The 245,033-nt window shown below is 46.0% G+C and overlaps 2 protein-coding genes across 3 annotated transcripts; both read right to left on the reverse strand.

Moving 5' to 3' along the window:
* Positions 1 to 2,989: 2,989 nt before the first annotated feature.
* On the reverse strand, positions 2,990 to 30,289 carry LOC141095377 (transcription factor HES-4-B-like). Its single transcript, XM_073581337.1, has 5 exons — positions 30,138 to 30,289; positions 20,190 to 20,285; positions 9,287 to 9,387; positions 4,363 to 4,372; positions 2,990 to 3,669 (listed from the first exon to the last, which is right to left on the reverse strand). The coding sequence occupies exons 1-5, from the start codon at positions 30,192 to 30,194 to the stop codon at positions 3,385 to 3,387; spliced, it is 549 nt and encodes a 182-aa protein (XP_073437438.1). The 5' UTR covers positions 30,195 to 30,289; the 3' UTR covers positions 2,990 to 3,384.
* A 72,230-nt stretch (positions 30,290 to 102,519) lies between these two features.
* LOC141095335 (period circadian protein homolog 2-like) lies at positions 102,520 to 215,078 on the reverse strand. 2 transcript variants are annotated; one of them, XM_073581307.1, is made up of 23 exons: positions 214,921 to 215,078; positions 200,753 to 201,418; positions 182,042 to 182,134; positions 181,773 to 181,927; positions 176,453 to 176,574; positions 175,600 to 175,801; positions 169,366 to 169,417; positions 152,476 to 152,618; positions 151,902 to 151,980; positions 151,708 to 151,814; positions 146,291 to 146,444; positions 146,097 to 146,205; positions 143,224 to 143,352; positions 137,415 to 137,505; positions 129,073 to 129,220; positions 127,569 to 127,672; positions 126,992 to 127,360; positions 123,884 to 124,096; positions 122,881 to 123,752; positions 122,606 to 122,783; positions 122,286 to 122,475; positions 115,407 to 115,557; positions 102,520 to 103,134 (listed from the first exon to the last, which is right to left on the reverse strand). In XM_073581307.1, the coding sequence occupies exons 2-23, from the start codon at positions 201,370 to 201,372 to the stop codon at positions 103,036 to 103,038; spliced, it is 4,380 nt and encodes a 1,459-aa protein (XP_073437408.1). In that variant the 5' UTR covers positions 201,373 to 201,418; positions 214,921 to 215,078; the 3' UTR covers positions 102,520 to 103,035. The 2 variants fall into 2 exon arrangements, with proteins under 2 accessions (XP_073437408.1, XP_073437409.1); XM_073581308.1 differs by lacking the exon at positions 102,520 to 103,134 and adding an exon at positions 115,854 to 115,908 and having other exon boundaries at positions 115,424 to 115,557.
* Positions 215,079 to 245,033: the final 29,955 nt, after the last annotated feature.

Here is a 245,033-nt window from a genome sequence, read left to right on the forward strand (position 1 = left end):
TTGGACCTCCTCTTTCCCTATGGCACATTTTTTTTTTTTTTTTTTAGAGCTCCCCGCCTTTCCAAGAGCATCAAACATCACCTGTACCTTTCGCAGATGACTTACCCAATCCGGTCAGAAGATTATGATATTGCCTAGGTATGCGGCATTGTAATTCTTATGGGCTGTGAGGATGTGGTCCATGCCCCTCTGGAAGGAGGCCAGAGCTCCCTGCAGTCCAAACGGCATCCGAATGCATTGGAAGCATTCATAGGGTTTGGAAAAAGCTGGCTTCTTGTGACATGGAAATTTGCCAATATCCCTTCCTTAGATCCAAGGTGGTTATTTCCCTTGCCGACCCAAGTCTCACACACTCTCACACTCACACGGGGATGAACAAACTAGAGGAAATGTTAAACCTGCACACCACAGGTTCGTATACACACTAGGCAATCCTTAACCTGACACTAATTTGACGCTGCCTGACCGGGGAGGTTGGCACCATATAATTACGCAATGGCACCCACACTCAAAGTCTGCTGACCCTGAGTGTCCTTAACTGCACCTTCAACTATACATAGGGTGTAACTCAAAAACCACAACAACAGAACGGAGTGCACACAGAGAGTGAGACACAGGGCTAAAGAAGACGTGTTCACACAGTCATAGATGAAAGGAAGGAAAAGAAAGGAACCCAAAAAGACCTTTGATATATGTGAAAACCCCCAGAATCTGAAAGCTAAAAAAGGTGGGAAGTGGAATACATAAACAAATCACAGGAGAAGCAATAGAGAAAACCTCAGCAAGATAACCCTGGTCTGAGCAAACCCTCAAAGAAATATCCATGTGAATGCCAGGTCCCTATAGAACATTGCCCAAATCATCACAGTGCCTCCTCTTGGCTTGCATCTATCACCTGGAGCAACTGTGCAAAACGACATGTAGACTGGTCCATTACAAGCATACACACAACTCTGTTGGAGAGTGCCAGCTGGCATACGGAGAAAAGTGCCTCTTTGTTGGTGCCATCGCTTTTCCTGGTAACATGCACCCGGTCAAGGGTGTAATGATCGCTGTCTCAGAGGGGCCCGTATTGGAGGGGTACCCGCCGATGCCAGAGATTATTTCAGCTGGATGTGCTTCCGTGGATGCTCATTCAGCTAAAATGTTCTGCGGCACCGTGATACGCCAGTTCCTTGAGGCCACCAGGTGACGTCAATGTGCCAGTCACAGGCAATTACATCATGCGCTGTCCACTGCTTGCATGGTGAAGTCATTTTCCAGCTCCTGGAACGGCTATAGAAGAGAACGCCACACATCATGAGAGCAGAGGAAGGTACGAAGAACAGGGACATTATTACTGGAATGGGGACATTATACCAGGAAAGGGAGCCAGGATGGATGACATTATACCAGGAAAAGGAAACATTATACAAGGAAGGGGCCCAGGATGGAGGACTTTATACCAGCATGGTGGATATTATTACTGGAAAAAGGCCCAGAATTGGGGATATTATTACTGGAAGGGGCCCAGGATAGAGGTCATTATTACAGGCAGAGGCCAGGATGGGGACTTTACCAGAAGGGGCGCAGGATGGGGGAAATTATTTCAGCACAGGGCCAGGATCGAGGACATTATTACAGGAAGGGGCCCAGGTTGGGAACATTAATTCAGCATAGGGCCAGGATCGAGGACATTATTACAGGATAAGCAACGTTATTACATGAGTGTGAACATGTATGTCTTCACTGGATTTCAAATTCTACAAGGATCCATATATCTGAAGAACAGGCAGGTGGAGACCCAGATCTAAATTTTTCACCCGGACCCATCGAACTTTAGTTATGCCACTGCACCCAGTCATGCACATCAAGTAAAAGCAAAAATTAGACCAGACCACCTTCTTCCATTGCCCCATGGTCTAGTTATGATGCTCATGTGCCCATTGTAATCGCTTTCATCAGAGGACATGGATAAGCATAGGCACTTTGACTGGTCTGTGGCTGTCGAGCCTTGGACACAGCAAGCTGCGATGCAATGTGTGTTCTTTTTATTATAGCCAACAGTACCTAGTTCAGCAATTTCTGCTTCATTAGCGGTTCCTTGGGATTATAGCAAATGTACTAGCCTTCCTTCCCCCACTAACATCAATGTACACTGGGTCAATAATACCTTTCTTTGGACCACTTTTGCCAGGTTCTAACTGCTACATAAGGACACCCCACACGACCTGCTCTGTTCTTTTGGAAAAGCTCTGACCCATTTGTCTAATTTTCACAATTTGGCCTTGTCATAGTTGCTCAGATCCTTACACTTTGTCTATTTTTCCTGCTTTTTATACATCAACTTCAAGACCTGATTATTCATCTGTTGCCCATGATATCCCACCCACTAAATCTCCAATGTTATTCACGTCACCCGCCAGTGGATTTGATCCCATAGGCGTACATTTTACGTTGTGTTGAATATTTTCTATTTATATGTATTTGTAGTTTTAATACATATCTGTTAATATCTGTTACATGGGGCAAATTTGTGAAAAGAGATGTAGACTGTTTCATTACATGCACCATGTTCAATTACATGACATGGATATGTTCCATTACATTAAACAGTTCTACGGGCTAAAATGTGTCCTGCTGGAGAGCAACCCAGCTAGCATAGGGAGGCTTATAAGCCAGGCTATGCACCCTGAGATAAAAAGGTATTCAAATGACCTATTCATACTGTAGATAAACAAGGTCCCCAGTGCTAATTTATGCAGCAAGGCTCTTTAAAAGGTTGAATTTTGAAGATTTCTGCCTCCTGTATGTGGAAGTAGGGAACTGTTCCCTTTCTCTTTAGCCGCCAGTTGCATGCACACACAGGTGCATTTATGGATGCTGTATAAGGGGAGAGATAGGAGTTTTGCAATCTCACACATTCTGTCACTTAACACATGCGTTGATAAAAAAAAAATCATATGACTGATAAGTAAATGAAAAGCAAGATGCAATTTGATGAATATATTATATTTTATTCAGAAATCGGATGCTGTAGATTATCATGTGAATAGAAATGTTACATGTTCTGTAATAAATAGGGGAAGAGAAGCCTTCTACAATGCAGGCTACAGACGTAGGGCTCCAGCCAGAAGCTCCTGTTTTTTAGTACACCTACTGGGGTATGCACCCCAATGTGTTAAAGCATATCTATAAGATACATATACATATTGTATGGAAGACAAGCTACAGCCAACAGCAACTTCACTCTCTGCTCCTATATCCAATGTAACTGCCGGGTACAAGTGAAATACACAGTGAGGGTGGATAAACACGCTAAGGAGAGAGGGTTACAGTGAGTCTGCCTATGGCGTCACCCAGTCTGCACTATATGGCCCCTTTAACTAAGGTGGCGCAACAAGGTTACCAGGGTCTCCACATCTGTGGTGAGCCCATAAGAGGGCAATGTTTCTGCAGTTCATTAACTTGTAATTTTGTGCCTGCTTCAGGTTTCGGCATGGGTAAGGGAGTCCTCCCGGCACCCTCCTCATTTATAAGGGGCAGCTCAGACTTTGCATCCATGGCTTCGGGAAGAGATTTTAGCAGGTGATTGAGAAGCCGTGCACCGAGGGCTTGATCCATCCAGTCGCAGTTTAGAAGCAGATTGTGGAGCTCATGCACAAAATCGGTGACGTTATAGCGATATCGCTATGTGTAAAACCCCCTTGACAAAGTACATTTTAATCAATAGATCTTGGAATAATAAGTTCCGCAATTGGATGTGTTAAAAATATGTTCCTGTGCTGATATAAATGTATCCTTTGTATATACTGTTATTTGCTGTGTCTGGCCATACAGAGTTATTCCATTTCATTGTCTGCATTGTGGTGTAGTGACCACTGTGTCCGCTGTGTGGATGTCCTAGGAGAGAGGATGAATGGCAGAGTCATGAATGACCATTATGTATCTCAAGGTGGGTGGCCTTGAGATGGAGACTTATGTGTGTGTTGATCAGCAGTGATACTGCTGACGTGTTGTTTCAATGTGTCAGGAAGATGTCTCCAGGTAGCTGGGGAGATGGGCATGCCCTGTTACCTACAAACCCACCCAATGGGTGTGTTTAAGAACGCTATTGCAAAGTGTGTGTGAAGGGTTCAAGAACCTGTGATGAGGTCATAGCCATGTGACCCGATGGGCGTGGCTACGGACCATATAAGGTGGCCAGGGTAGGTCACATGGGTGAATGCAGGGACCAGGTAGGTCCGTTTGGAAGGTCTCGCTGGGAGATGTGTCTGCCTCCCTGAAGTGCCTGTGTGTAGTGGCTGCACGTGTCTGAGAGTTCCCAGAGGAGGGAATGGACATCTGCAGCATGGAGAAGCAGCCATGAGGTGAAACCCTGACGGGGTGAGAACTGTGAGGCTAGAAAGCCTGCGCAATGGACATTGCATAACCTGTGTGAGTACAGGATAATCAGAGTGGAGCTCTGTCATGGACGCTATGCCGTTTGATATGAACTTTATGTTGCTAGTCTTGGTTTATGATGCTGAATAAACCGCTTGGACCGCGATTGTTTTATGGAAAACCTGTGCCGGATGTGATTTGTTGGTTGCCAAGCGAGTGATCCCCTATGTGAATGACAGCGCTACCTCACAATTGGTGGAGATTGCAAAGGGCAATATTGTAGCCTTGTTGCTGGGAGCAACGGAAGAGGACTGCAAAAATTCAGTTGCTAAGGGCAATGCTGAGCCAGGAGGGCTGACGGTCGAGAAAGCCGTGTAATATGCTAACCGGCCATGTGTGTGAGCAGAGCCTGTGACGGCCTGCATTTGGGGAAGCCACTGTCCGGCTGTGGTTCTGGAACCGTGGGGCGGCCTAGTGAGTAAGGCACTGTCCGGATCAGTGAGCCCAGTGTGGCCGTTTCCCCAGGAGAAAGAGACTGGTGATTGCTAGGGTGCCTCTGTGGAGGAGAAGTACCCGAGGACCTATGTGGCCGACACAGGTAACGGACAGGTGTTCGTGTGGTACTGACCTGGGTCAGTGAGTAAGACTGTGTACTTGGAGGGTTCAGTGAGGAAAGGTCCTGGAGGGTCAGTGATGGGAGATTCTAGGAGAAAGAGTCGGATCCCGGGAGCATGTGGTATGACCTTGGACCTGGTGAGGCGCGAGTGTTGGGCAGTCTCGGGTGGAGGCGGATGTCCTAAAGAGCACCCGCCAAGCCCCTGGACCTGGTGATGCTGATATGTGGGGAGACCCTGGCAGAAGGGTCGCTCCCTGAATCGCACCCGGTGCGCCCTGTGTGTTGGACGGTCTCAGGTGGAGACGGAACGTCCTGAATAGCACACAGACAGGACACGTGAGTTTTGTGTGGTGTGTTTTTTTTTCCTTTTCTCAACTCAGCCTGCGGTGGCTCAGTGGGAATTAAGAAGGTGACAAGCGGCTTCCTGTAACTCGGTGGGGTTACGAAGGGGACAAGCGGCTTCCGGTAACTCAGTGGGGTTACAAAGGGGACAAGCAGCTTCCGGTAACTCGGCGGGGTTACGAAGGTGACACCAGCAGCTGTGTGTGAACGGCAGCCGGTGGTGTCGAAGATCGGTGACAGCAGGAGCAGTGGTGGTGCCAACAAGGACTTGTGTGGTATAGTAAGAGACATAAACTGTGTGGTGTGAACTGTGGTCTGAGAAGACCGGTATAACAGACATGGGGAAATCCCAAAAGGGGGCGGTGGCCCAAATCGGGGTGGTAGCCCAAAAGGGGGTGGAGTCCCAAATTGGGGTGGTAACCTAAAAAGGGGTGGAGTCCCAGAGGGGGGCGGTGACCCAAATCGGGTTGGTCCAGAAAGGGGCTGGTGTGGCAAAAGAGGAACCGCAGTGTTCGTGTATGTTGCTTCCAGAATGTGGGATATTCTTTCCGGATGATGACTGGCCGCAAGTGTGTACCGTGATTCTGCACCGGGAAGGAATCTCGGGACGGTTGGACTCAAAGAGTCAGGTGACTCTAGTAGGAACTCCTCTCACTTTCTGTCTCACCGAGAAAATGGTCCAGGTTCGCTGTAAACATGGGGTCACGGTGAACTGTGCAGTAGACAGAGTAATGTTTGAGGGGTTCGGAGGCAGTGAGTGCCAAGGTGGCAGTATACCATCAGATTTAGTGTATGCCTTGGAGTGGGGCCGGGACTTTGTCAGGTTTGATGACATATGCCAGGAGGGTGGAGACGTTCCTACTGTTGAGCTAACCGATACTAAGACGGTGACGGCTCCTGACGTGGAGAGGTCCGAGGTAGAAGTGACCAAGAAAAGGGGTATGTCTGCCCAACGGACGGACCTGACATCTCGTGACAGGACTGACGTTGACCTGGTTAATAAAACGGCTGGAGTGTTCGCACGGTTAATGGGTAACTGGATAGATTGCTCGGCAGGTCGGGGTGACTCAGACTCTGGGGGTGACTGTGGCTCTGAGAGAGACAGGGAGCACAGACTAGAGGAGCTAGAAAAAGAAGTCTCTGAGCTCAAAGGTCACATGGTAACGTGGCAAGGACTGAATAAGGCCCTCAGAGAAGAGGTAGAAGAACATGTCAAACGAGAAAGAGTCCTGAGACAAACGGCTGAGCACAGGGTCGAGGAGCTCGAGAAAGAAGTCTTGGAGCTCAGAGGTCACCTGTCCACCTGGCAAAGTGTGAACTAGACCCTTATGGAAGAGATGGAAGAACTCAAAGAAACTGTAAGAGATCTTCGTCAGGAGAGGAAATTGGACGAAAGCTTACCGCGGGTGAGCGCGAGAGATAACAAGACGGAACTGCCAGTATCCATCTTGGAAAAGGGTCGTGAGGAGATAAAATCTCAGGAAGTTTGTGAGCTAAGGACTGAAGAACACAGTCACCCAGTAGGGTCAACGGTAGTGAGGGAAGTGTCCGTGGTAAAGCCAGAGTCTTCTGTCCAGGAAGAGAGAAAGACCACGACCTTCAAATTTGTAGTCGAGGTACCCGAAGACATGCAAGAAGCCTGTGCTGAGGAAGGTGTGCATGAGGCTTTCAAAGTGGCAGTCAAGGCGTGTAAGGTGCACTGGGCACCTGAGACATGGCAGTTGGTGATAATATCAGCCAGGGAAGATACAGTAAACCGGGTAGCTGTCCTGAAAGAGATGCATTTACAATGTCTCCACACCAACAGCTGGTCAGGAGGAGTAATATGAAAGCTGCTCGACGCCTAGAGTTAGCGAAGGAGGCTATGGATCGGCTGGGTTTGCGGAAAGATGTGGTCCCGGTACCCAAAGCTCTGATTGGGAGTATCGTTGGAAGACTCGGGAAGGTAATGCAAGACCTTGTCAATATCTCCGGTGTGGTGAGGGTGAGGATCCCTCCTGATGATGAAGACCAGGTATCCAGTGAAGTGAATAGGATTCCCATCATGGTGGTTGGCTCCGTGGAGAGCCTGAGAGACTTTTGGATGCTCGTGGAGTATCGAGTGGGGCACCTGCAAGAGATTGAGCAGTTGAGGCGGGACCGTCGGCGAATCGATAAAGAGGTATGGAACACCAGGTGGCGGCCACCTTGAACCCAAGATGTAAGGACCCGAACGGTTCCTCCAAGAAGTGACATGGCAGATGGCCGAAGAATGTCAGCAAGTGGTAGTTCGACTGGCAGGATGATGTTGAGAGACCGTAGTTCCTGTGAGACGCTGAATGAGTCAGAATCAGGCCACACAGTAGGCTTAACTAAGACTTATGACCGTACTGACCGGGGGAGCTGGTCAGGGAACAGAACAAACAGGGAGAGGAATGTGGTGATCAAACAGTGTCTGATGATGCAGACAGGCTGTGACTGGAGGGCCAAAGATCAGGGCCGATGTTCTGACCGCTGGGGGCGGGGGAGGCCTAACGTAGGAATGAGGCCGTATGACAGATGGAGACGGTTCTCTCGACCTGGGGGGCAAGATGTAATGAGTGTCCGGTCTATAGATCCTGGTGTAAAGTTGTGTGTTCAACCCCTCAGGTTTGAACAGAGGGGGAGGTGTGTGGTGTAGTGACCACTGTGTCCGCTAGAGGGTGCTGTGTGGATGTCCTAGGAGAGAGGATGAATGGCAGAGTCATGAATGACCATTATGCATCTCAAGGTGGGTGGCCTTGAGATGGAGACTTATGTGTGTGTTGATCAGCAGTGATACTGCTGATGTGTTGTTTCAATGTGTCAGGGAGAAGTCTCCAGGTAGCTGGGGAGACGGGCACGCCCAGTTACTTACAAACCCACCCAGGGAGTGTGTTTAAGAATGCTATTGCAAAGTGTGTGTGAAGGGTTCAAGGACCTGTGATGAGGTCATAGCCATGTGACCTGATGGGCGTGGCTACGGACCATATAAGGTGGCCAGGGTAGGTCACATGGGTGAATGCAGGGACCCGGTTGGTCTGTTTGGAAGGTCTCGCTGGGAGAGGTGTCTGCCTCCCTGAAATGCCTGTGTGTAGTGGCTGCACGTGTCTGAGAGTTCCCAGAGGAGGGAATGGACGTCTGCAGCATGGAGAGGCAGCCATGAGGTAAAAACCTGATGGGGTGAGAACTGTGAGGCTAGAAAGCCTGCGCAATGGACATTGCATAACCTGTGTGAGTACAGGATAATCAGAGTGGAGCTCTGTCATGGACGCTATGCCGTTTGATATGAACTTTATGTTGCTGGTCATGGTTTATGATGCTGAATAAACCGCTTGGACCGCGATTGTTTTATGGAAAACCTGTGCCGGATGTGATTTGTTGGCTGCCAAGCGAGTGATCCCCTATGTGAATGACAGCACTACCTCACAGCACATAACACAGCTCAATTGCCAGGAGAGGAAGCATAAGTCACTTATGATAAGTCAATATACAGGGACTTGCAACTCCTGGTTTCTGAGGTAACATATTTCCCTGCCTGTTTTATCACAGGAGTGAGTGATTCTGTCTTGTCTCCAGGCCTCTGAGCTCATCATAAATCTAGTCAGTGACGTAGGTGCATCCGTGGCAGCTGAGCATATAGGTCTAACTTGATTTATGAAGAGCTCACAGGACTGATGACTTGGTAGAAACACTCATTCCTGAGATAAAACAGGCAGATAAATGTGTTACCTCAAAAAGCAGATGCTGTGAATAATTTCTATTCTCTCCTTGGCTAGGAACTGTGATATGTGCCAATGATGAACAGGAGCAGATGTGTATCTGCATAATTAATAAGATTATCTCAGCACAGGAACATTTTTTTAACACATCCAAATGAGGAACTTATTATTCCAAGATCTTTTAATTAAAATGTACTTTGTGGGGAAAAAAAGTTTAAATGCAACATGGACAAGAAAAGGTGAAAACATTAGTCTGTGCAATTTCTCACCTGTGGTTCTGGTTTTCTGAATATTTTCCAGATGTCTCACGGTCATCTCCAGGATATCTGCCTTCTCCAGCTTGGGCTGCTGAAAGTATAAGCAGATAGTGTCGTTCTTTGGCTTGAATTCATACATCATTTCTGACACTACATTAATAGAAAAGTGAACATAACATACCTACAACATGAAAACCCAGGTTGAAAATACAAAGTGGCATTATGCACGGAGGGACAACACAATCTATTTATTTGTGTTTTCAGGCCCCCAAAAATCACTCAAGAGATTCAGCCATTAGGTTTCTCCCTTCTATCTAAGAGATGGAAATAGTGGCTGCTCCTTGTCTCTCTGTTCTTGCTCCCCTGTCTGCAAAACTGCATACAGGCATAACTGAGTGGTGGTCAAGGCAGGCAAGCAATTGGACAATGAATATTACATCACTTGCTGGTGAGTGAAATGAATTTCCAGCACATATAGTGTTGGAAGAATCCTAATAAGGAATTACACAATCAAATAGAGTGGATGACAAGTTGTAGGGCATAAAAACAACACCATATCTTTCCTCTTGGTGAAAAGACACATACAATTTTCAAGTTTAAGGATATTCTCAACCTGAGATTACAAGTGCCTCATTTTTTTTCCACCTCAAGGCAAAATTATACTTTAAAAGGTGACAACAACTGTTATTCACTGTCCTATTAAGGGAATAGAAGAATCCAGGATATCTATAAACAGAAAGATAGTGAGGAAACACTTAGCTAACCTAAATGAATTCAAGTCTCCAGGTCCAGATGAATTACACCCCAGAGTACTGAAGGAAATAGCAGAAGAAATTTTTGAACCCCTCTCCATAATCTTTGAAAATTCTTGGAGAAGAGGAGAAGTGCCAGAAGACTGGAGAAGAGCAAATGTTGTTCCTATCTTCAAAAAGGGGAAGAAGGTGGACCCAGGCAACTATAGGCCGGTGAGTCTGACTTCTATACCAGGAAAGATCTTTGAACAAATTATTAAACAACATGTATGTCAATACCTGGATAAGAATGAAGTGATTAAACATGGGTTTAATCACCCATGTCAGCATGGGTTTGTAACTAATAAGTCATGTCAGACTAACTTAATTTCCTTCTATGATGGTATCACTGATTGGGTGGATCAAGGAAATGCTGTAGATATAGTATATCTTGACTTCAGCAAAGCATTTGACAAAGTCTCTCATACAATCCTTATTGAAAAAATGACTAAGTATGGAATGGACAAGGCAACTGTTAGGTGGAATTGAGGGTAAACTGATTAAATTTGCTGATGACACAAAGCTAGGAGGGATAGCTAATACTAGAGAAGAGAGAGAGAGGATTCAAAAAGATTTAAATAAACTGGAGAAGTGGGCAGCAACTAACAGAATGGTTTTTAACAGGGAGAAATGCAAAGTACTACATCTGGGCAATAAAAATGAAAAAAGCATATATAGAATGGGAGGAATAGGGCTAAGCGACAGCACATGTGAAAAAGACTTGGGTATACTAATAGATCACAGACTGAATATGAGTCAACAGTGTGATGCAGCAGCAAAAAAGGCAAATGCAATTCTAGGATGTATTAACAGAAGCATACAGTCTAGATCACGTGAAGTCATTATTTCCCTCTACTCCTCTTTGGTCAGACCTCATCTGGAATATTGTGTCCAGTTTTGGGCACCACATTTTAAAAAAGACATCAACAAACTGGAGCAAGTTCAGAAAAGAGCGACCAGAATGGTGACCGGTCTGCAAACCCTGTCTTATGAGGAAAGGTTGCAGGATTTGGGAATGTTTAGTTTGCAAAAGAGAAGACTGAGAGGAGACTTAATAGCTGTCTACAAATATCTAAAGGGCTGTCACATTGTAGAAGGATCAACTTTATTCTCATTTGCACAAGGAAAGACTAGAAGCAATGGGATGAAACTGAATGGGAGGAGACACAGATTAGATATTAGAAAAAACTTTTTGACAGTTAGAGTGATCAATGAGTGGAACAGGCTGCCACGAGAAGTGGCGAGTTCTCCTTCAATGGAAGTCTTCAAACAGAGGCTGGACAGACATCTGACTGGGATGATTTAGCGAATCCTGCTTTGAGCAGGGGGTTGGACCAGATGGCCCAGGAGGTCCCTTCCAACTCTACGATTCTATGATTCTATATGTTATAAGAAAAACATAAAAAGGGACAGCAGATAAAACGATAAGACTTTTTTTTTTTTTACATACTGTATACAGTACTAGGCAAAAGTTTTCAGCAGATTAAGAATGCTTTAAAAAAAAGAGTGTTAAGTTTACTTTTAGAAATTAACAAAATGCAAAATTAATGAAAAAAAAAATAAATAAATCAAGTCAATATTTTGGTGTGATCACTCTTTGCCTCCAAAACAGCATTAAATTACAAACTGTTATACTAACACATGACAACAGTTCTTGAAGGAACTGGGCAGGGACGTTGTTCTATACAACTTGGAGCAATAACCAGAGATATTCTGTGGATACAAGCTTCACGCAAATCCTTCTGTATCTTGATGTATTCCCACATAAATTCGGTGATGTTAAGTAGAAATGAGGGGATTCATCAACACTAAGTTATAAAGTACTTTGTGAAAATCGCGATTCCACGCAAATACTCTGTGATTTGATTTGTGAGGTTTGAACAGAAGTAAGCATTATGCGTCTTTCATCTGCTGCACTAAGTTACCTTGGCCAACCATTGCGTCTATGGTTTTCATTATTAGCTATTTCTTGGTGCTTCATCACAAGAGCTTGAACAACACTTGAAACAGTCTTCTCTAAGCTCTTTGCCTGGGTGAGACCTTACTAGTACAGTATAACTACCTGGCGTCTTCCTGCTGTGCTCACTTTTGTGATGGTGCTTTGTCTGTGACATAAAACTATCTTTCACCACCTCACCTTTGCAGCAGGGTTTGTCTGTTCCTCACACAGTTTTACACTTCCTACACAGATATTTTTGCTTTAGTTAATGATGGTGTTTCAACCTATGTATGAAAATTATGCCAATTATCACCTGTTTTTTATAATTTGTTACACATACATCTGACAATATTCCTACAAAATCTCTGATTTTGCGTAAGTATACCTAAAAGAATTGTTGCTGTTTTGAAGTGAAAGCGTGGTCACCGAAAATTGGTAAATTTATTTGAGTGGAACTGAATGCTACTCAAATTTTACAAACATCCGCACTCTGGAAAATACTTATTTTTTTGTACTTTGCTCTTTACGAATTCAGCATAATGGCATCCATCTGCAGCTACCATTTTGTTTAACAGTAGAGGGCCGGCAAAAGGTTAAAAAAAAAAAAAGCAAACAAACATACTTGCCTCACCAGTCAGCTCTCCGGATCTGACAAAATTCAAAGTTGCTAAATAGTGGACTTTAATGGGAAATTTGATTCACAACCAAGTTATTCTCCTAGCATTGAATGTTTCCTGCTATGCTCTAGACCGGGTTTCTCTAGACACCCAAGCATAATAAAAGTAAGATGTAAAAAGAAACCAAAAAAACTCATACCCCACCGCTCACCTCTCTGGACGCCCCCCGCTGTTTTCTGCTCCATGTCTGCTTCTTCGCCCCTCTGTCGTGATGTATCTCCTGCCCGGTGTTCACCGTAGACTGAGATGTCCATGCATAGTAACCTCTGGGGTTTTCTTGCAGATGAAAGTCCCAGTCCAGAGTGAACACTGGGCTGGAGATACTGCGTGGAAAATCAGACAGTGAAAGGAAGTAGTAAGGGCGACAACAGAAGTGAGCAGTGAGGTTCGTATGAGTTTTTCTTTCATGTTACATCTTACAGTTATTATGCTATGTGATTTGGAGAGACTCCATAGCATAATAGGTAACAGAGAATAACTTAGCTCCTGGTATAATTGGCACAATTTGGCAAATTTGAATTTTGTTAAGTCCTCTTATCTCTAATGATCACACCAAATATTGATTTGGTGTTGTTTCAGCACATGTTGAACATGCACAATGCAGTCTCTCTCAGCAGCCATTCTGCTTGTATAGGTGCAGTATGTCTAGAAAAAAACCTACACTTTGAGGAATGATGTCATGGGAAGGGGTGAAGTCTCCTTCATTACAGTGCAGAGCTCATACTAGTAAGCAGTGTTGCCTGTGTGCTGGTAACTAAGAGGAGTGATGTACTCTAGGATCGTCTGCATATACAGAAAAGAGATATGCTGCAAGATGCTCTACATATAGAGAGAACAGAAAGTAAAGATATATTGAAGCATAGGATGTATATGCAGGAAGCATATGAGAGATATGCTGCAGAATGAGCTGCTTATTGATGGGACAGAAAGGAGCGATATACCGCATGATGAGAGAGAGAGAGACTATATATAGAAGGAACAGAGAGGAGAGATTTCATCTCATCTCAGCCCCCTGGATACAGCCCATCTCGTAGTACGAGAGGTATACTGCAGGATGAGGCAGTATACAATGGCTTAGATTATTTCAGCTGTGTGTATTGCCTACTGCTGAGAGACCAGTGATGTGAAGCTGCATATGCAGCATATATTTATACATATTGTAGAAGATTATCTTCTGCAATATGCAGCAATAGAAGGGCATTTACAGTTTCACATTACTGATATGTCTGCAGCAGACAACAATCACAACTTTGCATATTGTGGAAGAGTGCACGAGAGATGAGCTCTGCTATAATCAACTAATGATATAAAACCATACAGGCAGCAATACTAATGTAGATGGCTGAAGATAAAACCGCTAATGCAGGATACTGTACAGGAGTAGAGCGTGCACAGAAGCATAATATGAATTCAACGCTTAGATTAGCTTGATGATAACTCAGAGAGGGTTTTTTTTTTATCAGAAAAACACTAGCGAGGAGGGAGGTGGCTTCAGTATTGAGGAGAAGCAAGAGCTGCTGGGAAATGTAGTTTTAGCAGTATGAGAATAAGACTACCCATCCAGCTACTGTATATGAAGCTGGATGCACTGAGGGGCAGATAGAGATGAAAAAAGACACACACAAGGAAGAAATGTTATGTTGGGCTTAGTTGTAATAACGTGCAGGTGTTGAGTATGTCACCACGGAACAGATGGACCAACAGTTAAAGGGAGGTTTATTTACAGGGATTAACAATAGAAAATAACAGTGCGAGTATAAGCAAAGTGAAACAGGTTCTCAGACAGGCAATCAGTATAAACAGTAATAGACGGTATTTCTTGGAAAGAACTTATCAGTCAGAAAGGGACTTGCTTGAAGGGTCGAACTTTTCCCACGTTGGTACCGAACAACAGCGGCACTTGTCGTCACCAGTCTCTGTGAACTCTGTGGTCTTTACTAATCCCCAGCCGGGGTCTCAGGGGTTACTGCAGGAGCCAGAGGGGAAACGAGGCAAACGAGGTCCCCTCTGCTCTGAGTCCTTCACTCCAACACTACAGTTAAGTCTCTCCACAGAAATCAGGGGCTCTGCACCTACACTGCGGGCACCGGGGCTTTGCGCGGGGGACACTTTCTCTGTACTGGACACTGTCTCTGTACTGGCCGCTGTCTCTGCACGGGCTGCTGTCTCTGCACGGGGGTCAGGACCCACGTCAACTCTCACTGCAGACTCCAGCTTCACGTAGTCATGGGCTATGGTCTCTCTGTGCGGTTCCCCAGCCTTTGCCTTCTAAACGGGAGTTCTCTCTCTCCCCCGGTCTGCAGCTGCGTCTTGTCCTGACCACTGCCCAGGCTGCTCTGAGGTCTGCGCGCGTGCTTTTTCCACTCTCTGCCCGGCTTCCTTCCTGTGCAGCACCACTTCCTCCTCCCCACTGCTACTGACAGGCCCATGATGCAGTCGGTTCAGGTCCAAAAGTCTTCCCCCTGGCAACCCCACTGCGCAGCTATATGGTTTCGGGCATGGAGCAGAGGAGCTAAACCCTTTCTTGTCCTTCTTATGCTTCACACCCTTACATTGTCTGTATATTAACGATAAATATGCATTTACGATTCGAGAAATAATCCTTTAAAGTGAATCTGTCAACCCTCTTAAGCCATCTATAAGGACATGCCGGTCATAGAAAGTTGAATAAAATGATACCCTGATATTTGTCATACAATGTCTTATTCCAGAGAAATCCACGTTTTTCTTAATATGTACATGAGACGTTAAGTTCTATGGACTGGACATAGATCTCCCTGAGAATCTGTCTCCAGAGATTATTATAAATGAAGAGGGGTTGTGAAGATCTGAGGTTGTGGGTTGTAATAATCACCTGGGTTAGTTAACAATGCAACTATTTTTAATTCCTTACATTCATGGGTTTACAACAACTCCGGGTAGATGGAAAAAATACATTGCCCCAGTCTACAAGATCTCCTCCCCAGAGCGATATTCACTGTCTCCCAACTTTTGGTTGGCCCACAGATTTCGTATCTCCTGCCAGTATAGTCTGTAGTCGCAGTCCACACTCCTCCAGACGACAGAAAACACAACAAAAGCCCATATATCTATCTATCAGCAACAGTCCTTAAGAAAATTCCTTAAATCCAGATGCCAGATCCCTCAACCGTAGCAGGGGGAACTAGCCCAGGCGACACCTGATCTCCAAACTCCATAGGCAATACATCCATGGTCTCCAGGACCTTAGCCTAAATCCTCGTCTCTGAACGACACTCCAACAACTACCTGACTAGACATGGGACTTCTTGTTCTCCCTCTCCTGGGATCAGCCTCCTGGATGGGCAGAGGTGTTCACACCCTCCCCATTAAAAACTTGATTTTAACTAACAGAATGAAGACTGTTCCAGAAGCCCATCACCTGGGACTGCATGTGAGACCCCCTGCGGTGACTGCTCCATTGGGTCTATTATCCCCATCCACACAATGGGACTATTGCCTGGGAGAACAATATAATGCTTGTGTTCCTTGATTACTATTTTTGGTTTTGGCCTTATGTATGCATAAGATCCAGCCTGCATGTCTTTCTCTGCTTATTGTCACTGAATGGAAACATTGATTCCTGAGGCTGAACTGACGAGCAAGCAAATCTCTAATAAAACACAGCAAGCAAATATCTACTAAAACACAACAATAAGGTCGATGTAACTGGTGCTCCATGCTGGAAAAAGGCTGCATCTCTTAGGCTGGGTTCACACGTAGCGGAACTCTCGCGGAAATTACAGCGAGAATTCCGGAATTCCATTCCGCGGGAAAATCGCATTTTAAATTCCCGCGATTTTCCCGTGGAAAAACTAGCATTTTGCAAGCGTAATTAGTAATTAGCTTGCAGAATTGCTAGCGTTTTCCAAGCGATCTGGAGCATCGCTTGGAGAACTGATTGACAGGTTGGTCACACTCGTCAAACATAGTGTTTGACGAGTGTGACCAACTTTTTACTACTGAGGCCGCCTATGCGGCATCAATAGTAAAAGATAGAAAGTAAAAAATATTAACAATAAAAAAAATATTGTTATTCTCACCTTCCGACGTCCCGCGCAGCCTTCCCGCCTCTCTCCACGCTCCCGGTCCCAGTAATCCTTTGCGACAATTACCGCGATGATGTCTGTTCTCGCGGGATCGCGACGTCTCACGGTCATTTGCGATGACGTCGCGCGAATGACCGCGAGACTTCGCGATCCCGCGAGAACGGACGTCATCGCTCGCAAAGGCTTACTGGGACCGGGAGCGTGGAGAGAGGCGGGAAAGCTGCGCGGGACGCCGGAAGGTGAGAATAACAATATTTTTTATTTTAAATTCTATTTTTTACAGGGATATGGTGCCCAAAGCCCGGAGGACAGTCTCCTCTCCTCCGGACCGTGGGTACCATCCGCAAATGTTCTGCTTACTTTTCGCATGGTGTGCACAGCCACATGTGGAAAGTAAGCAGAACAATGCATTCCTATGGGTGCGTGATCGCCGCGATTCCGCAAAATTAATGAGCATGCTGCGTTTTTTACCGCAAAGCGATTCTGCCGCGGTAAAGCCGCAGCATTAGCACAGCATTGCGGAATCCCATAGGAATGCATGGGATGCTAATTTTTCGCCGCACAATCGCGCGGTTAAAACCGCCGCGGAAATGCAAAAAAACCGCCACGTGTGAACTCAGCCTTACAGTTGCGGATTTTGCTATATGCCCATTAGTCCACTAGTCTTAGATCAAGGCCAGCTCTTCACAGGGGCGTTACCAGTGTGAGACATGTAATGACTGACACTATGATCTCATAGTCACACACAACCCTGCAGCAAGATACAAAATAACACAGTACACAGAGCAAACCACAGTACAGCAGGAGTGAACTTTGTCTCACCACAAACACATAGTGCTTCAATATTCCATCTAACCAGCAGTCATTTGGGTGGATGAGCAGTACAGTAGAACTGACAGGACTGTGAGAGGACAACTGCAAATGTGTTTGTGATGACACAAAGTTCACTTCTGCTGGTCAGCAGTGAGGTACTTCAGGGACTAAGTCCTCCTTTCGGTCCACTGAGCATGCCCGTGGGACGACCTCTCATTGGAGATCGGAGGTCACATGCTCAGGTCCTTCTCCAGCTCCGATTGGACCATCAGGAAGGGTCAGGAAAGTCCTGGATGGACGCTGCTATAAAAGAGCCGCATGGCCATGCACTAGTATAGACTCTTATTGAGTGAGTGATGATGGATGCATGCTTCTGGTCACTGACTCATTATGACTCCCCTCCCTTGGATACGCATTTTATAGGGCTATTAGAGTCAGAGTCAGCGCCTTGTAGTGGCTAAATCTAGTGCCACAGTGCTTCCAAGTCACAGCACCTTTCTAAGCGACATATTGTGCCATTCAGCACAATGGCACCAGAGTGACTGCATCCGCCTGCATGACGCCGTGCACAGTCTAGCGCTTTCCTTACCCTAGTCAGGGTGGTAAGTGGCATCCACCTGAGCGGTGCAGTGCGCACCAGGTGCGTTACTATTGCAGTTGCTTCCTTGCTGGCACCGCAGCTGTGGCGCCGAGTGCTAGTGGACTAGAGGGAGTCTAACCCTGTGTCCTTGGGGCAGAGTCCTGTGTCTGCATACTAGCGCTCATACGGCTGAGACCTGTGAGCTTAACAGGCTCCGCTGTTTACACTGTGCGGCTATGTGGTTCTGTGGAGCAACAGGACTCGCTCCAGTACACACTGGGTGATATTAACCCGCGTGTGTTCATTTATTTGTTGCCGCATATATTCCGCCATTACTCAGCAGCAGGTTCCATTCTTATTATTTGGTGCATTCCGCAGGCCCTAACACTCACACTGGTAACACCTACTTTCAATTAAAATATGTTCTGGAAGCAGATTCTTAGGGAGATCTATGTCCCACCCATAGATCTTAACAGCTCATTTTGGGCTCATTCAGACGTTAGTGATTTTTCACCAGTGTTTGTATGCCAGAACCAGGAGTGGAACATACAGAGAAAAAACATAATTGAAAGACTGACACCTGTTCTGTGTTTTGGAGATACTTCTGGCTTTGGCATACAAACGCTGATGAAAAACTGACGTCTGAATGAGTCTTTACATATTAAGAAAAAAAGTATATATCAATGGAATAAGACATTGGATTGCAGATATTTTATTCAGCTTCCTATAGTCTACATGCCCATATAGATGGCATAGAAAGGTTGATGCTACTGACAGATTCCTTTAACTCTTCTGTTTTTTAAAGCATTTTTATTTTCCAATGTTGTTTTTGCACACCTGCCTAAAACGTTTACCCTTTGACAAAGTAGATGACTTCCTTCAGTATTACAGGGAATCGAGCAGGTTGTACTGTTTCTTTTCTAGAGTGAATGTGAAATATGGAGAGATTCTTTTCTCTGGGACGTATCAAATGTGAGGGAGAGCTGGTTATATGCTGGATCTCAAAGTCTTAGTGAAGCCCTGTGATCAGGTCTGGCTTGCTTTAGGCTGTGTCACTGTTTTGTCAACTCGCTGGCTCAGAGTATATACTGGTAGCTTTGTCACATATTTTTCTCAGAAATTCACCAAAGAATTCCAAACATAGTAAATTAATTCATCAATGTATCTTAATGGTCAGTAAATAAGAAAAACGATAATAAGAAATCAGGTATGAAGTTACCTCACCTCCTGCCAAGAACCAGAACGGAATATTGTTTCTGTATAAGCTATGTCCCCATGGATTATGCAGTTCAGCTAAATGAGGAGGATATAGCTGCATATAAACAGTTAATCTGCATGTGGGCGACATAACTGTTTATAAAGGGTCAATCTGCAAATGAAGCAATCATTTTCCTGCAACGGTTTAATCTGAATTTCTTGCAAATAGTATACAGAGACAAGCACAACACAATGAGGAGAAGCTGTTACAGTATTCACCTCCGTTACTGTTTGTAGGCTCCTCCTGCTGCTCCATTATACACAGGAATCCATCTTACATCTCTTCTTACATAACAACATCCTGAATAAAATATGTTAACAGCACAGAAATCCATGTGTTTCCATGTTGCACACTCCCAGTCCTCCCTCACACATCTCTCAGCTCAGAATCAGGGACTCTCGCACAGCTGTCAAACAGTGAGACAGCAGGGAGTCCACTTCTTCAGACGATTTCAGTCTCTCTTTTTTACAGGACCGGGCTTTTACCTCTAAATTAACCAATTTTTTTCTTAGCTTTTCTAATCACATTACATTTGAGAGAGGTTGTTTGTGGTTTCCTTTCACTTCATGAAGTTGAAGTTTTCCTGGAGTTGATAAATTAACTTTTGTAAAGAATACAATTTTAAAAATCTTCCCCTTGAATATATAGACCCCTGAGTAGTCAATGAATTCATACATAATATATCTAAAAATAATTGTCTCACTAGGAAGGTGATAAGAGTCTCCACATTAATGTTAGGGGGAAATGTTCTATAAGCAAGTTACTTACATCAAGATGAAATGCCCTGATCACAGTTTCTTTCAGTTGCTCCAGACAGGAGTTAATGCGTTCTCTTCTCTTTCGTTCAATGAGCGGCTTTCTGAGCTAAATTGATGGATAAAAAATATATATTGATTTGGAGAATGATATCATAAGATTCATCTAACATATATGTTAGTTTTAGAAATGACTGGACACAAAAGTCAGGGTGTTGCTGGGAGTTGTAGTTATTCAGTAACCGTAGAGCAATAGATTAGAGGCCAATGCTACAATTAATAATTTATGCTACCACTTTGCTGTCTAGGCAGCTACAAAAAGTATGATAGGCTAACTATACTCAAGTGACCTTAAAATGGGCCTGCATAAACAGCTAATTACCAGATTGGTAGTGTAAGGAAATGGACAAGAGAAGTATAAGGTTGAATGGATGACTAGCTGAGTAATTGCAAGCGAACACCGCCATCTGCTGGTCAAAGGCAAAAGTGAAAGCAAAGAAAGAATTACACTTGTAGGAACTTAAGAGTGGGAACCTATTTTCTGACAGGAAGAGTTTAAAGATGACACAAGGTCAGGTGACACATGCGTCGCTATCTGCTAATTGACTGCAACCAGTGCCGGTTTTAAACAAAGTAGGGCCCTGGGCAAAAGTTTAAAGTGGGGCCCCAAATGCTCACATATTGCACCATCACATAGAAACATTTCTGTTGTATTTACGTGCGCTGAGTTCAGGCCATTAATCGAGCCTGATCCACAATATTGAAGTCGTTCAATGCTTATTTACCAGCCTCCACTCCGGCTAAGGTAGTATAATGAGGACAGACAGTCGTCAATACAGTATAATGCAGGTCCAATATAGTATAATGCACTGACCATGGTCTTTGATAGAATATAATGCAGCCCCCTTCAGAATATATTACAGCCCCCTCAAAGTATGCTGCAGCCCCCTCAAAGAACATAATGCAGCCCCCTCAGAGTATAATGCATCCCCCCTCATAGAGTATAATGCATCCCCCTCATAGCCTCATAGAGTATAATGCATCCCCACACACAGAATAATGTAGCCCCCCACACACAGTATAATGCAGCCCCCTCAGAGCATAATGCAGCCCCCCTTATAGAGTATAATGCAGACCCCCTCATTAAGTATAATGCAGCCCCACACACCGTATAATGTAGCAGCCACACACACAGTATAATGCAGCCACCTCAGAGCATAATGCAGCCCCCCTTATAGAGTATAATGCAGACCCCCTCATTAAGTATAATGCAGCCCCACACACCGTATAATGTAGCAGCCACACACACAGTATAATGCAGCCACCTCACAGTATAATGAAGCCCTCTCAGAATATAATGCAGCCCCCCTCAGAATATAATGCAGCTCCCCTCAGAGTATAACGCAGCCCCCCACACACAGTATGATTCAGCCCCCACAACACACACAGTATAGTGCAGTCCCCCCACACAGTATAATGCAGCCCCCACCCACACACGCAGTATAATGCAGCCCCCACACACAGTATATTGCATCCCCCAGACACACAGCATAATGCAACCCCCAACACACACAGTATATTGTAGCCCCCGCAAACAGTATAGTTCAGCTCCCCACACACATAGTATAGTGCAGCCCCCACACACAAAATAGTGTGGTCCCCCCACACACAGTATAGTGCAGCCTCCACACACAGAATAGTGTGGTCCCCCACACACAGTATAGTGCAGCCTCCACACACAGTATAGTGCATTCCTCCACGCACAGTATAGTACAGCCCCATACTCACAGTATAGTCCAGCACATACACACTACTTACCTCTCCTCCTCATTCCCCCACTGCTCTGGTTTCTGTAGAGTGTTTCATCAGCTCCTCTGCTCAAACACGCTGAGTCAGAAGCAGAGGGGGGAGTGATGGGATAGAGAGCGTCATCTGGCACTCTCTCCTCCATCACTGCTTTCAACTGTATTGGCATCTATGATGCTGGTAAGTTGAATATGCATAGCAGGGGGGCGGCGCCAGTCCCCTCTTATGGGTTCCATAGCGGCCATGTGGTGTGCAGGTATTAGCAGCATGCCACTGGCTGGGGGCCCCTGGAGGAGCGGAGGCCCTAGGCAGCTGCCTGGTCTGGCTGCCCCTAACACCAGCCCTGGCTGCAGGAGTCATGTGACACCTAATAACAAAGGAACTGTACCTGTGTGGGAGATATGTATGGAGTTCTTTATGCTGTACCCTGGGGATATTAATAATGTATTGCCCAGTTTTTCTAAAATCCAATCAAAAGTATCCATGACGTCGACACTGTGATTTATTAGTCTAACAGATGCGTCAATTATTTACAAGATTTTGGGAATCTGGTACCCCAATAAAAGACAAATTTACTAATGATATTTACTCCATGAGTGAACCCATGTGCTAATAAATAAGGTCATGTCCACACAAATTGGATATGCTGCGAATTTTCTTACCAGACTTTCCGATGAACCACAGCATTTTTGCATTAAAATCCACGACATACTGTACCTGTCTAGTGTGAACGTACCCTCTTGCTCAGTGAACACAAAACTGAGTCCGCTGTTCACCAAGCGAGACGCTTTTCCAGCAATCTTGACTGCGGCTCCAGCGTTACTGCCCTTTGAGACCCATAGCACTACTAGTGCGTCATACTTTTCTATTTCAGCATTTTGTGACAGTGCAGTCAAAGCTTAGGACGATCCAAAGCGTCCCATTTTGTCACAGATCGTTGAATTATTACCAGCTTTTTGCCAGTGTCTCTTTGTTTAATTTTTTGGGACTTATATAGATTCTGTGAATAAATATTTCCTGTATTGCAAGAATAGCATTATAGAATCCAGTTCAAACTGCTTGTACTCACCCAAAAGCTCTCCATAATGCAGCAGCCCCCCTACATCTCCTCCCTCTTTTCTGTTTATCGGCCTACCCGCTCGTTACGCTCTGAAAACGACTTTCGACTAACCTCTGCACTAATCCGTACCTCCCACTCCCGGCTCCAAGACTACTCCTGGGTTGTGCCAATCCTCCTGACATAAAGATTAGATGAGTATGAAGCCTCCTGACTCTCCCTTAAATGTAGACGTTGAGGTAAATACTGATAGGACAGTTCAATTTTAACTCCTTTTGCCATCTAGGAGATAACTCACTGCTTATTCCCCTCTTCTTACTAAGAAAATGTGTCTGACTGAACATGCATACAGTCATGGATGAAAGTGTTGGCACCCTTGAATTTGGTCCAAAAAATGAAGTATTTCTCCCAGAAAATGATTGGAGTAACACATGTTTTGTTATACAGGTTTATTTCCTTTGTGTGTATTGAAACAACACAAAAAATACGGAACAAAAATTGATTGTAGGTACTGTGTTTCTATTTTTCTGCCTCATTCCGTATTTGGTAAAGAGTAGAATGATGTAATTTACCATAAAGCTCTCTCTTGGTCTCATCTGTCCATAAGATGCTTTCCCAGAAGGATTTTGGCCTACTCACATACATTTTGGCAAACTGCAGTCTAGCATTTTTAATGTCTCTGTGTCAGCAGTGGGGTCCGATTGGGTCTTTTGCCATAGCGTTTCATTTCATATAAATGTCAACTGATAATTCACGCTGACGCTATTGCACCCTGAGCCTGCAGGATTGCTTGATTTTCTTTGGATCTTGATTGGGGCTGCTTATCCACCATCCGGACTATCCTGCGTTGCAACCCTTCGGCAATTTTTCTCTGACATCCACATCCAGTGAGATTAGCTACAGTTCGATGGGTCGTAAACTTCTTGATTATGTTGCGCACCTTGGACAAAGGAACATCCAGATCTCTGGAGATGGACTTGTAGCCTTGAGATTGTTGATATTGTTCACAAATTTTGGTTCTCAAGTCCTCAGACAGTTCTCTTCTCTTCTTTCTGTTCTCCATCCTTAGTGTGGCACACACAATGCAAAGATTGGGTCAACTTATCTGGTTGCTAGGCCGATTTGGGGGTTTTGTGTGAAATTATGTACAATTTGCTTTATTTTTTGGTGTTGTTCTAATACACACAGAGGAAATAAACATGTGTATAACAAAACGTGTAATTGCAAACTTATTCTGGGAGAAATACTTCATCTTCTTGAACAATTTCAAGGGTGCCAACACTTTCGATCATGACTGCACATATGAAGGAGATGAATGTCCACGTGCCAGCTATCTATAGTATATCGCCATCCTTCACTTACACAAATGATACATTCAGCCACAGAAGTACACATTTAAAGTATATAGGGCCTTATTTATTAACCCTTTAACGATCACCGATGGCAGTTAAGGGTTCTTATTCCTCAGCGCCGAAATTCTTCGTTGTCTCGGTGGATTTGCGCACCTTGAGGGGTGCAGTTTTTAGAATGATGTCACTTTTGGGTATTTTCTCATATATGGACCCCCCAAACTCACTTCAAATGTAAGGTGGTTCCTATAAAAAAATGAATAAAAGAAAAAAAAGTCTAGTCAGCTTACTGGTCTGTAGTGAAATCCCCCAGCCTGCCAACGCCCAGCACAGATTGTGGTGAGCATCCACATCAAATAGGAACAGGGAAAAAGCACTGTAATCCAGCTCAGGACAAAAGCGGCTGCAGCTTTACAAAATTTTATTGGACAACTTGGAAATATAAATGTGCTTTAAAAAAACGATCAACGCGTTTCAACTAGACAGTCTTACTCATGATCATGAGTAAGACTGCCTAGTTGAAACGCGTCAATCGTTCATACTAGTGTGCTCGATGTTTGCTATGCACATTTTTTTAAAGCACATTTATATTTCCAAGTTGTCCAATAAAATTTTGTAAAGCTGCAGCCGCTTTTGTCCTAAAAAAAATAGTTTTGTAAATTTTGCTGGAAAAATGAGAAATCGCTGGTCAACTTTTAACCCTTATAACCTCCTAACAAAAAAAATTATGTCTCCAAAATTGTTCAGATGTAAAGTAGACATGTGGGAAATGTTATTTATTAACTGTTTTGTACGCTATGACTGATTTAAGGGTACAAAATTAAAAGTTTGAAAATTGCTAAATTTACAAAATTTTTGCCAAATTTCCATTTTTTCATAAATAAACACAAGTCATATTGAAGAGATTTTACCACTAACATGAAGTACAATATGTCATGAAAAAACTTTCTCAGAATCAGTGGGAGCCGTTGAAGGGTTCCAGAGCTATAACCTCTGTGAGGCAGTGACCAGTGTCACAGGTAGGGGTCGCTGTATATTCTCCTCAGGATGCGCATGGAGGAGTATTGAGGCCATGGGGGTGCATTGCAGTCACAGGCGTGGCTGTGATTGCAATTCAGATTAAAAATAAGTGTTAGTCTTGGGCATGCCAGTGTCCAAGGCAGATTTAGGGAAAACCTACTCTGGGTTTTGTATTTTGAAACAGACTACAGGATGATAGTCGTGCAGTCCGTTTCATTTCAGGCCCGGGTTTTCCATGTGGCTGAAGGCCACAGATCCCAGTTAAAATCCCTGCAGTAAAGGGTATGGGTGAGTCAGGGCTAGAGTCAGTCGGCATTGCGGAGCTCCACCTGTGTGAGGCAATACAGGCCAGCGGAGCCAAAACAGCCAGGGCAGCTGAACAGCCTGGCACCCACAGCTTACACAGTGGTGCAGTCGCCCACGGTAACTGGTCTCGGAGGTGAACGGTCTTGTGACTTGAGGTGAACAGGAGATAGACTGTCCTGTGCCCGAAGAAGGACTAGCGTGTGTAACGGCTGCAATCTGAGGGATATCGTGTACTTTGGAAAGGCTGTGAGTAAAGAGACATTGACACGGCTGTGTAGCCACCCACGGCAATCGATCATGAAGGTAGACTGGCGTGTGTAGTGACTGTGTAACCCAGGGTATATGTGACTGGCTGCTATCCGGAGGATACTGAGTACTATGTAGTGCTATGAATTGAACATTAAGGCTATGCACTGGTGTGAACTGAACATTAATTGCTATGCACTTGCGTGAATTAGACATTTAATGCTGTGACGTAATGCATTAAAGAGACTTTTGTGTTGGAACTTTGTTGGATCACTGCCTCATCACTGCACAGCGTGCTACCTCAGCACTACACCTCATAAAGTGACAGTGGTCAGAAATGTAAAAAATGGCTTGGTTATTAAGTACCAAATTGGCTCTGTCACTAAATGGTTAAAGTAGTTTGCCAGTTTTGTGGTGTAAAACACCTTGAAATTTTTGGCCATCTTGAAGTTACATAAAACTTTGCAACTTAATGTATTTTTGCGTGAGTCCTGGCCAGCTTTAACAAAATGAGATGAACTAGGGTGAGATGAGGTTGTGGCAAAAATCGCTTGGAATATTTTTTAAAACTTAGGCTACCTTTTCTCCAGAAATGTAATCAAATCTCTGAGTGAATTAACATTTCTGGGGGTGACACATGGCAGCTGTAAAATAAACCTAATCATTTACTAATGTGCACCTCTTAATGAATTAAGCGCATCTCACTCCAGCGGTGCCGTCATTAAGGCTGGCATGTGTAAGGGAGAGAGCCCCGGTAAAAGGGCCTGCCATGTGTCCGAGCCAAAACTAAGGGGACTGTCACTCAGGTTTCCAGGAGATACTTTCCCGGGGGAAAGAATAGCAGGCCAGGACCGACAGTCACTCAGGAAATGTGGGGGCGGGACAAGAAAAGGGGGCAGGGCGACGACAAGACGAGCAGAGGGGATCAGCCGGAGAAACTGGAGGGAGGAGCTTAGGTGGTGTCCCAGTGGGAGAGTGAGTCAGCGCTTTCAAGCCCAGGGAGACAGAGGCTCACCTGACCGGGAGAGAGGACGGTACAAAGCAGCTCGAGAGGGAAACCGAGTGAGACCCGCGGCCTGTACAGCGAGACCCGTGGCCGCCAGTGCCCCACTCCATACCGTGGCTGGCGCCTGTACAGCGAGACCCGTGGCCGCCACTGCCCCGCTCCATACCGCGGCTGCGGCCTGCACAGCGAGACCCGCGGCCGCCACTGCCCCACTCCATACCGCGGCTGGGGCCTTGTACAGCAAGACCAGCGGCCGCCACTGCCCTACTCCATACCGCGGCTGAGGCCTGCATGCCCAGAGCCGCGGCTACCTCTGCCTCACCACCCGACGGGGCCTGTATCATTCCCCTAACACCAGGGCGTGGGAACGCCCGAAGCCTGCGACAACTCTTCTTCGGGTGGACCCCACCGAACAGACATCTCCCCGACTACAACTCTGCAGGGCGTCAGAAATCGATAAGTGACATTTCGTTTGCGTTTATAGTTAATCCAAGTTAATCCAAGAACATGTAGCTGGCCACAGCGTGGCCATATAGTTACCTCCCCTCGTCGTACTGTTTAGCATTTGGTTACTTGTGTATTTGTATCTGGGTTCCCTGCGTGGAAAAATCGTTGTCAGCTTTCCTCTTTACATATATAAAAGTCTAGTTTAACCCTCACTCGGTCTCTGGCTCGTCACTGCATCCTGCGTACCTGCGAGTACCACACATGCACCTCACCAGTGCGTTTATAATGTATAGTTCAAGACACAGTGGTACCTACAGAACAAAAGGGAACCTATCATGTCCAATAACACTATTACTCCAATATAATAATAAAATTTGCTCTTTAAAACTCCTAATACATAGAGAGACTTTAAAACAAAAACTCCAAGTAGAAGAGCAACATAAAAAATGATTAGTGGTATGTGCAAATAACAGATGAAATCAGGAGGTGATACTGCATCTAATCCTAATAGTTAAGTAATGCAGATGAGTAAGTCCCACTTGGTGTCGAGAGGTGCCTCAGTGATCACAGGCACCAATCACGTTAGGGTTAATGGAAAATACTCTTTTAGGCAGTACTCCTTAAGGATAAAAGATCCAATGGTGTGTCTTGAGCGGTGAGTCAAACGCGCTGCACGTACACACTGCTGCTCATCAGCACATGACCTGCGTGAAGTCAGACCACGTGACGCCACTATGCTTCAGTAGCTACTGAGCGTAGTGAGTAGTGATGAGAGAGTATACTTGTTGCTCGGGTGTCCTCCGAGTATTTCGTTTTCGGCGTCTCGTCTGCATGATTTGTGACTGCTAGGCAGCTTGAATACATGTGTGGAATGCCTGTTTGTTAGGGAATTCCCACATATATTTAGCCTGTCTACAAGTAGCAAATCATGCAGCTGAAACGACGAAAACTAAATCTCCGAGCACGCCAAAATACTCGGAGGACACCCGAGCAACAAGTATACTTGCTCATCACTAGTGGTGAGGACCAAGAAGGCTTTCCTATGCTGAAGACACACCATCGGATCCAACCAGGACTTCGACACTAGCCGCTGCCACCAGCCACAGCGGCCAAACACCTTCCGAATAGCTCTCCATTTGCATGTTACTAGTATTACCGTACATGATAGGTTCCCTTTAAATGGGATGTCCACTACTTGGACATTCCCTTCTGAATTCCTATGTTTCTACCCAGTAAAATAATAACACATTGGCCGGGGTCACACTTGCAACTGCAATGTAAGTAACTCGCGCATGTCTCTCACATAAATACCCGGCTCTGCAGCCGACACTCGGGACCGGAGTGTGCGGCTGCATGTATTTTTATGCAGGGTATTTATGCGCGAGTTTCTCGCATTACAGTTGCAAGTGTGACCCCGGCCTTATACTTACCTGCGGAGTCGGAGAGTGAAGCCAGCGCTGAATGGCAGCAGAGATTGCATGACATTGCAATGTCACATGAGCCCCGGGACAGCTAGCGCTGACACTGCTAGGACAGCACTGGCACCGGAGGTGAGAAGAGATGTTATTCGTTGGGTGGAAACACACAGATTCAAAAGGGTTTGTAGTGGGCAACCCCTTTAAGTGCCACCCACAACAGTGTCATACTTACCTTGGCCACACTCATATGTCATCCCTTTCACTGACAGCCAACAAATAACATGGGCAGCCTTTCATTAACTCCTGAGTGACTTCCGTTTTCTGAAAAGAGAACTACAAAAGTATAGCGGAACTATAGGCCCCTTTGGCCAATGAATGGGACTTAATGTATTTATACCACTATTTTGTATCACTGTATAATTAGTCTAATCTGTCCCAGAAATAGTGCGCCAACCTTTCTGACAGCTGAAATGTCTGCCATATTGGTGGTCGCCAGCTGTTCTTGCTGTCATTTCCTTTCTGTCAGGTTCTACAGTATATTTGACAGGACAAATAATATAGTGAAGTGTTATACACCCAATTAAAAGTCAATGTTGTCCATTTGGAAACAGATATGTCGTAGGTGTCATAACTATCATTGGAAGGAATGGATGCAACCTAAGGAATTACTGAACTGACGTTTTAAAAACTTGCCATATAAGTTTTCTTAAGTCGTTATTTTTACATATCACTGAGGTTATTTTTTTATTATATATTACCTTTGGTCCACCGACCAATGTAGCTGTGATTTCCCTATCATGAATGTGGGAATTTGCACTTATCAGCTCCACATTCACAATTATAGCAAGTGGAAATCCACACAATCAACACATGCCATAAGTATGAAGTATTGTTCCTGTAGTTAATAGATACACTTATTAATGATCCATACATCATAGGATAGCCAGTCTTCACACCACTGACTGCTACAGCTGATTTCTGCAGAGTCTTCCTTTATTATGCCGTACATGAATACAACACAAAGCCGTGCAGCAGACACATGGAAGGCTTTTCTACCCCGCATGCTGTGATTCTGAAATACACAGACTCGACAAGCTGCTTCTCGCTGTGTGTGAACCTTCCCTATGGACAATTAGGCAGAGCCCGGCTGCAAAATTTAAATGGGTCCAGCTGCAAGTGTGCCCCCATGTGTGTGTATGAACTGTGCCGTACCGCGGATCTCCAATGTGTGCACCTGGCGGTGCGGATTCCCATGCCAATAAGTTCTCCACTGATACCGTTAGCTCCGCACAGAGCGAGGTCTTACCTTTCTTTCCTGCTTAGAATTGGATAGTTTCAGGGGATCCTTAGCAGCTGCAGACATTGCCACCAGCCTCTATCCAGCTTCCCAGTGTGATCCCTGGAGTGGCTCTACACTGGTCCTGAATCTCAGTGTTGTGCCTCTCTAACCTCTCTGCCTTTTTCTGTCTCTACTACAGTTTCCCGCTCTAACATTATATACAGGCCTCCATTAGCATGTGAATAGCTCACTCTTTCCCTTTCTATTCAAGAATCCTCAGACCAGATGTCCAGATCAGGGTCTATTGTGAAGATAAAACCAACCCCCTGACGCCCAATGTCACAATGTAACCTCATCAAAAGAATGCAACTTGTAGATAAACAGCATGAAGAAGCCCAGACATGGAGGGTTATGGCCAATCCAGATGCACACGTGCATAATGAAGTATCAGAGAGATGGTGTAGGCTATATTGGGTGGGATAATAAATGAAGCACAGTACCAGATGTTACCACATAGCACTTTCTCCAGGTGGTAGTGGGTCGCCCTACCAAGGCTGTGGGGTACTCGGTACCGAGCCGGTGTCGGCGGGATGTGTCACAGCAGCGGTGACACGGTCCGTGGCCCTGGGCGCCCAATTAATAGGGGAAGTTGAGTGGAGGAATGTAGTTAATGGAATAGTTCGTGACGCCACCTGTGGTGTTTGGCAAGTGAGATGTTAAGCCGACGCTGCATGCAGATCCACTGAGACTGATGGTATGGTGCAGCAAAGATGTAAAAGCTCCCCACAGGTGGAGCTGTAGTCCCAGGGCAGTGTAGATGCGGTTGGCACGGGGATGTAGCAGTGCAGGAAGGGTAGTAAGCAGACAAAGACACAGCAGGGTGCAATTTCTGTACCTTTACTTGATAAATGCAGTCCAGGGTCCTGATTACAGATGGTACTGGAGCAGGCTAGCCTGGAAGCGGCTCAGGGGTTCTCTCTCAGCAGATGGGCTGTGCAGTCTCCTTCTTAGCGCCTTTAAGGGTAAAGTACTCCTAGTACTGAGTTACACTGATGTTCCTCCTAATTCTCTTCTACTAGCCCTCCTCGTATGGCAGACAGCTGTAGCCACTATTCCTCTCTTGGCTCGCTCCGTGCTGTTGTGCCTCCGAGTCTTAGATGGGAGTAGGGCATTTACAGCCTCCTACTCCTCTGATGTCTGTTGCAGGACCATTAGTATCCTTACAACCGTGGAGACCAGGCTCCAGTTCGTGCGCTCTCACTGTGAGGGAGCTCTCTTTCATCAGCTCAACCTCCAGCTTCTCTCCACACGTCTGCACACGTGGCCCTCCTCACACTAACTGACCCCTCCTTCCTCTTGTAATTGAAAATTGTCTTTCCGAGGTTATTGTCTTGTTGCAACAGGTGGCTGAGACTGCTGGTTCCAGTGAACAATGAGTCCTTCAGAAGGAGATCAAGGCCCTGATGCAAAGACAACAGATAGAACTCTCTGGCGGAGAAATTGGTAGTGTCAGAGTGAGTGATGCTTTCCCCATTGCAATACCCCCCAGATGTGAAATGTTGATTTGGTGTCGGGCAGCCATAGGCCTCAGAGGGAAGGATTACCAGGCATTGGTAGAACCAGTATATTCTGATAGCAGGCCCACTGTCCTGACAGCCAGAGGGGTGGTTGATGTACGTAATGGGAGAGTACCTGTATGCCTTTTGAATTGTGGGGAGGAGGAGGCCACAATACCTCGGTGCGCCACAGTTGCTAAGCTGCTCACTGTTAATAACAACTCTTTGCAGGCAGCAGAGCCCTTGGTCTCATCCGATCAGACAATGGCTCTGTGAAGCAGATGGAGGAGTGGTGCCAGCAACTGCAGGTGGGAACTGACGCTACACCTTCATACCAGAAAAATGGGGTTTACAGAATGACACAAGAATATGAACGGGCATTCAGTAAGCAGCCACTAGATTTTGGGCAGGCAAAAGGGGTCCAACATAATATCCCCACTGGAGACCATCCACCCATTAAGGAGAGGTACAGACCTATACCTCCAACACAATACCAATGTGCTAAGAGTATGTTGAGAGAGATGAAGGAAGCAGGGGTCATCAGAGACAGTTGTAGCCCCTGGGCAGCTCCAATAGTTTTTGTAAAGAAAAAGGATGGTACCATGAGAATGTGTGTTGATTACAGGAAAATTAACAGCATTACACATAAAGATGCCTACCCATTACCCAGAATTGAAGAGTCATTATCTGCACTTAAAACTGCTAACTACTTTTCAACCTTTGATCTCACCAGTGGGTATTGTCAGGTTCCCGTGGCAGAGGCAGATAAGGAGAAAACAGCATTTACCACTCCAATGGGTCTCTGTGAGTTCAATTATATGCCATTTGGGCTCTGCACTGCCCCAGGAACATTTCAACGGCTGATGGAGTGCTGCCTGGGACACATGAACTTTAAGACAGTCCTGTTGTACCTTGATGATGTCATTGTTTTCTCCAAGACTTATGAAGATCATCTGGAGCACCTGGCTGGGTGTTTGAAGCCTTGTCCAATTTTGGCCTAAAGGTGAAGCCTTCCAAATGCCACCTTCTGAAGCCCAAGGTACAGTACCTCGGTCATGTAGTGAGGACAGAAGGTGTGGCACCAGATCCTGACAAAGTCACAGTCATCCGGGACTGGCCAAAGCCCAGCAACCTCCATGAAGTACGTCAATTCCTCGGGTTGGTAGGCTACTACCGGAGGTTCATCAAGGGCTTCACTGAAATAGCTACTCCTATGCAAAATCTTCTGGTGGGGCAGTCCAAGAAGACCAAACAGAAGAATTCCACATTTGAATGGACTGAGGAGTTGGAGAGGTCCTTCACCAGATTGAAGATGGCTCTTACAGGAGATGAAGTTCTGGCCTACCCAGATTATGACAAACCCTTTGTGTTGTACACTGATGCCAGCAACGTGCGACTGGGAGCAGAACTGTCGCAAGTACAGAATGGCAAGGAAAGAGTGATCTCCTACGCCAGCAGGAAGCTGCATCCCACTAAAAGGAACCCAGACAACTATAGTTCCTTCAAGCTGGAGTTCCTCGCCATAGTCTGGGCTGTGACTGAGAGATTCAAGCATTACCTAGCTTCAGCCAAGTTAACCATCTTCACGGACAACAACCCGTTGAACTCACTTGGACACTGCAAAACTAGGTGCACTGGAACAGCGATGGATGGCTCGACTGTCTAACTATGAGTTTACCATCAAGTACCGGGCACAAGAATGCCAATGCTGATGCGCTATCCAGAATGCTTAATCTGCCAGATGCAGGAGAAGACCCTGAGGCTCTTGAAGAAATAGAGTTGCCTCCCTTCCACCGGCCACTTGCGGCCCAACGTGCTCAAGGAGTGAGAAACAGACGGTCTGGCTGGAAAGAGGTCACCCTAAATCCATTGCCCCATCATGACTGGGCAGAAACTCAGGATAATGACCCCGCAGTCCGCCTGGTGAAGGAGCTACTGTCACAAGCTGACTCACACCCAGAGTCGAATGCTCCTGAAGAAACCATGCAGTTGTGGAAGGAAAGAGGTCGGCTGTTCATCTATGAAGGAAAGCTGTGTTGGAGGAGTATCAATGCCCGCACTCATGAGCTGGTTTGGCAGGTGATAGTCCCAAACAGAGAGGCATCAATGGTCCTGGAAGCATACCACAATGGAGCTGGACACTTCGGATGGAAGAAGTTGGAAGCATTGCTCCGGGAGAGGTTCTACTGGGCTGGTATGAGGAAGCCTTTGAGAGGTGGTGACAGGAGTGTGGACAATGTAACCTGCGCAGAAAGGATCAAAACAGCCAGCGAGCTCCTCTGCAGCCAATAGTAACCAAACAGCCACTCGAGTTGGTCGCCCTGGACCATGTGAAGCTGGTCCCAAGCCGGTCAGGCTACATCTATGCTCTTACCATTGTGGACCACTACTCAAGATTCCTGGTAGTTGTGCCTGTCAAAGATCAAACAGCCAGGACAGCAGCCAGAGCATTCCAACAACACTTCTGTAGACCACATGAATACCCTGAGCAAGTGCTTACAGATCAAGGTCCCGCCTTTGAGGCAGAAGTGTTCCAGGAATTCTGTAACTTGTATGGTTGTAAGAAGATCCGGACGACACCGTATCACCCACAGACCAATGGCATGAGTGAGAAGATGAATCAGGTAGTGATTGACCTCCTGAAGACATTGCCTTTGGAGGAGAGGAATCTGTGGCCAGAAAAGTTGCCAGATCTGGTAGACCTCTACAACCATATTCCAGTGAACTCCACCAACTGTACTCCAGCATACCTAATGAGAGCGAGGCCTGGTAAACTGCCTATTGATTTGGACATGGGAGTCCTTACGCCTGAGGTGACATCCCCAGATACTGACTGGGATACAGAAAGACAACAGCAGTACAGAAAAGTACAAGAGTGTGTGGAAAAGAGTCTAGCTCAGGCAAGACAAAAGCAAGAAAGGCACTACAATCAGCATGCACCTGCAGTTCCCTTGTCACCAGGAGAACAAGTCCTCAAGAGGAAAAGAAGACTGCATAAGCTGGATGATCAATGGGAAGCTGAACCTTATGCCATTCTGCCCTCAAATTTTGACTATACCAAGGTGTGTCTTATTAGCAAAGATGGAGGAGAAACCTCAGCAGCAATATGAAGGGATCATTTGAAATTATGTCCTGACCAGTTAAAAGAAAGAATGGAAGAACAAGATAACATCCAGCCCATAGAAGAAGAAAAGGTCAGCAGCACCATACTTGGAGAATTCCCTGCAAATTGGACTAAAGTAAATGATGCAATAGTGGTGCCAGTGTTGACATTTCCCCAATTGGTAGCACAGGAAGAAGTGACTCAAGAAAATCCTGAAGATCAGGAAAATCAGGCAGCAGATGCCACACCAGCAGTGGAGCCAGAGAACCCTCGCCCTGCCAGTGGGGAACCTGTTATGCCCATGGTGAGTCTAAGAGTTCACAGACAATCTAGTATCCCTGTGCCATGCAGAACCACCAGTAGTGTATCCAGTACGTTACACACCACACCAGTATTACGCAGGTCTACCCGTACTACACAATGTATACCACGCATCAGATATCGTATCTAGCTAAGTTTATGTAAATGTTGAAATTGTGTATATATGTAACTGTTTTCAAGTTTTGTGCCTACAGGTAACCTGTAAAAGTTTCCTTTGGAATTTGCCAGTTTTGTTTTATGGACATTGTACCACAGGACTTGTGTGGTCACTAGTGTTGAGCGATACCGTTCGATACCCAAAAATATCGTATCGGATGGTATCGCCTGATACGAAAAAAATATCGGGTATCGCCGATTCCGATACCGGAAGTCCCATTCAAGTCAATGGGACTTCCGGTATCAGAATTAAAAAAAGGCCTTTATTTCCTTGTTGGCTAATTCTACATAATTGAAAACAAATAAGAATCATGTAGAATGTATTGTGGGAGGTGGAGGAGACATTAAAAGCATAGTGGTTTATTCAAATCACATGGCATAGCATTAATTCCAATTTTTTTTTTCAAGACGTTCGGAGTTAAAAAGATATTGACTATGTTAACTTTTTTATATTTAGTCAGATATGTATGTTTCGCAACTTCCATGCTCTTCACCTTCTTTTGTACTTCTCCCACACTTTCTCCTTCATGATCCGCAGCAGTAGCATTTTTTTCATCAACTTTTTCTTCACCTTATTCATCTTCTTCTTCTTCACCTTCTTCCCATTAATTTTTTTTTTCCATTCTTCATATTCTTCTTATTCAGCTATTATTAATTTTCATATGCTATTTCTTCATCTTCTTCCTATTCTTCTTTTTCTTCATTTTCTTATGGTGACAGGCATTCCTGTAGTACTTATCTATAAAAGTTATAAGATTACACCTTACGTTCTGCCTGTCACAAAAGATTTACAACAGGATTTGTCCGCGTTCAGTTTGGCCTTCAGCAGCAGGGATTTTCCGGGGGCACCACGAGGAGGAACGGACTCACCCCCATTTACTGCTTAGTCTTCTTCTGCTTATAATTTTGATTTCTTCTATGCTGATTTTTTGTCTTATGCTTAATGTTCTTCTGCTTTCTGTTCTTCTGCTTTTGCTTCTTCTGCTTCTTGTTCTTCTGTCTTTTGTTCTGTATCTTGGTTGTTGTCTTCATGTTCTTTGTCCTCTTGGTCTTATTATTTAGGGTCATATTTCTGGTCTTCTTTGGTGTGGTCTTCAGGGTCGTCATCATCAGGGTCATCGTCATGGAGATCAATAAGGATTACCAAAGACAATTTCAAAAAGCTTGATCTTGGAAATGTAGCAGAAGGTACAAGAAGGCTGAGAAACTGGCGAGAACCAGCAGACAGTGCTGGCACCCGGATGGGTAGCAGAAGGAACAAGAGCCAATGGCACTACCGAGGACCAACTGACGGTGCTGGACAACGGTTACTAAGCAGAAGGTACCTGTGCTAAAAAGCACTACCAAGGACCAGCTGACGGTGCTGGACCTCGGATACCGAGATGGAGGCACCTAGGCCAAAGGCTGTGGCGAGAACCAGCAGACAGTGCTGGCACCCGGATGGGTAGCAGAAGGAACAAGAGCCAATGGCACTACCGAGGACCAACTGACGGTGCTGGACCACGGTTACTAAGCAGAAGGTACCTGTGCTAAAAAGCACTACCAAGGACCAGCTGACGGTGCTGGACCTCGGATACCGAGATGGAGGCACCTAGGCCAAATGCTGTGGCGAGAACCAGCAGACAGTGCTGGCACCCGGATGGGTAGCAGAAGGAACAAGAGCCAATGGCACTACCGAGGAACAGCTGATGGTGCTGGACCACGGTTACTAGGCAGGAGGTACCTGTGCTAGAAAGCACTACCAAGGACCAGCTGACGGTGCTGGACCTCGGATACCGAGATGGAGGCACCTAGGCCAAAGGCTCTGGCGAGAACCAGCAGACAGTGCTGTAACCCGGGTGGGTAGCAGAAGGTACCCATTGAAAGCAAAGTAGCCAGGCCGCAAGCCGGCCGCAGTTACCGAAACCCACAGTCCTACAGGGGGTCCATGTCCCATTGGCACTACGGATCCAGCCTTCAGTGCCAGTTCCCGCAGCCCACATAGGAGTCACCTAAACTGCAGGCACCATAGAGTCGGCTAACCCGGCCGCAAGACGAAAGGACAACGGATTGGTGGCATAGTGAGCTTGACACTACCCGGAAACAGCAGGCGTGCTGGAACCAGGCTGGGCAACAGGGAGTCCCCGTGCCAAAGACACTGCCGAGAACCAGCTGACGGTGCTGGAACCCAGATGGGTGTCAAAAGCTACAAGAGCCAATGGCACTACAGAGGAACAGCTGACGGTGCTGGACCACGGTTACTAGGCAGGAGGTACCTGTGCTAGAAAGCACTACCAAGGACCAGCTGACGGTGCTGGACCTCGGATACCGAGATGGAGGCACCTAGGCCAAAGGCTCTGGCGAGAACCAGCAGACAGTGCTGGAACCCGGGTGGGTAGCAGAAGGTACCCATTGAAAGCAAAGTAGCCAGGCCGCAAGCCGGCCGCAGTTACCGAAACCCACAGTCCTACAGGGGGTCCATGTCCCATTGGCACTACGGATCCAGCCTTCAGTGCCAGTTCCCGCAGCCCACATAGGAGTCACCTAAACTGCAGGCACCGTAGAGTCGGCTAACCCGGCCGCAAGACGAAAGGACAACGGATTGGTGGCATAGTGAGCTTGACACTACCCGGAAACAGCAGGCGTGCTGGAACCAGGCTGGGCAACAGGGAGTCCCCGTGCCAAAGACACTGCCGAGAACCAGCCGACGGTGCTGGAACCCAGATGGGAATCAAAAGCTACAAGAGCCAATGGCACTACCGAGGAACAGCTGACGGTGCTGGACCACGGTTACTAGGCAGGAGGTACCTGTGCTAGAAAGCACTACCAAGGACCAGCTGACGGTGCTGGACCTCGGATACCGAGATGGAGGCACCTAGGCCAAAGGCTCTGGCGAGAACCAGCAGACAGTGCTGTAACCCGGGTGGGTAGCAGAAGGTACCCATTGAAAGCAAAGTAGCCAGGCCGCAAGCCGGCCGCAGTTACCGAAACCCACAGTCCTACAGGGGGTCCATGTCCCATTGGCACTACGGATCCAGCCTTCAGTGCCAGTTCCCGCAGCCCACATAGGAGTCACCTAAACTGCAGGCACCATAGAGTCGGCTAACCCGGCCGCAAGACGACAGGACAACGGATTGGTGGCATAGTGAGCTTGACACTACCCGGAAACAGCAGGCGTGCTGGAACCAGGCTGGGCAACAGGGAGTCCCCGTGCCAAAGACACTGCCGAGAACCAGCTGACGGTGCTGGAACCCAGATGGGTGTCAAAAGCTACAAGAGCCAATGGCACTACAGAGGAACAGCTGACGGTGCTGGACCACGGTTACTAGGCAGGAGGTACCTGTGCTAGAAAGCACTACCAAGGACCAGCTGACGGTGCTGGACCTCGGATACCGAGATGGAGGCACCTAGGCCAAAGGCTCTGGCGAGAACCAGCAGACAGTGCTGGAACCCGGGTGGGTAGCAGAAGGTACCCATTGAAAGCAAAGTAGCCAGGCCGCAAGCCGGCCGCAGTTACCGAAACCCACAGTCCTACAGGGGGTCCATGTCCCATTGGCACTACGGATCCAGCCTTCAGTGCCAGTTCCCGCAGCCCACATAGGAGTCACCTAAACTGCAGGCACCGTAGAGTCGGCTAACCCGGCCGCAAGACGAAAGGACAACGGATTGGTGGCATAGTGAGCTTGACACTACCCGGAAACAGCAGGCGTGCTGGAACCAGGCTGGGCAACAGGGAGTCCCCGTGCCAAAGACACTGCCGAGAACCAGCCGACGGTGCTGGAACCCAGATGGGAATCAAAAGCTACAAGAGCCAATGGCACTACCGAGGAACAGCTGACGGTGCTGGACCACGGTTACTAGGCAGGAGGTACCTGTGCTAGAAAGCACTACCAAGGACCAGCTGACGGTGCTGGACCTCGGATACCGAGATGGAGGCACCTAGGCCAAAGGCTCTGGCGAGAACCAGCAGACAGTGCTGTAACCCGGGTGGGTAGCAGAAGGCACCCATTGAAAGCAAAGTAGCCAGGCCGCAAGCCGGCCGCAGTTACCGAAACCCACAGTCCTACAGGGGGTCCATGTCCCATTGGCACTACGGATCCAGCCTTCAGTGCCAGTTCCCGCAGCCCACATAGGAGTCACCTAAACTGCAGGCACCGTAGAGTCGGCTAACCCGGCCGCAAGAGGAAAGGACAACGGATTGGTGGCATAGTGAGCTTGACATTACCCGGAAACAGCAGGCGTGCTGGAACCAGGCTGGGCAACAGGGAGTCCCCGTGCCAAAGACACTGCCGAGAACCAGCTGACGGTGCTGGAACCCAGATGGGTATCAAAAGCTACAAGAGCCAATGGCACTACCGAGGAACAGCTGACGGTGCTGGACCACGGTTACTAGGCAGGAGGTACCTGTGCTAGAAAGCACTACCAAGGACCAGCTGACGGTGCTGGACCTCGGATACCGAGATAGAGGCACCTAGGCCAAAGGCTCTGGCGAGAACCAGCAGACAGTGCTGGAACCCGGGTGGGTAGCAGAAGGTACCCATTGAAAGCAAAGTAGCCAGGCCGCAAGCCGGCCGCAGTTACCGAAACCCACAGACCTACAGGGGGTCCATGTCCCATTGGCACTACGGATCCAGCCTTCAGTGCCAGTTCCCGCAGCCCACATAGGAGTCACCTAAACTGCAGGCACCGTAGAGTCGGCTAACCCGGCCGCAAGACGAAAGGACAACGGATTGGTGGCATAGTGAGCTTGACACTACCCGGAAACAGCAGGCGTGCTGGAACCAGGCTGGGCAACAGGGAGTCCCCGTGCCAAAGACACTGCCGAGAACCAGCTGACGGTGCTGGAACCCAGATGGGTGTCAAAAGCTACAAGAGCCAATGGCACTACCAAGGAACAGCTGACGGTGCTGGACCACGGTTACTAGGCAGGAGGTACCTGTGCTAGAAAGCACTACCAAGGACCAGCTGAGGGTGCTGGACCTCGGATACCGAGATGGAGGCACCTAGGCCAAAGGCTCTGGCGAGAACCAGCAGACAGTGCTGGAACCCGGGTGGGTAGCAGAAGGTACCCATTGAAAGCAAAGTAGCCAGGCCGCAAGCCGGCCGCAGTTACCGAAACCCACAGTCCTACAGGGGGTCCATGTTCCATTGGCACTATGGATCCAGCCTTCAGTGCCAGTTCCCGCAGCCCACATAGGAGTCACCTAAACTGCGGGCACCGTAGAGTCGGCTAACCCGGCCGCAAGACGACAGGACAACGGATTGGTGGCATAGTGACCTTGACACTACCCGGAAACAGCAGGCGTGCTGGAACCAGGCTGGGCAACAGGGAGTCCCCGTGCCAAAAACACTGCCGAGCACCAACTGGTGTTGTTGGAGCCCAGGGACAATCATGGTGTAGGCCGAGGCCTACTTGGTGGTAGTTTTAGATTGTTTGTAGGCTACAACAGACTGTCAACGTGCTCCAATTAGGCATCTGTCTCCACTCTGTTTCCAGGATTTCACGTGACCAACAACACCGCCAGTTTATGCGTACAGCAGCCGTCTGCCCAATCCACACGTGTTGCTGTGTTACTGGGATTCTGTAATGTCAGCAGATCCCCTGATGTGTATCTGCCACTGTCTCCTGCTCTGTCCACATTCCCACCGCTTGCAGTGGGAAGGTGGACAGCGCAGGAGACAGTGGCGGACACATATTGGGGGATCTGCTGACGTTACAGAACCCCAGTAACACAGGAACACGTGTGGAATGCGTGGACGGCAACTGTGAGCAGGAACTGGCGGTGTTGGAGGTCAGGGGAAATACTAGAGACAGAGTGGAGACAGAGGCCAAATCAGAGAATGTTTAAATCTGAAGTAGTTACAATTTGGAGGCAGAAGCAGTTTGCCCTCCACACAGCAGGGGATCAGCTGAGTTACTGAACCCCACTTTCACATGAACGAGTGTGTTTTTCTGTGTGGACAGCACTTCCGAGCACCAACTAGCGTTGTTGGAACCCAGGGACAATCATGGTGCAGGCCGAGGCCTACTAGGAGCGAGGTGTAAAGCAGAGGTATTTTGACTTTGGAGGGAGCAGGACACTTTGCCCTCCACACAGCAGGGGATCAACTGACGTTACTGACCCCCACTTTCACATGAACGAGTGTGTTTTTCTGTGTGGACAGCACTTCTGAGCACCAACTAGCGTTGTTGGAGCCCACGGAGAACCAGGGTGCAGGCCGAGGCCTACTTGGTGGCAGTTTTACATTGTTTGTAGGCTACAACAGGCTGTCAACGTGCTCCGATTAGGCATCTGTCTCCACTCTGTTTCCAGGATTTCACGTGACTACCAACACCGCCAGTTTATGCGTACAGTAGCCGTCTGCCCCATCCACACGTGTTCCTGTGTTACTGGTGTTCTGTAATGTCAGCAGATCCCCTGATGTTTGTCTGCCAATGTCTCCTGCTCTGTCCACGTTCCCACCACTTCCAGTGGGAAGGTGGACAGCGCAGGAGACAGTGCCGGACACACATTGGGGGATCAGCTCACGTTACAGAACACCAGGAACACAGGAACAAGTGTGGAATGCGTGGACGGCAACTGTGAGCAGGAACTGGCGGTGTTGGAGGTCAGGGGAAATACTAGAGACAGAGTGGAGACAGAGGCCAAATCAGAGAATGTTTAAATCTGAAGTAGTTACAATTTGGAGGCAGCAGCAGTTTGCCCTCCACACAGCAGGGGATCAGCTGACGTTACTGAACCCCACTTTCACATGAACGAGTGTGTTTTTCTGTGTGGACAGCACTTCCGAGCACCAACTAGCGTTGTTGGAACCCAGGGACAATCATGGTGCAGGCCGAGGCCTACTAGGAGCCAGGTGTAAAGCTGAGGTATTTTGACTTTGGAGGGAGCAGGACACTTTGCCCCCCACACAGCAGGGGATCAGCTGACGTTACTGACCCCCACTTTCACATGAACGAGTGTGTTTTTCTGTGTGGACAGCACTTCTGAGCACCAACTAGCGTTGTTGGAGCCCAGGGAGAACCAGGGTGCAGGCCGAGGCCTACTTGGTGGCAGTTTTAGATTGTTTGTAGGCTACAACAGACTGTCAACGTGCTCCAATTAGGCATCTGTCTCCACTCTGTTTCCAGGATTTCACGTGACCAACAACACCGCCAGCAGGGACAGCTTGCCTGCTGAAATAAAAGCGGCTGGGCACATTGTATTGTGGAACTGCCAATGACATAAAGTTCCGGAATGTGTCAGTCTCCATCAGCCTGAATGACAGCATCTCAAGGGCCAGTAGTTTGGCAATGCCGGCATTCAGAGCCAGTGCTCGGGGATGGTTTGCCGAGTATGGCCGCTTTTTCTCCCATGCCTGTGCTACCGATTGCTGGTGAGTGGCCTGGGAGGGTGCTGATGACTGCGAACGTGGTTCAGTGGGTGGAATTTCACTGGGTCTCTGGACAACAGTGGCAGTGGTTCTTCCATGGCGTTCCAGTGAGGAAGCCGAACCAGCTGTGTGTGAGCTGGAGGAAGAGGCCCCAACACGAGCTGAAGAGGTGGTAGGTGCTGCTGAAGGTTGGCCTACAACTTCAGTGTGTCTGTGTAACTTCACCTCGTGCTTGGTACGCACATGTTTCCACATATTTGTGGTATTGAGGTTGGTCACATTTTTGCCTCGTTTCACTTTCTGATGACACAGCTTGCATTTGACAAAGCAAATGTCATCTGCAACTGTGTCAAAAAAAGAACACGCACTGCAAGTCCTGGGAGCGCCCGTTTTGTGTTTTGGAAGAGGATTGCTCCTCACGGGTGCCAAAGTGGAGGCTACAGGCAACCAAGTCTGCCCCCACCCTCTCCCTCCTCTTTTGGCCGTTCGGGGAATCTCTTCCTCAGAGCTGCTCCCACCACCTTCCTGTGGCTGACGCAATGATGGGTCAAGGACCTCATCATCTCCACTCCCCTCTTCAAGCACCGGCTGGTCCTGGGTTGTCTCGCCAGCACCGTACGCACCAGAAATTGGCAACTGAGTCTCATCATCATCTGATGCATACTGAGGTGTGCTGACCATAGGCACTGGCCCACCCGCCTCTTCAGATTCAGAGGGACAAAGCAGTTGCGCATCACTGCATACTCCCTCTTCTTCACGCTCTAGAATGCTGCTTGGCTGGCCACCTCTTTCCAAGCCAACAGATTCTGAGAACAGAAGTAAAGATTGAGATGGCTCTCAGACTGCCTGGGCAATTTGGCAGGTGGTGAAGAGACAGATGGTTGCTCTTCAGTGCTCTGGCCTTGGGAGGATGCGGAAGTCATTGAAGTGGATGCGTTAGCTGCCATCCATCCGACAACGGCTTCAATTTGTTCGTCACGCAGCAGTGGGGTACGGCAGGGTCCTACAAAGCTGCGCATGAAGGACTGTTGCCTGGTAAAAGTGGGGGATGCCGGGTCACTGGTGGCCGCAGCAGATACCGAATCCCCACGTCCTCTCCCTGCTGAATCCCCCCGTCCTCTCCCTGCTGAAACTCCACGGCCACGACCACGTGCCGCCTTCTTCATCTTGGTAGACTGATAAAGATAGGCAGAAAAGTAAAAAAGGGGTGGCTTAGTGTTCTTATTCCTGAACACCTGCTAACCAGTATAAGAAACACTAATTTGGCTAAGAGTGTGTGTACTACACTTTAATATGATCTAATGTGGCCTAGACAACTGTAAAGTGGAGTGTTTGGTGAACTTTATTTCCTTTTTTTTTTTTGGGTGGGGGGAAAGGAAAGGATGTGACCAAAGTTTGAAAGCTATAGTATCACAAACTTTTTGGAGCGATTACAATGCAGGAAGCTAACCTACAATGCAATTGATGAGGCTCCAAAAAATAGGGTGATACTAGCCTGGCTGGCGCTGAAGGGCACAAGCCAGCAAAAAGGCTCCTCTATCTAATCCTATATAGTGGTTGCAACCAACCAATGACAATGGATGCGGTTGGAAGCACACTAATATAGGAGCAAAAATCTGGCTAAATTTGCTGCAAAAAAAGGACTATGTATGAGGCAGTGACGCACGCTGAGCGGACTACAGCTAGTGGTGGCTGTAGAACACACTGCAACGTGAGCTGCACTCACACACAGAGAGACCTATCAGACAGCCAAAAACAGTGCAGAGAAATGGGCTATAGCACTGAAAGGCTGCTGAAAGGCTCCGCTGTCCACTCCTTTAGTGTTTGCAACCAACGTATATGGATACGTATGGAAGCACACTATACAGGAGAAAAAAAAAGCAGCAATAAAAGAAAAATGTGTATGAGGCAGAGACACACGCTGGCCGGCCTACAAGCAGACGTGCCTGCAGGACACACTACACAGCGTGGGTCTGCACTCACACAGCCCTTGCAGACAGCTGTGAAAACAGCGCTGCTAGGGAAAAGCAAGCTACAGTGGTGGTTTATGTAGCCTGGATAAAGCACAATATTGTTTTTAGAATCGCTATTTCTAACTGTCCCTCACAGTCTTCAACAGCAGCCTGTCCCTAACTGAATTCACAGCAGAGTGACCAGAAATGGCGGCTGCAGCGCTTTTTATAGTGCATCATGACATCATTTCAGCAGCCAATCACAGCCATGCCAGTAGTTAACATGCCTACATGCCTAACAGGATATGCCCACACTTCTGAGGATCCCCATTGGCTGAATCAAATCGAGCGGGCTCCTAGCATTATGGGAACTTCCGATTCCGGTATTCGATATGAAAAAAGTATCGGAACTAAGTATCGGAATTCCGATACAGCTAATATCGGCCGATACCCGATACTTGCGGTATCGGAATGCTCAACACTAGTGGTCACCAATCTGCATATAGTTCACCATTTGCCCAGGAATGGACCATGGACATTGATGCTTGGACTTGTCATCATAGGACTGTTTTTGGAGCTTGTGGTTTTTGTACATTTTTAATTTTTTCAAAATCTTGTACAATTATATTTGTTATATGTTATTCATGTTTTCTTTTATCAGCAGCCCAGGAGTGCTGACTTGCACTAGGAGGGAATGTGGTGCCCCCAGGATTGTGGCCGCCACAGTGGCTTTGCCTTCCTCCGGGGAGGGTGAGGTCATGCTTGGAAGCAGTGAAGGGTCTCTCTCGCAGTTAACCTATACATGCAACACAGTTCCCACTCTGAGCCAGCAGAGGGAGCTCTGAACCAGAATTGGGGGAGAAGTGCTCTCTGAGGGCCAGGAAGGGAAATGAGGAGTTAGTGTGAGGAGGGCAACGTGTGTAGACGTGTGGAGAGAAGCTGTGGGTTGAGCTGAGGAAAGAGCGCTCCCTCCCAGTGATAGCTCATGATCTGGAGCCTGGTCTCCACGGTTGTATGGATACTGAAGGTCCTGCAACAGAAACCAGAGGAATAGGAAGCTGTAAATGCTCTATTCCCACCTAAGACTCGGAGGCACAACAGCGACGGGTGAGCCAAGAGAGATAGAGGGCTACAGCTGTCTGCCATACGAGGTAGTTCTAAGAGAAGATAAGGAGGAACTTCAGTGTAACACTGTACTGCATGTACCTCAAACCAGCGCTAGGAAGGAGACTACACAACCCATCTGATAGAGAGATCCCTGAGTTGCTTCCAGGCTAGCTTGCTCCTGTGCCATCTGTAATTAGGACCTTGGACTGCGTTTGCCAAGTAAAGGTAAAGAAACTGCACCCTGTTGTGTCCTTGCCTCCTTCCTGCAACATCCTCAGCACCGCTACATCTCTGTGCCAAACACTGCACCCTCTCCCTAAACATTCCGCTATTCCTGGGACCAACAGCCCTACCTGTGGAGGGCTACAACATCATTGCTGCACGACACCATCTGTCCCAGAGGATCTGTCTGCAGCGTCGGGTTAACACCTCCCTTGCTGAACACCACAGGTGGTGTTACGAATCACTTATAATCTTTATTCCCAACTCAACCCCTTTTACATGGGCGCCCAGGGCCACGGACCGGGTCACCGCTGCTGTGACAATCCCCTCTGAGAGACCGGCCCGGTACCGAGTACCCCACAGCCCTGGGAGGGCGACCCATATGCATGTATGTGTGTGTATGTATATGCAGGCATCGTCCGATGGGACTACAATTTTTACTTTTGCACTTGTCTTCCAAATGTACAATTGGCTGTTACTGTTCCTTCTCACATCACTATTCCATTCACGCTATAGTACTGGCATGAGGTAGCCTTATTAGCCAGCATAGTAGTCAATCTCCCATTCTCCAAGAAAGATCACAGTCTTGTCACCTACTCACTGGCTTTTCTCAGCAGCACCACTCAGGCATTCTGTATTATCTGACTCCTGTTTCCGGCCCACAGGCACAGCAGTCACATGGTGATCACACTGGACCCCCTTCATGGCTTCACTCAGGCTCTCAGATTCCACACCTCTGCCTGTAGTAGAAGTGGCTCAGCTAAGACCACTGTACTGTCAGACTCACAGCAGACATCTCAGACAACCCACAAGATCAGAATTCACTTTTCTGAAAGGCATCAAACACTTGTAACTTCCTCGCCTGCACCCTGGTGCAAGCTTGACCACCAGGATGCCTACCAACACTTTAGCTCTTGGTGCTTCTTGGGTCTGGGCTGATGCTCGGCACCTTCTGCTTTAAGTTGGCAGCCAGGATGTTATGTTTTGTGGTGCCCAGTGACTTTAACAGAGTGTGCAGTCACTGTTGTGTGCAGTGGTTCAAAAGACAAGAGTAACATAAAACATGAGTATTTATTGCTATTTGCGTGGTAAAGTGGTCCTATCATGCACATACAGTTGTGGCCAAAAGTACTGACACCCCTGCAATTCTGTCAGATAATACTCAGTTTCTTCCTGAAAATGATTGCAAACGCAAATTCTTTGGTATTATTATCTTCATTTAATTTGTCTTAAATGAAAAAACACAAAAAGAATTGTCCTAAAGCCAAATTGGATATAATTCCACACCAAACATAAAAAAGAGGGTGGACAAAAGTATTGGCACTGTTCGAAAAATCATGTGATGCTTCTCTAATTTGTGTAAATAACAGCACCTCTAACTTACCTGTGGCACCTAACAGGTGTTGGCAATAACTAAATCACACTTGCAGCCAGTTGACATGGATTAAAGTTGACTCAACCTCTGTCCTGTGTCTTTGTGTGTACCACATTGAGCATGGAGAAAAGAAAGAAGACCAAAGAACTGTATGAGGACTTGAGAAACCAAATTGTGAGGAAGCATGAGTAATCTCAAGGCTACAAGTCCATCTCCAAAGACCTGAATGTTCCTGTGTCTACCATGCGCAGTGTCATCAAGAAGTTTAAAGCCCATGGCACTGTGGCTAACTTCCCTAGATGTGGATGGAAAAGAAAAATTGACAAGAGATTTCAACGCAAGATTGTGTGGATGTTGGATAAAGAACCTCGACTAACATCCAAACAAGTTCAAGCTGCCCTGCAGTCCGAGGGTACAACAGTGTCAACCCGTACTATCCGTCGGCATCTGAATGAAAAGGGACTGTATGGTAGGAGACCCAGAAAGACCCCACTTCTTACCCCGAGCAATAAAAAAGCCAGGCTGGAGTTTGCCAAAACTTACCTGAAAAAGCCTAAAACGTTTTGGAAGAATCTTCTCTGGTCAGATGAGACAAAAGTAGAGTTTTTTGGGCAAAGGCATCAACATAGAGTTTACAGGAGAAAAAAAGAGGCATTCAAAGAAAAGAACACGGTCCCTACAGTCAAACATGGCGGAGGTTCCCTGATGTTTTAGGGTTGCTTTGCTGCCTCTGGCACTGGACTACTTGACCGTGTGCATGGCATTATGAAGTCTGAAGATTACCAACAAATTTTGCAGCATAATGTAGGGCCCAGTGTGAGAAAGCTGGGTCTCCCTCAGAGGTCATGAAAAAGTCTTCCAGCAGGACAATGACCCAAAACACACTTCAAAAAGCACTAGAAAATGGTTTGAGAGAAAGCACTGGAGACTTCTAAGGTGGCCAGTAATGAGTCCAGACCTGAATCCCATAGAACACCTGTGGAGAGATCTAAAAATGGCAGTTTGGAGAAGGCACCCTTCAAATATCAGGGACCTGGAGCAGTTTGCCAAAAAAGAATGGTCTAAAATTGCAGCAGAGCATTGTAAGAAACTCATTGATGGTTACCGGAAGTGGTTGGTCGCAGTTATTTTGGCTAAAGGTTGTGCAACCAAGTATTAGGCTGAGGATGCCAATACTTTTGTCTGGCCCATTTTTGGAGTTTTGTGTGAAATGATCATTGTTTTGCTTTTTGCTTCATTCTCTTTTGTGTTTTTTCATTTAAGACAAATTAAATGAAGCTAATAATACCAAAGAATCTGTGTTTGCAATCATTTTCAGGAAGAAACTGAGTATTATCTGACAGAATTGCAGGGGTGTCAATACTTTTGGCCACAACTGTACATTATGATTGATCCTGCAATCATATCCAGACTCAAAAAAGCATTGACAGCTGCTGTGTTCTCCAACAGAGTAGGCAGGGAGAAATAGAGGTGGTACAGCTCATTAATTAGAGACTATTCACTAATAACAGTGGGTCACCAATGGCCTAACACTTATGTTGTTAGCCAGGGATGGGACCCTGATGACAATTGACCACCAGGGACTGGAGACAGTACCTAATAGTTTTAGGCTCCACAGGATCGATACAAAGCAACATTAAAATGGTGTGCAGCTCTCCTAGTGCTTGTGTCTGTTCTTCTCCCCCCTTGTAAGAGCAGAAGTAAGGTTACTCAGTGACTTTCATGCTGTCTGTTTGAGGGAAAAAACAGTAAGCTAATTATTACCCTACCAATTTCAAGTCTCGCAAAGGGGTTGTCCTGCTTTACATTTTATTTGTCCGTAGATTCATACATAAAATAAGAAACTGAGCTTTTACTTACCCTTCCCTGGTCCAGGGATGCCTCAAAACAGTGGTCTGGTGTTTGTTGAATGGCTGCTTTGGTGAGGTCATGTCTACAGTTCTAATAACCGCTGAAGGTGTAGAAATCGCAAGAACACGGATTGCAGTGACGCGCGGGAGGCAGAGCAAGGGTTAATACGTTTATTTACAGGGGAATACTCCACGCAGGGAGGTAAAGGGTAAAAAAGTATAAATGGCAAAATTAAGTACAATGGTTCAAATAACGACAGTTTGGTAGCAAGCATATCAGGAAGTCCTAACACTGCAGCTCCTGCTGCTCACTCAATAGCGCCGGCAACTGCAGGCGCAGTGTCTTATCTAGTGGGGTCCAGCAAACGACAATACCCCATCTTCTGGTGACAGTGGTCGGTCTCCGGCACCTTCCACTGCCCCTAGTCCATATACTGCAGTGGCTAAACAATGGTGAGGGCCACAGTCCTGTACGAGCCCAACGTGGCTCCTTAACTATCTTAACTGGTGAAGTCAGGTCACAAGGGTCAGGGCAACTAACAGCTAGCAAAGTCAGGGTGCAAGTGTCAGTCTCGTATGCAGTCCTTCTTGGGCAGCGCGTGTGCGATACTCACAGTCACGTAGTCTATGACACCTGGTTCTGTGGTCGTCACTGGACACACACTGCACGTCCTGCTCTCCCTGGTCCCCGCTGTTGACGGCAGGTGGCGGCGGATGTTGGTCTGCATGCCAATGGTACTCCAGGGACAGAGCTCTCCTCTCTTTGGCTGCTACAACACCTGGCTTGGCTCTGCTGTGTTGGCACGGCTCTGCTCTTCAGGCTCTGATCTGCTGGCATGGCTCTGCTTCACTGGCACGGCTCTGCTCTGCTGGCACAGCTCTGCTCTGCTGGCACAGCTCTGCTCCGCTGGCATTGCTCCGCTAGCATGGCACTGCTGGCACAGCTCTGCTCCGCTGTCACGGTTCTGGTCCTCATGGCTCTCTCTGCTGGCACAGCTCTGCTTCACTCTCTGCTCCTAACGGCTCTCTGCTGGCATGGTTTTGCTCCGCTGCCACATCTTTGCTCTGCTGGCACGGCTCTGCTCCACTGGCACAGCTCTTCTCTGCCTGGCTCTCTCTGCTGGCACGGCTCTGCTCCACTGGCACAGCTGTGCTCCACTGCCACGGCTCTGCTCCACTTGGCTCTGGTGGCACAGCTCTGCTCCACTGGCATGACTCTGCTCTGCACAGCTCTGCTCCACTAGCACAGCTCTCCCTGCAGGCGACTGGGGCTCCTTCTATATGGTCCGTTGCCACACCAGTACCCTTTGGTGGGGGAAGCAGAGTGCGCCGCTCACCGCTCTGTGCGCTGCTCTCTGCTGCTTCGTGCGCTTTTTCCTCTTATGCTTCAGATGCTGCGCGCCCTTTTCAGGTTCTCTGCTCCCCTTGGTCAGAAGGAAGTTCCGGATCACTCAGGCTTCCCCCAAGCTGCAGGGGAAGGTCTGCCTCCTTCAAGCTTCTCCCCGGAAACAGAGGATGCAGCCTTTTTAGTTCCGGGCCCGGCATGCAGGTACCCCCGATCTCGCCAACCTCCTTACACAGTCAATCAGCTCAGCGATCCAGACAGCATGAGGCACAGAGCCTGGAAATTGGTTTCAGCCCGATGGACATGATGTCAGCACTGCAGACAATCAACAAAGATCACAAGGCTAAGAGACATAATACGTTTTATAGTTATAAGAACTTATTGTCTGCATAGACACCGGCTTAATCATCTGATCAGACAACTCATTAAGAAAATTATGTAATTATGTAAAAAGAATAAAAAATCAATGACACTTTCCACTTTCACTTGTGCATTACAATTTCAATTGTCAGTTCTTGTATTCAGTACCGTGGACAGCAACATCTGAGGCATATAACTTTTAAAGGAAATTGCCAAAAGTCCAACTGTCCTGGCAGTAAGCTCCGAAGACATTCTGCCCAGCTGCGTCTGTGAATAACTCCAACTCACATGCGTTAACCACTGGTTCCATCTACAAGGACCTCCCATTGTACGTTCCTGAAAATTGTGCCCAAACTGATAAGTCATCTCTTAATTCCTTTTTTAAACTCACAATATGATGCGGGGCCCTGATCCGAGCCGTTGGTGCTGCCAACCTTAGGCAGAAAACCCTACCCATTGGCATAATGCGACAGGCAAAATTTAATTTGCCAAGTAATGACTGTAACGCCCTCAGCGTTACTTTTTCAATTATCTGACCCTTTTGACCTCTGCCATGAAATCCACTAAGTTTTCTTCGGTAACCTACACTCCATGTGTCGGTAGCTATGCTTAAAAAGCTCAATTCCATAACCGGCCCGTCTTATCCTCTCCCAGCGGAACCTTAAACTTGGGAGTTACTCCCTCCATAGCATGCAGCAACAAGTAACACTCAAAAGAGTTTGCTGAGCCTATTCACAAAAAGTCATCCAAGTAATGTATGACGGATTTAACGCCCTTTACTACCCACTCCAAAAAGGAGCCAAAGGATTAGAAGTAAGCACAAGACAATTAGCACCCCATAGGGAGACAGCAGTCAACAAAGAATCCCCCTTCCCAAAACAGTCCAACAAGTGCCTATCAGGATGCACCAGTAACAGCCTGAACTCAGCCTTAATATCAGTTTTCGCTAACAGTGCCTCTTTTCCTAATAACCGTACCCACTGAATTGCTACATCGAATGAAGTGTAAACTACTGAACACAACTCCGGGTCTATGCCATCGTTCACTGACCTGCCCCTTAGAAAGGATAAGTGGTGAATCAACCAAAATTTATTTGGCTCCTTCTTTGACACAACCCCCAACGGTGACACCTTGAAATTTTTAAGGGGAACTGCCAAAAAATAAAAATCCATGTGACCCAACAAAACTTCCTTTTTCAATTTTTCTGACACTACCTTTGGTAACTTCAATGCTGACTTCAATTTTTTTTGTAGAAAACGTAACTTTTTTATCCACAAACAGAATCCTAAAACCATCATGAAAACCCTCTTCTAACAAAATCACCGCCACCTTATCAGGGAATCTACAGTTGTGCTCAAAAGTTCACATGCCCCAGCAGAATTTTTGCTTTCTTGGTCTTTTTTCAGAGAATATGAATGATAACACCAAAACTTTTTCTCCACTCGTGGTTAGTGGTTGGTTGAAGCCATTTATTGTCAAACTGCTGTGTTTTCTCTTTTTAAATCCTAATGCTATAGATGTGGACAAGATTTCCCTCACCGCCTGAACAAATGTCCAGCTATAGGACAAACATGCAGTAAATGTGGAAAAGGGAGCCATTTTGCAGCTGTCTGCAAGTCAGTGCACAACAAGTCTCCTCTGTCTATGACAAAGCCCGCGAATATAAAAATGGTAAATCAGGATGCAGAAGAAATGTCTGTGGCTGAGAACTATGTGTTCACTACCTCTGTCACTGGCTCAGTGCAGGCTCCCTGCATCACGCTCACCATCTGCCACACGGATATCACCTTTACAATAGATACGGGAGCTTCAGTGGATATCATAGACAGCAATGCATATGAACAATTGAAAACAAAGTCAGTCTTACAGCAAGTGCTTACTAAATTCTTTCCATATGGATCTAAAACACCTCTAATTACACAGGGACAATTTGACGCTGAACTTAGCTATAAAGAAAATAAGCAGAAAACCACTTTTCACACATTACAAGGATCAGGAGGCTGTCTTCTCAGCTATCACACTGCCTTGAAGCTGGGACTCATCCAGATTATTTATACTATAACTTGCTTGTCTTGTGCACTTTTATGTTTGAGATTATGCACATGTAGATTATCCCCATTCGCCATTGTGGTGGCCTGATGATCTGCTACTGTATCTCTATAGGACGGGCCATCTTGAGTAAATCATGCAGAGAGAGATCCTGCTGCAGAGCTTTACGCCTTATGATATTAGACGAGCAGGTGACAATTACTTGAGTTAGGATTTCATCATCTACATCCGTAAAAGCACATCCATGGGCTAGCTCTTTTAGCCTTGTGACATAGGTGTCTATGGATTCTTCTAGAAGCTGCTTAGCTATCCTGAACTTGTATCTTTCATATCTGATGCTCTGTTTGGGGTTGAAGTAGTCACTGAGAGCTTTAGTGCAGTTGCTATACGTGTCTGTCTCTGCTGCAGGTAATGTGCTGTAGATGTCATAGACTCCTGTGCCCGCGCAGTGCAGGAGCACAGCTTTCTTTCTTTTCTCCTCTTTTATGTCCATAGCTTCCAGGAAGTTCTCAAACCGGTTTAGCCATTTTCTCCAGTTATGAGAGAGATTAATGACATCAGTCATATCAAACTGTGGGAACGTGTGCAAGTAGTCAGCCATGATGGAGTCTCTCAGTGGCGCTGGCGTGTGAAGCGGTAAAGCAGGGGTTAGTACTCACAGCAGCAGTTCATTGCATCACATCCTCGTCGCCAGTTGTAATGTCCACACGTTATAAGGAATTCAAGAGAGAATGCGTTAATTGTTGTCATGGTTTGAACAGGGTTCTTGCTCTGCACTCACAGGGTTAAGTATTCGTGGCCTCTTTCTGGATCTGGGAGGGGTATTTATACTCACTCTTTACCAGGGTTCTCTGTCAGCTATACTGTTGTTTTGGTGTGTCTGACCCCTGGTGTGCGTGTATTCTGCAATGCTTATTTGCTTCCCGTGTATGACCCGGTCTGTTCCCTCACTCTGTACTCCGTCTCTCATTTTGGTACTATTGTCTTCTCCGGTTCTGACCTCCTGGCTTGGCTATCGTTACTCCGTTACAGTTTGTCCCTATTGTACCGTCTATTGTCCGTTCTGGTTTTCTGATCTATTGCTATGTCCTGACTATCCATTCTGACTAACCCTTTGGTACTGTATTGCTATCTCGTGCTTTGACCCCGGCTTCATCTGGTTTCTGTCTCTGTCTATGCCCCTTGGAAACATTGTCCTGTAGTTACCTTTCTAGGAGTTTCCCTGCAGCTCCTAGCTCTGTGGAGCTTAGGCCATGCCCCCAGCAGTCACGTGCTTCAGGTCCTGATACTCTGAAGCATGCATCGTCACCGCCGCTGCCCTACTCCACAGGTATCTTTGAGCACTGTTTCTGTACTCAGGACACACGCACTGGCTTAGTGAGCAAGTGCAGTGCGGGGTTCCTGACATTATAGCTGACCATTTCAGTTTTTTTTTTCCTCTGAAGAAAAAAAAAAAGTGTGTTATCCTCATGGATCCCATACAAGCTTTGGCTGATCAGGTCAAGCACCTGACCCAAATGTTCCACAAACTTAATTTGGAACAGCGCATGATGGCCCATACCCAGCAACAGTTGGTGGATACTGTGCAGGGGGCTGTCGCTGCAGGGGCTCCTAGTGCTGGGGATAGAGATGTGTCAATGGCATCCCCCGAATCTCCGGTCAAATTGCCAGACCTTTTCTCAGGGGATAAAAGGGAGTTCAGGTCGTTCAGAGAAGGATGCAAGCTTTTTTTTCTCTGAGGCCCCGCTCCTCCGGGGATGAGTTCCAGAGGGTAGGGGTCGTCATTTCCCTACTTCGGGGGGCTCCACAGGCATGGGCTTTCTCTCTCTCTCTTCCTCTGCTCCTGAACGTATGTCTGTGAATTTGTTCTTTGAGGCTCTGGGGCACATTTATGATGAGCCTGATAGAGTGCGTCTGGCAGAGGATATGGTGATGAGTGTGACACAGGGGAGGCACTCTGCTGAATGGTTCTGCTCTGAGTTCAGACACTGGGCAGCGGAGGTCTCCTGGGATGATGCTGCCCTCCGGGGTTTGTTCTGTAGAGGCCTGTCCGAACGTTTGAAAGATGCCCTAGCCCTTCATCCTCCACCGGATTCTTTGGAGGATGCTATGATCCAGGCTGTCGGCATGGACCATAGGCTGCAGGCAAGAGGGGTCATGCTGCAGGAGACCCCTTTATTCTCCAATCTGAGAGACTCTGCATCTAGTCCTGAGCCCATGGAGGTTGGTGCCACGTCATTCAAGGAAAAAGAGAGGAGACACCGTAGAAACAACCAATTGTGCTTTTACTGTGGATCCGCTGGACATTGGAGAAGGAACTGTCCTTCTTGCCCTTCTTCAGTGAAGCCGTCAGGAAAATGACTGAGTCTGGTTAACAATCGAGGAGGTTGCCCAGACTCCCAGGTACCCTTTTCCTCACTTACTAAAATTCTGCTTCCGGTGGAACTAGAACTTACAGGCGGTCCGGTTGTGACTACCGCCTTTGTTGACTGTGGCTCTTCTATTAATCTGATCAATGCCAAAGTTGTGACTTTTCATAAGATAGGGACAGTCAGGTTAAAATAACCTGTTAAAATTGTGGCAATTGATTCTTCTCCTATCACCCAGGAGGGAATATGTTTCATGACTGATACCTTTTCTCTGAAAGTGGGTTCCACTCAAGTGGAAAAATTAAGGTGTTTTGCTCTAAATGATCTGCCGGCTCGACTGGTACTGGGTATGCCTTGGCTTCAACGTCACAATCCTACTATTGACTGGGTCACGGGGGAGATCATTCAGTGGGGTTGTATGGCTAATGGTCTATGTTGTAACTTGACAACTCTTGTCACCCCAATAAAATCTGTGTCAGTGTCGTCTGTCGATCTGGAAGGTATTCCGGAGTACCTGAAAGATTTTGAAGACGTATTTTCTGAAAGTGAGGCTGAGGCGCTACCACCACATAGACCCTTTGATTGTGCCATTAATCTAGTCCCTGGAGCCAAGTTATCCAAGGCTCGCCTGTTCAATTTGTCCGGGCCCGAAAGTCTAGCCATGAAGGAGTACATTACCGAGAGTCTCCACAAAGGGCATATTAGGCCTTCTGTTTCACCTGTGGCGGCGGGCTTCTTTTTTGTTAAGAAAAAAGATGGTGGTTTGCGGCCGTGCCTCGACTTTCGGGAATTAAACAAAATTACTGTGAAAAATACATACTCTCTCCCCCTAATTCCTGATCTATGTAACCAACTCACCGGGGCCAAGTGGCTCTCTAAACTGGATTTACATGGGGCATATAACCTTATAAGAGTCCGGGAAGGGGACGAATGGAAAACAGCATTCCTGATGACTGAAGGGCTGTTCGAAAACTTGGTTATGCCCTTTGGTCTCACCAACGCTCCTGCTGTTTTTCAGAATTTTATTAATGCAATTTTCTCTGATTTAATTGGTCGTTTTGTGGTTATGTATTTGGAAGACATTCTGGTGTACTCGGTGGACAGTCAATCTCACTTGCATCATTTGCGGATGGTTCTCATGAGACTGAGGGAGAATCATTTGTATGCCAAGTTGGAAAAATGCTCATTTTTCATGCAAGAAGTATCCTTTCTGGTGTTGATTGTGTCAGGGGAGGGGTTCCGCATGGATCCTAAGAAGGTCCAGGCTGTTACAGATTGGGTGCAGCCTCATGACTTGAAAGGGTTGCAGCGATTTTTGGGCTTTGCCAACTTTTATAGGAAATTTATTAAGGGCTTCTCGCAGGTGGTAAAGCCTCTAACGGACCTCACTCTCAAGGGAGCTGATGTAAAAAATTGGTCTGTAGCTGCAAAAAATTCTTTCATGACATTAAAAAAGTGCTTTTCTTCAGCCCCTGTATTGGTACAACCCGACCCGTCAAGACCTTTTGTCGTGGAGGTTGACGCCTCGGAAGTAGGGGTGGGGGCAGTTTTGTCTCAGGGCCCTCCTACCCTTACTAATCTGAGGCCTTGCGCCTTCTTCTGTAAAAAAATTTCCTCTGCCGAGAGAAATTACGATGTCGGCAATAGAGAGTTGGTGGCGGTAAAGTTGGCTTTTGAAGAATGGAGGCATTTCCTGGAGGGGGCTGTTCATCCCATTACAGTCATCACTGATCACAAAAATTTGGCCTATATCGAGTCTGCCAAGAGATTGACCCTCAGACAGGCTCGGTGGGCCCTTTTTTTTCTCAATTTCAGTTTACCATCACATTCCGCCCGGGATCTAAAAACATGATGGCTGATGCCTTATCCCGAAGCTTTGATTCGGTGTCCTGTTGTGAGTTCATTTTTCCCTTCACCATTGAGGTCTGATGAACTCCCTCCTCTGGTGAAGGAAGGTAGTGAGGCTGATTACCAAACACCTGGGCAGCTAGATGATGACTGGGTGGCTGGAATTGAGGACTGGATATAAGGCAGCCGACGCCCTTCTGCCTTGCTGGTGATCCTGCTGGATTCTTGGAGACCAGTCTGATTCCTGCGTCTCAAAGCTAAGTTTTTCTGCTCTGCTTTGTACTCTTCAGTTTTGTTTTTGTTTTGCCTTGTTTTTTAGGAGTTCTGCCATCCCCGGCCGGGGGTGAGCTGAATTCCATTTTTGTCTCTGATCTGTTGATCTTTTGCTCTGTCTTCAGAATATACCTGAGTGCTGATATAGTCTTTTGAAGCCTAGCGACTTCAGGGCCTGTTCTTCCTATCAGTCGGTTGGCTCATTTTGGATAGGGTTTTTGTGGATGGCAGACAGCAGCTTTCCTATCCTGTCCTATTTAGTTAGCTTGGGCCCCATCATTTGCTCAACCTATCTTTCTATCTGTGTTAGTGTTTTCATCTTGCTTCACCGTCATTATATGTTGGGGGCTGCCTATTGCTTTGGGGTCTGCTCTGAGGCAGTCTAGTTTTTCCCCTTTCTGTCTTTAGGCTATGTAGTTCTCCGGCTGTGATCGAGGGGTCTAGGGCCACTGTAGGAACCCCCCACGGCTACTGCTAGCTGTTGTGGATAGGTTCAGGGGTCTGCAATCCGATAGCTGCCAACCTCTCTGGTTTTCTGGACTTAGCTAGTATTTTCTTTTTCCTCCTTCGGTGACTCATCATAACAGAATCACCAGCCATACCGCAGATCATAGGGTACTCAATAGCAGGAGAGAATTGTAAAAAAAAAAAAAAAAGTGTCAGAATTTTTTTTTTTTGTGCATATTTTTTCCTCTATATCTCTGAGGCCATAGGGGGAATTTTTCTCTCAATGGAGATGAAGCAATTTTCTGATCGTGTGGAGCAGCTCGCTGCTGAAGTGCGGGGAATTTCCACCTATCTTGCTCATTCACATGCTGCTGAACCAAAGATTCCTACTCCTGATGTGTTTTTTGGGGATCGGTCTAAATTCTTGAATTTCAAGAATAATTGTAAATTATTTTTTGCCTTGAAGCCTAACTCGTCGGGGAACTCCGCGCAGCAGGTTAAGATTGTCATCTCTTTGCTGCGCGGCGATCCCCAGGATTGGGCGTTTTCTTTGAAACCTGAAGATCCTATTCTGAATAATGTGAACGCGTTCTTTCAAGCCTTGGGGTTGTTGTATGATGAACCTAATGCTATTGATCAGGCTGAAAAGACCCTGTTGGCATTAAGCCAGGGTCGGGATTCGGCAGAGTTGTACTGTCAAAAATTCTGAAAGTGGGCGGTCCTTACTACCTGGAATGATGGTGCCTTGGCAGCCCTCTTTCGGAAGGGTTTGTCAGAAACTGTAAAAGATACTATGGTGGGATTTCCTGTTCCCTCTGGTCTTGACGATTCTATGTCATTAGCCATTCAGGTGGATCGGTGTTTACGTGAACGCAAAACTACACGAGTGATGTTGCCACCTGTTGAACAAATGTCTGAACCTATGCAATGTGATAGAGTTTTGTCTAGGGCGCAGCGTCAGGAGTTCAGAAGGCGTAATAAGCTGTGTTTTTTTTCGTGGAGATGCCTCGCATATTATTTCTGTCTGCCCTAAACGAGAGAAACGTTGTGCACACACATTTGCTGTGGGTGGTGTTCAACCTAAGTTTCTTCTGGCAATTACTCTGATCTGCTCCCTGTCCACATTTTCCGCCAAGGCTTTTGTGGAATCGGGAGCAGCTCTGAACCTGATGGACTTGGATTTTGCTAAACGTTGCGGATTTCCTATGACACCTCTGCGGACGCCTATCCCTTTGAGGGGTATTGATGCTACTCCTTTGGCAAAGAATAAACCTCAGTTTTGGACCCAGGTGGTAATGCGGGTCGCCCCAGACCATCAAGAAAATTGCAGATTTTTGGTGTTGCATAATGTGCATGATACCATTGTTCTGGGGTTTCCCTGGTTGAAAATCCATAATCCAGTTCTGGATTGGAAATCTTTGTCTGTGGTGAGTTGGGGTTGTCGGTGTGCCCTTATTGATGCTCCTGTTTTCTCCACCCCTCCCCAGTTGCATGATGTTCCTGACTATTTGGCTGACTTTTATGATGTATTTAGTGAGAATGAGTCTGCGTCTTTGCCTCCTCATAGGAGTTATGACTGTGCAATTGAGCTGAACCCGGAGTGTAAATTCCCGAAGGGTCGGCTTTTCAATTTATCTGTACCCGAGCACGAGGCTATGCGATCCTATATTAAGGAGTCATTGGAGAAGGGTCATATGAGACCATCCTCTTCACCCTGAACCCGGAGTGTAAATTCCCGAAGGGTCGGCTTTTCAATTTATCTGTAACCGAGCACGAGGCTATGCGATCCTATATTAAGGAGTCATTGGAGAAGGGTCATATTAGACCATCCTCTTCACCCTTAGGTGCTGGGTTTTTTTTCGTGGCTAAAAAGGATGGTTCATTAAGGCCTTGTATTGACAATCGTGCCCTCAACAAAATTACTGTTAAATATCAGTATCCATTACCCCTGATTTCTGATCTATTCTCCAGAGTTAAAGGTGCTTGCTGGTTTACCAAGCTTGACCTCAGGGGGGCGTATAATCTTATTCGCATTAAGCATGGGGATGAATGGAAGACGGCGTTTAATACTTCGGAGGGACATTTTGAGTACCTGGTGATGCCTTTTGGGCTCACTAATGCCCCTTCTGTCTTCCAGTGCTTCATGAACGATATATTCCGAGACTTTGTGGATACATTTTTGATTATCTATCTGGATGATATTTTGATCTTCTCCAAGAATTGGGACTCTCATGTGGAACATGTTCGGACTGTGTTCCGGATTTTGAGGGAGAATTCCCTGTATGTCAAGGGATCGAAATGCCTTTTTGGGGTATAGAGGATTTCATTTTTGGGATTTATTTTGTCTCCGTCAACTATTGAAATGGACCCGGCCAAGGTACAGGTCATTTATGATTGGGTTCAGCCCACTTCTTTGAAGGCCCTCCAGAAGTTTTTGGGTTTTGCTAATTTTTATCGGAAATTTATAGCTAATTTTTCCAGTATTGCCAAGCCATTGACTGATTTGACTAGGAAGGGTGCTGATGTGCTGAATTGGTCTCCGGAGGCTGTTTCTTCCTTTCAGGAGCTGAAGCGAAGATTCACTTCTGCTCCGGTTTTGCGGCAACCTGATGTCTCACTCCCGTTTCAGGTGGAGGTGGACGCTTCTGAGATTGGTGCAGGAGCGGTGTTGTCCCAAAAAGATCCTGTGACATCTAAAATGAATCCCTGTGCTTTCTTTTCCCGAAAGTTCTCCCCATCCGAACGTAACTATGATGTGGGGAATCGGGAACTGTTGGCCATGAAATTTGAGGAGTGGAGACATTGGTTGGAGGGAGCCAAACACCAAGTCGTGGTCCTTACTGACCACAAGAATTTGATTTACCTGGAGTCAGCCAAGCGCTTGAATCCTAGACAGGCTAGGTGGGCCTTGTTTTTCACACGTTTTGATTTTGTGGTCTCTTTTCTTCCGGGCACTAAGAATGTCAAGGCAGACTCCCTCTCTAGGAGTTTCCTTGCTGATTCTCCTGTTGTGACTAAGCCTGCTACCATCTTAGGCGAGGGGGTAGTTCTTTCTGCCATCTCGCCCGATTTGAGACGTGCTCTTGAAGAGTTTCAGGAGGACAAACCTGAGCGTTGTCCCAGTGGAAAGCTGTATGTTCCTGACCAGTGGAGGAAGAGAGTGATGTCTAAAGTTCATTGCTCTGCATTGGCTGGTCATCCAGGTATTTTTGGTACTAGAGATCTGGTGAGTCAGTCTTTTTGGTGGCCCGCCTTGTCTCATGATGTCAGGAATTTTGTGCAGTCCTGTGGGACTTGCTCTCGGTCTAAACCTTGTTCTCGCTCTAGTGGCTTGTTGATGCCTTTGCCGGTGCCCAGGAGGCCATGGACCCATATTTCAATGGATTTTATCTCTGATATGCCTGTCTCTCAGAGAATGACTGTTATTTGGGTGATTTGTGATAGATTCTCTAAGATGGTCCATCTTGTACCACTCCCTAAGTTGCCATCTTCCTCTGAGTTGGTGCACTTGTTTTTGCAACAGGTGGTTCGCTTGCACGGGATTCCTGAGAACATTGTATCTGACAGAGGAGTTCAGTTTGTGTCTAGATTTTGGAGGACTTTCTGTTCCAAGATGGGAATTCAGTTGTCCTTCTCCTCTGCGTTTCACCCTCAGACCAATGGGCAGACGGAGAGAACAAACCAGACTTTGGAGTCGTATTTGAGATGTTTTATTTCTGCCGATCAGGATGATTGGGTTTCATTTTCGCCCTTGGCCGAATTTGCTTTAAATAATAGAGCTAGTTCTGCCACTTTGATGTCCCTTTTTTTTTGTAACTTTGGGTTTTATCCTCGATTTTCTTCAGGGCAGGTGGAGCCTTCTGCCTGCCCAGGTGTTGACACTGTGGTGGAGAGAATGCACCAGATCTGGGACCAAGTAGTGGATAAGTTGTCTCTCTCCCAGGAAAAGGCCTAGCGGTTTTCTAACCGGCATAGGACCGTTGGTCCCCAGTTTAAGGTGGGTGATATGGTTTGGTTGTCATCAAAAAATATCGCTATGAAGGTGGCTTCTCCTAAGTTTAAGCCTAGATTTATTGGACCTTACAAGATTTTGGAGATTATTAATCCAGTCTCTTTTCGGTTAGCTCTTCCTGTCACTTTTAAAATTCATAATGTGTTTCATAAGTCCTTGTTGAAGAGGTTTGTTGAACCAGTAGTTCCTGTGGTGGCACCTCCTGACCCTATATTGGTTGAAGGTAACATGGATTATGAAGTAGAGAAGATACTGGATTCCCGTCTGGCTAGACGGAGACTCCAGTATTTGGTTAAGTGGAAGGGTTATGGTCAGGAGGATAATTCCTGGATCTCTGCCTCTGATATTCATGCCAAAAGATTGGTTCGTGCCTTTCATCGGGCTCACCCGGATCGCCCTGGTGGCATGGATGAGGGTTCGGTGACCCCTCCTCAAGGGGGAGGTACTGTTGTGAGTTCATTTTTCCCTTCACCATTGAGGTCTGATGAACTCCCTCCTCTGGTGAAGGAAGGTAGTGAGGCTGATTACCAAACACCTGGGCAGCTAGATGATGACTGGGTGGCTGGAATTGAGGACTGGATATAAGGCAGCCGACGCCCTTCTGCCTTGCTAGTGATCCTGCTGGATTCTTGGAGACCAGTCTGATTCCTGCGTCTCAAAGCTAAGTTTTTCTGCTCTGCTTTGTACTCTTCAGTTTTGTTTTTGTTTTGCCTTGTTTTTTGGGAGTTTTGCCATCCCCGGCCGGGGGTGAGCTGAATTCCATTTTTGTCTCTGATCTGTTGATCTTTTGCTCTGTTTTCAGAATATACCTGAGTGCTGATATAGTCTTTTGAAGCCTAGCGACTTCAGGGCCTGTTCTTCCTATCAGTCGGTTGGCTCATTTTGGATAGGGTTTTTGCGGATGGCAGACAGCAGCTTTCCTATCCTGTCCTATTTAGTTAGCTTGGGCCCCATCATTTGCTCAACCTATCTTTCTATCTGTGTTAGTGTTTTCATCTTGCTTCACCGTCATTATATGTTGGGGGCTGCCTATTGCTTTGGGGTCTGCTCTGGGGCAGTTTAGTTTTTCCCCTTTCTGTCTTTAGGCTATGTAGTTCTCCGGCTGTGATCGAGGGGTCTAGGGCCACCGTAGGAACCCCCACGGCTACTGCTAGTTGTTGTGGATAGGATCAGGCTTGTGCAATCCGATAGCTGCCAACCTCTCTGGTTTTTCTTGACTTAGCTAGTATTTTGTTTTTTCCTCCTTCGGTGACTCATCATAACAATGTCCCCTCCAGAACCTCCCTCCTCCATTCTTCAGCCAGGAGTAGTGGTGGCCAAAATCTCATCTGAGTTACAGAGAGGGATTTTGGAGACCCAGGCTCGGGTTCCGGGTGGTAAACCCCAGGGTAAATTGTTTGTACCGTAAAGTTTCCGTCTCGAACTTATGCAGGAATTTCACAATTCTATGTTGAGTGCTCACCCTGGGATTGGAGCTACCCTGGGGGCAATTGCGAGGGGTTTCTGGTGGCCACCTATGGTAACAGATATTAAAAAGTTTGTGACTGCATGTGGGGTGTGCGCTCGTTCTAAAAGTTCTCAAGTCCGGCCAGCCGGGGAGTTGATGCCTTTGCCAATTCCGGATAGACCATGGACACATTTGTCCATGGATTTTATCACAAATCTTCCTCCTTCCAGGGGCAACTCTGTGATATGGGTGGTGGTGGATAGGTTTTCAAAACAAGCCCACTTTGTACCTCTCCCCGCGTTACCATCTGCTGAAACCCTGGCCCGCTTATTTATTTCAAGAAAGACATTACTGAACTTGAAAGGGTTCAAAGGCGGGCTACTAAAATGATAAATGGAGTTGGTTCACTACAATACCCAGAAAGGTTATCAAAATTAGGTCTATTTACTCTAGAAAAGAGAAGACTTAGGGGAGACCTAATATACACTCACTGGCCACTTTATTAGGTACACCATGCTAGTAAGGGGTTGGACCCCCTTTTGCCTTCAGAACTGCCTCAATTCTTCGTGGCAGAGATTCAACAAGGTGCTGGAAGCATTCCTCAGAGATTTTGGACCATATTGACATGATGGCATCACACAGTTGGCGCAGATTTGTCGGCTGCACATCCCTGATGCGAATCTCCCGTTCCACCACATCCCAAAGATGCTCTATTGGATTGAGATCTGGTGACTGAGGAGGCCATTTGAGTACAGTAAACTCATTGTCATGTTCAAGAAACCAATCTGAGATGATTCGAGCTTTATGACATGGCGCATTATCCTGCTGAAAGTAGCCATCAGATGTTGGGTACATTGTGGTCATAAAGGGATGGACATCGTCAGCAACAATACTCAGGTAGGCTGTGGCGTTGCAACGATGCTCAATTGGTACCAAGGGGCCCAAAGAGTGCCCAGAAAAAATTCCCCACACCATGACACCACCACCACCAGCCTGAACCGTTGATACAAGGCAGGATGGATCCATGCTTTCATGTTGTTTACGCCAAATTCTGACCCTACCATCCGAATGTCGCAGCAGAAATCGAGACTCATCAGCCCAGGCAACGTTTTTCCAATCTTCTACTGTCCAATTTCGATGAGCTTGTGCAAATTGTAGCCTCAGTTTCCTGTTCTTAGCTGAGAGGAGTGGTACCCAGTGTGGTCTTCTGCTGCTGTAGCCCATCTGCCTCAAAGTTCGACGCACTGTGCGTTCAGAGATGCTCTTCTGCCTACCTTGGTTGTAACGGGTGGCAATTTGAGTCACTGTTGCCTTTCTATCAGCTCGAACCAGTCTGCCCATTCTCCTCTGACCTCTGGCATCAACATGGCATTTCCGGCCACAGAACTGCCGCTCACTGGATTTTTTTTCTTTTTCGGACCATTCTCTGTAAACCCTAGAGATGGTTGTGCGTGAAAATCCCAGTAGATCAGCAGTTTCTGAAATTCTCAGACCAGCCCTTCTGGCACCAACAATCATGCCACGTTCAAAGGCACTCAAATCACCTTTCTTCCCCATACTGATGCTCGGTTTGAACTGCAGGAGATTGTCTTGACCATGTCTACATGCCTAAATGCACTGAGTTGCCGCCATGTGATTGGCTGATTAGAAATTAAGTCTTAACACACAGTTGGACAGGTGTACCTAATAAAGTGGCCAGTGAGTGTATATGTACAAGTATATCAGAGGGCAATACAGAGATCTCTCCACTGAACTGTTTGTACCAAGGACTGTGACAAGAACAAGGGGGCATTCTCTTCGTTTGGAGGAAAGACAATTTCTGCACCAGCATAGAAGAGGGTTCTTCACGGTAAGAGCAATGAGGCTCTGGAATTCTCTTCCTGAGGAAGTGGTGATGGCCAACTCGCTGAATGAATTTAAGAAAGGAATAGATGCTTTTCTTGTGAGTAACAGTATAGAAGGTTACGAATAACAGAATATTATAGGTAGATGGTTGACCCAGCTTAGGGGAAGGAATTTTTTTCCCTATGGAGAAAATTGGCTTCTACTCTGTGGGATTTTTGCCTTCCCCAGGATCAACAATGCAGAACAGCTGCACTAAAAATAGGCTGAACTAGATGGAAATAAGGTCTTCCTTCAGCATTCAAAAGTATGTTATGTTACTATGTTATGCAGCATATAATTCGGTTGCATGGAGTGCCTATGAATGTGGTGTCAGACAGAGGGGTACAGTTTGTAGCCAGGTTCTGGAGGGCTTTTTGCAAAAAGCTGGGGATTTCGTCCTTCTCCTCTGCCTACCACCCAGAGTCTAGTGGACAGATGAAGCACACGAACCAATCGTTGGAGCAGATTCTGAGATGCTTGGCCTCTTCCAGGCAGGAGGACTGGTGTGAGGTATTGCCCATGGCAGAGTTTGAATTCAACGGTCGTGTGAGTCAATCTACTGGGAAGTCTCCCTTTCAGATCAACTATGGGTTTAACCCACATTTTGGAGAGTTTTCCTGCATGGATTCAGGTTGCCCTGGAGCTGAGGGTGCGACACAACCTCTTAGAATTCTTTGGAGAGAGGTTCAGAGGAATATTTCCAAGGCCCAGGAAAACTATAAGCGGTTTGCTGACAGGAGGAGGGGGCCAGGTCCAGCATTTGCAGTAGGGGAGAAGGTGTAGCTATCCACCCGCAATATCAAGCTTAAGATACCATCTATAAAGCTGGGCCCCAAGTTTATTGGCCCACAGAAAGTTGTGGAGGTTGTTAACCCAGTAGCCTACCGACTGCAGCTGCCCACCTCCTTTAAAATTTCTGATGTCTTCCACAGGTCCCTGTTAAAGCCTGTGGGGACGGTGAGAGAGGATCCCTCATCAAATGCTCCGCCAGTGCTGGTAGAGGGGCAGCTGGAGTATGAAGTAGGGTGCATTGTTGACTCCCGGTGGGTGTGCCAGAGACTCCAGTATCTGATACACTGGAAGGGGTACTCTCTGGAGGATCGGTCATGGGTTCCGGCCAGTTCGGTGCATGCCGATCGTCTGGTGTGGGCTTTCCACGCCAGATACCCAGACAAGCCTGGGGGTCCAGTGGCCCCCCCGTTAAGAGGGGGGTACTGTCATGGTTTGAAAAGAGTTATTGCCCTGCACTCACAGGGTTAAGTGTTCGTGGCCTCTTTCTGGATCTGGGAGGGGTATTTATACTCACTCTTTACCAGGGTTCTCTGTCAGCTATACTGTTGTTCTGGTGTGTCTGCCCCTGGTGTGCGTGTATTCTGCGTTGCTTGTTTGCTTCCCGTGTATGACCCGGTCTGTTCCCTCACTCTGTACTCCATCTCTCATTTTGGTACTATTGTCTTCTCTGGTTCTGACCTCCTGGCTTGGCTTTCGTTACTCCGTTACAGTTTGTCCCTATTGTACCGGCTATTGCCCGTTCTGGTTTTCTGATCTATTGCTACGTCCTGACTATCCATTCTGTCTAACCCTTTGGTACTGTATTGCTATCTTGTGCTTTGACCCCGGCTTCATCTGGTTTCTGTCTCTGTCTATGCCCCTTGGTAACATTGTCCTGTAGTTACCTTTCTTGGAGTTTCCCTGCAGCTCCTAGCTCTGTGGAGCTTAGGCCACGCCCCCAGCAGTCACGTGCTTCAGGTCCTGATACTCTGAAGCACGCATCGTCACCGCTGCTGCCCCGCGCCACAGGTAAGTTTGAGCACTGTCTTTGTACTCAGGACACTCGCACTGGCTCAGTGAGCAAGTGCAGTGCGGGGTTCCTGACATTTGTATTTTATTCTTCTCCTTTCTCCAGCACACAGCATAACATTCCTCTCATCAGGCTAGACTGAAACTCCCCTAACCCACTTCCTGTCTATAACTTTCAAGTCACAAGTCTTCCTTTTCTTAAAGAGACAGGTCAAAACATTATACATTACATCCAGCATGGGTTTGTAACTAATAAGTCATGTTAGGCCTCTTTCACACTTCCGTTTTTGACAATCAGTCTAGATCCGCCGATTTGGAAAAAAAACGGATCCGCAATTTTTCTTTGCGGATCCGTTTTTTTCCCCATTGACTTTCATTATTGGCGGATCTTGACGGATTGCCATCCGTTGTAACCGTTTTTGTGCGGATCCACCAAAATGTTGCTGTCCGTCAACATCCTCAAAGACTTCCAAACGGAGCTTGCAACGTTTTTTTGGCCGGCGGATCCTCCAGACACTGATTTAACCCGAAATTCTGTCTGGGTGCCGGATAAAAAAAAAAAAAAAAATTCTCTCTCTCTCTCCTTTTCTTCCTTTAAAATTCTTCATTTGGCGGATCCGTCTAAAAAACGGACGGGTGCCATCCGTTGTAATCACTACTAAAACGGATCCGCTATCCGTCCTTTTGGCAGATTTTAACTGACACAAAAAACTGAAGTGTGAAAGAGGCCTTAGACTAACTGTTGACAGCAGAGTAAAACAGGGCAGATGAAGTACGCCTGTGCAGGAGCCACGGCAGAAGTAAGGAGTAGGACATCATCGCTAGTAGATGGGAGGCGCCGGAGTGGACCGCAAAACCCATCGGACCAGACCGGATCCCGGGGTAAGTATAATCTAATGTGATTTTCTTATCTTTCAGGTTACATTGGGGGCTTATCTACAGCATTACAGAATGCTGTAGATAAGCCCCTGATGGCTGTGGCCACGGCTCATAGAGCAAAAATAGGGTGAAAGATTCCCTTTAATAATGTGGAACATCCTTCTTAAGCGGTTTTCCTTTAGTTGTGCTCATCTGGCAAACTAGCTGTCATAAGTGTTTGAGATCGATTTCACTGATCCATCCATGAGCCCTAAGACACAAACCATCCATGAGCTTAATTGAAAAATAAAAAAAATCATCTTTATGAAGCTTAAATCCAATTTACATAATAATTTGGAACACGGTGTAGAGTTATTCCTCATCTACACATATGGCAGCTAATTCTGAGCAGTCACCAGAAATGACAGATCCACTTTAAATGAGGTCCCATAAATGACATACAAGGTGAGGGTGAGAGACACTTCTGAAGGGAGGGCCGGCTCCAGGTTTTTGTGGGCATAAAGAGTCTCAGTGGGCCCCTTTAACACATACCAGAATTCATGATGCACAGATACGACAGAGAAATAGAGGTATAGTACAATGCCAAATATTTAACTTACTTCTTACATTACATGAGTGATATCTATTGTACATTCTACAATAGCTCAGAAACCAGACAGTATAGTCCTCCATACAGTATTATGGGCACCACATGGTCCTCTGTAAAGAATAATGAGCCCCATATATTGCTTCATACAGTATTATGGGCACCACATAGTGCTCCATACAGAATAATGAGCCTCATATATTGCTCCATACAGAATAATGGACCCCATATAATTTTCCATGCAGTTTAATGAGCCCCATATATTGCTCCATACAGTATAATGAGCTCCATCTATTGCTCCATACAGTATATAATAGGCCCCATATTTTGCTCCTTACAGTATAATGAGCCTCTTATAATGCTCCAATCAGTATGAGCCCCATATAATGCTCCATACAGTATAATGAGCCCAATATATTGCTCCATACATAATGTTTCATATATAATGGGCCCCACATGTAATGCTCCAGTGTATTATGGGCCCATATAATGCTCCATATATAATGTGCATCATATATGATGCTCCAGTGTATGATGGTCCCCATATATTGCTCCAAACGTTATAAAAACAAATGAAATACTCACCTCTCCTCACTTGCCGTTGCTGTGCTCCTGACTCCTCAGCATCTTCCGGCTCTCTGCACTGTGACGGTATGTGCCCACGATCAGTTAACACTGCAGGTTGGACACTGCGTACTGCGTCCAGATGCTACAGCATAGTGGACGGGATTTCAAGAAATGTATTGGATGCAGTGATTCCGCACAGTTCAGTGAACACAAGCAGATTCACCTGCGTTCAATAGCCGGCAGTGCTTTGGAAGCAGTGGACATGACATACCCACCCCTCCCGTAAAACTCCTCACAAAAGTCTGTGGATTCTCTGCTCAGCTCAAGAAGCTGAGGATTTGTTTCTACCTTCCTCTCCCATGAGCGAGCGACAGCTGCCAAGCCTGACACCAGATGCTGAGGAAGGGAATGCACAGACTTCTAAAAGGAAAAAAGTTGTTTCTTTGGTCAAGGGCAGATGAATAATGCAGGAGGTTACATGGCAGATGTACAAGGCAATGCCTACATATTTCATGGCCATATTATCATTGGTATATATAAGTCATGGGGGTATGATAATTAGCCAGGCTGCAGCAGCATCAACAACGCCACCACTTACTTTCTTTATTGTAGAAGGAGGGTGTAATACCCATATGTTTCATTGTTCCTGTTTTTATTAGATGCCATAGTAGACTGGTTGACATCATCTTCATGAATATTCCTTTTTTTTTTGCTACATAATATTACAATTCTACTTGTAAATTTGAGCTTTAGTTGTTATTTTTTAAAACGTTGTTAATCAATTTTTAGGCTCTTTTCACTTTCCATTTCTGTCAGGGAGCTGTGCCAGATGTATACTTTGAATAAGTTCATAAATCCCTACAGATCCCATAACTAGTACTGTGCAAATGTTTTATGCAGGTGTAAAACAATGCTGCAGAGTAAGAATGCGAGAAAAGTAAATCAGATCGGTTTGTTGGTGTGAACGCCCTTCTTCAAACCAACATCAAATCATCAATTCCTGTAGGTACACTTGTGCTCGAACACAGATTTTGAAGGATCTCTGCAGGAAGGTTGTTCAAAACATCTTGGAGAACTGACCACAGATCTTCTGTCTCTGGTGCAAATCCTTCTGTCTCTTCATGTAACCCCAGATCCGATGATGCCATATCATCACTGCCAGGACTCCTTGATCTTCTTTACACTGAAGATAGTTCTTAATGATATTGGCTATATATTTGGGTTCTTTGTCCCACTGTTGAATAAAATTGGAGCCAATTAGATGCTTAACACCAAATATTCATTTAATTCATATTTCTTTTTTGTGCACTCAGTTTGTATTTTGATCATTGATAAAAATAAACTATTAACATTTCTATTTTTTTAAATCCTTCTTACTTCATAGCAAACTTTTGCACAGAAGTGTACATTGGCCACTATACATATTTTTGCATTGTGGCTTAAGAGTGCTGTTGTATGGTATATAGCGGCACATGGCTATGCTTTAAATTTAGCACAAACGCCAGGAGATTTAATTTGCTGTTTACACTGAACGTAGCCCATTAACGCAATGTGAATATAGACATAGCTCTTTCAGGTTTTTAAAAACATAAGTGCCAACCGGTATGATTGCCAAATTAATTTTTACCATTGGAGAATTCACCTGTTATAAAGTGTCACTTTTGATTCTCAGAAGTCATGGAATGCTAAGGGACATTGCAACGACAGCTGGAATGATGGCTTGTTGGCCAGATCTGCAAGAAGTATTTAACGAAGCTCATTCTGAACGCAAAGTGGTAATATCATTGTATTTGTGCCTTTTTTGACGCATTTTAAGCCAATATTGTGTTTGGACATATCTTTTTACCCATAAATACCATAGTTTAGAACTATTTTTCCATGGCAAGTGAAAAAGTAGATGTGCTTTGTGCTTGGCAATGATTTAGTCTAAACCTAGATAAATTGCAGCCGATGGGCAGCATCCAGCACTTTGGCCATTTCTGTCTAGCCCATTAGAGGTAAAGGACTGGAAGCTGTGCGTACTGCACCACGCGGTGGTTTGGCCCTCCACAACAGTCACGGTCCTTCATGTGGGCCCCTCGGGAAAATTCATTGTCCTACCCTGATATAAACACATTTAATGCACCACTCCATCGGTTTCTTTATATTGCAGTACTGGAGTGGTGCTACTAATCAAAGTTCCCTGACCCTAGTATTATACTCATCATCCGACGTCTTCCTTTGTTATCAATACCTATAAGATCGCTCATCTGCAGGTTGTGACCTGCCGGAAGGTTCCAGTGTTTGCTGGGCGATCCGGAAGTCAATACTCAATGTAAGTCTAGAAAGGCCAGAATCTCATAGACTGACATTGAGAGCTTGTGAATGTTACCTCTGACTTCTGGTTAGTCAGAAGTAGAGGTCACAAGATGGCAGAGTGGGCCAGACCAGGACTGGGAACAGCTGACAACGGCGACTGATGAGTATAATATTAGGGGCAAGGAACTTCGATTAGTTGCACCACTTCGGCACAGAAATAAAAAATGGTGCTTTAAAAAATATCAACTTTCTTAAACAGTCTCAAATTAAAAAAAGAAGTGATGGTTTTGATGCTGATGTTGTACCCCTGCATCAGTGTGATATTGATGACCTATACTAAGAAAAAATTCCCCCCAAAAATTGTTTTCGACCGCTTATATAAAAAAACAACAACAAAAAACTGTGCGCACATGCCTTAACTTTGAAGATCTGGTTGCTGCAGCAACGCAGAGATGTATTTGGGAGAAAAAGATTACACCCATGATGCAGGTGAATAGCGTCTGTCTCTCCGGGCATGGACTCCTGAAGATCTCAGAAGGTTTACTCTGCTATCTACCTCCTAGACATTAGCCGTAGATCCATGTGTGGCCTTTATGGATCAGGCATGTTTTTGCAGCACATCACAATGGTCCTCAATCTGATTGATATTTGGGAAATTTAGAAGCCAAGTCAAAACCTAAAACTCTGTCACATTTGTGCAACCATTAGTGTTGAGCGATACCGTTCGATACCCAAAAATATCGTATCGGATGGTATCGCCCGATACGAAAAAAATATCGGGTATCGCCGATTCCGATACCGGAAGTCCCATTCAAGTCAATGGGACTTCCGGTATCGGAATTAAAAAAAGCCCTTTATTTCCTTGTTGGCTAATTCTACATAATTGAAAACAAATAAGAATCATGTAGAATGTATTGTGGGAGGTGGAGGAGACATTAAAAGCATAGTGGTTTATTCAAATCACATGGCATAGCATTAAATCCAATTTTTTTTTCAGTACGTTCGGAGTTAAAAAGATATTGACTATGTTAACCTTTTTTATATTTTGTCAGATATGTATGTTTCACAACTTCCATGCTCTTCACGTTCTTTTGTACTTCTCCCACACTTTCTCCTTCATGATCCGCAGCAGTAGCATTTTTTTCATCAACTTTTTCTTCACCTTATTCATCATCTTCTTCTTCTTCATCTTCTTCCCATTAATTTTTTTTTCCATTCTTCATATTCTTCTTATTCAGCTATTATCAATTTTAATATGCTATTTCTTCATCTTCTTCCTATTCTTCTTTGTCTTCATTTTCTTATGGTGACAGGCATTCCTGTAGTACTTATCTATAAAAGTTATAAGATTACACCTTACGTTCTGCCTGTCACTAAAGATTTACAACAGGATTTGTCCGCGTTCAGTTTGGCCTGCAGCAGCAGGCATTTTCCAGGGGCACCACGAGGAGGAACGGACTCACCCCCATTTACTGCTTAGTCTTCTTCTGCTTATAATTTTGATTTCTTCTATGCTGATTTTTAGTCTTATGGTTAATGTTCTTCTGCTTTCTGTTCTTCTGCTTTTGCTTCTTCTGCTTCTTGTTCTTCTGTCTTTTGTTCTGTATCTTGGTGGTTGTCTTCATGTTCTTTGTCCTCTTGGTCTTATTATTTAGGGTCAGATTTCTGGTCTTCTTTGGTGTGGTCTTCAGGGTCGTCGTCATCAGGGTCGTCGTCATGGAGATCAATAAGGATTACCAAAGACAATTTCAAAAAGCTTGATCTTGGAAATGTAGCAGAAGGTACAAGAAGGCTGAGAAACTGGCGAGAACCAGCAGACAGTGCTGGCACCCGGATGGGTAGCAGAAGGAACAAGAGCCAATGGCACTACCGAGGACCAACTGACGGTGCTGGACCACGGTTACTAAGCAGAAGGTACCTGTGCTAAAAAGCACTACCAAGGACCAGCTGACGGTGCTGGACCTCGGATACCGAGATGGAGGCACCTAGGCCAAAGGCTGTGGCGAGAACCAGCAGACAGTGCTGGCACCCGGATGGGTAGCAGAAGGAACAAGAGCCAATGGCACTTCTGAGGACCAACTGACGGTGCTGGACCACGGTTACTAAGCAGAAGGTACCTGTGCTAAAAAGCACTACCAAGGACCAGCTGACGGTGCTGGACCTCGGATACCGAGATGGAGGCACCTAGGCCAAAGGCTGTGGCGAGAACCAGCAGACAGTGCTGGCACCCGGATGGGTAGCAGAAGAAACAAGAGCCAATGGTACTACCGAGGACCAACTGACGGTGCTGGACCATGGTTACTAAGCAGAAGGTACCTGTGCTAAAAAGCACTACCAAGGACCAGCTGACGGTGCTGGACCTCGGATACCGACATGGAGGCACCTAGGCCAAAGGCTGTGGCGAGAACCAGCAGACAGTGCTGGCACCCAGATGGGTAGCAGAAGGAACAAGAGCCAATGGCACTACCGAGGACCAACTGACGGTGCTGGACCACGGTTACTAAGCAGAAGGTACCTGTGCTAAAAAGCACTACCAAGGACCAGCTGACGGTGCTGGACCTCGGATACCAAGATGGAGACACCTAGGCCAAAGGCTGTGGCGAGAACCAGCAGACAGTGCTGGCACCCGGATGGGTAGCAGAAGGAACAAGAGCCAATGGCACTTCTGAGGACCAACTGACGGTGCTGGACCACGGTTACTAAGCAGAAGGTACCTGTGCTAAAAAGCACTACCAAGGACCAGCTGATGGTGCTGGACCTCGGATACCGAGATGGAGGCACCTAGGCCAAAGGCTGTGGCGAGAATCAGCAGACAGTGCTGGCACCTGGATGGGTAGCAGAAGGAACAAGAGCCAATGGCACTACCGAGGACCAACTGACGGTGCTGGACCACGGTTACTAAGCAGAAGGTACCTGTGCTAAAAAGCACTACCAAGGACCAGCTGACGGTGCTGGACCTCGGATACCAAGATGGAGGCACCTAGGCCAAAGGCTGTGGCGAGAACCAGCAGACAGTGCTGGCACCCGGATGGGTAGCAGAAGGAACAAGAGCCAATGGCACTTCTGAGGACCAACTGACGGTGCTGGACCACGGTTACTAAGCAGAAGGTACCTGTGCTAAAAAGCACTACCAAGGACCAGCTGACGGTGCTGGACCTCGGATACCGAGATGGAGGCACCTAGGCCAAAGGCTGTGGCGAGAACCAGCAGACAGTGCTGGCACCCGGATGGGTAGCAGAAGGAACAAGAGCCAATGGCACTACCGAGGACCAACTGACGGTGCTGGACCACGGTTACTAAGCAGAAGGTACCTGTGCTAAAAAGCACTACCAAGGACCAGCTGACGGTGCTGGACCTCGGATACCGAGATGGAGGCACCTAGGCCAAAGGCTGTGGCGAGAACCAGCAGACAGTGCTGGAACCCGGGTGGGTAGCAGAAGGTACCCATTCAAAGCAAAGTAGCCAGGCCGCAAGCCGGCCGCAGTTACCGAAACACACAGTCCTACAGGGGGTCCATGTCCCATTGGCACTACGGATCCAGCCTTCAGTGCCAGTTCCCGCAGCCCACATAGGAGTCACCTAAACTGCGGGCACCGTAGAGTCGGCTAACCCGCCGCAAGACGACAGGACAACGGATTGGTGACATAGTGACCTTGACACTACCCGGAAACAGCAGGCGTGCTGGAACCAGTCAGGGCAACAGGGAGTACCCATGCCAAAGACACTGCCGAGAACCAGCTGACGGTGCTGGAACCCAGATGGGTAGCAAAAGCTACAAGAGCCAATGGCACTACCGAGGAACAGCTGACGGTGCTGGACCACGGTTACTAGGCAGGAGGTACCTGTGCTAGAAAGCACTACCAAGGACCAGCTGACGGTGCTGGACCTCGGATACCGAGATGGAGGCACCTAGGCCAAAGGCTCTGGCGAGAACCAGCAGACAGTGCTGGAACCCGGGTGGGTAGCAGAAGGTACCCATTCAAAGCAAAGTAGCCAGGCCGCAAGCCGGCCGCAGTTACCGACACCCACAGTCCTACAGGGGGTCCATGTCCTATTGGCACTACGGATCCAGCCTTCAGTGCCAGTTCCCGCAGCCCACTTAGGAGTCACCTAAACTGCAGGCACCGTAGAGTCGGCTAACCCGGCCGCAAGACGACAGGACAACGGATTGGTGGCATAGTGACCTTGACACTACCCGGAAACAGCAGGCGTGCTGGAACCAGGCTGGGCAACAGGGAGTACCCGTGCCAAAGACACTGCCGAGCACCAACTGGCGTTGTTGGAGCCCAGGGACAATCATGGTGCAGGCCGAGGCCTACTTGGTGGTAGTTTTAGATTGTTTGTAGGCTACAACAGACTGTCAACGTGCTCCAATTAGGCATCTGTCTCCACTTTGTTTCCAGGATTTCACGTGACCACCAACACCGCCAGTTTATGCGTACAGCAGCCGTCTGCCCAATCCACACGTGTTCCTGTGTTACTGGGATTCTGTAATGTCAGCAGATCCCCTGATGTGTGTCTGCCACTGTCTCCTGCTCTGTCCACATTCCCACCGCTTGCAGTGGGAAGGTGGACAGCGCAGGAGACAGTGGCGGACACATATTGGGGGATCTGCTGACGTTACAGAACCCCAGTAACACAGGAACACGTGTGGAATGCGTGGACGGCAACTGTGAGCAGGAACTGGCGGTGTTGGAGGTCAGGGGAAATACTAGAGACAGAGTGGAGACAGAGGCCAAATCAGAGAATGTTTAAATCTGAAGTAGTTACAATTTGGAGGCAGCAGCAGTTTGCCCTCCACACAGCAGGGGATCAGCTGACGTTACCGAACCCCACTTTCACATGAACGAGTGTGTTTTTCTGTGTGGACAGCACTTCCAAGCACCAACTAGCGTTGTTGGAACCCAGGGACAATTATGGTGCAGGCCGAGGCCTACTAGGAGCCAGGTGTAAAGCTGAGGTATTTTGACTTTGGAGCGAGCAGGACACTTTGCCCTCCACACAGCAGGGGATCAGCTGACGTTACCGAACCCCACTTTCACATGAACGAGTGTGTTTTTCTGTGTGGACAGCACTTCCGAGCACCAACTGGCGTTGTTGGAGCCCAGGGAGAACCAGGGTGCAGGCCGAGGCCTACTTGGTGGCAGTTTTAGATTGTTTGTAGGCTACAACAGACTGTCAACGTGCTCCAATTAGGCATCTGTCTCCACTCTGTTTCCAGGATTTCACGTGACCACCAACACCGCCAGTTTATGAGTACAGCAGCCGTCTGCCCAATCCACACGTGTTCCTGTGTAACTGGGATTCTGTAATGTCAGCAGATCCCCTGATGTGTGTCTGCCACTGTCTCCTGCTCTGTCCACATTCCCACCGCTTGCAGTGGGAAGGTGGACAGCGCAGGAGACAGTGGCGGACACACATTGGGGGATCTGCTGACGTTACAGAACCCCAGTAACACAGGAACACGTGTGGAATGCGTGGACGGCAACTGTGAGCAGGAACTGGCGGTGTTGGAGGTCAGGGGAAATACTAGAGACAGAGTGGAGACAGAGGCCAAATCAGAGAATGTTTAAATCTGAAGTAGTTACAATTTGGAGGCAGCAGCAGTTTGCCCTCCACACAGCAGGGGATCAGCTGACGTTACCGAACCCCACTTTCACATGAACGAGTGTTTTTCTGTGTGGACAGCACTTCCGAGCACCAACTAGCGTTGTTGGAACCCAGGGACAATTATGGTGCAGGCCGAGGCCTACTAGGAGCCAGGTGTAAAGCTGAGGTATTTTGACTTTGGAGGGAGCAGGACACTTTGCCCTCCACACAGCAGGGGATCAGCTGACGTTACCGAACCCCACTTTCACATGAACGAGTGTGTTTTTCTGTGTGGACAGCACTTCCGAGCAACAACTGACGATGTTGGAGCCCAGGGATAGTCATTTTGTAGGCTGAGGCCTACTTGGAGGCAGTTTAAGATAAGACGTTGTTTGAATTTGGAGGCAGCAGCAGTTTGCCCTCCACACAGCAGGGGATCAGCTGACATTACTGACCCCCACTTTCACATGAACGAGTGTGTTTTTCTGTGTGGACAGCACTTCCGAGCACCAACTAGCGTTGTTGGAGCCCAGGGAGAACCAGGGTGCAGGCCGAGGCCTACTTGGTGGCAGTTTTAGATTGTTTGTAGGCTACAACAGACTGTCAACGTGCTCCAATTAGGCATCTGTCTCCACTCTGTTTCCAGGATTTCACGTGACCACCAACACCGCCAGTTTATGCGTACAGTAGCCGTCTGCCCAATCCACACGTGTTCCTGTGTTACTGGTGTTCTGTAATGTTAGCAGATCCCCTGATGTTTGTCTGCCAATGTCTCCTGCTCTGTCCACATTCCCACCGCTTGCAGTGGGAAGGTGGACAGCGCAGGAGACAGTGCCGGACACACATTGGGGGATCAGCTCACGTTACAGAACACCAGGAACACAGGAACAAGTGTGGAATGCGTGGACGGCAACTGTGAGCAGGAACTGGCGGTGTTGGAGGTCAGGGGAAATACTAGAGACAGAGTGGAGACAGAGGCCAAATCAGAGAATGTTTAAATCTGAAGTAGTTACAATTTGGAGGCAGCAGCAGTTTGCCCTCCACACAGCAGGGGATCAGCTGACGTTACCGAACCCCACTTTCACATGAACGAGTGTTTTTCTGTGTGGACAGCACTTCCGAGCACCAACTGGCGTTGTTGGAGCCCAGGGACAATCATGGTGCAGGCCGAGGCCTACTAGGAGCCAGGTGTAAAGCTGAGGTATTTTGACTTTGGAGGGAGCAGGACACTTTGCCCTCCACACAGCAGGGGATCAGCCGACGTTACCGAACCCCACTTTCACATGAACGAGTGTGTTTTTCTGTGTGGACGGCACTTCCGAGCAACAACTGACGATGTTGGAGCCCAGGGATAGTCATTTTGTAGGCTGAGGCCTACTTGGAGGCAGTTTAAGATAAGACGTTGTTTGAATTTGGAGGCAGCAGCAGTTTGCCCTCCACACAGCAGGGGATCAGCTGACATTACTGACCCCCACTTTCACATGAACGAGTGTGTTTTTCTGTGTGGACAGCACTTCCAAGCACCAACTGGCGTTGTTGGAGCCCAGGGAGAACCAGGGTGCAGGCCGAGGCCTACTTGGTGGCAGTTTTAGATTGTTTGTAGGCTACAACAGACTGTCAACGTGCTCCAATTAGGCATCTGTCTCCACTCTGTTTCCAGGATTTCACGTGACCACCAACACCACCAGTTTATGAGTACAGCAGCCGTCTGCCCAATCCACACGTGTTCCTGTGTAACTGGGATTCTGTAATGTCAGCAGATCCCCTGATGTGTGTCTGCCACTGTCTCCTGCTCTGTCCACATTCCCACCGCTTGCAGTGGGAAGGTGGACAGCGCAGGAGACAGTGGCGGACACACATTGGGGGATCTGCTGACGTTACAGAACCCCAGTAACACAGGAACACGTGTGGAATGCGTGGACGGCAACTGTGAGCAGGAACTGGTGGTGTTGGAGGTCAGGGGAAATACTAGAGACAGAGTGGAGACAGAGGCCAAATCAGAGAATGTTTAAATCTGAAGTAGTTACAATTTGGAGGCAGCAGCAGTTTGCCCTCCACACAGCAGGGGATCAGCTGACGTTACCGAACCCCACTTTCACATGAACGAGTGTTTTTCTGTGTGGACAGCACTTCCGAGCACCAACTAGCGTTGTTGGAACCCAGGGACAATTATGGTGCAGGCCGAGGCCTACTAGGAGCCAGGTGTAAAGCTGAGGTATTTTGACTTTGGAGGGAGCAGGACACTTTGCCCTCCACACAGCAGGGGATCAGCTGACGTTACCGAACCCCACTTTCACATGAACGAGTGTGTTTTTCTGTGTGGACAGCACTTCCGAGCAACAACTGACGATGTTGGAGCCCAGGGATAGTCATTTTGTAGGCTGAGTCCTACTTGGAGGCAGTTTAAGATAAGACGTTGTTTGAATTTGGAGGCAGCAGCAGTTTGCCCTCCACACAGCAGGGGATCAGCTGACATTACTGACCCCCACTTTCACATGAACGAGTGTGTTTTTCTGTGTGGACAGCACTTCCGAGCACCAACTAGCGTTGTTGGAGCCCAGGGAGAACCAGGGTGCAGGCCGAGGCCTACTTGGTGGCAGTTTTAGATTGTTTGTAGGCTACAACAGACTGTCAACGTGCTCCAATTAGGCATCTGTCTCCACTCTGTTTCCAGGATTTCACGTGACCACCAACACCGCCAGTTTATGAGTACAGCAGCCGTCTGCCCAATCCACACGTGTTCCTGTGTAACTGGGATTCTGTAATGTCAGCAGATCCCCTGATGTGTGTCTGCCACTGTCTCCTGCTCTGTCCACATTCCCACCGCTTGCAGTGGGAAGGTGGGCAGCGCAGGAGACAGTGGCGGACACACATTGGGGGATCTGCTGACGTTACAGAACCCCAGTAACACAGGAACACGTGTGGAATGCGTGGACGGCAACTGTGAGCAGGAACTGGCGGTGTTGGAGGTCAGGGGAAATACTAGAGACAGAGTGGAGACAGAGGCCAAATCAGAGAATGTTTAAATCTGAAGTAGTTACAATTTGGAGGCAGCAGCAGTTTGCCCTCCACACAGCAGGGGATCAGCTGACGTTACCGAACCCCACTTTCACATGAACGAGTGTTTTTCTGTGTGGACAGCACTTCCGAGCACCAACTGGCGTTGTTGGAGCCCAGGGACAATCATGGTGCAGGCCGAGGCCTACTAGGAGCCAGGTGTAAAGCTGAGGTATTTTGACTTTGGTGGGACCAGGACACTTTGCCCTCCACACAGCAGGGGATCAGCCGACGTTACCGAACCCCACTTTCACATGAACGAGTGTGTTTTTCTGTGTGGACGGCACTTCCGAGCAACAACTGACGATGTTGGAGCCCAGGGATAGTCATTTTGTAGGCTGAGGCCTACTTGGAGGCAGTTTAAGATAAGACGTTGTTTGAATTTGGAGGCAGCAGCAGTTTGCCCTCCACACAGCAGGGGATCAGCTGACATTACTGACCCCCACTTTCACATGAACGAGTGTGTTTTTCTGTGTGGACAGCACTTCCGAGCACCAACTAGCGTTGTTGGAGCCCAGGGAGAACCAGGGTGCAGGCCGAGGCCTACTTGGTGGCAGTTTTAGATTGTTTGTAGGCTACAACAGACTGTCAACGTGCTCCAATTAGGCATCTGTCTCCACTCTGTTTCCAGGATTTCACGTGACCACCAACACCGCCAGTTTATGCGTACAGTAGCCGTCTGCCCAATCCACACGTGTTCCTGTGTTACTGGTGTTCTGTAATGTCAGCAGATCCCCTGATGTTTGTCTGCCAATGTCTCCTGCTCTGTCCACATTCCCACCGCTTGCAGTGGGAAGGTGGACAGCGCAGGAGACAGTGGCGGACACACATTGGGGGATCTGCTGACGTTACAGAACCCCAGTAACACAGGAACACGTTCGGAATGCGTGGACGGCAACTGTGTGTAGGAACTGGCGGTGTTGGAGGTCAGGGGAAATACTAGAGACAGAGTGGAGACAGAGGCCAAATCAGAGAATGTTTAAATCTGAAGTAGCTAAAATTTGGAGGCAGCAGCAGTTTGCCCTCCACACAGCAGGGGATCAGCTGACGTTACCGAACTCCACTTTCACATGAACGAGTGTGTTTTTCTGTGTGGACAGCACTTCCGAGCACCAACTGGCGGTGTCGGAGCCCAGGGAAAATCAGGTAGTAGGCCGAGGCCTACTTGGAGCCAGGTGTAAATCTGAGTTTGTTTGACTGTGAGGGAGCAGGACACTTTGCCATACACACAGCAGGGGATCAGCTGACGTTACCGAACCCCACTTACACATGAGCGAGTGTTTTGTCTGTGTGGACAGCACTTCTGAGCAACAACGGGCGTTGCTGTAGCCCAGGAAATAAAGTTCAGGTCATAGAAACATGAACACAACAGGAGACCTGGATCCTGTTGCCAGCCAATTATTTATTCTGGAAGAGGACTGGCAAATTCAGGTGAGATCCAGGCCTTGTTCATTTTCACAAAAGTAAGCCGGTCAACATTATCAGCGGATAGTCGCGTGCGACGGTCTGTTACCACACCACCTGCAGCACTAAAGACACGTTCCGATAATACACTGGCAGCAGGGCAAGCCAGCACCTCCAATGCATACTGGCTAAGCTCTGGCCATGTATCCAGCTTAGAGACCCAATACTTGAACGGGGAAGAGCCGTCTGGGAGAACACTAACAGGGCACGACAAGTAGTCTGTCACCATCTGACGGAAACGTTGCCTCCTGCTGACTGGAGCCGTCTGTGATGGTGTAGCCGTTTGTGGCGGTCCCACAAAACTTTTCCACATTTGGGCCATACTGGCCTTGCCTTGTCCTGCGGCACTGCCTCTGCTACCTCTTTGTGCAGAGCTTCCTCCACTGCCTCTACCCACATGGCTGCTTTGAAAAGCACTACCAGCAACACTTGTGGGGGGAATGGAGAACATGATGGCCTGCACAAGTGTTTCTTGGTACTCCCGCATTTTTCGCTCCCGGTTCAACTGTTGTATGAGGCTTTGTAAGTTGTCCCGGTAGCGAGGATCTAGGAGGGTGTACACCCAATAATCAGCCGTGTGGAGAATGTTGGCGATGCGGCGGTCATTTAACAAGCACTGCAGCATGAAGTCAACCATGTGCTGCAGACTGCCAACTGGACCGGAAACGCTGTCCCCAGCTTGAGGCAGCATCTCTGCCTGCTCAGCATCACCCCACCCTCGCTGTACACACTGACTACTAGAGCCTTGTGTACCTCCCTCCTCTGGAGAGATGTGTTCCTCCTCCTCCATTGACTCCTCGTCATCCTCCTCACTAAGTGTCCCCTGCCTGGGCCTTTGTGTGGAAGCACGTTGCGCAGACTTGCCAGAAGCAGATGGCATTTCTGACTGCTCATCCTCGACCTCTTCAAAAACCTCCTCACTTAGTGCTTGTAAGGTTTTTTGGAGCAGACAGATGAGGGGGACAGTCATGCTGATTAATGCATCATCTGCACTGGCCATCCGCGTGGAGTCATCGAAGGCACGCAAAACTTGACAGATGTCCCTCATAGTGGCCCACTCAGTGGTGGTGAAGTGTGTCCGGCGCACAGTGCGACTTGTTTGCGCCTGATGCAGCTGGTACTCCATTACTGCTGCCTGCTGCTCACACAACCACTCCAACATATGTAACGTTGATTTCCACCTGGTGGGGAGGTCACATATGATGCGATGTTCTGGCAGGCGGAATCGGCGTTGCAGAGATGCAATGCGCGATCTTGCCATGCTGGAACGCCGCAAGTGAGCACACTCTAGGCGAACCTTGTGCAGCAGTGCATTAAGATCCGGATAGTCCCTCAGAAAGCTCTGCACGACCAAATTGAGCACGTGTGCCAGACATGGTATGTGAGTGAGTTTGCCTAGGCCCAGAGCTGCCACTAGATTTCGGCCACTGTCACTCACTACCAAACCTGGCTGGAGATTCGCTGGCACAAACCACACATCGCTCTCCTGCTTGATGGCATTCCAGAGCTCCTGTGCTGTGTGGCTCCGATTCCCCAAAGAAATTAAATTAAGGACGGCCTGTTGACGTGTGGCCACACCTGTGCTCATATCTGGCCTAACAGGCTCACGCAGTGCTGATTCCGAGGAACTAGAGTAGGAGGAGGACTCAATATGTACAGACTGCATTCCTGCAATCCTTGGAGTTGGCAGAATACGTACAGAGCCACTCTCCAGATCTGTACCCGGCTCCACAACATTGACCCAATGGGCAGTGAGGGAAAGGTATCGTCCCTGTCCATGGCTACTGGTCCACGCATCGGTGGTCAGGTGGACCTTGCTACTGACGGCATTTAGTAGCGCATTTTTAATTTTTCCCTCCACATGCTTTTGCAGGGCAGGGACAGCTTGCCTGCTGAAATAAAAGCGGCTGGGCACATTGTATTGTGGAACTGCCAATGACATAAAGTTCCGGAAGGTGTTAGTCTCCACCAGCCTGAATGACAGGATCTCAAGGGCCAGTAGTTTGGCAATGCCGGCATTCAGAGCCAGTGCTCGGGGATGGTTTGCCGAGTATGGCCGCTTTTTCTCCCATGCCTGTGCTACCGATTGCTGGTGAGTGGCCTGGGAGGGTGCTGATGACTGCGAACGTGGTTCAGTGGGTGGAATTTCACTGGGTCTCTGGACAACAGTGGCAGTGGTTCTTCCATGGCGTTCCAGTGAGGAAGCCGAACCAGCTGTGTGTGAGCTGGAGGAAGAGGCCCCAACACGAGCTGAATAGGTGGTAGGTGCTGCTGAAGGTTGGCCTACATCTTCAGTGTGTCTGTGTAACTCCACCTCGTGCTTGGTACGCACATGTTTCCACATATTTGTGGTATTGAGGTTGGTCACATTTTTCCCTCGTTTCACTTTCTGATGACACAGCTTGCATTTGACAATGCAAATGTCATCTGCAACTGTGTCAAAAGAAGACCATGCACTGCAAGTCCTGGGAGCGCCCGTTTTGTGTTTTGGAAGAGGATTGCTCCTCACGGGTGCCAAAGTGGAGGCTACAGGCAACCAAGTCTGCCCCCGCCCTCTCCCTCCTCTTTTGGCCGTTCGGGGAATCTCTTCCTCAGAGCTGCTCCCACCACCTTCCTGTGGCTGACGCCATGATGGGTCAAGGACCTCATCATCTCCACTCCCCTCTTCAAGAACCGGCTGGTCCTGGGTTGTCTCGCCAGCACCGTACGCTCCAGAAATTGGCAACTGAGTCTCATCATCATCAGATGAGCACTGAGGTGTGCTGACAATAGGCACTGGCCCACCCGCCTCTTCAGATTCAGAGGGACAAAGCAGTTGTGCATCACTGCATACTCCCTCTTCTTCACGCTCTAGAATGCTGCCTGGCTGGCCACCTCTTTCCAAGCCAACAGATTCTGAGAACAGAAGTAAAGATTGAGATGGCTCCTGTCCAGGGCTCTCAGACTGCCTGGGCAATTTGGCAGGTGGTGAAGAGACAGATGGTTGCTCTTCAGTGCTCTGGCCTTGGGAGGATGCGGAAGTCATTGAAGTGGATGCGTTAGCTGCCATCCATCCGACAACGGCTTCAATTTGTTCGTCACGCAGCAGTGGGGTACGGCGAGGTCCTACAAAGCTGCGCATGAAGGACTGTTGCCTGGTAAAAGCGGGGGATGCCGGGTCACTGGTGGCCGCAGCAGACACCAAATCCCCACGTCCTCTCCCTGCTGAATCCCCCCCGTCCTCTCCCTGCTGAAACTCCACGGCCACGACCACGTGCCTTACTCCCTGCCTTCTTCATCTTGGTAGACTGATAAAGATAGGCAGAAAAGTAAAAAAGGGGTAGCTTAGTGTTCTTATTCCTGAACACCTGCTAACCAGTATAAGAAACACTAATTTGGCTAAGAGTGTGTGTACTACACTTTAATATGATCTAATGTGGCCTAGACAACTGTAAAGTGGAATGTTTGGTGAACTTTATTTCCTTTTTTTTGGGTGGGGGGAAAGGAAAGGATGTGACCAAAGTTTGAAAGCTATAGTATCACAAACTTTTTGGAGCGATTACAATGCAGGAAGCTAACCTACAATGCAATTGATGAGGCTCCAAAAAATAGGGTGATACTAGCCTGGCTGGCCCTGAAGGGCACAAGCCAGCAAAAAGGCTCCTCTATCTAATCCTATATAGTGTTTGCAACCAACCAATGACAATGGATGCGGTTGGAAGCACACTAATATAGGAGCAAAAATCTGGCTAAATTAGCTGCAAAAAAAGGACTATGTATGAGGCAGTGACGCACGCTGAGCGGACTACAGCTAGTGGTGGCTGTAGAACACACTGCAACGTGAGCTGCACTCACACACAGAGAGACCTATCAGACAGCCAAAAACAGTGCAGAGAAATGGGCTATAGCACTGAAAGGCTGCTGAAAGGCTCCGCTGTCCACTCCTTTAGTGTTTGCAACCAATGTATATGGATACGTATGGAAGCACACTATACAGGAGAAAAAAAAAGCAGCAATAAAAGAAAAATGTGTATGAGGCAGAGACACACGCTGGCCGGCCTACAAGCAGACGTGCCTGCAGGACACACTACACAGCGTGGGTCTGCACTCACACAGCCCTTGCAGACAGCTGTGAAAACAGCGCTGCTAGGGAAAAGCAAGCTACAGTGGTGGTTTATGTAGCCTGGGTTAAGCACTATATGTTTGGTGGAATCGCTATTTCTAACTGTCCCTCACAGTCTTCAACAGCAGCCTGTCCCTAACTGAATTCACAGCAGAGTGACCAGAAATGGCGGCTGCAGCGCTTTTTATAGTGCATCATGACATCATTTCAGCAGCCAATCACAGCCATGCCAGTAGTTAACATGCCTACATGCCTAACAGGATATGCCCACACTTCTGATCCTCCCCATTGGCTGAATCAAATCGAGCGGGCTCCTCGCATTATGGGAACTTCCGATTCCGGTATTCGATATGAAAAAAGTATCGGAACTAAGTATCGGAATTCCGATACAGCTAATATCGGCCGATACCCGATACTTGCGGTATCGGAATGCTCAACACTAGCAACCATTCCTCAGATGTCACCTTCGTTCTCTAATATTCATAGCGGTCTCAGACAGTGATATCACTGATGGCTGCTATGGGTTACCAATAACTATTGCTGCAGAGTTACCACCTGGTTGCCCATGTTGTTTTATTCCTATGGGTAACTGTAAGTAACGCATCACTGGAGTCAGGGGCTCTGTGCCTACATCAGATTACGTAGCAAACACCTGCTGACAGATTCCCTTTAAGCTCGGTGTCTCTCTGTGACTAAAGTTCCTGCTTATTTCTCAAATGTTTTGCTTGGTTACTAGAGTTGAGCGACTTTGGTCGGATCGGGTTTCATGAAACAAAATTTGAGTTGGATGAAACTGGTCCAACTAAGGCAAAAAAAAGTCGGAGTTTCGTCCGAAACCCGACCCCAATGCAAGTCAATGGGGAATAAAAGTCGGCATTGAGTGGATGACATTCAACTCTATTGGTTACATCAAGAATGAACACATTACTTCTGCAGTTCACCCGGTGTGTCACTCAGCATTATAGTACAGTGTTTTTAGTTGACTTTGACGCTGCGTATAAAATCCTTCTTAAGGTATGACTGATTTATCGGTTCACATCACACACTGGCATGCTTCTGACTTGCAGCGGAATGTGATGATTCCCTTGGCATTTCGATGGTTAAATCTTCTTCGATGTCTGAAAAAAGGCCCAATGTGTGTTGTGCTATTAGTCTGCATTTCACACTCGCTTCGTCCCATACAAGAGCGCACATGTGCTGAGGAGGAGCAGATGTGACACCAGTGACACTGGCACCTGACGTGATGGCTGCCGCATTGTTCACACTGCAGTTTGGAGCCGCGCAGACTACGGCTAATCTGTAATGCAGATACATGAGCTTAGTGCACTCATAGTATCATCTCTGAATGAAAGCTCCGGGTATAAAGACTCATTGTGTCTGCTGGAATTCTGAAGATGGTATTTCTAAACGACCCAAGATGTTGCCACACACTAAGGAATGGTGAAACTATCACTGTCTGTCAGGATTTATGGCACATGCATCGTATAGGCCGCCACTGAGACGTCTAGGAGGAAACCGGTCAAGAGTCATAATGTTTAGGGAGACCACAGATTGGTTTTAGCTCTTCAGATCCCTGTCCTCTTCGTCTGCTCCTGATCTGTGTTCAAGACTCTTTCATTCTTGTCTTGCCAGTCACAAACAAGACATTATAATAAAAAAAGTAAGCAAAAAAATGCGTTCCAGAGTTTTGCCGTGTGGGTGACATGTGCTGCAATACAGAGCATCGGTACTCAATGAACCCTAAATTGTATCTTCGGCAAAGTATTACTTGACACGTTCCTGATGTTCAGTGACTTTGTAGGGACATTTCATTTTTTCATCTCCTGTAGAAGCTACTGGGCACCAGTGTGGGCAGCACGTTGGCTCAGTGGTTAGCACTGTTGCTTTGTAACCCTGGGTTTAACTCCCACCTCCCTTTAGAAACTGCCTACTTTAATAAATAGATATTTTGGACCTGATGAGACTAGTGTACTTACTTGTCAGAAATACAAAAATGAACATGAAAGGGAATGACTGATCTGGGAAAGGAATCGAGTCAATAAATGAGAAATTACTAAATAAATAAATATACTACTAAAAAGGACAAAAAGTCCAACTGAAAAACCAGCCTCTCTCTATCATATTTGTAGGGAAGGTGACCTGACGAACGGAAGGACTTGTCAGAATAGAGAAAGGGAGGTTTGCACAGTTTAGACAGGTGTCAGTTACTTCAGTGGGGAAACAGCTGAGATAGTGTAGTGGACGTGCAGTACCTTGGGTTGACCATTAGAGGGCAGGGAGGAGTGTGAGCAAAGGACTTGACATCAGCTTAGGGCTTAGGAAACCGTTGGTCATGGGGGGGCGGAGTTACAGGGAACCGGGAATGATATAAATTTGACAGGAGGGTTCCAGAAAGTTCCAGTCCCCAGGGGGAGCTCAAGTGACAGGAGGACTACGACAGTTTGTGTACTGTGAGGAAAACCAAACCAGGGGGACTGAGGAGAGAGAAAGTCAGGGAGGTGGTCCTGACACAAGAGTACCGCAGTATAGACGAGGCACTGAGGTAAAGCATACCGTATTGAGAGAGAGACGACTGATCAGTAAAGGTACTGTTGGTTTACGGGCCTAAGGCGGCCACAGTGATGGATCTGACAGGAGCATCGAAGAGTGAAGAGGGGACGGTGCGTATATGTTCGTCCCCGGTGTAAAGTACGGTGTACGGGAAGCGGCCCTGGAAACGGAGGGCCGATAAATGAAGTGAATTGAAGTGCGGTGTACTTCAGAGGCCGTCAGGCGGATGGCAAGAGAATAAACTTGGACCTGTTATACCCGATACCTGCCTCATTTTGTCTGTACGTTACTGCGCGGTATATCGAGGGACCACCCCCCAGCCCGGCCCACCGACCCTACAGATTATTAGCTTAATTTTTCTTATTTATACGTTAAAACAATGTGTAATTTTAAGGATAATGTGAGAATTAAAGCTTTCATTGGGGGATCGATGAAATGTGACTATTGTTTAGCCCCGTCACAACTCCTCACAAAATGGTGCTCGCTCTTGGTAATGACCCACCGTGAGCCATCACAATTACTATGAAATTGCACTTTAAGTGACGAGTTGCCGTGACAGCTCATTAGGCATCAGCACCGAGGCCAGCGCTTCACTCCAGCATTCACGTAAATCAGGGTTTCCCAAACTCCAGTACTCACAACAGATTGTGTTACCAGGATTTCTTTATTATTGCACCGGAGGAAGGCATCACAAATTACTACAGGTCCTCTCCCCTGTGCAATCATGAGAACATGGTCTTTTGGGAGGCAATGAGGACTGGAGTTTGGGACAGTGACGTAAATGATGGATAAATACAGCCTTGTGAGCTGCTAGACATGTTATTTCCATTCTTCAACAACAACCTCTTTCACAGCCTGGATGGAGAATGATGACACTTGTCTCTTCAGAATTCCCCATAGGTATTTGATTGGGTTCAGATCAGGAGACACTTAGCTACTGAAACATATTATCCTTGTTCTTTTTCGGAAATGCAACAGCGGCTTGGAATGAACAAGCAAGCTGGTCAGATATTGCAACATCTGTCTTTTTTCATTCTTCAGGAATTACTTCTTTTAGAGCCTGATCCTGGATGAAGAGTGATGACAACTTGTCCCTTCATAATTCCCCATAGGTGTTCGATTGGATTCAGATCAGGACACATACTTGGCCATTGAGTCACGTTCATGAATGCAACAGTTTTCGTAGATGTGTGTCATGGATCATTGTTGTCATGGTTAGGACATGGTTAATGTCCTGTTCTCACAGGGTTAACTTTTGCCGGCCTCTTTGGATCTGGGAGGGGTATTTATACTCACTCCAGACTAGGATTCCCTGTCAGCTATACTGTTATTCTGGCTGTGTGACTGACCCCTGGTGTGCGTGTATTCTGCATTGCTTGTTTGATTCCCGTGTATGACCCGGTCCGTTCCCTCACTCTGTTCTCTGTCTCTCGTTTTGGTACTATTGTCTTCTCCGGTTCTGACCTCCTGGCTTGGCTATTGTTACTCCGCTACCGTTTGTCCCTATTGTACCGTCCATTGCCCGTTCTGGTTTTCTGATCTACTGCTACGTCCTGACTATTCGCTCTGTCTAACCCTTTGGTACTGTCCTATCTCGTGCTTTGACCCGGCTTGATCTGGTTTACGTCCCTGTCTATGCCCCTTGGTAACTTGTCCCGTAGTTACCTTTCTAGGAGTTTCCCTGCAGCTCCTAGCTCTGTGGAGCTTAGGCCACGCCCCCAGCAGTCACGTGCGTCAGGTCCTGATAGTCTGAAGCACGCATCGTCACCGCTGCTGTCCCGTGCCACAGATATCTTTGAGCACTGTTTTTGTACTCAGGACACGCTCAGTGAGCAAGTGCAGTGCGGTGTTCCTGACAATTGTGATGTTGAAAAAGTGTACGTCTACCAAGGGCACTGAGTGATTGGAACATCTTCTCTTTAAATATAGAGGAGTACATCTGTGATTTCCTGATACCATCAATGAAATGAAGCTCCCGGCACCAGGAAGAGTCAGGCAGCCCCACATAAGCACACTGCCACCACCATACATCACTGTAGGCTCAAGCCATTTTTTTTTTATACGCCTCACCTTTGCGGTGCCATACAGTTTATGTAATCAGTTACAAAAAAAAAACAATTTTCTTGGTCTCATCAATCAAGAGTATAGAGTTTCAGTGGTCTTTGTAGTTTTAAATGGGTCCCAGCAATTTGTAGGTGGGCTTTTTTTGTGCATGGCTGTGTGTCATGGAAAACATTCAGCACTGTTAGGCTTTCTACTTCTTTAACTAACTGCGGTGAACTGGTATGTTGATTTTCTTCATTCCTTCATATCAGAATACGCTCCTGTTTAGGTGTTCACTTCCGTGGTAGGCCTGGATGTGTCTGTGAGATGGTTGCAGTTTCATCTCTGTTACAGTTTGGTATCACTTTTACTACAGTATTCTAAAGCTTTGCTGATTTTCTTGTAGCATTCACCTTTCTTGTGCTACCTTGGATCTAATCCTTATAAACTGGGAGGAAATGGTTGAGGAGGTAAAAGCGGCTGGGACCCTAGGAGGTAGCGACCATGCTATTTTAGAATTTTGGATAACTAGAGGAGGAAGACCTGTGAAGACTCAGATGTCAAGTTTAGATTTCAGAAAGGCAGATGTTAAGGGATTCAGAAAGAGAATTGGAGGGATCCAATGGCTGGATATCCTTAAAGACAAAAATGTACAGGAAGGATGGGAAATCTTGAAAAATGAAATTCTCAAAGCACAATTGTTAACAATTCCAAAAAGAGGGAAGAATAGGAAGCATTTAAGGAAACCAGGATGGATGAACACAGAGCTTAAGCATATGCTAAAAAGGAAGAAAGAAATGTTTACAAAATGGAAAGAGGGAGGCATATGTAAAGAAGAATATAATGCTGTCTGCAGAACCTGCAGGGCACAAATCAGATTATCTAAAGCTGACAATGAATTAAGGCTTGCAAGACGTCAAAAGCAATAATAAAGGATTTTGGGGATATGTCAATAGTAAAAGAAAAGTCAAAGATACTATAGGATTTTTACAAGATGAAAATGATGAAATGGTAAGACAGGATGTTGAGAAGGCCGAACTTTTAAATTCCTATTTTGCATCTGTTTTCTCTCAGAAAGGAAATGTAACATCAACTGTTCTTCACTGTGCTATTAAGGGAATAGAAGAATCCAGGATATATATAAACAGAAAGATAGTGAGGAAACACTTAGCTAACCTAAATGAATTCAAGTCTCCAGGTCCAGATGAATTACACCCCAGAGTACAGAAGGAGGGGCCACGGCGGGGCCAATCATTTATAGACACCTTCTCACGTGCTTGGTTTCCATCTATCTCCTCCCCCTCTGGCTGTATGAAGCCAGAGCTGTCAATCAAATAAAAGGGGGCGTGGGATAGAGCTTAAGAGAAACCAAGCAGGTGGGAAGGTGTATATAATGATTGGCCCTACCATGAAGCACCCAGTGGCAGGACTAAGTTTGAACAGTCATCCTGTGCCGACATGGTCCCTTTTAACCCCTTCACAATTGGGTGTTTTCCATTTATGCACCTTAATTTTTTCATTCAAGAGCTAAAATGTTTTTATTTTCTCCATCCACACAGCCATACGAGGGCTTGTTTACTGTGGGATGAGCTGTACTTTTGAATTGAAAACCATTCATTTTGATGTGCTAGAAAGTAGGAAAAAAAAATCCATGTGGAGCAAAATGGCAAAAAAACCCACAATTCTATTTTTTTCTATTATCTGTGTTCACTCTACGGAAAACTGACCTGGCAATGTGACTCTCCAGGTCAGTACGAGCACACAGATACCAAACGTATATATATATTTTTTTTTATAAAAGTAGTAAAACAATTTTGGGAAATTTGTAAAAAAAAAAAAAAAAATTTCATTTGTGTCACCATTTTAAAAGACCAGTAACTGTTATGATTGAGTCACCGAGGAGGAAAAACAAAAACAAGCTAAGCCACAGAAATCCAGAGATGTTGGTAACTAAGCGGATTGCAGACCCCTGATCCTATCCACACAACTAGCAGTAGCCTTGGAGCGTACCTACGATGATCCTTGATGCCTCGTCACAGCCGGAAGCCAAATAAGATTAAAGGAAGAAAAGGGGAAATCTAAACTGCCCCAGAGCAGACCCCAAAGCAATACACAGCCCCTAAACATGTATTGTCGGTGAGACAAGATGAAAACACAAACACAGATAGAAAAATAGGGTGAGCAAATGATGGGGCCCACACTAACTAGAAAGGACATGAAAGGAAAGATGCTGTCTGCAATCACGCTAACAAAAACTCTGAAGTCGCTAGACTTCAAATCCCTATATCATCCCATATATCAGCACTCTGGTATATTCTGAAGACAGAGCAAAAAGAGACCAATCTGATCAGGGACAAAAAGCAAACTGGCATAAACAGAGACATAAGAATGCAAATTCAGCACAGCCCCAGCAGGGGCTGGCTGACCACAAAAACTGAGTAAACCAGACCAAATCTCATGTGAAAAAATAGCAGAGCACACTTAGCTTGAGAAGGCAGGAACAGAGCTGGAAACCAGAACCTCAGGGCAGGAAAAAAAATCACTAGCACAAAATTAGGGAGTTGGCTGTCTTAAATCCAGTCAGAGACTCCTGATGTCCACTCACAGTCCTCCTCCTGAGGTGGCAGGTCTCTGCCGTTTAGATCAGCTTCATTACCTACTGTTACCACTAGAGGGAGCCCGGATGGAGAACTCACAACTCCTCTGTCAACACAGCCAGCTCCACCACCCTCACCAGAAGCCAGAGGTAAACCAGAAAATGAGTTCACAACAAGTAACGTTTCCAATTTCTGGTCAAGGGGGCTGTGTGATGGGCTTTTTTTTTCTCATTACGCCATTTACGATCAATTTATATTCCAGTACTGTTGAGTATACCGAAATGGCTGGCTTTTACAGTACTGTAATGACAGACACTGGGGTATTCAGCAGACCCCTGGCCATCATGGCAGCCCATAATCACGTCACGGGTGTGCAGATGGGCACATAGAATGACGCACCTCTCTGCCGGCACACATTAAAGGACGGTCACAGATTGACAGCTGCATTTAACAGGTTAGCAGCTGCAGGTGGAGTTCCTCCACTCCACCCGTGGCTGTTAAGAGGCAGATGATAGCTGAATATCACAACAATTATCTGCTGGGAGAGATGTGGGCTTGGCTTGAGAGCCGCATCAAAGGCAGTGACCCGGTCTATGACGTAAGTAAACGTAATACATTGGGAAGGGGTTAAAAGTTTGTTCATGCCAAGTACACATTGAGCACCTTTAATTAGTTTCAACAGTGATTCTGCACCGACAGTCCCTGTAATTCCTTGGGATGCAATGGTTCATCTCATATGAAGAGCAGCTCGTATCTCTAGTCCTCTCATCTCTTCTATGGATTGATGGTGACATCCTATGTGGGCTGGAATAGCGGTCGGTACTAATTATTTTCAAACACACTTGTACCCAAGAATTATTATCTGACATTTTAACAATACCAACGTATACCTTCAACTCTATACACAGTCTGCCCTCTAGTGGGCAAGCAATGCCAGCACATGGCTCTAAGCATTTGTGCTGTATGCGTCTTCTTCATGGGTATAACTATAACTGTAGCAGCAGCTATGGGACCCCAATTTTGAAGGGGCCTATATCTTTTTAATTTTACAGAACAAAGGGAAAAATTGGCTCATGCACCTACCGTGTGTATTCTCGGATATACATATGGCCCTACAATACATACCTTTAATTATTGCTACTTATGCCAATGATGCAGCTATCTTCCACTTGGTGGTGAGAGCATATCTCATCTTGATATGGGGTCCTATGAATTCTAGCTATGACTTTGGGAATTTTCAACTACTAGTAGTAAAAGTCTACTTATTAACCCCAGCTGTCTCATGTGGTATATGCAAGCATCACTCCTGGAGCCGCTGATTGGCTGCAGCAGGCACGTACCTGTGCAATACTTCACTACAAGGAAGTAAACCAAGACTGGTGGGCACCATTGGAATGTCGGATTAAACACAAGGATTTTTTTTTTTTTTATCAACTACTGGGCACTTAGACAAATTCATTTAGATCCCTGATGCACCCCTGCTATTACCTACTGTTAAAGGGGTGTAACTAGAATAGGTGCAGCAATTGCAACTGGTCCTGAAACCTAAGGGGCCCAAAAGGTCCCGTTTGCATTTGAACCCCTTGGCATTATAAAGAGCTCAGTATTCAGAGAATTGGTAGATCGTAGGCCCCCTTCACACGTTTTTTAAGGGCTGCAAATACGGACACACACCCATTGTTTTCAATGGTGGTGTGCACATGTTCGGTACATGTGAAAAACCCGTAGACAGTTGATTTTTATCAGCAGCACGGACAAAATGCATGCTACACGTGCACATTTATGACACATGGATGATATCCACGTGTCATCGGCTTGACACGTACCGGTACCTGGGAAAAAGCGGTACAGTTTGCGTTGTTCCCAGGCCTCGGCTGCTGAAGGCAGCTTTCATCATTGTTGCTTGGTCTCCCTGAGATCAGCGTGACCAAGAGATAATAAAGGGAATTGTATTCAGCACCCTCTGTGTAAAATAAATTTAATTAAAAAAAATGGCATAGGTTCCAGCGCAATTTTCATAACCAGCAGAGGAAAAGCCCACAGCTCGGGCTGATGTTAATAATCTGGGAAAGGGGACAATATCCCACAAAGGTTCCCAGGATATCAATAACAGTTCACAGCTGTTTGGTTAGCCTTTCCTGGTGAATTCACGGGGGACCCCCCCCAAAAAAAAAAAATGACGTAGGGTCCCCTTATAAATTCTAACCAGCAAAGGCTAAACTGACAGCTGTGGGTTGATATTAATAGCCGGGTAAGAGATATTGCTACCCCTCCTGGGATACAAATATCAACCCTCAGCCGCCCCAGAAATAGCGCATCCAAAAGCTGCACCAAATCAGGCGTTTAGCCTCGCTCTTCCTACTTGCCCTGTGGCAGTGGCAAGTGGGTTAACGGTTAGGGTTGATGTCACATTTATATAGTCAGGAGACATCAAGCACAGAGGTTAGTAATGTAGGAGTTTATAAGACGCCCCCATTACTAACCACATGGTAAGTATTGAAATAAACACACAGCAAGAAAAAAATCCCTTATTTGAAATAAAACTCAACACCCTCTTTTACACATTTATTTTAAAATAAAAAGCACCCCTAGCACCATGAGAATTTTCAATGAGATGGAATACTTGTTACAGTATGGATTATATTCACTTCGGCCAGGTGAGTTGTTTATTATTTTTTTGTTTTTTTACAAGGGACATGGGCGTCAATGGATTAGGTGTAAAAGGTGAGTATAACCGAGTTTTTATTTTTAAATGTGTAAATCGAGGTGTTGAGTTTATTTAAAAGATTTTACTCTTGCTATATGTTTATTTCAATACTTACTATGGGGTTAGTAATGGGTGCCTCTTATAGATGCCTCTCCATTACTAACCCCTGGGCTTGATGTCACCTGACAACACAAAGGAGACATCAACCCCAACCCTATTACCCCACTTGCCACAGCATCAGGGCAAGAGAGAAGATTGAGGCTAGGGTTGATGTTGGTAGCCTGGGAGTGGTGGCAATATCTTTGCCTCTTCCTAGGCTATGAATATCAATCCACAGCTGTCCGTTTAGCCTTTGCTGGTTTGAATTCATAGGGGGGAGCCTATGTTATTTTTTTTTCTGGGGTCCCCCATAAATTCACCAGGAAAGGATAAGCAAATCGCTGTGAGCTATTATTAATAGCTTGGGAACCTTTTGGGATATTGTCCCTTTTCCCAGATTATCAACATCAGCCCCCAGCAGTTTCCCTCTGCTGGTTATGAAAATTACACGTGAGCAACACCATTTTTTTTTGTTTCATTTTTTATTTTACACAGGAGGGACACAGCTGATGCTGAAAACAACTCCCATCATTGTCACCTGGTCGTGCTGATCTCAGGGAGACCAAGCAACAATGATGAGAGCTGCCTTCAGCAGCGAGTGCCTGTAATTAGCACAAACTGTACTGCCTTTCCCAGGTGCCCATACGCATCACACAGACTGCACACGGATGTGAAACATGGATACACGGATGTCACATACGTAAATATGGATGGTACACTGACAGACATCACCAATACGGTTTTTTCCTGTACAGTCTGAAGGCCTGAAGCAGAGAAAACAGTTTTTAATAAAAACTGCTGCTCCTAGTGATACCTTGCTGGAATCATGGCCCCTCCCTTATACAGTTGTGGCCAAAAGTATTGACACCCCCTACAATTTTGTCAGATAATACTCAGTTTCTTCCTGAAAATGATTGCAAACACAAATTCTTTGGTATTATCTTCATTTAATTTGTCTTAAATGAAAACACAAAAGAGAATGAAGCAAAAAGCAAAAAACATTGATCATTTCACACAAAACTCCAAAAATGGGCCAGACAAAAGTATTGGCACCCTCAGCCTAATACTTGGTTTGACAACCTTTAGCCAAAATAACTGCGACCAACCGCTTCCGGTAACCATCAATGAGTTTCTTACAATGCTCTGCTGGAATTTTAGACCATTCTTCTTTGGCAAACTGCTCCAGGTCCCTGATATTAGAAGGGTGCCTTCTCCAAGCTGCCATTTTTAGATCTCTCCACAGGTGTTCTATGGGATTCAGGTCTGGACTCATTGCTGGCCACCTTAGAAGTCTCCAGTGCTTTCTCTCAAACCATTTTCTAGTGCTTTTTGAAGTGTGTTTTGGGTCATTGTCCTGCTGGAAGACCCATGACCTCTGAGGGAGACCCAGCTTTCTCACACTGGGCCCTACATTATGCTGCAAAATTTGTTGGTAGTTTTCAGACTTCATAATGCCATGCACACGGTCAAGCAGTCCAGTGCCAGAGGCAGCAAAGCAACCCCAAAACATCAGGGAACTTCCGCCATGTTTGACTGTAGAGACCGTGTTTTTTTCTTTGAATGCCTTTTTTTTTCTCCTGTAAATTCTATGTTGATGCCTTTGCCCAAAAAGCTCTACTTTTGTCTCATCTGACGAGAGAACATTCTTCCAAAACATTTTAGGCTTTTTCAGGTAAGTTTTGGCAAACTCCAGCCTGGCTTTTTTATGTCTCGGGGTAAGAAGTGGGGTCTTCCTGGGTCTCCTACCATACAGTCCCTCTTCATTCAGACGCCGACGGATAGTACGGGTTGACACTGTTGTACCCTCGGACTGCAGGGCAGCTTTAACTTGTATGGATGTTAGTCGAGGTTCTTTATCCAACATCCGCACAATCTTGCGTTGAAATCTCTTGTCAATTTTTCTTTTCCATCCACATCTAGGGAGGTTAGCCACAGTGCCATGGGCTTTAAACTTCTTGATGACATTGCGCACGGTAGACACAGGAACATTCAGGTCTTTGGAGATGGACTTGTAGGTTTGAGATTGCTCATGCTTCCTCACAATTTGGTTTCTCAAGTCCTCAGACAGTTCTTTGGTCTTTTCTTTTCTCCATGCTCAATGTGGTACACACAAGGACACAGGACAGAGGTTGAGTCAACTTTAATCCATGTCAACTGGCTGCAAGTGTGATTTAGTTATTGCCAACACTTGTTAGGCGCCACAGGTAAGTTACAGGTGCTGTTAATTACACAAATTAGAGAAGCATCACATGATTTTTCAAACAGTGACAATACTTTTGTCCACCCTCTTTTTTATGTTTGGTGTGGAATTATATCCAATTAGGCTTTAGGACAATTCTTTTTGTGTTTTTTCATTTAAGACAAATTAAATGAAGATAATAATAACAAAGAATTTGTGTTTGCAATAATTTTCAGGAAGAAACTGAGTATTATCTGACAAAATTGCAGGGGTGTCAATACTTTTGGCCACAACTGTATCATGCTGCTCTCAGACTGGGTAGCAAAACCTTTCTGACAGACTCCATTCAATGTAGATTCTAATTAAATGTTATTGAATAAAACAGTAATTTATTAAAATATATTCAAACTTGGTGCCACGCACCATTGCTTTCATTCTACACTCCAATCTTTCCACCAGTACATAATCACAGTAACAACTATTGTCAGTACATGGATACAGCACCCAGAACCATCTTCAGTAGACGGATACAGCAACAAAACCATCATCAGCACATGTTTCCTGAATTGAATATTCCTCAGATCCATTGACCACAAACCACACTGTAGGTCTTTTCTGGTAGGTCTGCTAATTCCGTGCTGTGTAATTCGCAATGTTTTGTATTCACAAAACCACAGAGGTCTCTGCGTGCAGTGTTTACGTGCACAGCGGAAATATACCAGAAGGTAAGAGATACAACTGTGATCAAATACAAACAATTGTTTCTTCTACTGGAAAAATATACCCCAAAAAACCTCCCCCCTATATTCACTTACCACCTGCGATCCAGTAGCACATATGAGACTCCTCCACTTTGACACACTTCATATGACTCTGGCGCTATCTCAGTAAGGGTCACAGGCTTCTTTTGGTCTGCTCTCTGGTGTCCTATGAGTGTTATAGGGGTTGTCCAGTCAAAACCAATAAGTCTGTAGTCACTCTGTGTGACTGCAGACTTATGAATCCCCCCCAGCACACGCACTGTGCGCTGCAGAGATTCACTAGTTTCAGACCCGGATGCAAAGCGTATGTACGAATTTTACATACTCCCGAGCAGTGAACGTGGCCTTAATCCATACACTTGAATAGAGGCGAGGCCCCGATCGGTGGCACGAACGGCCGTGACCTCGCTACATACAAGTGTATAGAGAGTGAGGAGGCCCACTGGCTGAGGGTGTGTGTAAATCATACATACCCCTCTATTCCCAGGTCAGAAACTGGCAAATATCTGCAGTGCACATACCAGACAACCCCTTTAAGTAAACACCATGTAAAGAAATCACATGTAAATATATTCCTGTACATTAAAGCTGCAACACCAAGATGAAAAAGTTGTAGAATTATGGAAATCACAGGATAGAAAGACATCTTATGGATATTCGAAACATGAAATAAATGGAAACAAAATGTTCAAAGCATCTCGATTCACTAAGTATCGAGTTTAAGAGCCACGTGCTGAAATCCCCCACACTGTCTGCGCCAGCTGCTATCTGTGAGGTTATAAAATGGTTGTCTGAGGACTGTTCTGCCACACTGAATACACTTGGGCAACTCATCAAGATCCGCTGCTGGCAGCTCCCTCCTTTGCAATTGCTGACTAATAATGTCCCAGATATGTTTGGGAGGAGACCAGTCTGGAGACGCTGCAGGGTATGGTAGCACGTTTAGGCCATACATACTCTTCACAGTGGCACGAGCAAAATATGAAGGCAGAGTAAAGTACTGCAGTGCGCAGGCGCTGGGCCTCTCTGACCTTTCCCAGATGTGCGCTCTTATGTAGTGCGTTACCGCACAATGGGTCCCACGGTCAAGCTTCTACCTCCCTAGTTGAATTCTGTGTGTCCCATGGATTACACATACATGGCCAATGGATTTTAATATAAAACGTGTAATGCTTAATTTTCTCAGTGGTGGAGTTGCAGGGAAATAAATCATTTGCTGCTAGGTTCCCCGCTGATTATATCCAGTCACTGGGCGTCCCAGGACAACCTGTGATCCGCTTATTATTCTGGGAGTACCTGAACACTGTTACAGAAGAAAACACTTTCAGCACCATTCAGAAGTGTCATAATAAATAAAAACATACAAATATCAAATAAATCACCACAAACTACAAAATAAAATGTTTTTTACTGCCATTTGGTCTACCAAAGATAGGACAGACGAGACATGAATAGACCAGGGGCACATAACGAAAATCACAAAAGAAGGATTTGGTCACAACTTCTTTGAAGGTAACAGTCGCAGTAACGTAAACGCAGTCAGGTCCACAGTGCAGATATACGGCTGATGACTTTACTATATGTAAGGTCCATACTCCTCATGAACCCAACATAGATTGATACCGCCTCACTGATGATACGCCACAGTGCTGTATATTCATTTTTCTACATGAAACATAACATACATACGGTAGCACAGATGGATGGACTGGCAGGGTGGTCTGGATTTCCCTACACCACCTTGTGCACTAATCTTTGGGTTACTGAGGAACAGAGGTGGAATGAAAATCCCCAACCCAGTCCCATCACAACTATTCCTCATTACTAATGGATTGCTGGTCATCAAGTTACCAAGAAGGTTATGACAAATGCATAAGTTTCTAGACTTGAGCGAATTGGTTCAGATTTGGTTCCGAATACAATCGGAATCGAATATTGTTTTTACAATATTCATTAAACACAGCCGAAAGTCATTACAGTCAATGGGAGTAGAAATTACCAAATATGTTCGAAACCGAACATAAGACATACATTCCGCACGAATATTGTTCAAATATGGCCCGAATATGTCAAAATCAGATTCGGGGACAAAATCCGAACAAATTCGCTCATCTCTATATTAGGACCAGTAGACTCCACGGGACTGGACAATGCCATGATGATGTTGGCTTCGGCAAACATTTTTGGTATAAAAGAGACAAAGCAATAACGGGTCACGGCCTCCAAAGCCAAAAATAACTGAGGCAGCAAAAAGTATCAGCACATTTTGAGTAGATTACATTGAGTTAAGACTCTTTGTGACATAACTAAAACTGCTATTCTCTATCTGCTGACACCCTTAATATCCAGCGCTCCACGAGAGCATTATAAAAGAAAAATACAAGTTTCATAATTATCAAAAATTGGTTTTGTACAGTGGGGAAAAAAGTATTTAGTCAGCCAACAATTGTGCAAGTTCTCCCACTTAAAAAGATGAGAAAGTCCTGTAATTGACATCACAGGTAGACCACAACTATGAGAGTCAAAATGAGAAAACAAATCCAGAAAATCACCTTGTCTAATTTGGCACGATTTATTTTGAAAATTATGGTGGAAAATAAGTATTTGGTTACCTAAAGCATGAGAGATTTCTGGCTCTCACAGACCTGTAACTTCTTCTTTAAGAGGCTCTTCTGTCCTCCACTCATTACCTGTAGTAATGGCACCTGTTTGATCTTGTTATCAGTATAAAAAACACATGTCCACAACATTAAACAGTCACACTCCAAACTCCAAAGAGCTGTCAAAGGACACCAGAAACAAAATTGTAGCCCTGCACCAGGCTGGGAAGACTGAATCTGCAATAGGCAAGCAGCTTGGCATGATGAAATCAACTGTGGGAGCAATAATAAGAAAATGGAAGACATACAAGACCACTCATAATCTCCCTCGATCTGGTGCTCTATGCAAGATCTCACCCCGTGGGGTCAAAATGATCACAAGAATGGTGAGCAAAAATCCCAGAACCACATGGGGGACCTAGTGAATGACCTGCATAGAGCTGGGACCACCGCAACAAAGGCTACCATCAGTAACACACCACGCCGCCAGGGACTCAGATCCTGCAGTGCCAGATGTGTCCCCCTGTTTAAGCCGGTACATGTCCAGGCCCGTCTGAAGTTTGCTAGAGAGCATTGGATTATCCAGAAGAGTGTTGGCACAATGTCATATGGTCTGAGGAAACCAAAGTAGAACTGTTTGGTAGAAACAAAACTCGTCGTGTTTGGAGGAGACAGAATGCTGAGTTGCATCCAAACAACACCATACCTACTGTGAAGCATGGGGGTGGCAACATCATGCTTTGGGGCTGTTTCTCTGCAAAGGGATAAGGACAACTGATCCGTGTACATGAAAAAATGAATGGGGCCATGTATCGTGAGATTTTGAGTGCAAACCTCCTTCCATCAGAAAGGGAAATGAAGATCAAACGTGGATGGGTCTTTCAGCATAACGAGCCAAGTACACCGCCAGGGCAACAAAGGAGTGGCTTCTTAAGAAGCATATGAAGGTCCTGGATTGGCCAAGCCAGTCTCCAGATCTCAACCCCATAGAAAACCTTTGGAGGGATTTGAAGGCAGTGTTGCCAGCGACAGGCCCAAAACATCACTGCACTAGAGCAGGGTTCCCCAACTCCAGTCCTCAAGGCCCACCAACAGATCATGCTTTCAGGATTTCCTTAGTATTGCTCAGGTGATAATTGCATCACCTGTGCAATACAAAGGAAATCCTGAAAGCATGATCTGTTGGTGGGCCTTGAGGACTGGAGTTGGGGAACCCTGCTCTAGAGGAGATCTCCAAGGAGGAATGGGCTAACATATCACCAACAGTGTGTGCCAACCTTGTGAAGACTTACAGAAAACGTTTGACCTCTGTCATTGCCAGCAAAGGATATAGAACAAAATATTGAGATGAACTTTTGTTAATGACCATATACTTATTTTCCTCTATAATTTGCTAAATAAATCTTGCCAAATCAGTCAAAGTGATTTTCTGGATTTGTTTTCTCATTTTGCCTCTCATAGTTGTGGTCTACCTATGATGTCAATTACAGGCCTCTCATCTTATTTAAGTGGGAAAACTTGCACAATTGGTGGCTGATTAAATAATTTTTCCCCACTGTATAATGTAAAGAAAAAAATAAATAAAAATAGGAAATCGTAAATTCCTCCATGTAAAATGCAGTGCTAAAGTCCTAAAGTGAGGGAGCCCTATAAGGGAGGGGAATAATCCAGTGTTAGTCTTGTAAATATCACCAGACGGTTAAAAGTACCGTATTTTAGAAAAACCCTTGATAGACCAGATATAAATAAATAATATAGTACAGTTCATTAGTAATTCAGGGCACCAGCTGGAGAAGATAAAGATGGCACCAGCCAAGAAAGTCACATTGTAATAGAGGCCTGCGAGCTGAGGAAGTGTAACCCGACCAAGGTCCACTGTCCGGACGAGAGGAGACGGAAAATACAATGACCACCCATGAGTGTTTCTGACAGATCTGTAGTGGCTTTATGTATCCAGGGTTTCATTAGGGCATCAGGAGAGCAATGTCAGGGGAACCCCCAAACTTTGTTGCCTTTTTTCAATCACACGACTCCATGATCCCATTGAGCTCCAGCTCCTGGAGAGTGTCTGGATAATCTTCACAAGCTGAACTTCTGTCCTTACAGAAAACGCAGCCCTGGAAAAGAATGTAAAACAGTGAATGACTGGGACAACAGAGACCAGGAAAAAAATCGAGAAGAAGGTAGAGGTCACACAAAACACACCTAAAAAAATAAGGAAAATGGGTGAAATGGCTCAAAATGGCACCAAAGGAAAAGCAAACAGAAGTAATCTGATTTTGAAGCTATGGGCAACTCCTCCATAGTAAAGGTTTGCATCAATGTTTTACAATATTGGAAATGGTTCATGAAACTATAAAGGGAACGTTCACATATGGAGAATTTGCGGTGTTTTCTGCACCAAAATTCAGAGTGGCTAAAGAAAAAAAGCTGCACATTTTACTCATGTCTTTACAGTGTTTTTCATCCATTCAAATGAATGAGTTAAAAAGCCCTGCAATGATGCTGAAAAAAATTGAAGTGCTGTGTTTCGGTAAAAACGCACAAATTAAGAGCAAAAAAAAGACCGTGTGTACATGAGATTTCAGAAATCGCACCAATTATGCTGGTACTTTGTTTTATACAGAATACTTAATGCAACATTTCAAAGCAAAAATGTGAACATGCCCCAAGTACAGACCAACCTAAAACCACTTCTTACTTCATACAAGGATGTTCCTAAATGAAAACTTGAGTAGGGATGCGTTTTTTCACCTCTAACCCCATCAATTAGTTATGGGTGCCCAGTTCTGCCAAGAGCTATAACCCTGGGGTGATGAATCCTGGCTCTCACCAAAACAGTATCCACTGGGATTTTTTGGCAAATCACTCCTGCTGCCTGCCTTGTACACCTAGTCCTACAGGTAGGTGTAGGCCACATATTTGGGGAAAGAAAAACTGGACTTTGTCAGGCACATCTTTAGGGCTGCAATGGCCACATCAATAGAGTTGTGCGAATTTGTTCGGATTCGGTTTCGAATACGATCGGAATCAAATATTGTTTTTGCAATATTCATCGAATACAGCCGAACGTCATTAGAGTCAGTGAGAGTAGAAATGACAGAATATGTTCGGAACCGATCAACAAACATATATTCGGCACGAATAGGGTACCAATATGGCACGAATATGGCAAATTCAGATTCGGCAACCGATTCCAAACAAATTCACTAAACTCTATATATCAACTCCAGGCAAAGACCTAATACAACTCTGGTCTCGGTCTCACTAACTTACATTAGTTGCAAGATGTCACATCCTTGTGTACCTGTGAGGTACACCTGGGGTGGACCCGCTAGACCGTGGCAACGAACCTCCCGGGGGCGAGCTGACCAGGTGGACCACCCCCTATACAGGGAGCGTTTGGGGCAAGCCCGCGGGTAACTATTACCACGGCAGCTGGTACCCTGGGAAGTAACGACAGACAGACAGCTAGAGCCGAGTTGGGGATACAGGACTGATGGTACCGGCTGGGAACCACAGGACAGACGGGCACGGCTTAGAGACACGAGACAGGTGGGCACGGCCTGGAGACACAGGACAGGCGGGCAAGGCTGGGAGACACAGGACAGGCGGGCACGGCTGGGAGACACAGGACAGGCGGGCACGGCTGGGAGACACAGGACAGGCGGGCACGGCTGGGAGACACAGGACAGGCGGGCACGGCTAGGAGACACAGGACAGGCGGGCACGGCTAGGAGACACAGGACAGGCAGGCACGGCTTGGAGACACAGGACCTAGGAGAGAGGAAAATGGAGAGGTGAACGAGCAACGGATGGACAGGACGCGATAGCGTGCATAGAGGGCGGCCAGAATCACTAGGGAAAAGCAGTGATACTCAGGCACCGCTGGCAGGAAGAGGCGGCCAGATATAGGGGCTAGTAGGAGGACTTCCGGGTCGTGACCTAAAGTGGAGGAGAAGCAGGCGCGCGTCCTCAGGAGGAGGAGGAGGAGGCGCGCGCATGCCCAGGCACAGTATGTGCGCGCGCCCGCCGAGCAGGAGGGGCGGGAGCGTGCACCCGGCGTGGTCCGGAAGACCGGACGGAGGAGACCGCCGGACGGAGAAGAGGAGCCGGGGAGGACCGCAGAGAAGACCGCGGCCGCCGGCGCAGAGGGGAGCAGGACACCGGAGGATGGGTAAGCTGCGGCCGGGAGGAGGCAAAGAGAGGAGTGCGCGGCAGCCGCCGCGTGACAGTACCCCCCCTCCTTACGCGCCTCCCTCCGCAGTCCGGAAAAAAACTTAGCCAAGATTCGAGGGGCCTGGATGTTCTCTTGGGGCTCCCAGGACCTCTCCTCGGGACCAAAGCCCTTCCAATCAACCAAAAAAAAGGTTCTCCCCTTTTGCTTCCTCATGGCCAAAATATCTTTAACCTCAAATACATCGTCTGCGGAGACGAGTGAGGGGCCTTAGAAAGGAAACGATTGAAGATGACTGGTTTTAGCAAGGACACATGAAAGGCATTAGGGACACGGAGAGAGGCAGGAAGCCGTAGTTTGTAGGAGACATCATTAATACGGGACAAGACCTCAAAAGGTCCAATATAACGGGGACCCAGTTTATGGGAAGGGATCTTGAGGCGAATAAACTTGGAGGCCAGCCAAACTTTATCACCAGGGTGATATGGCGGAGCATCCAGGCGTCTTTTGTCGGCGTGTCTCTTAACTCTGTTACGTACCAACTCGAGAGCGGCCTTGGTCTCCTGCCAGATCCTGGAGAATTCCCCGGTCAGAAGGTCAGCCGCCGGTACACCCGAGGCAGGGGGAACCGGAAGAGGTACACCAGGATGTTGCCCGTAGACGACAAAGAAAGTGGACTTGCCCGAAGACTCACTGACGTGGTTATTATAGGCGAACTCAGCCCACGGGAGAAGTTCAGCCCAGTCGTTCTGGTGGACATTGGAAAAATGCCGGAGGTAGTTCACCAAGCACTGATTTGTCCGTTCAGCCTGACCGTTGGACTGGGGGTGGTAAGATGAGGAGAAGTCGAGAGTGATATCCATTGATCTGCATAGGGCTCTCCAGAAGCGAGAGGTGAATTGGACTCCTCTGTCAGAAACAATATGTTGGGGCAGTCCATGAAGACGGAAGATGTGCTGAACGAAAATCTTCGCCAAGGCTGGGGCCGATGGCAAGCCGGAAAGAGGAACGAAGTGTGCCATCTTAGAAAACCTATCAACCACCACTAGGACGACAGTACAGTTGGCAGAGTGGGGCAGGTCCGTAATAAAGTCCATGGCAATGTGTTGCCAAGGGGACGAGGGTACTGGAAGCGGGTGTAGAAGACCAGAAGGCAGCTGCCTAGGCACCTTGATCTTGGCACAGGAGAGACAGGAGGCGACGAAATCCCAGACATCCTGGGGAAGAGTCGGCCACCAGTAGTAGCGGGACACCAGGAGAAGTGTCATCTTAAGCCCGAGATGGCCAGCCAGCTTGGAAGCATGTCCCCAGTGGAGGATTCGTCCTCGGTCCTTCTCCGGCACAAAAGTCTTGCCAGGTGGAGGTGAGAGAAGAGAAAGTGGTGCCACCGTGATGAGCCGGGATGGATCCAAAATATGCGTGGGTTCCTCTTCGACATCTGCGGGAAGGAAGGACCTGGACAAGGCGTCAGCTTTGAGGTTCTTGTTGCCTGGGCGAAAATGCAGGTCAAAATCGAATCGAGCGAAGAACAGAGACCACCTGGCCTGGCGTGGGTTGAGTCTCTGTGCAGACCGAAGATAAGCTAGATTCTTATGGTCTGTGAAGATTGTGAAGGGATGTGCGGCGCCCTCCAATAAGTATCTCCACTCCTCTAGAGCTAACTTGATGGCCAGCAGTTCTCGGTCCCCAATGGAATAATTCCGCTCTGGGGTGGAGAAGGACTTGGAAAAGAAGCCGCATGTAACGAGCCTACCGGAGGAAGATTTTTGAGACAAAACCGCTCCAGCTCCAGTTGCTGATGCATCCACTTCGAGGACGAACGGTTTGTTGACCTCAGGACGATGGAGTACGGGAGCCGTGGCAAATGCTCGTTTCAGAGATAGGAAGGCCTCCTCTGCTTCAGGAGTCCAGACGTGCGGGTTGGCTCCTTTACGAATCAAAGATGAGATAGAGCCGGCCAATGAGGAAAAATGAGGGATGAACTGCCGATAATAATTTGCGAAGCCGAGAAATCGCTGAACGGCTTTCACCCCTTGGGGACGTGGCCAGTTGAGCACGGCAGACACCTTCACCGGATCCATACGCAGGCCGGAGTCGGAGATGATATAGCCCAGAAATGGAAGGGAGGACTGTTCAAAGGCGCACTTCTCCAATTTGGCGTACAGGCGATTCTCCCTCAATCGGAACAGTACTCGGCGGACATCTCTTCTGTGGGTGGACAGATCGGGAGAGAAGACCAGGATATCGTCAAGGTACACAACCACACTGGAGTACAGAAGGTCTCGGAAAATGTCGTTCACAAATTCTTGAAAGACTGCGGGGGCGTTGCACAACCCGAAGGGCATGACGAGGTACTCGTAGTGTCCATCCCTGGTGTTGAAGGCGGTCTTCCATTCATCTCCGGAGCGAATACGGACGAGATTATAGGCTCCACGGAGATCCAATTTAGAAAAGATTCGCGCCCCTCGTAGCCGGTCGAACAGCTCGGGGATGAGAGGTAGAGGATATCTGTTCTTGATGGTAATCTGGTTAAGACCTCGATAGTCAATACAGGGGCGGAGAGACCCGTCCTTCTTCTTGACAAAAAAGAAGCCTGCCCCAGCGGGAGAAGATGACTTTCGGATGAAGCCTTTGGCCAAATTCTCTTGTACATATTCAGACATGGCCTGGGACTCGAGTGGACTCAACGGATAGATTCGCCCCCGGGGCGGAGTCGAGCCGGGTACAAGCTCGATGGGGCAATCATATTGCCGTTGCGGTGGAAGAGCCTCTGCCTCTTTCTTATCAAAGACATCCGAAAAAGCCCAATAGGCCGAGGGCAAATCCGCAGGGCCCGAGACAGGAGACGAGCATTTGAGGGGTTGTACTGGACGAAGACATCTAGTCTGGCAAACGCAGCCCCAGCGAAGAATGTCTCCGGTCCGCCAATCCAGGACAGGTTCATGCATCCTCAACCACGGAAGACCCAGGAGCAAGGTGTGGGATAGAGACGGCAGCACGAAGAAGGCTATTCTCTCACGGTGCAGGACCCCGATCTGTAATTCCAGCTCTTCAGTGACCAGCGTAACGGTCTCGCGCAAGGGAATGCCGTCGACTGAAGCTAACTGCCGGGGAACCTCCAAGGACCTAACAGGTATCCCCAATCTCTTCACCGCCTCGAGTTGGATAAAATTACCAGCAGCCCCTGAGTCAATATAGGCTAACTCCGAGAAACGTTTGGATCCCTGGATAAACAAAACAGGAAGGGTCAAAGGTAGAGAGGTGTCGAAGGCACCTAGGGAGGCCTCTCTTACCTGTCCTAGGCGGAGGAGTTTCCCGGCCTCACAGGGCAGGAACGTAGAAGGTGGGAAGCACTGCCACAATAGAGACAAAGGCCATGAGTGAGTCTCTCCTGGCGGCGTAGCTCTGCGGGCCTGAGTCGGTCAACCTGCATAGGTTCAGGGGCTGACGCCGAGGTGGAAGGCCGAGAGCGGGGAGGACTGCGTGTCGGAGGAGAAAACCGAGTGGGTCTTCTCTCCCTGGCGACCTCGCGGGAACGCTCCCGAAAACGCAGGTCAATTCGCGTTGCCAGCGAGATGAGATCTTCCAAAGACGTAGGCGTATCCCTGCCTGCCAACTCATCTTTGATTCGGGGCGACAAGCCACGCCAAAAAGCCCCTACCAGAGCCTCATTGTTCCATCCTAGTTCAGAAGACAACGTACGGAACTGGATGGCGTACTGTCCCACAGAGAGAGCACCCTGGCGAAGGCAAAATAAGGACTCGGTGGCGGAGACCAGACGGCCGGGTTCATCAAAGACCTTACGAAATGTCTCCAAGAAGGTTGCGAGCTGGGAGACTATCGGGTCATCTCGCTCCCACAAAGGATTCACCCAAGCCAATGCCTCACCCTCTAAGTGGGAAATCATAAAGGCCACCTTGGCCCGGTCGGAGGGATACTGCAGGGATGCCAGCTCGAAGTGCAACTGGCACTGGTTAATGAACCCCCGACAGAGTTTGGGATCTCCACTATAGCGTGGGGGTTTGGCCAAGCGGGGCAAGGACTGAGAAGCTGCCGCAGGCGCAGGGACAGCGGCCGCCGTCTGTAGAGCTAGAAGGCGGTTATCTACAGAGGCTATGTAGTTCAAAATATGGGCCTGGGTGTCGCGCTGCTGAGCAAGCTCCTGCTGTAAGCCGGAGATTTGGGAGGCAATCCCCGGATCGGAGGTTTGCAGAGATGAAAGTCTGGACTCCATTGACTTGAGGAACGACATGATCCTCGCCTGATTCTCACGAAGGAACAAAAGTTCCTTTTGGGTCGGGGTCGGGGTACCAGCGGGATCCATGGCCTGAGTATTCTGTGAGGTACACCTGGGGTGGACCCGATAGACCGTGGCAACGAACCTCCCGGGGGCGAGCTGACCAGGTGGACCACCCCCTATACAGGGAGCGTTTGGGGCAAGCCCGCGGGTAACTATTACCACGGCAGCTGGTACCCTGGGAAGTAACGACAGACAGACAGCTAGAGCCAAGTTGGGGATACAGGACTGACGGTACCGGCTGGGAACCACAGGACAGACGGGCACGGCTTAGAGACACGAGACAGGTGGGCACGGCCTGGAGACACAGGACAGGCGGGCACGGCCGGGAGACACAGGACAGGCGGGCACGGCTGGGAGACACAGGACAGGCGGGCACGGCTGGGAGACACAGGACAGGCGGGCACGGCTGGGAGACACAGGACAGGCGGGCACGGCTGGGAGACACAGGACAGGCGGGCACGGCTTGGAGACACAGGACCTAGGAGAGAGGAAAATGGAGAGGTGAACGAGCAACGGATGGACAGGACGCGATAGCGTGCATAGAGGGCGGCCAGAATCACTAGGGAAAAGCAGTGATACTCAGGCACCGCTGGCAGGAAGAGGCGGCCAGATATAGGGGCTAGTAGGAGGACTTCCGGGTCGTGACCTAAAGTGGAGGAGAAGCAGGCGCGCGTCCTCAGGAGGAGGAGGAGGCGCGCGCGTGCCCAGGCACAGTATGTGCACGCGCCCGCCGAGCAGGAGGGGCGGGAGCGTGCACCCGGCGCGGTCCGGAAGACCGGACGGAGGAGACCGCCGGACGGAGAAGAGGAGCCGGGGAGGACTGCGGAGAAGACCGCGGCCGCCGGCGCAGAGGGGAGCAGGACACCGGAGGATGGGTAAGCTGCGGCCGGGAGGAGGCAAAGAGAGGAGTGCGCGGCAGCCGCCGCGTGACAGTACCCTTCTACCAAGCGTTATTAGAGGGTTGTGTTGTGTATGCAGCGCCAAAACATTGTTTTTCCATTTAGTTTTGTAAAAATAATATATAGCATGCAGCTACTACAGTACTAAGGCTGCACCTACCTGGTTTACCCAAATTCTCCTCCCCACCAGAACGTTTGACCGGCTGCTCAGTAACAGAAGAACCACAATGTTTTGGGAACAGGCATCCACTGTCCATACTGACAGCACCATACCACCACTTTAGAGATAATTTGTCTAGAGAGACCCGTTTTAAAAAGTCTGTCTAGTGAAAACAAATGATCTACCCACAGTATAGGTGATAACTTGCTGATCGTTGGAGGTTCGACTGCTCGGATCCACACCTATCGGAAGGGACAGGTACTTGTATCCCAGTTACAAAATGGAACAGCAGGTCACATGCCCGACTGCGGCTCCATTGATTGTCTGTGAGGCCAAAAGGCCAAGTACATCGACCTGCAGCCCCATAGGAAATTAATGGATTGGTGGTCAAGCATGCGCAATAATGCTCCATTACAATAGAGATGAGAGTTCTGTTGACTGGTGAGGGTCCCATTAGGCAGACCCTCTCCGATCAACAAGCTATTACCTATTCTTTGCATAGGCGTTACTGGTTTTCCCTGGACGACCCCTTTAACAGTGTTTTTAATAGAATTACGAGTGCTGTGATAACTTGCCAATAGCAGGCGATTGGAATTTTACAATTACGGAATCTTGCAGCATTACTGGACCACTTCCAGGTGTAAGAATATTATGGAATTACTACTTAAGCAAAGTTCACAGAGTTTATCCTGAATCCAATATATACTCAGTAAGTAAAGCATGTGCATGGCCTAATCCCTTTGTGTACTACTTACAGATCACTCACCACCTGTCACAACCATGTGTACAGTCCGTACATTTCAGGATCTTTAATCCACACACAGATCTAAGTGTAGGCACTAGTGTTCTCAGCTCAGGAAAACCGTGTCCCAAAATTGTGCCGTCTCAGACAGACTCTTATTTCCAGAACAGACTTATCCCGCAGCCAATTATAGAATCTGCTGAGGACAATCCGATTAGCGAATTACCGAGCAGAACATTGTGTATAGTCCTGCTATATTCAGGCATCTGTCCAAACCTTACATCTTAATATTTCTATGAATTAATCACAGAGTAAAAAACATCAATCAAATGTTTGGTCATGCTTTATAAATCCGTTATTATTTGTGATGATGGTATACATAAATGTTCATGATCCCCTAATATACATTGCAGTAATGATTCGACTTCTTGTAGAAATTTCTCAGGTATGGAACAGTAGAGATAGGAGAACACGAACAGTAAAGTTCTTCGTCCGTACGGTACACTTACTGTTCGGGCACAGACACCGAACATGGACTTCTCCAGGAAGTCTGTGTTACTGTTCAAATTCGGCTGCTTTCACTGTTATTAGCGGCAGCAGGTGTCAGATGTTGGGATCAGTAGTCCCATCAGCTGACACCAATGACCGGAGGTAAAGTTTATACAGTGTGGGAACTGCAGGTCTCTGACCGGTGGGGACGATTTCACCGCTGACCAGAAGCGGTGTTTGCCTGGCAGCATGGCAAACACTGGATGTTCGGGCCCCCCAAGCAAGTGAATGGGGTCCGGGTACTGGTCTGGTACCCAAACTTTTCGTAAATTTTCGGCTGAACCCGCCCGACCCGAACATACAGGTGTCCGCCCATCTCTAGTGAACATAGCTTTAATTTTCTCAATTTGGATAAAGTTCATATTAACAAAATTCAAGATCAGGTGAGTTACACCCAGGCGTTCTTAGAGAGCTTTGTTATGTTATTTCTGTGCTTGTTTATTATAACTGGCTTCAGTGCTTGCAGAGCCTCTAATAACTGCCACAATGTCCATGGCCTGACGCAATCTAATATCGTACTCATGTTCAAAGAGATATGTTGGATGTCCAAAGCAATATTACAGCTTTCGTCTGAAAGGTGTTGTCCAATCTTGGACCTTTGCAGCATATAGCTATCATAGGTCGTAAATATCAGAAAATGTACTAGTTCTGATCACCACTTTTCATCCAAATCAATGGGCTGTGTGTAATTGAGGACAGGCCAGGCCCTCCATAACAGAAGATGATCTATACAATAATGGGGGAGCAGTTACAATGAAAGCACTGAATAGAGGTCCCTCTCCCTCATCTCAATTAACTTGGTTTTCTTAAAGGGAATGTATTAACAGAAAATGATCCATTTTAAGAGAAGCTGTTACTAGGTTTTCCCAATAAAAACTACAGCCACCACTTTATTATATTACAGCAGTCTAGCAACCTGCATGTAAGCCACCAAGCCTCAGTGCATAGCCCAAAAATACCATTTCTAATCCCCTCCTAAGGTGCAGTCAGGTCAGATAGCCATCGCTGGTCTTGCTCAGTGTCCTCTCTCTCCTTGCAGTTGCCATCCCCCTGCCCCACTTCACGTGGATTCAATGCCCCCAATGTCGTTTCTGCACAGGCATACTTCACTCTTCCCAGCACCTGCTTTACTTTTGTGTCATCAGCGCATTTTTGTCCTCTTCCTGTGCAGCATGGAAGAGCAAAGTCTCCTGTGCTGGAGAGACATTGGGCGTGCTGCATGGATGGCGTAGGACACGTCATCCACATGAAGCAACGCAGGAAGATGGCAAATGCGGACAGCGCAGAGATGTTGAGTTAGACCAACAATGCCCTACGAGGGGATTATTAAGGGTATTTTTGGGGCTATGAAGAGGGGATTATGGGCTTATATGGAGGTTGGTAGACTACTGTAAAAGAAGTGGTAAAGGTGGTGGACGTAGTTTATACTGGAAAAACCTGATGACAATTTCCCTTTAAATCAGGTTTTTGTGTTAAAAGGTTATTCTCAAGTTGTTAAATTGATTTAGTTATTTGGACAGCCTGAAAAAGCAAGTTCACAGTTGACTTTTCTGTCTGTGATCATTCTCCTGCAACGAGAAAACAAGGGCAGGGGCGCAGACATAGGGCTTCACCTGGTATAAATCAATTAAAATATAAAAGTACTCTGGAGTACTCACCCTTTATGGGTTGTGTTCAGACACAACCACTCTCAACATTTGTTGCAGTCGTATAGCTGCTGCAGAGCTCGTGCAGGTGGACAGCGTCCACTAGGTATCATAAGTTGAGGATCCAAGAAAAGCACTTCTGAGCATCCGCGCTGCTTTAGTGATAAGAATTCTTCAGAAATCCATATAAATCTTTCAAGTTCTTTATTATATGTACTACAGAAACTACGCGTTTTGAGGTGACAAACCGCACCTCTTCTTCAGGTTACTCTGTACTGGAACCTGAAGAAGAGGTGCGGTTTGTCACCTCGAAACGCGTAGTTTCTGTAGTACATATAATCAAGAACTTGAAAGATTTATATGGATTTCTGAAGAATTCTTATCACTAAAGCAGCGCGGATGCTCAGAAGTGCTTTTCTTGGATCCTCAACTTATTCTGCAACGAGAAATTTTATCTTTCATAGTGTACAGCAGGTTCCCATGGAGCTTGGCCAATAATGCCAGCTCATACCCTGGCTAACGTAGTAGCTATATGCTACGAGAGGGGTTAACTACGAACATCCCATCCACCCCTCTCCAGCCTTATCTAATATATAAAGCTCAATGTGTGTGTGTGTGTGTGTGTGTGTGTGTGTGTGTGTGTGTGTATGTGTGTCCGGGATTGGCATCCGCACCTTCGCAGCTACAGCCACAAAATTTGGCACAGTCACACGTCTGGACCCCGAGAGCGTCATAGGCCATGCTGTGAGGCAAAATTTTAACCCTGCGCGTTCCAATTCACCAAACAATTTTGCCCCTATCTACATAATGGGGAAAAAATGTGTGTGTATCAAGCCCCGCCCCTCATTATGATGTCATAATGGTTGCCATGGTGACGCTGATGTCATAATAGGTTGCAATGGCGAAGATGCTGTCACAATGGTTGTCATGGTGACGATGATGTCATAAGTTGCAATAGTGACAGTTATGTCATAACGGTTGCCATGGTGATGATGATGTCATAATGGGTATATTGGCACGGGACTATGGGATGGAGGATGTGTGATGGGTATATGGGCACTGGACTATGGGATGGAGGATATGTATGACGGGTATATGGGCACGGGACTCTGGGATGGAGGATATGTATGATGGGTACATGGGCATGGGACTATGAGATGAAGGATGTGTGATGGGTATATGGGCACTCGACTATGGGATGGCGAATATGTATGATGGGTATATGGGCATGGGATTATGGGATGGAGAATATGTATGAGGGTATATGGGCACTCGACTATGGGATGGAGGATAAGTATGATGGGTATATGGGCACAGGCCTATGGGATGGTGAATATGTATGATGGGTATATGGGCACGGGCCTATGGGATGGTGGATATGTATGATGGGTATATGGGCACGGAACTATGGGATGGAGGATAATTATAATTTGTTATAACTAACCACAGTTAGTTACTATGCCCGGGCAGCGCCGGGCTCTTCAGCTAGTATTTTATAAAATCGTTCATTTTTTTTCATGTCACAATTGAAAAAAAAAAATATATATACATATATCTTACACTGTTCACACTAGCCACTGAGGCTATTAGACCTATACTTCTTGTCCTTCCAGAAGTCTTTTCTGCAACCTCGTCATCCATATACGATGTCACAGTCCACCCTGCTTGCCCTCCTTTTACAATGACCTCTCCTCGCCTCAAGATGGTAACCAGATGCTTGAATAAAAATTAGCATCTGACACAGTCTATGTACATGTGCATTTTCCGACAGGCCAGTATGATGCTATAATATCCCCATAGGCCAGATGAGAAAATTGCAGATCATACAAACACAAGTAAACACACATAAATTAGCAAAAAGGTTTACAAAACACATTCCCTTTAACTAGGCAAGCCTTTAAACTATGTTAACTCACCGTGACCTGTACTGCCCATGGAAGGCCTCCTCTTTGCATCCATGGATGAATCTCTCCTAGTTCCTTCTTCTGATCATCTGTAAAACGTGGCTGAAGCTTCTGCATAGATTTCAATCTGTCACGATCTTTTTTCAGAACCACATTAATGTCTCTATTGTTGGGAGACCAGAATATACAAAACATTAACACAAATGCCAGATTTGTCCTAGGTTGTTCACATTTTTTTTTTTTAAACAATTTGACTGCAAAGACCCCAAGGACAGCGAGCTCTAGACTACAGAGACCAAAGAGCACGTCTAAACCACAAGAGTAAGGCCATGTTCTCATGTCCAGTGCTCACCTCCATTTTTGGGAGATTTTTTTGGCATGACAACATAGGAAAATAAAATTATCTACTACAGGATTCCAAAAAATAGGTCTTCCAGCTAGAAGACGTTAGTTACTTACCGGCAACGGGATTTCTCAGAGCCCATGATGGCACCACGGAGAGATGAGACCTGCCCTTCAAGGACAAGAAACAGACAGATAAAAAGGGTGGTACCTCTCTCCCGCATCAGTTGTTTACAGAGCACGAAAGGACCTCCAGGTTAATAGCACAATATTCAGCATTACTATGAAGCTTAACAGGAACACCATGTGACTACATATAAGTGTGCACACCCACACGTGAAGGGAGGGAATGTACGGGTGCCGTTATGGGCTCTGAGAATTCCCGTTACCGGTAAGTAACTACGTCTTTCTCCTTCCCTCATGACGGCACCACAGCAAAAATTGCAGAGAAATATCATTAGGGAGGGACCGCCGCTTCCAGAACCCTTCTACGAAAAGGTCTGAAGTGTCATGATCCCAGTGCAGGTTTTTGAGCTGCACACCGGGGGTTAATGTCTGGAGCTCTGTGCAGGTTTTGACCTGCACACTTGGGGTTAATGACTGTGGCCTCTTTTTGGTTCTGGGAGAGCTTCATAAACCCCTGGGTAGCTTCAATCCCTGCCAGTTATACTTTTGCCTTTGGCCTAGTGTGCTGACCCCCGTGTGCCTGTTTGTTGCTATAGCTTGTTTATATGGTTCTGACCCGGCTCTGTTTCCCGTTGTGAGTTTGCCTGTTGATTTTGTACTGCGTTATCTGTGTATGACTCATTGCCTGTGACCTGACTACTCTCTGCTCGCCCCCTTTGGTACCTTGCAGCTATCTCTGTGTATGACTCATTGGCTACGTCCTGACTATTCTCACTGTCTATGCTCCTGGGTAACTTTGTCTCGCAGTTACTCTGCTAGGAATTGTCTTGCAGCTCCTAGCTCTGTGGAGTTTAGGCCACGCCCCCAGCAGTCACGTGCTTCAGGTCCTGCGGCTCTGAAGTACGCATCTATTCGGTTGCTGCCCGCTCCACAGGTAGCTTTGAGCACGCTTTCGCTTTACTCAGGACACGCACACTGGCTCAGTGAGCAAGTTCAGTGCGGTGTCTCTGACATGAAGAAGAGGCTAGGTCCAGCCAATAGTGATTGAAGAATGCAGAGGGGGGAAGACCACGTAGCGGCTCTACATATCTAATCTATTGAGGCACCGGCTCTTTCTGCCCAGGAGGCTGCCACTGCCCTCGTCAATGAGCTTTCAAGCTCTTCGGGGCGGCCTCTCCACATGAGTATGACAGGGCGATGGCGTCTCTTATCCATCTTGCCAGCATGCCCTTAGAAGCTTTTTACCCCTTTCGAGGTCCCTGAAAGCACACAAGGGGAGACCTATCCTTCCTACATACTTGTGTGGCCGCTAGTAAAAAAAAGGGGGGAGAAGCCACCGCTGCTTGTGGTCAGAATGCAATATATAAAGTGCATATGCACATATTTATTTCTAACTGTATTTCAAAATGAGACATTTAGCAAAAAATTGATCAATCATTTGAGCCACCCCGCCACAGCAATCTCATATGGGGCAGTCCTACTTTACATTTTTTATATTCGCTTGTGCCATTGCAGCCTCCTAAATGTATTAAAAGCAAGACCATATTAAATGCACACTGTACCTGAAGCGTTTCTGAATCACTCCCATGAAGCCAGAAAAGGTGAGCGCAGATAATGGCCAACCAGATCCAGACAGACATTTCAGGTTTAACCTCCACACTCTCCTGACCAGCAATCACAGATGAAGGGCAATACAGGCCCAGAAAAAACGGCGAACATAACCCAGCGTGCACGGCAACCATGGTGGTCAGTCACAAACCAACATGAAGTAAAAAAAAAGGGAGGAGAAGGCAGACCTGCTTGTGGTCAGAACGCAATACATAAATTGCATATGCACATATTAATTTCTAATTTCATCTGTGATTGCTGGTCAGGAGAGTGTGGAGGTTAGACCTGAAATGTCTGTCTGGACCTGGTTGGCCTTTATCTACGCTCACCTTTCTGGCTTCATGGGAGTGATTCAGTTAGAAATTAATACCTAGCCGATGCCTTGCTGAATCTGGATATCCACAGATACCTAGCCAGGTTGCAATTGTATAAGGCCCCTAATTCTGCGACTTGAACCTTTAAAGTGTTTGTAGCAAGGCCCTGTTCCAACCCCATCTGTAGAGATTCTAAGACGACGGTTAGTGGACCCCTCCTTCTAACCTGGAACCTAAGCTGAAAGGAACTTTCGCCATGTTTTCCCATAAAGATTGGTGGTTAAGGGTTTCCTACTTTGTAGCAACGTGGAGATTAATTTTGGGTAAAATCCTTTATCCCTCAGGAGAGCCCTCTCAAATTCCAAATATCACGCTGTCATGTGCAAGATTGTTACCTCCCTGGGAAATAAGGTTCGGAAGCTCCAGAAGTACCCAGGGGTCGGAGATGGACATCATCCTCAGCCAAGAAAACCAAGTTCTCTTTGGCCAGAAGGGGGCTATTGAGATCACTTTTTCCCTGTCTTCCCAGATCTTCCTCAGAACCGCTGGAATCGGGGCAATTGGAGGAAAAGCATAGGCTAGATGGTGGTCTCATGGAAACATGAAGGCATTTAACGCTATGGGGTTCCCTTTTGGGTCTATTGAGCAGAATGTTTCTACTTTCCTGTTCTGACTGTTGGTGAATCGATCTATGGAAGGACGTCCCCACCTTTCTTCGATCTGATCGAACACTGACTAATTCAGTTCCCACTCGCCCTGTCTCAGCTGGGTCAGACTCAGGAAGTCCGCTCTCCGATTTTCTGTCCCTCTTATGTGGAGTGCAGATAGAGACCCCAAGTTACCCTCAGCTAACTGAAAAATGGACTGTCACTTCCATGAGAGGGCAGGACAGGGTTTCTCCGTGGTGGTTTAAGTATGCTACCACCATCCAGTTGTCTGAGAATACTATTATGTGGTGTCTAATGTCCTCTGTCCAGACCCCTTAAGCTATCTGGTCGTTATGTGAGCCCCCCAACCTCCTGGGGCTTGCGTCTGTTGTCCGAACCTGAGAGACTGGAATCACCCATGGAATACCCTGGGTTAAGTTGTCTATCCTCATCCACCATTCTAAAGAAAGTGCTGTTTCGATGACAAGGTTAGCGGACCTTCTAGCTCCCTTTTAGAGAGTTTTCGGCTGATAAAATTTCCCACTGCAAATCCCTGGTGTGTGTCTGAGCCCACTAAACGGCCAGGATACAGGCAGTCATGGAACCTAGGAGGGACATTGCTTTCCACAAAGCCGTAGAGGGGAGGTCCCTTATCCGAGATATCAGAGCTATGATCTTCTGAACTTTCTCTGCCGGGAGGTGACACTCCTGTTTTTTTGAATCTAGTATGATACTCAGATATTCCTACACTTGCTTCGGCACAGTTTTGGATTTCTTTAGATTCAAAAGCCAGCCTAAGTTCATCAAGGAATCCATGACTTTCTCTAGTTGGTTCTTGCAATGGTGGAGAGTTGACTGTTATCAGAAAATCATCCAGGTATGGAACAATTAGGATATCTTGTTCCCTCAAGTGTGCCATTACTTCTGCCACTATCTTGGTGAACACCCATGGAGCTATGGCTAGATCAAATGGGAGGGCGGGGAACTGAAAGTGCTTTACTACCCCTTTTATCGGGACTGCTACCCTGAGAAATTTCTGATCGTCTCTGTGGATGGGGACGCGATAGTAGGCGTCCTTTAGGTCAAGAACAGTCATGAAGCAGTCCGGAAACAGCATTTTTACAGACGTTTTTAATGTTTCCATTTTGAAGGTTTGAACCTTCAATAACTTGTTCAGTTTCTTTAGATTTATGACTGTCCTGAAAGTTCCATCTGTTTTTTTTTTCTCAGGTACAGAGGGGAGTAGAATCCCGCACCTTTTTCCCTCTAAGGGACCTTCCGAAGGACTGCTTTCCCCATCAGCCCAAGAACCTCCTGCTCTAAGGCTAGTTGCTCTTCATTTGAAGATCTAGGGGGTGTCACAACGAAATTTGGTTGGGGAGATGAGTGGAATAGAAATTTTAGACCTGCTTTTATTAGGGCCAAGATCCAGCAGTTGTTGGATATTTTTTCCCAGGCCAGGAGAAAAAGATAACATTCCCCCACCTGAGGAAAACCTTCATTGGGATGGCTTCTTGCAGTCATTGGGGGGTCTGTTGAACAAGAATCATTTGGTTTTCCCCTTCTATCCTCCCACTTATCTGGGTTCCTGGGGGGGGGGGGCTAACTTCTGGTAAATTTCCTACTCTGAAAGGACTTCCTATAAGAGGTGCTCGAGAGGACAGGGAAGCTTTTTTTTTATAATCCCCTGCTTTATCCAGAATATAATCAAGCTTAGGACCGAATAACAATTTGCCCTCACAGGGAATGGAGAATAGTCTTGACTTTGTTTGGCGATCTAGTGGCCAACATGTCAACCAGAGGGCTCATCAGGATGCTTTAGAAAAAACTGCCAATCTGGCTGCCAGCCTGACCGAGTCCACAATGCATCAGCCAAGAAAGCAGCTGCCCCTTTCATTACTGAGATGGAGTATAGAATAGCATCCCTAGATGTTTTCTTTCTCAGCTGTGATACCAGCTGATCTGCTCCGGATTTTTCCGTGCGTATTTTGCTAAATCCGCAGGTAAAATGACCTGCGTTTTACCTGCGGATCCTATAATGGAGCAGGTGTAAAAACGCTGCGGAATCCGCGTAAAGAATTGACATGCTGCACAGCATTTTTTGTTTTACATTGGATAAAATGGTACTGTACACCGCAGCAGAATCAGCTGCGGATCCACAGGGCCAAATCCGCTGCGGATCCGCGGCAGAATCCGCAACATGTGCACATAGCCTCATTGAGGGTGTTTCCTCTAAGGGAAAACAGCTATGACCTCCCCTGCCCCTGGATGAAAATAAAGATGATGATGATGATGATGATTCGGACATATCTGAGCCCTCTTCTTCATCCTCAAAACTGTTAGACCCGGACTCAGAGGACCAGCCCATGGACTTCCACTGTTTTTTTCCACCCCTAATCCTGAAGGGTTCTTAAGGAATCTTCTACCTGTGACTTTATTATGGACCTCAGCTCTGAGGCAAACTTTGGGGTTTCTTCACAGATTGTTTGCTCTATACAAGAGCTGCAGAGACTATTTTTCCACACTTTTCCTTCCCTGAAGAGAAGAGAAAAAGGGCGGGGACACTAATTATAAGGTGATCTTTCACGTAGATCACTTACCATTCTGATGGAAGAAGGGGTTAGGAAGAGGAACCATTCTTGTCGATGGGTTCTCTCTTGGGTTCAACAACACACTGGAGTCCTTGCTGCGCTGGGACGATCTGTTGATGTCCCGCTTGTTTCTAGTTTTTCTGTCGCTGCGACCTCAGCTGCTGCTGGGGTGGTGACAGTGTCAGCACCTCCTGGTGCTCCTGCTCACTCATGACTGGAGGGGGGAGGGGGAGGAAAAACTGCCCAAGCTCGATCATCATAAGCACTCGCCTAGTGCTTTCTGGTGGTAAATAAGCCATGGCACTCCCCCCGCCTGTACCACCTCCGGCACACCTGCAGCAGATTGGTGTCAGCAGTGAGATCTACCATTCTAGATGCCCACCCCCATAGGGACGCCCCTGGGAGGGGGTGTATGTACAACGTGGGCAAACGGCACCTGGGACACTCACATCGCCGGCGAGGATGAGCTCACGTGCCGACTAGATTCCCTGTCATGCCTTGTGGTGTTGCGTCCCTGTGCGCTGCCTCTCCTTGCACACCCTAGAGGCCGGCCCACTGACCCCAGCAGTGGCGCCTCAGGACATCACGCCAGCCGAGACAAGGAACCCCCCCTGCTAGAATCGGTCTGGCCTGGCATCCCACAACCATCTCTTCTGGCACTCAGGCATGCCTTCCCTTTACAGGTACTGTAGGTTCCCCGTCAATGACAGGAAACCAACTGATGTGGGAGAGAGGTACTGTAGGTTTCTGGTCCTTGAAGGGCGGATCCCCACTCTCTGTGGTGCTGTCATGGGGGAAGGAGAAAAAACACAAAACAAAATGTAGTTCGTCTAGCCAATACTTTTTTTTACATTGAAGTCTGTGGAAAACAAATCACAATAGATGCTCATCTTAGGTCATCCATCAATGGATCAGTTTTTTTTCAGCACTGCCCATGTCCAGAACAGTGGAAGTGTATAAACACTCCACTAGTAAAAAATGATCTGATACAAAAGGAAAAATGATTGATGCAAAACGTAAACTAAAGTGCATGTGCTTTTGATGCATTTTTTAACAAATTCAATTTATTTTTAATACTGAATCCAATGCAAATGAAAGACAACTGGACATGTGAACAGAGCCTTATGCTCCATAACCTACACTCCTACAGAGATCATCGCAGTGAAATGTATAGAGAACGTGATGGCGGCTCGGGTCTAAGTGATCGGCTGCACAATGGAAAATATATAACTTCTACATTTCCACCAGTTCACCCAAGTTTACCTTATAGGGATTTGGTAGGTCATCATAACGTCTTCATTAGCATTGGCCATGAGAAGCCACATTGGATCTTGCAGGACATACTTCATAACAGACTCGCCATTTCGAAATGTCGAACCCTTTGCTTTCTGATTGTTCTCTGAAGAATCAATGCTTCCAAAATACTTGCTGCTATGACTGGTCTGGCTACTTCCTGCAAGCAAAAGAGGCAAATTGGAGCATCATAATGAACAAATGAATAAATACTAAACTAAATATTGCTCTTGCCTGGCAAAATGGCCACATCAGGTCAAGTGATTTTGCTGCTAATGTTACGGACCCACCTGTTTGACTGCCAGATGTGCCATTCCCATTGGATCCCGATGTTAGCGATTCTGAAGATGAACCCGAGCACATCCCAGAGCATACGTCGTCTTGGAGAAGTATATCCATTAGGTCACTGCCCGTAGACAGAGCGTCACTTGTGTGTTCATTGGGGGCAAATGTTGTCTGTGCAACAGGCTGAAGGGTTAGAAACAGAAAATGAAGGATATGAGTCTTTGATCTGGAAATCTAAAGTCTGTTCTGAATAAATGTGCTACAATTGTGTTGTAAGTACCAAGTCTAGATCTTCACAAGGCTGCGGCATAAATGTACTGTTCACAGCACATCCGACACCGGCGCACCCCTCTGAGCGATCTGCCTTTTGAGACTCCTCCAACTGCAGCAAATTGAGTTGTAGGGGAGAGCTGCAGCGAGACAGGAAAAGAGGGGGAGATGGAGGATCTCGTGGAGTGGATGAGCGAGAAATTCCTTCCTTCATCTTTGGTTCACTTGGAAGGGCTGAACACGAAAAAGGCTGCACTAGGCAATGGCTCTGCGCCGGCTGAGGGACACAGGATGGTTGCGGGACAGGGAAGTCATGATGTGCAGGAGTGAATACAGGTTGGGGGATAGGGAAGGTAGGTTGGGGGACAGGAAAGGTGGTTTGGGGAACAGGGAAGGTGGGAGTTGATGGTGGAAATGTTGCTTGTGGTGTATAAAAAGGCAGAGGTACCGGAAATGGATGTGAGGGTGGTGCCCCGGGATAAACATTGGGTGGCAGACTAGCTGGGTACATGTAATTTGGCAGCACAAGAGCTACCATGGGTGAAAGCAGTGGAGCAGGAAAAGGAGTCATATTGGATGAAGTTCCATTAGGCATTGGAATACCATTATCGTTTGGCACTGGGATCTGAGGAGAAGGAAAAACTGGCAAAGGATAAGCAGGCAACACTGGATAAGGTAGGGGAGGACAACTAGCATGGGATGTGTCCGACTGAGACCAAGCTGTAGTATTGAGCCCTAGAAGAGGGCAGCGATGGGCCTGGGGGACACCAGAACTGCTGCTGTCCCAGGATTCTGGCCGCACACGCTTCACTTTAGGCTTTCGTGTCTTTCCACCTCTTCTTCCAGCAATATCTGCTCCATGTGGAGCATGAGACCTCAAGACTTTAAAGGAAAGGAAAAACATTTATTAATCTCTCTCACCTTCGTATAGCAAAAAAATATATAAGACGCTCACAAATCAACTTATCCACAAGCATGTAACCTGCAAACCTCATCTCACTTTTAGGACTTACCTCGTGGCTTCTCATGCATGTAGGTGTTGCACCGAGTCTGGAAGGCACTAAGCCGCTTTACATCCATAAAATCACTGAGAAAATCATTCTCCTCCTTCTGCGTGTGAGCTACAAGCACTTCTTTAGTTAACCCAAGCGGTTTATAAGGCTCCTTTCCGGTATTACCCAGTGGAATTGGTGGGGCGTCGGAATGTGACTGCCCGTCCTCCAATTCTATCGAGACACAAGAGCAGGTAAATTAGAAACTGTGATACATGCAAGTGTGAAAACAGCTCAGTCTGACAACCTTATAGAAATGCTCAGCCGGTCTATTATCTATGGAAAACACCCTTGGCTGTGTAGTCCAGTTTCAGTCCTCCTCCTTTATAAAGCCCACCAGCACAGACCCCCATGCCGTGCACTCCAGCGCCTGACTGAGGACTCTACTAATGAGATATATCAGGAATGCAGTTTGGTTTTATCAGCTCTAATTAGAGGTCTGCTTGACCAGATACAAAGGAAAACATGCAATTACTTCATTTCCGCCCAGGACACCCCCAGATATGACAATACTGATCTCTAACAAGCAATCGATAAAGCAGAAAAAGCCTAAATTCATTCTAATCATACAGAGGACACATCCAGACAACCGATGTAACCAAACATTAAGCCGTAGAAAGATTATGCGGCACTTGTACTGCAGCCGTCATTTCCATTAGACTCTTAAAGGGGTTTTCCGGCTTCACCATTCTGATCGCCATCAGAGTGCCTGTATGCAGAACAAGTCATTCATCTGGTAGCCCAGTGATTGTCTGCAGAGCTGCTGACATGAAGTCACCGCCGCAGCCAATAGCCAATCACTGGAGATGCAGTGCTGGACCATGTGAGATCAAAGGGAACCTGTCACATTGTACATGCAGACTGATCTGCAGACAGCATGGTATGAAGGAGAAGCCGAGCAGCATGATATATAGGGTTGTTAAATAAGAAAACTCAGTATTTTTAGGTTGTTCATTGAAATCCCAGGTGTTATTTTGTATGAGTCCAGTGGGCGGTCCTATCCAGTGACAGCTGTCAATCACTGGATAGGACCGCCCACTGGACTCATCTATACACACCAGGGATTTCAATGAATAAAATGCAGGTTTCACGGAAACTTCTCATAAAAAAAAAAATTGTACATCAATCTGATTATGTCCTCCTGCTCTATGACATCCTGCCAGCAGATCAGGTACTATTTCCAACATCACAGGTTCCACTTAAGTAATAACTGATGTTATTTTTCACAGCGGCACATTGGTGGCGAGCAGGGATGATGCCGGAAAACCCCTTTAACCAGTCAGCATATTAGACACGAGATCAGGGTTTCCATTCACCCCTGCAGTATTAATGACGATAAGAAACATCCAGCCAGCTCTCCTCCCGTCTGTAGAAGAAGACACTTGCATGAAATGACATTGTGAATCCTAACAATGTTGTGGCTCATCTATATATATAAAACTGAATGTATGTATGTGTGTATCACCAACCAAACACAAAGCAGCTTTCATTTCGCCAGAGCTGTTCAAAAGAAGCTGAGCTGTGATTGGTTGCTATGAGCAAGTTTTCCCACTTGACAACACCTCAGCAGACACTGACTGGGTGGGAGAAATCTGGCATCCCTGGGAACATAAGCTCCCAGCCACTGTCTGCCCCACAGAAAGGAGCACAGAGCACTTTGGTTTTGACCCCAGGCCTCTCTTAAAGGGATCCCCGGTATGGAAGTTAAAACCGTTTCACTCAGCTCTGTGGTTCTGAGCCCAGGGTCTCTTAAAGGGATCATTGGTATGGAAGTTAGGGCAAATCCACTCTGGACTTTGGTACTGACCCCAGGCCTTTCTTAAAGGGATCTCCAGTATGAAAGTCAGGGCAAATCCATCCAGCGCTTTGGTTCTGACCCCAGACCTCTCTTAAAGGAATCCATGGTATTGAAGTCAGGGTGAATCCACTCTGCACTTTGGTACTGACCCCAGGCCTCTCTTAAAGGGATCTCCGGTATGGAAGTTAGGGTAAATCCCTCAGCGCTCTGCTTCTCACCCCAGGCCTCTCTTAAAGGGATCCCTGGTATGGAAGTTAGGACCGTTCCACTCCGCACTCTGCATCTGACATGGAAAAAGGTTGTCCAGCTTCACGATGTAGTGAAAACAAATTTCTTTTATTCACTTCAATCGATAGAGGGTAGAGGTTAAAATGCCAGCATAGAAGATATAGATGCTTGCGTTCCCAATGCGTTTCTGGTGTCTTAGTTACTATGTCCGGGCAGCGCCGGGTTCTTCAGCTAGTTTCTTTTATAAATCCGTTTGGTGCTGTTCCCCTGGCATTTCTTCTAGAAATGTAGGATAGAACTAACAGCTGGGCGTTATTACTCCCCTTGTCAAAAACTAGCGACATACAGCTGTCAGTATAGTTTTCACAAAATTCCAGGAAGAATAAAAAAAAAAAAAAGGAAAGTCACAGATGGTGAATTCTCACAAAGACAGATCCGGAATCACCACATTATACAGTATATACCACACGCAGGAAAGTGTCCTGTAACCTTCTCCACAAAACATCTCACTCAAACGGTAGGAATTAAGGCAATCATACAGATTACACAGTATGAGCCTTAGGGTACAGTCACAAGACCAATTTCTTGCCATCTGAGGAAAAAAAAGGTCTGACCAGAGTTTAACCGTTTTTCTCGAATGTGGAAAGACAGAAATATGAAACCAAATTTGCTCCATTTTGTCTATTCTGTCAGTCTGTGAAAATTGGACTGCACTACGATGTCATATGAATGCGGTCCAATTTTTTTCATGGAGCCATAGACTAACATTCCCGATTTTGATCGCACAGATTTAAAAAAAAAAAAAAAAAAATCAGACATGTGCACAGCCCCATAGAATATCATAGGTAGGAGTGCTATCCGTGAATAGCACTCGTACGAGAAAATTGGTCATACTCACAAGTCCTTATATTAAGAAAACTATTTTTGGCAATTATCCCATATTTGTTGAACATGAAATACCAGAAATCCTTAATCATGTGTGTCCATGACTGCTGTGATTACACGGTTCCGCTTTCCTCTATATACCTGTTGGTAATATTTACCTGCTTCTGGTTGCAGCTTTTTGTCTCCCACATGCACGATGGTGCTGCTGTAGCTGCAGTGGCTGGTAAGTGATGCCACACTCTCCACCTTGGCTGCCATTGAAAGCTGTGTGATTGCAGGACCACGAACAGGCAAGGATGGAAGTGATGGTTGCGGCAAACAGCTTGAAACGGATTGGGATGTGGCAGTGGATCCAGTAATGGTAGCAGAGAGCACAACTGGTTGTTGGCCATGAGTAATGCTTGGCACACCAGAAATGGAATTGATTGTAGGACCTGGGCCACAATCCGGCATTGTCTGAGGGCTCTGAATAGGGTTTTGTGAAAATGGTGGCAATATGGGCGTCATTCCTGATAGATGCCGGTCATCTGGAGAATTAAACGTAAGGTTAAAGCTAAACTAAATTCTGGTCCATTTACAAGAATCACAGCTAAAACAAGTAGCTAACAAGGTGTCCCACCTTTAACAAAGGGCTTAGGGGAACAAGCACGATTACTTTCTACCCAGACTGGAAACTGCTCCACATCTAACAGGACATAAAGTTGGGAGATCGGAGCCTTTGTTGCCAGATCTTACCTTCTTGCATCTGGATTTGGTCGCCGGATGCAGAAGATGTAGTGTTCTCCAATGACACAAGGTCACATTTATCAGACATTAAAACACTACAGCTCTCAAGGTACCTAAACCGATAAAATGAGACAAAAAAATAAAAATAATGCAATAATGAGGTTCTTCACACAAACACATTCATGTAACAATTGGGCCGGTTTCACATATCCGACTTCCATAGTCTGAACACAGACCATGATGTCCGGATGGGTCTGACCTAACCTTTCCAGCCTCGTGCATGCTTATGAGGATATTAAATCTGAGTCAGGAAATCTGCAGCCGGTCCGGATATTACAGTCCATACTGTGATACATGGATGTAAGAAGTCAGCCTTAGAGATATGCCAACAATCCTTCCTCTACTCTGACCACATGCATCTGAGGAGGCATATGCAATCCAAGGGAATCATGGAGACACGATGCTTGACGATGCAATGTAAAAGTCTGCAAGCAATATATGCCTAACAACCAGCCCGTCACACGTCAAGGATAAGAGCACCTTCTTAGATGTCTGTCCATACAGGTAATATCTCAGCCAACATTGTTTTGTTAACAAGTAAACTTCTATAGAACAAACGTAATGGACTTTCCAGCAGGAATCTGGATAAGCCCAACAACCCACTGACTTCAATGGAAGAGTTGTGGGCATGCTCTGTGCAGAGAAATGAAAAAGGAGCCAAGCCATCATCTTCATCTATGGTCAGTGTTCTTCTGTGTGATCTCACCCTGCATTGACAGTAAAGATGTTATCTTTCCCCCTAAGGCTAGTTTCACATTTGCGTCTTTGTGCGCAGCGCATCGTGCACAAGTAGAAACACATGAAAAAACGCAAATGCTTTTTTGCATGCGTTTTCTAGGTGTCACATTTCACAGGAGAAAAATCCTGGAAAAATCCTTGAAACAGACTCCACCAATGGGACACCAGTGGGCGTGTGTCATGGGAAGGGGGTGGTTTAAACCAGTGTCTAGACATGCTTACTCTTAAAACGCATGCGTATACAAACGCAGGCGTACGCATGTCCATGTGCACGCCTGCGTTCCCATAGACTAATGCGTTGTTTTAACACATTCCGTACGCAAGCGTACGCATGCGTTTTTTTTACGCCTTTGGGCGGACCCAAAAATGCAACATATTGCGTCCGGCACGTCTAGATGCACACCTGGAAAAAAGGCATGCGCACGAAAACGCAGACGAACGCATGCAAATGCAAGACCATACGTATGCCATGTTAAACATAGGTACGCATGGACGCACACGATGCGCTGCGCATAAAAACGCTAATGTGAAACCAGCCTAACGAGGTGACTGCTTTCATACGTTTCCATTCCTGAACATGGCGCACACCATGATGGAAAAACTCTGTAAATCCTACACTCACTAAGTATATAACACAGCATTCAGGGTTTTCGCACAATGTTACATCCAAAACATTTACTTCTAACAATATATCCATTTATAAACTTGCTCTCACCTGATCACACTGTCCAGACAGTTTATTTGTTGGTACGAGTAGGGGGGCTGCTTTGCTGGAAGCTGCTCGTTGTGCGGGGGGCAGGCAGCCTTGCCTGAACCTTCACTATTGATATCTTTACTGCCACCATTCCCAACATGGCTGGAACCTGAGAGAGAAACCACAATGACAAGGTGTGCAAGGAGCACTAAACCATGGGCGGTACAACTTGCAGCATGGGCTAGTTGCAGGTAGACTGTTCAGCCATCTTTCAATTCTCACAGTATATAATGTCCATTGTTGCACATCTCAAAAAAGTCTCAGTGCATCGAGGCTACATGAAATAACAGCTCGTGTTTTCAAATACATAGGTACCATTACAAAATCATGGCTGTTTGTTACCAAAAACAGCGCCACTCTTGTCGAAGGGCCTGGTGTGGTATTGCAGCTCTTACTCATTTTGGTAAATATACTGTGTGCAGAATTATTAGGCAAGTGAGTATTTTGATCACATCATCCTTTTTATACATGTTGTCCTATTCCAAGCTGTATAGGCTTGAAAGCCAACTGCCAATTATGTAAATCAGGTGATTTGCATCTCTGTAATGAGGAGGGGTGTGGTCTAATGACATTAAAACCCTATATAAAGTGTGCTTAATTATTAGGCAACTTCCTTTCCTCTGGCAAAATAGGTCAGAAGAAAGATTTGACAGACTCTGAAAAGTCAAAAATTGTGAGATGTCTTGCAGAAGGATGCAGCAGTCTTGAAATTGCCAATCTTTTGAAGCGTGATCACCGAACAATCAAGCCAAAATAACTGCCCATGAATTGAGGAAAATCAAGCGTGAAGCTGCCAAGATGCCATTTGCCACCAGTTTTGCCATATTTCAGAGCTGCAACGTTACTGGAGTATCAAAAAGCACAAGGTGTGCCATACTCAGGGACATGGCCAAGGTAAGGAAGGCTGGAAAACGATCACCTTTCAACAAGAAACATAAGAAAAAACGTCAAGACTGGGCCAAGAAAGATCTTAAGACTGATTTTTCTAAGGTTTTATGGACTGATGAAATGAGAGCGACTCTTGATGGGCCAGATGGATGGGCCCGAGGCTGGATCAGTAACGGGCAGAGAGCTCCGACTCAGACGCCAGCAAGGTGGAGGGGAGGGTACTGGTATTGGCTGGTATCATCAAACATGGACTTGTGGGACCTTTTCAGGTTGAGGATGGAGAGAAGCTCAACCCCCAGACCTACTGTCAGTTTCTGGAAGACACCTTCTTCAAGCAGTGGTACAGGAAGAAGTCGGTATCGTTCAAGAAAAACATGATTTTCATGCAGGACAATGCTCCATCACATGCATCCAAATACTCCACAGCATGGCTGCCCAGTAAAGGTCTAAAAGAAGAAAAAATAATGACATGGCCCCCTTGTTCACCTGATCTGAACCCCAAAGAGAACCTGTGGTCCCTCATAAAATGTGAGATCTACAGGGAGAGAAAACAGTACACCTCTGGGAATAGTGTCTGGGAGGCTGTGGTGGCTGCTGCACGCAATGTTGATCGTAAACAGATCAAGCAACTGACAGAATCTGTGGATGGAAGGCTTGTGAGTGTCATCATAAAGAAAGGTGGCTATATTGGTCACGGATTTTTTGTTTTTGTATGTCAGAAATGTTTATTTCTAAATTTTGTGTCGTTATATTGGTTTACCTGGTGAAAATAAACAAGTGAGATGGGTATATATTTGGTTTTTATTACGTTGCCTAATAATTCTGCACTGTAATAGTTACCTGAAAAAACAGATATATTCCTAAGATAGCCAAATCGAAAATAACCTCACTCCAACTTCCAAAAATACTAAGCTTTGATATTGATGAGTCTTTCGGGTTGATCTGAGAACATAGTTGTTGTTCAATAATAAAAAGAATGCTCTCAAATACAACTTGCCTAATAATTCTGCACGCAGTGTAGAGCTGATCTGCGTTAGTTCATGCACCCTATATACAAGATTGGTACTTGTAGAAAGCAACCATTTGTTGTACTCTCATATGACATCTTTACCACGGAGAAAATGGTACAATGGTGTTAAACATGCTAACAGATAAAATGGTAGTATATGAAAGGTGTAGTCCCCTTGCTGATAGCATAGCCACATAATACACCTTAACCCCTTCACGACCCATGATGCCTACGTAGGCGTCATGAAAAGTCATGCCCAAACGACCCATGAGCCCCCGTAGGCGTTATGCTATAAATAGCGTTCCTGCGGGTCGGGTGACCGGGGTCACTGAAATGTCACCCGACCCGCAGATACAGGACAACACCGAGCTAAGCCCAGGGGGGGTGGCTTCGCCCCCACGTGGTTAGGATCGCTCTGATTGGCTGTTTCACTTTTAACAGCCAATCAGAGCGAAAGAAATATTTCATCAATGAAAATTGATGAAATATTACAATCCAGCCATTGCCGATGCTGCACTAGCATCGGACATAGCTGGAGACACTAATTTAATCCCCCCCACACCGGCTGGCGGGGGCGATCGGCCCCCGCCACGGACTGATGGCAGCGATGGGCCGCTGCCATCACGATCTGCTCCCCCTCCCCTTCCCTCCTGTCCCCCCCGCTGTCCGATTCCCCCCCTCACCCTCCCCGGTACCTCCTATGTCCCGATCTGCCTCCCGGTGTCCCGCCGTTCCCCCTGCATGGGCGCCATCTTGGAAGATGGCGGGCGCAGTGCGCCCGCCGGCATTTCCCGGCTGCAGATTCAATTTCTTTTATTTTGATCACTGTGATAAACTCTCACAGTGATCAAAATAAAAAAAAAAGGAAATCACCGCCCCCCTTATCATCCCCATAGGCAGGCACATGTAATAAAATAAAGAAAATATTTTTATTTTTCAATTAGGGCTAGGGTTAGGGCTAGGGTTAGAATTAGGGTTGGAAATAGGGTTAGGGTTGGAATTAGGGTTAGGGTTGGAATTAGGGTTAGGGTTGGAATAAGGGTTAGGAATAGGTTTAGGGGTGGGTTGGGATTAGGGAAAGGCTTTTGGTTAGGGTTAGCGGTGTATTGGGGTTAGGGTTGTGGTTAGGGTTATGATTAGGGTTGGGATTAGGGTTAGGGGTGTGTTGGGGTTAGGATTGGAGCTAGAATTGAGGGGTTTCCACTGTTTAGACACATCAGGGTGTCTCCAAACGCGACACGGAGCCACCATTTATTCCAGCCAATTTTGCGTTCGAAAAGTCAAACAGTGCTCCCTCCATTCCGAGCCCCAACGTGTGCCCAAACAGTGGTTTACCCCCACATATGGGGTGTCAGCGTAGGAAAAATTGCACAACAATTTTGGGGGTCTAAATTCTCCTGTTACCCTTGGGAAAATAAAAAATAGGGGGCTAAAAAAATTATTTTTGTGGGAAAAAAATTATTTTTTATTTTCATGCCTGGGCATTATAAAATTCTGTGAAGCACTTGGGGGTTCAAAGTGCTCACCACACATCTACATAAGTTCCTTGGGCGGTCTAGTTTCCAAAATGGGGTTACTTGTGGGGGGTTTCCACTGTTTAGGCACATTAGGGGCTCTGTAAACGTAACATGACACCCACAGACAATTCCATCAAGTTGGCATTTCAAAACGTCACTACTTCCCTTCCGAGCCTTGACGTGTGCCCAAACAGTGGTTTACCCCCACATATGGGGTACCATCGTACTCGAGACAAACTGGACAACAACTTTTGGGGTCGAATTTATCCTGTTACCCTTGTTAAAATAAAATATTGTGGGCTAAATTATCATTTTTTGAGGAAAAAAAAATATTTTTTATTTTCACGGCTCTGCGTTATAAACTGCTGTGAAGAACTTGGGGGTTCAAAGTGCTCACCACATCTAGATTAGTTCCATGGGTGGTCTAGTTTCCATAATGGGGTCACTTGTGGGGGGTTTCCTCTGTTTAGGCGCATCAGGGGAATTGCAAACGTAACATGACGCCCGCAGACCATTCCATCAAGTCGGCATTTCAAAACGTCACTACTTCCCTTCCAAGCCCCGACGTGTGCCCAAACAGTGGTTCCCCCCCACATATGGGGTACCAGCGTACTCAGGACAAACTGGACAACAACTTTTGGGGTCGAATTTATCCTGTTACCCTTGTTAAATAAAATATTGTGGGCTAAATAATCATTTTTTGAGGAAAAAAAATATTTTTATTTTCACGACTCTGCGTTGTAAACTTCTGTGAAGCACCTGGAGGTTCAAAGTGCTCACTATGCATCTAGATAAGTTCCTTAGGGGGTCTAGTTTCCAAAATGGGGTCAATTGTGGGGGAGCTCCAAAGCTTAGGCACACAGGGGCTCTCCACACACGACATGGTGGCCGCTAACGATTGGAGCTAATTTTCCGTTCAAAAAGTCAAATGGCGCTCCTTCCCTTCTGAGCCCTGCCGTGCGCCCAAACAGTGGTTCCTCCCCACATATTGGGTACCAGCGTACTCCGGACAAACTGGACAACAACTTTTGTGGTCCAATTTATCCTGTTTCCCTTGGGAAAATAAAAATTAGCTTGCTAAAATATAATTTCTGAGGAAAAATGATTTTTTTATTTTCTCTGCTTTGTGTTATAATTTTCTGTGAAGCACTTGGGGGTTCAAAGTGCTCACCACACATCTAGATAAGTTCCTTCGGGGGTCTAGTTTCCAAAAAGGGGTCACTTGTGGAGGAGCTCCAATGTTTAGGCACACAGGGACTCTCCAAACGCGACATGGCAACCACTAAATATTCCAGCATATTTTCCATTCAAAAAGTCAAATGGTGCTCCTTCCATTCTGAGCGCTGCCGTGTGCCCAAACAGTGGTTTGTGACCACATATGAGGTATCGGTGTACTCAGGAGAAATTGCCCAACAAATTTTAGGATCCATTTTATCCTGTTACCCATGTGAAAATGAAAAAAATTGATGCTAAAATTTTGTTGGAAAAATTAAAATGTCCATTTTTTCCTTCCATGTTGCTCTAGTTCCTGTGAAACACCTGAAGGGTTAATAATCTTCTTGAATGTAGTTTTGAGTAGCTTGAGGGGTGCAGTTTTTAGAATGGTGTCACTTTTGAGTATTTTCTGCCATATAGACCCCTCAAAGTGACTTCAAATGTGAGGTGGTCCCTAAAAAAATGGTTTTGTAAATTTTGTTGTAAAAATGAGAAAATCGCTGGTCAACTTTTAACCCTTATAACGTCCTAACAAAAATGTATTTCCAAAATTGTGCTGATGTAAAGTAGTCATGTGGGAGATGTTATTTATTTACTATTTTGTGTCACCTAACTCTCTGGTTTAACAGAATAAAAATTAAAAATTTGAAAATTGCGAAATTTTCAAAATTTTTGCCAAATTTCCGCTTTTTTCACAAATAAACGCAAAAATTATTGAACTAAATTTACCACTAACATGAAGCCCAATATGTCACGAAGAAACAATCTCAGAATCGCTAGGATGCGTTGAAGCGTTCTAGAGTTATTACCTCATAAAGGGACACTGGTCAGAAATGCAAAAAATGGCCAGGTCATTAAGGTCAAAATAGGCTGGGTCATGAAGGGGTTAAATGTAGCTGGTGCTACATGTGGACTCTACTGTGGATAAGCCATAGATGGCTGAACAAAAACATATACATAAAAAACCCTACATCCCTGGTACGTGCTGCTTTACAACTCCATGGCCAAGTTACATTACTTGTATCCTACGTTTTTCACCAGTTGTCCCCTCTGCAGGCTCACTCTTATTTTTAGTTGTCTATGACCCAGTGAGTGTAGATTAGATGTTAGGATGCCTCCTTTATTCAGCACACACAGAGATATGAGAAATTCCTGCTCTTTTTCTTGGTTGCACATAGACAGAAGCCACGTAGGCATACAAGACAATGTACAGCAGTAATGAGCTGTGTAGCTGTGAATCCAGCACTGGAAAGTGAGATCAAACAGTTGTTTGAAGTGAAGCTGTTGTACAATCTGGCTGTCTGCCTGCTGTGTCACTGTGCCGAGTGCTCCTCTCTTAATCATTTAGTTTAATATGCTGTATAACCGGACACATTATGCTGGCAGTTTGTTTTGCTTTAAAGGGATCCAGTTATGTCTCTAAACACTATTAAAGGGCCTGTCACACTAAGCGATATCGCTAGCAATATCGCTATAACGTCACTGATTTTGTGACGTTATAGCGATATTGCTAGCGATATCGCTATGTCTGATACTTGCCTCCGACCGCTCCCCCGCTGGTTATCGCTGATCGCGCGAGAACGTCCTGGACAGTTTCTCGTCGTCAGCTTCCTGCTGGGCTTCCTGCTGTGGAGACGAGCGACACGTGGACGCGGGCGGGAGGACGTCAGGATCGCCTCGTCTGACAGGTAAGTAGCGACCCCCGACCCCTGCGATGTCGCTGGTGAGATCTGCCTGTGTGGCAGCTCACTAGCGACCACTTAGCGATGTACCAGCGATCCTGACCACGTCATATCGCTGGTCGGGATCGCTGGTACATCGCTAAGTGTGACAGTACCTTAACTTACAGATGTTGGTGCAATCTGCAGGTAAATAGCGTTACAATGCTATTGTAACCTTACTGAAAGCTTGGCTATCGGGAGGAAATGAACTTTCTTCCTCCTGGTAGCCACCAGCATTCAGTCAAAGATGCATACTGGAGTGGAGACAGTCACTGCTCACAGTAATGTGTTTCGCGTCTGTAAGCACACCCCAGGACTCCAATCGATTGAGATCTAGCTCTGCAGCGCAGGTCACTGGCTGAAAGCTGGTGACTCCCATAAGGAATAAAGTTAATTTTCTCCCAGTAACTACATTTTCAGTAAGGTTCCATGTTTCTTATATTCACCTATAATATTGATTTATGCAAAAGTTGTTGAAACAACAGTTACTGTTTAAAGGGAACCTGTGAAGTCAGATCACTCTTCATAGCGTTATGAAGGTGCCCAGTCGTATACACAGGAGAAAATTAACTACTTCCCCCAGGAGCTGATGGCTTTCAGTCATGCAGACGTGCCTGGAGTGATTACAGTCACCGCTGACTATACTGTAAGCAGACCCCAGCACTGATCGACAGTCGAATCCGTTCTGGTCCACTGCAGAGCCAATTGTCAGTCAGTGCTGTGAGCGGTGACTACCGTATTTTTCCGACCATAAGACGCACTTTTTTCCCCAAAAATTTTGGGGGAAAGTGGGGGGTGCGTCTTATGGTCGCAATATACTAACCTCCGGGGCTCTACGGTGCGGTGGTGGCAGCGGGCGGGGCTCTGCGGTGCGGTGGTGGCAGCGGGCGGGACTCTGCGGTGCGGTGGTGGCAGCGGGCTGTGCTCCAGTGCAGGGGCGGCAGCTCCGCCGGCATTTCCTCGCAGCCCGGAGGCCCCCGCACATCCCTTGCTGGCCGCCGCCATGTTGCGGTGGCCTCCGGGAACATGGACACCGGGAAGATGGCCGCCGGTCCGGGGACGGCACATGCGCAGGTTCAGATCTCGTCCTGAGATCTCGGGGGACGAGATTCAAACCTCGGCAACGAGTTCTCGTCCCCCGAGATCTCGGGACGAGACCTGAACCTGCGCATGCGCCGTCCCCGGACCGGCAGCCATCTTCCCGGCGTCCATGTTCCCGGAGGCCACCGCAATATGGCGGCGGCCAGCAAGGGATGTGCGGGGGCCTCCGGGCTGCGAGGAAATGCCAGCGGAGCCGCCGCCCCTGCACCGGAGCACAGCCCGCCGCCACCCTCACCCCGCAGAGCCCACCTGCCCCAGCTCAGCACAGCCCACCTGCCCCAGCACAGCTCCCCCAGCCCCAGCACAGCTGCCCCAGCCCCAGCACAGCTGCCCCTGCCCCAGCACAGCTGCCCCAGCCCAGCCCACCTGCCCCAGCCCCAGCGCAGCTGCCCCAGCACAGCCCACCTGCCCCAGCACAGAGCCGCCGCCACCGCACCAGCCTGGACCACTGAATGACCCCTGTGACCACTCCTCCACCTGTGCTGGATCCCTTCCCAGGTAAGCTGAATTCGGACTGTAAGACGGACCCCCATTTGACACATTATTATTTTTTTCCCTATTTTCCTTCTGAAAATTGGGGTGCGTCTTATGGTCCGGTGCGTCTTATAGTCCGAAAAATACGGGTAACTGCTTCGGGCACACCTGCATGGCGGATGGCCAGTGGCTCCCAAGAGAAAGAGCGTTCATTTTCTCCCCAATGCCGCACTTTCAGTACTGCGGCCGGGAAGATTCATAACACTATTAACCTATATACTGTTGTTCTGCAGGTTAACCATGTTATTTGATCTGACAGTTCCCTTTAAGAAAACAAATTAGGAGGACCTCCAAGTCACAAGCTAGTTCACATCCTACCTGCTTCAGGGCTGCCCTCGCCACTCTGGGGACCTGTACTCTGCGGACTGATAGAGCAGGGGTCTTTTGATCTTTGACCTGGATGTGTACCCTGCAAGAACAATTGAAGACTTATTTAAAGCCTCATGTGATGCACAACTATCTACCATAAACTGAATATACACTGCGTGCAGAATTAGGCAAGTTGTATTTGAGAGCATTCTTTTTATTATTGAATAACAACTATGTTCTCAATCAACCCGAAAGACTCATAAATATCAAAGCTTAGTATTTTTGGAAGTTGGAGTGGGGTTATTTTCGATTTGGCTATCTTAGGAGGATATGTTTTTTTAGGTAACTATTACAGTGCGGAATTATTAGGCAACGTAATAAAAACCAAATATATACCCACCTCACTTGTTTATTTTCACCAGGTAAACCAATATAACGACACAAAATTTAGAAATAAACATTTCTGACATACAAAAACAAAAAATCCGTGACCAATATAGCCACCTTTCTTTACAATGACACTCAAAAGCCTTCCATCCATATATTCTGTCAGTTGCTTGATCTGTTTACGATCAACATTGCGTGCCGCTGCCACCACAGCCTCCCAGACACTGTTCCCAGAGGTGTACTGTTTTCCCTCCCTATAGATCTCACATTTTATGAGGGACCACAGGTTCTCTATGGTGTTCAGATCAGGTGAACAAGGGGGCCATGTCATTATTTTTTCTTCTTTTAGACCTTTACTGGGCAGCCACACTGTGGAGTATTTGGATGCATGTGATGGAGCATTGTCCTGCATGAAAATCATGTTTTTCTTGAACGGTACCGACTTCTTCCTGTACCACTGGTAAACTGGCAGTAGGTCTGGGAGTTGAGCTTCTCTCCATCCTCAACCCGAAAAGGTCCCACAAGTCCATGTTTGATGATACCAGCAAATAGCAGTACCCCACCTCCACCTTGCTGGCGTCTGAGTCGGAGTGCAGCTCTCTGCCCGTTACTGATCCAGCCTTGGGCCCATCCATCTGGCCCATCAAGAGTCGCTCTCATTTCATCAGTCCATAAAACCTTAGAAAAATTAGTCTTAAGATATTTCTTGGCCAAGTCTTGACGTTTTATCTTATGTTTCTTGTTGAAAGGTGGTCGTTTTCCAGCCTTCCTTACCTTGGCCATGTCCCTGAGTATGGCACACCTTGTGCTTTTTGATACTCCAGTAACCAGGGCTGTGGAGTCGGTAAGCCAAACCTGCGACTCCGACTCCTCAATTTCCCTTACACCGACTCCAAGACTCCGACATATATTGCTTATATTTAAGTGAAAAATGTATTGTAGTACAATGTGAACATCAGACATTTAATCATTTCTATGATCCAATAATCAAGATATTTAGGTAGAACATAATATCTATTTATTGGAATACAACTTTAGAACACAAAAAAACTGTAATAAATTGTAAATATGTAATACACTGTATACATGTATATGGTACAGACCAAAGTTTGGAAACACCTTCTCATTCAAAGAGTTTTCTTTATTTTCATGACTATGAAAATTGTAGATTCACTCTGAAGGCATCAAAACTATGAACACATGTGGAATTATATAATTAACAAAAAAGTGTGAAACAACTGAAAATATGTCTTATATTCTAGGTTCTTCAAAGTAGCCACCTTTTGCTTGATTACTGCTTTGCACACTCTTGGTATTCTCTTGATGAGCTTCAAGAGGTAGTCACCGGAAATGGTCTTCCAACAGTCTTGAAGGAATTCCCAGAGATGCTTAGCACTTGTTGGCCCTTTTGCCTTCACTCTGCGGTCCAGCTCACCCCAAACCATCTCAATTGGGTTCAGGTCTGGTGACTGTGGAGGCCAGGTCATCTGGCATAGCACCCCATCACTCTCCTTCTTGGTCAAATAGCCCTTACACAGCCTGGAGGTGTGTTTGAGGCCATTGTCCTGTTGAAAAATAAATGATGGTTCAACTAAACACAAACTGGATGGAATAGCATGCCGCTGCAAGATGCTGTGGTAGCCATGATGGTTCAGTATACCTTCAATTTTGAATAAATCCCCAACAGTGTCACCAGCAAAGCACCCCCACACCATCACACCTCCTCCTCCATGCTTCACGGTGGGAACCAGGCATGTAGAGTCCATCCGTTCACCTTTTCTGCGTCGCACAAAGACATGGTGGTTGGAACCAAAGATCTCAAATTTGGACTCATCAGACCAAAGCACAGATTTCCACTGGTCTAATGTCCATTCCTTGTGTTCTCTAGCCCAAACAAGTCTCTTCTGCTTGTGGCCTGTCCTTAGCAGTGGTTTCCTAGCAGCTATTTTACCATGAAGGCCTGCTGCACAAAGTCTCCTCGTAACAGTTGTGGTAGAGATGTGTCTGCTGCTAGAACTCTGTGTGGCATTGACCTGGTCTCTAATCTGAGCTGCTGTTAACCTGCAATTTCTGAGGCTGGTGACTAGGATGAACTTATCCTCCGCAGCAGAGGTGACTCTTGGTCTTCCTTTCCTGGGGCGGTCCTCATGTGAGCCAGTTTCTTTGTAGCGCTTGATGGTTTTTGCCAATGCACTTGGGGACACTTTCAAAGTTTTCCCAATTTTTCGGACTGACTAACCTTCATTTCTTAAAGTAATGATGGCCACTCGTTTTTCTTTACTCAGCTGCTTTTTTCTTGCCATAATACAAATTCTAACAGTCTATTCAATAGGACCATCACCTGTGTATCCACCAGACTTCTGCACAACACAACTGATGGTCCCAACCTCATTTATAAGGCAAGAAATCCCACTCATTAAACCTGACAGGGCACACCTGTGAAGTGAAAACCATTTCCGGTGACTACCTCTTGAAGCTCATCAAGAGAATGCGCAAGCAAAAATCAAAGCAAAAGGTGGCTACTTTGAAGAACCTAGAATATAAGACATGTTTTCAGTTGTTTCACACTTTTTTGTTATATATATATATATATATATATATATATATATATATATATACACACACACACATACACACACATACATACATACACACACACACACACATACGCAATGACTTATCTCGGCTAAGATAAAGCCTAGATCCTCAGGCTACATTCACACTATGGGCGTAGCCAGGATCAAACCTAGGGGGGGGCAGAATCTCATACTGCACACCTCAGCTGCTGCAGAACCTCATACTTCACACCCCTACACTTGAAAATAAAGCCTGCACCTTAAGAAGATGTGGTGATGAATGCAGTCTATTTATTCCAACTATCAGTTGATGTTACTGAAGACGAGCACTGCCTGTCCTGGGCGTCCTTTTGGGCAGCTATGAGGTGTACCTGACTGGTGCTAAAAAAAAAGGAGTGTTAGTCTGTGTGCTATCCTGCTTTCATTCTTTTTGGTACAGATATGATATGGATAAATGGATATATAGATAGAGCAGATTTCTAATCTGCTTTTGCTATTGAAAACATTATCTATGAGCTCAAAAACCTTTCAGGTGATGCGGTTTTTTAAAAAGCTGATCTGCTTTTGCAACTGAAAAACGTATCCTCAAAAAACGCAGGAAAAACGCTGTGTGTGAATGTAGCCTTAGATCAGGAATAGAACAGTCATTTATAGGACATTTCATAACTTTCCCAAATTCCTATGAAAAAATATTCAGCACATTCTGCATTGAACTACTGTACCCAATTTATTATATATTTTAGGAGTCAGAGTCGGTCCATTTTATACCGACTCCAACTCCACCAAAATGAGCACCGACTCCACGACTCCGACTCCACAGCCCTGCCAGTAACATTGCAGCTCTGAAATATGGCAAAACTGATGGCAAATGGCATCTTGGCAGCTTCACGCTTGATTTTCCTCAATTCATGGGCAGTTATTTTGCGCCTTTTTTTATCAACACGCTTCTTGCGACCCTGTTGGATATTTGACATGAAACGCTTGATTGTTTCATTGATCACGCTTCAAAAGTTTGGCAATTTCAAGATTGCTGCATCCTTCTGCAAGACATCTCACAATTTTTGACTTTTCAGAGTCCGTCAAATCTCTCTTCTGACCTATTTTGCCAAAGGAAAGGAAGTTGCCTAATAATTAAGCACACTTTATATAGGGTTTTGATGTCATTAGACCACACCCCTCCTCATTACAGAGATGCAAATCACCCGATTTACATAATTGGCAGTTGGCTTTCAAGCCTATACAGCTTGGAGTAGGACAACATGTATAAAAAGGATGATGTGATCAAAATACTCACTTGCCTAATAATTCTGCACACAGTGTAAATATGGTAGTATTAACAGGTTTACCGTGTTTATGTATAGCATTTACTACTTCTGTTACCTTACATCTTTTCTGTGGTCCCCCTTAAATTAATCTTTATACCTCTATGTATAGTCTTGTTTTTATCACTTTTTCATATTGAACTGTTTTTATTCGTGCAGGCGCTCTGTTGCATACAGTGCCAACCATTGCTTAAATAAAGACGATTTATATTATAATATCCTGTCCCATATCTATTATTTTGATCCATGTTTAGTGTTCTTCTTTTGGTTTGCACTGTTATTAGTTAGAGCGCCTTGCAGCACTGGGGTCCTGGGTTCAAATCCCACCAAGGGCAACATCGGTAAGGAGTTTGTATGGGTTTCCTCCGGGTTATTCCCACATTACAGACATACTGATAAGGAATTTAGATTGTGATCCCCATCGGGGACAGTGATGATGATGTATGCAAACTGTAAAGCGCTGCAGAATATGTTAGCGCTATATAAAAATAAAGATTATTATTATTAACAGCATGGCTCATATATGCTACTTTTCTTTCCCCGGGCCTCGGTATTTATGACGCTCACGCCATGAAAGGAGTTATGTGCATTTCACAGTGCATCTAGTACTGTATGTTATATACAGTAATTATATGTGATGGCTGCACTATATCATATGTATTGCTATTAAAAAAAAAAAAAAGAGCTAAAAAAAGGGGATGATAAAAGTTCTGCTGATGAAAACTTTTTTTTGTTGCACTCAGCAGTGCTTTTCTCAGACTTTTTTTAGCTCAATTTTTTTTTTCTCTACTTCATGGTGGTTACTGGACTGGACCATCATCTAGGGCAGCTGAAGCAGATTTCTGGTGGTGCACATCCCTCCAAGGTACCGGTATTTTCCTATATGCCCTTCAGTCAGCCCTCACCGTCTCCAATTGATATTCATGCACTATGGCGCACCCGGCTTTATTTCATTGTAGGATAATATGCATTACTATGGTCAGGCTAAATGGGCGCAGCTCTCATACATTGCATGCTGCAGTCACTGGTGGATACAGTACTGATCAGAGTCAGATGCAGCCCACACTCCATGAAACGCTATAATTTTCCCTTAAATAGCACACCCCACTCGTGGTGACGCACAGAGCCTGTGCTGTACTTCCAAAACATATCGGCATACTGCGGATCTGACGCACATTCAGGCAGGAGGGTCACTCACTATTCTATACATGGAGTATACACCATGCTGTCACTGGGAATCAGCTCCCTGCCCACGCAAGACAGCATGGAATAGAAGTGCAAGGAGGAGGGGGACTGGAGAAAACAGTCCTGCACGGTCACAGCTCGCCCCGGAATAAATGAGCAGGGTTATTACACTGATTGGCATCCTGACGAGAACAGTGGGTAGGATTATCGGCTGACCAAAAAATAAAAAAAGAGGGCCATGACTATGTTTATGCATGAAGATTGGATTTGCTAGTAAAGGATTAAAAACAAGACTAGATAGTGAGTAAATTAGGGGAATAAACAGACTGCATCGATCAGGCCACATACACGTTTCTCTTTAATGTCCTCGTTGAGATTCCCGTTACTGTCACTAGATGACGCTCCACTCATTGGGTTTTCGTGGGAACCATTGCTGCCCAAACTCCCATATCCACTGGAGCTGCTGTTATGGACAGGCTGGAGGAGACAAATAATATTCATTAGTCTGGATTATATTTCTATATCTGAAGATGCTGCTCATATTTAACACAGGAAATATCAGAAGTTAAAAATTCCAACCCCTCCCATCACCAGCTGTAGCTGCTACAACTACAGGCTGACAACATAACAGCGTCTGCATTAGCAAAATCCCAAGAAAAATACAAAATGAGCATATACCCTATAGTAAATAAAGAGTATAGTACATGTAAATAACATAGGGTACTTAGTGAACACTATTTTAATCAAAAAAGCAGAAAAGCCATCCCACCGTGACAAGGTGCACCCAATCGGGACGGTCCTATCTAGTATTAAAAGCTCACCTTGTGTCAGCTGATCAAATGTAGATAAGGGTAGAGGGCATAGATAAGAGCATTTCATCTAAATACCTTCCCATAGGTAGAGGTCTGAACGGTCGGGCCCGTCCTGCTCTTCTCCAACATTGAGGTTGGCTGACAAAAGGTGAGGTCTTAATGCTAGAGACTGGATTGGACAATCTCAGTTGGGTACACCTTGTCGTGGTGGGATGCCTTTTACACTTTTTTTTCTTATCAAAATAGTATTACCTAAAATCCTTATTTACATGTGCCATTATTATTTACTTATTGCAGAGTATATGCTCATTTAGTTTTTTTCTTGGATTTGGTCTATGAAATGGCCACCGTGAGAACGTGCTCCTACACACTGCATGTATACTAACTTAAGCTCCGGCTTATTTCTTGATTTTGGCGTCTGTATTAGGTGCGAACATTTGATTTCCTGAAAAGGGACACAGTTCTCAGATGTGATTTACATACAATTATATCCTTGGAGAAAAAATTCAAAGCCCTGTAGTAAACTAGAAGCTCCTGTTCACATCTTGTTTACAGCCTCCCAACATTTACCGAAGATGAATACAAGGATTTTACCATCCTCATTTCTTTGAATAGATGACCTCTCCAGACACTGGAGCCCTTGGTAGAGGTGCCATTGGAAAACCTGGCGTCAGAAGAGCAGAAGAAGATGGACAGGACACCTGCATATTCCTTGTGACCTCCACCTCCTGGTAGCCAGAGGCGCCAGTCTACTATGATATTCAAGATCTTTTTTGTTGCGTTCCGACATACAAGTACTTCTCACAAAATTAGAAAATCCTCAAAAAGCGAATTTATTTCAGTTGTCGAACACAAAAAGTGAAACTCATATATTATATAGAGTCATTACACACAGAGTGATTTATTTCAAGTGTTTATTTCTGTTAATGTTGATGATTATGGCTTACAGCCAATGAAAACCCAAAAGTCATTATCTCAGTAAATTAGAATAATTTATAACACCAGCTTGAAAAATGATTTTAAAATCCAAAAATGTTGGCCTTCTGAGGAAGATATCTATATCAAAACGCGCGTCAGGGGGGTGACCTTTCCTGGTAAACATTCTATGCAAATGTATTGTCATTAGAGCCATGAGGTGTATTTCTCTACATTTGTCTTTCTCCGTCTAAACTTATTATAAATTTACAACATTTTGTATTCATGCGGGTTCATTTCCCTTATAGAGAGAGGTCAAATGTGAGAAACCAGCAATGTCTGAGTTAAAATCTGTGAAAGCTACTAGAAATATTTCTCTTTGATATGGAAAAACTTTTTTGCATTTGCACTTTATATACTATGAAATTACTGCTTCCATGTGCTCTTTGATTTGATATATATAATCATGTTTTACCAGTTCTATATTTGTATTCATATAGGAAATTACATCTTATTTTCTATAATCATATATGAATGATTGTTTCTCACCCAGTGGATGTGTTTTTTTGCTATTTCATTTCAAGTATGGTTCGCCGCTTCTGTTTCATTCTGTATTAAATGTTTGAATAAAAATACAATTTTACTCTTTTTGGAGGACCTCTCTCTTTGTTGTTTGACACGGTTTGTAATGAGTCTATATAATATACGAGTTTCACTTATTGTAATGAAGAACTGAAATCAATTAACATTTTGGTGATACTCTAATTTTGTGAAAAGTGCCTGTACCATTGTGGACCATTTTCGCCTGAACAGCTTTTTACAGGTTTTGGGGTAAAACCCATCGCAGCAGATCTGTTGTAAATGCTTTCCAAGGAGAGAAATTCACATTGAAACCAGCAAAAACAACCGACACCCTGAACTTTAAAATCGTCTTCAAAGCTCAATTACCGCATCATGTCCATGATATTTCAAAATTTTACATTTACTCTGCTGGTAATGTATGCTGCTACATTTCTTTTTGAAAATCTGTGCAGAAAAAAAGCAAGAAAAATTGCAATTTTGTTACCATGTGTGAATTCAGCACTAAACTGGAGACAGGAATGTGATTTGTGATCAGGGGGAAAAAAAAAAAATATTGCATTTTTTTATTTAAATTTTTGTTACTATTCATTTATCTTTATACAATGTATTAAAGACTTGCAAAGCACAAACTGAAGAAAAAAAAGTGCAACATAAAAAAATGACTAGATTTATCTCAGTATAGTTACTAGAGATTTAGAATTTTGACTTTGGGTTGTGATTCTGCCATGAGGGCGCCTGTCCCCGATACGTGGTGGCCATGGCCTAGGCAGCATAAATGGCCGGACAGGTTCCCTTACATTTCAGAAGGTTTTTCCATGCATTATTATAGTTATATCTCAAAAACCATGACTGCTAAACAGAACTTGATCAATCAGGAATCAGTCATACGGTTTACAAGTCCCCGAAAGTCACCTGCATGAGAAGTTGATGTATTTGCTCGGTGAGCTCCTGGACATCTGGCTGCAGTGACCGATCAGCTGGACATATGGGCGCAGTGAAGAGGTCTTCATTAACAGGACCCCTATTATAAGACAGACGCATGATCCACGTTACAGGGCAGATCACATTATTACATGGTATAACAGAGGACTTCAAGCCGCACTCACATCCTCACTTTGTGCCTGCCGATGATGAAAGACACTTTTCGACTCCAGGGGTTGATGAAGCTGGACCAGCTGGTATCTATGGTGATGTACTCTCCATTTCTAGCACAAAACCGGATTGGAGAAAAGTCGAACGGCTGTCCTCCATACTGCAGGACTAAGGAGAAGAACAGATGCATATGTAGTGGGATTTAACGCTGGACACTTTCTGCTGGCCTCAATACCGACTAGCTCATGAAGGAACATACGCAGAGCCGTTTATCTCAAGACAGGCAAAAAAAAAAAATCACCTGGGACACCCCCCCCCCAATCGATTACAAGAGTTGGGCTCTGCAGTCTGCTTTTCTGTCACTGCTATATCCATTTATTAGATCGATAATGCACATATATACAGTGGGGAAAAAAGTAATTAATTAGTCAGCCACCAATTGTGCAAGTTCTCCCACTTAAAAAGATGAGAGAGGCCTGTAATTGACATCATAGGTAGACCACAACTATGAGAGGCAAAATGAGAAAACAAATCCAGAAAATCACCTTGTCTGATTTGGCAACATTTATTTTGCAAATTATGGTGGAAAATAAGTATTTGGTCATTAACAAAAAGTTTATCTCAATATTTTGTTATATATCCTTTGTTGGCAATGACAGAGGTCAAACGTTTTCTGCAAGTCTTCACAAGGTCTAGATAAGTGATGTTTTGGGCCTGTTGCTGGGCAACACGGCCTTCAAATCCCTCCAAAGGTTTTCTATGGGGTTGAGATCTGGAGACTGGCTAGGCCACTCCAGGACCTTCATATGCTTCTTACAAAGCCACTCCTTTGCTGCACTGGCATTGTGCTTGGGACCATTATGCTGAAAGACCCATCCACATTTCATCTTCAATGCCCTTTCTGATGGAAGGAGGTTTGCACTCAAAATCTCACGATACATGGCCCCATTCATTCTTTCATGTACACAGATCAGTCGTCCTAGTCCCTTCGCAGAGAAACAGCTTCAAAGCATGATGTTGCCACCCCCATGCTTCACAGTAGGTATAGTGTTCTTTGAATGCAACTCAGTATTCTGTCTCCTCCAAACACAACTAGTTTTGTTTCTACCAAACAGTTCCACTTTGGTTTCATCAGACCATATGACATTCTCCCAATACTCTTCCGGATAATCCAAATGCTCTCTAGGAAACTTCAGACGGGACCAGACGTACTGGCTTAAGCAGAGAGACACGTCTGGCACTGCAGCATCTGAGTCCCTGGCAGCGTAGTGTGTTACTGATGGTAGCCTTTGTTACGGTGGTCCCAGCTCTATGTAGGTCATTCACTAGATCCCCCCGTGTGGTTCTGGGATTTTTGCTCACCGTTCTTGTGATCATTTTGACTCCACAGGGTGAGATCTTGCGTGGAGTTTCCAGATCGAGGGAGATTATCAGAGGTCTTGTATGTCTTCCATTTTCTTATTATTGCTCCCACAGTTGATTTAAATCACACCAAACTGCTTGCCTATTGCAGATTCAGTCTTCTCAGCCCGTTGCAGGGCTACAATTTTGTTTCTGGTGTCCTTCTACATCTCTTTGGTCTTCACCATAGTGGAGTTTGGAGTGTGACTGTTTGAGGTTGTGGACAGGTGTCTTTTATACTGATAAAAAGTTCAAACAGGTGTCATTACTACAGGTAATGAGTGGAGGACAAAGGAGCCTCTTGAAGAAGTTACAGGTCTGTGAGAGCCAGAAATATTGCATGTTTTTAGGTGACCAAATATTTATTTTCCACCATAATTTGCTAAATAAATCTTACCAAATCAGACAAGGTGATTTTCTGGATTGGTTTTCTCATTTTTACTCTCATAGTTGTGGTCTACCTATGATTTTCAATTACAGGCCTCTCTCATCTTTTTAAGTGGGAGAACTTGCACAATTGGTGGCTGACTAAATACTTTTTTCCCTGTGTGTGTGTATATTAGTGTGTGTGTGTGAGTGTGTGTGTGTGTGTGTGTGTGTGTGTGTGTGTGTGTGTGTGTGTGTGTGTGTGTGTGTGTGTGTATGTATATTAGTGTGTGTGTGCGCGTTCTATGAACTACTGACAACATGTCTTCAAATTTCTTTTCAGAAAATGAGAAATGGTCAAAATAACAAAAAAATGCAGTGCTTGCAGACCTCAAATATCGCTAAGAAAACAAGTTCATAATCATTTAGAAACAACAATACTAATGTTTTAACTCAGGAAGAGTTCAGAAATCAATATTTTGTGGTGTGGAATAACCATGATTTTTAATTACAGCTTTTATGCGTCTTGGCATGCTTTCCACCAGTCTTTCACACTGCTTTTGGGTGACCTTATGCCACTCCTGGTACAAAAACTTAGGCAATTCTTCTTTGTTTGATGGCTTGTGACTATCCATCTTCCTATTGATTACATTCCAGAGGTTTTCAATGGGGTTCAGGTCTGGAGATTGGGCTGACCATGACAGGGATTTGATGTGGTGGTCATTCATCCACATATTGATTGACCTAGCTGTGTGGTATGGCGCATTGTCCTGCTGGATAAACCAGTCCTCAGAGTTGGGGAACATTGCCTGAATAGAAGGAATCAACTGTTTTTCCAGGATAACCTTGTATGCGGCTTGATTCATATGTCCTTCGCAAAGATTAACCTGCCCAATTCCAGCCTTGCTGAAACATCCCCAGATCATCACCGATCCTCCACCAAATTTCACAGTGGGTGCAAGACACTGTGGCTTGTACGCCTCTCCAGGTCTCGGTCTAACCATTAGACTGCCAGGTGTTGGGCAAAGCTGAAATTTAGACTCAGAAGATTACCTTACCACAGTCCTCGATGATCCAATCTTTATGGTCTTTGGTAAACTTCAGCCTGCCTCTCCCTTGCTTCTCATTGATGAAAGGCTTTTTTCTAGCTTTACATGACTTGAACCCTGCCTCTAGGAGCCTGTTACGAACTGTTCTTGCCGTGCACTTCACTCCAGCTGCCATTCCTTTTGTAGGTCACTTGATGTCATCCTGCAATTGCTGAGTGACATTCGAATCTGATGACGGTCATCCCGGTCAGTGGAAAGTTGTTTTCGCCCTCTGCCGGTCTGTAGCTTTGTTGTCGCCAAATCTGCTGCTTGACCTTGTTGTAATGGACTACTGTCGCAGAAATTTTAAGGATGGAGGCAACATGACGCTCACTGCATCCCTCTGCTAGTAAAGCCAGAATTAAGCCCATCTTTTCCTTACTCAAGACTTTTCTTTTCAACTCCTTTGGCATGGTTACAAGTTATTTTTTCATGCCTATTACTTTTGGGATATTATTAGCACTTGTTTTGCCATCCAGCTTGTCCTATTGCAAGAGGATTGTGAACACCACGTCAGGGTTTTTTTTATAATTTCCTTTGTTAAATAAGATTTGGTTCAGGTGATCACCTAATCAGAAGCACATTAAGTAGAATGAGGTGTACTCTGGTTGGAATTCACCGGACACTGGAATGGAATGGCTGTCAGACATGGAGAGAAGCTGATTTGTATAAAACTGTGCAGTGGTCTCTTAATTTTTGCCAGAGCTGTATAATTATATGGCAAAAATTAAGAGACCACTGCCACTGCAAAAGTTCATTTTAAAAATTGTCTGTCTCTGACCGCGTACAGAGCATATCACATCTACTGGGCAGGGGAGGAAGCGAAAGACAATACTGACATTACAGCAGAGGATCACAGAGGATTCATTTTGTAAGGTAAAATATATCACTGACTGTTTTTAAACAATATTTTACCTCAAAAAATGTATCCTCTGCGATCTCCTGCTGTAATGTCAGTATTGTCTTTTGCTTCCTCCCCGCCCAGGAGCTGTGGTATGTTCTGTACACGGTCAGACAGAGGTGAGATAGACAAGAGCACAGGGGGAGGCAGCTCAAATGGGACAGCACATGAGGGGAGAACACAGCACAGGAAGGAGAGAGACCGCAGACAAGGGGGACAGCACATGGGGTAGACAGGTCAAAGAAGAGAGCACAGACAGGAGAGGTCAGCACATGGGGAGAGAGTGGATAGGTGGGCGAGCACATGGGGGGGGGGGGGAAGGGAGATTTTCTCACCGCTGCAAAGCCTGCCCCCAACGTGACATTACTGCCCTCCCGATGTATAGCAGAGCCGATCGAGTTGTGGATGCTTCTAGCCTCCAATGGAGGCTATTGAAGCATGCCAAAATTAATAAAAAAATGATTTAAAAATTATGAATATATATATATATATAAAGTTTAAATCACCCTTCGTCCCATTCTAAATAAAACAATTAAAAAAAAAAAAAAAATACACATATTAGGCATCGCCGCGTTCATAATCGCCTGATCTATCAATGAGAAAAAAAATAAGATTAACCTGATCACTAAACGGCGTAGCGGGGAAAAAAATCGAAACACCAGAATTACGTTTTTTTGGTTGCCGTGACATTGCATTAAAATGCAATAACGGGTGATCAAAAGATCATATCGGCACAAAAATGGTAACATTAAAAACGTCAGCTCGGCACACAAAAAATAAGCCCTCACCCGACATCACGAAAAACGGAGAAGCTACGGGTATTAGAAAATGGCGCCATTTTTTTTTTTTATTTTTTAGCAAAGTTTTGAATTTTTTTTCAGCACTTAGATAAAAAAGAACCTAGACATGTTTGGTGTCTAAACTCGTAATGACCTGGAGAATCATAATGGCAGGTCAGTTTTAGCATTTAATGAACCTAGCAAAAAAGCCAAACAAAAAACAAGTGTGGGATTGCACTATTTTTGCAATTTCACCACACTTGGAATTTTTTTTTCCAGTTTTCGATTACACGACATGGTAAAACCAATGGTGTCGTTCAAAAGTACAACTCGTCATGCAGAAAATAAACCCTCACATGGCCATATTGACGGAAGAATAAAAAAGCTATGGCTCTGAGAAGAAGGGTAGTGAAAAATGAAAATGCAACACTGATAAAAGCCCCGGGGGTTAAGGGGTTAATGCATCCCATGATCCTGTTTGCCTTGGCAGCCGCTGCCTGGCACTGGCGGCTCCAGGTAAGTACACATACACTAGAGATAGGGAAAGCGCAGACCGGTGGCTCAGTGGTTAGCACTGTAGCTCTGCAGCGCTGGGGTCCTGGGTTCAAATCCCACCAAGGACAACATCTGCAAGGAGTTTGTATGTTCTCCCCATGTTTGTGTGGGTTTCCTCTGGGTTCTCCAGTTTCCTCCTACATTCCAAAGACATACTAACAGGCGATACAGAATGTGAACCCCAATGGGGATAGTGACGATAATGTGTGCAAACTGTAAAGCAGGGTGGAATATGTTAGCGCTATATAAAAATAAAGATTATTATTATAAAAAAAATTACTATTATTAATGCCGGGTCTGCATCAATATATGACTTAGAACTGGATATAATGTATACATACTCTTCTTGTGCACAGCTAGCATAAGGGGTCGATCCTTGGGATGCAAATGCAGAATAATGGGAGTGCCAATGAGGTCTTGAGGCAAGTAACCTAACAGGGGCACGGCTCTGAGGGGAGAAAAGTAGAAAGGGGAGGATAAAAAGAAGAAAAAAACAGATGTATCTGTTATGGCAGGCTTCTTGCAGTCTACTCGCCTCTCATCGACATCCTGAAACAGACAGCCGGGTGTGTGCGTGGTGGTGAAGATGCGCTTATCTGCAGGGATCCGAGGACCTAAAACAAGAACCAAAAAAAAGGAACACAATTTCTTCATCTTCAACAATGGACCTGACATTGCACAGGATGCGGTCGCCTATTGCTGCTAATGGCCTTAACCCAACACGTAATTGTTTACTAATGCAATTTTTTTTTTTTTCAATATCTGAGAGAAGATCACAAGTGTCTCTGGCTCCACTTCGGAGGAACATGCAGACAAGTGATGTTCTGCACGCAGATATTTTCAAGTAGTTCTCTGGGATCAAAGAAAAAACATGATGAACCTGATGCCCAGAGATGAGAGGTAACTATTTCCTAGGAAGCCGCAATGTCTTTATAAGGAGATCAGTATAAACCTCTCCGACTCTAATTAGACACCCAGGCATTTCTGAAGGAGGCGGCAGACAAAGTGCCATTCCCCGGCTGATTTTCCCAGCAAAAAAGTCGATCTGACCTTAGTAGATGGCGGTTCTTGTACTATTAGGGAGCCCTATAACTGAGGGCTGTACGTACCTTCATACCCAGAGTGGATCCTCTCTGCAAACAGTACACAGCACATGTGCTCCGCAGCGCTCTCTTCAGTCCGGACACGGAGCAGATATGGTGTCAGGCGGAAAGGGTGATAAGATACTTCCTTCTGAGACTCGCGCCCACAGCTGAAAAGAAGGTGAAGAAACCATTTTATGGAAAAACCACTAACTTTATCAAAATAACTAACCTAAAAATGCTAACTACTTCCAAAAAGAATACAGTAGCGTTTGCTTTTATTTGTAGAACAGCGCCATCTTCATGTGTAGGATGCGTCTGGTATTACAGCTCAGCTCCATACAACTAAATGAAAGCATTTATTCAGAGGTGGAAAATCTATCAATTGTATGAAACTCAGCTGTAAATTGAAAGTGATCAGCACAGACCACGCCCCTAAGGGTCTTTTCACATCACATTAGAGCCGCCATAGCGGGGGTGTACATTAAAAGCTCGGCGTGATCAATGCTCCTATAGAAAGCAGAGCGTGTGGCATCCATTGCCTAGAGGCATATAAAGCTTATGAAGTCACCATAGTAACGAATCACCTAGGTTTTTTTTCTTTTTCAAGAATCTACCTTGTAATGTTTTCATTTCCTGTTCTGTCCTGATGTCACCGTACCCAGAATTCCAAGCGGAGGAAATTCACCAACGGCCATACTGGGACACCCAAGTGATGGGTGTCTCAATATGGAAACTGCTGTAGGTACCAACCTATTGTCCAGTACCACCAGCGGAACACCGTCGCACCACACACACACACACACACTATACGCTGTATGCACCACACACTCATGCAGCCTCTTGCACAGTACCACCAGAGGAACACCGTCGCACTGTGCCTGCGTGAATTCCATACAAGCGCAGTGAATCATTCAGCTGATCCCGGCGGCAGATGCGCGACGTGTCTACAGGCAGAGTAAGGCTGTGTGCCCACGTAGCGATTTTTAAGCGTTTTTGCCGCGATTTTCGGAGCGAAAACGTTTAAAAATTGTGTACAGAACGCCCCCCATGCATTCCTATGGCATTCCGCACATGCTGTGCTAATGCTGCGCTTTTTTCCGCGGCAGAATCGCATCGCGGAAAAAATCGCAGCATGCTCATTCTTTTGTGCGGAATCGCAAAGAATTGCTGCAATTCCGCACCCATAGGAATGCATGAGAATCGCTTACTTCCCACATGTGGCTATGCCCACCATGCGGGAAGTTAAGCGTCTCATGTGCGGTTGGTACCCACGGTGTGGAGGAGAGGAGACTGTCCTCCGGGTCCTGGGTACCATACCCCTGTGAAAAAAATAAAAAATAAAAAAATCGGGGTATATTTACCTTCCGACGTCCCGTGCTGCATTCCCGGCCTCAGCGTTCCCAGTAATGCCTTGCGGCAAGGTCCTGTGATGACGTGGTCTCGCGAGATCGCTATAGTAACGCGAGACCAACATCATCACGGGTCTCGTAAGGCATTACTGGGAACGCTGAGGCCCGGGAATGCAGCGCGGGACGTCGGAAGGTAAATATACCCCAATTTTTTATTTTTTTAGCATTTTAACATTCTATCTTTTACTATTGATGCCGCATAGGCGGCCTCAATAGTAAAAAACTGCTCACACTTGTCAAACACTTTGTTTGACGAGTGTGACCAACCTGTCAATCACTTTCCAAGCGATGCTTCAAATTGCTTGGAAAGTGCTTGAGAAAATCGTGGCAAAATCGCGAACAAAATCACGGTAAAATTGCGGTGCAATCGCGCAGAAAAAAAACGCGCGATTTTTGGGAAGGAGTCCGGTTTTCAAACGCTACATGGGCACATAGCCTAAGCCGGTCACATTAAGGCTGTGTGCCCACGTAGCTTTTTGTAAGCGTTTCTGCCGCGCTTTTAGGCAAGCGATTCTGCTGCAGAAACGCTTAAGAAAAAGCATCCAATTGATTTTTAATGAAAATCGCACATGTTGTGCCAATGGTGCGTTTTTAACCGTTGCGGAAACGCTTAGTGATTAAAAACGCAGCATGTTCATTAATTTTGCGGAATCGCCCGCGATTCTGCATACCATCAATTATACTGGCAAAAACGCTTAGGAAAATGCATGCAAAAACGCTTACAAAAGCGCATCAAAAAACGCATGCGTTTTCCCGGGAGCAGGGTGTGCGATTCTGCTCAGGTTTATTCTGCTTCAGAATCGCTACGTGGGCACATAGCCTCAAGGGGTTTTCCCACGAACGAAAGTTCATATTAAAAATTGTCTGCCTGACCGTGTACGGAGCATACCACATCTCCTGGGCAGGGGAGGAAGCAAAAGACAATACTGACATTACAGCAGGGGATCACAGAGGATTAATTTTGTGAGGTAAAATATTTCACTGACTGTTTTTAACAATATTTTACCTCACAAAAACCCCTTTAAATAGAAATTCCTCCTGACATGCTGTGCACTGACTGTTTACTGATGGGGTACACAGGTCAAACAAGAGATGACATGAGAGGAGAAGACAGCAGATGGGAGAGAGAGAAAATGTACAGGGGTGAGACCGAGAGCACAGGAGGAGACAGCTCAAACGGGACAGCACATGAGGGAAGAACACGGCACAGGAAGGAGAGAGACAGCAGACAAGGGGGAGAGCACATGGGGTACACAGGTCAAAGGAGAGAGCACAGACGGAAGAAGTCAGTACATGGGGAAAGAGAGTGGATAGGTGGGTGTGCACATTGGGGAGAGATTCTCAATGCTGCAAAGCCTGCCCCCATCGTGACATTACTGCCCTCCATCTAGAAGTAGAAAAATAAACGCTCAATTCTGCTATAGATTTATACTATTTAAAATTTTGTGTCGGCTCCGTCCTAGCCGTGGGCACAGACTGAGCTATTAGAAGTCTTCAGAAAAATGTTGACAGCGGCTGCGCATGCGTAGATTGCTCAGTACAGCCGGCATCATTCTACTGAAGCCCACCATTAGTCCTAGATTGATCTAGCGGTGGGCTTCAGTAAAATGGTGCCTGTGGCAATGAGCAGCGTAGGCATACACAGACACCTGCGCCATTTTCCAGAAGACTTTCAAAAGCTCAATCTGGGGTCCCCTTCTTGTAATTCTGCTCATCGGGCACCATCATACAATTAAGTTCTTTGTGCGGCGCAAACCAGCTCCCTCCGGACTTCACTTCCGGTCAGGTGACAGCATGTATGCGCTGTTCTGTACGAGGACACCAGAAGCAGAGCTGCGCCTGCCGGCGATCGACAGTGAGGCAAGTATGAAGTGGTGGAGGGAGACAGCAAATGGAGTGGGGGGAAAGGACTGAATTGGGGCTGAAGGGGCATGTAAATATAATGACTCACAGTTGTGGGAGGTACATAGTGGGGGTGTTGAGGATGCAGTGACTGGTATTGAATTGGGGGAGAGAGGACAGGTGCTAATTAATTTATATATTGGGGAAAGTGGCTATTTATAGTTAGTAGGGGCATAGTGGTGGATTATAATTTATATTTGGAATGGTGTTTTGCATGATAACTAATTATGTATCTGTGGTTGCACGTCTGTATTCAGCTGTGTATAGAAGAAAGGGAAAAAGTGGGAAATGTGCTCTAGAAGTGGGGCTCTAGATAACGGAGTTATTTTATGTACAGACAAGTCCTGGCTGTAAGAAGTGATGGCGGATTGCTCTGGATGAAGACGAAAAATATGAAGGACTTCAACTGAAAGACATCACTAGCAAGTCAGTGTGTTACCTGTTCAATGACTGTCTACTGCACACTATATACAGAGCTCCTGTGTAAGGTGATCACTATTACCTGTACACTGACACTATATACTGAGCTCCTGTGTATAATTGCACTTTTTTTTTATTAATGATCAGTATTGTAGTATTCAGTCACTATGTGGTGGTAATATGTGGTGTGGTCTGGTCACGGTGTGACGGTATTTGTCCCTTGTATGTGGCATCATTGGTCATTTTAAAAAAAATGTATGTGACTCATTCCCTTAAAGAAAAATAAATATATGGGACCTGGAAATTCCTAGTGGCAGCCCTGCACATACCTCACCTTTAGAATTGAATGATCATGCCAGTAATAAACTTTTATAGACAACCTTACAAGGAGCCTTGGGGATGTCGACTGTTCTTGGCAGATTAGCAGTCACATTATAGGAAGGAATCTGCTTTGTTTTAAGGTCACATATAGCCAGTACAGTAACAAGTTGTACTCAACAAGTCATTTCTGAGTGGACGCCTATTATTTTTATACAACATTGCACAATGCTAATGGAAACTATAAAAAAAAAGGAATGAAATTCCCAAAAATTAAGCACATTGCACGTATGATGTAAAATTCTTCAACTTTCTCATATAGATTGCATATTAAACTTCTCATGGTTTTCAGCTTCTGGTCCTGTCTGAGAAGCGGTGACCCCCAAAAATCGTGAGAACCTTTAAATGTGCCACTTGCCTAGAGCCTGCTCTACTGTCACATCCATAACTTAAGCAGGTACCAGGTCTAGCAAACCGCTAAGAATGAGCAGGTCTGCAGATGGTGACTTTGGCGAGTAGCCCCTCAGAGAAGAGCAGATCTGGATGTGCTTAGACTGGCCTTGCAGCTGGAGAGATAAATTAAAGTGTTGTCCACTTCTCAGACAACGCCATCTCAATCAGCATGTTTGCCTTGAGTAAAATAACACTTGTACTAGCCTCTGATGCTGTTCCAGCAGTGTAGACACTCGCTCTCCTGGGGATCCCGTCACATTGTTATGTCAAGAAATTCCTGCAGTCAGTCAGCGCTGGCTTCTCTCACATTGCCTTCAGACAAATGAAGACATTACGAGACAGTCAGTTCTGCGGCTAGCCCCTCACTTCCTCTTGTTGTTTGATTCATCCATAGGCAGAGAGTGTGAAGCCAGCATTTATTGCCAGCAGGGCTCGGGTGACAATGTGACACCAGCCCCGGGAGAGCGAGTGCCGACACTGCTGGAACAGCACTGGAGGAAAGTATAAGTGTTAATTTTACTAGAGGCAAATATGCTGATTAATATAGTGTTGTGAATTAGTGGACAATATGATGTCATTGGAATCACTGAAACTTGGTGGGACGATACACATGATTGGAATACAAGACTAGAAGGATACAACTTATTTGCAAGAAACAGACTTGATAAACGAGGAGGGGGTGTTGCATTGTATGTTAGAAACGCGTATATCTGCACAGAGATTGAAGCTTCAGAGACTGGGAGTTCTGTGGAAACTGTTTGGGTAAGAATACAAGGACAGAACAATGGAAAGGACACCATTGTAGGCATTTACTACAGGCCGCCTGTGCAAGCTGAAGATATGGATGAACTCTTTATGCATCAAATGGCCAAGTTCTCCAAAAAATATGACATAGTTGTCATGGGAGATTTCAACTATCCAGACATTTGTTGGGAATCTCTCTCAGGCAAAACTAACAGGTCAAGGAAATTCTTATCCTCTCTTGCTGACAACTTTATCTTCCAAAAGGTAGGGGAGAAAACAAGGGGAACTGCTACCTTGGATCTAATCCTTATAAACAGGGAGGAAATGGTTGAGGAGGTAAAAGTGGCTGGAACCCTAGGAGGTAGCGACCATGCTATTTTAGAATTTTGGATAACTAGAGGCGGAAGACCTGTGAAGACTCAGACGTCAAGGTTAGATTTCAGAAAGGCAGATTTTAAGGGATTCAGAAAGATAATTGGAGGGATCCAATGGCTGGATATCCTTAAAGACAAAAATGTCCAGGAAGGATGGGAAATCTTGAAAAATGAAATTCTCAAAGCACAGTTGTTAACAATTCCGAAAAGAGGGAAGAATAGGAAGCATTTAAGGAAACCAGGATGGGTGAACACAGAACTTAAGCACATGCTAAAAAGGAAGAAAAAAATGTTTATAAAATGGAAAGAGGGAGGCATATCTAAAGAAGAATATAATGCTGTCTGCAGAATCTGCAGGGCACAAATCAGATTAGCTAAAGCTGAAAATGAATTGAGGCTTGCAAGAGATGTCAAAAGCAATAATAAAGGATTTTGGGGATATGTCAAAAGTAAAAGAAAAGTCAAAGATGCTATAGGATTTTTACAGGATGAAAATGATGAAATGGTAAGACAGGATGTTGAGAAGGCTGAACTTTTAAATTCCTATTTTGCATCTGTTTTCTCTCAGAAAGGAAATGTAACACCAACTGTTATTCACTGTCCTATTAAGGGAATAGAAGAATCCAGGATATCTATAAACAGAAAGATAGTGAGGAAACACTTAGCTAACCTAAATGAATTCAAGTCTCCAGGTCCAGATGAATTACACCCCAGAGTACTGAAGGAGATAGCAGAAGAAATTTCTGAACCACTCTCCATAATCTTTGAAAATTCTTGGAGAACAGGAGAAGTGCCAGAAGACTGGAGAAGAGCAAATGTTGTTCCTATCTTCAAAAAGGGGAAGAAGGTGGACCCAGGCAACTATAGGCCGGTGAGTCTGACTTCTATACCAGGAAAGATCTTTGAACAAATTATTAAACAACATGTAAGTCAATACCTGGATAAGAATGAAGTGATCAAACAGAGTCAGCATGGGTTTGTAACTAATAAGTCATGTCAGACTAACTTAATTTCCTTCTATGACGGTATCACTGATTGGGTGGATCAAGGAAATGCTGTAGATATAGTATATCTTGACTTCAGCAAAGCATTTGACAAAGTCTCTCATACAATCCTTATTGAAAAAATGACTAAGTATGGAATGGACAAGGCAACTGTTAGGTGGATTCATAGCTGGCTTAGTGATCGGACCCAAAGAGTGGTCGTAAATGGCTGCACATCCAGTTGGAAGAATGTCTCAAGTGGGGTACCACAGGGCTCTGTCCTGGGCCCTGTATTGTTCAACATCTTTATCAACGATTTAGATGAAGGAATTGAGGGTAAACTGATTAAATTTGCTGATGACACAAAGCTAGGAGGGATAGCTAATACTAGAGAAGAGTGAGAGAGGATTCAAAAAGATTTAAATAAACTGGAGAAGTGGGCAGTAACTAACAGAATGGTTTTTAACAGGGAGAAATGCAAAGTACTACATCTGGGCAATAAAAATGAAAAAAGCATATATAGAATGGGAGGAATAGGGCTAAGTGACAGCACATGTGAAAAAGACTTGGGTATACTAATAGATCACAGACTGAATATGAGTCAACAGTGTGATGCAGCAGCAAAAAAGGCAAATGCAGTTCTAGGATGTATTAACAGAAGCATACAGTCTAGATCACGTGAAGTCATTATTTCCCTCTACTCCTCTTTGGTCAGACCTCATCTGGAATATTGTGTCCAGTTTTGGGCACCACATTTTAAAAAAGACATCAACAAACTGGAGCCAGTTCAGAAAAGAGCGACCAGAATGGTGACCGGTCTGCAAACCCTGTCTTATGAGGAAAGGTTGCAGGATTTGGGAATGTTTAGTTTGCAAAAGAGAAGACTGAGAGGAGACTTAATAGCTGTCTACAAATATCTAAAGGGCTGTCACATTGTAGAAGGATCAACTTTATTCTCATTTGCACAAGGAAAGACTAGAAGCAATGGGATGAAACTGAATGGGAGGAGACACAGATTAGATATTAGAAAAAACTTTTTGACAGTTAGAGTGATCAATGAGTGGAACAGGCTGCCACGAGAAGTGGTGAGTTCTCCTTCAATGGAAGTCTTCAAACAGAGGCTGGACAGACATCTGACTGGGATGATTTAGCGAATCCTGCTTTGAGCAGGGGGTTGGACCAGATGGCCCAGGAGGTCCCTTCCAACTCTACGATTCTATGATTCTATGACAACCCTTTTAAGCTGAACATAGGATGATATTGCCAGATAGGGGGATTTCCACTGCTAGGACCACCCCTTCTCAATCTGAATGTTTGCCCCTGTTAAAATAAAACCATTTATACCCACTTCCGATACCAGCGCCATTCCAGAGCTCACATCATATTGTTCGGTCAAGCGAGTCGGGCTTTACTGTCCCCACCTTCTGACAAACAAGATATCAAGAGGAAACCAGGGCTGCGGCTGCTCTCACCCCCTTTTGATTACCTATACACCCCAAGGCGGAGACAGTGACGCCAGCTCTGATTGGGTGCAGGGCTCGAGTGACATAGCACACTCACGTCAGCCGCGGGAACTCAAGTTGCACCGGAGGTCAGTGTAAGTGTGTTCATGTTAACAAGGGAAAATACTCAGATTGAGAAGAGACTGTCCTAGTAGTGAACATCCCCTTTAAAGCTGGATGCAATACCGTGGAGGGAGTGCTTGATGCAAGAATGCTGAATGAGGGCAAGGTGGGAACCTCTGAATGCAAGTATACTGCCTTTGTGCGAGGTGCCGATGTCTGTGGGGAAGCTTGGACCCTTGGACTGTCATTCATAATACAGATAATGGGGGCTCTGGACCCCCTCTCTCAAAGCTGAATTAGGCTCTCAAGCCAAGAAAAGGTTGGGCGATCACAGACAGACGATTAGTGTGTGGATCGGTCATGCTAATGCTACTCACGAGATAGGGAACCATAACCTAATGTCAAACCTGCTTTAGGAAAATTTTAAGCTTCATTTTACAGAACTAGCGAAAGCTATAAGATTTCAGAAATCTCATGCACACAGCTGCGTTTTTTTTAAATTACAGTATGTCACTTCTTTCAGCATTTTTTCATCCATGGAAAGAAATGAGCAAGTGTAAAAACACAGTAAAAAACGGATTTTGCTGTGTTTTTGGGGGGCACTAAACTTTATCATCAGCATGCACAAGAGACAAATGTACCTGATAAAAACACAGCAAAACCTGCATTTAGTAAGCAGCTTCTTTACTGCCAAGAGAGCAGGTACTGCCTGCGGGAAAAAATGCAACAAAAACGCAAAGTGTGAACATAGCCTACATGTGGCAGTCACCAAATCAATTAAATGTCACGGTCTGATTTCAATATTAGTATTTCCTACTACATTGTGATTCTTGTAATCATCAGAACTTACAACATATAAATTAAAGTTGACATGGATGACGGATTGCAGGAGAGGATTCCCTATTCCCGAGTACTAGACCCTGGTAACCTCATTTTGCCCACACATAACTAGGTGCCAGAACATTTTCTGCATATTTGCTTTTCTGTCATTTAGTAAGTAAAATATCAGACCAAATCATTGTGCTTCTGCCATGTACAAAGAGAACTTGGATATCAATGGCGTCCTGTTACTGGCCGGTACACAGCACTGACCGCCCACCTCAAAGTGTCCATTGTCAGGCAGGCGGCCGAGTCATTCATGAGTCAGAGCGCAATGTGGGAAACCCATTCATAACATTCAGTGTGATAAAGCAGATGCTCATTTCTTTTTCTCATTTTAGTGAGTTTAAGAATTACTGTGTTTTTATTATGTGACAATTTTATTTATTTTCATATGTAACAAGGTTTAATTAGAGGAATGGTGTCTAGGTTCGGGCTTTGTATAGATTTGCAGTAGGTAATGATTTTTTATAATAGTTTACTAGCATATATATTAAGACCCCATCGGACTGAATTGAAGGAAGTGCGACTGCAGGATCAGATGACTTGGTGGATACACATAAGCACATAAAGGGAGTGTAGACCCATGACTGTGGAAGGGTAGCCTTAATTTAGTCTTCATTTCAAAATGCGCTGGAATCTGGAGGTGAAAAATAAAAGGTTTCTATTTGCTGACAGCCAAGAACCGATCCTGACCTATTCATCTGATAAAGGAGCGGAACTTGGTACAAACCTCACCTTCACCCCCATCTTCCCACCCCAAAAAATGCATTCAAAAGATGCTGATTGGTTGTCTTCTAGCCAATGGTCTACTGAAGGACCCCATGTCTGCCATCTTAGTAATTACACTGACAGGACAATTCACATCTACTTCTGTCTATTGTGGCAGTGACTGAACGATCACAGGCTCAAGCCCCCAAGGGGAACTTCATTTAGATTATAGTGCTCTGAATATTTTGTAAACTAACAAAAAGGCTACAAGAATTACAAAGAGCAACAATTCCAATAACAGTTTGAAACTTTGCACATATAAAGTCCCTATATCAATACTGTTGTGGAGCAGCTGTCAATCCCTAGTAGGATCGCCCACTAGACTCCTCTTACTCCCTGAAATCCCTGCTATTTGTATGTATGCAACTTGTACGAATCTTTTCCAACAAACCCATATATATCATTCTGTCCAGCTCCTCCTCTCTAGGCTGCAAGTACAATGTGGCAAATTCCCTCTTAAAAGGTCAATGGAAAAAAGAAACTTAGAATAATGGAAAATCGGAATGAGGGAAAAAGAAAACACAAAGGTGACAAACTGAGAATGGTTGTGGTGGGAAGAAATGACTGAACAAACCTATAAAATAATGGATTTAAAGCCGTCAGAGCCGAGCCCTAGTGAGACTCCACAGGGAGAGAATTAGGAGTGATTAAGATATATGTCACTAGGAAAAAAGAAAAGTCCCTGCCACACAGCGCAGATCTCACAGCCACGCCATCCAGCTTTATAAGAAGCGCCTGCAGGTACACTTTGTGTCATTACAGATTGTAAAGGCGGCAGAATTAAAAGGAAAGCAGTCGGAAACATCGGTATGAGATAGTAAAATAATAATGTAATGTACTAAACTACTAAAGCATTGGGATACAAAATAAGCCAAATTATAATTTGGTAATTACCTGCTCCATACAGGCTCTACCAAGAGGATACAATCACAACCAACCATCTGCAATGTGATGTGAAGCTCAGGGTTACAGCCAAAGTAAGTAGCTGTCACAGACAATGATCACACCAGCCCAAATGGTGCATGTGCCCCTCAGCCACTGACTGGAGGGATCCCATACTATCTGGCATCAGGAGACCCTCAATCAGATTGAGCACTGGGAAATGGATGTACGCATGTACTGTATACTGTACATACAGTGGGCCCCCTACTGGCTCTTTTATAGCCTCCCATTATACATCCATGTGCATTAATATGGAGTTCATCCATTTGCAGTTATAGTAGATGCCACTCTCCTGGGAAGGCTTTCAAATTCAAAGAAGCTTTATTGGCAGGACTAAATACACAGTTTTGCCAAAGCAAGTGTACAAAAGGGAATAGGGATAGGGACTGTAGGGATGTTGGGTAGGGGCTGTAGGAAAGGTGTATGGGGGCAGATCCAGGATGGGGCTATAGAAGTCCATGGCATAGGGAAGGTGAATGGGGGGGGATGGGGCAGATCCAGCGTGGGGCTATAGAAGTCCATGGCATATCATAGTTCTCTATCTCGCAGCCTATGACATTCGCTCACATATTGCGCTGCTATCTCCACTGCTCTCTCTTCTTCCCCCAGCAGGATATAGGTTTTCTCTTCCTCCTTCGTGGTGATGAAATCCGGGAAGAGATGTGAGAGTCTCCTGAAGTGAGTGTCCCTCACTGCTAAGTATTTAGGGCCGTGTAGCAGGAAGTGGGTCTCATCGTCCAGGGCCTCCTAGTCACAGTTTTAGGAACAGACTTTCCTCCCTGGGCTTGTAGCTCTGCCTGTGTCGGCCAGATTCGATGGCCAGACTGTGGGCACTGAGTCTATATCGGCTCAGGATCTTGCGGTCTCTGGGGTCCGAGAGTTTCTCCAGGTATGAGGCCAGTCTGTAGTCTCTCTGTAGACTCCGGTACATGGTCAGTTTCTGTGAGCGGATGATGTCGTTCTTCCAGTCACTGACATACCTCTCCTGGCCTTCGTCTACCATCTTCCTGATTCTTGCTTTTGTCAGGTTGTTGTGGTTGGTGTTCTGGTCAGGTTGGGTTTGGGTGAGCTGTTCCAAGGGTCCTGGTTTTTCTGTTTTACCTACATGTGTCAGGGCTTTATGGTGATGGGTGCTTGGATTGCTCCTACGTAGGTGAGCCCGGAATGACAGTGCTTTCTTTAGAACAGTTAGGTGTAGAGGGAATCTGCCCAGCTCGGCCCGGCAAGCACTGTTGGAGGTGCTCCGATGGACTTGGAGAAGGTGCTTGCAGAATTCCAGGTGGAATATTTCTGTTGGGATGGAATCCCACCTTGACCAGTCTGGGTAGGTGTGAGGACCCCAGACTTCACAGGCATACAGGAGGATTGGGGCGATGATAGAGTCGAATATTTTTAATCAGACCCTCACTGGTGGCTTCAGATGGTAGAGTTTCCTTCGGATGGCATAGAAGGTTTTGCATGCTTTGTCTTTCAGGGTGTCTATGGCTTGTTTGAAGCTCCCTGACCGGTGAATCTCTAGGCCCAGGTAGGTATATTTATCCGTTCCTGGAAGGGCGCAGTTGTTGAGGACAAATGAAGGGTGCTGGTCTAATTTTCTCTCTTTCTCTTCTGGAACACCATGATGTTTGTTTTCTTTAGGTTGACCGGTAGTGCCCAGGTGGAGCTGAATTTCTCTAAGATTTTCAGGTTGTCTTGGAGGCCTTTCTCGGTTGGTGACAGAAGCAGCAGGTCATCTGCATATAGCAGGAATTTCACCTGTGCATTGTGGAGGGTGAGACCTGTTCCTGTGGAAGATTCCAGAGCGGTAGCCAGCTCGTTGATGTAAATGTTGAAGAGCGTTGGGCTTAGGCTGCAGCCTTGTCTGACTCCCCGGCTCTGCTGGAAATAGGCCGTTCTTTTACCGTTCACACTGCAGAGGTTCTCGGTGTAGGAGCTTTTGATAACATCATAGGTCTTTCCTCCTATTCCGCTCTGTCCTATATAGGCAGCTTTGCTCACTCTCCACGCCCCGAGGAAGGAGCTGTTCGCTCCGAAACGCGCGTCGGGGAGGGCTGACGGTCTCTCTCCTCTGCAGCATTCCTTACTATTCAGGTATTGTTTCTGATGTATGGCTACTTTCTTCATGCTGACAAATTCTATGGCGCCATAATGAGTACCTACTCTGTGTGCAACACAGCCTATAGAATGCATGGCTGTTGGTCCTAATGTGCAACTTTTGTCTGCCATGAGCATTGTCTCTAATTATACCGCAGCCTGCATAGACAATTTCTGTGATGCCTAATTAATAGTTCATAGTTCTTTGCACTATATGAGCATGTGCTCTTTCTCTTTATGGTTGGCAGCATGTCTATATCTATATTGAAATTATCCTTGTGCCATATGAGCATCAGCTTTCAATTTATTAACATATTTGCAATTAACTATTTTTGCGCCAGAAGTTTATAAGTTTATTGGTTTACTTTTATATCGCCTACATCATGTCTCGCAGGAATTTGTAATATATATGCATGCATTTGCAGAGGTTTGGGCTGTATGCCCATGTTTTTTGTATGTTCACCTGATGTGTACAATTTTTCTCTGCCCCTACCATTGTACTCTATGAACTTTTAATATTTGTACTTAATAAAATATTCATTTTATGGGACCTTATGACTGCTTTTCAGTTCTTCCTTATTCCGCTCTCCATCAGTTTCAGGAATAAGCCTGGGTGCCACACCGAATCAAAGGCCTTTTTAAAGTCCACGAAACAGGCGTATATCTTCCTGTTCTTTGTATTGTGGACGTGTCGCTGAATGAGGCAGTGCAGGGTGTAGATGTGGTCAGTAGTGAGGAGGTTTGGCATGAACCCTGCTTGGCTCTTGCTGAGGACGTTGCGCTCGGTGAGGAAACTGAGGATCCTTTTGTTCAGGATGTTGAACAGTTTTCCCAGGTTGCTGCTGACACATATGCCTCTGTAGTTGGCAGGGTCATACCTGTCACCATTCTTGTGGATGTGTGTGATGAGGCCTTGGTTCCAGGTATGAGGGAAGTAGCCGGCACTTAGAACAATATTGAAGAGTTTAACCATTGCGGCCTGTATTTCTGGTGGGCCGTACTTCAGCATTTCTGGTAGGATTCCATCCAGGCCACCGGCTTTTCTACATCTTCTGGAAGAGATTCTCTCTGCTACTTCCTGTAATGTAATAGGTGTATCCACGGGGTTTTGTAAGTTTCTTACTTTTTCCTCCATTGCTTTTAGTTTTGCCATTATGCTTTCCTGTTCTTGGCTTAGTTTTTCCTTTGGAATGTCTTTATAGAGGTCTCTGAAGTACTGGAGCCAGATGTTGCCATTTTGGATATGGATGTTGTTTTTCTGGTCTTTTGTGCCCATGTGGTTCCATAGTTCCCAGGAGTTGTCTTGGAGTTGGTTAAGTTTGGTGGAGATGTAACTCTGCTTCTTCCTCCTGAGGATGGTTTTGTACTGCCTTTGTATGGTTTCATAGGCTTCCCTTAGACCCGGGTGGTTGGGGACTCTGTTTCTTGTTTGAGGCTGTTCTCAGGGTCTTCCGTACGGCTTTACATTCTCTGTCAAACCATCCGTTGATCTGTTTTTCTTTTGGTCTCTTGTAGTTGACTTTAAAGTCGGACAGTCTGTCCATTGCATAGAATATATTGTTGAGGTCTTTTGCAGCTTGACTCACTCCCTTTGGGTTAGGCTGGTACTCGTAGTTGTAGAAGTGGTGGAGCATCCGCTGTATTTCAGGTCTGCTGGGAGCCTCTTTATACTTTAATGCCGACATTTTGTGCCATTTATAGGATGGAGGCCGTGTAAAGAGGCCGCTCTGCTGAGGCTTTTGAGTGGATGGTTTCTCTGTACTGTAGATTTCAAGTACAGAAGAAGTTGGCTGTGGTCTGACAGGTGCGTTTGTGGGGAGACTATGAAGGCGCTGATATTTGCCAGGTTCATATCTGTAATGGCATAATCTACTACACTTCTCCCTACATGGGAGTTTAGTGTACATCTCCCTAAGGAGTCTCCTTTGGTTCGTCCATTAAGAATATGAAGTCCTAAACTTCTAAATATGTTCAGGAGCTTTTTACCACTTTTGTTGACTGTACTGTCATAGCTGTTTCTCTCTGTGACTTCTGAGTCTTGGCCGTCATTCTCTGCTCCAAATATGTAGATGTTCCCATCCGTGGTCAGGAAGTCGTTTTCTCTCCCTGTTCTTGCATTGAGGTCTCCAAAAATTAGAACTTTGCCCAGGCCCTGATAGTGGGCGGCTTCTCTTTGTAAGATCTCAAAGCAGTCTGGATTGAAGCAGGGTGACTCTGGTGGTGGTATATAGGTGGCGCAGAGGTGGACATCAGACTGAGAGGTGAGGATGGAGCTGCTGATCCTGATCCATATGTGGCTGCCTCCTCTCTTCACCGGTTTGATGTACTGGTGGAGCTCCTCTTTATACCACATCAGTATTCCTCCTGAGCTCCGGCCGTTTGATGTTTTTATTTTTCAGGGCAGGGACAGAGATTTCCCTGTATCCGATGGGCACCAGAGATTCGTTTCGGCTCTGGTCCATGTTTCCAGGAGGATCTGAATGTCTATATTTCTCAGTCTTTGTATAAAGTCAGGGTCATTTGTTTTACATCCAAAGGCCGAGGTGTTGAGACCTTGAATATTCCAGCTGCTCATTGTAAGTGAAGTCATTTTTCTATATATCTTGGGTGTATATACCTTGTAATGAGTATGGCTGTGTAGGACACACCGGATCTCTGACTGATTTTGGTGGGCATTTGCCAAGCAGAGCATGTGTGAGGGCCAGATACTGGTGCTGGACGAGACTCTCTCACAGACTCTTATTTCATCCCAAAGATGTTGGATGGGGTTGAGGTCCGGGTTATGCTGGGAGAGAATTTAACTGGTCTGCACAAACTCCGACAACCATACCTTTATGGACCTTGCTTTGTGCACTGGGGAGTAAAAAACGGGCTTCCCTAAACTTTTCCCACAATTTTGGAAGTTACAATTGTCTAAAATGACTTGTTTTACTAAAAGAATTATGATTTTGACTTAACTGAAGGCAAGGAGCATGGTGCACCACATAACAACCCCATAGCATTACCTCTCCTCCACTCTTCTGGCATTCACCATACCCAGACTTGTCTACCAACGAGCCAGATTCACGAATCACTTCTCTCTCCACAGAACACGCAGAGTCTAATGGCGGTGTACATCACATCACTTCATCCCACACTTGCACTGTGCTTGGTGATGTAAGGCTTGCATACAGCAGCTTAGCCATGGAAACCCATCCCATGAAGCTCTTCAGTACTTTTTATTACTGATGTTAAGGCCGGGGAAGATCTGCCACTCTGAAGTTAATGAGTCAGCAGAACTCTGGTGACTTTTATGCACTATACGCCTCTGCACTCCGTGCCCTCGCGCTGTAATTATACGTGTTCTTCCACTTCATGACAGTGTTGTGGTTCCTAAACACTTCCACTTTTTAATAATACCACTCACAATTGTGGAATATTTAGGATGGAAGAAATTTAATGAACGGACCGACGCTGGTAACATCCTATGACTGTCCCACGCTGGGGGTCCGTGCACTTTTTAGAATGTGCCCTTCTTTCACATGTTAGTGAGGGCAGACTGCACGGCGCGGGACTGGATGTCATACACATGGGGCACTGGGACTGAATGGAAAACCTAAATTTTTGACTTGAGAGGGGAGTCCTAATACTTTTGTCCACAGTGCATGCATACATGGATTTAGTAAGACAGAAAAATGACCTTAACAAGCAAAGAACAACAACTCACTGAAATGTCCCGATTATGGCATGAAGGGTTTGGTGGACATGTAAAACGTGTCCATGGTGCAGCTGCTAAGAAGCTATCATGTACCTTAATGCAATAAGGAAGAAGAAAAATATTTACTTTTTTATTTGGCAACTAACCAGATGCGACTGCATTAACTTGGAACTGCGATCCCATTCACTAACATCTTGGTGCAATGTCTGGCTGCTTAATGTCTGTCGTCAGCAAAGTCGCCTTAGCTTACACAGCCACCATTAGTGATTGATTGTTAATGGCCACAAGGTTTCTTTTATTTCGAAGGAAAAAATAATCTTTAGGACAATGGCTGCTTATTGGAGCTCCATGTTTAAAGCTTACCTGATACGGCAGTAAAAGGACTTTTTTTCCAAACCATCCAGACATCCTGAATCTGAGAAAAGAAGGGAACAGTCAGAGTTTAGAGCAGCAATGATTTCTGCAGAGGCCAACCATGTGAAAAAGAATAGTTATAGACTGAGAATGTGATTATGCATTTCTCATTATCATGCCTCAACGGCTCAGATCCGCGTCCAGCGCCTTCTCCTTCCAAGTTGCGTGATGCAGAGTTTTTGGAAGTGCAGTGATAAATCTAAACCACTGTTCCCTGCGCTGTAAAATAAGAAAGGCTCAGACTTACTATTACATGCCCTTGCCACTGCAGCGGCCATATTGGACAAAAAAGGAGCAGAACACCAATCTGAATGAAGCAGGAGGCAGAGGACACCATGCACATGAGGAGTGTATAGTCACTGTTCAGCCCCAAGGTGAAGGGTAGCTTTAACATGCCTACTAAGTGATGCAACTTGCAAGTACCGTATATACTCTTGTTTAAGCCGAGATTTTCAGCCCATTTTTTTGGGCTGCAAGTCCCCCTCTCGGCTTATACGCGAGTCATACACCGGGGGTGGGCGGGGGAGGGGGAGCGGGGGTGTCAGAGACCATACTCACCCACTCCTGGCACTTCTCTGCAGCCCCTGCTTCTCCCTCGGTCGTCTGCTTCCTGTGTTCAGCGGTCAGGTGGTACCACTCATTAAACTCATGAATATGCGCATATTTATGAGTTTAATGAGCGGTACCACGTGACCGCTGAAGGAAGCAGACGACCGATGGAGAAGCAGGGGCTGCAGAGAAGACCGTTCGCCAGGAGGGGGTGAGTATGACGGGGCAGAGCAATATTCACCTCTCCCATCACCGTGCACCGCTGTGTCTCCGGGTCCTCCTGCTGTGACATTCAGGTCAGAGGGCGCGATGACGTATTCAGTGTGCGCCCTCTGCTAAACGTCACTGCAGAGACCCGGGAGACAGTGGTGGACGGCGATGGAACAGGGACCGGTAAATATCGCCGGTGCCGGGGGCTCAGGACACGGCACCTGGCCCCCAGAGATGGAGAGGCGCGTATGTCATTTTTTTGCAGCAGCAGCAACAAATAAGGGATATTTATGGAGCATCTTATGGGGCAGCATTAACTCTTGTGCAGTAGCATATGGGGGGTAACAACCCTGCTGGCATCACTGCATGGCCTCCCATCTCCCGCACACCAACTTACTTTCTGCTTCAAGCCATGTTGTGAATTCTGTCTGTTGCCAGCTCTGTGCCTCTGCTCTCCATGTTTCCTGACTGTGTGTATACGGGGGCGGTGCCTGAACTCTCTGGTTCTTATGCAGTCAGGGTGCACCTGTGTAATATGTCCCTTACTAATCACCTAGAGGCCTTGACTATTTAGTTTCGCCACACCCACTGACCTTTGCCTGAGCAATGTCTAATCTCAGTTAGTATCTTGCTGCTGAGGAAGCCAGGCCCTGTTCTGTGTATTTCCTCCTTCTCTGGAGGAGTACTTCTTGTCTTGCCTCGTACCTTGTCTGCCTGCGAGGAGGCTGAATATCCTGGCCCTTGAGTCTTGGTTCCAGTACCCTGTCTGTACTCTGTCCTACCTTAATCTCCCTTTCTCCTTGTCCGTGGCTTCCTTCCCTGCTGTGTCTTTCCTTGTGTCCTCCCTGTCTGTTCATCTGCACCATTGCAGCTCTGCCTGCTCGGCTCCCTAGCCGCTCTGCCTGCACGGCTCCCTAGCCGCTCTGCCTACTCCTCACTCCTGCGGCTCTGCCTACTCCCCACTCCTGCGGCTCCGCCTACCTGCACCTCCTGTGTGAACAGGTCCAAACCTGTTCTCTCATATACCACTCCTGCTTGCCCAGGGTCTCCAAGCCGTGCCCGCTTGCCCAGGGTCTCCAAGCCGTGCCCGCTTGCCCAGGGTCTCCAAGCCGTGCCCGCTTGCCCAGGGTCTCCAAGCCGTGCCCGCTTGCCCAGGGTCTCCAAGCCGTGCCCGCTTGCCCAGGGTCTCCAAGCCGTGCCCGCTTGCCCAGGGTCTCCAAGCCGTGCCCGCTTGCCCAGGGTCTCCAAGCCGTGCCCGCTTGCCCAGGGTCTCCAAGCCGTGCCCGCTTGCCCAGGGTCTCCAAGCCGTGCCCGCTTGCCCAGGGTCTCCAAGCCGTGCCCGCTTGCCCAGGGTCTCCAAGCCGTGCCCGCTTGCCCAGGGTCTCCAAGCCATGCCTGCTTGCCCAGGGTCTCCAAGCCGTGCCCGCTTGCCCAGGGTCTCAGCCTGCCTGTTAGTCACACCTGTCCAAGTGACTTGTCCCCGAGTGGGATCAGCAGCCACAGCCAGACACCACCCTGGAGTGGCACCCGACAGCTACCTGCCGCACAAGCCTGACCTCACCATCAGAGGCTCCAGTGAAGACCGAGGTAGCTGTCGTAGTCACGCCCCTTCCAGGGTAGCCTGGTTTGTGGCACAGTGGGGCCACAACCCCCCGACTCACGCCATTCAGCCAAGGCGTGAGCGTGACAGGGGGTATTTATGGAGCATCTTATGGGGCAGCATTAACCCTTGCGCAGCAGCATATGGGGGGTATTTATGGAGCATCTTATGGGGCAGCATTAACCCCTGTGCAGCAGCATATGGGGGGGTTTATCTTTGGAGCATCTTCTTAGACCACCATTAACCCTAGGAATATCAATAAGTTTTCCCAGTTTTTTTGTGGCAAAATTAGGGGGGGGGGGGTCGGCTTATACACGAGTATATACGGGTATTTCGGAAGCAAGTTCAATATTAACGTCAGTAGACTCCGTTCGGCTCAGTTTTTTCAACAGACGACACAAGGGCAAACATACCATTAGTACAACTTGCACAACGGACCAAGGGGTAACGAGGCCCATAAAGCAGGTGGCATGGTGCATAATGATGAGCTATTGGCCCATATACAGCTCTTGCACTGGGGCTTTCTCCTGTCTATGTCCGCTAGTGAGATGACGGTATATATAGAAAGCGTTTCTGGTGTATGTGCTCATGAAGGCACAGTGACCTTTACACATTTCACTATAGCTACACACAAGCATGTTAGTTCTGCCAAAGTGCAGTCAGCTAAACAAACAGCAAATTATCCTCTAATCCAGGCTCCATCAAGCAACAGACCACTCGTTTTCCATTACACAGATTATTAGAGGAGAGGCTTTTTGTGCTGAGAAGTGTTGAATGCTCCAGACACAAAGACCCAAAACCAACAGGACATGAGCACATGCTCACTAACAGAAACCTAGAAGCACTATGATATACAGTGAGAGATTATAATATAGTATAATTATATAAATCTATGGATAACACCTTGGCGACATGCAGGGTACATATCAGGATAGGAGGGACAAAGCATAAAACAAATGAGACAATTACTACATGACACAGGTTTTTTGAACATTGACATAAAGAAACTAGGACGTCCCAATGGGTTTTGCTGACTGGGGCAATATAATACCAATAGTCTCACCTTAGACACATGATATGCAATAAATGTCTAGTAGATTTGGGTCCAACCTCTGCAAGTGTGGGCCCTCAGCCCCAAGAGATGCCTGGTGTCATGGTGAAGAGTGAGGTGCGTTTGGCTGTATTCTGAACTGCTACTGAAGAAAATGAAGCACTCCTCACATGTGCATCAGCCTTGCCATTCAATGCACCATTAGTAAGGACAAGGGGTCACTCTCAAGATAGGTGTGGATCCGAGAGGTGGGACCTATAGGTCAATAGTTATTTAAGGCATATATTGTGCATATGCACCTCTGATGAAGCTGCAATAAACAGCGAAACAGGTAGGGCATTTTGTGAAAGTCCTGATAAGACTACACGCTAAAATCCCATTGAAGGGCAAAATCCCCCAAGTATTATATATATACACACACACACACACACATATATATACTAGATGGTGGGCCGATTCTATCGCATCGGGTATTCTAGAGTCTCTGTTAAAATAAAAAATAGTGATATACTCACCTCCTGACGGCCCCCGGACTCTTTCTCTCCTCTCACCACGCTCCCGACATCTTCCGGTCCCAGTAATGCTTAGCGCGAAAAACCGCTGATGACGTCGCGCTTTCGTGAGAGTGACGTCATCTCCGGCTCTTCTCGCTAAGCATTACTGGGACCGGAAGATGCCGGGAGCGTGGTGAGAGGAGGGACAGAGTCCGGGGGTCGTCAGAAGGTGAGTATATAACTATTATTTTTTTTTATCTTAACAGAGACTCTAGAATACCCGATGCGATAGAATCGGGCCATCATCTAGGGTATTATACTCCTGTTACACCCGGAGCTGCTGTCACCTAATGTATTGTACTCCAGTTACACCCAGAGCTGCTGTCACTGTTCTGCTTTTACCTAATGTATTGTACTCCAGTTACAGTCAGAGCTGCAATCACTGTTCTGCTGTTACCTAATGTATTGTACTCCAGTTACACCCAGAGCTGCTGTCACTGTTCTGCTGTTATGTAATATATTGTACTCCAGTTAATCCCAGAGCTGCAGTCACTGTTCTACTTTTACCTAATGTATTGTAGTCCAGTTACACCAAGAGCTGCAGTCACTGTTCTGCTCTTACCTAATGTAATATACTCCTGTTACAGCCAGAGCTACAGTCACTGTTTAGATCTTACCTAATGTATTGTACCAGTTACACCCAGAGCTGCATTCACTTTTCTACTGTCACCTAATGTATTGTACGCAAGTTACACCCAGAGCTGCAGTCACTGTTTTGCTGTCACCTAATGTATTGTTCGCAAGTTACACCCAGAGCTGCAGTCACTGTTTTGCTGTCCCCTAATGTATTGTACGCAAGTTATACCCAGAGCTGCAGTCACTGTTCTGCTGTTACCTAATGTATTGTACTCCAGAATATGTACAAGACTGTGCCTGTGTAATGAGCAACGCAGCAGTGATGCCTTTAACGGCTGTAATGTGCTTGTACAATAAGCAATGCGGCCGTGTTGCCACGACGACTAAGCAACCGTCGCTGATTGGTCGCGGCCTAACTGTCGCGACCAATAAGCGAGGTGGGATTTCCATTACAGACAGACAGACAGAATTAGACAATTATATAGCAGATATACATATATACACAGATATATATATATATATATATATATATATATATATATATATATATATATATATATATACACACACACACACACACACACACACATAATCCCTTTTTTTACATCATGCAGTGACTAGACATAATTCACTGTATTGTGCACTACTGGTGATGATTTATTAGTGCACTGAAAGCTTAATTGTTTTTGCCTGGGAACCTCTATCACACACATGACAAGCACAGGTGGTAAGCACCACCCTACTCACTGTGGTCTCCTCTCTGCTCTCGCCAGTATTGGGCTGTCTCATTGAGCTGTCTCTTGCATTTCCAACACGGCTGGATCCTCCTGCTCCTGTTAGCTCTCCTGTTTTCTGACTGGTTAGTCTACTCCGATATCTCCACTCCTGACCTTGGCTTTGTATACTGAACCTGTGCAGCCTGCCCTGACCTTGGATTGCCTGACCACATCTTTTATCCACCTATACCTTGTACCCGTGTCTCTGACCCTCCGGTCATCTGCTGCAGACCCTGGGTACTGCTCTGGAGTGGTACCTGGTGACTACCTATGGCCAAGCCTAGCCTCACCATCAGAGGCTCTAGGGAAGTCCCGGTAGTCACTTAAGTTAAACCCCCTCCAGGGTAAGCCGAGTCTGTGGCGCAGTGGGTCCAAACCCACCGGCGTTACACTCTTATTACCCTCCTCATTCATTTGTATTAGGGAACTATTATAGGAATGCGCTAATGATTGGCAACATTATACGTGTGGTCTAACATTTTGTTTCTAGCTTTTACGCCTGTTTATCTTTTTGTTTTGATTTTTTTCCCCTTTAAGAATAATTTGCGATTGAAAAAAAAAAAAAAAAAAAACACATCAGGATTCTGTTTTAGCACATTTATAGGAAGAGATTTTTCCATGATGCAAATTTTTCCAAAGGAAAAGGACATTGCATCAGTGTTATTTTCTGACTTTTTTTTTGGAATTTTACTTCACCACCAAAGATTAGGAAACGTTTGACACATGAAAGATAAGTGTTTCTACTGCAGATAGCACCAATTATTAGCACTTTAGACAAAAAAATGACATATCAAGATGATAAAAAAAGTGTCCGCTCACATCAATGGTTACCCCCTCAACTGCACGAGGTGTGCAGTCATATCTTACCAGGTCCATTGCACATATTCCATGATGGCAGCCTGTAGGGAGTAGTCGAGCTGTAAAATATGCCGACATCTTGCGGTGCCAGGAGCTCCACAAAGCGAACATGGGAGAACAGCTCGGCACTGCAGCGCAGCACAATCGAGGCCTGCTCCGAGCTGTAAAGTATCCGCCCATTTACTAAGGAAACGGCCATAGCAAATACATCCTGTGTGCAAAGCGAGGCAGAACATTAAGAGTAGTCCAGGGACGGGAACAGCCGAAACAAACAAGACGGCAAAAGCGCAGAACATTTCAACTTTCACCTTGGCTGATTACACGCTGCAGTCATAACCAAGTTACATAGAGACGTTAAAGAGATATAGCATTTAACTCTTGAACTCATTCATTTCCACATCCTCACACAACATTGTTTGGTTTTAATAAAGCAGAATTTTTCAAGTCCATTTTTAATCAACGCACATGACTTTTCTATGAGTGCACAAATATTATAAAGGTATAACCAAAAAAATATTTTCCTTGCAGAAATCAGATTTACTGGAAGCTGGAAATATACGGTACTGCCATCACTCCTGGCACCAGTCATCACGGGGGGATAGGCATCACTGTCAGCCGTTACTGTACTTTGTGTCCGTTCCACAATCACACTCACAGTTCTTACCTCCCGTCACGCTCAGCACACGCTGGATCTGATGTCCATCAAGGAACAAAGGCTAAAAAGCTTGATTTCCAGCTCACAGCTAATGGATTTTCACAAGTACAAGTTCTAACACCCCATGGCGATGGTCACATAGTGGAAATCTCCAATGACATGTTCCCTTTAAATATAAACAAATGTACGCGCCAACGCTTTTCTCACCATGTTCTTCTTTGTGAACTCCGCGGTAATGTTAGCGATGTCCTGAATAGTGTAGCATGACAGATCCTGGCCGTACGGGTACTCCTCATTAACCATCAGCAGCTGGTAGTATTCCTCAATAGCTGCAGAATACAAGTGAACAGTTTAGCTCAATCACTGCAGATATCCAGCCCAGTCCATCACTTGCCATTGATGTAAGTCACAATTCCTCAAAATGGCTTGTGTGTTTCCTGACTGGTGCAAAATCAAAATTGCTAGTTTTGGGTTTTTTTTGCAACTTTTCAGCACCAAAAGTCGCAAATCCTTTAAAAAATTGCAGAGATGCGCCAAATTCAGAACTCTTCCAGAGGGCAAAAAAAATAAAGAAATGCAACATTGGGTAAAAGCTGCATTTCATGTTTTCATTTTCCTGTATGAACTGCGTAAAACATCTGGATAAACATAGTAATTGAAGAAAAATATTTAAAAAAAAATATATTAACGAAAGGAAAACTTAAAAAGGAACAACAACTTGAAAAGTGGCAAGAAAACCTTATAGAAAAGGCGGCGCAAAAAAAAAAAGGAGCAAATTACTCTAGAAAAGTTGAGAAACAGCAATGATGAATTTGGGCCATTGTGCACGCGGACAATATTATTTTTACAGATGAGCAGCACAGATAATCATTAGTCAAGTGCTACCCTCTGGTTGAGTACAGTCTAGTTTGTGACAGTATGGCTCTCCTGTCCGGAGCGGAGACATCCTGAACTACGGTAGTGTGCATGGCACCAGACACTAGCGCAAAAACCAGGGGAAGAGTCTTGAGGAGATCATTTGCATATTCCCAGTGCCTTCTGGGATAAGTGAAGAGTCTCCGCGAGCTCAACGATCACTGGGTTTTGGCCGTTGCAGCTGAAAAGAGGAAATCGGAAAACCAGGGGAAGAGTCTTGAGGAGATCATTTGCATATTCCCAGTGCCTTCTGGGATAAGTGAAGAGTCTCCGCGAGCTCAACGATCACTGGGTTTTGGCCGTTGCAGCTGAAAAGAGGAAATCGGAAAACCAGGGGAAGAGTCTTGAGGAGATCATTTGCATATTCCCAGTGCCTTCTGGGATAAGTGAAGAGTCTCCGCGAGCTCAACGATCACTGGGTTTTGGCCGTTGCAGCTGAAAAGAGGAAATCGGAAAAACCGCGCTCCTATCGGCGCGCGAATTTGGGCTCATCTTTCATCGTTTTTAAGAAATCTCAAGATGGAAGAGGCCAGGAGCCATTTGGTGAGCTGCATTTCTTGCTACATGTTCACAGACTTACCAGTGGAAAAGCCAAACTTCACATGCCACAAATGCAAGCTTGTGTCCCTGTTGGAGGAAAAGTTGCAAAATCTCGAAGAGAGGTTAGCTACGTTGAAGATCATTAAGGAAGGTGAAGAGTTCTTGGACAGAGCAGAATTATCTCTTCATGTTACAGAAAGAGAAGAAATTCGAAGTGCACCTGAAGAAACAGAGGAATGGAGACATGTGACCCAGAGAAGCAGGAGGATCAGGAGGCAGTCAGCACCCATACTGCTCAGAAACCAGTACCAGGCTCTCACGCAGGAAAACAATGAAGAAATACATCAGGATAAGACTTTGCCAACAAGCAGCAACCTTGTACGCCTTCAGAGTCCTCCTGGATGGAGAAAGAAAAATGTTGTGAAGAAGAAACGGAGAGTGGTGGTCATGGGGGATTCCCTGCTGAGAGGAACTGAGGCCGCTATCTGCAGACCGGATATAACTTCAAGAGAAATGTGCTGTCTTCCAGGTGCAAAAATTAAAGGTGTCTGACAGGATATCAGGACTCTTCAGACCTACAGATGACTACCCATTCCTGCTACTACATGTGGGGACAAATGACACTGCAAGAAACGACCTGGAAACCATCTGCAGAGACTTTGAAGACTTAGGCAAGAAAGTGAAAGAACTGGGAGCGCAGGTGGTCTTCTCTTCCATCCTCCCAGTGGATGGCCATGGAACAAGGAGGTGGAATAAGATTCTGCAGGTGAACAACTGGCTACGTCGATGGTGCCGTCAGCAACGATTTGGATTTCTGGATCACGGAGTGAACTACTTATACGATGGACTACTTGCTAGAGATGGGGTGCACCTTACGAAGACTGGTAAGCATGTATTTGGAAGTCGCCTTGCTACACTTGTAAGGAGAGCTTTAAACTAGAACAACATGGGAAGGGAAGCAAAAGACCAGAAAAAGCCATACACCTGACAAATGCTATTGAGAACTCTGCTATTAGAAGTGGAAAGGAAGAACAAAGACGAAAGAATCTAATTAATAAAAATATTGGAGAAAGAGAAACCAATCACAAACTAAAATGTTTCTATACTAATGCACAAAGCATGGGCAACAAACAAGGAGAATTGGAACTACTAACACAGGAAAATAAATATGATGTCATTGGAATCACTGAAACTTGGTGGGACAATACACATGATTGGAATACAAGACTAGAAGGATACAACTTATTTGCAAGAAACAGACTTGATAAACGAGGAGGGGGTGTCGCATTGTATGTTAGAAACGCGTATATCTGCACAGAGATTGAAGCTTCAGAGACTGGGAGTTCTGTGGAAACTGTTTGGGTAAGAATACAAGGACAGAACAATGGAAAGGACACCATTGTAGGCATTTACTACAGGCCGCCTGTGCAAGCTGAAGCTATGGATGAACTCTTTATGCATCAAATGGCCAAGTTCTCCAAAAAATATGACATAGTTGTCATGGGAGATTTCAACTATCCAGACATTTGTTGGGAATCTCTCTCAGGCAAAACTAACAGGTCAAGGAAATTCTTATCCTCTCTTGCTGACAACTTTATCTTCCAAAAGGTAAGGGAGAAAACAAGGGGAACTGCTACCTTGGATCTAATCCTTATAAACAGGGAGGAAATGGTTGAGGAGGTAAAAGTGGCTGGGACCCTAGGAGGTAGCGACCATGCTATTTTAGAATTTTGGATAACTAGAGGCGGAAGACCTGTGAAGACTCAGACGTCAAGGTTAGATTTCAGAAAGGCAGATTTTAAGGGATTCAGAAAGATAATTGGAGGGATCCAATGGCTGGATATCCTTAAAGACAAAAATGTCCAGGAAGGATGGGAAATCTTGAAAAATGAAATTCTCAAAGCACAGTTGTTAACAATTCCGAAAAGAGGGAAGAATAGGAAGCAGTTAAGGAAACCAGGATGGATGAACACAGAACTTAAGCACATGCTAAAAAGGAAGAAAAAAAATGTTTATAAAATGGAAAGAGGGAGGCATATCTAAAGAAGAATATAATGCTGTCTGCAGAACCTGCAGGGCACAAATCAGATTATCTAAAGCTGAAAATGAATTGAGGCTTGCAAGAGATGTCAAAAGCAATAATAAAGGATTTTGGGGATATGTCAAAAGTAAAAGAAAAGTCAAAGATGCTATAGGATTTTTACAGGATGAAAATGATGAAATGGTAAGACAGGATGTTGAGAAGGCTGAACTTTTAAATTCCTATTTTGCATCTGTTTTCTCTCAGAAAGGAAATGTAACATCAACTGTTATTCACTGTCCTATTAAGGGAATAGAAGAATCCAGGATATCTATAAACAGAAAGATAGTGAGAAAACACTTAGCTAGCCTAAATGAATTCAAGTCTCCAGGTCCAGATGAATTACACCCCAGAGTACTGAAGGAGATAGCAGAAGAAATTTTTGAACCCCTCTCTATAATCTTTGAAAATTCTTGGAGAACAGGAGAAGTGCCAGAAGACTGGAGAAGAGCAAATGTTGTTCCTATCTTCAAAAAGGGGAAGAAGGTGGACCCAGGTAACTATAGGCCGGTGAGTCTGACTTCTATACCAGGAAAGATCTTTGAACAAATTATTAAACAACATGTATGTCAATACCTGGATAAGAATGAAGTGATTAAACAGAGTCAGCATGGGTTTGTAACTAATAAGTCATGTCAGACTAACTTAATTTCCTTCTATGACGGTATCACTGATTGGTTGGATCAAGGAAATGCTGTAGATATAGTATATCTTGACTTCAGCAAAGCATTTGACAAAGTCTCTCATACAATCCTTATTGAAAAAATGATTAAGTATGGAATGGACAAGGCAACTGTTAGGTGGATTCATAACTGGCTTAGTGATCGGACCCAAAGAGTGGTCGTAAATGGCTGCACATCCAGTTGGAAGAATGTCTCATGTGGGGTACCACAGGGCTCTGTCCTGGGCCCTGTATTGTTCAACATCTTTATCAACGATTTAGATGAAGGAATTGAGGGTAAACTGATTAAATTTGCTGATGACACAAAGCTAGGAGGGATAGCTAATACTAGAGAAGAGAGAGAGAGGATTCAAAAAGATTTAAATAAACTGGAGAAGTGGGCAGCAACTAACAGAATGGTTTTTAACAGGGAGAAATGCAAAGTACTACATCTGGGCAATAAAAATGGAAAAAGCATATATAGAATGGGAGGAATAGGGCTAAGTGACAGCACATGTGAAAAAGACTTGGGTATACTAATAGATCACAGACTGAATATGAGTCAACAGTGTGATGCAGCAGCAAAAAAGGCAAATGCAATTCTAGGATGTATTAACAGAAGCATACAGTCTAGATCACGTGAAGTCATTATTTCCCTCTACTCCTCTTTGGTCAGACCTCATCTGGAATATTGTGTCCAGTTTTGGGCACCACATTTTAAAAAAGACATCAACAAACTGGAGCAAGTTCAGAAAAGAGCGACCAGAATGGTGACCGGTCTGCAAACCCTGTCTTATGAGGAAAGGTTGCAGGATTTGGGAATGTTTAGTTTGCAAAAGAGAAGACTGAGAGGAGACTTAATAGCTGTCTACAAATATCTAAAGGGCTGTCACATTGTAGAAGGATCAACTTTATTCTCATTTGCACAAGGAAAGACTAGAAGCAATGGGATGAAACTGAATGGGAGGAGACACAGATTAGATATTAGAAAAAACTTTTTGACAGTTAGAGTGATCAATGAGTGGAACAGGCTGCCACGAGAAGTGGTGAGTTCTCCTTCAATGGAAGTCTTCAAACAGAGGCTGGACAGACATCTGACTGGGATGATTTAGCGAATCCTGCTTTGAGCAGGGGGTTGGACCAGATGGCCCAGGAGGTCCCTTCCAACTCTACGATTCTATGATTCTATGATTCTATACTACTCTAATGGCTGTGCCAAAGACTTGTCGAATAGTCAGACATGGGACTTCTAGGTGGCCACCTAAAATAGGAGACAATATTTAGATGGCATTGGATCATACATATGCACAGGGTCATACCGAGCGCATTACCTTTCACCTGCTGGATGCAGTGCAGAGCGTAGTGTAATGAGGCCATTGTGCTGGATTTGCCCCTCGATCGCCTTTCTGGCGGCAGATAAGAGCGCAGTTCCTTGAGCATCTTCATGAGTTCCTTCTGAGTCTTGGCTTTTGCCGGCTGCTCACTACTACAAAAAAGAAAAAAAAAATGCAGGCCTCAGTTTACACATTAGAAGACCATGACTTGGGAGCAGAAGATGGAATGAAAGTTTTATGGAAAGCCATCACTGATGGCGAATTACCTATAGCCGCTAGTAGAGGGGTTGTGTTCAGAGTCCGCCATCATTAATGGAAATGTACTGGAGCTACAAGGAGGAGGCTGGCAGTTTGAATGGCTGGAAAAGAAAAAAGAAAAAAAATTTTTGTTTTTGAACAGAATCTGAAATGCCAAGTTATGAGGGTTTACAGGAAAAACAAAACAAAACACACTAATGAGCTTCTCCACCCTTTAGGATCCACTCCTGGATTTTCATGAAAAGTTGCACTATATAGCCTTGTGTTAAAAAGAAAAAAGAAGTTCCATAGACATATCTAAAATATCCACACAGCTTACGGATATACTTGAATGACGATGGGTGCCCAAATCTCCAGAAATCAGGAAAGATCACTAGTTCTGGCAATTTTGCTTACAGTTTGGGGTTTAACGCAGGTGACAGCTGTCCTATGAGGAACGGTAAAGCATCTGGGAATGTTTAGCTTGCAAAAAAGAAGGCTAAGAGGAGACTTAATAGTGTCTACAAATATCTAAAGGGCTGTCACAGTGTAGAGGGATCATCCTTATTCTCATTTGCACATGGAAACACAAAAAGCAATGGAATGAAAGTGAAAGGGAGAAGATACAGGTTAGATATTAGAAAAAAACTTTTCAACAGTGAGGGTGATCAATGAGTGGAACAGGCTTCTACAAGAGGCGGTGAGTTCTCCTTCAATGGAAGTCTTCCAACAGAGGCTGGACAGACATCTGTCTGAGATGGTTTAGTGAATCCTGCATTGAGCAGAGGGTTGGACACGATGACCCTGGAGGTCCCTTCCAACGCTAAACATTCTATGATTCTACGTGTCGCTCTGGATGCTGATGGGGAGTAAATTTGTTCTGGTCCAGTGGCCACGGACTTCTGACTTAACCTACATTGCGAATCTTAATGCCTAGCTCCAATTTATATGCATCAGTCATGGCAGAAAAGATGCCCTAATCTCCAGACAATAACTGCGGTCTCAGTTCTATCATCTCAACGTAAAGATTGGATTTAAAACATTGAAAAAAAAACTCAGCCAGCCCCCATTTTCTGTGATGGCTGGTAGTGCTATGGAAATAGCCAGTGATGCGCAGATAGAGGACTGGTTTATGTCCCACCACAGGAACCTCTCAAGGTGAAAGTGGAGCTGTGAATACTCCGGATCAGTGCCGATATCTGGAAGATCAGGGCACCCTTCTTATTTCAAGTCTATTAGTACAGATTTTTATTTTAACATTCTATCTTAACCCCATCCTCCATGTCCATATGACACTGAGCACTTGCACTCAACTTTGGTCGACCATGGCGAGGCCTGTTCTGAGTGGAATCTGTCTTATTACACCACTGTATGGTCTTGCCCACCATGATGCAGCTCAGTGTCAGGGTGTTCACAATCTTCTTATAGCCCAAACCATATTTGTATAGAGTAACAATTCTTTTTTCCCAGATCCTCAGAGTTGTTTGCCATGAGGAGCCATGCTGAACCACAAGTGAAAAGTGTGAGCGTTAACACCACATTTACCGCTCCTCCTTCCCATTCACACCGGAGACCTTGTAAGGCTGTGTGCACACGTTGTGGATTCTCCCGCGGATTTTTCCGCACAAAAACTGCAGCTCTTGACAGAAAACGCAGGTGCATTTTTGCCGTGGTTTTTCAGTGCGGTTTTGGCTGCGGATTTTTATGCATTTTTGTAAGCTAGATAAAGATATGTTATTTAACAAAAAAAAAAAAAATGATTTGTGATGTCATTTCTGTCCAACCTCCTCTTTTACATTTGTCCAACCCACACTCCATTACACACACAGATAGACAGTAGATAGATCTTTCCATGGACATATAGCCATATATATTTAAAAAAAAAAAAAAAAAAATGGTGTGGGCTCCCGCACAGTTTTCTGCGCCAGAGGGGGAAAGCCGACAACCAGGGGCCAATATTTGTAGTCTGGGAGGGGGGCAATATCCATGGCCCCTTCCTAGGCTATGAATATCATAGGGTGACCCCTACTTTAGGATAAAAGTCAAGCCAGAATCCCAGTATACTCACTTCTACTGCCAGTGGTTTAGACATTAATGGCTGTGTGTTGAGGTCACACCAAATTTACACTGTTATACAACCTGCACACTGACTACTTTACACTGTATCAAAGAGTCATATCTTCAGTGTTGAACCATGAAAAGATATAAAATATTTTCAGTATGTATATAATATATATTATAATTATCAAAAATCAGTAATTAGTTTCTAAAGTCAAACAGATTTGTATACCTCTATAGTGGCCATCCCCTTCCGCCATGCCCATGTGCGCGCGGACTCCGTAAAGTTACATTGACTTCGACATTAAATCATGTGGAAACCACGTTAACTTTGGATTAGCGGCTATTTTTAGGCACATGACCTGTTTAACAAGAGGTGAAGATCTTTAAGATTTCCAAAAAGTAAAAAGAGGTCAGGCATGTCCAGCACACTAACGCATTCACCGGTATAAAGCGATAAACCCTGTACTGCAGTGAGAAGCCATCACAATCCCACCGTAATAGGATCAACAAGGACCACTTGGCAATATCTCCGCTGCACAGGACCAGTAATGGAGGCAGATTCTGACATCTTTCAGGCAAAAAAATCTGTCGAAACAGAAATTTAATAAAGTGTAATGATATGTATGGTTCAATATAGTGTTTAGGTCCAGAGTCCTCCGTATGCAGCATGGCAGCAGGTTGTTAGACCATGCCGGGAGATGAAATTTCATAAAAAAAATAAATAAATAAATAATAATAATAATAATAATAATAATAATGAGGTGACACATGATGCAGATCATTTCCATAATACATACAGAACTTAAAAATTAAATCTGATGGATCCGTTTATTTTCTTTTTTTTTTTTTTTAATAGGGTACATGTAAGAAAGAGAGCCAGTGGTACACCAACAGTTAAAATCTTTAAGACAATAATCAAATAAGCAAATCGTAACAAAGACGATAAAATCCCTCTTGCTCAATAAATCACCAAGAAAGATTAAAGTCTTTAATATACAGTACATGGCACAAAAAAACAAACATATACAAGTGCTTCTCACTAAATTAGAATATCAAAAAGTTTATTTCAGTTCTTCACTACAAAAAGTGAAACTCATTATATAGTGTTATTACAGAGTGATGTATTTCACAAGTTTATTTCTGTTAATGTTGATGATTATGGCTTATAGCCAATGAAAACCCAAAAGTCATTATCTCAGTAAATTAGAATAATTAACAAAAACCACCTCCAAAGGCCTCCTAAGGTCCCTTAGTCTGTTTCAGTAGGATCCACAATCATGGGGAAGACTGCTGACTTGACAAATGTCCAGAAGGCAGTCACTGACACACTCCACAAGGAGGGTAAGCCACAAAAGGTCATTGCTAAAGAAGCGGGCTGCTCACAGAGTGCTGCATCCAAGCATATTAATGAAAAGTTGAGTGGAAGGAAAAAGTCTGGTAGAAAAAAAAAAAAAGGTGCACAAGCAACATCCGCAGCCTTGAAAGGATTGCTAAGAAAAGACCCATTGGGGGGGATTTACAAGGAGAGGACTGCTGCTGGAGTCATTGCTTCAAGAGCCACCACACACACAGACGTATCCAGGAAATGGGCTACAAGTGTCGCATTCCTCGTGTCAGGCCACTCATGACCAATAGACAATGCCAGAAGCGTCTTACCTGGGCCAAGGAGAAAAAGAACTGGACTGTTGCTCAGTGGCCCAAGGTGTTGTTTTCAGATTAAAGTAAATTTTAGATTTTAACTGGAAATCAAGGTCCCAGAGTCTGGAGGAAGAGTGGAGAGGTCACAATCCAAGCTGCTTGAGGTCTAGTGTGAAGTTTCCAAAATCAGTGATGGTTTGGGGAGCCATGTCTTCTGCTGGTGAAGGTTCACTGTTTTATCAAGACCAAAGTCAGCGCAGCCATCTACCAGGAAATTTTGGAGCACTTCATGCTTCCCTCTGCCGACAAGCTTTTTGGAGATGGAAATTTTATTCTCCAGCAGGACTCGGCCCCTGTCCACACTGACAATAGTACCAATACCTGGTTTACAAACAGTATCACTGTGCTTGATTGGCCAGAAAACTCGCCTGACCTTAACCCCATAAAGAATCAATGGTATATTATCAAGAGGAAGATAATAGAGACCAGACCCAACAATGCAGACGAGCTGAAGGCTGCTATCAAAGCAACCTGGGCTTCCATAACACCTCAGCAGTGCCACAGGCTGATCGCCTCCATGCCACTCCTCACTAATGCAGTAACTTACGCAAAAGGAGACCCGACCAAGTATTGAGTGCATTTACTGAACATACAGTGGGTACAGAAATAATTCAGACACCTTTAAATTTTTCACTCTTTGTTTCGTTGCATCCGTTTGGTAAATTCAAAAAAGTTCATTTTTTTCTCATTAATGTACACTCTGCAGCACCCCATCTTGACTGAAAAAAAAACAATGTAGAAATTTTGGCAAATTTGTTAAAAAGACAAACTGAAATTTCACATGGTCATAAGTATTCAGATCCTTTGCTCAGACACTCATATTTAAGTCACATGCTGTCCATTTCCTTGAGATCCTCCTTGAGATGGTTCTACTCCTTCATTGGACTCCAGCTGTGTTTAATTAAACTGATAGGACTTGATTTGTAAAGGAATACACCTATCTATATAAGGCTAGTTTCATATTTGCGCTTTTGAGCGCAGCGACTGCCTGCGCACGGCCGCCGCTAAGCCCCGCCCCCTGCCGCGCCTCCGCCTACCGGTGCATGACGCTGCATGCGTCCTGCATCCCCTCTCTTTATCACTGGGCACGCAGGCCGTGCGCAGTATGCGTTTGGCGGCGCATGCGTCCTTTTCACGGTGCGCCGACCAGCGCCAAACGCAACCTGCTGCAGTTTGGTTGCGCTCGGCGCACCATGAAAAGGACGCATGCGCCGCCAAGCGCATACTGCGCATGGCCTGCACCCCCAGTGATAAAGATAGGGGACGCAGGACGCATGCAGCGTCATGCGCCGGTAGGCGGAGCTACCGGCGGAGGCGCGGCAGGGGCGGGGCTTAGTGGCGGCCGTGCGCAGGCAGTCGCTGCTCTCAAAAGCGCAAATGTGAAACTAGCCTAAGACCTCACAGCTCACAGTGCATGTCAGACCAAATGAGAATCATGAGGTCAAGAGAACTGGCCAAGGAGCTCAGAGACAGAATTATAGCAAGGCACAGAACTGACCAAAGTTACAAAAGAATTTCTGCAGTACTCAAGGTTCCTAAGAGCACATTGGCCTCCATAATCCTTAAATGGAAGAAGTTTGGAACCACCAGAAGTCTTCCTAGACATTGGCCATCCAGCCAAACTAAGCAATCGTGGGAGAAGAGGTAAAGAAGAACCCAAATATCACTGTGGCTGAGCTCCACAGATGCAGTAGGGAGATGGGAGAAAGTTCCACAAAGTCAACTATCACTGCAGCCCTCCACCAAAAAAAAAAAAAAAAAAAAAAAAGAACTCCCAGACTATGAGAAATAAGATTCTCTGGTCTGATGAGACAAAGAGAGCTTTTTGGTGATAATTCAAAGCAATATGTTTGGAGAAAAACAGGCACTGCTCATTACCTGCCCAATACAATTCCAACAGTGAAACATGGTGGTGGCAGCATCATGCTATGGGGGGGTGTTATTCAGCTGCAGGGACAGGACGACTGGTTGCAATTGAAGGAAACATGCATGCAACCAAGTACAGAGATATCCTGGATGAAAACCTCTTCCAGCGTGCTCTGGACCTCAGACTTAGCCGAAGGTTCACCTTCCAACAAGACAATGACCCTAAGCACACAGCTAAAATAACAAAAGGAGTGGCTTCAGAACAACTCTGTGACCATTCTTGACTGGCCCAGCCAGAGCCCTCACCTAAACCCAATTGAGCATCTCCAGAGAGACCTGAAAATGGCTGTCCACCAACGTTCACCATCCAACCTGACGGAACTGGAGAGGATCTGCAAGGAGGAATGGCAGAGGTTCCCCAAATCCAGGTGTGAAATAATTGTTGCATCATTCCCAAGAAGACTCATGGCTGTAGTAGCTCAAAAGGGTGCTTCTACTCAATACTGAGCAAAGGGTCTGAATACATTATTTTTTAATAAATTTGCAAAAATTTCTACATTTATGTTTTTTTTTTTCAGTCAAGATGGGGTGCAGAGTGTACATTAACGAGAACAAAAATGAACTTTTTTGAAGTTACCATATGGCTGCAATGAAAAAAAGAGTGAAAAATGTAAAGGAGCCTGAATACGTTCCGTACCCACTGTATATTTCATTAGGCAAACATTTCGGATTTTTACATTTTTCAATCTGGTGTTATAAAGTATTCTAATGTACTGAGATAATGACTTGGTTTTTCATTGGCTGTAAGCCATTATCATCAACATTAACAGAAATAAAGATGTGAAATAGATCACTCTGTCTGTAATGACTATATAATACACGAGTTTCACGTTTTGTATTGAAAAACTGAAAAATTAGTTTTGATGATATTCTAAATTTGTGAGAAGCACTTGTATATCAGGTGCCAGTGTTTGCCGTTTTATTCCCGTTAGCTGAGTAATCTCTCCGTTTCCTTTCTAACTCCAGCAATACAGCCGGTTCATTTAGTGCCGATTTTTGTGATCTTTACAAGGAGACGTGGACCTCAGGATCATCTTTAGGCTGCTCCAAATTATTATCGGTACCCGTCGAATTACGTCCCCTTGATATAGACCATAAAATTTATCACTTAATAAAAAGTCCCATATCTCTGAAGCCATATGACTGATTAAAAAAAAATAATAATAAGGAAAAAAAAAAAAGGAATCAAAAATTGGGGAAGCAGCATAAATAAATTACAGTAAGAGCAAATAATTCCCACTGGCCTGGTGACATCCTCTTTAAATTAAGCTGTAAAACATATGGACAGTACACAATGGGGGGGGGGGGGTCTCATGCTCAGGGAACCCCTCAATTTATGTGGATGGACGTGCTATTTTGTCAGACAAAAGTCATATTTGCATTACAAGAACAACCACTCAGACTACCATGTAATACTACAGGGAAAGAAAGCCTGTCTTGGGGGGATAACAGAAGCGGAATCCAGGAAAATCTGCTGATCGCCCGGTCAGTTTCATTTTGAAAGTTTTTGCCCAGTTAGAACCACTGTAAAAAGGCGATAAATTCTGTGCACATCACTAGCTAACTACCGGGGGAAAGGGAGCAGAGGAGCCCACCCGGAGCCATGGCCACTTCTATCATGAGGTGCAAGAGAGAGGGCAGGCTCTGCACAATGGCTAGCACCCTGTACTGGGCAGGCTTTCTGACCTGATGAACTTCTTCAAGGCAGGCTGTGATTTGCTTCAGTCTGTCCACGCTCTGGCTCAGGCACACTGGGTCTTAGTGACCACCTTGGATTTCATCTACACTTCCCGGTCCTGTCTGCAAACTTCATCGATAAGGGTGGATGGAATTTATTAGATAAATGTAAGCATATCATGGTCACTGTGGGGTGAATGTGGGAGGGTGGGGATGTTGTGAGAGCTGATGTGGGAGGGGGAAACAGGGCACTGGGGGTCTCATACTGCTAATTGTTATGAGATTATATGCACTCCATCACATGTAATATAGCTGGTTTCTGGGGAGGCTGAAGATGGGGGTAGGTTTTTTATTTTATTCCTGCGGTCTGGGTTTTATTATAAGCCCCGACTATTCGTTCAACAAGTCCCAATACGGTAACCATGGCACAAACTGCATTGTATTTAGTAATTTCATGATAAGTAATTATTATAAATAAATGTAATTTCCTCCCGGTAGCGGGGCTCTCAGTGCGGGTGCAGCACGGTGTCAGAACACGATTAACCTGCACATTAGCCTAATATCTGCAGGTTACCAGTGTTACTTTACATGACTGCTTCCTTCTAAGCTCTGCAGTAGTGCAGGGAGAAATGATCTCCCCGCACTGCCGCTATCCATTTTGTAGACCACAGGTCGCTTTAAGCCTGAAGTCTACAGAACAGCAAGATGATGAAATGGCCGAGGCGCCAGCACAGAGCGTCAGAGTCCCAGCGTGGTGACGTCATTGCGCCGCGCTGGGACTCTAGCGTCCCGTTAATGCACCAGTATGATGACTTCAGCGCATTGGTATGCCTGGGCCTTGCTGATGGACTTGGCAGGATCCAGGATTAGGCCAGTATATGAGGTTTTATATTTTAATTAAAACTTGTGGTGCGACTGTGAAGGCATCATAAAAGTATAATTGACCCTAGTACAGTGTAGGGGAGGGGCTCATACACTGTAGGGGGCCCTCATAGTGTGGGGTCCACTATACAGCTTGGGAGTTAATGGCCATTATATAATGTTGGATCTACTGTGGGGGCCATCGTGAATGTGTGGGGGCCATTATTCAAAGTGAGAGCCAATATACAGTGTGGGGACTACTGTAGGGGCCATTATACGGTGTGGTATATAATATGAGGGCCATTATACAGTTTAGGGCCATCATACATTGTGGCGATTACTGTTCGGGGGAGTCTCAAAGTGTGGGGACTACTGTGACAGCTATTCTGAAATATGAAGGCCAACAACATGAGGGGGGCTACTGTTTCATTATACTGTGTTTTCAGGGAGCAGTGGGGACATCATACTGTGTATAGGGGAACTGTGAGCCCACCATACTATGTAAAATGGAGCTGTAGGGGCATTAAACTGTGTATAGGGGAGCTGTGGCCCATAATGCTGTGTATAGGGGATATGTTGGATCATCATACTGTGTATAGGGCAAGGCTGCCACTAGGAATTTCAGGGCCCCATACTGGCAAGATTTTCGTGCCCCCTTGGGACTCCGCCCAGGCTCCACCTTAACAATTTGAATATTCCACAGTAACACTATCCACTCTTGGAAATTTTTAAGCCGCCACCACGACAAGGTAGACTCTTTTGCCCGGGCCCTACTCTACTCTATCCTATTAAGCATTTCTTAAAATATCAAATATTCTTTTTAGCTATATTTTTATTTTTTATTTTCTTTAAGGGAATGAGTCAAATATATTTTTTAGAATGACCATTAATACCACATACAAGGGACAAAAACAGTCACACCGTGACCAGACCACATATTACCACCACATAGTGACTGAAAACTACAACACTGATCATTAATAAAAAAAAACAAACACAGAATACTAATGCCAATAAACTGGAGCTCTGTATTTATTGTTGGTGTACAGGTAATACAGGAATCACCGGTGACATACACAGGAGCTCTGTATATAGTGTCATTGTACAGGTAATATAGAGATCACGGTGACATTATGCACAGGATCTCTGAATATATTGTCATTGTACAGGTAATATAGAGTTCACCAGTAACATTATACACAGGAGCTCTGTATATAGTGTCAGTATACAGGTAATATAGGGATCACTGGTGACTAGAGTTGAGCGATACCGTCCGATACTTCAAAGTATCGGATCGGAATGGATCGGCCGATCTTTAAAAAAAGTATCGGTATCGCCGATTCCGATACCGGAAGTCCCATTCAAGTCTATGGGACTTCCGGTATCGGAATAAGAAAAACCCTGTTTTTGCCTTGTACAGCCTCTCTGGGGTCTGTACGGGCCTTTCGGGGGCTGTGCCGGCCTGCCAGGGGGTCTGTGCAGGCTCCGGTGGTCTGTGCCGGCCTGCCGGGGGGCTGTGCCGGCCTGCCGGTGGTCTGTGCAGGCTCCGGTGGGCTGTGCCGGCCTGCCGGGGGGCTGTGCCGGCTCCGGGGGGGGCTGTGCCGGCCTGCCGGGGGGCTGTGCCGGCTCCGGGGGGGGCTGTGCCGGCCTGCCGGGGGGCTGTGCAGGCTTCGGGGGTCTGTGCAGGCATCGTCCGATGGGACTACAAGTCCCATCGGGCGATGCCTGCTACCATGACAGTGATTGACACATTAGCCAACGATGGGACAGTAGTAGTCCCATCATCCGGCTAATGTGTTGAATGTAAAAAAAAAAAAAAAAAAAAAAAAAAATTACATGCTACATACATACAACATGCATACTACATACATGCTACATTCATACTACATACATGCTACATTCATACTACATAAATACTACATGCAACATACATACTACATATATACTACATACATACTACATGCTACATACATACTGCATGCTACATACATACCACATATATACTACATACATACTACATGCATGCTGCATACATACCACATACATACTACATGCATACTACATGCATGCTACATACATAACACATATATACTACATGCATGCTACATACATACTACATGCTACATATATACTACATACATACTACATACATACATACTACATGCATGCTACATACATACTACATGCTACATACATACCACATACATACCACATACATACCACATATATACTACATGCATGCTACATACATACTACATGCTACATACATACCACATACATACTACATGCATGCTACATGCTACATACCACATACATACTACATGCTACATACTACATATATACTACATGCATGCTACATACATACTACATGCTACATACATACTACATATATACTACATGCATGCTACATACATACTACATACATACTACATGCATGCTACATACATACTGCATGCTACATACATACCACATATATACTACATACATACAATACATTCATACAATACATACATAGACATACAGTACATATAACATAGAGTAACATACTTACCAATACTTGTCACATTGTTCCCCGAAGCCATTGTCTTTTCCGGAATAAATATTAACATAACAAACCACAAAAATACTCACCCACGATCTGAAGCAGTCCACGAGTGTGTCCCACGACGATCTTGGGTAGAGAACTGCAGCATCACATGATGCTGCCGTTCTCTACGGGCTGCAGGAATCCAATGACGGAAGGTAGGTATCCTTCCGCACTGTATTCCTCCGCCACTTAAAAAAAAAAAAAGTCCCTAGTCTCACTTTATGTCATTGCTGTGTGGGAATTTCCCACGCAGCAATGGCATAAAGTGAGACTAGGGACTTTTTTTTTTTAAGTGGCGGAGGAATACAGTGCGGAAGGATACCTACCTTCCGTCATTGGATTCCTGCAGCCCGTAGAGAACGGCAGCATCATCTGATGCTGCAGTTCTCTACCCAAGATCGTCGTGGGACACACTCGTGGACTGCTTCGGATCGTGGGTGAGTATTTTTGTGGTTTGTTATGTTAATATTTATTCCGGAAAAGACAATGGCTTCGGGGAACAATGTGACAAGTATTGGTAAGTATGTTACTCTATGTTATATGTACTGTATGTCTATGTATGTATTGTATGTATGTAGTATATATGTGGTATGTATGTAGCATGTAGTATGTATGTAGTATGTATGTAGCATGCATGTAGCATGCAGTATGTATGTAGCATGCATGTAGTATATATGTAGTATGTATGTGGTATGTATGTAGCATGTAGTATGTATGTAGCATGCATGTAGTATGTATGTAGTATGTATGTAGCATGCATGTAGTATATATGTAGTATGTATGTAGCATGTAGTATGTAGCATGCATGTAGTATGTATGTATGTAGCATGCATGTAGTATGTATGTAGTATGCATGTAGCATGCATGTAGCATGCATGTAGTATGTATGTAGTATGTATGTAGTATGTATGTAGCATGCAGTATGTATGTAGCATGTATGTAGTATGTATGTAGTATATATGTAGTATGTATGTAGCATGTAGCATGCATGTAGTATGTATGTAGCATGCATGTAGTATGTATGTAGCATGCATGTAGTATGTATGTAGTATGTAGCATGCATGTAGCATGCATGTAGTATGTATGTAGTATGTATGTAGTATGTATGTAGCATGCAGTATGTATGTAGCATGTATGTAGTATATATGTAGTATGTATGTAGCATGTAGTATGTATGTAGCATGTATGTAGCATGTATGTAGTATGTATGTAGTATATATGTAGTATATATGTAGCATCTAGTATGTATGTAGCATGCATGTAGTATGTATGTAGTATTTTTTTTTTTTAACATTTAACACATTAGCCGGATGATGGGACTACTACTGTCCCATCATTGGCTAATGTGTCAATCACTGTCATGGTAGCAGGCATCGCCAGATGGGACTTGTAGTCCCATCGGACGATGCTTGCACAGACCCCCGGACATCAGCACAGCCCCCCGGCAGGCCGGCACAGCCCCCCGGCAGGCCGGTACAGACCCCCACAGGGTGCACAGACCACCGGCAGGCCGGCACAGCCCCCCGGCAGGCCGGTACAGACCCCCACAGGGTGCACAGACCACCGGCAGGCCGGTACAGACCCCCACAGGGTGCACAGACCACCGGCAGGCCGGCACAGCCCCCCAGCAGGCCGGTACAGACCCCGGGCAGTCCACACAGCCCCCCGGCAGAGACCCCCGGAAGGCCCGAAATGACGGCGCATCATGATGCGCACACACCGCGCATCATGATGACGTCAGGCTGTCAATCAACTTTGAACGTCCGATTCCGATGCTGAATTCCGATATTGAAAAAATATCGGAAGTCGGTATTGGAATTCCGATACAGCAAGTATCGGCCGATACCCGATACTTGCGGTATCGGAATGCTCAACACTACTGGTGACATTATACACAGGAGCTCTGTATATAGTGTCAGTGTACAGGTAATATAGAAATCACTGGTAACATTATACACAGGAGCTCTGTATATAGTGTATATTATATAGATAAATTCAGTGATCACCAGTGACATACACAGGAGCTCTTCATATAGAGTCAGTGTACAGATAATACAGTGATCAACAGTGACATTATATACAGGAGCTCTGTGTAGTGTCAGTGTACAGGTAACACACTGACTCACCAGTGACATCTCTAGCTGAAGTCCTTCATCTTTGCTGTTCTTTTATATGCAGCGCAGACCGCCATCATTTCATCCAGACAGGACTCGTCTCTGCATAAAATAACAGTTACCCAATTCACGGCTTCCAGAGCACATCCCACACTTTTTCCCTTTCTTCTGCACTACACAGCTGAATACAGACGCGCACCTACCATTAATATATGATTTATTAAGCAATCCACCATACCAAATATAAAATTATAATCCATCACTGTGCCCCCACCAACTATAAATAGCCATTTCCCCCCCACCTAATATATAAATTAGCCCCTGTACTCTTTACCCCAATTCATTACCAGTCACTGCATCCTCAACGCCCCCCCACTATGTGCCTCCCGCTCCCCCAATTCATTATATTTACATGCCCCTTTTGCCCCAATTCATTGTCAAATCTTCTCTCTCCCACCCCCACACTTTATTCATTATCAACGGCTCTCCCCCACACATCCAATACATCATTTACTTCCACCACCATCAAAATTCATCATTATTTGCTCTCCCCATCCAACACCTTCACTGCAATTGCTGTCCCCGTCCCTCATCCTCAATTCATCATTTGCTGTCCTCCTCCACTCTCACTTAATCATTCGCAGTCCCCCATTCTCCTCCCACTTACTCATGTGCAGCCCCCCTCCCCACACAAGTCATCATTTGCTGCCCCCCACACATCATTTGCAGCCCCCCTCTCCATCATTTGCAGACCCCCCCCCCTTCATCATTTGCAGACCCCAGCACATTAGTGTACGATGGCCAATTCATTCATGCCCAACGACAAGGTGATCTCACGCTGCTGGGACCCTACGTGTCAAGTATGAATACCTCTCTTAGGCTGAAGTATGAATTCCTGGGTATTTGTGAATACCTCTCTCAGAGAAGCCTGTATTAATGGGTAGGTAGGATCCTGCTGTAATAAAACCACCACATGCTGGAGGGCGGAGTGCTCGGTCAGAGAGCTAACATACAAATAACAATAGACTGACTGGCACTTCCAAGCTAATGTGAATAGGTGCATACTAGGAGCAGCCAACCCCATATACAATATACAAAAGAAGATGCACTCTGTCGTGCTAAAGCATGTAGACATGGAATATATAAAATATGAATAGCATAGCATGAATAGGTGGCTGACCGAGAACTCCGCCCTCCAACATGTGGTGGTGAGATCGCCTTGTCGTTGGTTGCTGGGTATGTATGAATTGGCCAAACTATGCGCTAAGCGTCTCAATTTTTTCTTATTATCCAGAGCAGCATTGCGATTCATAGTTCATATATAGCATGTATACATGCTTTAGCATGATAGAGGACTTCTACTTTGGACAGGAGTGTTTCTCAGATGGAAGGTGCTTTTCAGAACCCTAAATTCAGCACAGTAGTGGATTAGGTGGAGATGCTCTATAGCTGCCAAATACTGGATCATGCAGCAGAACACAGGGCACCGAAACGCACAAAATAGGGAATCGGGTTATATGAAGCGAGGATGCTCCTTACGTGGCTGACCTATCTACTGATGTTTTCAGTCACCTGTACATTATCCATTTACTAATCTTCTATTATTTGAGGTGGTAAGTAAAGCTTTATCATTTCTGGCCCGCACAAATAGTGGTAACTAAAGACAGGAGCACAAGGACCTTTTGCTCTTTTCTCTCCAGTCGTCATAACAGTCTTCAGAGTCATTAAAAACATTAAACTCGGGGACAGAAGGTAACTCAGGACTTCGCTTTAGATAAAAAAAAAAAAAAAAAAAAGACACACACACAACTTTGCTCATTAATCACTGCCAGAGTAGAAACTACAGAGCCAAAATTCCCACAAGGTCTCCCTGGAGGTTTTATCTAAAAATGAAGACAATACAGCCCTACATACATGGACCATGCACATGGAAATGTACAAGAGTCCCTGTGGTTTTATTTCACAGACAAAGGTGCTAGTCTTAAGGGCCTGTCACACTAAGCGATATCTCTAGCAATATCGCTATAACTTGTGATGTTATAGCGATATCGCTGTGTGTGATACTTACCTCTGACCGGCGTTATCGCTGATCGCACGAGAACGTCCTGGGCCGTTTCTCATCGTCAGCTTCCTGCGGCGCTTCCTGTGGAGAGACGAGCGACGACGCGGGCGGGAGGATGCAGGATCGCCTCGTCTGACAGGTAAGTAGTGACCCCCGACCCCTGCGATGTCACTGGTGAGATCTGCCTGTGTGGCAGCTCACTAGCGATCACTTAGCAATGTACCAGCGATCCTGACTGGGTCATATCGCTGGTACATCGCTAAAGGTACTGTCACACTAAGAGATATCGCTAGCAATATCGCTATAACTTGTGACATTATAGCGATATTGCTAGCGATATCGCTGTGTGTGATACTTACCTCTGACCGCTCCCCCGCTGCTGATCGCGCGAGAACAGGCTGGACTGTTTCTCGTCGTCAGCTTCCTGTGGAGAGACGAACGATGAGCGTGGAGCCGGGCAGGAGGACGTTAGGATCGCCTAGTGTGACAGGTAAGTAGCGACCCCAGTCCCCAGCGATGTCGTTGGTGAGATCTGCCTGTGTGGCAGCTCACTAGCGACCACTTAGCGATGCACCAGCGATCCTGACAGCGTCATATCGCTGGTACATCGCTAAGTGTGACAGTACCTTTAGTGTGACAGTACTTTTAGAGAAGTCTTCTTGATAAGAGTGGAATGACAAAACCCTTAAAGTGAATCTGTCAGCAGGATTACACACCCCATTATTTGTGTGTATGTAGATCTTTCAAAGACAAGTCCAGCATGGCCGGTCCGTTCCTCCATTATTGAGAAATCAGTGTTTGAATTGATATGGAAATGAAGCTGAAGAACTATGGTAGAGTGGAAGCCTCTGTCACTCCAGCTCTATTCCTCAATCAGCGCCGCCTCCACCTGCTTGACTGACTTCCTCTATATGTTGTAACTTCAGACCAAGGAGCCATAAGTCAAGCAGGAGGAGGTGGCAATGGGCAAGGAATAGCGCTGGAGTGACATAGGCATCAGATCTACCATAGCTCTTCAGCCTCATTTACAAATCAACTCAAATATGGATTTCTCAATAATGAAGGAACAGACGGGCCATGTAAAAGTTTTGCTGGACTTATCTTTGAAAGAGCTACATGTGCATATAAATGGAGCAGTGCGTGAAATCCTGCAGACAGATTCCCTTAAAAAAAAGTACATAGCAGTGGATTGCCACCAAGTGTCCCTTCGTGCAAAAAATCTGCTGCATTTTACAGTTCCAGCAAAGTCTGATTTTTAGAAACTCTGACACTGTTAATTAACGCTATGGAAATTTGTATTTGCAGTGTTTTTTTTCCCCCACAAACTTCTATGGGGAGACAAAAAAAAACAACAACACAGTGAACAGTGCAGATGGATATTGTATTGTGTATCAGACACCCCTAGGAAGCAAGCATCCCGATATATAGCACTTGGGTCTAGAGTCCATAGCGGAGAGCCAGAGATTCTCTGTCAGTAAGCTTTTCATCAAGAAGAGTCGCTTCATACGGCGCCCGGCTGCTTTTGTAATAAGGAACAAAGAAAAAAAAGAAAAAATTGTACAAGCCATTGAAAAAAGAAAAGCTTTTATGTCCCATTTATATAACACCGCATTGACCTGCAATGCCTGGAGCTGAAGTAATTTATTGTGTTTAGCGTCTACTGCTTTGTGTTCGATATATTAACAGTTCTTGGCAAGGACTTCAGCTTTCAGCAAATTAGGAACAATAGTAAAAAGGCTCCAACATGACAAGGACAGCACACAAAAGGAACACAATACCAAGTGCATCAGGGACGTGTTATAATAAATAAAAATTGGTGTCAGATCTAAATCCTCAAATTTATCAAAATAGTTTTAGCTGGAATTCTGGCATAAAATTGATTGAAGTGTTACAAAACGCTATTGCAAAATATTATTGCACAGCAGTGCGCCTTTATCACTCCCCTGTACCTTGAATGACAGCTGGCAGTACACACTCAGTGCAGGGGGAGTGATGGTGAGTGACTGTGCAGCGAGTGGGGCGATGACTCTTACAGACTTCTGCACCGCCTCCATGACTGAAAGCAAGAGGCTGCAGAGAGAATAGAACTTCATTTTCTCCCTGTAAACGCTGCTCCAGTAACACAGCAAAACAGGATTAAAATGCTCCGCAGGTGAATATAGTTTTTCAAGGTGACAAGTTCCCTTTAAAGGTATTGTCGGCACAGAATGCCTGTTCAACCCAAGTGACCCTTTGGTGTTCCCACCTACCTGATTTCCATCTAGCGCTACCCCTCTCCTCCTCTACAAAGTCTGGAACAGTCAAAGATGAGGAGGGTGGAGACAGAGGAAAAACAAGTAGATAGGTGCACTGAGCTTTTTGGCCACATCATGGTGCACCGAGCGCCTGTGCTTGGTTTTGAACAGTTATTCTGTGATGACAGAGTCCCTATAAGTCTTAAAAGAGACCTGATAGAGCAGATGGCCGAAAAGTAATCAGAAATATATAGGCTTCCTCCAGCGCTGACAGAGCACGGGGAGCGTCCTCCAGTGTCCTATGTAAGAGGATTTACAGACGAAGTAGGAGTACTGCTGTCATAGGAGGAGAAATTCCTCTGGCGAGTATACTCCGAGCTGCAGGCCTTCCCTCCTCCTGTGGACCCGGGGCATTGTCCCGGTCCCAGAAGGAAAGTCTGCAGCCAATCTATTTAATTGCAGACTGCTGAATCGCATACATGTGGTCACGTGACTGCCCACTTACATAGGTAGAACAGGGGAATCGTGGCAAGCTAAAAATAAATTAAAGCTGAACCCAAAAACCTGGTATGGACTTAGCATGGGCCAGCCATGTCTGTGCCTTGCCTTATAGTTCTTCCCTTGAAGGTTAGGAGAGAAGAGTTAGATATATAGGTCATGGCCATGGCCACAAAAGAACTGTCATTTTAAAGTAGTCTTTTCTCATCACCAGACCTCGAGGGGTAAAACCAGGCTCAACTCTCATCTACATTTGCTGATGATGCCCTTTAAAATGAATAGCGCAGCCAACTCTTACAGAAAGAGCGCTGCTCTAGCTAATAATGGAAGGTCATTGCCTCGATATCCCACAGTGGCTAACCTAGTGGTGAAACTAACAGTGCTGCAGGAGCAAAGGTCTACACTTATGTTTTATCGCTCTTGTATGGGTAGTGAAATGGTTCAAGGCAGCACCAATACATAAATCTGACCAATAGCCAGACATCTCCCTAGAAGTCAAAGACATCTGAAGAGGAGCTGGATTGTAAGGCACCGTCATGGACGGCTCATAGCCACTGACCTGGAAGTAGGGAGCCCAGACGTCAGAGGAGAGAGTTGAAAATTAAGACACTGACATCCGCTTTGGAAGTGGAAAGCGTAGCGAAATATAGCAGGTGCGTGTGAGCGAGCAACACATGAATGGTCCAGAAATAAAACGTGGAGGGAGAGAGGACCGAAAAAATTTTTTTTTATTAATATCTCAAAGACCGCACTACTTCTCACCTCTATCTATTATGGAGATACAATATTAAACAGCACATGGTGATGACACTTTTTATTTCAAATTTTGGACAACCCTTCACCAATTCTAAAAACCCCAAAAAATGTTGTTGCTTTCTAATTTTTGGGTGATAGTTCATTTTCTGGGATACAAAACGAACAGAATAAGGGTTTAGGTGTGTGCCCTAGCTTGGCAAGTGCTAGGTAACCTAGCTGAGCTGCCCCCCCATTTTTAGGCTAGCTGTACAGCCCCCATCTCCTACCTTTTTGGTGTATGCTCCTTTCCATTTTCATCAGAATCCATCGGTTCGTTTCGAAGTTCATTACTGCTGGAGTCATTGCACGTTTCCATGTCCTCTTGTGAAGGCATGGCAGGATTTATAAAGTCTTCTATGGGATTATGCATCTCCTCATCTTCATTCTGGTGGACCTTTGAGGTGCCACCTGGAAGAACTGTCCCAAATGTGCCATAGTGCTCCTGTATTACTAGGTCTCCAATGGAAAACAAGCTACAACGTCTATCTGAAGGCTCACCGACTCGAAGGCATCCTTCACTTGAATTACCTACACCCCCCTCAGCCAATAATATGTTTATTGACTCCATTAACGGTGAACTCACAAAGTCATTGGACCCCTGCCGGCTACACATTACATTTTGTGAAACTGGCGCCTGACGATTCTTGTAATCCTGAAGAAACGCGTCTCCCTGTGCATAAGACATTCTGGTACTACACATGCCTCTAGACACATGATGATGGCTGGAGAGAAAGTCTGTAGGCTCAGGGTGTACGCTTTCAGGTAAATGTGTCACCGATCCAATGGGGCCATGTCGACCTGGTAATGTGAGATCTTGCTTTTGTGAGTTATTATTCTGGATGAGCATTGCATTAAATAAAAAGCTTCATCGTTCTTAGACAATGTAGAAAGACCTAAAGAAAAAAAAGAAGAACATGAAAATGTTTATCAGATCCAAGCTACAACGAGCACTTTTTGTAGGATACATATATGCAAAGGCTACCACAACTCATACGATTATTAAATTGAGAATAACCAAGTTTACGGCACATTAAAGTGTTGATTTGTTTCGTCTAACTAATTATCAGTAGTATTATTGTGAAGGTCCCCGATCAGCCTAATTCAACCGTAAAAATCTTTCAGTGGGAAGCTTAAAGGGAATCTGTCAGCAGGATTGTGCACAGTAACCTACAGGCAGTGTCAGGTCAGCGCCGTTATACTGATTACAATGATACCTTGGTAAATGAAATCCGTCTTGTGGTTCTTGTGTAATCTTTATTTGCAGTTTTCAGTTAATGATATGCCCGTGCCCCGGGGCGGCCTGTGGGCGGGGATTAATGTCATGCTCTGCTTACATGTGTGTATGGGTTAATGATCCCTCACTGACCTGCCCCCTATTTTACGTACTGTATATCTTATTGTTTAAAATAAATAAATAAATAATGACATTCATCATGCAGGCACCAGCATCGTAGCATGATACAAATTATAATATCCATATTTTCATTTGATTTCAGAAAAAAATAAAGTTATTAAAATGCACACCTGCGCAGAAGCATCATTCGGATCGCCGACACAAATTGGAGGATTTTCGTCTACTAATCGGTGATTAATTAAAAAGAAAATAAAATAAATTGAAACTGGTGTGTCAGCATGCACATCACGCCTCGGCATAAGACCACTTTGATATACAGAAAGCCATGCCCCCCCCAACAAGGACGCTTCTAAAACTGTATAAAATGAAACGTCAGTTACTCAAAACTATCCTCCCCGTCACAGGTTGGAGAATCAGACCAGAAGATTTAGGCTTAAAATCAATGTGGATTTGTACAAAGTGTGAATCAAAGCCCAATAAACACCCCAGAGCCTGCGATAAACGCCAGCGTCTTACTGTTCTAAATTCCAGGAAACGTCAACTACAGAATAGCTTCTCTCCAAGCTCCAGATGACCTGGAATATAACAGCTGTTGTGTAAGCGGTAACAGGCAACCTACATCTGGGGCCAGCCATCGCTCCTCTCTAACAAACAGCACAGAGGTAGCGCCTCGCCGCCCCCTCCCACACAAACACGTTATATAAAGCCTTCTCCTATCTAGGCTACGTGCCCATGTGATTGGAGCTCACTAATGCCAGATCCCTTCTAATCACACAAATTCTCTCTCTGCAGGGACCCAGCAAGCCAAATTCTCAGCAGCCGGCCGCCCCCATCAACCACTGCAGAAAAGTCTCTGACGACACCTGTGTATGTCCAGGAATTCAAGTGCACTTCAGTAGAAGAGAATGCCAGAGGCAACCTAAATCTCCGTATCGCACCGGACAGTGGGTACATGCAGGTGTGGCTGAAGAATCATCTTTGCACTGAAAAGAGTGAAATTTTTGGCGAATCGGCCAAAAGTCAAAAACAGTTCATTCAGTAATACATAAAATCCAAAAACATCACAAAGAAACGGCCATACTTGCCAAAACCAGGTCAGAATAGTAATGCACTACAGGATGCAGCAGACACCCCCCCCCCATAATAGAAGATGGCAGCAGCCCAGGTGTAAAAATCTGGTTAACCCCCACTAACACAACCACCACGCAAGTGTCACATAGATGAAGTGAGTTCATTGGCTGTGAACGCACAGGACCTCTCAGACAGTACTGCGAGCAAGAGAACTTGGCGGTGCCATCAGAAAGGTAATAGGAGTTCACAGAGAGACACTGAGCACTGTCTTATAGACGCCTCTCCATTACTGAGCCGTGGGCTTGATGTCACCAGACAATACAAAGGTGACCTCAACCCCACAAATATTATCCCACTTGCCACCGCTACAGGGCAAGTAGGAAGAGCCGGGCAAAGCTCCAGAATTGGCACATCTAATTGATGGGCTGCTGTTTTTAGGCTGGGGAGGTGGGGTTGATATCCCTGGCCCCTTACCAGCCTGAGAATACCAGCCCCCAGCTGTCTACTTTAGCAAGGTTTGTTGTTAAAGATGGGGAGGGGGGACACCATGCTGTATTTTTAATTATTTAAATAATTACATTGTGGGGACCCTTCTATTCTTGATGACCAGCCTTGCTAGAGCCGCCCGCAGCTGTAAGTTTTATCTGGCTGGTTATAGAAAATACAGGGGAACCCACGCCACTTTTTTTTTTAAATTTAGTTATAGCACAATCGGTTGTTGAATACTCCCATCAGCCGATCCTGCCATCACTGTTATTAGCAGCAGCAGGTGTAGGCTGATGGGAGTAATAGTCCCATCAGCCGCCTGCTCTCGCTGTTATCAGTTGAATATAACCCTCATCATTTTCACCTGCTTGTGCTATTTTTCTCTATTTTTCTATCATGTTATTCTGTACAAACATCACAGCTGGCTCTACTTCTGTAATGTCATCAGGACCTGTATTCATTCAAGGATGTTGTATATTAGTGATATTCTTACTACCCAATGTACTATTGTACCATCAATGCAGCTGCATTTACTCAAGGTTGTTGACTTTGCACCCCTTATGAGGATGCGGAAGCTCTATCCTCTCACTTGTTAAAAATATTCAAGGACGGGTAAAAATAAAACCCATTAGGAGCAGTAAATTGAAGTGGCTGATTCACAAGAAGTCGATATTTGTTTTATCTGCCACATACAAGCCAGGAAAATCCACTTGTTCACGTTCAATATACACAACTCTGGCAACTGTAAACACAATTTATGGAAAAGTCCCCCCAGAAAATGTAAGTATGTACCGTATATACTCAAGTACAGTATAAGCCAACCAACCCGAGTATTAGCCGAGGCACCTAATTTTGCCACAAAAAAAAAAAACTGGGAAAACTTATTGACGCGAGTATAAGCCGGGTATGCATTGTCCCCTCATCCTTGTCCTGGTATACATGGCTCCCCATCCCTCACCCTTGTATGCGTGGCTCCTTATCCCCCATCCTTGTATGCGTGGCTCCTTATCCCCCATCCTTGTATGCATGGCTCCCCATCCCCCCCATCATTGTATGCATGGCTCCCCATCCCCCCCATCATTGTATGCATGGCTCCCCATCCCCCACCATCATTGTATGCATGGCTCCTTACCCCCCACATCATTGTATGCATGGCTCCTTATCCCCCATCATTGCATACATGGCTCCCCATCCCTGTCCTTGTATGCATGGCTGCTTTTAAAAAAAATATATAAATAAATAAAAACATCCTACTTACCTTCCCTGCATCTCGTTCACTGCCAGCAGCTCTTCCAGCAAAGCAATCACGTGTCCCGGCTCATTAAGGTAATGAATATTCACCTCCGTAAGGAGTTAAGTGAATATTCATTACCTTAATGAGCCGGAAAACGTGATCGCTCTGCAGGGATGCTGGCATGTAACGACATGCAGCGAGGGTGCACAGGGAAGGTAAGTAGGATGTGTGCAGGAATCTGGCGGCTGTAACAGTGTGCCCGATAAGAGAAAAGAATATACACTGCCAGAGCAGTGAATATTCATTTCTCTTTAGCTGCAGCCTCCTGCCTCTGTGACCCGCCGCTCCCCCTCCGTCAAGCATTTTAGCTTTCCAATAGCTAAAACCCCGTTTTAAAAAGGGAACTGGTCATCTTGTTTTTTTGCTATTTAATTGCCATGACAGAGGGCTGAAAATCAGAGATTCAGAGATGAGGACATGGCTGGACTAGGAGGCACGAGGACAGCTGTCCAGTATTAATAATATCCTGCTGATAAAACTATGATTGTATGGAAACAGCAAAACACAGCCTTGAGAGTGAAATCACTGGAATCAGGGTCTTTGTCCCAACATAAGGTTGCTCTCTTGCTGACAGATTCTCTTTAAACTACCCTCTAATAAATAAAGAATCCTTAGGATAGGTCCCCAACAAAATGAGGTCGCCTTGTCGTTGGCTGCTGGGCCCATATAAATTGGCCAAATTATCTGCCAAGTATCCTCAATTTTTTCCTATTATCTAGAGCAGTAACGCAATTCATATTCCATGTTTACATGCTATAGCACTAAAGAGTGCTGCTTCTTTTTACAACAATTTTACTGATACATGACTCACTTGGTCCTAATATGGGATTATTGGTATCACAGGCACATACAAACCGTGGCCCGTAAAAATGTTTTTCTTTACCAAGAATGACACACGCATTTCATACCTGCATGTTCAGTAAAGTGCATGGCTATCACAGTGGCACTTTCCATATCTTTGCATAAATTTGCCCTTAAACTACAGATTTTCACACAATAAAAAAAATGGAAATAGAGAGCAAAATAAAACAAATTACAAATGTTAAGACTTTGACATTCTTTTTTAAAGAGGCTAATGGTCCGATATCATGCTCAGGAGGAGCGAGAATATGTGAGTCTTTAGGATTAGCAGATAATCGGATGATAAAATTAGAGTCCGGTGTTCTCAATTAATGGGATGACAATCAGATGTGAGTGGGTGACCTGCTTTATTTAAAGAACATTGACCTATCAAATGCTATGTTTGTGTAAGTGTATAATGGCACAAACAAATGAGATTTCTGAAGACCACAAGTGTTGCTGTTGCTTAGTAAACTGGAAAGGTTACCATCTCTAAAGAGTTTGGACTCCATCAATCAATCTATAGTGAGACAGACTGATAGCAAATGAAGGAAATTCAAGACCACTGTTACCATGTCCAGGAGCAGTAGACCAACAAAGATCACTGGTAGACCTCAAGGTAACCTCTAAGCAACTAAAGGTCTCTCACAGTAGCAGACATTAATCCCTTCACCATCTTGCAATTTTTTCCCATTTGTTTTTTTTTGCTCCCCTTCTTCCCGGGGCCATAACTTTGTCATTTTTCGGTCAAAATGGCCATGTGATGGCTTGTTAATTGCAGGACAAGTAGTCATTTTGAACGACACCATTGATTTTGCCATATAGTGTACTGGAAAACGGGAACAAAAAATTCCATGTGTGGTGAAGTTGCGAACAAACTGCAATTCCACAATTTTATCTTTTTTTTTTTTTTTTTTTTTTGGGGGGGGGGGGGGTATATTTACCATGTTCACTAAATGTGAAAACTGACCTGCCATTATGATTCTCCAGGTCATTACAAGTATGCAGACAGCAAACGTGCATAGGTTCTTTTTTATTAAGTGATGAGAAAAAATTAAAAGTTTGTAAGGAAAAAAAAAATGGCCATTTTACGAGAGCAGGGTGAAAGCCTATTTTTTTGAGCGCAGAGCTGATGCTTTTATTGATACCATTTTGTCGGCATATACGATGTTTGATCGCCCGTTACAGCATTTTGCAATAACGTTGCGGTGGCTGTGAAACCACAATTCTGGTGTTTCGATTGTTTCTCGTTAGGCTGTTTACCGTTGTATTAATTTACTTGATATTTTGATAGATCGGACATTACTCAACGCAGCGTTACCAAACGTACATTTAATTGTTTTATTTTGAATGGCGTGAAAGGGGGATGATTTGAACTTGTGTTTTTTTTAGTTTTTTTTGTAAAAAAAAAAATTAACTTTTTAACTTGTTTCAATAGTCTTCTTAGGAGACTTGTGAAGTTGCGATCATCTGATGAATCACGATCTCCTATGAACGACGGCGTTTATAGATTTACAGTGACAGGCATGGGGGTCTTATGCAGATCATCTGTCATGTACCGGGAATAACGCGGGCTCAGCGCCGGCGCCCGCATCACAGGCAGGGACACGACCAATGACGCATCTATACGTCCGAACAATAATGGTGTTCATGGCAGGATTGCACAGAGAAAACGAGTGATCGCCAAAAAGAACATTGCTGCCTGCAGTTTACGGAATATCATGTAGGCAAGCCATACGGCAATGGGACAATGTTGGGTGTCTGAATATTATCAGCACGTTATAATGGAAAATGTCAGGGCATCTGTCCATGAGCAGAGTCTCAATAGAAATTGGTCACACAGCAAGACAACAACCCAGAGCCCACAAGTCAGTCTACAAAAGAAGGATTAAAGTAGAATAAAATGTACAAAAAAGTGTTGGAACGGCACAAAGTCCTAATCACAACTGTGCAATGGTCATGTGCAAAACTTTTTATATATTGTAGGCTCTGAAGAGTGTTACTGATCCAAGGGGGTCCAAGCCATAAGACCCTCCCACCACCAGTCAAAGCACCACTCTGACGTCCTCTGAAGAAGAGCGGTGTACGGACCCAATAGTGCGCTTATGGGTTGGCACATTCACTCAGCTGTTTATGGACCCAGGAGTTGCGTACATCAGAACACAGCTTTGACCGATTGTGGGGTCACAGGACCTGGACCCCCACAGATCAGCCGCAGTGGTCAGAGCCTAGAATACATAAAGTTTTATGAAGTGACACTTACACTTTAATCCCATAGAAATGTTGTGGATGGCAGAAAACCCACCAACATAACAGATCGCGACAGATACAAAAAGCAAAGGTTCACACACTTTTGCCACTCACAGGCGTGCGCTATTGGATCACTTTTCTCATTACAAAATGTCAGTCTATTATTTTGGCAGATTTGTTTGATTTGGTTCATCATCTACTTGTAGGACTTAATTGAAAATCTGATGTAATTTTCACCTAAATGTAAGCAGAAATATACACTCACTGGCCACTTTATTAGGTACACCTGTCCAACTGTGTGTTAAGACTTAATTTCTAATCAGCCAATCACATGGCGGCAACTCAGTGCATTTAGGCATGTAGACATGGTCAAGACAATCTCCTGCAGTTCAAACCGAGCATCAGTATGGGGAAGAAAGGTGATTTGAGTGCCTTTGAACGTGGCATGATTGTTGGTGCCAGAAGGGCTGGTCTGAGTATTTCAGAAACTGCTGATCTACTGGGATTTTCACGCACAACCATCTCTAGGGTTTACAGAGAATGGTCCGAAAAAGAAAAAAAATCCAGTGAGCGGCAGTTCTGTGGCCAGAAATGCCATGTTGATGCCAGAGGTCAGAGGAGAATGGGCAGACTGGTTCGAGCTGATAGAAAGGCAACAGTGACTCAAATTGCCACCCGTTACAACCAAGGTAGGCAGAAGAGCATCTCTGAACGCACAGTGCGTCGAACTTTGAGGCAGATGGGCTACAGCAGCAGAAGACCACACTGGGTACCACTCCTCACAGCTAAGAACAGGAAACTGAGGCTACAATTTGCACAAGCTCATCGAAATTGGACAGTAGAAGATTGGAAAAACGTTGCCTGGTCTGATGAGTCTCGATTTCTGCTGCGACATTCGGATGGTAGGGTCAGAATTTGGCGTAAACAACATGAAAGCATGGATCCATCCTGCCTTGTATCAACGGTTCAGGCTGGTGGTGGTGGTGTCATGGTGTGGGGAATTTTTTCTGGGCACTCTTTGGGCCCCTTGGTACCAATTGAGCATCGTTGCAACGCCACAGCCTACCTGAGTATTGTTGCTGACCATGTCCATCCCTTTATGACCACAATGTACCCAACATCTGATGGCTACTTTCAGCAGGATAATGCGCCATGTCATAAAGCTCGAATCATCTCAGATTGGTTTCTTGAACATGACAATGAGTTCACTGTACTCAAATGGCCTCCTCAGTCACCAGATCTCAATCCAATAGAGCATCTTTGGGATGTGGTGGAACGGGAGATTCGCATCAGGGATGTGCAGCCGACAAATCTGCGCCAACTGTGTGATGCCATCATGTCAATATGGTCCAAAATCTCTGAGGAATGCTTCCAGCACCTTGTTGAATCTCTGCCACGAAGAATTGAGGCAGTTCTGAAGGCAAAAGGGGGTCCAACCCCTTACTAGCATGGTGTACCTAATAAAGTGGCCAGTGAGTGTAGAATATTCTGAAGGGTTCACACATTTTCAAGCGCCACTCTACACAGATGCTGAGAAAGTGGCAGGATCGTGCTGGGAGAGAGGCAGGAGGAGCAACAGGACTTTAGCACTTTGCACTGTGAGAAGTGAGACTGCGGAGTCGCTGGAAGACAAAGCTGATAGCAGGGGTGCATGTAACAAACCCAGGGATATGTGGAAAAGGGGTACACAAAAAAAAGACACTATTGGGTCCACATGTGACCCAATGGTTTCACAAAATGAATTAAAAGGTGTGTAATTAAACTTTATGAGTGTCTGAAATACAATAGTAACCCTTTCTGTATACTTTGTTAATTCCTCTACACTAGAGAACAAGTCTCTGTAGCCCCTCGCTTACCTCTGTGCCAACAGACATGATCCAAAAAAGACAAACCGCCACTAAGGCAACATCACCACCCCCTGAGGAAACATGTTAGAGGGGGAGGTGGAGGACAAGAGGGGCACGCTGGTTTTATGGGTTTGTTAATCCCTTTATTATTCTTACATTGATTAAGAACTTTTTATACCTTTAGGTGATTTATTTTTGGTATTCCATCATTCATTATGGATTGAACTCTACATTCTTATGAATGAAGTGCTGCATGTTTTTATTGCACACTGGCACTTCTCATCAGTAAGCCAAAACCAGGTGAGGAACAATCAGAGGAAAAGTACCGTATAATAGAAACATGTCACCACTTCTGGATTTCTGAAAAACTCCTTGTTTTGGCTTACAAATCCTGAAGTAGAAGGCTGAACCTGTGATCGTGGCCTTAGCCATGGATGCTCCTCTGGGAAATTAAATATGGGCGTAGTCTCTTCAGAGAGGAAGAGGACTAGAACTCTAGCGCCACCAATAGGAAGTAGCAATCCTATAAGTGACTATTGACACTTTAACGAGCCTTGCAATATAGCTAAGCCGGGATCACACATGCGAGGAATACGGTCGAGTATCACATGTTAATACCCAGCACTGCCGCCAGCACTCAGGAGCGGAGCGTGCGGCTCCATGTATTGCTATGCGGCCGCACGCTCCGATCCAAGTCCTGGGTATTAACATGCAAGACTCGGCTGTATTCCTCGCATGTGTGATCCCGGCCTTAGGATAAAAGTCAAACCAGAATCTCAATTTGCAGACATGGTGTTTCGGGGTGTTGACCCTCATCAGTGCAAAGAAAGAGATCTGAATTGGCTAGGTGAGAGGCTCTGGACTGGGGTCTCAGTGGTAAAGGCGATATTGACTTTTAGGATTGCTGCTTCTAATACTTGGCGCTTGAGTTCCAGTCCTCTTCCTCTCTGAAGAGACAAAAGTTAATTCTATTTCCCCCTGTTAAAATAAACGCACCCCAGTAACTCAAAACCGCCAGAAGGTTTAATGATGTAGATTGGGGTCAAATCCATAAACAGTCCTTTCAGAGGGGAAAGGAGACCGGATGCACGTTCCTCTACCATTGCCCTCGTCCTGCGATATCATCGAAAGCCTACATTCATACAAGGGACGAAGGGGGCTGGCCGCCCCCATTACAGGGCACGTGGGGCCATTAGGCAGTACAGTAACCGCTTCACTGCTCGGCAGCACCGGCACTAATACACAAACAGCATGGAGGACACGTTGCAGATGTAATTATCCTAATTATCCTCGTCAATGACCTCAGCAGCTCGCACAGCACTAATGGAGAAAATTACAGCTCCACTAATCAGAAACGCTGCCGTTGTTACACAAAGGTCATTGTTGGCATCACAGACACTCAATACGGATGGGCGCTGACCAGCCAGCCATTCAGGCGGAGAGCGAGACTCTGCTACGCGGGAACCCGACAGCAGACTTCAGTTACTGTCTACTGTGTACGGCGCCCTTACACCCCAATCCTTCATCTGATGCTCGGGAAATCAAGCTTCATCACTGTACTGAGGAAAGAGTGCCAGAAAGGCGAATCGTTGGCATGTTTCCTTTCTGGAAATGGTGGACTAGCTATGCAGGCATTTCCTGAGAAATAATGGAAGATACAAGTATTGTAGCAATGTAGAAATATAATAACAGCAAAAGACCTGGTACTAATATAAAGAACAGTGAGGCTGTGTGCACACGCTGCGGATTCTGCTGCGGTGTACAGTACCGTAATATCCTATGGATATTAAAAAACGCTGTGCAGACGCTGCAGAATTTTCCGCGCGGTTTTGCTGCGGTTTCTAAACCGCAGAAAGAATTGACATGTCAATTCTTTCTGTGGATTCCGCTGCGGTTTGCCATCTCCTTCATTGTGGAGATGAAAAACCGCAGGGCAAAACCGCAGAGCAATCCGCAGGTATTTTGACCTGCAGATTTTACAAAATACGCGCGGCCAAATCCGCACCCCAATCCGCAGTGTGTGCACATACCCTGAGAGTCACTAGGAGGGATAAGTAATGGGAGAAGAAATAATAGTGAGCAGCAGTAATGGATAAGAGAACACAGCAGTAACACAAGAGGCTGTGCGGTACTATATTGTACTGTACTGTGCGGGACTATACTGTACGGGACTATACTGTACTGTGCGGGACTATACTGTGCGGGACTATGCTGTGCGGGACTATGCTGTGCGGGACTATGCTGTGCGGGACTATGCTGTACTGTGCGGGACTATGCTGTACTGTGCGGGACTATGCTGTACTGTGCTGTGTGGTACTGTGCTGTGCGGGACTATGCTGTGTGGCTGTGTGGTACTATTCTGTACGGTGCTGTGTGGTACTGTGCGGGACTATACTGTACTGTGCGGGACCATACTGTACGGGACTATACTGTACTGTACGGGACTATACTGCACTGCGCGGGACTATACTGCACTGCGCGGGACTATACTGCACTGCGCGGGACTATACTGCACTGCGCGGGACTATACTGCACTGCGCGGGACTATACTGCACGGGACTATACTGTACGGGACTATACAGTATTGCGCGGGACTATACTGCACTGCGCGGTACTATACTGCGAGTGTGCGGGACTATACTGCGCTGCGCGGGACTATAATGTGCTGCGCGGGACTATAATGTGCTGCGCGGGACTATAATGTGCTGCGCGGGACTATAATGTGCTGCGCGGGACTATACTGTGCTGCGCGGGACTATACTGTGCTGCGCGGGACTATACTGCGCTGCGCGGGACTATACTGCGCTGCGCGGGACTATACTGCACTGCGCGGGACTATACTGTGCGGGACTATACTGTACGGGACTATACAGTACTGCGCGGGACTATACTGTGCTGCGCGGGACTATACTGCGCGGGACTATACTGCGCTGCGCGGGACTATACTGCGCTGCGCGGGACTATACTGCGCTGCGCGGGACTATACTGCGCTGCGCGGGACTATACTGCGCTGCGCGGGACTATACTGTGCTGCGCGGGACTATACTGCACTGCGCGGGACTATACTGCACTGCGCGGGACTATACTGCACTGCGCGGGACTATACTGCGCGGGACTATACTGCGCTGCGCTGGACTATACTGTACGGGACTATACAGTACTGCGCGGGACTATACTGCGCTGCGCGGGACTATACTGCGCTGTGCGGGACTATACTGCGCTGCGCGGGACTATACTGCGCTGCGCGGGACTATACTGCGCTGCGCGGGACTATACTGCGCTGCGCGGGACTATACTGCGCTGCGCGGGACTATACTATACTGCGCGGGACTATACTATACTGTGCGGGACTATACTGTACTGTGCGGGACTATACTGTACGGGACTATACTATACTGCGCGGGACTATACTGTACTGTGCGGGACTATACTGTACTGCGCGGGACTATACTGTACTGCGCGGGACTATACTGTACTGCGCGGGACTATACTGTGCGGGACTATACTGTACTGCGCGGGACTATACTGTACTGCGCGGGACTATACTGTACTGCGCGGGACTATACTGTACTGCGCGGGACTATACTGTACTGCGCGGGACTATACTGTACTGCGCGGGACTATACTGCGCGGGACTATACTGCGCGGGACTATACTGCGCGGGACTATACTGCGCGGGACTATACTGCGCGGGACTATACTGCGCGGGACTATACTGTACTGCGCGGGACTATACTGCGCGGGACTATACTGCGCGGGACTATACTGCGCGGGACTATACTGCGCGGGACTATACTGCGCGGGACTATACTGCGCGGGACTATACTGCGCGGGACTATACTGCGCGGGACTATACTGTACTGCGCGGGACTATACTGTACTGCGCGGGACTATACTGTACTGCGCGGGACTATACTGTACTGCGCGGGACTATACTATACTGCGCGGGACTATACTATACTGCGCGGGACTGTACTGCGCGGGACTATACTGCGCGGGACTATACTGCGCGGGACTATACTGCGCGGGACTATACTGTACTGCGCGGGACTATACTGTACTGCGCGGGACTATACTGTACTGCGCGGGACTATACTGCGCGGGACTATACTGTACTGCGCGGGACTATACTGCGCGGGACTATACTGCGCGGGACTATACTGCGCGGGACTATACTGCGCGGGACTATACTGCGCGGGACTATACTGCGCGGGACTATACTGCGCGGGACTATACTGCGCGGGACTATACTGCGCGGGACTATACTGCGCGGGACTGTACTGCGCGGGACTATACTGTACTGCGCTGGACTATACTGTACTGCGCTGGACTATACTGTACTGCGCGGGACTATACTGTACTGCGCGGGACTATACTGCGCGGGACTATACTGCGCGGGACTATACTGCGCGGGACTATACTGCGCGGGACTATACTGCGCGGGACTATACTGCGCGGGACTATACTGCGCGGGACTATACTGCGCGGGACTATACTGTACTGCGCGGGACTATACTGTACTGCGCGGGACTATACTGTACTGCGCGGGACTATACTGTACTGCGCGGGACTATACTGTACTGCGCGGGACTATACTGTACTGCGCGGGACTATACTGTACTGCGCGGGACTATACTGTACTGCGCGGGACTATACTGCGCGGGACTATACTGTGCGGGACTATACTGTGCGGGACTATACTGTGCGAGACTATGCTGTGCGGGACTATGCTGTACTGCGCGGGACTATACTGTACTGCGCGGGACTATACTGTACTGCGCGGGACTATACTGTACTGCGCGGGACTATACTGTACTGCGCGGGACTATACTGTACTGCGCGGGACTATACTGTACGGGACTATACTGTACTGTACGGGACTATACTGTACTGTACGGGACTATACTGTACTGTACGGGACTATACTGTACGGGACTATACTGTGCGGGACTATACTGTACTGTGCGGGACTATACTGTGCTGTGCGGGACTATACTGTACTGTACGGGACTATACTGTACTGTGCGGGACTATACTGTGCGGGACTATACTGTGCGGGACTATACTGTACTGTGCGGGACTATACTGTACTGTGCGGGACTATACTGTACTGTGCGGGACTATACTGTACGGGACTATACTGTACTGTGCGGGACTATACTGTGCAGTGCGGGACTATACTGTGCAGTGCGGGACTATACTGTACTGTGCGGTACTGTGCTGTACGGTAGCAGGCTACACACTGCGCTTTACCTGTCACAACGCAGCGCCTTTTTCTCACCGCCCAGGAAGTGGCAGCCGTGGACCAGTGCCGCCTCCACCGGTATATCCGCACCGTCCCGGGACTTCAGCTCCTGCCACAGTCACCACTCCCGATCACCACCGGACTCCCAACTTCACATAGAGATCAACGTGATAGCTGCACCAAGCTCCACCCAACGACCTCTCATTGGTCTTATAAAAATAGTACCTCCCCTACCGATCACTGATTGGTCATCAGGATGATGACGTCATCTAATATTCCTCTTATGTCCAGCGATGATATAACACACCCCAGGCTTTTGCTGATAGGGCGACGCTGACGTCTATCACTGAGGAAAGATCGCTGATTGCTTGAGGGAGTGGTTTGGTAATTGCATTAGATTCACATGGAAACCCATGGGATAAAGTGGGTGTTATATGTTGTGCTCGGAGTGTGGTGTGTACAGCGGCCAGAGCCGGGGACAGCGGGACTAGAGCTGGGTGAGGGCCCGGGGGCTGCCCCTGTAATGACAGAGCCAAACAACTGCCACATGGAGGAACACATCACATGGTGGGGATAGCAGTGCTGTCCTGATGAATGGTGGGGATAGTAGTGCTGTCCTGAAGAATGGTGGGGATAGTAGTGCTGTCCAGATGAATGGTGGGGATAGTAGTGCTGTCCTGATAAATGATGGGGATAGTAGTGCTGTCCTGATGAATGGTGGGGATAGTAGTGCTGTCCAGATGAATGGTGGGGATAGTAGTGCTGTCCAGATGAATGGTGGGGATAGCAGTGCTGTCCTGATGAATGATGGGGATAGTAGTGCTGTCCTGATGAATGGTGGGGATAGTAGTGCTGTCCTGATGAATGGTGGGGATAGCAGTGCTGTACAGATGAATGGTGGGGATAGTAGTGCTGTCCTGATGAATGGTGGGGATAGTAGTGCTGTCCAGATGAATGGTGGGGATAGTAGTGCTGTCCTGATGAATCGTGGGGATAGCAGTGCTGTCCTGAAGAATGGTGGGGATAGTAGTGCTGTCCTGATAAATGATGGGGATAGTAGTGCTGTCCTGATGAATGGTGGGGATAGTAGTGCTGTCCAGATGAATGGTGGGGATAGTAGTGCTGTCCTGATGAATGGTGGGGATAGTAGTGCTGTCCTGAAGAATGGTGGGGATAGTAGTGCTGTCCAGATGAATGGTGGGGATAGTAGTGCTGTCCTGATGAATGGTGGGGATAGTAGTGCTGTCCTGATAAATGATGGGGATAGTAGTGCTGTCCTGATGAATGGTGGGGATAGTAGTGCTGTCCAGATGAATGGTGGGGATAGTAGTGCTGTCCAGATGAATGGTGGGGATAGCAGTGCTGTCCTGATGAATGATGGGGATAGTAGTGCTGTCCTGATGAATGGTGGGGATAGTAGTGCTGTCCTGATGAATGGTGGGGATAGCAGTGCTGTACAGATGAATGGTGGGGATAGTAGTGCTGTCCTGATGAATGGTGGGGAGAGTAGTGCTGTCCAGATGAATGGTGGGGATAGTAGTGCTGTCCTGATGAATCGTGGGGATAGCAGTGCTGTCCTGAAGAATGGTGGGGATAGTAGTGCTGTCCTGATAAATGATGGGAATAGTAGTGCTGTCCTGATGAATGGTGGGGATAGTAGTGCTGTCCAGATGAATGGTGGGGATAGTAGTGCTGTCCTGATGAATGGTGGGGATAGTAGTGCTGTCCTGAAGAATGGTGGGGATAGTAGTGCTGTCCAGATGAATGGTGGGGATAGTAGTGCTGTCCTGATGAATGGTGGGGATAGTAGTGCTGTCCTGATAAATGATGGGGATAGTAGTGCTGTCCTGATGAATGGTGGGGATAGTAGTGCTGTCCAGATGAATGGTGGGGATAGTAGTGCTGTCCAGATGAATGGTGGGGATAGCAGTGCTGTCCTGATGAATGATGGGGATAGTAGTGCTGTCCTGATGAATGGTGGGGATAGTAGTGCTGTCCTGATGAATGGTGGGGATAGCAGTGCTGTACAGATGAATGGTGGGGATAGTAGTGCTGTCCTGATGAATGGTGGGGATAGTAGTGCTGTCCAGATGAATGGTGGGGATAGTAGTGCTGTCCTGATGAATCGTGGGGATAGCAGTGCTGTCCTGAAGAATGGTGGGGATAGTAGTGCTGTCCTGATAAATGATGGGGATAGTAGTGCTGTCCTGATGAATGGTGGGGATAGTAGTGCTGTCCAGATGAATGGTGGGGATAGTAGTGCTGTCCTGATGAATGGTGGGGATAGCAGTGCTGTCCTGATGAATGATGGGGATAGTAGTGCTGTCCTGAAGAATGATGGGGATAGTAGTGCTGTCCAGATGAATGGTGGGGATAGTAGTGCTGTCCAGATGAATGGTGGGGATAGTAGTGCTGTCCTGATGAATGGTGGGGATAGTAGTGCTGTCCAGATGAATGGTGGGGATAGTAGTGCTGTCCTGATGAATGGTGGGGATAGCAGTGCTGTCCTGATGAATGATGGGGATAGTAGTGCTGTCCTGATGAATGGTGGGGATAGTAGTGCTGTCCAGATGAATGGTGGGGATAGTAGTGCTGTCCTGATGAATGGTGGGGATAGCAGTGCTGTACAGATGAATGGTGGGGATAGTACTTCTGTCCTGAAGAATGGTGGGGATAGTAGTGCTGTCCTGATAAATGATGGGGATAGTAGTGCTGTCCTGATGAATGGTGGGGATAGTAGTGCTGTCCAGATGAATGGTGGGGATAGTAGTGCTGTCCTGATGAATGGTGGGGATAGCAGTGCTGTCCTGATGAATGATGGGGATAGTAGTGCTGTCCTGATGAATGGTGGGGATAGTAGTGCTGTCCAGATGAATGGTGGGGATAGTAGTGCTGTCCTGATGAATGGTGGGGATAGTAGTGCTGTCCAGATGAATGGTGGGGATAGTAGTGCTGTCCAGATGAATGGTGGGGATAGCAGTGCTGTCCTGATGAATGGTGGGGATAGTAGTGCTGTCCTGAAGAATGGTGGGGATAGTAGTGCTGTCCAGATGAATGGTGGGGATAGTAGTGCTGTCCTGATGAATGGTGGGGATAGTAGTGCTGTCCTGATGAGTGATGGGGATAGTACTTCTGTCCTGAAGAATGGTGGGGATAGTAGTGCTGTCCTGATAAATGATGGGGATAGTAGTGCTGTCCTGATGAATGGTGGGGATAGTAGTGCTGTCCAGATGAATGGTGGGGATAGTAGTGCTGTCCAGATGAATGGTGGGGATAGTAGTGCTGTCCAGATGAATGGTGGGGATAGCAGTGCTGTCCTGATGAATGATGGGGATAGTAGTGCTGTCCTGATGAATGGTGGGGATAGTAGTGCTGTCCAGATGAATGGTGGGGATAGTAGTGCTGTCCTGATGAATGGTGGGGATAGCAGTGCTGTACAGATGAATGGTGGGGATAGTACTTCTGTCCTGAAGAATGGTGGGGATAGTAGTGCTGTCCTGATAAATGATGGGGATAGTAGTGCTGTCCTGATGAATGGTGGGGATAGTAGTGCTGTCCAGATGAATGGTGGGGATAGTAGTGCTGTCCTGATGAATGGTGGGGATAGCAGTGCTGTCCTGATGAATGATGGGGATAGTAGTGCTGTCCTGATGAATGGTGGGGATAGTAGTGCTGTCCAGATGAATGGTGGGGATAGTAGTGCTGTCCTGATGAATGGTGGGGATAGTAGTGCTGTCCAGATGAATGGTGGGGATAGTAGTGCTGTCCAGATGAATGGTGGGGATAGCAGTGCTGTCCTGATGAATGGTGGGGATAGTAGTGCTGTCCTGAAGAATGGTGGGGATAGTAGTGCTGTCCAGATGAATGGTGGGGATAGTAGTGCTGTCCTGATGAATGGTGGGGATAGTAGTGCTGTCCTGATGAGTGATGGGGATAGTACTTCTGTCCTGAAGAATGGTGGGGATAGTAGTGCTGTCCTGATAAATGATGGGGATAGTAGTGCTGTCCTGATGAATGGTGGGGATAGTAGTGCTGTCCAGATGAATGGTGGGGATAGTAGTGCTGTCCAGATGAATGGTGGGGATAGTAGTGCTGTCCTGATGAATGGTGGGGATAGCAGTGCTGTCCTGATGAATGATGGGGATAGTAGTGCTGTCCTGATGAATGGTGGGGATAGTAGTGCTGTCCAGATGAATGGTGGGGATAGTAGTGCTGTCCTGATGAATGGTGGGGATAGCAGTGCTGTACAGATGAATGGTGGGGATAGTACTTCTGTCCTGAAGAATGGTGGGGATAGTAGTGCTGTCCTGATAAATGATGGGGATAGTAGTGCTGTCCTGATGAATGGTGGGGATAGTAGTGCTGTCCAGATGAATGGTGGGGATAGTAGTGCTGTCCTGATGAATGGTGGGGATAGCAGTGCTGTCCTGATGAATGATGGGGATAGTAGTGCTGTCCTGATGAATGGTGGGGATAGTAGTGCTGTCCTGAAGAATGATGGGGATAGTAGTGCTGTCCTGATGAATGGTGGGGATAGTAGTGCTGTCCAGATGAATGGTGGGGATAGTAGTGCTGTCCTGATGAATGGTGGGGATAGTAGTGCTGTCCAGATGAATGGTGGGGATAGTAGTGCTGTCCTGATGAATGGTGGGGATAGCAGTGCTGTCCTGATGAATGATGGGGATAGTAGTGCTGTCCTGATGAATGGTGGGGATAGTAGTGCTGTCCAGATGAATGGTGGGGATAGTAGTGCTGTCCTGATGAATGGTGGGGATAGCAGTGCTGTCCTGATGAATGATGGGGATAGTAGTGCTGTCCTGATGAATGGTGGGGATAGTAGTGCTGTCCAGATGAATGGTGGGGATAGTAGTGCTGTCCTGATGAATGGTGGGGATAGTAGTGCTGTCCAGCTGAATGGTGGGGATAGTACTGCTGTCCTGAAGAATGGTGGGGATAGTAGTGCTGTCCTGATGAATGATGGGGATAGTAGTGCTGTCCTGATGAATGGTGGGGATAGTAGTGCTGTCCAGATGAATGGTGGGGATAGCAGTGCTGTCCAGATGAATGATGGGGATAGTAGTGCTGTCCTGATGAATGGTGGGGATAGTAGTGCTGTCCAGATGAATGGTGGGGATAGTAGTGCTGTCCTGATGAATGGTGGGGATAGTAGTGCTGTCCTGATGAATGGTGGGGATAGTAGTGCTGTCCAGATGAATGGTGAGGATAGTAGTGCTGTCCTGATGAATGGTGGGGATAGTAGTGCTGTCCTGATGAATGGTGGGGATAGTAGTGCTGTCCTGATGAATGGTGGGGATAGTAGTGCTGTCCAGATGAATGGTGGGGATAGTAGTGCTGTCCTGATGAATGGTGGGGATAGTAGTGCTGTCCAGATGAATGGTGAGGATAGTAGTGCTGTCCTGATGAATGGTGGGGATAGCAGTGCTGTCCTGATGAATGATGGGGATAGTAGTGCTGTCCTGATGAATGGTGGGGATAGTAGTGCTGTCCAGATGAATGGTGGGGATAGTAGTGCTGTCCTGATGAATGGTGGGGATAGTAGTGCTGTCCTGATGAATGGTGGGGATAGCAGTGCTGTACAGATGAATGGTGGGGATAGTACTTCTGTCCTGAAGAATGGTGGGGATAGTAGTGCTGTCCTGATAAATGATGGGGATAGTAGTGCTGTCCTGATGAATGGTGGGGATAGTAGTGCTGTCCTGATGAATGGTGGGGATAGTAGTGCTGTCCAGCTGAATGGTGGGGATAGTACTGCTGTCCTGAAGAATGGTGGGGATAGTAGTGCTGTCCTGATGAATGATGGGGATAGTAGTGCTGTCCTGATGAATGGTGGGGATAGTAGTGCTGTCCAGATGAATGGTGGGGATAGCAGTGCTGTCCAGTTGAATGATGGGGATAGTAGTGCTGTCCTGATGAATGGTGGGGATAGTAGTGCTGTCCAGATGAATGGTGGGGATAGTAGTGCTGTCCTGATGAATGGTGGGGATAGTAGTGCTGTCCTGATGAATGGTGGGGATAGTAGTGCTGTCCAGATGAATGGTGAGGATAGTAGTGCTGTCCTGATGAATGGTGGGGATAGTAGTGCTGTCCTGATGAATGGTGGGGATAGTAGTGCTGTCCTGATGAATGGTGGGGATAGTAGTGCTGTCCAGATGAATGGTGGGGATAGTAGTGCTGTCCTGATGAATGGTAGGGATAGTAGTGCTGTCCAGATGAATGGTGAGGATAGTAGTGCTGTCCTGATGAATGGTGGGGATAGCAGTGCTGTCCTGATGAATGATGGGGATAGTAGTGCTGTCCTGATGAATGGTGGGGATAGTAGTGCTGTCCAGATGAATGGTGGGGATAGTAGTGCTGTCCTGATGAATGGTGGGGATAGTAGTGCTGTCCTGATGAATGGTGGGGATAGCAGTGCTGTACAGATGAATGGTGGGGATAGTACTTCTGTCCTGAAGAATGGTGGGGATAGTAGTGCTGTCCTGATAAATGATGGGGATAGTAGTGCTGTCCTGATGAATGGTGGGGATAGTAGTGCTGTCCAGATGAATGGTGGGGATAGTAGTGCTGTCCTGATGAATGGTGGGGATAGCAGTGCTGTCCTGATGAATGATGGGGATAGTAGTGCTGTCCTGATGAATGGTGGGGATAGTAGTGCTGTCCAGATGAATGGTGGGGATAGTAGTGCTGTCCTGATGAATGGTGGAGATAGTAGTGCTGTCCAGATGAATGGTGGGGATAGTACTGCTGTCCAGAAGAATGGTGGGGATAGTAGTGCTGTCCTGATGAATGATGGGGATAGTAGTGCTGTCCAGATGAATGGTGGGGATAGCAGTGCTGTCCAGATGAATGGTGGGGATAGCAGTGCTGTCCTGATGAATGGTGGGGATAGTAGTGCTGTCCTGAAGAATGATGGGGATAGTAGTGCTGTCCTGATGAATGGTGGGGATAGTACTGCTGTCCTGAAGAATGGTGGGGATAGTAGTGCTGTCCTGATGAATGATGGGGATAGTAGTGCTGTCCTGATGAATGATGGGGATAGTAGTGCTGTCCTGATGAATGGTGGGGATAGTAGTGCTGTCCAGATGAATGGTGGGGATAGTAGTGCTGTCCTGATGAATGGTGGGGATAGTAGTGCTGTCCAGATGAATGGTGGGGATAGTACTGCTGTCCTGAAGAATGGTGGGGATAGTAGTGCTGTCCAGATGAATGGTGGGGATAGTAGTGCTGTCCTGATGAATGGTGGGGATAGTAGTGCTGTCCTGATGAATGGTGGGGATAGTAGTGCTGTCCAGATGAATGATGGGGATAGTAGTGCTGTCCTGATGAATGATGGGGATAGTAGTGCTGTCCTGATGAATGGTGGGGATAGTAGTGCTGTCCAGATGAATGGTGGGGATAGTAATGCTGTCCTGATGAATGGTGGGGATAGTAGTGCTGTCCAGATGAATGGTGGGGATAGTACTGCTGTCCTGAAGAATGGTGGGGATAGTAGTGCTGTCCTGATGATTGATGGGGATAGTAGTGCTGTCCTGATGAATGGTGGGGATAGTAGTACTGTCCAGATGAATGGTGGGGATAGCAGTGCTGTCCAGATGAATGGTGGGGATAGCAGTGCTGTCCTGATGAATGGTGGGGATAGTAGTGCTGTCCTGAAGAATGATGGGGATAGTAGTGCTGTCCTGATGAATGGTGGGGATAGTAGTGCTGTCCTGATGAATGGTGGGGATAGTAGTGCTGTCCTGATGAATGGTGGGGATAGTAGTGCTGTCCTGATGAATGGTGGGGATAGTAGTGCTGTCCAGATGAATGGTGGGGATAGTAGTGCTGTCCAGATGAATGATGGGGATAGTAGTGCTGTCCTGATGAATGGTGGGGATAGTAGTGCTGTCCAGATGAATGATGGGGATAGTAGTGCTGTCCTGATGAATGGTGGGGATAGTAGTGCTGTCCTGATGAATGGTGGGGATAGTAATGCTGTCCTGATGAATGGTGGGGATAGTAATGCTGTCCTGATGAATGGTGGGGATAGTAGTGCTGTCCTGAAGAATGATGGGGATAGTAGTGCTGTCCTGATGAATGGTGGGGATAGTAGTGCTGTCCAGATGAATGGTGGGGATAGTAGTGCTGTCCTGAAGAATGATGGGGATAGTAGTGCTGTCCAGATGAATGGTGGGGATAGTAGTGCTGTCCAGATGAATGATGGGGATAGTAGTGCTGTCCTGATAAATGGTGGGGATAGCAGTGCTGTCCTGATGAATGGTGGGGATAGCAGTGCTGTCCACATGAATGGTGGGGATAGCAGTGCTGTCCTGATGAATGGTGGGGATAGTAGTGCTGTCCTGAAGAATGATGGGGATAGTAGTGCTGTCCAGATGAATGGTGGGGATAGTAGTGCTGTCCTGAAGAATGGTGGGGATAGCAGTGCTGTCCTGATAAATGGTGGGGATAGCAGTGCTGTCCTGATGAATGGTGGGGATAGTAGTGCTGTCCAGATGAATGGTGGGGATAGCAGTGCTGTACAGATGAATGGTGGGGATAGCAGTGCTGTCCTGATGAATGGTGGGGATAGCAGTGCTGTCCAGATGAATGGTGGGGATAGTAGTGCTGTCCTGATGAATGGTGGGGATAGCAGTGCTGTCCAGATGAATGATGGGGATAGTAGTGCTGTCCTGATAAATGGTGGGGATAGCAGTGCTGTCCTGATGAATGGTGGGGATAGCAGTGCTGTCCAGATGAATGGTGGGGATAGCAGTGCTGTCCAGGTGAATGGTGGGGATAGTAGTGCTGTCCTGATGAATGATGGGGATAGCAGTGCTGTCCTGATAAATGGTGGGGATAGTAGTGCTGTCCTGATGAATGGTGGGGATAGTAGTGCTGTCCTGATGAATGGTGGGGATAGTAGTGCTGTCCTGAAGAATGATGGGGATAGTAGTGCTGTCCAGATGAATGGTGGGGATAGTAGTGCTGTCCAGATGAATGGTGGGGATAGTAGTGCTGTCCAGATGAATGGTGGGGATAGTAGTGCTGTCCTGATAAATGGTGGGGATAGTAGTGCTTTCCAGATGAATGATGGGGATAGTAGTGCTGTCCTGATGAATGGTGGGGATAGTAGTGCTGTCCAGATGAATGGTGGGGATAGTAGTGCTGTCCAGATGAATGGTGGGGATAGTAGTGCTGTCCAGATGAATGGTGGGGATAGTAGTGCTGTCCTGATGAATGGTGGGGCTAGCAGTGCTGTCCTGATGAGTGATGGGGATAGTAGTGCTGTCCTGATGAATGGTGGGGATAGTAGTGCTGTCCAGATGAATGGTGGGGATAGTAGTGCTGTCCTGATGAATGGTGGGGATAGTAGTGCTGTCCTGATGAATGGTGGGGCTAGTAGTGCTGTCCTGATGAATGGTGGGGATAGTAGTGCTGTCCAGATGAATGGTGGGGATAGTAGTGCTGTCCAGATGAATGATGGGGATAGTAGTGCTGTCCTGATGAATGGTGGGGATAGTAGTGCTGTCCAGATGAATGATGGGGATAGTAGTGCTGTCCTGATGAATGGTGGGGATAGTAGTGCTGTCCTGATGAATGGTGGGGATAGTAGTGCTGTCCTGATGAATGGTGGGGATAGTAGTGCTGTCCTGAAGAATGATGGGGATAGTAGTGCTGTCCTGATGAATGGTGGGGATAGTAGTGCTGTCCAGATGAATGGTGGGGATAGTAGTGCTGTCCTGAAGAATGATGGGGATAGTAGTGCTGTCCAGATGAATGGTGGGGATAGTAGTGCTGTCCAGATGAATGATGGGGATAGTAGTGCTGTCCTGATAAATGGTGGGGATAGCAGTGCTGTCCACATGAATGGTGGGGATAGCAGTGCTGTCCTGATGAATGGTGGGGATAGTAGTGCTGTCCTGAAGAATGATGGGGATAGTAGTGCTGTCCAGATGAATGATGGGGATAGTAGTGCTGTCCTGATAAATGGTGGGGATAGCAGTGCTGTCCACATGAATGGTGGGGATAGCAGTGCTGTCCTGATGAATGGTGGGGATAGTAGTGCTGTCCTGAAGAATGATGGGGATAGTAGTGCTGTCCAGATGAATGGTGGGGATAGTAGTGCTGTCCTGATGAATGGTGGGGATAGCAGTGCTGTCCACATGAATGGTGGGGATAGCAGTGCTGTCCTGATGAATGGTGGGGATAGTAGTGCTGTCCTGAAGAATGATGGGGATAGTAGTGCTGTCCAGATGAATGATGGGGATAGTAGTGCTGTCCTGATGAATGATGGGGATAGTAGTGCTGTCCAGATGAATGGTGGGGATAGTAGTGCTGTCCTGAAGAATGGTGGGGATAGTAGTGCTGTCCTGATAAATGGTGGGGATAGCAGTGCTGTCCTGATGAATGGTGGGGATAGTAGTGCTGTCCTGAAGAATGATGGGGATAGTAGTGCTGTCCAGATGAATGGTGGGGATAGTAGTGCTGTCCAGATGAATGGTGAGGATAGTAGTGCTGTCCTGATAAATGGTGGGGATAGTAGTGCTTTCCAGATGAATGATGGGGATAGTAGTGCTGTCCTGATGAATGGTGGGGATAGTAGTGCTGTCCTGATAAATGGTGGGGATAGTAGTGCTGTCCTGAAGAATGATGGGGATAGTAGTGCTGTCCAGATGAATGGTGGGGATAGTAGTGCTGTCCAGATGAATGGTGGGGATAGTAGTGCTGTCCAGATGAATGGTGGGGATAGTAGTGCTGTCCTGATGAATGGTGGGGCTAGTAGTGCTGTCCTGATGAGTGATGGGGATAGTAGTGCTGTCCTGAAGAATGGTGGGGATAGTAGTGCTGTCCTGATGAATGGTGGGGATAGCAGTGCTGTCCTGATGAATAGTGGGGATAGCAGTGCTGTCCAGATGAATGGTGGGGATAGCAGTGCTGTCCTGATGAATGGTGGGGATAGTAGTGCTGTCCTGAAGAATGATTGGGATAGTAGTGCTGTCCAGATGAATGGTGGGGATAGTAGTGCTGTCCAGATGAATGGTGGGGATAGTAGTGCTGTCCAGATGAATGGTGGGGATAGTAGTGCTGTCCAGATGAATGGTGGGGATAGTAGTGCTGTCCTGATGAATGGTGGGGCTAGCAGTGCTGTCCTGATGAGTGATGGGGATAGTAGTGCTGTCCTGATGAATGGTGGGGATAGTAGTGCTGTCCAGATGAATGGTGGGGATAGTAGTGCTGTCCTGATGAATGGTGGGGATAGTAGTGCTGTCCTGATGAATGGTGGGGATAGTAGTGCTGTCCTGATGAATGGTGGGGATAGTAGTGCTGTCCAGATGAATGATGGGGATAGTAGTGCTGTCCTGATGAATGGTGGGGATAGTAGTGCTGTCCTGATGAATGGTGGGGATAGTAGTGCTGTCCTGAAGAATGATGGGGATAGTAGTGCTGTCCTGATGAATGGTGGGGATAGTAGTGCTGTCCTGAAGAATGATGGGGATAGTAGTGCTGTCCTGATGAATGGTGGGGATAGTAGTGCTGTCCAGATGAATGGTGGGGATAGTAGTGCTGTCCTGAAGAATGATGGGGATAGTAGTGCTGTCCAGATGAATGGTGGGGATAGTAGTGCTGTCCAGATGAATGATGGGGATAGTAGTGCTGTCCTGATAAATGGTGGGGATAGCAGTGCTGTCCTGATGAATGGTGGGGATAGCAGTGCTGTCCTGAAGAATGATGGGGATAGTAGTGCTGTCCACATGAATGGTGGGGATAGCAGTGCTGTCCTGATGAATGGTGGGGATAGTAGTGCTGTCCTGAAGAATGATGGGGATAGTAGTGCTGTCCAGATGAATGGTGGGGATAGTAGTGCTGTCCTGAAGAATGGTGGGGATAGTAGTGCTGTCCTGATAAATGGTGGGGATAGCAGTGCTGTCCTGATGAATGGTGGGGATAGTAGTGCTGTCCAGATGAATGGTGGGGATAGCAGTCCTGTACAGATGAATGGTGGGGATAGCAGTGCTGTCCTGATGAATGGTGGGGATAGCAGTGCTGTCCAGATGAATGGTGGGGATAGTAGTGCTGTCCTGATGAATGGTGGGGATAGCAGTGCTGTCCAGATGAATGATGGAGATAGTAGTGCTGTCCTGATAAATGGTGGGGATAGTAGTGCTGTCCAGATGAATGATGGGGATAGTAGTGCTGTCCTGATGAATGGTGGGGATAGTAGTGCTGTCCTGATGAATGGTGGGGATAGTAGTGCTGTCCAGATGAATGGTGGGGATAGTAGTGCTGTCCTGATGAATGGTGGGGATAGCAGTGCAGTCCTGATGAATGGTGGGGATAGTAGTGCTGTCCTGATGAATGGTGGGGATAGTAGTGCTGTCCTGATGAATGGTGGGGATAGTAGTGCTGTCCTGATGAATGGTGGGGATAGTAGTGCTGTCCAGATAAATGATGGGGATAGTAGTGCTGTCCTGATGAATGATGGGGATAGTAGTGCTGTCCTGAAGAGTGATGGGGATAGTAGTGCTGTCCTGATGAATGGTGGGGATAGCAGTGCAGTCCTGATGAATGGTGGGGATAGTAGTGCTGTCCTGATGAATGGTGGGGATAGTAGTGCTGTCCTGATGAATGGTGGGGATAGTAGTGCTGTCCTGATGAATGGTGGGGATAGTAGTGCTGTCCAGATAAATGATGGGGATAGTAGTGCTGTCCAGATGAATGGTGGGGATAGTAGTGCTGTCCTGATGAATGGTGGGGATAGTAGTGCTGTCCAGATGAATGGTGGGGATAGTAGTGCTGTCCTGATGAATGGTGGGGATAGTAGTGCTGTCCTGATGAATGGTGGGGATAGTAGTGCTGTCCTGAAGAATGATGGGGATAGTAGTGCTGTCCTGATGAGTGATGGGGATAGCAGTGCTGTCATGATGAATGGTGGGGATAGTAGTGCTGTCCATAAACCGTTATACTTACTTTTCTGCGCTCCCTCACAGCTTCCTGTTCCGATTCCAGCAGCTCATTTATGCTTGTAAGCAGCGCATGGCAGTAACATTAGGCTATGTGCACACGCTGCGGTTTTTGCTGCGGTTCCGCTGCGGTTTTGACCCTGCGGAACAGCAGCAGTTCCGCAGACATGGTACAGTACCATGTAACCCTTTGGGTTTTCAAAACCGCTGTGCTCACGCTGCGGTTTTTTCCGTGCGGTTTTGCTGCTGTTTATAAACCACAGCATGTCAATTGTTTCTGCGGATTCCGCTGCGGTTTCACATCTTTAACATAGTAGAGGTGTGAAACTGCAGGGCAAAACCACAGGCCAAACTGCAGCAAAACCGCAGGTCACTTTACCTGTGGTTTTACCTGCGGTTCGGCAGGGAAAAACCCGCAGGTGATTCAGCAGCGTGTGCACATAGCCTTATGTGCTGCTTACAAGTCGAAGACAGCTGCCAGAATACTCACTGCTCCCCACGTCAGGACTATGTGCCTGGAGAGCAGTGAATAATCATTGCTCTTTCATAGCGGGCACAGTGTTAGCCACAGCCGCCGGCTTCTTGCAGCTGCCAGGCGACCACGTTTGCCCGCCACTAAAGGGAATGAATATTCACTGCATTGCATGCTTTTGGGAGTGGAGAGCAGTGAATATTCATTCCTTTAAGTAGCGGGCACATATGAATGCCCGGCAGCTGCAGGAAGCTGACTGCTGAGGCTAATAGCGTGTGTGCTATTAAAGAGAAATTAATGTTCACTGCTTTCCACTTCCATGGGTGTGGAATGCAGTAAATATTAATTTGTCTTTAGTAGCAGGCTCAGGAATTAGGCACAGCCGCTGGCTCCAGCCTCCTGTGACCTGCCGCCGCTCCCACACCTCCCCATCCACAGTCAGAGCAGGTACATCCAGACTATAAGACGCAACCCTCATTTTCCTCCATATTGTTTGAGGAAAAAAGTGCATCTTATAGTCCAAACAATATGTTACACGTCAAGCAGGTGTCACAGATATTAAGGGATAGTACACTGCATGCCAAACTGGAAAAATGTGTATTCGACGTACAGGATGTTCAATTTTTGGGCTTTCTGGTGTCTTCTGCGGGTTTCCGGATGGACTCGGATAAGGTTCGTGCAGTGCTAGAACGGGATGTTCTGGAAAATCTGAAAGCCTTATAACATTTTTTGGGGTTTACCAACTGCTATAGGAAGTTTATTTGGAACTTGTGAAACCTTGTCAGTTGTGAAACCTCTCACTGATATGACAAAGAAAGGTGCAGACTTCTCGAGATGGTCCAATCTCACCTGAGGGCATTTTCTTCCTTGAAGAGATGCTTTGCCACGGCTCCTGTACTCACGCCGCCAGATGTCTCCCAGCCGCTTATTGTTGAAGTTAATGCACCTTAGGTGGTGTCGGGGCTGTGTTATCTCAAGGGCCGTCTCCTAGTGAGAGGCATCCATGTGCCTTTTTCTCAAAAAAATTATCGCCGGACAAAAAGAACATTGATATTGGCGATAGAGAACTTTTGGCCATCAAGTTGGTTTTTGAGGAGTGGCGTCATTTTTTTGGAGGGGGTAGTCCACCCAGTCACAGTGATTACTGATCATAAACATTTGCTATACCTCGAATCGACTAAACGCCTTAATCCTAGACAAGCTAGATCGTATTTGATTCTTACCAGGTTTAGTTTTATTGTTGTATGACAAAAAAGACACGTCCCTCCGAGAATTCAGATGTGGGGTGCGCAGAAAAGAATATCAGTCCCAATTCAATACAGAATAAATCCGGCACTCCCAAATGCAGAAACAATAGTTTTCTTTTATTCCCAGCTTAATAATCCACACGGTGTACATTCTATTTGTTACGTTTCGGTCACTATCAAGACCTTCTTCAGACTGTTTACAGTGTAGAGGAAAAACAACAAAAAAATATTAAATTAACATAAACATGCATAATAACATACAACTGGTTTCAAAATGGCATTTCATGATCCAGTAGAGTCATATTAGAGCTACAGAAGTACATGTTACACATGAATGAATATGTAAAGCGGATTCTAGTTCCAAAAGAACGGATTAACTCCATCATATAGAGGAAAAAATAAACTATAGAATCCCTATCAGGACATCAGACATGTTATACCTTACAGAGCAAACAGAGATGTATTCCAAAAAATCAGGAGAAGTTGGATCAATCAGTAGATAGGTTTGTGAAGAGAAAATCATGAGTGGTTTTATTATCTAATCATTCAGTTTGCCTCAGAAGGAGACGGTAAATTATTCACAAAATAGACCATAAAGACCTGCAGCGTTTGGTAGCAGGATAATAGGGAAGTGGAAAATAACAGCAGGGAAAAGTGGTATGGAAATACTCAAATAGAAGTGCTGTGAATAAAACAAAACTAATTTTATTGTTGTGGCGCCCCTGAGGGTCAAGTCGCCACAGAGGTACTGCCCCTCACCCAGAGGTATAGTATCCCATCTTTTAGGTAAGGCCTGTTTCACACTTGCGTTTTTGACCATCAGTCAAAATCCGCCGTTTTTCAAAAAAAACGGATCCGCCCTTTTTTTGGCGGATCCGTTTTTTTCCCCATTGAGATGCATTACCGGCAGATCTTGACAGATGGCCATCCGTTGGATCCATTTTTTGCGTCCATGATTCATTCAATTGCATGTATTTACCATTCAGTGTGCTCACTGGCAGCAGATACACTCAGGCCTTTCACTTGAGATTTATATATTGCTCTTTCAGGGTTATTTGATTTCTTTTGCAAACCATAAACGGATATACTTGCTTTAAGGCTCTGTGCACACTGTGCGGTTTCTACTGCGGATCTGCAGCGGATTTGCCGCTGCGGATCTGCAGAAAAACTGCAGGTGATGTACAGTACCATTATAGCCTATGTAAAAAAACCGCTGTGCACATGCTGCGGATTTTTCCGCGCGGTTTTTGTGCGGGAAAAAAAGCAGCATGTCACTTCTTTTGTGCGGTTTTGCTGCAGTTTTCCACCTGCTCCATTCTACAAATCTGCAGGTGGAAAACCGCAGTGGAAAACCGCACAAAAACGGCAGTAAAACCGCAAAAAAAGGAAGAAATCCGCAGGAAAAATGCAGGTCATTTGACCTGTGGATTTAGTAAAATCCGCGCGGAAAAATCCGCGGGAGTATCCGTGCCATGTGCACATAGCCTTACTGGCAGTTGTTACATCCAGGCCCCTCTCTTGAGGTTTATTTATGGTCAATGTTTACTTATATATTTCCTACAGATCCCCATTTGGTATGCACTTATTTTGATCTTTAAAAGGAATCATTTTCTCTGTCACACTGTGATAATGGCACTATGCACTTTATTTGATTAAATTAGATATTTGTGTCTTCCATACAAGGCGGTCACTTTTTGCATTTGTTGCACATTTTTTGTCTTAACTCTTTTTTGGTGGGCTACAGTACACATTTTATTAAATTTTCAGAATATAGTGCAGGTTTATTTATACATGCAATTATGTCTATATTGTCGATATAAATCTGGTATCATTCTAATCACACTGACCCGAAGAATAAAATTGCTCATACTGCACGAGCAACGGCGTAAAAAATAAAACCAATTCTTCACCTGCTGTTGATTTTTTCATTCTGCCTCCCAGAGATCGCAGTAAGGCTTGGCGCACATTTATCCTGCGTTTTCGCTGAGCGCTTACACCGAGCTTTCCGTGTAAATCTCTGAAATACATGATTCAGACGGAACTTCTGGTGGAAGATTCCCTGTAATGAGGCAGATGGAGGCACTGTGGATGCTGTCTGACCCTTGATTTGGCATTGAATAAAAGTGCCGTCGACCACAGTTTTGTGCACTTCAGAAAAGGACACCACCGAACAGAGGTCAGAATTCTTTGGGAAGATCTCATCTAAATCACGTCACTCAGAGATTTAGATGGAAACCCCAAAATAAATGCTCAGCATAGAGCGCCTGATAAATGTGATTCCAAACGTTACATAAAATGTTCCCAATAAAAGCTTCAACTCAATCCACAAAAAAAGTCCACACTCAGGTCCATCATCTTTTAATGGAAATATAGGGGGCTTCCACGATACTGGTAGTACAAAGGCTTTGAAAAAGCAAAATGGCTCCTCGGCCCTCAAAAGAAATTCAGCAAATTCTCAGCTCCCAAATCCAAATGCCCCCTCCCTTCTGAGCCCCACAGTGTACCTAAACCACATATTGCATCCACGTTTGGCATTTCTGAAGCGATGAGAGCTCACCTAACTTACAGGTGCATGAATCCAGAAACACGGGCTGGGCATAACGTACTGGTGACTGCAACGTACTGGTCACTACAACGGCAGTTTGCAATTTTCACTCGGCAACATTCATTGCTGGTTGTTTCTGGAAAATACCCATGGAGTTAAAATCGTCACTACACCTGTAAATTCCCCAAGTGCTATAATTTCCAAAATATGGTCACTTGAGGGGGGATTCTGCTCTTCTAGCAATTATGCGCTCTGTATATGGAGTCTGCAAACTGTTCTAGGAACATCTGCGCTCCAGGAGGAAAATAGTGCTCCGTTCCTCCCGAGTCTCTCCGTATGGCTAAGCAATAGTGTACAGCCACATATGCAGTATTATTCAGTAGAAAGTGTGGTGGTAAAAATGTAGTTACTTCACTGACCAATGGTATAAAATTCTGTGACACACCCGTGGTGTAAATATGATCACTGCACCCCTAGATGAATTCATTGAGAGGTGTAGTTTGTAAAATGGGGTCCCTTATGGGGGGAATCTGCTGTTCTGGCACCTCAGGGGCTCTGCCAGTGGGCCATGGCACCTGCAAACCATAACAGTAAAATCTGGCTCTTCTTGCCTTCTGAGCTTTGCACTATGCCTGAAAAATACTTCCTGATTACATGTAGGTTGTTGGCGCACTCAGGAAAGAATGGAGCTCAGTTTGTTGTAAAAAAAAATTCCTATTTAGCACCAAGTTTTTAAATTGTCCTTAGAAAATGTAAAAACATGGGGCTGAAACAACATTTTAGTGGTAAAAATTGAATTTATTTTTTCTTCAACACTCAATGGTATAAAATTCTGTGAAACTCATGTGGTGTCAATAAGATCACTGCACCCCTAGATGAATTCATTAGGGACTGTAGTTTGTAAAATAAGCTCACATATAGGGGGGTTCTGTTGTTCTGGCACCTCAAGGGCTCTGCCAATGTGACATGGCACCCTAAAACCATTCCAGCAAAATCTGAACTCCAATATGGCACCTCTTCCATTCTGAACTTTGCACTGTGCCTCAAAAGTAGTATTCCCCCACATATGGAGTATGTTACCGTTATGAAAATGCAAAATTTGGGGCTAAAATAAGATTTTTGTGAGGAAAATGATTTTATTATTTTCACAGCTCAATGTTATAAACACATCTAGGTCAATTCCCTGAGGGGTCTAGTTTCCAAAATGGTGTCACTTGTGGGGGATTTTCACTGTTTAGGCACATCAGAGGCTCTCCAAATGTGACATGGTGTCCGCCAATTGTTCCAGCAAATTTTGCATTCAAAAGGTCAAATCACGTTTCTATCTTCTGAGCTCTGCTGTGTGCCCAAACTGTGGTTTTCTCCCTCATATGGGGTATCAGCATGCTCAGGAGAAATTACGCAACAAATTTTGGGGTCCATTTTTGCCTGTTAACCTTGTCAAAATGTAAAAATTTGGATCTGAAGTACCATATTTTTCGGACTATAAGACGCACTTTTTTCCCAAAAAATTTTGGGGGAAAATGGGGGTGCGTCTTATAGTCGGAATATACTTACAAATACTCTGGTGGAGGCAGGAGTTGGGCGACTCTGCGGCGGTCCTGGTCCGACGCTGCCGGACGATGATCACACTCCCTTCCCAGGCTGGTGCGACAGGTTCGGCGGTGGTGCTTGTTGCCGAGATCTCAATCTAAGCATGCGCCACCTCTGGCGACCATTTTCCAGCAATGGATATGCGGTGCCTCCGGGCTTTCACAAGATGCCGATGGAGCCCCCCGCACCACGCCGAGGATGGGATTTCCTGGAGGCTGCCGCATCAGCCTGGGATGGCAGTCATATTGCCAGACCACTGAACATCTCCTGTGACAACGCTCCACCAACACTTCTGATTTCCCTCCCCCCTCAAGTAAGCTGAATTTGGACTGTAAGACGGACCCCCATTTGACACATTAATTTTTTTTCCCTATTTTCCATCTGAAAATTTTGGGTGCGTCTTATGGTCCAGTGCATCTTACAGTCCGAAAAATACGGTATATTTTTTGTGAAAAAAAGTTAAATGTTCATTTTTTTCCACATTCCAAAAATTCTTGTGAAGCACCTGAAGGGTTAATAAACTTCTTGAATGTGGTTTTGAGCACCTTGAGGGGTGCAGTTTTAGAATGGTGTCACATTTGGGTATTTTCTATCATAGACCCCTCAAAGTGACTTCAAATGTGATGTGGTCCCTAAAAAAATGTTTTAGTAAATTTTGTTGGAAAAATGAAAAATCGCTGGTCAACTGTTAACCCTTATAGCTTCCTAACAAGAAAAAAATTTTGGTTCCAAAATTGTGCTGATGTAAAGCAGACGTGTGTGAAATGTTACTTATTACCTATTTTGTATGTCATATCTCTGTGACTTAAGGGCATGAAAATTCAAAGTTGGAAAATTACCAAATTTTCCAAAATTTCTCCAAATTTCTATTTTTTTCACAAATAAGCGCAAGTTATATCAAATAAATTTTTACCCCTGTCATGAAGTACAATATGTCACAAAAAAATTCTCAAAATCAGTGGGATCCGTTGAAGCGTTCCAAAGTTATTACCTCATAAAGTGACAGTGGTCAGAATTGTAAAAATTGTCCTGGTCATTATTGTGCAAGCCACCTTCGTGGGTAAAGGGGTTAATCCTCAAACTAACAGTCAGAATGAACACTTGGACCAAAATTTAGAGGTCATTCATCCTCATTTTCGCAGTCTTTTACTAGGCATTGCTCCTACTAGCCAGTTTCCTACTCCACACTGATGAGGGGCAATACCCTGAAACAGCTGTCTGTGGATGGATACCATGTTTTGGCATAGGTGGTTTCCTTCATTGGAGACTGCCCTTCCCGTGGTTGTTCCTTCCCGGTGAAAGACCTGGCTAGTCATTGCTTGTGTTGAGAAACGTGATGGTGTCTCCGCGGCTGTTGATTTACATGTTTTTGCATATTTCCCATAAGGGATGGGGGCATTGCTCTAACATCACTGCGTTGAGAAACATGTGATGGTGTCTCCGCAGTGTTGGATGTTGATCTCCATGAGGTCACTCATCCTCATTTTCGCATTACCTCATAAAGTGACAGTGGTCAGAATTGTAAAAATTGGCCTGGTCATTATCGTGAAAGCCACCTTCGTGGGTAAAGGGGTTAATCCTCAAACTAACGGTCAGACTGAACACTTGGACCAAAATTTAGAGGCGTACCTTACGTGTTTTGCATCTGATAATCAGGCAGATTGGTCATTTTACCTCTGACTGAGTTTGACTGAGTTTGCCTTGAACAATCATTGCAACGAATCCACTGGGACGTCACCATTTTTTGGTGTGTACGGCTTTCACCCTCAGTTCAGTGCTTTCAGTAGAGATGGGTCTTCTAGGGGAGGAACATTTTTCTTCACCACTCTCTTTTGTATGGCAACGTGTACAGAACAACCTGAAGGTTATGGGGGACAGATACAAACACATGGCTGAAAAAACGTTTGTCAGGTCCGGACTTGTGTGTGTAAATGATTATGTATGGCTGTCCACCAGGAATATTAATTGAAAATACATTCTTGGAAACTAGGTCCTAGGTTCATTGGGCCATATAAGGTGGTTGCTGTAATTAACCCTGTAGCCTTTCATCTTGATCTACCTCAAGCACTTAAAATCCATGTTTTTCACAGGTCACTGCTCAAGAAATATGTAGAACCTTTGGAGCCGTCATTCCTACCACCGCCTCCTGTTATTGTTGATGGTAATTTAGAATTGCAGGTGGCAAAAATTGTTGATTCTCATCTTGTTCACCGCTCTCTCCAATACTTGGTGCACTCGAGGCAGGGCCGGTGTTAGGGGCTGGCAGACCAGATAGGTGACTAGGGCCCCCGCTCCCCTCAAGCAGCCGCTATGGGGCCCCTGTGAGGCAGGGGGGCCGCCTGCCCCCCAGCGCCGACTCCCCCCCGCTGCCGCCACATTGAACTATACCTGCAACTGCCGGTATAGTTCAAAGCAATGATGGAGGAGAGAGCGTCAGCTGACGCTCCCTCTCCCATCATTCCCCGCTCTGCCTCTGAAACTGCAGGTGCGCGATGATGTCATCACAATCTCACTGTGTGCCAGGCAGAGCAGGAGACAAGAGCCGGGTGCGGCGCGGGCACGAGGGGAAGGTGAGGAGAGGGTTTTTTTTTTAATATATCAGAGTGAGTACTGGTCTGAGGGGCCATTCGGGAGGGCGGCTATATACTATGCTGGGCTATATACCATGCTGGGCTATATACCATGGTGGGCTATATACCATGCTGGGCTATACTATGCTGGGCTATATAACATGCTGGGCTATATACTATGCTGGGCTATAGACCATGTGGTGCTGGGCTATATACCATGCTGGGTTATATACCATGCTGGGCTATATACTATGCTGGGCTATATACTATGCTGGGCTATATACCAAGTGGTGCTGGGCTATATACCATGCTGGCCTATATACCATGTGGTGCTGGGCTATATACCATGCTGGCCTATATACCATTCTGGGCTATATACTGTGCTGGGCTATATACTGTGCTGGGCTATGCTGTGGTACTGTGCTATATACCATGGTGGGCTGTGCTATATACCATGTGGTACTGTGCTATATACCATGGTGGTGCTGTGCTATATACTATGTGGGGCTGTGCTATATACCATGTGGTGCTGTACTATATACCATGTGGTGCTGGGCTATATACTATGCGGTTGTGTTATATACCAAGGGGGGGTACATTTTACATTATATTCTATGGGGCAGCTGTGTTATATAAAATGGGGGGGTTACATTATATTCTATGGGGAGGTAGGCTGTATTATATTCTATTTGGGGCTACATTATATTCTATGGGGGGGCTGTATTCTATTCTATGGGGGGTGATTGCATCATACCCTATGAGGGGGCTACATTATACTATATGAGGAGGCTACATTATATTCTATGGGGGCTAGATTATATTGTATGGGGGCTTTATTATATTCTATGGGGGCTGCATTATACTATATGAGGAGGGCTACATTGTATTCTATGGAGGGGCTACATTAAACTATATAAGGGGCTGCATTATACTCTATGAGGGGGTTACAATTTATTCTGTGGAGTGGCTGCATTATACTCTGAGGGGTAGCTGCATTATACCCTGAGGGGTAGCTGCATTATGCTCTAAGGGGTGGCTGCATTATACAATAAGAGGGGGGTTACATTATACTGTATGATGGGGCTGCATTATGCTCTATGGGGTGGCTGCATTATACTGTATCGAGGACTATTGGGAATACATTATATGAAGAACTATGGGGTGCATTATACTATGGGAAGTGAATTGTACTACATGGATGACTATGGCGGTGCATTATACTATATGGAGCACTATGAGGAGTGTATTATACTATATTGAGGACTATGGGGATTGTATTTTTCTATATGGAGGACTGAGGAGTGTATTATACTATATGGAGGACTATGGGGCCCACTGTATTATATGGAAGACTATAGGGAGTGTATTATACAATATGGAGGACTATAGGGAGTGTATTATGCAATATGGAGGACTATGGGGACATTATATTATATGAAGGACTATGGGGTGGTAAACTATAGATGTGCTGTTGATAACATGATACTGTATGGTGATCTGTTAGTGATCCATTAGTGATTGTTCTGTTCCCATCATTCTTTCTCAGATGGTGGAACGAGGCTGGCAAACAAGTGTTGAGCAACTTCAGTATTGTCGATCACACTCATTTAGCGTCCTGGACTCAGCGCATGTAAATACAATCGAAATGTTTTTGTGTGATGTGCAATATGTTGGCATTTGGGGCCCCATTTTAAACTTTGTCTAAGGCCCCACTTTGCCTAAAACCGGCCCTGACTGGAGGGGTCATGGTCCGGAGGAAAGTATGTGGGTACCTGCATCGGAAGTTAATGTTTGTAGGTTAGTACTTCCTTCCATGCTGCTTATCCAGATAAACCCGGTCCTGAGGGTCCAGGTGCCCCTCATAGAAGGGGCGGTACTGTCACATGTGTGTCACGTCCTGATGTGACTCGAGGAGGATCTGGGCTCAGAAGGTCACAACATTTAATAGATTGCAGGTCCTCGTTAGAATCCGTTTGTCGTTTACCTTGAATTCGAGTGGATTTACTTTCATTCAGTGCTAAAAGGGTTAAGGGCCCTTTCTTTTCTGGCTGTGAACTTGGAACTTGCATTTCAGCTGCAGCACATTGTGACCACTTCCTTCACTATATAAACCCACTACAAGCTTCATTCCTTGACGGTTATAGGTCCTTCTATACTGAACTCATTGAAGGAGCCTGTCTCTGGAGAAGTTGTGGGGTTTATTCCTGTTGCAGCATTGAAGTTTCCTGTTGGTGAAGTTGAGGAGTGTTATTTGTTGTCTTTTCCCACTGTTTATACCTTCCTTGTGTTGTCTTTTTGTAGTAGTGGGACTAGTGTCTCGATGGCCTACGCACTAGACAGGGTAAGATCAGGGCTAACGAGGGCTTAGGCATGTGATTGCTCACGGGAAGAAGGACCTGTCTAGGGATGATAGAGAATGCAGTCATCAGACTCAGGTTTATGTTAGGAGGTGACCCATCTCCCTTCTCCCTATCGCCAGTGACTTCCTTGTACATTTTCCCTGGTGTTCCCCTAGTGTTGCGCCGCACGCTGGGCGTCCTCACGCCTCTAATGTGACAGAAGTTAACAACGACCTACCTATTAGTTTTTGTCTCACAGTAAAAAAGTAATTTAGTCCTGAATAACTCCTTTAAGGCCTTTACTGGCAGCCAAGCAGTGGAGACTTTGATATTGTTATGGAGTATTGTCCTGCAGAGAAGTCATGGTTTTCTTGAAAGATACACACTTTTCCCTGTACCACTTCTTGAAGAAAGTGTCTTCTAAGAACTGGTAGTAGGTTTGGGAGTTGATTCTGAGTCCATCTTCATGTTTAATAATACCACCCTATAGCAGTACCCACCTCTACCTTGCTGATGTCTAAGTCGCAGTGGAGTTCTGTGCTGTTTACTGGCCCAGCCACAATCTCTTTCAAGAGTTGTTCTCATCCCATCAGCCCGTAAAACTGTATGGAGGAAGACCGGGCTGCGGGTACTTGTGCAATGCTGGATCCGGAACTGCCGAGTCTGCATCCAGTGTTGCAGGGGGGAAGGAAATGGGAGCTGGACAGGACCCATGACCTGGAGAGAAGGGGCGTGGTAAGCAAGGGGATGAGAGAGAGTGTAGCACGGGAAAAGCCAGAAAGTTACCGCCGGAGGAAGGAGAAGGCAGGGTCCGATTGCGCCCTGCGAAGTAAGGTGAAGCATGGAGCAGAGACCCGGAAGGGGTTCAGTGAGGGCTCTCGAATACCAGTGAGCGCGCAGAGGGACGGGTGCCAAGCGAAGCAGCACGGCGTGTGTGCACTGAGAAATGAGCACCAGGAGCAGCATCGTGGGGTGTGCATCCAGCAATCGGCGGGTGCGCAGCAGAGCACACGCCGAGTAGGGACTTGTGCAGAGCTCCACACTTCGGCTCTGCAGATTAATAGACTAGGGGCTCAACGGGCAGAACTGGTGACCGCCCGTTGAGCCAGAAGAGGAACCGTGTGTTGAGCGGGAAGCCTGAATACGCAGTGTTAGCCTCCGCCAGCATTCCATCATTAAACGAACCGCTCACGACTAAAGGACAGTGGAGTCACGATAAGTTGAATCTGATAGCAAGACTGTTGCGTTGTATCACAATAACACTGTTTTCCCCTGCTTGTCCCCTTCCTGTTATCTCCATGCGAGGAGTTTATTGCTGCAAATTAAACCACACTCTTGTCAACCCTTGGTCTGCATCCCTGCGTTACTGCATCCTCTTGTCATGATCCAGGATGGGCTTTGTCTTTAGCCCATCCTGGTCAGACAGGGGTTAATTGTTTCTGCCTCTCTCTGGCAGAGGGCGGCTATTTAATGCTCACTTGACCTAGGTCCGGTGTCAGTTATACTCCTGCCCTCGGCTGAGTTAGTTGACCTCGTGCATACGTGTGCCTTGTGCCTTATATCTTGCTTGCTCTCCGGCGGTTTTGACCCAGTTCTGCCCCTGTTACGAGTTCTGCCTGTCATTCTTGTACTGCGCTACCTCTCTGTGTATGACCCTCTGCCTGTGACTTGACTATTCTTTGCTCGTTCCTCTGGTACCGCACAGCCCTCTCCATGTACGAACCCTCGCTTGTCTGACCTGCGTTTTCCTCTCCTCTTCTACAGTTTCCCTGCAGTAGGTACATTATATCATCTGCAGCAGTAGGACGCTAAGCACATGATCTAGATCTTGGGACTCCTTACTATTTTCAGTGCTGCAGGTCCTGTCTGCTTGAACCGTCACTACTGTATTGAACCCCGCGCTCTCCCATAGTGTTGGTAAGTCACCCTGCTCGGCGTGGCAGTTTGCCGACGCCGACAGGGTCCTGACATTAGAGTCCTGACATTATAACTGACCGTTACCATTTTTTTTTCTCTGCTCCCTTTCTCCTGTGTGTGTGATGGATCCTATGCACGCTCTTTCGGAGGAGGTAAAGCACCTGACTCAGATGTCCCAGAGACTCCTGGGGGAACAACTCGCCCTGGCTCAGTCTCAGCAGTTGATCGCTGACACTGTGCAGGGGGTTTTATCATCGGGGGCTCGGGATGTTACATTAATTTCCCCTGAGTCTCCGGTTGTTACCAGATACCTTTTCTGGAGATAAAAGGGAATTCAAAGTGTTCAAGGAGGGCTGTAAGCTTTTTATTTCATTGAGACCACACTCTTCTGGGGATGAAAGTCAGAGAGTCGGGGTCATTATGTCTCTATTAAAGGGAGCTCCCCAGGCTTGGGCTTTCTCCCTTCTGACCACTGCCCCTTAGCGTATGACTGTGGATGCATTTTTTAAGGCCCTGGAGCATATTTATGATGAGCCTGATCGGATGCATATGGCTGAGGACTGGGTGATGAGTGTGTGCCAGGGAAAGCACTCAGCCGAGTGGTTTTGCTCAGAGTTCAGACGCTGGGCTGCTGAGGTCTGCTGGAATGATGCCGCCCTCCGGGGTTTGTTCCGTAGAGGCCTGTCTGAACGTCTGAAGGATGCCTTGGCTCTCCACCCTCTGCCTGATTCCCTGGAGGACGCTATGACACAAGCCATCTGAATGGATCGCAGGCTATGGGCCAGGGGAGTGATGCAGATTGAAACCCCATTATTTTCCCAAGGAAGGGGAGCTAGTCCTACATTGGAAACCATGGAGATGGGAACCATCGACGTCAAGGAGAAAGAAAAGAGACAACGGCGCTTGGGAAAATGCTGTTTTCACTGTGGTGATTCCGGACATTGGAAAAAGGTTTGCCCCTCCTGTCCACTGACCAGCAAGCGACTGAGCCCGGGTGATTGCCTTGGAGGTCACCCAGGCTCTCAGGTACCTTTTTCTCCATTTTCAAAAATGTTGTTGCAAGTGGAACTTTGTTGTGGGAGTGTCTCCACACCCACTTCTGCTTTCGTGGATTGCGGATCGTCGTTGAACTTTATTGACTCTGACTTGGTGGCAGGTATTTGTAATATGTTGGAGCGGAAGATTCGGGAAGCCCAGTCTCTTGCACCTCCGGCTAAGCCGGTGGATAAACTTTTCATACCAGCTCAGTTTCGTCTCAAGGTCCTCCGGGAGTTCCATGACTCAGTTCTGGGTGGACATCCAGGGATCTCGGCTACCCAGAAGGTCATTGCTAGAATATTCTGGTGGTCTTCTTTAGCCTCTGATGTTGGGGAATATGTGTCTGCATGTGTTGTTTGTGCCCGTGAGAAAACCCCCCATAACCGGCCGGCCGGGGAATTGGTACCACTGCCAATTCCTGAGAGACCATGGACTCATTTGTCCATGGATTTCATCACCAACCTTCCCCCCTCCAAGGGTAATACTGTCGTTTGGGTTGTGGTGGACAGGTTTAGTAAGCATGCACATTTTGTACCTTTGGCAGCTATACCTAATGCGGAAATGTTGTCCAGATTGTTTGTTGAGCATGTGGTGCGGTTGCATGGGGTACCCTTGAATGTGGTGTCTGATAGAGGAGTACAATTTGTTTCCAGATTTCGGAGGGCATTTTGTAAGAGGTTGGGTATTGGTCTGTCCTTTTCATCCGCTTACCATCCAGAGACTAATGGGCAGACCGAGCGGACCAATCAGTCTCTGGAGCAAATTCTGCGTTGCTTGGCCTCAGCCCGACAGGATGATTGGTGTACTGTATTACCTTTGGCTGAGTTTGCATTTAACAACCGCATTATCCAGTCTACGGGAACATCTCCCTTTTTCTGCAACTATGGGTTTCATCCTCATTTCGGAGAGTTTTCCCGTTTGGACTCTGGGTGTCCTGGGGCGGATGAGACTATCCAGCGGTTGGGGGAGGTATGGCGGGAGGTCCAGAGTAACATTACGAAAGACCAGGATAAATATAAGTTTTTTGCAGACAAAAAACGGTCGCAGGGCCAGTGTTCCAGATTGGGGATAAGGTATGGTTATCTATCAAGAATACAAGGCTCAAGGTCCCCTCTGCGAAGCTTGGACCTAAGTTTATTGGTCCCTATGAAATTACCGAAGCGGTTAACCCGGTGGCTTTTCGGTTGCGTGTCCCGCCATCTCTACGGATCCCCAATGTTTTCCATAGGGCCCTTTTGAAACCTGTGAGGTCCTGTGGGGAGGGATCATCGTCTTCCCCACCACCGGTTTTGGTAGCCGGGCAGTCTGAGTACGAGGTGGAATGAATTGTTGACTCTAGGTTGGTCCGTCGTGCCCTTCAATATCTTATACATTGGAAAGGCTACGGTCCTGAAGACCGGTTGTGGGTTCCTGCTCGATTGGTTCATGCGAATCGATTGGTCCGGGCCTTTCACGTCAAGTATCCTGAGAGACCCGGGGGTCCAGTGGCCCCCCATTGAGAGGAGGGTACTGTCATGATCCAGGATTGGCTTTGTCTTTGGCCGTCCTGGTCAGACAGAGGTTAATTGTTTCTGTCTCTCTCTGGCAGAGGGCGGCTATTTAATGCTCACTTGACCTAGGTCCGGTGTCAGTTATACTCCTGCCCTCGGCTGAGTTAGTTGACCTCGTGCGTACGTGTGCCTTGTGCCTGATATCTTGCTTGCTTGTTTGGTTTTGACCCGGTTCTGTCCCTGTTACGAGTTCTACCTGTCCCTCTTGTACTGCGCTACCTCTCTGTGTATGACCCTCTGCCTGTGACTTGACTATTCTTTGCTCGTCCCTCTGGTACCGCACAGCCCTCTCCGTGTACGAACCCTCGCTTGTCTGACCTGCGTTTTCCTCTCCTCTTCTACAGTTTCCCTGCAGTAGGTACATTATATCATCTGCAGCAGTAGGACGCTAAGCCCTGCCCCCTGCAGTCACATGATCTAGGTCCAGGGACTCCTTACTATTTTCAGTGCCGCAGGTCCTGTCTGCTTGAACCGTCACTACTGTATTGGACACCGCGCTCTCCCATAGTGTGGGTAAGTCACCCTGCTCGGTGCGGCAGTTTGCCGACGCCGACAGGGTCCTGACATTAGAGTCCTGACACCTCTTACCTGCTTACAGTACTTGTTCTCACCCACAAAGCTCTCCACAGTGCGGCACCCCCCTACATCTCCTCTGTCTATCGGCCTAGCCGACCGCTGCGCTCTGCAAAAGACTTTTGACTAACCTCTGCACTAATCCGCACCTCCCACTCCCGACTCCAAGACTTCTCCCGAACTGCGCCAATCCTCTGGAATGCTCTACCCCAAGAAATTAGGACTATCCACAATTTGCACAGTTTTAGCCGCTCCCTCAAAACACATCTGTTCAGAGCAGCCTAACACGTTCACTAATCAAAGTCATTTTATGTGTAAGTGTGCGTGTGTAGCCCATTCACTATCTCCATCCATCCCCCACCTTCTCAAGATGGCTGGACCATCATTGTAAATACATCATTGTAAATACACACCTGTACTTTGTATCTCCCCCACCTCATTGTAGTTTGTAAGCTCTCACGAGCAGGGTCATCTTATTTTGCTTTAATTGTTAACGTTGTTACTTGTGACTTGTGCTTTGAAACTGCTAAAATGTAAAGCTCTGCGAAATATGTTGGCGCTATATAGATAAAGATTATTATTATTATTATTACAAAACCACTGAAAAATCTGTCTTATTTCCTTATTTCTTGGCCCAGTCTTGATGTTTTACCTTCTGTGTCTTGCTCAGTGGTGGTCAGTTTTGGGCTTCCTTACCTCGGCCATGTGTCTGAGCACTGATCACCTTGTACTTCTGGGCCTTCAGGGAGGTTACAGTTCTGGATTATGACAACACTGTAGGGTAATGGCTTGCTGGTCGCTTCATATTCAATTCTTCTCAAATGTCTGGCAGTTAATTTAGTCTTTTTTCTTCAGCACTTTTTTGTGACCCTGTTGACTATTTGTAACAAACCTTTTGATGGTTCTCTGATCGTGGCCCAAAATCTTAGCAATTTTAGGAGCATGAATCTCTTTGTTTTACATGAGTAAAAAAAGCTTCCTAATAATTCTGCACACCTTGATAAACACATTGAGCAAAGATGTTGAATGTAGTTCCACTCAAAGTGTAGCGGTTACATCCAAGAACTGCAAATTGTACGGAGCGGTGCTGTCATCTCTGTTCAATGTTTACATCTGTCTGCTGCCGCCGGAGCTGATTAGTATGGGTGCCAGGTGTTGGACCCCCAACGATCTGATATTGATGACCTATCCTAAGGTTAGGGTATGAATATTAAATGCTTTGAGAATTCCTTTAAGCCATGTACTGAATATGTACAGTATGTAACTCCCAAATATGTATTGATATGAGTTGTGTTCCTTCTTCCACCTCTGTAGTTCT

The sequence above is a fragment of the Dendrobates tinctorius genome, unplaced genomic scaffold (assembly GCF_039654945.1).
Source record: "Dendrobates tinctorius isolate UK_male_01 unplaced genomic scaffold, ASM3965494v1 ptg000069l, whole genome shotgun sequence".
Taxonomy (NCBI): Eukaryota; Metazoa; Chordata; class Amphibia; order Anura; family Dendrobatidae; genus Dendrobates; species Dendrobates tinctorius.

What these genes read in the sequence shown, in the direction of transcription:
- LOC141095335 (XM_073581307.1), bottom strand. Translation starts at nt 201,372, where the DNA reads ATGCTCATCCAGAATAATAACTCACAAAAGCAAGATCTCACATTACCA. An exon ending in TACATCAACTTCTCATGCAG is followed by an intron (nt 143,353 to 146,096) that starts GTGACTTTCGGG and finishes TGTCTCCTCCAG; the next exon opens with CCTGTCCATAACAGCAGCTC. An exon ending in ACCTACCAAATCCCTATAAG is followed by an intron (nt 115,558 to 122,285) that starts GTAAACTTGGGT and finishes TCCCAACAATAG; the next exon opens with AGACATTAATGTGGTTCTGA.
- LOC141095377 (XM_073581337.1), bottom strand. Translation starts at nt 30,194, where the DNA reads ATGTCTGCAGCTGCTAAGGATCCCCTGAAACTATCCAATTCTAAGCAG. An exon ending in ATTCTAAGCAGGAAAGAAAG is followed by an intron (nt 20,286 to 30,137) that starts GTAAGACCTCGC and finishes CCATCAATTTAG; the next exon opens with CTCAGAAAGCCGCTCATTGA. An exon ending in TCAGGGCATTTCATCTTGAT is followed by an intron (nt 9,388 to 20,189) that starts GTAAGTAACTTG and finishes TTATACTTTCAG; the next exon opens with CAGCCCAAGCTGGAGAAGGC.